Source organism: Corvus moneduloides, chromosome 1 (genome assembly GCF_009650955.1).
Source record: "Corvus moneduloides isolate bCorMon1 chromosome 1, bCorMon1.pri, whole genome shotgun sequence".
Lineage (NCBI taxonomy): Eukaryota > Metazoa > Chordata > Aves > Passeriformes > Corvidae > Corvus > Corvus moneduloides.
This window is the reverse complement of record NC_045476.1, coordinates 33,554,347-33,842,704: the sequence shown is the minus strand read 5'-3', so window position 1 is coordinate 33,842,704 and position 288,358 is coordinate 33,554,347. Positions and strand designations below refer to the sequence as shown.

The 288,358-nt window shown below is 40.0% G+C and overlaps 1 protein-coding gene across 35 annotated transcripts; it reads right to left on the bottom strand.

The window, feature by feature from the left end:
* Nucleotides 1–58,563: 58,563 nt before the first annotated feature.
* On the bottom strand, nucleotides 58,564–201,024 carry ARPP21 (cAMP regulated phosphoprotein 21). 35 transcript variants are annotated; one of them, XM_032104484.1, is made up of 24 exons: nucleotides 198,415–198,855; nucleotides 166,825–166,905; nucleotides 163,205–163,373; nucleotides 161,363–161,562; nucleotides 160,924–160,965; nucleotides 160,486–160,521; nucleotides 159,491–159,580; nucleotides 155,290–155,434; nucleotides 153,959–154,037; nucleotides 152,566–152,625; nucleotides 151,528–151,668; nucleotides 136,026–136,134; nucleotides 134,128–134,229; nucleotides 127,715–127,752; nucleotides 125,588–125,647; nucleotides 122,845–123,077; nucleotides 111,885–112,115; nucleotides 107,402–107,571; nucleotides 105,787–105,891; nucleotides 103,116–103,421; nucleotides 102,469–102,474; nucleotides 95,374–95,500; nucleotides 60,544–60,695; nucleotides 58,564–59,387 (listed from the first exon to the last, which is right to left on the bottom strand). In XM_032104484.1, exons 4-24 carry the CDS (start codon nucleotides 161,522–161,524, stop codon nucleotides 59,130–59,132), a joined length of 2,652 nt encoding a protein of 883 aa, XP_031960375.1. In that variant the 5' UTR covers nucleotides 161,525–161,562; nucleotides 163,205–163,373; nucleotides 166,825–166,905; nucleotides 198,415–198,855; the 3' UTR covers nucleotides 58,564–59,129. The 35 variants fall into 35 exon arrangements, 34 of the variants coding, with proteins under 34 accessions (XP_031960375.1, XP_031960363.1, XP_031960355.1 ...); XM_032104472.1 differs by lacking the exons at nucleotides 166,825–166,905; nucleotides 198,415–198,855 and adding an exon at nucleotides 200,879–201,024; XM_032104464.1 differs by lacking the exon at nucleotides 166,825–166,905.
* Nucleotides 201,025–288,358: the final 87,334 nt, after the last annotated feature.

The window sequence follows — 288,358 nt, the reverse complement described above, 5'->3', positions numbered from 1 at the left end:
CCCATTTGAGTTCAAGACTTAAAATATCAGTTTGATTTCAGAAATTGCTCAAACCAATTTTAATTTTGAGCTGCAGTAATGCTACTGATCAAATGTTTGTAAATAAGGCAGATTTACCATCATAGTGGGAGAAAAGTTATTCTGCTTTAAAGGAAGAAAACATACCAGAACCAAGCTTTTGTGGGAAACTAGGCCAAGAGTATGAGGCAAGGAAACCTGCATCATCTTACTCATATTCTTGTGTCCACATTAAGACCATAACTCTAATAAAACATAAAGCTTCTGTGCTTTAGCCTGACACCTCTAAGATTCAGTGGAAAAATTTTACTTCGGGGAAGACGGGCAGCCTCTTGGCGATTTGTATGATCTTTCTTATTTCAGGCTTATTTATGCTTCCTTAGCATAAGTAGATCTCTGTCTGTTATCAGTCCTTGTATCATACAGTTCAGCTGTCTTGAGAAATGAAGGATTCGCCACAGCAAAAATCTTTGACAAAAAGAGGACCAGATAACGAAAAAAAACCAAACCAGGATTAAGGCAGTACAGTCCAAATTTGACAGATTCCACATCTTCCAGCTTTCATGGCTTCCTTCCCCAGCAACAATACACTTCCAGAACACATGTGAATACCTGCCATTTCCTTCCCTCCTGTGTCCATTGTGGGAGTTCAGACAGTTTCTAATATATATCTGCTCTTACCCAGTTTAATAAGAGCAGGAAGAGATCTGCTCTCAAGCAGATATTTTTTTGCATTCATGAACCAGACAAGCTGGAGACCTTCACTGTTGGTAATGTGGATGATCAACAAGGTCTTGGCTATTTTGGCTAGCTGAGATACTCTTTTTCCCCTACAGCCTGGAAATAGGAACAGGTGACCTCAAAATATCCTGAAAGTACACACTCTGTTTCTTACTCTATGATACCACTTGTGCCAGAATACATCAAATTACCTGGTGAATATTTCCAAAATATAAGTGCAGTTGTCAGCATCTTTACTGGTGGAAGCAAGGACTGAAAATAGTTTTGTGGGAGAAAAGAAAGTCTTGCATTCTCTTTGCTGTTCACTCTTATTATGTGACACCCACTGAGTTTGAAAGAAAATGTGTATTCATCATCTCCTAAATTTTTTTCACAGTTAACTGAACTAACTCTAATGAATAATGCTGAAATTGTGCATGCTCTGCTACTCAAACTGATTTCAGGTGGCTTTTTATTAAAACTACCTACATATTGAGGACTGCTTCCCAAGTTAATGCCTCATTAACTCAAGGCATAAAACCCCCAACAAAACAACAAAAAATCCATGGTAAATACAGGATCCATAATTGCGTAGATTTCGTACACTACATTTAACTGATCTGTGAGAAAATAGAACCTTAAAATGTTTTCATGAACTATTCCTTCCCTTTAGCTGTTCTTTATACATATACATTTTTGGTTAAATTCTTTTTGAAGGGATGCAAATAAGACATTTGAAAAGGTAATTATCTGGGCTCAGGATAAACAAACAGAGGTCTAGTTACATTATGCAGGCAAAGCCTGAATAGTGCCAAACACCATACAAAAATATCTCATTTGTCCTCAGCACAAATTGAATAAGAAGGCCTCCAGTAATGTTTGTAGACTGGTCTCTAGTTTAATGACAATGAAGTTTACAGGATATGAAAAAACTGCTTCTTATTAGGTTAGATGAGATGTGAACTACTCTTGTTGCATTTGTCAAGTGTTTGGAGTATTGTAGCCAGAATCAATTAACAGCAGAAAATAGATTTGAGAATGGTGCTGAACAGACACAAGGGTGGGTGAGGCAGCCTGTGGGAAATATCAAGGGCTAGGACACACTTCTGCTTTGATAGGCAAGGAGCAAAGACACATCCAAAGAAACAGAACATTTCCTAACCTCGTAACAGAGATGACCTCATGGAAATCACAAAAAAGAGCAACCCATATTTCACAATGGAAAACAAATTCATTGAACTGCTTGTCATTTCCTACTTTCTATTCTGTTACACATGCACACAAAGTAAACTAATATCTCCTTTCTTATCTCCTAGCTCAGCTCCCCAGGGAGAGGAGGCAGGACCCTTCCTTGACTAGCAAGGCTGATCTTTCCTAGCAGATGGAGAAATCCGCCTACCTGGAGCACTTCCTTTGGCCATATCCCAAATTCCACAAACCTACATGTCTTTGCATTCCTGAGCCAAAGCGTGCTCAGGGCAGGCACCAGTATCATGCTATTTGCAGCATGACTTGGGATGGCAGCTACAGGGAGAGAAACAATGCCAAGAGACATCATGTCTGACAAGAACAATGAGTACCCTGCAGTGAAGCACAATGACAACAAGAAAAGGAAAAGAGACCTGTGCTAGACATTGCTGTTCTTTTGTTCATAGATCAGGTAAAGCCCACAGGGGCTTTGGAAGGAGAAAGATAACCTAAGAAATAATTCCAGGGTCTGTGCATCTGTTCCGAGGAATAACAGAGATGGCATAGGATAGTTATATGTTACCAGATTCTCTTACTTCTTAGGCTTTTCTGCTTCCAGGCAATCTGGAAATGACAGTTTCTCTTTATACTACCCTGTTCCCATTTCCTGTCAGGGCAAGGAAGTAGAGAGCATTATTTATTTCTTTGGTACATCTTCCAAGCAAACAAACAAACAAACAAACAAAACAAACCCCCAAAATTAACTATTGATTCTGTTTCAGCTTTTTCTCCCTAAACAACCTTACAATTCCTCACATAAAAATAAAATGTAATTACTTCTCTTGGTTTTTATATGCCTTGAGTGAAAATAAACAAATAAAAAGCATTCCAGGGACAGCAAAACCAAGTAAGTGAGTATTCCAAGACATGCATATTTTTGACTGGATTTCCTCATGTTTGCTAACAGACGAATGCTGACTCTTTCTCCTTCATAAGAATGTTAACAGGGTTTGTTCCATCACCCAGCTGTCAATTTCTGTGCCATTTGCAGGAATGTAATTATTTCCAAGACCTCTCTCCCTCTGCCAAATGCCACTAGAATTGACCAGTGGTTCAAAAGTAAATTGTGTGACAGACACAGACAAGGCACATGACTCCAAAAGCCTCATTTCCTTAGAAAAACAAACTACCAGTTAAATTTAATTTAGATACTTGAGGATAAATATATGATCTTGTGTAAAAGAAGACTAGGAACAAAAAAAAGGATTTCAAGAGTAATTCATATTTGGCCTGGTAGCTGAAATGGACACACAACTCTGAGCCTTATACATAATCTCTTTCACCTCAAAACAAGCAGTTGGCACCTCTGAGAGCTGCTTACCCCACTGACATAAGCAAAGGATTGCTGGCTATTGATTCCATTAACCACAAATCCAGATTGTGAATAAAATGTCATCTTGATGTGTTGGCAGCTACTACTGAGCTTTAAAAAAGAGGGATTAGAGGGGGACTGAAATCATGATAATGTAAGAACTGTATCAAGGACAGCAGGCAACTACTGCCAGTGCTTACTAAACTGCAAAATATGTTTCATGCTAGGAAATAGCTCCATCTCCTGTTCTGCATACAGAAGCCCTCAAAATCCTAATTTAAAAAAAATCAGTAAGAAAAACCCATTCCACAGCTGCTCTTTAATAGTCTTCAAAGAGAAAACAAAATTCAAGCTTATGTCTACAAAATTAAATCCCTCTCATACACACATTTAAATATGCCTTTTATCTTGCTGGGATGAAACATTAGCAAAAATATTCAAGTAGCTGCTAAGAGAAAGATGTTCCTATTTGTCAAAGCATCTTAAGAAATGATGATGTGTGATGTTCTCAGCTCCCACCTAAAAATTATCATGTGGTTGGAACATAAATCTGTCCTACGTACTGTGTGCAGGCTTTGTCCACAATTTTAGAGCTTTAAAGCTTTTGTTCCATAATGTGGCCAATCTTAGTTGTTTTTCCAATCTCTCCAGTGACATAGTTATCCCACTGGATGCTTGGATGAAGTCAATAGAAGTGTTGTCATAAATCTTATTGCAAAGTTTTCCCTCGAGATCAAGCAAAAAGAGTTGGGAAACTGAGGTGCCATACTTGTTCTCTTCCCAATATATTCTTTCATAGTAGCAAGCAGGGAGAGCTCTGCTACCCATCAAGCAGCCTGTGCTATATCAGTAGCTATACTGGCAAAGAGGCCATGCAGGACAGCATCATTTCATTCTTCTACCAATTCACCTGCCTAAGAGGACTTGTCCTATCACCGAGAGCAGTGGGGAAATTCTTCTACCCACCCAGGCAGGCAGAAAGGAGCCTCTATCTACAGCTCTGGCAGGGAAGATAAAGCAAGCATTTTTAGACAAGACTAACTGACAGTCTGCTTCCAGGAATGGGAAGGTAAGAGTCAAACCACATGCAGAATTCAAAGGAATGGTAGGAAACTGAGATTGTACCAAAGGGAAAAAGCATGCATTACAGAATGACACATCAGCTGAGTTGGTTCAGAAGGATTCAGGTAATCACTTTCAAACCCATTAAGAAATTTTAAAGCTGCACCCTTCCTTGAACAAGGCAGTATTTTGCAGTGCTGAAAATGCAAGTGGAGAAAGAAAACTCAGTTTTTCCTATATTTCTGTGCTGTAAAGCCATCAGATTCATCATTCTTTGCAGTGCAAGGGTTTGCACGGAATTGTGACCCTGTTCCTATTCAGTACAAACTCTACACTCTTCTGGTGCCTGTAAGACATCTTCACTTCCAGAGCACTAGGTAACAACCAAGACCTATGTTTCAAATATCGACAAAAGTAAATTTACACAAGTAGGCTTTTATTGAAGTCTATTGTTAGAGAAATAGCTATCTTGCCTCTGTACTTCACCACTTCTTTTTTTCTGCTTATTGAAAAAGTGTAAGAGTAAATACAACTTCCTCTAAGTATGTGGGACCAAACATAGGCCTTCCTCCAGTTAACACCTAACCACAGAGGAGCACAAACCCCGGCAGATACTTGACTTCTAAGATCACAGGGAAAGGTTTCACAGCTGTTGAATAGCTCCTTTTGCTACTTATGTACTAACTACCTTTATCATTTGCCATTTACAGCCTCCTTGGATGTCTTTCTTTATATCTGCATTTAACCTATACCAGAATAACATAGCATTCAAATAGAAGGCAGCTGACTTATGAATGGGAGAAGCTGGCAGAGGTTGGCAGAAAGAAAAAGGGCCCTAAAGGCTTGATTTATTTGTCCATAAATTGCAATGGAGATGGAGTCATTCTATACCACTCCATCAGCCTGCTGGCAAAGGCAAGAAAACTTACACTGAGCATCTTAAATCTTCCAAGAGAGGCAGGTGGTGCACTGCTTGCACTTGCATGCTGGAAACCAGGTACTCCCCTGCTGAGAGTTCATACCTTCTCGAGGAACTCTGTCTCAAGATAAAGTCTGCTTACTGGACAAGAGGCAGACTTCTCATCTCCTCCTGGGAGTAATGAGGGCTGAAATCCTGCTTGCAGCTTTACGGCACTCATACTAAAGCTCTGTATGTAGCATGGGATCACGTATGCATATGGGATGGAACGAGCCTATTCTGTACCTTTCTGTAAGGCTCAGTGCAGTTGTCAGTCTATTATTTCACATCAGATGAGTTAGCAAGATAAAAATTCGACTCTGCAGGGCCAGGAGGCATGTAATTCTCATGTATCTCACCATTCAAACTTTGACACTGAAAACAGTTAAGACTATTTCATAGCCTGGGAAGGTAAAAACTGCTACCATCTACTTTAAAATGCCCAGCACCCAGCATAAGGCTGGTGGATCTGTAGGGAGCATCTATCAAGTATGTGCCCTCTGAAAATGTATGAAAACCCAGCAGTTTTGATCACCCACCTGTAAAACTGCAGTATTGGTTGATTGTATTCCACTGCAGAAAGTAACATTTCTCCTCACTTTCTTTTCAGTGCAAGTATCAGTCTTCTCAGCTAAGAGCTCCTCAGCAAGGAAATCAAAGCAGTACAACAGCAATTTATGAGCAATTACCTATTCCCATCGGCTTGTGGAGGAGGACCTTGACTCTTGTTACCTACCTTAGCCTGTGCCATTCCAGATGTTACAGGGCTAGCAGGATGTCTCTGCAGTGGGAGCTAGTCTCAATCCAAATACCACTGCCCAAGGTCTCTGGGAGCAAAACAGTTTAAAGGCTGGATTTAGAGTGGATTAAAAGTGGATTAAAGGAGAAGGAAATTTTTGCAGCTCCTGACAGCTTCCTCTAAGGGTGCTATAGTAAAACTAACAGTAGTATGAGAATTCCCTCAAAGCAAAAAACATTGCAACACATAAAGCAGAAGAATGTACAAAATTAAGGCTGTTTATAATAGCAGCATGGTCTGTCTGGACTACTTTCTGTTGAGGCATTGGTTTTCACACAATTTTGATGTCTCTTTTTGAAGACAGCAAGGCCGTACAAAGGCCAGTCAGGGATAAATCCAGGGAGAGGGGACAGAAAAGGGCTGCAGTTGCATTGCTTAGTAGCACTTCCCAGAGCAGCACCTAGAGCTGGATTGCAGGAGAAGGAGGTCTGTCTCCTGTGTGGTACAGCCTATGCCAAGGCTGAATAGGCAGATGTCTGGCTGAGCGCTTCACTCTGATATCATCACATTGAGGTCTAACTAGCTTCTAGCATCTCCAGAGTGCAGTAGAGTCAGGGTCTTGTCCCAGGGGCTCACCCCACCTCTCCCATGTCAACTGTACTGCAGTCTGCTGTTCCAAAAGGAATGCTGAGCTTTAGTCAGAGACACTAAACCAAGCTTCAACAGCTTGAGCTATAATTCCTAGTTCACATGCTCCCAATGAGATTTTGGGTAAATCACTTTTTGCCTTTGGCTTTATCCTCTACTGTGATTATTTGCATTTACCTTCTCTGCCCAAAAGCTGGCCAAGCAGCAAGAAGACCTGACCTCTGTGACTACTGCTGCCTCAGAGCATGCACAGCACCAAACTGGCTGTGCACAAAACTCCCCCAAAGTGACAGTGTGCTCCTTAGATCAATCCTGTAACAATACCCCTCCTGATTATCTATGCCTCTTCCTGGGTAGATCACTCAATTCCAGCAGGTGAAGCCTTCACTATATAACTGTTATTCTTCTGCAGGTGAGATTTTGAAAGAGCTGCTATTAAGAGATGGTGTACGAAGCAGAGCAAGAGAACAGATCACTTTGAATGGCAGATTGGAATACACAGGGGTATAGCCCTATCCTGTAAGTGTGGTGAAAATGTTCTCACCTACAGAAATAACAATTCTTGCAGCTTCAGGTTTTTAAATATGAAATATATATATTAGAAGTAGAGTTGGTTAAGTAGTTCAAATAGCTAAACTCTCCAGTGTACAAGGCTATCATTTTAGATAATGAGACATTTCTCCATTTTCCGAAAGGTTAAAGACAGACTCTATAAATTCTGCATCTAGCAGCCCAGGGAGGCTTCTCCTAATGGCCCCCACAGACATCATTTCATTGTCTGGAATGCATCAGGATCAGTTAATGCTGATGAAGTGCAAGGCTTTGTGTTCAGAATAAAAGTAGGAGCAGGTAAGGCTTCATGACTTGAAACTGCAAAACAGCTTTTCTGCAAATAACCTGCAGGAGGGGAAAAGAAAAAGAAATTAACTGTCACTAGCTACAATGACACCGGAAAATAACTACTATAAAACAGTCACTGAGAGAGGAATGTACAAGGTCATCTTCATACTCTGCATTGCATAAAAGTTGATCTCTGCAAACCAGACTCCCTGGGCCAACCTGTGTTTCACAGAGCAGGTGGCAATGCTGCCCTTTGGGTACCGGCAAGCCAGAGGACGTGTCCCTCAGCCATCTGGAACTCCGTCAGCACACACTCGCGCTGGAAACAAAATGCACAAAGATTTGCATGACTGATTTTCTGCTCCATGCTTTGGCGAGGACAGCAGAGACGAGCAGCCTTGACCTGCTGACCACTGGTGACAAGAATTTACTTGGCAACAGAGACCCTCAGGTAGCCAGATGAAACCAGCCATCTGTCAGCTACGGATCTTCAGCCAGCCACTGCATGAAAAAGTAAAAATCAAAAGGGGGAGGAAAAAAAAAAACACAAAAGAAAAAAGTCAAAGAAAGGACAGAGAAAGAACAGTACTAGCTGTTCTGCAGATATTTATTTTTCCTTACAACAACAGAGGGCGGCAATCCTCCATGCTGCCCACAGTCCTGGCCTGCTGCAAGCCCACTGTGGTACCCTGGATGCTCAGCTCTCCCTTCAGCAAAAAACCAGCAATTTTATTTCTAGGGAGCAACACATTTTTATGTGTTCTACCTTACCAGAAGCAAAAGGCAAGAGGACTAATGGTGGCTTCAGGCAGTAAAACAGACACCACTTTCTCCCTTGTTAAATGGTGAATTTTTTCGGGTGGAAATGCAGAACTATTTTTACACAGGCATACATTCACAGAAAAGTCATTAAAAAAAAGGAACCCACACCAGTCCTCTGAGCAGGCTGAGGTCTGCTGGAGTAGCAATCTTCTACCATGGGACACAGATGCTCTTTCTGCTCCCTTCCCTCTAGGAACTGAGCCCCCTAAGAGGGCTCTGCATGCTCCCTGCATGAGGGACCATGCTACTGCCAAGAGCACCGGGCACATTGTCAGCTGTGGACCACAGAAATTCCACATTGCTCTAGATGATCACCTCTATCCTGAATCCACTTGGGCCCCTTAAGGGAACAAGCACTGGACTCAAAATGCCATCAGGATGGAACTAGGGAAAAGACATTGCATCTTGAAAGTCTTTATGAAAGAAGACGCAGATAGGACTTGGCCATGCATGGTGTAGTTTTTGGCACATAGCCCACCTTGATGAAAAGCCTCTCAAGTGCCTAATATCTTTATCTGGAGACAAAAGCAGCATCAGGTCATGTGCTGGAAGTTGCATCTTGTGGGGAAAATGGGGAAGGGCAATAAAACCAGACAGATCTCCTGCAGCACCTCTGTTCAGAGGCACTCTGACACAAGTGTTAGCTCCTCCTACACTGCAGATCAGGCTGTCCTCTGTAAGACGCGCTTGCGGCCAGGGAGCAGGAAAGCAGCAACCCTACGAAGTGCAGAAGGGCGGTGTGTATTCCCACATCTGCCATGTAAAGCCAGAGTCCACCTAAACAGTCAGCGCATCAAAACACCCATGTTGGACAGCCCCCATTCGAGAGGGGAGTCTTTATATTAATTCTGTAAGGGCTGTGGAGATTATGTCCCTTGTCCAAAGCAATATGGTAAATTCAGGACAGCACTAGGAACAAAACGTCCATCTTCAGATGGGGAGATGTCATACTGCCATATGCACTGTCCAAGAGCTTCATTTCTGAGCCATGACAGGATAATCAAACATTTCCTGCTCAAATCATAGGCCATATTTCAGAGGGTTTTTGTGGCTCAGATCTCCATGTGGCCATTTCTGCCCCAAAGAGATTGACTCTGAGTGGCTGATCCATACAGAAAAGTATTTTACATTAGTTCATGTTAACCCCCCAGCTCTGATATTCAGGAAAATATTAAGTGACAACAGTCCAGATCTCGGTTTCAGCAACATTAACGTTTCCTCTGTGAGAGTAGTCACAAATTCAGTCAAGCCCTGTCACTGTCAGGTGCTCAAGTTCTAGCTCAAAGGAAACAGGTTAAACACATACTCCTTGGAAAAGAAGAAATGTTGATTCAAAGTGGTAGAGGGACTGAGACTCACAACGAGCTCAGAACAGAAAAACACAGCTCATGATCCCGTGTTGCATAAAGAGATCAGTAGCTGCTGAATTACACATATATAATTTATGCTGCAGAATCAGCCATGTACCAAATTTGCAGTTTTAACTATTAATGCAAATTGAAAAAAAAGAAAACAACTCACATTTAAAAAAACCACATGTATCTAGAAACTATATCAGTCACTGAATAAATAGATCATTTGGGCAAAGCTCTGAAGTAGTCAGAATTATTAGGTCCTATATTTTTTACTGACAGGAATTGCATTTGAAATCAGCCAAAGTTTTGTTGAAATAACTGGTGTAGCTGTTCTCATTTTTCAGTTAGCAAGCTAGTTATGAAAAAATTATAAAGGTGCCATTTATTTAAAACATATTCAACATCTCTGCCTTGGAAGCCCCACAGGGTGAACATACAGCTCACCCTGTGTGTTCACCTCACACTCCAAAATGTGCCAAAATACAAAGACTAGAGTGGTGACCAAAGTACATCTATACCTTCCCATCCCATCTTCTCCCTGCCAAAGGCTTACCATGGCAATAGAAACCACCATTTATTCATATTGCCTTCAGAAGAATAAAAGTGTGCTGAAAACTTTCAATGTTGAAATCAAGCAACTACACAGAAAACATGATTTTTTCTCCCAGTCAAGTCTACACTTTAGGATTTTGTTGAATCTAGGTTTTCAATGAAAGCGCAAGAAACGCTTTTGTAAGGAAAGAGTATCCACTTGCTATGGACTTTTATTTTTATTAACGGTTTGAAGAGAAGAATTCTGCCTATCTCTGCCAGGCAAGGGGTGCCAGTACAGTGTGCTCACATTCGTACCTGGGCAGTCTGGTTGCATATTATGGCAGCCATGCCCCAAATACTTCCTTTCTTGCAATCTCAAGACATTAAAAGAAACCCTCCATTACAGTTGTTCATAACCAGTGGCTGATCTGAGCACTGTGCACTCTGCATATAATGGGAGAGGAACTGATAAGAGCACCTGCACAAGGGCCTATGCAAGTAGTCTGACACATCTGCAGAATCAAGATATTGGGATCTTTTTGTTTCTTCTCCCTGTATCAGCTGGTGCAAAAGCTTAATCTGAACATTGTATCAATACAGAAATGCAAAATCTAAAGTCTTCATGGTCAACCTCACTTTTGACCACAAATTACCACTCAACATTGGTTAGAACAGCAGAATACTATTTCTGAAAATTATGCCCCTATTTATATAGCCAGAAAAATATTTTTAAGGGAATATATTCTCATACAGAGGACATAAACAACTTGATAATTAAGGTCGAGATTTCCCCTCATAAAAAAAGTTTTAAACCAGTTATTTGAAAATGTTGCAGTTTAGTTCTGTACCGCAGAGTCTGGCCCTCCTATACCAAGTTCAGGGTAGTTTTTCAAGCTGGCTGGCTGTTTCTGTGCACCTCACAAGCCAGATTAGTGAGAACCGCAGTATTCAGTTTCCACAAGCTGGCTGGCTGTTTCTGTGCACCTCACAAGCCAGATTAGTGAGAACTGCAGTATTGAGTTTCCACAATCTGCAGGCTTTGCAAGAGCTTGTTATGCTAGTCTGGCAAAACTCTATAGCAGCTAGGATATATCCTGATCAGAAGGATAGAGACTGATTGAACACAACACCAAGGTTGAGGCCCAGTTCTTTGTGTCAAGGAAAGATATTCCCATATTACAAAAGAAGTAGGAGGGGCCATGAAAGGCCACCTAGTGATGTCACTGGAGAGAAGCACTGAAAGCTTAAGGAAGTAGTAGTATTATTTTTACCACAATATCAAACTAATTTGTGGCTTTTCCACATACAAGGAAGATTGCCAAAACAATCTGGGGGGACAAAATAAATCTATCAGGAGCAGGCACACCCATAGCTTCTAAAATGAAACCGGTGGAACTGAAAGAGGCAAACCCCTCCCAGTGCAGGAGTAGCAGGACATCCCTGAGAGCAGAAGAATCGCTAGAGCTGCCTGCAGACAAGGCACAGTGCTTGCTGTCAGAAGCAGGGGGGAAGGCTGAGTGGATGCACAGTCCTGACCTCAGCCCGCAGCACTGAGGGTCTGTAGCTCCACAACTTCATACACAGGAACAGCTCAGGCTGCAGCCGAGATCTCCAAGATCTTGGCACTGGATGCCATCCCTGACCTTTTCAGAACCATCATTCCTGCAACACTCTTCTGCTGAGGATCAACAGGGGAGAAGGGGACAGCTCTTAGTCAGGGACACAGCAAAGCTATGCCCTGCCAGCGTGCCTGTTAACTGCAGGGACAAGGAGAGATGAGCAAAAGCCTTGATCCACCCTGATTATGGGAAATGTTCATTCTTCTAACCAAACGGCTGTGTGGAGTTGATGAAAGTCTCTTTTTAGACAGAAAAGATGGGATATTCCGTTTCAGGGTACAATACCGAACCATGTCTTTACAGACTGACATCTTTGCTTCTATATGAATTTTTAATGGCTGTTCATTTATTTATTATAAATTTGAAACCGATTTTGTTTCTTAAGGTCAAAAGCACTTGGTTTACTCAGCTATTTTTAGCCATGCTGGACAGATTCATTGAATTATTCCATGAATTATTCATAGCACTAGAAAACAACTTGGGCATTCCTATGATATTTGAAGACAATGACAGCTTCTCACATTTTTGCTGTGCAATTGCAAATTCAGGCTCCAGCAAGAGTTTCACAGGTTTGTCAAGGGAGGCCAGAAATGAGCCTGTTTTCCCCTGTGCTCAAGTGCTGGAAACATAGTGAAAATCAGTAAGGCCTCTTACAATGGTGAAAAAATATCCTGTCACAGGGTTTTTTTTATTTTATTATGATTTATTGTGTCACTCTTACCTGATATAAGTTTTTATTTTTGTATTTTCTGGGCTTAAAAGAAAGCCACAGCTACCAAAGCAGACAAAAGGTCCTCAGAGCAGAGAAAGGAACAGCAGAGAGGAAATTGCTGCTGATCGTTCTGGAAATATCCTTCACACAACTTACTAATTACACACTCCGTTGATCACGTATAATTATGATCTGAAAGGAAATTCTACACCCTAGCAATTTAGCTGGTGTTTCTTTTTTAAAATCAACCATTTCCACTCTAATGAATCTCAGTATGAAGCAGCAAAACCTTGGAGGGAAAGGCTACAGACATGAAAATTAGTGCTTGCTGTCTCATTAACATTTTACTTGCTTGGCTAGGAGTCCTTTTGTTACAGGAAGCTAAGTGGTTTTATGGCCAACTCTCCCGAATCTGTAATAATATCCAATATGAGTGTAAGTGATTTCTGCTTTTAAGCCACTGAGCCTCTAAATAATCTCCACTAAAGCTAATGTATCCACAGTCAATGTGCAGCACTAGCTAAAATTCAAGTAATTGCTGCCTTGGCCAGCTCCACAGCACAACTCTAAACCTGTCATTTGGCAGCCGTTAATATTTATAACTGGATGGATACAACCTGTCAGATACGGTATTCCTGAAAGCAAGTGTATGTCTCGAGCTAAAATTTTCTTTCCAGTCAGTAAAAAGTTAATGCCAGGCTGAGATGCCCCAACAAAGATCTAAGCCCACAGGGACCACAGACAAGAGATTCCCCGCACGTACAGAACAAAACACACCCATAACACACAGATATTTCTGGTCTTTTCTTCAAGAAAACTAAAGCCTAGGTTTAACACATCCTTTAAAGAAGAGTTGCAGAGGACCACAAGGAGTACTAAGCACTAAAACCTACATTTAATACAATTCTGGGAAATTAATATAGCAGATATTTAATTGAAATAAATTACAGTTAAAACTCTAAGTGTAGTGGGATCTTTCGTGACTGTAAAACCAGCTGAAACTGCTGCTTCATGGCTCTAGAAATAATTCATGATATAAAACCAGGTCAAATATGAAAATGAAAAGAGAGCTACCTCTCAGTGAACAAATCTGTGTGAGAAATGTGCTTCTGCTGTGCCCTGCTCTCACCTTGTCAGTGGGCAATTACTTCTAAACAAGAACAGATCAAATGAGGGTGAAGAGTGTAGAAGAAAAATGGGGCTACCGATCCTCTTCCACTGGTGTTGAAAGCTGTAAAGCAGGTGGATGAATAAAAACCATCACTAGCAAGGTCTAGAGGGAGAGAACTAAGACAAAACAAAGACAAGCACAGAAGTTGAAATTATATAAGCCAGTAATTAATATTTCTAAATGGGACTGTTACCTGTTGTCTCCATCCTTCCACAGAAACCGAGGCCAGTTTGTTTTTTAAAAGCTCTTTCAGAAACGCATTTTTTGAGTTCAAAGACAAAAGCCACATGGGACACATCTCTACAATGGATGCCTTTGGGCCACCTCCTCGGAGGCCAGGGCCAGTCATGCTCAGAGCTGCTAAGGGGGTGAGAGCTATCCACTACAAGAATCTCTTCAAAAATTTCCTACCACCTTCAGTGGCACTGGAAGCCAAATTTTCCTTAGAAGATCTAATTTCTGCAAGCTGACTGATTCTAAGACAGGAATAAGAGGATATGCAGTAGAGAATTATTTTTCTCACATGAGTGTACATTAGTTTATCTCATTTTCACTATTCCTTGTGTTACTATCCCTTTGAAATGTTATTTATGCTTCATCTGTATTTATACTTCATGCTCTCATGACTCTTCTGTTTGAAAGTGTGAAGTTTTATGGAAACACAACAGAAGACTCCCTGTCATCATGGATTCTTAACTGCTCAGCTCAAACTTGCCTTACAAGCTTTGGGTTGAAGTGGATATTGATAGGCTAATAACACAAAAATATTATCACTATGGAAACTTATTTTACTCAGTAAATCCTTACTCAAATAACAGAGACTAGTTATCAGATTGGTTCCATGTACCTTTCCCATGGCCAGCCAGGCATTTGGAACACTGAATGACCTTGTGTGCATTACTTCCAACAGCAGCTGGGAAAACAAATAGTCTCACAGAGACCAAAGAAAAGGCTAACTAGGAACCTGGGATTCTTTCCAGCAGAAGCAAGTAGCAGAAGCTGAGAGAAAAGGTAAAAGACTGATGAAACAGAGTCAATTTGAGAAAGAAGCATGCCAATGTGTGGCAGGGTTTTGAAAGCATTGGATATTCAGAAGGGTTGAAAGATTTGTTTAAAAAGCAAATTTAATTTCATTGTTTGAAAATCGTGTATCAAAGTATAAGTTTTATTTATTATCAAATTTTCAGTTTACCTTGTTTTATGAAAGTGAAAAATTAATGAAAATAATTTTTCAAAATTATGGTTTTAGACATGCACAGGAACCTTGGCATTGTGGACAAAGTCACACTGAGTCAAAGCTAGAAGTGATGGCAAACATCATCTACTGAAAAAACACTCTTCCTCTAAGAATGTTAGTGCATCTCTTTTCCAGTCTTAAACCGAGCCAAACACTGTTTTTATCATCCAGATAGTTTTCTAAAGTCTCTCCTAATCTTCAAAAATGACTCTTAAAAAGATATTCCTCCAAGAGAGACTGAGTAAGGCTCTCCTTCTGCATCTTGACCATCTCAAGAGTGAGATGAGATCTCAAGAGCGAGATATGACTTGTTGCAAGAATGGGACAAGAGTCTCTCTTGACGCACACCCACCATAGCTAGATTAAAGTTTTGAATATTTTTGCCAGATTATCCAGACCTTTTATTGTAGTTCAGGCAACAGGTCTGAAGTTGTAAAAGAATCCAGCCCTACAGAATGAGAATGGAAAGCATATTCAAAGAGTAGAATGCAGTCTTTGTTATTTGATTTCAGCTGTTTCCCTGACACATTAAGCAGCATCACATGAATATGACCTTACAAAACACTGCATGAGAATATAATTCTGTTTCACCCTTTGTCCATTGAGGGCCAGGAACTTCAATTTCAAAAGCCTGACCGCATAAAATTGCGCAGAAACCAATAAACACATGCATAGTGGTTCTGATATGAGATTTTATCAGAGGCCAAGAATTTGTCACTCACAGAGTATTGTCTCGAATAGATCACATAGGAAGGCTCCCAATGATTAAAGACCTTTTATCACAGACATCCTACTACAGCATCCCAAATTGTTCCAGCAGTTACATGTGTCTTGGAGTGACTTTATGATGTGTATCCCATATCACTGCCCTATGCCCAGAAATTAATACTTGTGCCTTTCTATGCCTTTAAACTGAGCCTGAGAGGAGGAAGGAAAAGCTGAGCAAAACTTTCTCAAAGCAGTTTGCAGCTTGTTCAAGGTCACACAGAGATAGCGATTTTTCTTTTCCAGCTGTGGCGGGGGAGGGAGGAAGCACCCGGCTTGCTGCTTTCCAGTCAGCTTTTGGCCAGTTGTTTCAGTTTCTTGTTCTCCGGAGAGAGACTGAGAGTTGAACTTTTTTCCTTCCCTGGAATTTCGGATTTTCTCCCTTTTCTGCTGGACTGCTTCAGTATCAGAACACATCGGGAGGACTTTCCACCGAGTACAGAGGGCCTGGCCCTGGGCCAAGCCCCAGCTCTGAGGAGAACAAAGGGAGGACCCTAACACTTTCCCAGGTTTTTTTCTTCACAGCAAAAGATTTTATTATTGAGCATTATTTTCCTTTCCCGTGTGTTTGTTAAATAAATAGTTTTATCTCCTTCACTTTCCTTCGAGGAAAATTTATTTTTCCTGAACCTGGTGGGGGAGGGGTGGTTGTGCCTTCTCTCAGAGGATATATCTCTAAATTTGACCAAACTGGAACACATGCTCTAACAGAAACAGTTGTGCCATTATTTGTTACTGATATTGACTAATTTCAGATTTCAGTCTTTGGCTTATCTTTCAGAAAACTTTTTCTTGTGGCTCAAACCACGACAAGGTTGCAAAACTTAATCCTTCCCAGAGTGAAATCTGTAACTGGGAGAAAAATGCATTAGCTTCCCTGCACAATAGATGGGGGTAGTCTCTTATCCCAGAATGATACATACTGTTGGTACGCAATAGAGGGCTAGTCAGGAGGAAATATCTAGTACAGAGCCACACCTGCATCTCTGACAGCTGGGAATTAGTCACCTCTGGCTTTTGAGGACCCATAACCCCACACTTATAAGGAGAGTATCATCCCCCTAAAGGTAAAAGTCAGTGTCTTTTCTGTGGAAGAGCTATGGAGGATTCAGTCTTCTTCTAAAATGAATGCAAGAGTGGTGATGACTGGCTTTTAAATCAGCTCACTGACAGAGCGCTCACAGGGGAATCTGAAAACTCAAGCTTAAATCCATCCATGGAGCAGAGAACAGAGGAAGTTTACATTCACAGCAGCATTTTCATCTTTAAAACATGTGCCCAACACTGATATATATGGAGACCTGTATTCCATTTTGTTTTCTCACTCCCTAGCCTCTTAATTCTTGAATTGTTTCCTGGAGAGTGGCATCATTTCAGAAACTAGGCAAAAAGTGCTTCCCATCATCAGAAATGTCTCACAATAGTCTTGTAATTACGTTTTAGGAAATGAAATCACAGTGAACTTCAGTCCTGCACTTCCCAGGCAAGTGCACAACTTAGTAGGAAGTTACACTGACACGAACCTCCCTGCATTTAACATGGAGCCCAATGCTGAGTCCTTTGATCTGCCGTTCTTACAGCTCTCTCAAGTGATACCTCGGGGGCACAGATAGGGAGGGGATCAGACACTGGGCATTAGTCAGGCTAATACACAGCTTAGGCACCATTCTCTTGCCAAGAGAGACACAATTCTGATCTACAGTCCTGAGGAGAGCTTAGAAGCCAAACAGGGAAAGTATCTGTGAAATACAGGCATCTCCGGGCCCTACAGCAGGTAAGAGGAGAGTTTACAAGAGTGCAGGTTTAGATGCAGAGATCTGAATTCCACATGCATGCTGTATCAGGCATTTTAGTAGCTAGAAATTTTACAGGTTCCATAATCAAGTCATCCCTTAACTTTCCTCCTGGATTACACAAAGAGGCTGACTTCAGGTTTAGTCTTCTTTCCCATGCTCCATTCTTGAAGCTGTCTTTGAAATTCAAAATGTGTGAACTTACTGGAAAAAGAGAGGCACAGCAGGTTCCCCTGTAAAATACACAGCAACAAAATCTTTAGTGGACACAGTAACATCCCTCCAGTTTGGTTTTTTTTTGGTTGGGTTTTTGTTTTGTTTGGGTTTTTGTTTTATTTTTTTTTCTTTTTAGTAGTAATTCTGTTTATAGCAGGATTTTCAGGAGGCTGGAAAGGGAGATTGCATGTATTTTTGGTGACCTTTTCCTCCCCTTGTATATACCTTTATTTCTCAGAAACAAAGAAACTATGGAGGAATAGGTACCACTATCTCTAAAAGTATATAAAAGCATGTATCTGGAGTTTTCTAGCTAAAAATCAAATGGGAACTCTCAAATACATCTAGTGATGCGAAATTCATTAAGTGTGTTATGTCCTCTGAAGTATTTCATCATTAACTTTGGTAAGATTTGCTATTTCTACCTTTTTTGTGCCATATGCAAATAAAAAGTGGTGATCCACAAGGGAAGCCAAGCCTCCTTTTCTGCTAAGACAATCAACTTAATGAATAATTAGTAGAAGAATATTAGTAACATTAATGCTTAATGAGTTAAATCCTCTTTGCATCATATCCTCTAGTTTCTCCAGCTTGCTAAATAAAAGTTTATTGTCTTAAATTAAAGGACACTTCTGAAATGAAATATAATAAAATTGCAAAGAAGAGAAAAGTTAATCAAGATAATTAAAATGAAAAATTGTAAGAATCATTCACTTTCACCTGCATTTGCAGTATAGTTGGACTGAGAGTTTCTAATTAAACGAGAAAGTATGTGAAGTGCAGTTCAGCTGATTTGCATTTATGGAACTGGAAGAAAATATTACCTTATTAAAGTGAATTTCAGCGGAAATGTCATAACACAGAGGTTGGCCTGACTTGACTTCCTAGTAGATTATGCAGTCCTTTATAAATTTGACTGCTTCACAGAGCCAGCTCCTCTGTGGCTCTAAATCAGCATGGTCTCACTGAAGTTAATGAAGCCACATCAATTTATACCAGGTAAGCATTTGCCCACTAACATTTTGAATGTATATATTGCTGCATAGAGCAAAATTCAGCTGCATCTACCACTGTGTACACCTGAGAAGAGTGCCAATGAAAGACAGTGTAATGCTGCTGTGCCCAAATAATCAATTTAACCAAATTCTGTTGCTTGGACAAGAACTGTAGCACGCCATCTGCCTCTGAGGATATATTCCCGCAGATACATACATGAAAACAAGCTAGGTGATGTTTGTTGGCCTTGAGCACCACTGCTCACAGTGCTGTACACAGCACTTGTTAAAACTACCAATTACCCCAATTTGTGACAGATCTGAATCTGAGTTGACCTCATATGCTCACAGATGGAAAGGAGAAGCGGATTTTGTTGCCACTGCCTAGTGTGATGCATGTTCTCCTTCATGGTGGGATCTCTTTGCTTTCCTACCTGCACTTCCAACAGTGAGGTTAACAGAACTGCATGGTTGCACTAAAAACAGGGAAACCAAGCCCTCTTTCACTGTCAGGAAGCAACAGCTTGTTACTGCTTTATAAACATGAAGTAGCTGATGGCTAACCCTGCATTGCCCTTCTGCCTGTGTACATGTTCCTGATGCAATATGATTGAGGGTATTCAAGATATTTCGTTCTGATTAGGTTAATATAAGACAAATCTCTTATTTTAAACTCCTGAGGCAGGAGGAAAGATTCCAAGATTCAAATAATGTATTTCACCTCACAGATGGAGCCAAGAAGAACTCTACCTATGGGCATCTGCTGCAACATCACAGCTACATTTAGATTATAAAAATGTAATACTTGACATGAGCAGAGTATTCACCATGTCTCTTTAAGAAACCAGGGTTCAGTCTATTGAAGAAGCAAATGCTATTCCAGCTATTTACACTTACATGCTCTATAAAAGACAATTCCCGCTTTTGACATCCCTTTGCTGGGGAAACCACAGCTGGTTTTGGGATGCATTCTGTGGTCAATGGTTCAGCTGTCAAAGTTGCATTACATCAGAGACAACAAACACCTGCTGGCAGAGATAACAAGTCAACCCAATAGAAGAGTCACTTCAAGAGAGAGAAGGCTCATTTCCAGCATTGCTTCATTGTAGCACTGTAGCATACATGCCTCACTGTAGCACTGCAGCTACAGGCCTGAATTAACCTTGCAAAGCTGTCAGGAAAACGTTCCAGACCAAGCTTAAAATGACTTCTACAACTCCCTATCGGTGATGATCCCTAATGGTGATGACAAGAAATATTAATGACATTCACTTCACCCACCAAGTTGATCACTCAGACCAGACACACAGCAACAGTTTTGTGGAGTGGTTTCAGCTGGTAAATCCAAATTACAGACTCATCACAGCACCATATGAAACAATGTAGTCACACTCATTAGGGGCTGTTCAACCCATTCTTTTTCTCAGCTGCCAGGGGTCAGCAGATATCTAAACGGCCCAGAACACCCTCACTATTTAAACACGTGTCACCAGGTCAAACGATCTTCTGGTCCTATTTGACTCCAAGTTAATTAGTTTGGCTTCCTTTTATTTGTATTTTAAGTCCTTTGAGTTTATTGTTAACTATGGAATTATATATTAATTTGAAAAATCCATTTTACAGAATCTAAGTTTCTTTAATATTAGGTATGCAAAACCTATAGTTATGATGACTTTCTCTGTTACTTGCCACAGGAACTCTTTTAAATGCTTTGAGCAACCTTGTTAAGATTAAAAATAATATTCAGTACTACCGAACAGATTAATTACAAATAACGTGCAGCAACTATCACAAAAATTATTTATTAAACTGAAGAAGGCAAAGAAACTCATGAGGTAGGTCACTTAGAAGCCATTCCCCCAAAAAATTGAGGAAGTGGTGCAAGTAATACTCCTTTTATCTGGCCAGCTGTGTCACTGCTGTGCAGCAGTGCTGCAAGGGTGTGGGAAGGAGAAAAGATAAACAAGGAGAAGCAAGAAAAATAGGACAAGGAAGGGATAGCAACAGGCTTCCTGCCTGGGCTGGGAACACACATCTTGCTTTCTTCAGTCTCTCATTGTGTTACACAGGTTGCAGCTGACACAGAATGTACCACCAGCACAGAGAAATTGTTACAGGAGGAGAGCAGTACAGGACACTTTTGGAGTTGTACTGGGTGTTGGTAGTGAGGTGCCTGGCAGAGCAGAGGGAGGAAGTGAGATACAGCCCTGTGAGCCTGGAGGAGGTGCCACAGGCCACAACTTGCTGAGGACTTGTCACCTGGCCAACACAGGCTTGACACATCTGGGGATGCCAGAGGTGCACAACACAAGTCTCCAGACACTGCATTGGGTGCTTGAAGATGGAGGGCACGAAAAGGATTTGTCATCTGGGCTAGAGAAACTTTTTATCAAGTGGCAGATTTTTTATTTATGTAGGTTTTCACAGGTGGCCATTAAATCTGTGATTACAGTGCTTTGACAGCATATTTACATTTGCCCTTAGTGTCTATCAAAGCCACATGAAATGACTGGTACTACCACTGCTAAAAAAGGAAAAAAGTACCAAAAAGCCCCAATTTCCAAAAGCTCCCAGCACCTGAGGTACTCAAACTTGTTGTTCTTGGAAAACCGACACCATCTCAAAATCTGTTGAAACCTAGAAAGCCCACTGGAAATTGCTATTACTATAAATATGTATGCATACATTGAAATGAAATTACACCCACAGGAAGATGTTGAAGGAAGAGGATGCCTACAAGGGCAAAAACAAAAAGAAGATGAAAAATAAGAAAGTCCTGTATACACAGAAACAGGTACAGCTGGAAAAAAAAATTCCATGCTTTACCCAAGATTGGAGTCTCCTGTTTAAAATAAAATGCATTATCTTTCTCTATTCTCCAAGGAGATGTTAGAAGAAAAGATATTTTGAGACCCTTTCTAGCATCATTCTCTATGAAGTAAAGAGCCATGCTCCAAAAATCCACATTATTTGGGTGTGTTCAGTCTGTGGAGAAGTTGAAAGGCGGTAGGCTTCCTCTGGATGCAAATTGGTTATGCATGGCCTTGGAGAGTAGGAAAAGATACAGAGAAGCCAAGAGGGCCAAGTTCAGCCTGTACTTTTTAATCATGTAACCTCCCATTTTTCATCACCTGACAAGACATGCTTCAAGTATTTGATCAGATCTACTTATCCTTCTAGCTGCACATCTACTGGTTTTCAACTGGCTTCAGAAAGCAGCATGATTCTTTAAAACTTACATCACATTCCCATGCAGTCTGCTATGAAATGGAGGAGGTGGAAGAGGTAGGAGTTATAAACATCAAGCATATTATCCCCTTGGCTTTTCTGTACCTCTGTAATCTATGATGATTACAAAACATTATAGCAATCTCTAAAAAAGACTTACTACTGAAAGACCATCATGCTAAAATGGGTGCTATATTCACAGCTGTGAGCTCATGAGGTTTTTTTTTTTAAATCTCTTAAAGCATCAAGCAAACCGTACAGTAGATCAGATTTAGTGAGCTTCTAATTTTTACTGGAAATGGTTATTACATAGTTTAGTCCTAAATGTAAGATTAAGGAAATCTGCAGTGAATTACTTAGTGTCAGGTTTACATAAATCAGTGGAATACTGCAGCACTTCAATAACTGCACTTAGTTATGCTCTTGTTTTGTCCTTCTCTTAGACTCTGCTTTGGTTTCTCAGGGCATGTATCCAAATGTGCATGGACTACGCTGAATTTCCTTCTTCTGGAGACATCGCTGTTGAATGAGCACCCAGATGTTAATTCTCATTCCTATCCCTTTTCAGTAGTTCAGCATTATGTGCTTGATCCTTTTATTTTACTGTTTTAAGTACAATAGCAATGAAGGTAAAGTTTGAATTTAAGTAGGAAGTACTCTATTTCTAGTGTCTGACGTTTCAGTATGATTCCTTTGAATGCACTCTGGTATGTTGCACTCTGTCTCTCAAGAAAAAGTTCTGTTGACAGGGTGGTATTTCTGCTCATTTTTGAACATTATCTGTTGAGGTTGAGTTTTAGCAGTACAAAAAAATAGACTTGATTCTATATCTACAAATGCAAGGAATGAGAAAGCAAGAAGAGTGGATTAAATATACACACAAGGGAAATGCTATTGAGAGAACTTCTAGGGCACGTATCAGAAATAGCTTCCTGTTGGAAAGACATGTGGATGTAAAATAGAGGGCTGGTCAAAAAAAAAAAGAAATCATTGTAATGGAATGTCTAGGTAGAGACAGATTATCCAACTCTGTTTTTAAAAGCCTTGCCTGGGATAATAGTGTACTGATCTGGCTGGATGGATCATCAAGGTAGCTAGAGGGTTAGACATTTCTAGCCTCTGTTTGAAAGGGTTTGTACTCTGTTGCTGCTAAAAGCAACAGAAAAACCTGCAGTGACATCTTCTATGAGCTAGGGAGGCCAACTCTGGAAGGTAGGGGTGGTGGAGAGAAAAACTTCCAGCTGTAAGATAACACTGACAATCACAAAGTCCAAGCCTTTGCATCACAATTCCAGCCCCTCAGCTCTGCTGATGCCACTGTTTATGGGGTCATGCTGTGGATCAGGTGGGGAAATCAGACTATTCCTGGAGAGGAACATAAGAAATGCTACAACTTTTCTGCATCACTCTGATTTTCCATTTGCTACAGGAGGGATAGGCAACCGCAGGACAAAAAATTGCAATAGCAAGGTAAAAAAGCAGCAGGGAAAGATGGAAACTGTGAAAGATGTCACCAAAAGTAGTCACATGGAAAGTAGTGGAAAAATGGAAGGGGAGGAGAGAGAAAAAAGGTGTTTAGAGGGGGTGAGATGGATGGGTGGATGGACGTTTGTAAAGATAAGGACAAAAAGATAACTGCAAAAAAACTGTTTAAAAAGAAACTAGAGGAGATGTTAGTGAATGGATGTGAAGGACATGAATGGATAAAATGTCCATGGACCTAGAAGAATGCTGGCTAGAGCTGAAATGAAGCAGCAAAATTAAAATAAAAAGAGATCCTGGAAGTGGTTGAAGTAAATTTTGTGTGTATTTTTGCACTAGGACATCTCTTACACATACCACTATTTATGATAATGAAACCTTAAAAGTCCTTATTCTTCTAACTGGTCCGTCTTTCCTCTGAGCACCTCCTTCTCTTCTGATTAGCTCTTTTAAAGTATCTGTTCTTTGTTCTGCTCAAAGTCTTAGCATTTAATCCTGCTTTTAGCACTGAATCCTCTTCATTCGGTGTGGTCATCTGTGAAGTTCTGACTTTGGGTTAAAGGTTTTAATATCCAGCTATTTTGTGAAATATCTATATATCCCTATATATCAAATCTATCAATGCTTCTAGGACATTCGGCAAAGTCTAATGTTTGTGAACACTTACTGGTGGAAAACGTGCTGGCTAGAACTTCCCTCTCCATGTATTTTTATCTACTACTCTCTGGTGGATTTCATCTTTAGGAATGACCATGGATAAAGTATCTTATCTGTCCAGGCCAGTGGGAAATTACACTGAAACAGCCATAATACATTGGGTCCTAATTTAGTGTCCTAAAGGACTACAGGAGTTTAGGTGAGGCTGCCTGATCCTTCCTCAGAGAAAAGGAGTAGAAATAGCATGCAGGTACACTACTCCTGTAAATTCAGGTGAGTTTGAAAGTGCTGAGAATTAGCATGTGCATCTTGATAAGCTGAAAATTTGCACGGAAGCTTGATACTGCAAATGCCAAGTTCTGAGGAAAAGCTCTTTGCAGACCCACCTAGGAGGGTACAGGCAGCTAAGAAATAGTCCACAACTTATCTCTCAGAGTCCTGCCCTAGTCTGTTTCTACAACATTTATTTTGGTTGTAGAAAGAAACCCATCACTTGAAACATAATGCAAACACCTAGAATTAAAATATCACCTATCCTAAAAGTCGAACTTTATTACTAGGATAGAGTCTAGGATCATATGTAGGGATGCCTTTATGGAAGTTTGACAGTTTGAGCTAGTGATTTACCCACTTCACCTTTTTTAATAAAAATTTTGTCATATTGAACAAGAACATTCACATTTCACTTAAGCAAACCTACATTGGCTGATACTCTGTGTGACAGCAGACCTTACCTAAAATTAATACTATCCCTATATGACCTCGTAATCTAGTAAATGCTGTTGATTTCATCTCCCTTGCTCAAATTACTTTACTCATTCTGAAGTTTAATACCTATTGAGGGGGTTTTATCAACTGAAACTGTAGGGAAACATAATTAGCCAGGCTTTTCGTGGCAGTGTTTTATTGCCTTTAGAGACAGCGTTTCATTCTGACTACCAACACAACATATCTTACAGGACTGCCCTATTTTGGTAATTGTCTGAGCAAATGGATTTCTTACTGGCAGTACTGCTCAAATGACATAGTTCTGAAGGACACTAAACAACAACAAAACAAATCAAGACAGTTATTACAGTAGCAGTGTAATTTATTTACTGTTCTCCCTACTTCCCCAGTAAAAATAACATTCTTTTTCAACAGACAAGTATGATTGCAGATATTAGGCGATTCTATATGCTAATTGACTAATTCAATTTCTTCATACCAATGTAAATGCAGAATAAAACCTTTTTTTATAAATACAGACCATGAACAGAATGTGGTTCGCAGCGTAAGAGGGGTCATACGTGACAAAAGGTGCCAAATAACTGATGCTTAAGTTCCACTTTACTGAACAAGCAAAAAGCTGTTAGCATATTCCACGATAAACAGCAGGAAAAAGTACAAAGGCATCTACAATGGAAAATAAGGTCGCACTTGAGGTGAAAGAACTTTGTTAATTATCAGGTTTTTAAATACCTAGATGAGCCCCAAAGATTTTCAGACTGGTTAATTCAACTGACTTAGTGGTGCCTAAAACATATAGCCTTGCACACTGTCTCTAGTATGTGGCTTCAAATATATCTGTGAAATATAGTGAAAAATTCCAAAAACCATTTCTGAGGATGAATGCATTTCCACACCACTGGGTTGATGGAAATACATTGGGAAGTCTGGACACGGTCTTAAATGTTTCATAATCTGTATTTTTTCTGAAAGAAATAGTTTCTAGACAGTCATTCAGGGACTTCACAATGCACCATCAGATGAGCCATATAAATCAAGGAAAGTTTAAGATCTAAACCCACGGAAATAAAATACAGTTCGAGTCATAAGAAATGGCAGGACATCTTTCAAGTACTGATACATTGTGTCTCAATTGTACTGAAGGATGATAACACATAATGGTGCAGGAATAACATAATTCATTAACATCAATACACAGTAGTAGGTAATGAAATTACTCAGAGCTGCAGTGCCAATAATCTCTGCCAAGTGACACAAATGAAATCAAACATCTGAAGACAATATTGCAGGAAAAACCTACGTGGAGAACATCCTGAAGAATATGAGCTGCATGCAAAACACATTGTTGTTAGCCTCCTCAGCCAAGCAATACTGTCATTTTAATCATGGCATAGCATAGGTTTGTAAAGCAGTTTTATGAAGAAAAGGCTATAGTCCCACTCTAGCTGCCATTTAACCTCTTTCCATTTGAATTCCTCGAGAGGCAGGAAGACACAAACATGGTCAGACTAGCAGAGCGCAAAAGGCCAGATTTCTCAGGCACACTGATGCAATATTTGGAGCTGAAGTGAGTCCTGGGCAAAATTCTGCTTAGGGGGTGTCTCCTGGTGGTGAGCACAGAAGAAGATCTGGTGGATGGAGTAGATATTGCTATGGCAGAAACACGTCCAGGTGTAAATGGGAAACATCAAAACAAGCTGAAAACAGGGAAGTGGCGAGTTGAGGTGGTTTCATACTGATTTGCTATGTGAAAAAGATAGCAGGGGAACAAAAATGGCAGAAAAACAGCACAAAAAGCAAAAAAAAAAAAAATGTAGTAAGGTATCCAGAGAAAGAAAAGAACAAGCAGAACCTACATTCCAATTATACAGCGTTGGGACCTGAAAGGGTGAATGGACTTTCATTTCAACATGCCAAAAATTATTCTGCTGGCAGCAAAGAGATTAGCAACACAAAAGATAAATACTAGATTGTCATTAGACTTTTGGAACTCATTGCACACATTCCTGCTGTCATATTTCAACATCCCATTAGAAATCACTGGTATTAAAGGCCATTTCAAAGCGGGACCTTCCTGAAAGTGTTTTAGAGCAGTACTGATCTTTCATGATGACAGGGGAAAAACCTCAATTCGCTCAGGAGACTGCTCCTGCTACAGCTTCTAAATTAATCTGGGACCAAATGCACAGACAGACACACACTGCTAATGACAGAAGTCTTTTGCTTGTAAGAAACAGCATTTTTTTCTAATTAAAAAGAAATCTTGCACATGATATAAGGGAGAGTCTGATTACCTAAGAGACTGGTTCAATAGCTAGAGTTGTTGTTGTAGAAGCCATGGGATTCCTAGAAGCGATGCTGCAAAGAACCCCAGTTCAGCATTGATTACTGTACACAGAAACACTGCATACTACCATCCATCCCAGAAAGCGGAGCCTTAGTCAAGGAAATCTCAGAAAGATGATCATCACTCTTATTTTTAGCAAAAAGGGAAGTGCTGAACCTTGACTCTTTCTGGCTAGCTTCAAGGAGAACATTTTGCTTTAACAGGAATAAACTAATTTTCATGCATCTGGACAATCTATGAACTCAAAAGTAGGACAAAATTTGAGTGTCTTATGCTTTTCTTTAGTGTTTCTACATATAAATATAATAGACCACCATTGCCATGAAAATTAGAAGCTATCTTTGATTTGACACAGAGTATGATCCAGTGACTTAAAGTGTCAGACTGGTTGGGTCTTTTGGGCCTCATCATCCATTCTCCTGACCCTTAGATGCCTGTAGATCTGCCTTGTGATGGTGTTTGTCCCAAGCATAAGGATGCATAGCAAAGAAGCTTCTGTGCATGTAAACAATGCATGAAGCCACAACTGAACCTAGTGTGCTTCTGTGGAGATGCAGAAATCCACAAGCATGGAGCCTGCCAGAAAAGAAACATTAGTCATTAATTTGATTCCATAGTTGTGTCCAGACATTAAAAACGCCTTTTTTTAAGTGTGCTTCCAGTGGAAATATCCTTTAAAACTTTTGTTGTGATGGGGTAATCCCAGTTTCAACTTCTTGTAATTTCCTAGTGTGGGGAAGGGGAAAATATTGGTAATAATAATCATCATCATCACTCTTCTGACTGTCTAGATTCCCACTATCATGAATGGAGACCAAGAGACTCTTACAAAGGTTGGTTCAGAACTGGAGGTCGAACTATGTGACTTTGTCAGATTTGCTGGAAGTTATCCCACCAAACCCTTTTATTCTATTTCCAAGAATGTTGTCACTGCTTAGTCCCAGAAGTTTTATGTGCTTCTTTAGGTGCTGCTCTTGTTAGAGATTTCAATTCCAGCCTGTGCACAGAGCTAGCACAAGCTCATGTACTGCATGAGTTTTACTTTATAGGCAACCAGAGAAACTTGCTTACACTCTCTCTACCACTGACTCTTCTTCCTTCTTTGAAGCAAGAGACTGTTCCCATTATTACACCCACTTTAAGCTTTTAAATCCATTCATTAGGACACGAGTATGGTTTCTAGGAAAGCACACTGGGCTCAGTCTTACATGGAATTCTTCACTCAAGTATTTAACTACATAATCACTCTTGCTTAATAAAAACTAACATATTAACTTCTCTTTCTGCTGAAGTACACTACAGTGATTCTCCTGGATATTATTTGGTTGTAATGTCAATAAATCAGTCACCAGGTTAAAAAAAAAAAGAACAACAACAAAAAATTCCTGATGAAACAATTAATGTGGTCAAGTGTAGGAATTGTAATATAGGAAGCAAAGAAGCCCATCAAAAGGCCTGGAAGGTAAAGTGTTGAGCCTTGTTTAGTAATGATTGCATTCTTACCCTCATTTGCTCACCAGTAACAGAGCAAGCCAACCTGTCCCACTACCAGTCAAGACACAAATACATTGGAAGAAGTATTCCCACCCTGGGAACAACTGCAAGACAAAAAACACCAAAGATTTTCAGCCAGTGTAAAATTGGAAGTGACATACACCAATTTGCAGACTATTACAGCCAGGAAGGGGGCAGCCCTTTCCCCCCCTGTGTTAGTAGCCTGCTGGCTTGCTGCAGTTACTATCTTGATGTATCATGGTGAAGATGGATGAAACCCAGTTTTTGAAAGCAAAGAAAATGTGTGTGAAGGATGTTGCCCCTTTAATCAGCAAATGGTTAACTATCTGCCATTGCACAGCAGAACAATGAAGTAACCACACAACTCCAGACTTTTTTCATAGTACAGAGTTATAAGAAGAGCTTGGACTTTAGGCTAGTATTGAGAGAAAGAACTCAGATTTCCAAACTTGCAGCAAACTGCTCATTTTTTTCTGGAGTGTAATGGGAAATCCTAATATTGTAATCATAGTCTATGCAAAAGAAGTGTTGATAAGAGGACAAAGAAGAATTAATGATCAGATCTCTGATCTTACATCTTCTAATGAGAAAATGAAGGGCACAGACATGAGTCATCTACCCTGTCCACATGCTTCTTTGTAGCTTGAAGGAAAAGCAAGGTCAAAAAATTTAAGACAAGGAAAAGAACAGAGAACACAGTTCTTATTCAGTTTCTCTTCAAATGGAAAGTTGCAGCTTTCAATTTAGCAAAGATTAAGTATATTGTTTGTATAAAGGCTTTCCATGCAGAGCTACTCCAAAGAACTTATTTGGCCCCCCAGCACAGCCCGATTTCTACCACCAGCATTGCAGCAGAGCACTTAAAGCAAACAAGGTCAAGCAGAAGCTGGAAACTCAAAGATGGCAGCAAAAAGACTATACAAAGCCTTCTGTCACCACCTGAGTGTCTTTTTGTGGTGGCCTACAGATTTGATCCAGGCTCACCAAGCATTGCCAGTCACACTAAATTCCCTGCAAGGTAGGGAGCTGGCTCAGCTGTATCTTACTAACCACTTCATCAAATGAACTCCTGCATATGTATTGCCTTGACCTTCAGCTGAAACCTCATCAAGAAGCAAGCAGCTCCTGCACAGCCTTTACAATAGCTTATCCACCTATTTCCTTTGCACTAGACAACAAAATTATGTTTTTGACCAAGGGAAATAATAAAAAACCAATTCCTCACTCCTGGAAGTCCATTTAAGCATGGAGTACCTAACAACATGTGCTGTAGTCACTCACAGTGCCGCAGGACACTTTCTATACATCTACAGAAACAGCAATCACCTTGCTTTGCGATGATATTTGATAACAGCTGGCTACTTTTCCTATGTCATCATGATTAACATAATCCCCAGTACTGCATGTCAAGGGCTTTCCTTCTGCTAGATACCTTGCTGCAACAGGGGACTCACTGCAACATCCATTACACTTACAGCACGGAGCTAAGGTTCGTGTGCCTTGGCTCTGAATCCCTCCTGCAATAACTGACTGCTGGCCATTTAGAGCTTGTTTGAGAGGAAATATTGCAAGGACTACAGGAGCTTAAGACAGACAGGCCTCAAGAAAGCACACAGATCGAGAAGGTCTCGCTCGATCAGTGCCTTTATGCAGTCATCCTAAAGGAAAAGAACCAGTTCAGCAATCTACGGTGACAGATAGTAACTAAGTTTTGCAACTTTACACCAAACTTATGGGGAAATAACTTCCAGTACAACCCCAAATTTCAGTGATCCTGTTTCTTCAGGATCAACGTTTGTCCAGCAATTCGTTCCTCTGATAAGGTGTTGGAACTACCCATACAGATGTGTCTGTGACATGTCGCAAAAGCTCTCCAGACCCTCTCAGAAGCCTGACCACTGCTCTGCAGACAACCATATGCATCTCAGAAGCACAGCAGACTATTTCTGTACCCTAGAAAATTAACTGTCTTTTACGAGTGTACTTGTGCCAGTTTTGGTTTCAAATCCATCCCTTTTGGTACAAGGGCAACAATCTCTGAACTGCTTTCCATTGCATAAGCAAGCCCTGAAGAGATTTGTCCTCAGGACTTTTTCCCAGTTATAGACAGTATTTTAAAGACAAAGCCTGAATGATTGGCAAAATGAGGCTGGAAATAATTATGCAGATAAGCCAACACTTTTTCTGAAGGAATTTAACATGCAAGAAGAGATTGAGACCAGTGAAGTATCAGGTTGTTTATAACCGAGTAATAGAGGCTTCACACAGTCAGCCCAGTCACTTGTCCATATGACAGAAATGAGCTGGCAGTTCCTATGACTGGACTGCAATAGCATGCTCTGGAACTAGCTGTTTTTCTGTGCAAATGAAAGACAGCAGTACATACAGAGATGCATTTCATATGGAAATAACATGGAGCAAAAGATTTGCCTGCCCAAAACTCCCTGTGGAGAAAGAGCCTAAGAACCTCTGTCAAACCTGATAAGCCTCTAAATTTTCCTCAGGAAGAATTTGTATAATTATTTAACTACATCCCTAAGTATGACATCAATGAAGCTGTAAAAGCTTGATCAGATAATAAGGTGCTCTAAGACCTGTGATAAGGACAGGAAAATCTCCAGACACCTTTTTCCTGTTTTGCATTAAAAAGGGCCTAGATAATTCTTAAGAAGGTAAAAACCTTTTTCTTACCAGGATTTGATAAGTTACATGTGTGCTATTGGCCCACAGGAGAAGCAATATAAATACAGCTCAACTGTACACTCTTCCTTTGCAAGTTATGCAATAGTAAATTACCTCGCAGTTCCTGGTGACCAGGAGTGCATGTGCACAGAGCTGCAGCCCAGTTATAATTCATCTGGTATCTTGAGGTGTAATGGACAGTGTGAGGTGCCCAAGAGCATGGCAAGTCCCTTGTCATAAACGGCAGCTCCTTCACTCCTTGGAACTCGCTCCATCTCCAGGCAGTTAAGTTTAAAAGAAAAACAACCAAACAAAAAACCCCCCCAAAAACCCCTGTCTGTCTTCAGGAAGAGATTTGTTGGCTTGCTCAGCATTATAAGCCTTACCTAAATCCTTTGTAAGCAGAAAGGTTAATTCTCAAGCCAGTTATGCTGATGCCATCAATAACACTGGCCAATGTGTGCATCACCACAATTGCACAATTCAAGCACAATAAGCTTGAACCTTAGCTGTGACACTTGGAAACATAAGAAGGCAGATGCATTACCAAGTACTCCTTACATTTGGATTTTGCACAAAGGAATGTTAATATATTTCTAAATCTGTGAGGAAAAAAACCAAAAGAGAGTACCATGATTTTTCAGTGGCTTTAAGGGGAAAAAAAAAAGGAAGCCTTTCTACAACATTTTTCCTTTCTTTGAGCCCTGTAAGATTTTGTTTTGTTTTGTTTTCGTTTTTAGGCATTAGATTTAGTTCTAAACTACCTCTAATTTTCTTTATGTAAGTGTGAAATAAATATTTCTATCTCATGAACACTCAAGATAAACATATTATAACAATTCATCATGCTGTAGTGTATGTTCCATAAATTCCAGGAAACACCATCATCTTAAATGCCTGTTTCATTCAAGATCTCAGCTCATTTCCAACACAGGAAAAAAAAAAGATGAAATCATAAGAACTAATAATCAAAGACACTTTTATGAGTCTCAGTGCTCCTGACTCTCCAAGTTCTGTAACAACAATAGAAACTCACTTAGAGAATAATGATGTTCTCAATATGTTTTTCCTGTGGCTGCCATTTATACAGTCCTAAGGGTGCTGTCTGAGAAAATAACAAGAGCTACTACAGAACAGCTTGCTGTCAGTGTTGAACATCAGCCTAAGTGAAATAGAGATCAACATGAAGTGCACTTTAAAAAGTTTATCTTCAGACCTCAGGTATATGCCTAATGGCAGAAATTCTTCAAACAGCTGGAGACATCCCATCCTTCCTGCTCCCACACCACCCCCTGCTTTCTGCAAACTGAATTGAGGCAGCAACATTTTAAGCAGGTGCTGCATCTGAACCATTAACACTTTCTTTACCTCTTTCTTTCTGATATATGGACGATCCAGAATTCTTTTTAGAGATACCATGGCTAGAAGAATAAGGGGGTAGTGGACATCTCTACCACGAGACATCCCAGGTGAATGGGAGATGATTATTGTTTTCGTATGCCAGGTAAGTCAGACAACTTCACATTATGTCTACTGAGTAGGAAGCTGTTTTGTTGGGCTATATATCATGAAATATCCAGTTGTTTCTTTTAGTCAGTTATGTTTAGGCATATAGTAAAATTGCACCACTGTAAAACTTATATCTGGGAGGAGAAACACCCATTGTATGCTGCCATTGACCTGTTAACCACATGTAGTTAACAGCTATTATCACTATTATTTTGGGATGACCTAATTGCAGTTTCCCAGAATCCTGAAGTGAGCCTGCAAGAAAGGCAGAGAGAAACTTCTTACAATAGCATGTAGTGCCAGGACAAGGGGGACTGGATTCAAACTGAGAGTGGGTTTGGGTTAGATATTAGGAAGAAATTCTTTGCGGTAAGGGTGGTAAGGCACTGGAACAGGCTGCCCAGAGAAGTTGTGTATGTCCCATCCCTGGAAGCATTCAAGGCCAGGCTGGATGGGGCTTTGAGCAATCTGGTCTAGTGGAAGGTGTTCCTGCTCAAGGCAGGGGGTTGGAACTAGATGATCTTTAAGGTCCCTTCCAACCCAAACCATTCTATGATTCCATGGTTATTTCACGTGATGTGCTTTTTTCCTTCCATGTTCAACTGATGCCATGATGATTTTTTGCCTTTTCTTTTATATGCCCTTTATATACCCTTTTATATAGCTTTTATGTATCCTCAGTGCTTTTAGCATGCATACTTGTAATTCCTTAAGCTTGATAACTTGACATAGTCCTAATATTCCATTAAGCCAGGAGACCTCACAGTTGGGGCCAGAAAGTCCTACGCTATCCTGAGAAACAAAGGTCCTCTCTAGAACACATCCTGTAAACTAAGATATGCCCATCCAGGGGGGAATTCCTCAGGCTGGGGGGATATCACACATTTAAACTTCTCATTGGGAAATCTTTGGTAGATATGCTAATTTGCAAGGTCTACAAATTGTATACACAATCTATTTTGTGGGTGCATTTCAGCGCACTCCACCTTGGTGAAGTGGTACACCTTAAGGATCCTTAAATAAATACCAAGGTAAAACCCCCTTTTCCCCTTAACTGAGTCTGGCTCTTGGTCTTAAGACCAAGAAAAGGCAACACAACAAATGATGCATTTCCCTGCGGTGAGTGTAACTCATCAGGTTTCAGACTTACGGCTGTTTGGACAGAACATGGGAGAAGCTACCCATGTACATACTACCACCTGGGGTATATTTTGAAGAGCAAGCTGTTCTACTGTTCAGGAAGTGAGGTAAAAACAAAGAAGTCATTCCACTGAATCCCACCCCACAGAGCTCTCTGCACAGAGGCAATAAATTGTTGCATGTGCCAGAGCCATTCTGATACTGCTCTGGCTTAATTGCTTGGGCACTTTCCGAAACTCTACATTAACCTTCAGGGGTCAGTTCATTTAATGAGTTGGATAAACTGTTTCATCAAGTTGCTTTCGATTGATGAAAATACAAAAATAATCTTTGTGAATTCATGAGTCCTTCTGTGTTCCTCTTGGTAAGCTGTAAAATAGATAATTTATGATGCACTTACAAGTTACAGAATTGTTTAGGTACTGGATTGCTAAAGTGCTAAGAAGGGAGGTGTAATAAGCATGGAGGAGTGGAGGTGAGTTTATGGACATGAAAGATGCAGAATTTTCCAGGTTGCCTTTTACTGTCTGTTAAAACACTGCAATAAGTCAGGAACCGACATTTTTTTTACATTCGTAGCTCCACATAAAAAAAGCAATGAATCCAAGCAAAGTCATACACACCAACAGTTGGATACTGGATTCAAACCCCTTTAACTTGAAGATGACACCATTCCTAGCCAATGTGAACTTCCAGGCTTCACCACACACCACACCCTTCATCAACATACCTCTTGCAGCCGACTGCTCTGCCCTCCCTGTCTCCTTGCTCCAGGAGATGGGCTCCTTCCCTGCATCCCTGTATATCAAACTCTGATGCAGTGATCTTGTACCACATAGCACTTTGATGCAAATGGTACAGTCAGGGTTTAGAGAGCACATAATTTCTGGCAATTAGGCACATTAAAAGGGTCACAGTTGGACATGTCATTTTCAGGCAGTGCATTTTCCTCGCAAAGAAGAAAAGAGAATAAAAAGACATCATCTCTGAAGAGCAATACAGGTAACTCCTACTGGCTTGTCTCCAGGGGAAACAATACCTCTCTTGACTGCAATGTTTACTCCTATAATTGTGATTTAACTTTTCATCATCCAAGTGCTAGATATTTTCTTAGAGTGGTAAACAATTTTGCTTGCATCTCATTTCCTCAATTCTGTCTTAAACTGTAATTCTTTCCAGTTTAATAGCATATCACTGTTAAGTGTTCTATTTGTGTGCCAGATGTACCCAGAGGCATCAGATCAACTAAAACCTTAAATATGTGTATATATATATATATATATATATAAAAATCGTCTTCTCTGTCATTTCCCCTTGACCAGAGCTAGTCCACACAGCCTTTTCTCCAGTACTCAACTATGATGAAATTGAGAAGTCTCCAGAAAATTTTCTTCCTTCATCATTAGCAATACAGTGTAAATTCAGATAAAACTATCACAGACTCGCAGAATCAGCTGAGTTGGAAGGGACCCACAAGGATCATCGAGTCTGACCCCTGGCCCTCCACAGGGGTCACACTCAGTGCCCAAGAGCATTGTCCAAACACTTCCTGAACTCTGTCAGGCTCGGTGCCGTGACCACTTCCCTGGGGAGCCTGTTCCAGTGTCCAACCACCCTCTGACTGAAAAAAATTTTTCTCATAGCCAACTTAAACCTCCCCTGCCACAATTTTAGGCCATTCCCTCAGATCCATCTTTCCTCCAGGTCTACTCTTTTTGAGCCTCTCCAGTAGACTGAAAAAAAATTTCAGTTGAATACTTCCAGTACGTGAATTTCATGCTTGTCTCAAAATATTGGAATGAAAAATTCTTGTGCAATGCTGCACCTCACTTGAAGTACATATGAATATGACCTAAGATCCCCCTAAAGAATTTTCCCATGCAAAATTTTTCTCCTCAAACCTGTGGGGTACAATTGTATGCCATCTTAAGAGAGGAACATGGAGCATGCAACTGGTCTCATTTATTTATCTGTAAAAAACGGTGTTTACTGCCAAGCTACTGCCTAGCCAGTCATTGGGCTGCATTAACACTCAGTAGAGTTTTATTTATTGCCTGACCAGAAGATGGCCCTATACAGCCGTGTCTGGAGGACAAGAGCATTTTTTTTCTTCTTTCAAAATTAAGCAGGGACAAGAAGTACACCTGGGGACAAAAAAGTGCAAGAAACAAGTTTCCTCACTTACCTCCTCCTGATGCCTTAATTAAATATTGCCTTCATGAATTACAAACTCTGAAAGCTGAAGGCCTCTCCAAGGAGAAAACAGCAGACACTTCTCCCCAGTCATGGTCATTGAAAACATTATCTAAAACAATATATGAAGTTTTGCAAGTAACATGGATCCCAACCAGAGAGATGGGTGAAACTAAAGATAACTTGCAGAACCATTTTGCTATCAAGCCTGCTTTTTTCTCATTGGTCTCTGCCTGCAGACTTAAGTTTTGTCAATTTTGCCTTAGGGTAAATTAAATTTATTATTCTGTAGAGCTATGATGTTGATCCATTAACATGTTGTTACAAAAGAGCTGGTACCAACCACAGGACCTGGATGGAGGTTCCTGTTCCCAGGAAGGGCAATCCACACAGAGACTGAAGTCACCATTCACACATGTTTCAGAGCCACCAAGGACATGCCATAGCTCTTTCACTGAGCAGTTGCTGACCAGTTTGTGCACTGAGATGTTTGAAAATTGGTATGGGACAACGTTATTAGGCAGCCATTATTGAGAGCAGCAGGTTATCATTAGAGTCCTTTAAGCTACTCCTTTGAGTTCAGGACCCTTTGAAAATCCTGGCTTCAGAAGCTGACTCGGCAAAGACAGGGAGCTCTAAGAGACGCACGTCTGCACTAAGACCTGGCAAGAGTTTGCTTTTTTCCTAAAAGCATGTCAGTTACCACTACACACATGTAAAGTATTTGGGTGGAGTAAAGCTCTAAGCTGGGGCACAGGTGCTACATAACACCTAGATGGACTAATTCCCTAATTCAATGCAACCTTGGGACAACTTCTTCCTTTTGGCTTTCTTACACAGCCATGGCCCAAACAAAAGCTTTCTTGTCCCCACCACATTTCCATTTAAGATTAATGCTTTAAGTTTATGGCCTTATTTCTCACCTGCTTCCTGGTAGAAGAGAACAGTAAGAAGCATTGTACTCTCATGGGTCTCAAAATGAAGGACAACCTGTATAGACACATCCCACCCCCAACCCCCCCCCCCCCCCCCCCCCCCCCCCAGTTCCATACAGGTTGAAACAAGACATTTATTCAACATGCTTTATGTGTTTTTCCAAAATGTGGACATCATTAAGGGGAGAAGGGCTTATATTGAGGAAAGCCTGATGCCTGCATTTTTTATACAACAGAATAACACTGATGGAAACACAGTCATCAGTGGGTTTCTAAACTTTATATTTGCTAGTCCACATGGTCTTAGAACCATATCTAAGGACAATCTAACTTCTGTTTCCATCATTTTCCCATTCTTTATAGAATATTCTTTAATCTTCTAGAAAGGGTACTTTTCAGACTTAAAGGCAATATTGCCCAGAAAGAGAGAGGAGGCAGGAGAGCTTACATATTTCTTGAAAGATCATAATAAGAGGGAATAAAAAATCCTTCAGCTCCATTAAATACATAGCATATAAAAAACTAGCTAAGCTGGAAATGTCTGCCAATTACATGGCCAAATTAAATACATAGATAATTGGTACTAAGTTAAACTCCCATCTAAAGGATTGTGAAATCGCAGATGGGAGAAGTGAAATGAGGAGGATCTGTAAAGCTAGCTCTGATTACACCTTGTTTGACTTGACCATTTGAACAGCTAATCCTTTGCTAACATATCTGTTCTCAGAGCTATGAACTCATTTTTATAAAGCTGAATCAGTTTTTGTCTAATGTCATATGCAGGATGGTTTTGATTTGATCTCAGGTTTGGGAGGTGGTGGCAGGTTGTTTTACTCTGCTTCAGAATAATGAATCTTTAATCACATTGATGGGGAAAAGTTAATAGAAAAATTAATGAAAACACAACATCAGTGTCTGTGATGTGTGATGAATAATAATAAAGAGAACAACAGATGCAGTCTGGTTGATGGCCCAATTTAAAATACTTCATGCCCAATTACAGGCACACTCATTTTCCATAAGGCAGACAGTTGGATAAGAAATAGACTATAATTTTTGGCTTTATGACTGCTATATAGAATACCTAAGGTCACAATATGGATGATTTGCAGAATACAATAGTTCTTATAGGACAGATGTGTGACAGGGAGCTCCAGTTCTCAGCTGGCATGCAAAGGTACAACCAGGAGAACCCCGGGCTAGCCTTGTGAAAGAAAAAAGATGAATCTACTTTTTTAAAAATCATCAAAACCAGAGGAGTTTGTCCTTGAATTGCACCACCCAGATACAGATTTCCTGGTTAAGAAAGAAGGTTAGGATATAATCACGTCCTGCAGAGCTACAAACTCCACCTTTTCTACTCTTTCTTCCCACCCATGTCAACTGTATCTGTCCCTGCTTCACCTTCACTGCTTTTCTTGCACAAGGAAAACTTATTGCTGTAGGAGAGCCAGCAGAATGCCCCTCATTTTGGTGTCATCCTCTCTTTGATGTCCTAGACAGCAATTCCCCTCACTTGGGCAGAAATACGGGTCTGCTTTACTCAGCTCCCAGGATCTACATTTTGTCTCTCCTTCACAAACCCCCTCTGATTTAAACTAGGAAAAAAACACTCCAAAAGTGTCTATACATGCAGCAAAATCAAAAAAGTAATAAAATTAGTAACGACCAAAAAACCCCAAACATCTCATCATAAAAGGTTCAGACCAAACTGTTCAGTTCAAAATAGCTAAGCACAGCATTGTGATTTCAACTTCCTCAACCATAACCCACAATTTGAAAGTTTCAGGCCACATGTATCTGAAGACAAAATTCTAAGTGTGTTCTTTATTCCAGTTTTCACAGGGCTATGTTCCGACTTTGGAAGGATGGTTGTGGTGTTTCTTCTGGGAGTTTCATTGATCCAACTCAAAATAGGGCTTAGTTCAACCTCCAACTAATTGGTATTTTTGAATGAGAGAACAGTCTGTTGAGAAATTTCTGGCTGGATATACTTCATACAATTGTTTGGTTGGAAAAGGCTTTTAGAGGTCATCAGGTTCAACCATTAACCTAACATTACCAAGTCCACCACCAAACCACGTCCCTAAGTGCCACATCTAGGCACCTTTTGCTTGAGGCCTTTGCACAGCTGAAGTTCAATATTACTTTAGGGAAGTGGTTTATGGCAGGCTGAGTGCTTTAAAACAAGTCCAAAAAAATTACAAAGATCCTATATATTATTTTCACCCAGTACAAACTTGTATAAAGGTGTCTCTTCAGATTGCTCCTGGTATGTACTCCCTCTGCCTGTTGCAAGCACAGGGCCAAAACACCTCAGAGAAACAATTGCTTGACTTATTAAACCCACCTGAATAGCACTGAGGTGCAAGGTCACTGTTTTAATGGGAACTTGTTTAGTGACTCTGCCTCTTACTGATTTGGGTAGAACATAAGGGCTACAATTGAAGTTATAAAAAAGGCAATATGAATTTAAGCTAAATTACATTTGCTTGCTACCCAGGGCAAAAACACAATGAGGTCTGAAATAAGTCAAGTCCTGTTTTATCAGCTGCTGCCTTAATCAGTCTGGATGTGTAAAGTTATTAACCATCCCTATGGTTATTTTATCTAAACTAAATATTCTGTATTATGGGAAAAATAATTTTCAGATTCATGGACTTGTAAATAAACACTTTTGAAAGGACGTAGTCAGAAATGGGGTTTCTTATCTTTTTACTAGGTGTCCTACAGGCACAGAAGAAAACATTAATAAAGTCCTAAAATTATACATTATCAAAAATAGGAACATATCAAGATTCATATCATCATACCTAGAATAAAGATCTTACTGACAGCTAAGTAATAATCTGCAGAGTCCAAAGGAGAAAATAGGCTCTAGTGAATCAGAGCTCTAGTGATCAGTTCAGCACTTAGTTCTGTCTCTGACTGAGCCCAAAAAGAAATATTTTAGGATGAGTCTGAGAAAGGGAAAAGTTATCCTGTTCCTTCCCCATTATATTCTTCAAGCCTCTCAGGATCTAAGGCTCAGGGGACTTTTCAAACCAGAGACAATGCCTTTAGCTAAATATCATATTTTTCTTCCAGAATTTTGCCTATAAATTGGGCTCATCAATGGCAGCATGTGGCAAAGAAGCCCAGAGTTTCAATTCGCATAATTAAAAAAAAAGTTTAAAAAAAAAAAAAAAATCAATCTGGACCAAACCAGAAATAAACCAAGGAAGGAACCTCCAAAAATTTTTTGTAGACAGGAAGCTTTATACCATCAACCTCCCACTACATAATAGAGCCATAGAATTTTCTGCTGTGTTAAGAAGTTACTAATTGCAATATTAGAAAGAAAAGACAATATTAACCAAAACATTGCCAAAGTACCTCTTATTTATGGGTACTTGATACCTTTTACAGGTACTTGCCTGTAAGACACAGTGAAACATACAGGACTTGCATAATTAATCCATAGATACATGGCAGCAGAACATGCCAGCCCATGCCACAACAGCATATGTGCAAGAAATAATATAACAAATAATGTGAATATAGATTTGCAGGCTCAACCCCGTAACCCTTCATGCAATCTAACGCACACAGGAAGCAGCCAGCTATCTCGAGCAACATTGTTTCTGCTGTTCCTGGGTGAGATGTCATCTCTCACATTAGCTTTGCACTGCTTCACTACAGAAGTTTGTAACCAGCAGAAAAGCTGAGATTCTCCAACAGCAAAGGCCTGAGCTAGCAAGGCATAGGTGACAGGATGGCACTTGGCATGCCAAAGAGCACAGTTACTGTGAGGTCCTTACCAGTAACAGAAGCAGGGGCAGGGGGTTGATGAAGAGCATCCTACTTTCCAGTGGAAGCAAACTCTTTTTCATGGACAACACATGAAATAGAAATGATAGAAGCAACATGATAGGAAGCAAACCCACAAGGTTTATTTAACCCATATAATCTTTCCAATGTTCTCCTATCAGACTGTCATGGGCAGGTTGTGCAGCTGGCATACAGCCACTGTGGCATTCACTAAGCTATCTCTAGCAACAGGGTGAAAGCACAACAAGCAGAACTTTCCTACACTTCAAGGAAACTATTGCTGCTTTCCCATGCTGTTCTTAAGGGAAGCAATACTTCCCTAAGCTAATATTACTTTTAAGTGATCTTGTTGAAGAAACAATGTGAAAGAAGTATTAATAACTTCCACATTGCCAAGACCCTCACAGCTGCAGTGTATTTACCCTCTGTGCAGATACCATCAACCTTCTGCAGTGGGTTCCTCTGCCGAGCAGCTGGACTGAGGCAACATAAACGGGAGCAAGCACATAGGGTGTGTATGAGGCAAGAGCTTCAGTATGTCACAGCCCAAGGCCTTAGGAAAGGGGCTGATCTGAGAGCCAGTAGGGTTAGAACCTCTGTACTGAGGTGTCAAAAAGGTGTAATAGGAGGACTGGGGACCTAGGAAAAAAAGATAGGAGCACGACTTTGGGGAGATGCACAGAGGAGCTCTGCAATATTTGTACCCCTACTGCTCATATTTTGGTCTCTTCAGCACACGTTATGCCCTTCAAAGCATTTCACAATATTAATGAATTGATTTATGCATTTGCCCTCTTCATTACAGTAGGAAATGCTTATCTCTGCTTACCAACATGGAACCCAATCCAAAACAATCACATCTTCTCAGATACTAGAACTACATAATGTAGTAACTGCTATTGACTCCCAGCACTCTTCTCTGCCCACCCTTTTTCTTCCTTCCCAAGACAGGAATGCAAGCCATCAGGAAGATCAATTATACTCAGCTGACCCAGCACCACCACCAATGACTGTAAGTAATTCACAGCTGTTTTTTAACAAAGCCAAGACTTAGTCAGTGTATCAATCCCCAGCCCCCTTTGAATTAATAGCAAAACCATTAAGGATGTTTGTGGAATACAGAATTTTTCTTTGTTAGACTTTATCTGTGAGGTATATCTGATCAAAGTTCTAGTTAATGACCAAAAGCATGACAATAGAATAGGATGTTTGCCATCTCTTTCTTATTTTGCAGCATTCCTGTAACACTGGACTGACAGTGTGTAGGCAGACTGGCACATTTGATGCCAGCTAAATCTTTGTTCCTTTCCTTAGAATCCTGTAGAAGTGTTTGTGGAGCAGAAACCATTCAGAAAGCAACAGGGTGCTGCACAGAGGTCAGCTTTCAGCTGGGTAAGGGGTTGTGACTCGTGGAAAGATCAAAAAAAGTGGGTTTGGACAAACAAAGCCACATGAAATAGGTACAGGTTCCTGACACTTTTTCAATCCTCAAACTTGCCAGCTCAATCACATAAAATGGTGTCCTCTAAGTAGCTGAAACACCAACTATGGAACAGGAACAGAGGTATGGATCAATGCCTTTTGCTACAGGGACCCCTCCACCTGTGTTTAATACCAGCCCAAATCTCTCTATGCTGCAGTCACCTCAGAAATCGTGACAGATATTTGGAGAACAGGTCTCAAAGCCCTTGATGGGCATGGCTCCAGACCATGCACACAGGGACAGGGGAACAATATTTCTATATAGTTTTATAGTCATCCATGAATGAAAGCAACACAGGCTGACACAGTGCTTTGGACATGGTTCCTTGACATGGAAGATCCCTTTTGGGCTTTATTTCTTCTCTTTTCATGCTTAGGCTTGTTTTTACACAAGAAAACACTGACACATCATGATGCTTAGCTATTCCACCTGCTTAAAATGTCCCACAAGGACACTGACTTTGGTCGCAGGCCCCACAGAGACACTAAGCGTGTGTGTCCATGCGGGAGCACCATGGAAAGGTGAGATGAATGAGCTATCAAAGACTGGCATTAGCATACAGGAAATCCCAATGAGGCTACTCTCATGCTGTTAAACTACAGCAAACTGAGGACACAATTTTCAAATACAGCCTCGCCAGGAGACTTCATGTGCTTTATGTTCTTCAAACCTTGCCTTGTTGAGGAAATTTAATTTCACGGCAGGCCTGCTGAGACAGGGGTGGGGAGGAGACATGAGGTTTTTCATCCCTTCCTCAGGAGTGTACGTTCATGTCACATCTTTAGTCATGGCTGGTCCTTTTTTTCCAGAGTGGAGTGCACTACATCTGGGCTCACAAAACACAGACTTATTTTACTATGTCTTGCAAGAACCTGGTCAAAAATTGTCCCATTTATGGTACACCTATTAAAATCTCCACACACGGTACAGGTAAGCAGGAAGCCGTGTTTCATTTTCAGTCCTGTCAAGTGACTGTCTGCTTTTTCTACACTGCAAGTATAGGAAACCAGGCAGTGGCTGCTGCTGAGATGAACATTGGGGCATACAGAGAAAAAGTTATTGAGTCATGGACTTGGATCCACCAGCTATTCTTGTCCCATTTGCCAGCAGCCATACAAGGGGCAGCAAGTCCTGCATTGGAAGTTTGTCTTAGTGCTATACTGTCTCTTGTCCACACTCAGCCTTTTCCTTTAGCAGGCAGACTCTGGACCTGACCTCACTTCCATCCCGTATCTTGCTTTACTCTGCAAGAGACTTGCTGCAGAGCCTGAGCAATGTTTAACATTTGTGTAGATGGAACAGCTACACTGGTTTTAAATGGAGACAAATGCCCACCTAGGCCAGATTTGCTCCTGTGCCAGGATTAGTACCTCTTACCTCACTGTCCCGGATCTGCTCCCATGCTCTAGCTATACCTGTCCAAAATACCAGTTCTGCTGCTCTAAAAATTATTGCCAGCTGACATGTAATACAGTTACATTTCCCTACAGGAACATCTCTTTCTTTGGCTCTCTTTTGTCTTATATGAAAGGAAGGGAAGGCAAAAGAGCCCACAATGTGTGGCTCTTTTATGCTGCATTTAAGCAGAAACATAAGCACAAACCCTCAGGAGGAGATCCCCTTTCCAATGAAAGGCACTTCCATTCTGCTTTCTGCACATTGTGTCTCAACATACCCATAAAACCCTGTGCAGCTCAAATGTATTTCAGCATTTCATGACTTCAGAATTCCTGTGATTTCATGGGAGTCAGGAGACCTGAAATCTGTTCCTATCCCTGCCACTGAACCTTAGGTGGGTCATTTCTTTTCTCTTCTCCTCTTTCCACTTCTTTCTAAGATTAAAATCCTCTTGAGGAATAATTTCACAAACCCACTCTGCTGCTGAATGGAGCCATGATTCTCCCTTGCTTTACCCAAAAAATCTGCATAGCTGTGAGCAAACCATGGCATTGACCCTGGTTAAAAGTATGTGAGGTTTTTTTTTGGTTTTGGGACTGCTAAGGAATAGTGCTGGGAGCAAGCAAGAGGGAGTGGTGGGAGGAACAACAGCAACAAGAGCAGAGGGAAAAAGGCAGAAAGCTTGTCCTGCCCCTTGACTGACAGGAGCTTGTGGAAAGACAGCTCACATACATGGTCTGTAGAAAGAAGCAGCCTCCTAACCTGCCTATTCTGAGCTGGTCTCAAACTGGCAACAGACCTGCGCTACATGATTTATACATGATGCACTCTTGGAAAAATTAAGGAGCCACATCTGGGTTCAGATAACCATGTTCATTCACCCTGGAAACATACCCTGACCCAATACTTTCTGGTGCCTTACTAAATAGAGTCAGCAGCTGGAAGAGGCTGACAGGCTGTTGAGGTACATAACCCCCTTCCATCCTCTCCGTTCACTGAAGCACTGCTGAAGAGAGAGGATATTGAAAAAGTGATGCCATGATGACTTTTTGCCTTTTCTTTTATATCCCTTTTATATACCTTTTTATAGCTTTTGTATTCTTAGTGGTTTCTTGCCTACATTCTTAGACTTATTCGTCAAGCTAGGAGACGAAACATTTTACAAGCTTCATAATTAGGGATCAGAAAGCCCCAGACACCAAGGTCCTCTCCAGAACACATTTTGTAAACTGAGATAGAACCATCCAGGGGGAAGGTTCCTCGGGGAGGGGGGCTCACTCGAGCCTCTCATTGGAGAATCTTTGATAGATATGCTAATTAGTAAGACCTATAATGTTATACCCGATCTATCATGGGTGTGCATTGTGGTGTGTGCTTCGGTGCATTCCACCTGGACATGGTGCACCCAAGGATCCTTAAAATAAATACAGAGGTAAAATCCCTTTTTCTCTTCTAACTGTGTTTGATTCTTGATTTTCAGACCAGGAAAAGGCATCACAGGCATAGGGCAAACATGCTTAAAATTGGACAAACCCAAGACGTACTTCAAAGACTTCACAATGCCAGACAGAAGCAGTACAGTTCAGATGTATTTAACATCATGTTGCTACTCAGAGTTATACTCTAATGAGATGCAGTGTGACATTATTTATTCATTCTAAAATAATTTATTTCTGTGAGAGTGAACTATAGCTTCAGCAGAATCTTATTTTTCTTACCAGCTGTAATGAAGTTGGTTTCATAGGAGCACTCTCCCAGTTGTAATGAGCTGCCTGTCTCCTGCCACAACAATCCAGTGAGAGAAGTAAGACCAGCTGAGAAATACTTTATACTTTGATCTGTCTCAACAAATCAGTTCAAGATCTCTAAAACAGAAACCCCAGGGAGAGGGAAGGGGAGGAGGAGAAGTTCAAGCAGTGAAGTTTTAAAGCTGTATTTGATTTGTTTCACTAGAGCTGTGGTAGTTAAAAAAAAAATCAGATCTGTCCATCTCTTTTTGAGATTTGCCAGCTCTCGCAGGCCCTTTACACTCCCAACTTTGGACAATTTTATTTCAGTGATAACAAAAAGAATATATATATATAAGCCTCTGACACCTTGAGAAGTCAGATTCTATAATTCTATAATCTGCTTGAGTTGGATTTCTCCTGTTGCCAGTATATCAACCTCTTGTTATGCACCTCTTAGCAGAAAAAATGAATTGAGCGAGAAAATACCGCACTAGAAGGCAGGGGTGGAACCACAGAGGTTTTTTGCCTTGCCTTTGAAGTTAAGCTGCTCTGAACGAGCAAGGCATGAATCCTACCTCTGGGATTCATCCTGCACCTTCCTTTGCAACACTGGGGATAAGGAATTCATTACAGCCTTGAGCATTACCATGCTGATGTCTCCTAGTTTTAACATCAGCTACATGGAGGAACTTTGTGTTTCTCTTGAACTCACGTACTCTTTTTGTTTTCTGGTTGTTTTTTCTTTTGCTGTCTGCTAACTTTCTGCATGATCTTGGTCAAACCCCTTCACCCAAGTGGCTCCATCTGCTAAGAAATGATGAGGCTAGTCTCCTTACACTGCGAATATACAATGAAATATCTGGGGAAAATTATTATCAAGAGTTTGGTACTATTGGAGAGGGTTTCCCATAGGATCAGCACTTCCCTTAAAAGAGGATAGAAATGTTAAGACTTTTAATGAAAGAGAACAGGAAAAAGCATATTTCAGTCAAGAAGCTTCACACTATCAACATCTGAAACTATCCTCCTTTTCCTGTATATCATTGCCACTACTGCTATTTCTAGATACCAGCATGCACTAGAAGCTGAATCTGTGCACATGGATGGTGACAGAAGTGCAAACCAGCTACACTTAGTGCAAGTTCATGGCTCTGGCTTACACTAGAACTACCTTGGGTAAAAGAGGGAACTGCAAGGACTTTGCCAATCTAGTCCCTGAGACGGACATTTTCCTGCCCACTTGTGTTTTGGGACACAATGGACAGCTCCACTGCACACATTCAACCAGAATATTCTTTCAAAGAGATGTGCCAGTTAAAGTCACGTTTGGTATCTTGTGTATTTTAGCCAAAAGCTAGCCTGAGTGCCAACAGCAGGTAAGATAAGCTATTTTACAGGAAAATATATTTTCCAGTGTATTGGCTGTTTCTATACTCTTAATACCACATTCTGTCTCCAGGAGCATTTTGTAGCTATGAAGACTGTTTTAAGGAAAAAAATAAATAAATTAAGTATAGGAGATCATGAATCAAAAATACACAAAATTCAAGAAGTTGTTCAGAGATGGTGTCAATGCCTTAAAAAATAACTCCTCCCTTCTCTTCTAATTGATGTGCAATGGTGAATGGCATTTTAAGAAAAATAAACAACTGTGAAAGCACTCAGAAGGAGCAAATAAAAATGAGTGAATAAATAAAAAGAATTCAAGTACACCACTAAATTAGCTAATTAATTACACTTGTCCATGTTGCTTTTGGTGTTTGCCACTATCTCATGTGGTAGCAGAGACACAACAAAACTGGAACACAACACAGTTTTAATTAGCTAGGTTTTCAGAAGTACTTAATGTCAGTATAAAACAAGTTCCATATGTGTGCTACCTCTTTCTATAGACACATGATGGAAATGACAAGGATAAAAAACTCTGCTACCTTATAGAGTAGCATCCAGCACATTAAATTCAAGTGTGTACCAGCACCACTCTTAACCCCCTAACTCGCAGTCTAACATTTCTGAGGGGAGCTAAAGTTAGTGTTCTCTGAAAGATGGACTGAGATTATGTATAAGAGCAAAGAGAGGCATGACTGGACTCCAGCAGCGTGCCTGTGCGGGAGGTTATCAGGCCTGCCCCACCACCTACACATCAGGACACTGCTCCAGTTTCCAGGAACGCATGCTTTTTTGGGGAGAATGCATCTACCCTGACTGAGATTGGAAAAATAACACTGGCAAACTTTTTCTGTCTGTTCCCTGGAGTGCTCTGCCTTCTCCTAAAAGCTGAGCATGTGCAATATTTATACTGGTCGTATCTGCTCACTTCAGCACTGGACTTTGCCCAGCAGTTTTGAGTGCTGGCTGGGAGGAGGCAGCACTGCTGCCTGCCTGAGCCCAGCTCCAGATTCCAGTGCCACCAACACAGGGGGCTCTTAATGCCACTTTGGCTGCTGTAAGTAAGCAAGAAACAAATGCAGGATTAAGTGTGGCAGCAGATTACTGAGCGGGATGCCTGTTTTATCGTGACTCTGAGCTTCACAGATACCAGGATGACTTGGTCCACACAAGTGACCAGAAGGTCACATAGCTGCATGTCTGGGGCCATTGGCATTAGGCACTATTCGCAAGCTAAATGTGGATGTGCACCAAAGATGACTGACAGGAATGTGCATCTGTTGAGGCAGTTGGGCCAGCAGATGGTAATCGTTGTTATCTGAAAGCCACCAACAATGTCGATCTCTGCTGTCAGGGCTTTAACTCCTGCAGGACCCAGTTTTTCTTACAAGCTGACAGCCACCATTTCAATCTCAAATGCACCTGCTGAGAAGCCAGACACAGATAAATGACTCTTATGAAGAAATACAGTGGGTAACAGGCTGAGAGACAGAGCAGTTGTGACCCTTGGTTTTATGGAGCTCACAGATACATAGCACTGAATTGAAAGCCCTTGCTCCATTATCTGTCAGCAGCAAAGATCACACCCAGCACTTCCCCTTGGTCTTCCCTCAGCTCAAGATGTTACTATTTCTGAAGAAGTAAGTAATTCTGTGAGAGAGTATCCCATGCCTTCAGGCCTTTTCTCCAGCTACTACCCATGACACACATTTCACTGATTCATTTTCGAAAGGCTGCCCTCCAGTTGGTGGTGGAAGTGTGTGTTCTAACGACAGTCATCACAGGGCATTGGCAATCCAGTAGTTGCCATTGGTGTGCCTGGAATGCTTTCTGTGCCCTGGGTATCATTTGTCCCACATCTCGCTGTCTAGAAGTTAGATGTCAAGCACTAATTTCCTTGGTCCCCCTAGAGAGAGGAATGGGGACTGCACAGAGCGATTCACGCCACCCTAGAATATTTCATCCTCACAGATCTCTGTAAAGGATATGTCTTTATCACAAAAAACTGAGGATAATAGCTCTTCTTTTAAATTAAAGCAGCATCAGCAAAAGGAATATTCTTCGTTGCTAGCACAGGTTGAGAATCTCAGCTGGTGCCCTTTCTGCCTGTGTTTGTGAGCTCAAAAGATCAGTCTTCTCACACAGAACCAGTCCTGTAGTGTGATTATTAGCATCTGTTTCATCTCCCCTCCAGTTCTCAAGGGTGCCAGAGCATTAGGCATCCTTCTCCTACTGATATTATACATATTGCTGATGTTTGAATTGCCTTCCCTGGCACCCTGTGTGTGGCCACAGCTGGCTCTTCCATGCTTCTGCTGTTCAAAGACCACTATCACACTGTCCATAATATGCACAGGGAACAGGCAGCCATGGTATGACTTCATTTTCAAGCCACAGTGGCATCAGGTCACGTCTCTCATGCTGGTGCTGTGCATCCTCACAAACCATCACAAGTGCAGGCTCCTCATTTTTGCCAGCAGCTTCAGAGACTTCACCATGCTAAGCTCCAGGGCCTCAGCTCATATTCCTCAAGCACACAGCAACATTTTATCTGCTCTGAACCTCCCCATGTGCTCCCAAAAAACAGCTGCCATCACATCTCTCTCACCGAATCTGCAAGCCATTTGTTTCCTGTGTAAGATGTTTCAGAGACTATACCCAGCTCCCAGAAGTATGAGCTTATTTAGCCAGAATAAAACTGGGCAGCAAAAAAAAGAAAAAAGGAGAAAAAATGCAGTAAAAATTCTGTTTTAGGCAGTGGTACCTGTCTCACAGCATCCAAAGAGCTCATCACGAAGAGCTGAGTGAAATGGCGCTGCCACTGCAGCTTGCTATCAGCAATTTCTGATGCTTTTGAATGCAGAAGAAATTATCGTTCTCAAAAAACAACAAAAAGAGAGACATTTATTTGCATTAAAATGTTTTTAAAAACCAGTGGTAATGTTGTAGTTAAAAACCACCCCCTGTTTTATAAACACCCCATGCTTTATAGATGAGAAGAATGTTATACTGGCAGGGTCCTATACTGGATGAGTGGTTCAAAAAATTGCAGCTTCCCTTTACACACTTGTACTGAGACAATGCTAGTTACTCTGACTAACAGACATTTTTTGCTAAAGAGATACTTACATCTGTTCAGAAAATTCTTTCCACTAAAAAACAAAACAAAAACGAAAACAAACAAAAAAAAACCCACAAAAACCAACCAATCAAAAAATTGATCCAAACAGCAATTTTTTCCTAAGTAAAGAGGGGCAGTGCCTCTAGCACTGAACCGTAGAACATCTGCTATATGCAAGGCAGCTTTCTAAAAAATACAGCCCCAGTCCAGGGGAGCATAGAAGCATATAAATAAATAATAGAACAACACTCCAATCAAAATTTTTTCTGTGCTGGACAAGTGCTTCATGTCCAGAGCTCATTCCACTGCTGTGTGACAGCTCTGATGTCTGCAACATCTTTATTCACACATCAGCAGTAACTCCTTCCACCACATGCCAACTACATACAATCTTCAAGTCCCAGTGGACTGGGAAGATATAATATGTTCAAGAAATACTTAAACCAGTCCTTTTTTATCCTCCTCTCTATCTCTGGGACAGAAGGAAGGATCCAGATTTATCCAAGTGTTCTTCCATATAATTTGGATCCCTTTGTAGTTTCTGAAAAACACCCTGATAATTTCAGCCTAGTGGAAGATGGCAGCAAACCCCATGACATGTGGTTTTCTGATATCCATGCCGATAAAAGAAGCATCAAGCTGTGCATAGCCCATAGTCATGGGAGCAAGTTGCCCAACAGGCTCATGCACTCAGTAGGAAGCAGGAGTGTGGATGCCTGAAGCAGCTCTGAATTACAGCATGCTGTCTGTCTCTGTGTTTCATCTGTAGAGATGAAACAAAATGAAAGGGTGGCCACTAACCACACAGGAGCTCTGTTCAAGTGCCACATGTGAGCTTCATGCAAATGCAACTCTGCTTGCATCCCATGAAAGAAACCTTGCCTCAAGCTTAAGTGTAGACAAAACTTGACCCTCACTGAATATTTGGGCAGGGAGATTCTGGATGCTTGCTGGCCTCCATTTTACTTACTGTTAATGAGATTAGCTGAGAATGTATGTATGAATTGCTCTAAACTGTTATTTATAGGAAGCTTACAAATATCCAGCACTTTGCTTTAAGGTCTGACCGCCTGGCCTTTACAATAGGCATCGAGATGTTGAAAGTAATTTTATTTTTTTCCCTGTGGAAGTAGTCTCTAAGGTATCTTAGAAGTTTTTATCTCAAAGGCAGAATTTGTCCAGATTTTCCAATTAAGGTTTGATCTCAATGTCAATTTGTTTCCTGCTTCATTCCTAGGTAAGATCATTTTTCCTGCAAGTAGCTGCATGAAATGTCACATATCAAAGGACTGTGCTGCAACCACTCACCTCCTGACATTGTGCCCCATGTCTAAATCATGTCCTCAAAGAATCAATAACACTTGGCTTGGAAGACAGGAGCACAGTTCATGAGAAATTCTGTAAAATCTTGTTTCAGTTTAAAGGCTTTGGAAAAATCCAAACAATTCATTCTTCTTAATCACAAAAATTTTTACTCACATGCACCCACATGCACAGAATCCCTTTTTCCCCACAGGCTCCACCTGGCATAGGATTTGATCCTGGTGAGATCAAAGTTAATGGGAACTAAGTAGAAAATTTTCTGTCTTGTTTCCTATCAATTCACTTGTTCTTCCTATCACACTAAGAAGACACTGCCTAAGAAAAAAAAAAATACCAAAGGAGTTGACGTACATCTGTTTTTCATGCAGATAAAAGCAGTTTTTCCTGGTGGCAGAGATGATCTGGCACAACTTTGCAAACAAAGCCTGTCTATGGCAAGTGCCCTGATTCACACATGTATGATTTATCCTTAGGGTTAAAAAAAAATCATGTAGCCTTGGGATCTGTGAAGCCTGCTTTTTATCTGAAGATAGAGAGCACTCTTTGAGGGGATCTTTTTAAGACATTTCTTTAGGGATATTTAGTAGAGTTCAATGGGTATACAATTGTCTAACATTTACATTTCACAAATGCCCTTTGTAAAACTGTACCCATAGCATGAAAGGCGAAATTTTTTGGACTTATTTTCAAAACCTATTTCTTAAAAACACAAGGATGAACTGGAATGTAGTGCTTCCATAAGAGTAGGTTTGCAACTGATCTCCCCAAATGAAAACCAGGGAGGAATTTAATATCTCTTTTCAACAAGCTGTCCATAAGTTTACCCTGAACACCTGTTACTCTTCAGCTTGAAAGCTAATCACAGTTCCTCTCTTCCAGTTTTTTTTCCTGTAATTCGTACATCAATTAACCCCTCTCAAGTCAATGAAAAAAATACTGTAAAACCCATTCTTAGTAGCAATTACACCTGATGCTCAGAAAAAACCAGGACTTTTGACATGAAATAAGAGATTTTCTACCAAAAGCCACCTAAAAAAAAAAAAAATCAATTATTATCAAGTGAAGCAAACCACGCTTAGCACAAAGGAATTGCTTGTGAATAATTAACATTTAGAACAATAACAAACAAGTATATGCTACAAAGAAGAAATGAAAGATGAGGAAAAGATCATGAGGTGTTTCCCCTGTAAGCTTTATTTCCTTCTTTGCGTGGTAATCCATCCTGCTCTGAATAGCAGAACAAGCAGCTGGGTAAGGTCATAGTCACTCATGCAGTCAGGGCCATATGACACTAAACAAACTGAAGAAAATTAACCCAAGATTAGCCTTACCCCCTCCTTCTGATCCTCAGTTTTGTTGCAGGATGGACTCTGTCGAGTGATACCAACTATTATTATTATAGTTGTTGTTACTATGTAAAAAACCCCTGCTTTATGGAACTGCACATTCCATCAGGTCAAAGGTTCATTCCCAGTCCAATACTCATCTCTGATAGTGTCTGGGGAAAGGCTTTATGGATGGGGCAATGATATGGAGACATTTCTTCAGGTTGTTCTCTGCCTCTGTGGACTAAACACTGGCTGGCTGGTATTTAGCAGCCTTCAGTACTACATTCTGCTCTGACGATGTCCACCCATCTCTGAAATGGCACCTGCTACATCAAATGCAACAGGTTGCCTATATACCCTATGAGGAAAAAAAGAGCTCTTCTCATGTTTTCTTTGTTTGGAGAGTGCTGGTTTAATAGGCAGAATTTCTCTTATGTCCCCCTGTCCTTCTATCAAGAGAGATAATGAGGAGTCATCCCCTTCCACAGCTGGCGGGATATTGTAAAAAGAGCCAGAAGACTGGGGGTCAATTCCCCCTTCTGATGTGCACTGGACAGCTGTATTTTCAGGAGTGTGTAAGCCAGGGTCTGCAAAACATACAGCAATAGTTCATGCCCCTCACTGACTGCAGGGCCAGCTGTCCTCAGAAACACTCTGTGGCATTAAATATTTAAACATCAATCCACTGTCTCAAAGGCTCATTATAAGCACTTTTCTAAAGAATGAAAGGAACCAGCAGAGAAGACAGAAAATTCCTAAAGCAAACCAGGGGGAGAAATCCAACTGGAAATGTTCTCCTTTTTCCCTGATTTGGGAGCAGGCATCCCCCAAACTGCTGCATCACCCGTACTGCGGTAGGTGCAGGCAACGTGCATTTAGAGAGGCTTCTCCTCCTCCAAAACACCCAAGGCATTTCTATATCCTGCTATACAGATATGAATCATAGGATCATCAAGGTTGAAAAAGACCTTCAAGATCATTGAGTCCAACCATTAATCTAGCAGCACTGTATTCACCATGAAAGCATATTCCTAGTTGCCCCATCCATATGCCTTCTGAATACTTTCAGGGATGGTGATTCCCCCACTTTCCTGGGCAGCCTATTCTAAGGCCTGACTACTCTTTCAGTGAAGAAGTTTTTCCTTATATCCAGACTAAACTTTGGTGCAATTTGAGGCCATTTTCTCTTGTGCTATAGATTGTTATCTTGGAAAAGAGATTGACCCCCGCCTTGCTACAACCTCCTTGAAGCTTGTGGGATTGCTGTTGAAGCACCAGTCTGAGTGTCCCTCAAAGTTTTCCCTAAACTGGCCACTGCCCAAAGTGATGGCGATGCCCTGCACCAGAAATGTGGTTTTAGACAACATGAGCTAAGCAGGTGTTGAAGCTGTGAGGATTTCTTGAAGCACAATCTCTGGGCTAAGCACGAGTGGTACACTTGTGAGGATTAAAGACTAGTCTCCCTCTCCCTTACCAGTCAAGAGGAGCTCTGAGGGACAACATGCCAAAATTCCAAGCCTGGACTGGGCATCACCCTCCATCAGAGCCTCTCCACTGAGTATTAAGGGAGGAAACTGGTTTCTCTGCAGTTGGCCCAAAGGGGCAACACAGACCACGAATCAATGGTCTAGTGAATGGAGGGACTGAAAGGACACTGACCCACGCACATTTCAGGGACACCAAGTGAAACATTCATACTGAAGCATTCAGTGGCCATGTCAGGGAAGGGCCTCATACCATGGAGCAGCTAAGAGGGCAGAGAACAAGATGCTCTGGCTATTCAACAGCCCCCCTGCACATTCCCATTCCTTGCTGCTGGGATAATTCATGCAGTCTTCCTTCAGTACAGGAAGCTTGCCACACAGAGTTAAACAGACACATAAGGGAATACAGTTTTAGAAGGAAATCATTGACTTCTTGGGCAGCACAAATGGCAAAACAATAGCAAATGGCATCTGGCTTCTGTTAGAATGCACAGCCTCTGCAAATTACAGCCCAAAAGAATTAGAGCTATCCAAAAGGCTGACCAGTGTCATCTTATGGAGTCAGCTTAATTCAGGATATGCCTCTTTGGTTTCTCAGTGTAATACAAATTAGAAAGAAAAAGTGGCAAATTAAATATGTATGGGGCCTTGGCAGAACTTTCCAACAGCTATAGAATATAAAAAAGGAGGAGAAAGCAAAATAATACAATTAACAAGGCAAGTATGCAGTAGGCAAAGGGAAAATGCAACAAACAGTCCTTAGCACCACAGTAGGGCTGCCACAGAGCAGCTGCCTGAGTCTGCCAAATTCCAAGGGAAGACTAGAGAAAAACAAGCCCACAGAGGCAAAGCATCCCCACAGGAGAAGCACATGTCCTGTATATGCTTATATATTTATATGCTCTCTCTCTCTCTCTATATATATATACATATGCATATATACATATATGTATGTTTCACTACTATAAGCAGGACTCTGAACTCATGGTGACCATTTACTGAGTTGCTAAGTCTGGCCATGTGAATCCAACAGAACTCCTCTTATGGAGATTACCTACAAATATTTCAAAGGATTGAGGAAAAAGCACTGAGCTTCATCTACCCATTTTTCTTATATGTATTTGCATCACTTCTTTTTTCCTCCTCATTCCCTCCCCTGCTCATAATGCTGAAACATCTCTGTTTTAATAGCAGAAAGGTGCTAAGCAATCCATCCCAGATTATTTTCACAAATGAAAAAAATAGGATAAAGACTTGAAAATATAGTATGATTAAAAATTAGAAAGTATTTTTTGTGCTTCACTTGATATAGAAAAATTACTTAATTGTCTTCAAATACAAATTCTTCCAGCATAAAGCAAGTACATGCACCACCACATGAGATGGCTCCCCCATGTATATGATACTGTAATAATTAGGGCATTCTCCATAGCTGAGGGAGAACATGTTCAGTTTCCTCATATGCCTAAGGAGATTTGAACTCTTTGGAGAGTGAGACAGTCAGAGGATGTAGGCCATTTTGGGGTGGGTGGCGGTGACTCCCTACCAAAACTGCTGAATTTTATATAAAAAGTTCAACTCTCATACCAGCAGGAAGGCACATTAATGTGTAGGTAGGTGCTGCTGCCACAAGGCTAAGAGAAGTCAGTCAACAGGACCCCTGCTCCCACAGCTAAGTAGGTGTCTTCTACCAGCTGGTCATTGTGCTAGCAGACAGGCAAACCATGGGAAAGCATGGCCATGGTCAGGCATGGGATAGGCTGTTTGCCACGGGGACATGATCTGGAGCAGCCTAAGGACATAAGGAAATTCTGTCTACAGAAGCAAGATGCCTAGGCTTTCCTTTTTGACTCCCTTCCCCATCTCTACTGAGAGCATCTACAGCCCAGCTTGCCATCGATCTATGATGCTGAGAGCAGATTTTTTTACAAGGCAATTCATTCATTGTTCCCTGACAAGAGGGAACGTTAATAAGGTAACAGTAGTGCTTCAGAGAAGTAATGGGACTTAAATATAGTGATAACCAAAGGGTGTCTTCATTCCAGACACTGGGTGCATAGAGATTCCCCCTCCCTCCCCTCTCCTTCAGCTCCTGGGCACACACAACTTGTCCTGTGACGCAGGCCACGTCTTAATTGTGTCTCCCCTGATGGGGGGGACTTTTTAGAGTCTTTGCCAGGAGTCAGAGATGAACAGATCTTTTGGAACTTCTCGGTCTTCAGATTGTTTACTGTGTCTTATCAGTAATTTACATGCCGGCAACATAGCATGAAGCAGAGCAAATACCAAAAGGCAAAATGCAGGAAAGCTCAAGGTTTTTTAAAGGTAAACTAACCAATGGTCACTAAAAGCATACAATATTTTTACTTTGCTACCAATGCCCAATGAACTATTCTTTCACGTAGCCCTGTACTGCAGCATTTTGTAACCAATCATTCTCTACTACCAATACTGCAGAAAATGGAATAGGCAAAGAAGGAGGAAGAAACCTGAAAACTACAAGGATCCTCCATTTTGATGTTTTTTGCTTTTATCTACTTACTGTATTAATAAACCCAAAACCTCTAGATTTTTCACCGTGACAATCTTACATAGTATTCTATCACCTAATTCACACCATTGTACCTTCTAATTCTTCCCAGAGGGTAGGCAATTTTCTCCATGGATGAAGGTCAAAAACAGTGTTGTCCAGGGGGGTAGAACCCTTCAAAACAGGCAGAGAAATACTCTCTGCACTCTGGGTTCCCACATCCTGTACAAGGTTACCTAGAGGTAGGTCCTTCCTGCTGGAACTGTTGAGCTTTGACAGAGAAGGACACCCATTCATTCAGCTGTCAGTGATGCCACAGCAGCAATTACATCTAATTGTAGCCACGCTAGGACAGAAACCTCTGTTGTATACGAAACACATAAAGGAAATAAGGCATACAATGCAGGGAATCTGACATGAGAGCTCAGGGTCATAGGCAAAATTCAAATGCAGTATCTTGATTTGAAAAAAGAAAAAAAAAATCAATCAGCAGGCTCTCCCAAGGCATTTCACCTCTAACTGAAGAGTGAATTGTGTTTACTTAACTGCTCATGCTCTTGACTGTCTCTCAGCAAATGAATCGTGATTACACTACATAAAATTCAGTGTTTGGCTTTCTTATGATCCCACAGGACTGGATTCCACACTTTAAGACATATGTAAAAAAAGGACTGAACTGTGAAAGATATCTCTTCATTGTATAGAAAAGAAAAATGTTTCTTTCAAATACAGATTGTAGCCCCTCCAGTTCCTGTTTCCACAGCTGAAGTGGAAAGTAAAGGAAAGGCCACATATGCTAAAGGTAAAATTAAAGCTGTTTCACATTCAGATTGACACTGGTCATGGGCCATGCAGGCTGCTGTAATCTTGGGTACCTAAAATCAGATTATGTCACATAAAGACAGGATCACAGAAAGAAGGATCACAGAAAGAAGGATCTCGGTTTTTTTCATAATGTGTATCCATAATTCTGGAGTGCCCAACTTTTAACTATTGTAAAGATGCTCAAAATTGATCAAAAACGAAGTTTAAGTGAAAAATGACTCAGACGTTTGTCTCAAATGCCATCATCATTGAAGCAACACGAGAAACTCCATGCAGTATTAATGAACCAAGAACCATTTATCAGAACAAGATGGGAATTTGAGTGAAGATAGACATAATAATAAAAAACACCACAAAACTGAAAAAAGTTCTAAACCTTTCTGGCAAACCACTGTGTTTTAAAAGCCAAACCCCCCAAATATATTGCTCATCCCCACTTACTTGAAAATGACAGACCTGATTCTTGGGTCATCTTCTTTAGTCAAGATGGCTTTATAGCTGGAGCACCAATAATTGGGTAGAGCATCTCTTTGTAGCAGCATTGCTGGGTACTGTGGTTGCTACATCACTACTAACTATCTTCCATCCAGTGGATGGAATATCATAGGACAGCAATCATGCACAATTGTTGTATGCTCTCTTGAAGAGGTGGGACTTAGTAGAGGCTTGCAGCAATGATGAATTGTGTTTGTGACATTCCTGGCCCTAGGGATTGGAAAAGTGCAAACTCAGTTTAAGGTGAACTGGTATCATTCACTGGATACCTCCTGGGTGGCTATGCTACAATTCCAAAGTGGTCTTAGCTGTTATGGTATTGCATGCTGACACACAGCTATGTTGCCTTCTCATCAAACTCCTCCAAGCCTATTAGGCACCATCTCCCCATTAGTTTCACTGGAAACAAGACAATGAAGAAACAAAAGGAAATTCACTCACTCAGAAAGAGAGGAGACCAAGCAGGTGGTAGAAACATGACCTTCCTTCATGAGGTCAAATAGCTTTATTGTGATTAAGCACTACAATACAGTATATATCCATAAAAAAACTCTATAGTGTATATAAATTATTCCTTCCATCCAGTAATTCTCTTTTTGTTTTCAATTTTTTTTTCATTTCCATTACAGCTTTGGTACAATGTGATTTTATTATATTTTTAAATACTTTTAGCTTCACAAACTCAACATAAAGTACAAAACTAATCCGAATCAGGGATATTACAATCTACACAGTGGTGTTCAGTGGTAGGAAAAAATCTTACCTCAATGAATTCATGTCACTAGCTAAGCTATAAAGGCATACCTAGCAGACATGACAAAAATATGCACCATTAACCAGCAAACATTTTTTTTTTCAAAATTTATTTTACTTCTTTTTTTTTTTTTACAGATTTTTCCAGCAGCAAATCACTCGAGCATAGTCAGTACTTGTGTCCTCAACTGATTATTCTGTTGTGTTCCTCTTCATTTGAAGGCCATGATTTTTTTGTCAAATAATGCACCGCTATCCTCATAGATCTAAGCCACAGTGTCAGTACTTGACCTGCCACCCTGCATTGTTGATGCTTGCACAGTTTGTCCTGCAGCTGGCAGAAATAACTGGAACGTTATTGGAGGGGCAGTGTGGGGCAATCAACCGGAGGTTGTTCTGTGGGGCAGGAGGTATGACATTACAGTAGACAGGCATTCCAGTGGCTGTAAGTGTTCCTTGACCTGATTGATTAGGTAGCATGATTGGTTGTTGATATGATTGTTGCGGCAATCCTTGAGAACCCTGGGTCATTGGCACCTAGGTAGGAATATGGAAAGATGCAGGGAAAAAAAGATAGCAATTACTAAACAAGTTAAAGTAGGTTCCAGTACCCCTATGTTCCTTCTAGCTGAATTTGAGTATACTGCATGTTCTGCCAACATGGGCTATTTTTTGCTGCTCAGAATTGTTCTCATCTCTGAGGATTTTTTTGTTAGAGAAGGTTTTAAAGAGAATTCCCTCTGCTTTTAGGCCTAGAAAGTGTCTCTGTCGTGACCTACTAGAATATGAATTATTGGGATCAGTGCAAACAAAAGACTTGACCCTGGTATATCTAGGCCATCTGAGAAGTCTAAACCTGTAACTTGATTATTAACCTTTAAAACACTTTTTCACTATAGTAATTCTGAAGATGTAAGGGGAAAATTTTACCCACAAGCAATTCCCCCATTTCCATCTGTGTCGGTGCAGTGTTTTCAAAGAAGCTGAGGGAAAAGGGGAATGGCTGCTCAATCAGTGCAATCTATTAAAATGAATTAGATGTCACTTAGTTTCTTAACTTTCCAGAGGGACCAGTAGGAAGTGTAAGCCCAGGCCACCTCTCACATGCTCTTGGCATAACTCACAGAAACTAGGTATAAAGGTGGGGAAATAAGTCTGGGTAACTTACGGACTTGGTAAAAATCAAGCCACTGCCTTCCCTCTCCCCAGAACCCAATAAACAATAATCCATCTGGCTACAGCTTGTTATAGAAGACATGGTGAGATCCTTGGCAGGAGTCTCCACAGATGAGTAATTTTTAACTGGATCAGGCAAAGCCCTCAACTTCATTACAGGAAACAGTACTGCACTGGCAAAAAAGAGAAGAAATGAACAATGTTCTTATATTTTTTAAAATTAGTTTTCTTCACAGGAAGAAGTCTAATTCCTTCGATCTTTGTGACATTTTACCCTCACTACAGCCTGTAATAAATAGTTCATTTGAAACATTCCGAAATCAGAATGAAAATCAGGAGTACTAAGACCATGTAAACAAGAAACAAAGAAACCGATCTGACTTAGGAGCGTATTCATCAGAAGGTTTCCTGCCACACACTGTCCAAATGAAGTTATAAGAGCACTGTGTGATGCAAAAACTTAATTCAATTAAGCATTCTCCAAGAAAAGCAGTCTTTCCTTACAGTTCCTAAATACCTGATAAGACGACATGGCTGGATACTGCACCATCATGCCTTGCACCTGATTTCCCTGTTGATTATTCATCAGGTTCTGGCTTTGGGGCGGCTGCTGCATTCCCATGAGACCCTGGAACCCCTGCTGCTGGTTCGGCAGGACAGGCTGGTAACCTGGAAGAAGAAAGACGTCTTCAAATACCCTGTTGCTTGTAGGGGCAAAATTACAACTGTTCTAAGGCACAGCAAATGATCCCATCATTTATCCCCGCCTTAGTCAAAAAGTTACTCATTCCTACAGAAGTGTTACTGGAAACAGAAACTGCAGTGCAATAAACAAGTGCCATGAGCCTGCAGCAGCCCTGGCAGGCTGACCTGAGTGGGGCAGCACACTTTCGTTATGCTTTTTAACACCATGGCAGAGACCACCTGGAGGAATGTCTGACTGCAGCACAGGGCTGTAAAGCCCTAAAGAGACACAGGGTGCTACTGTCCTTTGGCTATTTCCTGAGAGGCAAAACTCCCAACGACTTCAAGGACATCAGCATTTGGCCTTCGCGGTCTAACCTGACAGTTTCTTTCAGGTCACATTTCTTACCCCACCCTCTTACCTTCCTTCTAATGCAGTTCCTTAGCATGATGTAAACAGAGAAGCCTTTATTTAATCAAGAAGAACATCTCCATACAGACTGGTTCTCACTTGCAAGGTTTTTTATGTAATTAGAGCATATTAAGGGTCACATTCCATCCCACTAGTTTCACGTTTATCAAAGCAGGAAAATCATAAATTTTGAGTGATTAAATTTGTGCCCTCTTCATTGCTCAGTAGGAACACTGCTAACACACCAGCACCTGCACAAGGATGAGAAGCTTACTCTTCTGTTTTAACCTGTCACTAACTTTGTGTTCAAAGTCACCACAATATTGCAGGTTTTCTGCTCGGACAGCTTCTCTAGGACTAGTGGAGAAATGGGCAAAGACTGCATGATCTAGAGAGCCAAGCTGCTAATGAGGCAGCACTGTGGATGGGAAGGCAAGCACAAATGGTGCACTGCTCGGCAGCAACACGGTTTCGCCTGGGAATGAGCCTAGACAGATGGAACTGGGCTGGCTGGGTGATGCTAATATTTAGCAATTAAGGACTCTGCAGAAAAAGTAGGAAAGGAAGATGCAGAAAGATCCTGTCCTTGCACAATGTGGCCAGATATAGGTATTATAAATCTATGAATAATATCTCCTTAACACATTCTGTGTTCTTTAGCACTCATATTTTTAACATGCAGTTATGCAGTGCACTATTAACTCTGTGGTGATGTTCTTACAATAACCGTATTTCAGACAAAGAAGAACTACCAGAAGGAGCAACTCTGTGTCATCTTTCTATGAAAAATTTGTGTCATGTCTGCTCAATTTATATTCATGAATACAGTACATGGTTCAATATACTTCACAAAGTGAAAACCATCATCTGGATATTTCTTCACTATGTAAGAAAAATAAAGTGACAAATGTCTCTGTTTCTGCTGGTCTATTGTCAATTGATAGCTTTCCTTCAAAACCTGTTCTGATGCCAGGGAAATGTTAGGATTTCTGGTCAAGTATTTGGCATTAAAGATGCCATTTCTGAGATTAATGTCTCCAGTCAACTGAGCAAAATAAAAAAAATGAATTCTTTGAGTGATTAACTTGGCTGGGATGTAGCATTAAACATCTCCCAAACTCACCAGATTATTATACATTCAGATTTGCTCTTTTCCTATGCCCAAGCACTGTGTCAGCATATTTTTTAGTCATAAAAATTACCAACATGAGAACTGCTGTAACTGAGTTTGCAGAAGGCTTATACAGCAATAATAAAATTTCAAGTCCTCTTCTGCTCCAGTACACCAATTATGGGGGGAGGGGGGGGGGGGCGGAGGGGATAAAGGATGGAAATAAAAAATTTAGCATTACTATTCTGGTATTTGCAGGACTGAAGTTTAAGTACAGGGGTGTCAACTGACAGCAGAAGCAGACCCATGAAATTAATCTCCTGTCACCTGCAGTTGTTAAAGTAAGTCCCAGATGTGTAAAGAATGATAGATGGATGGCAGACTAGGGATCAAGTGACACTTTTGGGGAATGTAATCGAACACTGGATTTGGGCTCACAGATTTGGCTTGTGATGCACTGGCACAGGGCAGCAGACTGGTGCTCTGCAGAGACAGACAGACACCACTGGGTTCAGGTAGAAAGCAGCCCTTCTGTTATCTCCAGTAAATATGATGGCATTAACATTACTTTAGTCAGACTACTGCTAATAGTCTGCTGCGTGTTTGAATACACAGCTCTCTCTTCACCTCAGCTTTGTGCTCCATATTCTCCAAATATGACAGATTTATTACCCAGTGCAGACATGACTATCAAAATGAAACAAAAAATTATGGAAAAGTTGAAGTAGATACCCTTATGATGAACACATAGGCATGATCTCCTGGGGGTATTACAAAAACACAGAGTCATAGAATGGCTTTGGTTGGAAGGGACCTTAAAGACCATCGAGTTCCAATGACATACACACACAAACACCCAGCCCTGAAAATCTCCTCTGTACTAGCAAGCACTGCTTAGTACATGACATAACCACTCCAGGTTTTAGGTGCACAAATATGAAAAGGAGATGGGCTGAAGAGCTGAGGTCCACTAGGCTATGCATTATTATTTTAACAATCTTATTTTAACATTCTTCAAGGACTTTAGCAATTTCTCCTGCTCATAGGACATGTGCACCCCTCACCCCCGTCCCAACCTGCAGAGTACTGCGTACATCCCTGAAAATGAGAATAAGACTTTTTTCCTACTCCCTTATGTAAGCCCTTTGCAATGCTCTGACCACACAGAAAAGCTTCAGTACAAGCAGATAAGTACTTCATGTGCACACTAACATACTTCCAATTTGATTAGATGGGAGCAAAGAGGTTGTATCCTGAACCCTCTTAGATTTTAAGGGAAAATAAGTCGCTTCTTTGGTCCAGAAAGAAGTACTCTTGAATATTGACTCCCCTGACTTGTGAGTAGAAACAGGGATGTTTAAGAAGTTTATTGGCCTGTGAGTATCTTTGCAAAGATGCTGTCTGCCTGTCATCTCTTCCTTATTTAATATTCATGGACTTCTTTTTTTATGATCTGTACTCTTTGGAACTAAATGAAGCTATGGATGTCAGACTTTGCTATAGAACCCAATACAGCATTTAGTCAAAATACAGCATCTTCTTCAAGGTTCTGCATCTCAAGTAAAGGCACTTCATTTTACCTGATAGCAAAGCCTGACCCTTTATTATGCTAAATACATGAAGAAAGATGCAGGTTCATCCACTCTGTTGAACATAAAAACATCACAAGGTACAAAAGTATATTCCAACAGTACAGAGGGGGTGCAGCATATTAAAAAGAGCATTAATTTTTTTATCTACAACAAGCTCCATAAGCAAGAAAAAAAATGCTGTGTCAAAACAAAAAAGCCAATATCTGTTCTGCTAAATGGCTTCTGTTACAGCACAAATACAAGCAGAACAATTGGCACTCTAAGTGGCAATCCATTTGGACAAGAAGTTGTTAATATCAAAAACCAGCTGCTCTGAATTTCCTATCACTGCAGCCCAAATTCTCCATGTAATATTTGAAACAGGTCCTCCAGTGCTTACTGTGTGTTGATATCTTTGTATGTTTCTGCACTCTGGCCAGGAAAAAGAATGGAGGTGGGAGAATTGAGATTAATATCAACCTTTTAGCACTGTTTGTGAAACTGTATCTCCTCTTTTTTTTTTTTTTTCCCTCAGGCACAGACTATCAGAGACTGCCACTTCACCAAAATCCAGAATTACTTAATTTGTACACACACAGCACAATCCTCCAACTATGACATGCTTTTCACATGCTATTTACTTTTCAGTGACATGGAAATAATACTGCATTCTCAAAAGTTTTGAAAACTGACTGCAGTGCATGAAAAACCAGGCATTACTGGGCAGAGGTGGACTTTGGAGCTATGCAGGTGTAAGAAAACGAGAACAGGAAGTGGCAACATGCTTATGCAGCAATAGTTTTCTTTGCACTTGCTCTTTTGCTCATTAGCTTTCATACTACATAAAGAGCAATCCTTAAAAGACTCTTTACTGTCCCCTGAGAACATACATACGTGGGTTATTTTCTAATGGCAATACACATCAGATGAACCATCCTATTACTGCAAGCTCCAGGGCCTCTTTACTGCAATTATATCATCCTGCTCTATGTTATCTCTGCTACAAAGAAGGATTTTTTAATTCAGGGCAAACATGAGAGACATTGTTAAACAACCAGAGGAACAAATCGTGCACAGAATTTCAATGAATGCCTCAGAGAAAAGATGAGCCTTGGATTCCAGCTGAAATGGAAGAGGCCATCATACCATCAAGGTAATTCTCTGAAGCTTTACAGCCTGCATCGCCATGCTGAAAGTCATCTAACTTAAACATCCCAGGGGAGGAAGACTGCATGAAAGACCCACAAATGTTTCAATTTCCTAATGAGCCTACACAGCTCAAAAGACAAAACACAGTGGGTTCACACCTCTGCCAGCAGTGTCACCCAGAGCTGCAATTAAAGCATGTTTGGTGCTCTCCTGGCCTCAGCATGCATCTTTCATGGATGGCACATCCATGTTGGGAGGGACTGTTTCATTGCTCATTTTAGATTTGAAGCACGTGTTAGCAGCACACCTTCGGAACATGTGTATCAGCACTGTGGGTAAAGAGTGTCTGACAAGTGCAGGTGAGACTCCCTGAACTGCAAATCTTATTGTACCCTTACCACTTGAACAGAGTCCTTGCATCCAAGCCCATCCAATGCAAACACATACACTCAGTGCTTTTGCTGTAACACGATTTGAGAGCTCACCTGCTCCCTTTCTGCTTTATTCAGTGTAGTGCCACCTAAAATTTGGGTACCTTGGCAACACACTTCAGTGGCTTAGGCAAGCAAAGTCCAAAAGAAAGTCAAAAGGGAAATCTCAAGCAGAAGTAACTGGGCTGGGTGGACTGCTATACAGATCTGGTCATGCTCCTGCCTGCTCTGCAACTAGTGCCTTTCTGGTGCCTCATGCCACCCTCCCTTTCCTTCCCCCTACCTCCCCCAGTATAGAGCAGCTCAGCCTCTGCTGCAACTGCCAGGAGCACTGGAAAGAAATTGAATTTGAGCTCTCATGGAAAAGCCAAGGGGAACAAGCACCAACTCTTGGTGCAGACACAAAGGAATAGCCTGCGAATTTCTTGAAAACATTCTAACAGCAAATTCTGCACACAGAAGGTGCTTACATTTGCAGAAGACTCCCCAAAACGGATAAGAGCTGAGAAGCAAGCTTAAAACATGATCCAAAGTCAGGAAGTGCACCTCTTTCTGAAAGACTTAATGAGCTCACTCTGCTCAACTTATTCAAAAGATGAAGAGGTATCTGCAAATAGATAGTTGTGCTGGTTTTGGCCAGGGTAGAATTAATTTCCTTTTTAGTAGCTAGTATGGGATTAAGTTTTGGATTTGTGCTGAAAACAGTGCTGTTAATTCAGGGATGTTTTAGTTACTGCTGAGCAGTGCTTACTCAGACTTTCTGCTTCCCATACCACCCCACCAGCAAGGAGGCTGGAAGTCAACAAAGAATTTGGGAGGAGACACATCTGGGACAGGTGACTTCAGCTGAACAAAGGGATAACCCAGACCATATGACAACATGTTCAGCATATAAAGCTGAGGGAAGGAGGAGTGGGGAGTGTTCAGAGTGGGCATTTATCTTCCTAAGCGGCTCTTAGGTGTGAAGGAGCCCTGCTTTCCTGGGGATGGCTGAACACCTGCCTGCCCATGGGAATTGGTGAATGGATCCTTTGTTTTGCTTTGCTTGAACATGTGGCTTTTGCTTTCCCTGTTAAACTGTCTTTACCTCAACCCGTGAGTTATCTCATTTTTAATTTTCTGATTCTCTTCTCTGTGCCACTGGGGAGAGTGAGTAAGCAGCTGCATGGGGCTGACTTGTTGGCTGGGGTTAAACTACAACAATAGTTCTTGAACAGACCAGAAAATGGTATAATAAAATTACATGGCTGGAAGATAAACCTAGAACTTTTCAGATTAGAAGTAAAATTCAAAGTTTCAACAGACCCCTTATAATTAACAAAGAGGCAATTTACCAACAGTGGAAGGACATTTGTATTACTTAAATTCTCTAAAATGAGGATGGACATCTTGCTAGAAGATATTCATCAGGTTAATAAGAACTTCTGGTAATAAAGATATGATTAGAATGTGCTCATTGTCCAGTATTAGTCAGACCATTAAATTACATATTCCAGATTTGAAATACTTAGGAAAATGTTAGCCAGTTAGCTCTTAACACTTTTCCTGTCTCCCAAGGAAAAGCACTAATTTTTTGCATATGAGACAGGATCCTCTCCCCAGTCTCTTTGATCACGTGCTGGCAATGCCACCCAGTTCACTCCACAAGCAGAGCTCACCTGTGTACAGCGGGTATTCTAAGGGATATTTCTGGCCTATTTTAGTTCACTTTTCCCTGGCTGGAGTACTGCTCAGTAGACTTTGTAGACTAAAGAATATGGTTGGTCTCTATCCCCACAATTTTACTAGGCTACGTTCTCCTTTACTTTTTAAAATAAGCTACAGACAAAGTATTACAGTGTATGGATGTAGCTTTTACAATAATGTAAATTTACAATGCCCATGATCAAGTTATAACCAGAGAAGAAAAAATGTTATTGTAGAACTACAATTCACTCATAGACACATCAGTACATTCTGTAAAGCTTTTGACAGCTTCCTTTTTTACCAAAAGCTCTCAGCTGGTCCATCCCAAAGTACTTGCAAAGTGGGAAGGAAGAAAAATACTGAAACAAGCCATCCAGCAAGACCAAATACTGTCTTAGAATCACAGAATGGAATCACAGAATTGCTCAGGGTGGAAAAGACCTCTAAATTCATCAAGTCCACCCATTGCTCTTAGCACTGCCAAGTCCACCACTAAGCCATGTTCCTAAGCATCCCAAAGAACCTTTTGATTCTCAAACACCCTAAATATTATCTGTAAAACAGGAGGAAAGCCAGCCTAGTTGGAGAACCTTGCATAGGACAGTTGGCCAAGTTGTGTGAGCCAAACAATGAGATCCATTCCCAGCAAAAGTGAGAGCAGGAGTTTGAGGCAAGGGTTTTCTGGCAGCCAGAACAAAGCCCTTCTTGTTCTAGAGGTCCATCAGAACCTCCTGACTTTGCATGAGATGTTCAAGTACTGGACTGCGCCAGGTGTTTCACCTCCCATGTGGATGGACATTGTAACACCATCCCTGTGCACTGCTTTCTCTAGAGGAGTGCTTCTCCAAGGCACTGGGTTCTCACTGGCTTCTCATGTCCAGGTGTTATGTGTAAGAATTGGGTGCCCAATTGCCTGCGGAAAATATTTGGGGTTTTTTTCATTATGCAGTTGACCATTATCTGGCAAGTTTCACTGCAAATGATGGACTAAACTCCCATGGAGAATGTAAAATTAATCTATAAATTTAAGCTAATCTTGATTTTAGCCTCACCCCAAAGTGTCTGCAGTTTGGAAGACTCCCACAGAAGACACATTAATTAGTGTCTCCATCCTGGTGTTATTTTCTGTGTGAGTCTGAAGATTTAAGCTGCATCTTGTGCAGCTGGAATCCAAACCTCTTTGTAAACAATTTTGTAGTTTAAGCTTGGATCTAAAATCCAAAGCATGCTGCAAAGCAAATCTGCTGCAGTTGATCTATCCATTCCTACTGTGTCTGCTTTCTCTCTGCAATACACATAAAAATGTCTTGACCTAGTAAGACATTTGAGCTTTATATTCTACTTAAAGACATCACAGATAATTTATGGGTGTGAAGTGGACACCATGTGTGCTAGAAGGACAAATACATAATAGCTGATGCTAAAATTCCATCCCTTTCCCCTCAAAACACAAGACCATGCAGTTATTTTACCTAGTTTTCATGCACATACAAAGGGAAAAAAACAAACAAGAATACCTATGCCTGAAACAAGGGAGTCTTAAGAAGCAACAGAAAAGGTACAGAGGTATGAGGTAACATGTCAAACAGCATGTGTCAAAACCCGTAACAGCACACAGACTCATTTCCCCCACAGCACTCTGCAAGTTCAGACCCTCAAGAAACAGGAGAAGCCTTTTAACACAAGGGACTCACAGTTTGGCTTCCTTCATTTCAGGTAAAAGCACATGCCACTCCAGCAGTACAGCTTGCAGGGGAAACCATGGGTTATTATGTTAGTTTTGTTTTCAAAATTTTAAACTAATGGCATCAATTCTTTCAAGTTGTGCGAGATCAAAACAATTTTTAGCTAATGGCACTCCAGCTACATTCACTGGAAACATAACGCAGCAAATGTATTCCTAAAGTGATTACAATGACAGCAACTTGAATAATTCTCTGCAGAGCTGGGGTTATAAAACTGCAGGATGTTGAACTTTGCGTCTTGAAACATAATTGCTGCCAGAATCATAGCTCCCAGTCCCTAAATTGGCCATAGCTCTGCAAAAATCACATACATGCTTCGCAAACCTGGTAATAGACCAACAGCCACATTTGTTGTCAGACTCACAGACAAACAGCCATATACAGCTGCATTAAGAAACCTAACAAGATGTATATGCATCAGAGATATGAGCCAGTAAGATTTATTATCACAAAAGAAAGAACAAAAATACTGGATAACAGAAGGTGGCCTGTCTTCCCCACCCCTCTTTCTATCCCCAGTTTACAAAGCTACAAATCCCACAAAAGCAGTAGTGTAAAAACACCTTCATCCAGCTTCAGAAGAAGAAGAAATAAAATTGGGAAATATCCTGCAATTTTGAATTATTCCAGAGCAACCTATTTGTTGGATTTAGTAAAAACTGCTGATGAAAATACTCTGCTACACTAGATTTTTTTTTTGGTCTTATTTGGTTTGGGTTTTTTTTTTTTTTGGTGTAGATAACAGTTCTGAAATCGCCCATGTGGTGAGTTCTTCCAGAGTGCTAGAACAGGATCTATCTTACCCCAGGTGAACTGCCCCTCCTTGTCCTCTTGCTTTATTCTTCCTCAAAAAGCTATATGAACTCCTGGTTTTACTTGCTTTGCAACCCCTGGGGCTGGAAGAAGCCCAAAGCACAGAGCATCTGAAGCATGGATGTTTTCATGTGCTACTCGAGACAATGCTGCCAATTGGGGGCACCTCTCCACTGCTAAATGGAAAAAAAAAAGTTAGGGGAGCAACACAACTTCCCTAGCAAAACAAACCCTCCTGGTTCAAAAGATGTGCAGGATCAGAGCCTCAAAAATGTATTTTTAAACTCTGCTATAGAAACTAAAATAAGGTACATTTTTACAAAAGCCAAGATAGAGTGCTTTGTGCACAGACTCTTCCTTGAGAATAGTCACTGCGTAGAACAAATGGGTTCACCTGGGAGATAGAAAGCCTCCTGCTGGGGTGATGTAGATTATGGCAATGAGAAACGAGGAAAGTAACACCACATATCACAAGGTGAAATTTAGCACTTCTTACATGTCAAAGAAATATCCATTACCTTTTACCCTTCTACCCATTCTTTTACCCTTTTTCTATGATGCCAAGTTCCAACCTGGAAATGAGGAATAGCATTATCTTTTAAAAAACATATACATGCATGCTCGATACCCCACGGGGGAAAAATGTTTTTGCAAAGAGTGCTGAACATTTATTTAGTGCCTTCTACTTCATCATCCAAGCAACCACCTTGAGGGCAAACATGCAAAATTCTGGGTAAAATGAATTTATGAATCACTTAAAGATGTGTATCCACCCCTCAGTTACTTTTCCACACCTGAACAGAGTTGGTTTAAAACTCAGTGACTTCACTACCAAGTAAAAAGGCCCAGACAAGTAGGAGGTATGATTAAATACTTTCATTATATATCTAATGAAATCACCTACTGTAACATCTTCTGAGACTAAAATTTTAATTAAGGCAGGCTGGCATTTTGGCTTTTTTTGCCCCCCTTATGTTCCAGGGGAACAGCAGGTAAGGTCAAACAAAAAGCTTATGTGATAAAATTGCCTGAGAGTGCTCCTGGGAGACCTGGCATTATTAACAAGAACATGAAGAAGGGCACAGTTGAACAGTTCAAAGATAAATGATTGCATTCAGTTTACTTTTTGCTATCAATCGGAGAACCAGAGAGAGCTGTTATTTGACAAGAAATGTATATAAATAGGCAACAAAAAGAGCTTGAATGGATACAAATACAGGAGACTCAAGGCTGGGGAAATGTTTTTATTCCATTTAAAATCTGGATCCATTCCTTTACTTCTCTACACAAAGGATTTCAAAATTATAGGGACAGCTTTAAGAAGAACTTGCTACTAGTAAGTGGCACAATACTGAAAATAAACCCTGGTCCTTGCTGAGAACCTAAAACCATGTTATTATATGACACTTTAATAACTTCTTTTATTTCCTTTCCAATACACATTTATTTTATGTTTTGAGACCTTTAAGCACTCTTCCTGCTCTTCAAAAACTAAGACAAATATTTATTGCTCTGATCCTGGAATATAAATCTGAAGATAAATGGAGGGGCACCTCTTACAGACATGGTATATAACTCAAAGCTTCTGTAAGATTCTGAAAAGAAAATTCTATTTTTAAGACAAAATCCTTTTATCCCACTTCAGTAAGAAAAATAGAGGGAACAGCCAGCTGCAATCCAAAATAATTGCAACACAATAATGCAGGGCTCCATTACAGCAGCCTAATTCTGGTAAAGCAGCTGATCCAGGATTTTGGCACTTGCCCAGACCCTGGAGCCTGACTTAAACGAATTAACCCAAGGCATGTGCAGCTGTTTTTGTAATCTGAGGCTTCTGCATTTTATTGGAGACCAAGAAGAAAAAAGAAAAAAAAAGCCACCCAGCCAGCAAATGACACAGGTGAAATAAAGAGAGAGAAGGAAAGTATTTTGTGCTTTTGAAATAAGTTAATCCATGGAGCCACATGAACAGGCCCAACAGCTTTGGAGAAATGAGCTTCAGACAGCATGTCCTTTTGGGCAATACCATGAGCAAGGGTGTACACTGGAGCGTTGCTGATGCCCAAAGCCAGCTGAGGTGCCTGCAGGGAGGGTACTACAGGACCTGGGAAACATTATTCTGAAAGGGGTGAAGCCTTCTCATCCCAACAGAGCTAAGCCACTGAAGACATGTATTGCAAGCTTGTGCACAGTTCTCACAAAAACAGGGAGGTCCAAAATAGTGCTAAGGAACATCCAGGAATAATCCTGCTCTCAGCCCCTGCCCACCAATCCCGACAATGTTAAGGAGAGCCAACACAGACCCACTGGCAGGCCAATAGATAATTCTGGAGAAACTAGATGCTCTGAAGGGAGATTTACTGCTTAAAGACCAAAACAGATCCAGATCTGGTAGCAGCCTTTGCTGTAGCCACAGACTGTTACATTGGTGATGTCTGCTGCAATTCCTCTTTAGGAGGTTTTTGAATAGCTAATGTACAACTAAAACACAGATGTAAGAACCCATTAGTGTTGACAGTAAGACTCCTTTGGCATATAATGTGCTCATCAGAGGAACAGCAGCTGCAATATTCCCTATACATACCTGTGTCTATGTTTGCATTGTTTTATATAAAACAGTTCATGGCCATAGCATAACTATTATATGCAATATCTATTGATTTTGTTAGTAAATCCCTAAGGAACTGAGCAATGGGACAGCTAACCACAAAAACAAATTTCAGTGTGACTCAAAAGAAGTACAAATACAAAACTAACAGGATCAAATTTTCCATGCAAGCTGCAAAACACAGATTCACTGAATTTCATCGGATTCATTTCTTCTGGTCTGATTTTCTGGATTGACCCCTAATAAATAATGGCAGGTATGAGCAAACAAATTGTTGAGCCCCTGTGTATTGATCTATCTGTAACTTTGCTCTTGATATCAGCTTGTTGTCTTGGCATAAGCTCTTGATACTGATGAAATACCTACAAGCACAAGCTCAAAGTGAACCTATATGCCAGATACTGTGCAAACTTCAAGGAATAGCTGCAGTCCCTATAAGTGAAGATGATGCATTCCTGAATAGACAAGACAGCTGGAGGTATGAAAATAAGCACCCAAGGGAAATCATTTGCACAGAGAAAAGTGCAGAATACTTTTCTGGAAAGTATGCCAAAATATGTGTGCTGAGTACTCAGACCCCTATTCTGAGCAGGGACTGCTGTTCCGAGCACAGTTGTGGATGTGGATGATCCCTGGGCTCTCACTGCTTCTGCCAGGCTGGTTTTTTCCATACAACTCCAGGTACAGGCTCCTGCTCTGCTCACATCCTTTCTATTGGGAGAAGACAGGATCTGGTTCTGGTGATACAGTGCAGTAAAATGAAACTGTGTTTCATTTTACTGTGGGGAGATTGGGGTAAATGACTGCTATCACAACCAAACCCTGCTTATTCACCTTCACAAGCTGGGCTTTGTTTTGTGTCTCAGCCTCAGGAAGAGTTTTCATGAACACAACATCAGCTGTAAATACTGCCTGCAACAAAGACACAGCCACTGCCTCATGGCACTCTTCCTCCCCACAGCTTCTGCATACACCTACAGGTACCAAATCACTGAGCAAAAAGCCTTGAGTTTGTTTGTTTACCTATAACATAAGGACACAGCAAGTTATGGGCTACAGCCCCCAGCCCGATACAAACAGGCACAGGGACAATACTGAAGCCAACAGGACTTTGATGGAGCATATGTCTACCCATATGGGTCCAACTGCAAAAATCTCATCTTTTCCAAGTGCACCCATGCAGAATGCAATCCAAAGACTGCTGGGGTTAGCAATCGACCTTAACCGGCTCTGTAGCATATTAGAAGCACTCGCCTGCAACACCGTGATTACTCCGGTCCCTATACGGCAGAGCCCTTGAGAATTTGCTTAACTTTTAAGCATATAAGTTAATTTCTTGATTTCAGAGCAATGATTTACAGGCTTGAATAAACTTCTGGACTGAGGCCAGGGAACTCAACCCCTTGAAAGAGAGCATCTCCAGTGGGGAAAGACACAAGCACATTTATTCACACTATATTCTTAGCATCGCTTTAAAAGGCTTCTGAGAAACTTGACCAGGCAGGTAGCAATCAAATTAAGGAAAGAGAGGTCCCATTCCAATAAAATTCAGTTTCTACAATATATGAAACAAATTAATTTCTCATATCCCTCTGCACAACCACTGCTTAACCCCCAAGAGGAAAAATGGAGCAAGGTGGGACTGAGCCTGCATTCCTGCATGGCCCTTGCACTTATATGTGCCTATACGAAAGAGCCATTAGACTAAGCAGTGTCTATGTACCAAGAGATACTGGCAAATAATAAACCAAATGGCAATCAGGGATGAGTCTACCTTTCTCCACTTCTGTGGCACAGACCCAGGGAGTTCCCATTCATGTCTGCATTGTAATTACCAACCATTCTAGTTTACTGTAGTCCCTAGTTTACATTTCCTGTCTTTCTTACTTAAAATGCCTTAATGAAATTGGGTTAAGCCTTTTTTAAACCAGTTGTTATCACTGAGACCCTCCCTTCCCTTTAGCCCTTGAACTATAAGGCAAAAGACCTGTAAAGTGCCTGTAAGTACTTTGTATCAGCCTCAGTTCTGGGCATCCACTCCATTCCATATCCCTGCAGAAATGTAAATGCTAATTGCTAATTCTGACATAGGTACAAAAGCAATACATTCGACTGCTGCACTACAGCTGGGCTGCATCTTCCAGCTAAAGCTTTTTCTTGGAAGGAGGTGAAGGGTGGAATCTACAGGTGTGGTCATCCCAGTGCCCAGTTAGCTTCCCCTGTGGCCAAACTGTGCATCTCACAAAGAAGGCAATAAATGAGTAAAAGCAAAAAATGTCTGAAAAATTAAGAACATTCCCCTTTGACATCCCAAATAGAACATTACCAATTTCCAAAACTCATTTTTTAATTTTTTTTTTTTTAAATTTAGTATCTATAGGCAATTTTGTTTTATATCTTAGTTTGCCTTGGGTATATGAGTCTCATTTCACAGGAATTTGAGTTTTGGTTTCAACTGGCCATGGAATATGCAAAATAACTTGTTCATACAGTTTTACAAATTCTTTTGATGAATTGGGCAGCTAAATCTACAAAGCTTGCCTATCTCCACATCACAGGCAAATGCATTTTCAACCCTTGCAGAATAAAATGAACATTAAAAAAAAAAAAAAAAAAGAAATGCATTGTGGATGTAAGCTTTCACCTTTGCCTTTTCCAACAAGGGTTTAGTGTCACATTTGAAAACAAGAGGATTAACACCTGGACTGGACTCACACATTCCCTGTGTTTTCTCGAAAGAAATTAATAGAAATGACACTCAGCTGCAAGCAGCAAACTTTCCTGAACAGCTGAGCCAAGAAATCTTGGCCCAAAGAGAGCTGAAGAAAGAGAAAAGGAGAGGGACAATGAAGCTGACTTCAGAAGACACCACTTACTTTCTGCACTGATTCCCAAGTGACTACCAAGCTGGACAACAGGCTGACAGCAGTGCTTGGGAAATGGGCAGGAACCAGTCCCCCATTCCCTGCCTCACTCATGCTAGGGGCAATCTTTCTGCAGGCTTGAGAAAGCCTGGAATCAAGCATGTGGTCAACAGGTGTCAAAATGTCCAGCCAGAACATGGTTTAATTCAGCTACATGAAAGAAAACATCCCTATGCTCTTACTCATTCCCAGCTTTCACTGCACAGCACGTTAGCTGGAAAACTCCCACTGTAGCTAGTCCAGTGTTACCACTGCAGAAGAGGATGTTGGTTAACTCATCCAGTTCAACAGCCTGAGAAGGCTGATCTGCCAAGCAAGAGCATTTTATGCAGACTTGTTCTGCAAAACCCACAGGATGAGTCCTGATCCCCTTACCTCCCCTCAAAGTATCTGCAACTGTAAATGATGTAAAATTTACTTTCAATAGCAAAAAACCCCAAAGCATAGCACAAATTTAAATGTAGGAAAGTCTTCTGAATATTTGTGCTTTGTCTGATGTGGGTCTTTCCAGGGCGATGTCTGCTCTCAGAAATCACTGGGGCAGAGCTGCCACAGAGCATTTGCTGTCACACAGCACTTAATATTTTGCAACCCCAGCAAGGCTGTGTTTACAGTCTTCATGGCCAAAAGTATTTGCAAAGTCTGAATTCCTGATAGATGCCAGCTAAGCAATCAGAGAAAAATTGTGCGATGGAAAATGCACAATAAAGACCATAAACATATGGAGTCTTCAACTCAGCATAAATACTGAAGATCAACCTGAGTGTGTTGTCAAGGTAGATTTGAGAGCCAGCAGCGGAACTTTTTCCTTGCATACATTGTAAATTTTGATAGCTTTTTGCTTGCCTGGGACCTAGTACACTCTGAGTGCATTACTACTTCTTTCTGCTTATTTGTTTTGTCATCTGTAAAATAACGTTTTGAGGGGTGGCATCTTCATAAATCATTTTGAAATTCAGCAGTGCTGAGAAGTGCTATATATTCAATAAGTCAATGGAAAAACATCTGATCTTCAATATAATCTGTAACGAGACCTTTAAATGCTGAATTAGCTAAGAGCTACACACATAGCTTTGCAAAATTTTCAGTTAGATGAAGAATGCTTCTTTGACCTAAAAAAAGATGTCTGGGTTTTTTTTTCTGGCAGTGCCTGCAAGGGTAGGGCCACATTCCCAGAGCTCTAAGTCTGTCAATACTGGCAGGAAGGTGAGGAAGAGGGCATAGTAAGAGTTGTTTGCCAGAGCAAAATCTTAGCTACAGGTCTCTGCAAATCAGAGATTTGTCAACAAAGCAATATGAACAGACATTTTCAAGTTAAATTGGAAGGGTTTGCAAAGGCTTTACAATGCTTGCTAAAAAGCATCTGCCAGCTCCCCAAGCTCAGCTAAGGTGGGAGAGATGTCTTCTGTGGGAAAACGAGGTTTATTAGTGTTTTGGTTTCTTTTCCCACAGAATCAGGAGTATCCTGCATCCTTAGTTCCTCTGATCCTATGAAATGATCTATGTACATGGGCAGAAGTACATACGAATTCCTCTATGTGCAATCATTGAATTTAATGCAGTACCATCCTCCAAGTCATCCTCAGGCTAAAATACTTGCTTCTTGCTTACGTGGTCTGGATGGGGTAACTGATTTCACATACCCTTTCTGGGGCTGCTCAAAGTCAAACCACAAAGCAGCTGCCAAAAATGTCTCTTCATGTAAAATTTACGACATGCATTTCTGAAGTGGTAGCTGATGTGCCTAGCCAATCTGCTGAAAATGTCTGTGTAGCTAAAATTTTTGAAAAGAGAAAATCACAGGATCTGCAAACACATCTGCAGAACATTCTTTAGCAACTAGTGCTCATTCTGAGCGCAAATCTTGAGAATAAACACTAACTTCTGTAAAAGGACAAACCTAAGTCATACCTTTAGACTACTCCTCATCACAAGGAACTTGATCTACACCTAAAAATTCCCATTAGAGATGCTGCTCAGCTTTAAACAATTAGCCTATCTTCTTCATGTTAAAAACCAGAGAACTACAATCTTCACATTTTAGCAAATATCCACTGCAAATAAATAATTTTCTAATTATAAAACTGACTACTTTATAGACCTTGTCTTCATATTCTGGAATGAGCTATTGCATCAATTTAAAAAAAAACCCACTCTTTTTTTTCCCATTGCAGAGAAGCCATAGCAAATTGGTTCATAAATATTCACTGGTATTTTAAGCATGGCCGTAAAAAAGGAGATATTTTACTGATTGTTCTGGAAACAGTGCATTTAATGTCAGAGCACCCCTGAGAAAGAAGAGCTGAGGAGAGTCTCTTGTTGCAGTGAAGTCCTAAACCAGTCACAGGTCACACTCATAACCAGATCTACGACTAAGGAAGGAGAAGAAAAATATGATGGATGAGCTTGTGTCTGTGCAGAGTTTTCAGTGATGTTACCAGGACCCTGCCTGGTGGGGAGGCTGAGCTGGCAGATGGGAACAGCCCCACTCTGCACACCCGCGACAGGGACAGGGTGGGCAGGCAGTGTGGGCACAGCTGGTCCTTGCCCAGGTGAGTGGCTCTGGCTGCTGAGGCACAGCTGTCCCACTCCCCAGCCCATGCCTGAGCCAGGGCACCACAGCACAGCTCTGAGTACTCATGCTGTTCATGCTCCCAGCTGCTTCCTATGATTCAGGGGAAGCACTCCCAGACGAAGGCATTAATTACGCCTTAGGCACAAATAAGTACTCTTGACTTCCCTGTTACACTACCCTTCAGTTGCCAGGTAGGATGGCTCTCCTGCAAGTGCTTTCTGGATTTCACAAGGCTTTTTATTTTAAATCCACACAACTGATTAATTTGGTGGATATTCTGCACACTTAGCAAATAAAATCTATGAGGCAAGGAGGCTCTTCCTCCCTATCTCCAACTCCACGGCCCATGATTGCCATGTAGCTGCTCTTTTTGCTACACAGCAGAGTAGGAGAGGAAATGGCCTACAAAAACAAAGCTACCCCAGCTGCATGAACTTCTTAGGAGAATGAAAATTAACAAACAGAAATCAAACTGCAAGTGTTCTTAGAGCTAATTACTAATAAAAAATAATAACTACAACTATAAAGCATATCCCATAAAAATGCTCTTCTTTACAGAGCTAGGCAGTTTCCATGTAAAAATAAAATAATAATAGTAATTAAAAAAAACCCTGGGCTGCTCAAATTTGCTTGATAAAATAAGTTATGATTCATTACAGTTTACACAAATAAAAGTTCAGAAGAGTTCCAAGACTATAAAGCATAAGCGTAACATATTGTTCTGGCAAGTGATAAAACTGCTCACAGTGACAGCTGTGATTTATGGAAGCAATTCAAATACACTTTGAAAGTACATTAGCTTCGCCTCTGCCCACAAAGGGCACATATTAGCAGGGTAGGCCACGCCGGTGATAAATTACATACCAGCAAGAAGTGAAGGCAATTGGCAACATCAGATGCCCGAAGGCCCTGAGTTACTGTGATAATGTGGTTTTCATGATAATACCTCACATGCAATGGCATCTGAGCACCAAAAGAAACACATCAAAGCTATATTTTCATTGGCTTTTTGGAAGATAATGTTACGATGGTGAGAGAGGTTGGGACTTCCCAGCTAAAGCTGACATACAAAGCATTTACAGATTGGCTCTGGAACAAAGTTTGGCACAGAAGGTCACAGTTGAGATGCTACCTCTTAAGTGGAAGCTGGAAAATAACTGTCTCCTGCTTCTAGGTTGTAGGCATAGAAGCAAGCTGCAGGCTGTGGACCTACAGCACCCCTGCTGCACGGCTTCAGCACGGTGGGCAAAGTGACCCAAGGGCTGCTGTGGTTTAGCTCTGCTAACACCCAGAATGGGATGGGGACTTGGCCACATTGCAGTCACCACCTGCAACACCCTTTCTACAAGGGAATCAAGTCGCTGGGCACACTTGTTCACTGATCACATGAGTTCAATCTCAGAGAAAAAACCATACTCTTCCCATGGCTCTGAGCAGCACTGAAAAAGGAGCACAGAAAATGCATGATGACAAAGTCTTAACCCACAGCAGGATTTTACTAATGTAAACCACTGAAAAATTATTTTAAGACACTTCGAGCTAAAATCTACCCTCTGACGTACTAGCATAGACAAAGACTGACTTCAGAGTCAACTCGTTCTTCAGGGGGTGTCATTTGAAGAGAACATATCCCTGGACACTGCTATGGAGAGCCATGTGCAAGGCTTTTCTCATATTACTAGGGAAAGTTTAATAGATTGTATCTGCCTCCAATTATTACAGTCCTCCCATTGTGACATACTAGTTAGCACATCTTCGTGTCCTAAATTAATGACTGGGCCAAAGCAGTTACATCTTGCTGTGGATCAGAAGAGGTTTGTCAGCAGTTATACTGTAATGAGCTCATCAGCAAAAAATAAAGCACATTTAACGAAGACTTTCTGTCTAGTGGGAATTTTTAATTTATTTAATCCAAAACACTCCCGTGGGAAGTGATAATGAATATCTATCCTATTTCTGTGATACCCATTACTGTATAACCTGAGGACCTCAGGCATATGGCACACTGACAGAATGAGTCCATGTAACTTTTTAGAAGAAGTTGGCCACTTCTGGAGTTTATGCCAGTAAATGCCTGCGAGTTGTGTTTCTGTATTTACATGCTCTGGATGAAAAATGGCCCAGTGACACCGTAACTGAAATGGTGTAAAACACCTATACACAGATTGATACTTTAAAAATAAGCGAGATAAATGATTTCTCTACAGATGGGGGCTTGGAGAAAATGCCAAAGTGATAAAACTAATTTTCCTAATTTCCCTGAAGCATGTAGGAAAGAAGAGCTCAGTACCAATTAGAACCTGCCCCCTTTGTAGTTCTAATCTAATAGTTAGAAGAGAGTACATTTTTTCTTGAATTGAAATTTTGGGTAGTACAGATACTACAGCACATTTCAGGCTCTGACTTCCATTTATTTATAGCTCTGCAGCACCACGCTTCTGTAGAAACATTTTCAGGAATTGAACTGATTGTGTGTTAAGTCTTAGTCTTAATAGCTTTTTCACTGCTAGCTAATGGAAATATGGATTCAACATTATTTTAAACTTAATGCAGTGTAGAAGAATTAGTTTCATACACTGTAATTATGATTTTTTTCGACAGCACTTCATAGAAATACAGGGCATAAATAGATTACTTCAAGCAAGGGAGAAGATTGAGAGCATTTTTGTTTCTTCAGTAACAACAACTTGGATATCAAAAATGTAACAAGGAATTCACTCCTCCCCTTTCTTTTTTTTTGTCTATTCCTTTCAGATTAATGTTTTTCACTTTAAATAAAGGAATGTTGGCAACATTCCTCAAATTCTACCTTACCAAAAGACTAGAAATATTCTGCTAAACTTTACCTCTGAGCAGGGGAGGGATCCTCCCCCTCTACTGCAAATTGGCTAGGAGGTAGCAGTCATTGCCATAGCCCCTTGTCTTTATTTCGAAGACACAAGAAACAGGAATACCCTTTCCTGTCCCATCACCTGCTTGTGACTTGTTGTCCTGAAGCAATGAAATAACCCTCACAGCATTCCAGTAGCCACAGGAGAAGTGCCCAGAAAATGTTTATTTATAATGCTCCCACATACTCTAACCCAGAAAACACTCACTTTATCTCCTGTTCCCCGGAAGATTTCACTCTTAAATAGGTTCCAAATCTACCTTCTTCCCAAAAACCCATTTCTATGTTGCAGTCTTTGAAATGTCTTTCAGGACAATTCCCTGGAAGGATAACTTCTCTGTATGGGCACAGATGTTATTTTGTCTAAAGAGCCAAATCTACTGGAAACCTACTGCTCCATCTCCAACTCCTCTTACAGCTTCCCCAGCCTCTCTGGCCACAGCAGCCAGCCTAGCTGCTGCAGCTGCATTTCATTTTTCTTCCAAAGGGAGAACAGGAATGGTGTCTTGGGCCTCTGAGATCTCATTACAGAACAAAACCCAGCATCTTTTAACAGTGTGATGGACTTATGATTTCATTATTCTCTTTGCAAGGAAAGATTCCACAGAAATCACCATCAAAAGGAAAGGAGAGAATGTGGTCTCTGAAACTTGCTGAGGTATGTTGTCCCCACTACCTGCTTCTTTTTTACTAGGTATTCAATAATATCTAGCCATGGTTTTACTCATGGGCTCAGCAACACAAACTAGTTAATACAAAAACTAGAAATGCTCTATACATGTCATGTTCCATAGGTCTCCTAGGAAAATAGTAGCAGGATTCCCAGGCCTAAGACAGTGGTTCTGGAAAGCTGTCATAAAAGGTAAATACAGTATAAAAGCTGAGAGCACTTTGCCACATGCTTTTACAGCTTAGTAACTGTAAAGCATCTCTTTGCAGTGCTGTCCTTCAAATGGAAAGAAAATTCCCCCTATATTATGTTCAATTTTTCAGTTTCTGTTATGTCAATACTACAATCTTTTGTAACAAGACAACAAAAGCTTCTTCATCTTCTTGGAATCAATATTACTTCTCAGGCAAGGGCAACTGGTGTCTCTTTGCTAAGGCTCTATTTTAACATATTGCCAAAATATAAATACAATTCTAACTCAATAGATAATAATCTGCTTTTCAAGACCAAAGGTTGAAATAGCCAGGATGAAAAACCTACATACGTTTTGGTATGCAGCACCATTCTTTCCCAAGCCCTGCAAGCAAATAAGAATTCTGATGGTGCAGGATGGTCTTTGTAGATGCACCTGTCCAAATGTCAGTTCACACCAGCAGAAGGTTAAGGTCCAAAGTAAAGAGAAATCTCATACTCCCCAAGATTCCTTTCATGCCAGCCCTGCTCTTCTGCAGTGTGATCACACCAGTTTCACTCCTGAAGGACGCTTCAGCAGGGAACTGCATTATTCCTAAAGCTAGGGATGCATGAACTGTAAGAAAAAGCTTGATAAATAAATCCGCAGCAAACCACACACATTGACAACTGTACAGAGACAAGCGGATCCCTGAAATGAAAATCAAGCACTGAAAACTGAGAGAAATTTGTCATTGCTTGGCTACAGCTGCATTCTCTTTAGAGGTCATATTTCCAGCTTTCAAAAATGGGAATACAGGTCGATGCACTTTTGTCTGTACAGCCTCAGTGAGCACCAGGGAGCAAAGTTAAATATTCAGAAATCAGAAAAAAGGCTATCAAAGTAGTCCCTACAACCTTAATTCCAGTGACTTAGGCACATATGAATGAGATGTAGTATTTAATTATGTAATAATCATATATACTACAAGAGAATTTGCCCTACAAATTGCTGAAGAATTGGAATGAATCTGAAAAATGCCTCAGCAGATTTTCTAATCTTTACATTTCTTACATTGCAAACCACAGGAGAACTTCAAAATGGTTTTCAGCATGACAACTTATAAAGACTTTACCTCAGCCCCTACACAGGTCTAGACATTCAAGAGCACAGATGGATTGGTAAACATTGCTTGGCAATTTTCTCCAGATGGATCCTTTGTGAGCTGTTGGAAAAATCCTGTGACAAGCAGGCTGAGCAGGCAAAGTGAATTTCAAAAGATCAAGCCTCGATGAAATCTGCATCTGCTTTTGCTGGGAGTCTTCAAAAGGGCAGTCATCTTGTCAAATGTTAACCTCCTGCCCTGGGGAGAACTGGTGCTTGAAGCCACAAGTTTTCTTTCCTCCTAGTTTAATCACATGGGGGAGAATAGACGTACCTAAGCACATTCTCCTCATACTCAGAAGGCACACGTGTAGGGCTTTTGTGAATCATAAAAAGAGGTTCATCTTTGGAAAGAAACAGATGGACACAAGGCATACGGAAAAAAAAATTGGAAAAAAACCCCCTCCACACAGACTTTTCTTGGGGTTACTCCAAAGCATTCATATTAAAGGTGTTAAAAAATCAGCTGCCAGCCAGTTGGGATCAAAACAGAATTTACTGTTCCTAAGGAAGCAAATCACTCAACTCTGCCTCGGAAGACCCCAACATTCATGCAACAAAAGGACAGCTCTTGGGCCCAACACAATCCTTCTCAAGGACACCAGCAGTCCACAGGCTGTGTTTCTAGTAGGACAGATAGAGTGAGTTGTAGAAACTACAGGTGTTTAGATAAACTAGGTTTTAGAAGGACAGATTTGGCATCTTAGTTCTGTCCTTCTTTAGACACTAGAAAACAATAGAAAATGCTTGGATAGCCAATTTCTGAGCAAAGGTAAAAATTCAGCTGATATACCGAATCCTGAAACAGTGCTTTTACTATCTTCATTGTGCATCAAGATTAAGGGAGTTTCTTAAGCAATTCATGGGCACCTTTGCAAAATTAATCTAAAGGTATCCCTTGTTTCAAAAACCATTGAAATGATATGACACATGACCTTTACCTAAGGAATTGAACAACAATTTTGAACATTATGGCTTTTCCTCATTTACAGCACAACCCAATTATGAAACTACATGCATGACCTCACCTAACTGTTGGACTTCTGGGATTCATTCCAGCAAGCTAGTTCTTCAGATTTTTGAAAAGAAGTCAACTCTTGCAGATTAAGCAGGTGGTTTCCTGAGGGCTGATTCCTGTCATGGACACTCAAACTTTCCCCCCTTTTCTACATCCAGAAAGCCCACCTTCCTTGCAGATATCTTTCTCTATCACTAAGCTCTATGGACCTTGCCCTAAACAAAGGATGGCTGGAAGTTCTTTGACTTCTAGGTATTAAAAAGTAAATCTAATTCCCAAACTGCTGAAAAAGAAGATGAATGACATACTCTTGCAGCTACTAAACAAAATTGGGAATCAACCACCTGCATGGCAGATCCACCAATATCCACCCCTGCTCCATTGCTAGCACAGTGTGCTCGGTAAAGTCCCACCTCTCAGCATCACCGATCTCTCACAACACAAAACAGACATTAATTAAGTGAAATCACATTTCTAGTTAACAAAACTTACCGAGATTTCCAGATTACTACAGTATAGTATCAAAACTGGGCTACCACTTGTTTCATCTCCAGATCAATCTCCAGACCTAAAGCTTTTGAAAGCACTGTGACAAAGCTGCTCTAAACCAGATTATCAGCATAAGTTTTTGCCATTTACTTTTGTGCTTAGTGAGCTCAGTGTGATTAGAGCTCACTAAGTAACGACTGATGTACTTGCACACCACAACATAATGAAAAGAAGCTGAAAGAAAAGGTGTGAGGCCAGTTGAGGGGATATCAGACAAAGATTTTGGTTTACCAGCCCATTTTTTGTGCCACTGGTCACCTTCTTGGCATGCAGCAGCCACTAGAAGTACATTAAAAGTTTAAGAAACCTACGAGAAATAAGAAATTCAGGATTTGTTTTCCAAGCCAATGTTGCAATCACTCAGCAAAGCACCCTGCTGGTATTGCTTAAGAAATACAACTGCTTTGCTAACTGGAGACTCAGGCTGCTCCCCCCTCATTCTTAAGTTTCTATTTGATGGATGTCCTGAGTCTGTTTACCCACAGGAAGAAACTCAGGAAAAGAGTTCTTGTTGATTAATTATGGCCTACTTGGAATCAACATTTTACTAGTCATCTAGAAACAACTCTCTAAGGCAAATTGTTTTTCCATGCACCCACCCCCGTTTCTCCAATAAATCATCTCTTTCTAGATACACAATGGGCCACATTATAGCAAACATGGCTGTCTAATGCATTCCAAACACCACTGTAAACTTATGCAATGTAGTAATCAGGACCAAGTAGAATTGAGCAGACAGAAATTAGACTAACTGTGCCCTCTTCCAGGTTTCAAATTGGTCAGCTAACTGATTTTTTTAAAGACTAAAAAGACCACAGGTAGCCTGAGTAAAAACCTTAATAAAAAATTATTAGCTCTGCACTTCCACATTCTTCCTTATAATGGAACAAATAAATACATCCAAGGGGGGGAAAAGGGGGGAAAAAGGTACAAACTTTAGTTCCATAACTTCTTTAGTTCCATAACTTTTGACATACCATGTCAGCCTTTGTAGCCATTTGGTTAGTCTCAAATTTGCATAGAGGAAACGAAGAGTGTATGGGCAATTGCACATTACATTTATCGACTTTTATCTTCAGTTTAGTTTGTAAATGCTCCACAGCACACTATCAACACCTAGACAGGATGGATAAATACAGATGAGTGTTTACCACTGTGAAGTTTCCACCTTGGAAGTATAAATATGGCTCACTACAGACATACGTTGTCTCCTTGAAATTAGTGTGCAGACTCAACAATGTCCTGCAAACCCACTGCCATTGCTAGCTGTGTTTCCTAGGAACACATTTCTTGTTCCTTATATTGCAAGGATGGATTCTGGGAAACAGAGATGAGCAATACAAAGAAAAGCAGAATAATATTTGCTTTATTATGTTTAGGAATGTTTTCCTCCTGAACAGAAACTGACATAACCTTATGGCTTCCCACTTTTATGGAGTTAGCCTGGGGCTTGAACAACTCCTGCCTATTGCTCTCGTGGACCAGTATGCTGAGGCATGGTTCTGCAGTAAAAAAATACAGCTCTTTTCACTCCTGCATTTATTTTTTTTTCCTCACATCCTTTACCTCTCCTTATCAGAGTATCCTGTGCACTGCTCCATGATATGAACTGATGACCCATATCATACATGCTTCATTGATCCTTTCACTGACCAGTTTCCACTGAGTTGGCTGAAAAGTCCCAAGGTGAAGAGAGCTTAACAACACTGCTTTGGGATCTGCAAGGCATGCATGGGAGCTGTAAGGAATGGCAGTGTGGCACTGAGGGGGAAGGCTGAAGTCCTGTGAAGCTGTGTGGGCAGGGGAGAGAAGCTCAGGATGAAGCAACACTCAGTTGTATCCTTACTCTCCTCAGCAGCACACCACAGTGGAACAGAAACTTTATATGATGGATACACTGAAAATTTTGTGGAAGGCAGTACTGACGATATGGTGCCCTTAGTGAAGAGCAGGAAATTATCTGACAGATGTTAATGTACCCATGCACCTTGGACATCACCTTGTTCCTCTGTAAAACAAGTCTTCTCAATAGAGGCTCTGTGAGTTGTAGCTGAGAGAGCACAAGAGCATTTGCCTATGTCAACATTGCAATATAAATCATCTAGTGATAGTTTGGATATAAAATACGCTTTGTAAAACCCAGCTCCACTCTTTTATGCACAGATCACAATCAAATTCATACTTTTCTGGAACAAAGAACATCAGGAAACCTAATTCAAATTTCTAATTCCTGCATTAGATGATAATTCTATTTCACCAAATTACTTTTGCCTTGCGATGTAGCTGCCATTTATAATTATTTATTGCTCAGCTCAAGGTTAAGTGAAGGAACAGCTTCACTGAGATCTTGTGTAAGCCCCTATTTTTCCCGATGAGCTACGGAAGATTAATTGCTTTCTATTTCTCCAATAGAGAGAGAATTAAAATTGCCATTTGATACAAACTATTAATCCAGCAATCATTTTGAAGTAGCACGCTGCTTCTTACAGTTTAATACATTTCCCCTCTTTTTCTTATTCTATAAAGTAGTACTTGGGAGCCTTAAAAATTCAGTTTGTGGGGGTTCCTTTGTAGGACCTGTAAAAATCCAGTCTTTTGCACTCCTGCAGACTCGGTACCTTATGAAAGGTAGCTCTCAACAAAGAGAAAGCTGGAAATGCAGCACTGTTGAGCAGATGCTATTGAAGATGTCCTGCATGCTACCTGGAAGCCCTGAGGACAGTGCTGAAGCACAGGTAACAAATTGTTTTGATAACACAGACTGACAAAAAGAGCAAGGATACAAATATATATATAGCCTAAATATTTGCTTGCTCAGAAATGGCTGCTTTTTCTTTTTTTTAAATTTTTTTTCCTTATGCAGTGCCACAGGGCTAAGGTCCTTCAGAAAGAGATTATTTGCTACAAGAAAAAGACTACTGTTACTCACAGGTGAAGTCCACTACTCACATCTCATGATGGCTGTGGGTTTTCATTGTATAAGCAAATCTAAGGAACACTGAGACTGAAGACAACGAGAAATTAAAACAGTTTCAAATCCACAAATTATTCCAAACAGTGACATTTAGGAAAACACACTTAGAGATCCTACACCTACAATCCCAAAAATGTGCTTCCTGTTTTCAGCACTCAGTGGGAGCTTTGGATGCCCAACTTTTTACAGGCGTGAATGAATAAACAGCTGCCACAGTAAAAGCTTTTTCTTTCTTTTTTCTGATTTACCTAAGCTGAGGAACTTTTCTGGAGGTGAACAATAGTCCTGAACTGGATGGCCACCATGGTACCTGCCTTAACATTCTTTTAGCCCTGCAAGATCTCTCCTTGGTCCCAAGAGTAAAAAAGAAAATTTCTTTATATATATACCTAGTTCTTAGCAAAGAGGTGCCTTAAGTCTAGCTGTAGCTCCTTCATATGACTATAGCACAAAAATCATTACTGCACAGGTTGGCTTCTTTTCCTTTTCTTGTCCTTATGCATTTACATGACAGTAGTCAAAAGACTGTAATCAAAAGACCACATTTGTAACCAAGACACTAGGATCCTGGGAACTGCACTGAAAATAAAGGTTAAATTAAATATGTAAAAATTCAGAATGAAAATCTGTGTTAAAGTACTTCTAATCTCAGCTCTTTCCAGACGTACCAGAGTAAAAGCTTATCTAATTTCCCATTACTCGTTGCACTAGGGATTCAAACTTCTAAAAAAGGCACTGTGTAACAAGGAACTGCAGTTCAACATATTGAGTAGTGCAGCTTGTTTGTTTCTTCATCCTGAAAATAACATTCCTGATCGGGACATAGCCATGTCCTGCCACCAACACATAAACAGAAGCAGCAACAGCAGCTCTATTTGTCAGTTCTGGAGTGAATTAACATAAAATGACTCGCATTTACAGCTAAGCTTTTGGATTGGCAACCAAGGCCAAGTAAAGAAATACCTCTTACCTTTCTCAATCTACATCCTATCAGGCATGAAAGAACCCTCACCAGAGTCTGCAGCAAGAAAACCTGTGTTTATCCTTATCATTCATAATGACAAATGCCAGAGATACCCACTGGAAGCGAAACCTCAGGAGGGACTATGTATCACTAGTAATAACAGAAATAATCAAGCTGTTGTTAGAACCAGACACTCAGACAGCAAATTCAATCTTTTTTATTTTCTGTTCAATACCAATGACAGCTACCAGCCATCACGCATTACAATTAGCTCATGCTGCAGGAATGCTTTCTGCTCTGGTGCATAATGAGTGAGCCACAACAGAGAACAGGACCTGGGAAGAGGAGAAAAACTATTTGGAGAGGTATCACATATCCTTGCCTGTTGCTAAGGAAACCAGCTGCTTTCTTTGAGAAGACTCAAGGGCTGCCTCCTTCACACACCCATACTATCAGCATTATTTCAACTTGCAAACAAACCGAGGAGAACTTTAAACAATTGCTCACTTGCTATATAAATTCATACATTCTATGTAACTACCATCAGTAAGTCAAAATAAAAATATCCTTGCAATTGAGGAGGGATGCTGTTCATGTGGGTAGTTTAGGCAAACAATAAGAGCCGGTGACAAAGGCTGAACAAAATTCAGGCAAAGGCGCTGGGACTTTTTAACATACCACGACTGGTCAGCAGAACAGCTTCAGTTACTGCCACATTATTCTTGAGTTCCTCTGCCCTAACATTGAACACATGCTGTGGGCCCTTCCTCTGGCATACTCACAATTCTTCTACTGCATCCCAGTCTAAGTAAGTGTCCTGTTCTATTGAGTTTTACAACTGCAAAATGTGCTTCGATTCTTAAATCCTCAATCAATAGCAACTGTGAGGCAAAAGCTCTCCCCACTCCTCCTTCCCGCAGTGCAGATCTCTGGTGTATGTTCAGAATATTTTTTCCATTATTAGCTGAGACCCAAAAGCCCTCCACTTCTGCATCCTGTTCCATGCTTTCATCTGCAGAATAGTTACACAAAACTGAGCCCCAAAGCCTACAGACCTACTGTGAGCAGCATGCCTGAAGCAGAGCTGGAGGTGGCCTCTGCCCTTCCAGAGGGGCCTTCTAGCATTTCTGTCAGTGGTGGAGCTCCACTAGTTCTACCAATGGCAGGATGGTATCAGAAAAAGAAAAAGAAAAAAAGATGAAATCTGCCTTTGCTCTCAAGGACTACAATATAAACCTCTCAATTATTCAGTGCTGGAAAATTCCACCGCAAGAAGTGGGAGCGCTGCACATTGATCCAACACAGAATTAGCAACAGAGATGATGTATGGCTCTTTTTGGCAAAGCAAAGGCAGAAATACAAAGATTCTTTGTAGACATTGTTGAATACCTTAGAGTGTTACCTACATTTTCGTGTGGCCTCTGCAGTTTTTACAGAGGCTATTTTGAAGTTCTATCTGCTGTACAACACTGTTAGAAATCTTTTCTCTCTCTGTTGTTCCTGTACATTAACTGACATGAGACTAACACATTCTCTAAAACAAAATTAAAATTAAAAAAGTTGTATTTTACAGTGAAACGCTACAAACGCTGTCAGAAATGGCTTAAATTTTAATTAGTATTAGAGAAGTTGAACACAATTTGTGAAGCCTTGACAGAAAACCAGAAATAAGCACCTGTCTTAAGACTTTTCTAGATGCTGAACCTACCAGTGTTCTCTTCCCTCAATATTTGCTCTCTCCTAGTGTGAATGCTGAATAATTAAACAAGTCATCTGAGGAAGAAAAAAGCTTTTTGACAAAGTGATTTCACCTTTTAATTTTCAGAATCAGATATGCTGTAGGAAGTGTGATAGTATGAATGCTGCTATTAATTTAAATTACAGATATTCTGTAAAGCTGAATGCTGGTTCAGTACTGGTGCAGCATTATTGTATAATGTCAGAAAGACAAACGGATTTAGTGTTTTTAAGACTAGAAATTGAAAAAATTTTAAGCCCTAGTCCTGACTCTTTCAGGAAGCTTCTCAAAAAATCTTGAATGAAATATTCAGTCACAGAATCCTCCTCCAGCACTAGGAGGAATGAAATCCAGAGCACAAAACCGCAGCTAGCATGGGCTGAGACATCCTGTTTAAATGGAAGCATGCCTGTAGGTAAAGCTCTAAGTTTCTGGGCAATTTAAACATAAAATACTTGAACAGAATGTACTGATATCGGTGTGGATCACTTCAAGTTCACGAGTTTGAACTTAGTCCAACCTAAACTGCTGCAAACTCCTTCTTGATCTAGTCATATTATCTCACAAAATTCTTTTAAATTTCAAGGCCTTCCACCAATATTAATGAGCATAGCACCACACTTGAGTATCTGTACAGTAGGGCTCTGTCCCTCCCATTCCTGTCAAGCCTCTGTAAAAATGAGATGCACCCCCCTTGCAATGCTTTTCAGGAGCAGTAATATCTGCTGAAAAAATAGCATTGAACACCGATGGACACCTTCCATACAAATCTGTTTCAATAGCACAGCAAGCAATTACTGCTAGAGAAATAGTTTCTTCAGATAATTACATACTTAAAAATTGAAGTTGTTTATGTTTATATAAGCAGAGAAATTATAGACAGAATTATGCAAACAAATCCATCATGGACCATGAGCTCCTGTCAGGTTGCTAATGAAGGTAGAAAGCAGCAATCTTTCTTCATAAGGTTCTCTAATGACCATGATAACAAACCAATTTTTTTTTTTAGTGCTGCACATTTCCCTTTCCCCATTTTTTTCCCACTAAGTATCAGTTTATAGTGACAAATGCTTTCAGATGACAAAGAGGATGAAAGAGACTTGAAGTTAACACTCTTCAATTATGCTGACACTGAAATGATTAAATTAAGCAAAAATTCAGTATTTCATTGTCTATTTGTCTCTGATTCCTACCTAAACAAATTTATGGACTCTGTTGAAGTACATTTTGTCTTCACTTTGAATTTGCTTGAGAGATGCATTAAAGAGACAATTACCTCTTCTACCTTACTGGAATCTGTAAATGCTTATAATACTGTACTCCATCAGGAACCTTTCCTTCAAGACAACCCTTGCTGTTTACAGAAGATCCATGCATACTGATTAAGAAAGGATTGTACATCCAGACAGTGCTCAGATATACACTTTCCTCACAAAAGGACTTTCTTTGCCTACTGCACACAAACAAATATATTGCTTTTAGGAAAAAAATAGAGAGATTTCCTATGCTCTCTGAGTCTTCTCATGATATCTGAGCCCTGAAAGGTTATAACGGCAGTATTTGTTGATTCTTGAATGTAGGAGAAATCCTAAAATCATTACATTCATTGCCAGAATTACAGAACAACAAATTATGTCAAATAGCATCTTAATTTTGTCTGGATATATTATAGTGTAAACTTTTGGCAGGAAAACTTACTATCAGAGTACTATATATCTTAGCTTTAATCTCCTCAAAAGATTATTTCATTGCTGATGCAAAACACACTTCACAGACTTTTACCTTACAACCGTGTGATAAATCAAGCTAACAGCCTCTTCGAACTAGGCCCAAGCAAGAAGATAAATATTATTTTATCCATAAAATTTCTGTTGTACTCTGAAATTATCTGGAACATGAGGAAAACATACAACAATGAACCAGAGAAGGAAAAAAAAAAAAAATGCAATTTGTTGCAGCTTGTTCATTTGTGAACAGCAATAAGAACAGTTCCATACCCGAAGATAATACTCATATATTTATCCAGCTCGTATTTATGAAACACTTCAGAGATGAAAAATCCTCAAAGTGCTCAGCATTTGCTAAAATGGAAGAAAATAGAGACAAAGATATAAAATAACATACTGCTGATTTCTTCTATCATGAGAAAATAGAAATAATTACTGATTTATCATCAATATGTCTCTATTTTTCTACTCAGACAGCAACTAGGATCAGTCTATCAAAATAGAGATAATTACTGAAGAATTAAATACTGATGATGCCAGACGTGCAATTTACAGAGTACTGCGAGATGTGAATACAGAAATAGTATTTTCTTCCATGTGCTCACAAAACTGGGCACTTCACAGTGTCACCTGTTATGGAGCGCAGAAATTAGTAACAGCAACATACCCAAATGGTTTGAAAAACGAGCATACTCGTTTTGAGAATACCTGCCTGAACACACCTTAAGAATCCACCTATGACGTCCTACATCATAGCCATGGTGTGACAGACACCAGCTCAACCCTGGCCCCACCCAATGGCAAGACGTTGAAAAACTTTGCACTGAGCAGCTCTGAACACAAAAACAGTGCAGAAGCAGCATAATGAAGAAGAGCAACAATGGCATGAGTGAAACAAAAATATTCCTGTTTACAGTGATACCACATTTTGGCTTGAACAGAAATGAACATAATTCAAATGGCAGAGGTTTGTACAAAATCTTCATGGATGACACTGATTGTACTAGGCTTCTGCCAGAAATAGGTCACTTAGGTTCTCACATAAGCCAGCACTTAGGCAAATAAAAAAAAAAAAGGTAAATAAACACACAAAATATTTTCAGCCTTCTCTCCAAATGATTTATTGCTGCCAGAGCTCTAATCTAATTTTAGGTGAGCTCATCTTTTTTTCTGCCCTGGAGCCATTTTAACTCAATATTGCTCTCCTTCCAGAGCCACGAGAGAGTACAGGCTCCCTCAGCCACTACAGATGCTGTGCTGACATTTTACTTTAGCTGTTTGCTGTAAAAGTCATCAATATCGCTTCACTCCTGAAGAGACCTTTTCTAACAAAAATGAAAACAAATTGCTGGCATTAGATCAAACTTTGACCTCTGCATCCCAAAGCGGCGAAAGTAAGATCTGAACTCCTAGTTGTTGCTTTGAGAGCTTCCAAAAGCTCCTCCAAGCAGGCAAACTTTTTATTTTAATAAAATATTTCCTGAGCTGCCAGGCTGAGGCTGCCTCCTTGCTCCCGCTGCCGTAGGAGCCAGCCGGCAGGTCCAGCAGCCAGCTGGGCTCCTGTGGGCCTGCCTGCAGCGCAGCCGTCCTCTCTCCAAAGCAGCAGCAAGTGATGCGAGGTCTTTGGGCAAACCATTTCAGAAATCATCTTTTCATCTGCCTCCTTCCCACCCTCAATAGTCCTGTACTACACTCTGTTTCACCAACACCATTTTCCTTCATATCTTCTTTTTCTGGCCTCTTGTTATCCGTGGCTCCTCACATGCTGATCTGAAGCTAAGGCTGTGTGGGAAGGAAAACTGAAGTCTGAAACACTTGTGGATTGCTCTTTTCTGGTCATACACAGCTCTTTGTTTTCCAAATACCAAGAGATGCAGTAAATCTGAACGATCCTTACACCACCTCCAAGAAAAGATCTGTAGGCAACTGCAAGCTGCTTCCTGCCACACTTAGCACATGCTGGGACCGTGGCTAGGGGGAAGGATGTATCAGAGGCCAAAGGGATGAACCAGCTTGCAAAATTGTTCTCAGCCATGTCTTAAGATCTGAGAATAGCTACACACTTAAAATCATCGCCACAGCAGGGAGCCTAAACTGTAGACACAATGTTTTCATTTTTAAACAAGAGATAAAAATAATGCTTCCAACTGAGCAGGCAGCTGAAAGAGCGAATTGCAGGAAAAGATTGATGTGCTACATATTTTACACAAACTCCTTGACTCATGTTTTCCAAACATGTAAGGAAAATGATGCAGTAAACACTGAAACAAATTTAGCATTTGCATCTCTGCATTGTCCGTACTCACACATAACAGCTCCTGTGCCACAATATATCTTTAAAACTAGCATTTTCTGATGATCACACAGCTGGATCTTCTCCAGAACATCACTCACGTACTTCAGACCATCTCTTGTGCATATCACCTACCATAATCTCCACTAGGCTATGGCTGTAGCATTAAACTGATAAATATGGTTTTATAACACAGTAGATACAGATAATGTCATCTAAGTTGATTTGCACTTTGTTTCAAAGATCCACTATACAGAGATAATAAATATGGTACCAGACTGTCAGGCAGGAGAAGCTAGAAGAGACAGATGACCTTTGTGCATCACCCTCCTCTCTCTCAGGAATGTATAATACGAAGGTATGAAAGCAGACACAGTCAGTCACCACTGACACCGACCAAAATGTCACCAATTTTATTAGAACACAGAGCAGCATAAAAAAAAAGAAGTAATGAATTGCTTAGTTATAGTGTTTGCTGTGTCTTCGTCTCCCTGAGCGCCTGAGAGAGTGGAACAAAATTGCCAGCAGTCACATTACGGAGATAGGTTGACAAGCTGGATGACCCCATAAGTCTTGTTCACATCTCATGTCTGGGCTCTTGACTTGCATCTTAAATGACTTTCATATCAAGGCTTTTGCAGGGAATCTGCTTTGCCATTCTAAAGGGTTTTTGCCAAACCGAGATTGAACGATGAAAACTTTGTCCTACCTGGCACATCTCGAAAAACAAAATCCTCCCCTCCACCTCATCCCCCTACACCTGGAGTTACTGTTTGAGACACCCTATGAGGGAAGGTATGCACTAAAGAAACAGACAGCAACTTAAATAAACAAATCTCAAACACCAGAACCGTTTATTCCCTCCCTCTGTCCCTCTTACTCTGGAGTCATCCAGGGTGGCATGACACAGCAGGAAAAGAGACCGGTTCACTGTGAGACCTGCTACTCACTCTCTTACAGTGTAACGGCCCCCCTTCCAGCCGCACGGCGCTGCGGGCAGCTGTCCCCACGGCCACCAACCACACACAGCCTTGCTGCTCCTCGGGCCCAGGGACAGCACAACGTGGTGGAGCACACCCAGAAGTGGCCCCTTCTGCATCATCGCGCACCCGTCCGCTACGTCGGGTGATACAAACATGTGAAGAGTTGCCATGACGAAGGGCAACCACAATGTCTGGCTTGAACGTACGCTGTGACTGCTCACACCAGCTCCCTCTCAGCTCTCTCTGTGCCCAGCCACATGCAGCATGGACACTGAGGACACAGCATGCAGGACAGCATGGATGGAGGATGCAACATCTGCTCTTCCACTGCTTGGGATGTCCAAGCAAAAGGTTTCTCAATTTGCAATTTTCAGTGTATTTTCAAACAGAACAGCAACCAGCTTTCCCCACTGCTGTTCAGTTAAAGCACAACCAACAGGTTTCATCTGCAAAGGCACTGTGAGCAGCTGAGGAAATGAGTACCAGATGTACATACCTGCTTGCTGGGCAGTCTGGGCGATCTGTTGACTCCGCTGTGCGTTGTACTGAACTGAGGCAATGGGTCTGTACTGCTGAGTTGTTGAGGTAGGGTACTGACCAGATGGGTAATAATACACTGGCATCTGCAAAGAAAGAGAACAGTAAACTCTAGAGATCAAAGATTCATAAAATAGAACAGAACACGGAGGGGGAGCAAGAGTTCAAGTCAAGCATATTAGTGGGGTAACACTAATCAAGAGAAGAGGTTTGCCTCCTGTCTATTCAAGAATTGCTGCTTGCTTTTGGCCAGGAAAAGGGCTATCAGTGCCCACATTTCATTTCAGATACTTTAAGAAACAGGAGGAAAAGAAAAAGAATTTTAATTGAAAGAGAAAAAACCAGAAAGGATTCATAAAAAACTACATGTGTATACCAAAGAAAAGATATCACGATAATGTTTTATCACAGTAAAATGTCAAAAGCTGAAGGAAAATGGATGCAAACACCACCTTCCATATCAACATAACACATACAGACAGCATGTTGAACCATTAAATGAACTCGGGAGGAAATGGTCCAGTCAAAGCAAGGAATGGCCCGGAGTACAAATACGTAGAAACAAGATGGAGAGCAAAATGGAGTGCGTGCACCCTTAACACTTGTAAGAAACAATTATCAAATTGATGCTTCTGATTAACAGCTACATCCCTCCTTACACAAACATTTCCCTCTAAAGCCCTTCTCGCACTTGGGGTGAAAACAATTATAGTTCAAAACACAATCATAGCTGTTTTCTTGCAGGAGCTGACGGTAGGCATTAAGTCAGCAAGTTCTGCTAGATGGGCTTATTTTTTTCTATTATTATTGTTGTTACAGAGCAACGTGTACTACATCTCCTTATCACACAGGTGAACATGAAAGTTTGAGGGTGACTGGAGCAAAAGACTTTTCCTATACACGTCACACCACTGTTACTGAGACATTTGAGCTAAACAGCTTTCAACTGACCCTTCACAAGTTCAAAGCTCTCAAAATTTTTCATTTTCAGCTGTCAGGGATGCTGTAGGCATCTGATAAGAGTTTGGCAGTGTATGGTATGAACAGACTGCAGAGGGACAAAGGCTTGGAAGAACATTGCTTCTCTCACAATTTCTGCCACAGCTGTCAGCATTTCTTAATAAATCATACTATTTTTTTCTCACTTTGTGTGTAGCATTTATACTACACAGACATATGCATGGAGTCAGACCAAATGCTTTTATATTTTTCATGCAAAAACAAGAACTATTTTTGTGACTTTTATTTGCCTGATACAGATCACTCAACCTGATCACCCATACAGTTGGCAGAGTAAAGGTAACTACATCCTAAAGGTAACTACTGGTAGGACATTGTAAGAGAGATCAGAAATTTTTCTTGGAAATTCTACAATGTTAGATGAGGAAAAAATGGCATAGACACAAAAGACTAGGTGAGAATAGGCTATGGATGGCTACTTGGGCAAGTAGAAGCCTACTGAATGAGTAACTGTGGCGGGAGAAGGATTTAGGATTAACAAAGCTGGACTGGGTGGTGTTGCTGAAGTTAACCCCACAGACCAACTGTCAGTCAGTAGCATCTGTCAATCAAGAGGCCGAATACCCATTCATTCTTCAAGGTCTACTGATTTTCTTTTTAATTTAATTTTTTTCCCTCCCTCTGCTAATATCAGCCTGATTCAAACAAGTATGAGAAAAACAAGGTTTTGACTGGAAAATGTTGTAAAGGTATCCTCCCTCCAGACAATACCAAGCGACACCTAATGGCTGCTGCTGGCCCTCAAGCCATTTGTTTTGTTAGTGACTAATGTAACAAAAACAAAATGCCTTTGTAGAATGGACACCACCACTATGAATTTGTTTCTCTGCAAAGAAAAGCCACAAGGAATAGGAAAGTGGACCCAAACATTTAAGGCGCAAAATTATTCTTTAAGCATCATAGCAGTGTAAATTGTGGATCAGGAGAGTTTAGTGTGATGAACTCATCTCATGGACAGCTGATTGTTCTCAGCGACACTCTACTACAGGAGGCTTGAAAGAAATGAGATTCACTCTAAGTCAAGTCAATGCAAATAGTTGATCCAGCCCTGGAGCAGGGGAACAGAATAGACAACATTTCAAATATTCTTTATTTTCTATTACTATATTCTACAAACTAAAGAATATTAAACCCCTGTGGAAACACTCACTTCTCCTCCCAGCAGCTTAATCTCACTTAAAGGATTTATTTGATTTACCCCCAACTTCTTCATTTTCCTGGTGCAGACAAGCCCCTAGATATTTAAAAATACATAAGCATTTGACAACAATGAGAATTATTTCTTGGGGAATGATTGTATAGGTATTAACCTTAAAACATAACCTCAAGAATCTATGTTTTGAAGTCAGGTTTATAGTTGAACATGCTGAGCACAAAAACAAATATGTACACTGAAGCATACACTTATTTATTTTTACCACACACATAAAATCTCGGTGTTAGTCAAAGGGTTGTCTCCCTTTCTCTCATTTTCTCAATTCATTGGAGTGCATTTGTTATGCAACCCACTTAAAAGTTTATGAGAGTGCAATCTATCAGCATGAAAAAAATGCTAGTAGTAGAAGAGTAAAAAAAATTATTTTACTTATAAAGATTAATGCATGAATTAGCCAGTAGTAATGAACACATGACACAAAAAGAAGAGGTTTGGATTTTGGTAGGTTTTGTTGTTTTGGTTTTTTGTGTGTGTGTGTTTTGTCGTTGCTGTTTTGGGGTTTGTTTGTTTGTTTTTGGTTTGGTGGGAGGGGTTCTGTTGTTTTGTTTTTTAAAGCTCAGACATTAAAAGAAGGGCTTAGTTTAAAATATAGACATGGTCTAAAATAGGTCTTTTATGCTTGACGGGCTTGGAAGGATCCATTCTCATTTATCTTGAATACATCTCTGTGTCAGCAGCTGAAACGTTATTTTTCCTTTCTGATTCTACTTTGGTGAACAGTGGAATTAGAGGGATCAGAGATAACAAGTATCACTTACATCATCTACTCTGATCCTCTTGAATTTTTTAGTTTCTCATCACATCAGTGTTACTAACACCTTTACTTCTGTGCTCTTCAACAAAAAACATTACATTTCTGTAGCAGCCTACCAACACGCCAAATTATACTTGAATTGCATTCCCATGCAAAATGCACAATCAAACCTTCAGCCTTTTGCTTGTATAACATTTTATTTACAGAACCAGGAAGTTTCCACAGCATTAACAAGCATGCCAATGCAGCTATATGGTTACCCTAAAAATAAAATAAATTTACCAAAAAAATGTGCTTCTAAGACCATAACCTAAATAATTGCCACCTTCTTTAGTCTAAAAGCATAGTTTTTTGATCTTAATCGTCGACACTGTGAAAAATAATTTTTAGCAAGATTTTTAATCATTATCTTGTTTGTAGGCTGACCATTCCACCATGTTCTACTTTTTCTCTCATATACAACGCTTTAATTTAAATTGTAACAGGACTGGGCAAATCACTTCAGAGACACTCATGAAATGGCACAGAGAGACATGACTTTTTTTCTCTTCCTAATATGCTTTGTCCCCAGATGATATGTAGAGACTCAGTGCAGTATTGGCTTTCTGCTTTGTTCTGTCCACACACAGTCTGGAACCCATGATGAGGCTGGGTGTCTCTCTGGCTGCTCTCTAGCAGCACCCATGAAATTCAATGGTATTCATTGCTTATTTCACATTTTTAGGATGATTTTACTTTCATAAACTGCCTCCCTACTGGCTTATATCTTGATTCAGCCATTGGATTGGTATTCTACCTTCTCTTAACACTGCTGATATCCAGTAAGGTTTGGACTGGCACCTTCATCCAGATGCTGACACCATTGCTAATGCAACTGTTACAGTCGCATAAATGGGAGTGAAGAAGACAAGAGAAACCCCAGTGATGCATGGACACATGAAGGTACCATTTCTTCCCAATATCTAACTGACAGGGATCAGTCATTCCTCAAGGCTTTTTCTCTACCTCCCTGCCCCCTCTGTAATAATTACAGTAACAGGTAACAAAAAATAATGACTTGTAAGATGTCGTCCAATATAATTTTCAAAGATCATCAAAGAAAGCCCCGCTCATTTGCAGTGACTCCCCAGCCTTCTTCATAACAAGTTTCCTGGAGGAGACATGCTGTGAATAAAGATTTTGTCTTAGGGTAACTACAGACTCTCACGGAGCAGGCTTCTGCAAAGAGACAGCTAAAATTAATGATGACACAAAATTAATTCAGGTGAAAAATCCCTCAACATGTTAATTACATCTCCAGGCCTCTCCAAGAATTCATGCCATCTCACTTTTGGATATCACTTTTCCAGAAAGAATGAGTCAGAGATGAAAATAACTTTTAAGGGAGGATATCTTTTCCCACTAACATAATACTTGCATTTTTTCCACTTCTTCATTTGCAGAGGCAAAGACAGGCACCACTGATAAAGTACTACAAAGCAGAATGTGGACCCTTGTTAAAGTATTGGGCCCATAAGCGCTACAGAAAAACCATCAGAAAGAGAAGAAAATTGAAAATAAAGAAAGCAAACATATGTTCGATATTCATGACAGAAAGCAAACAAACGTTTGCTGCTAGAGGTCCCTTTAGCAAACCCAGAGTAATGGTTGGGTCTTGGGCTGGTTTTTTTCTTTTTCCAATTGGCTGAACAAAGAGAAATCCTTATTTTTGATTTATTAAATCATGATTCTGTTAAGCTGCAGAACACCTGTGATGAAAGAAGAAGCAAAAAGAAATGTAAAGGATTCTCTCACCACTTAGGCATGTCATGTCAAACTCAGCCTGCTTCTGCTTTAATACAGACTGGGAGAAAGAATCTTGGAGAGCAGCTGTAGAGCCACATTTAACTGAACTTTAATAGAAAAGCTAGTAATTTAAATACAGTACCATCGGGTGTGTAGGAGAGTTTCTTTCTCCCCCTTTCACCTCCCGAAGGAAATTATCATACTCACAGGATCTCCACCCAGGTTTTCACTGCTATTTTCCAACAGCATACAGCGTACCACAGCCAACCTTATCAGCAATGCATTTACAGGAACTAATTAGCCATTAATGTCATGCCTCTTTTATACTGGTATAAATTCAATAGCAACATTTAAGATATAAGAGTGCTTTTACATTGATTGCATTGCATTGATTAATGCATCACATAATGTTTTCCTTCCATTAGCATCCTTATTGCTTTCTTTTTTTCCCAGAGCCTGCCTCAGACCACCTGCTTTGGTGTCTGAGAGCAGCCTTACTACTGCATCTGAGCCCCAAAGAGTAACAACAGCTGACTCAGACAATAGCCACTGCCACAGTGAAGCTGTGCCACGGGCAGGACAAGGATTTGGGATCTACATGCCATGTACAGAAAACAGTGCTCTAAGGCTAGAAGAACTACTATTTTCCAAGGAATCACTCTTATCTTTTTATAGGAGGGATCCCCTATTTGCCGTACATGTGCTGCATGTAGTATCCAAACCACTGTGCCACAATCTAGGACTGAAGTGAAAGAATTAAAACTTGAAATGTCAATCAGAAGCTCCCGTCTGTGTGTGCAGATGCAGAGAGGGGCTGCCCTCCCTCCTTTCTAGCAGACCAAGGCCACTGTGCTTTCAAGGGATAGGGGCATGGGCAGCAGCCACTAAACCCTGCCAGGCCCTCTTCCACAGGTATCTGACAAGGATTTTTTGGAACAGCAACAAGCTGGAGATGGATGATGTCTGCAGAAGCAGAGGAAACTGTCAGCACTGCATTTCTCACCTTTCTACACACCCCCGAGGACAAACCATTCCCCAGTGAAACAACTGAAGTTGTTGCAAAGCCAAAAGATATTTTTCCGCTGTCAGTAACTTTCCACTTTGTTAAAACGTGGGAGGAAAGCAGCTGGGGTATGGACAGAGACACAGTAACCACTAAATGCACCAGTACTGTACTGGTCCTACAGCAGACTGTACCTGAAAAGGCACCTCCTCATCAAGTCCTCTGAAGAAGTTAATCCGCCTCCCAGTAGCACCAGAGCAAGGATTAACTTGGAAAACAGCTCCACCAAGCAACACTACACCGTGCTGAGTGAAAACCCTGCACCCTGCTGCGCATGCAAGGGTGAAATCCAACACTCCCACTGCAAGGCTCAGCCAGGGGCAGGAGCTGTGGCCAAACACGCCCAAAGCAGCCTATGCCACGTCAACCGAGGCGGGTCTAGCAGAGACCCCAGGGCGAGCTGCACATCTGGTCTCACCCGAGGGGGTGAGGAGGTGGCGTGGGGTCTCTGTCAGGACAGGCAGCACCATCCTGCAGCCCCCTCAACTCCCACAGCAAAGCCTGGCCAGCAGAGCTGGGAAACACATCAGTGCCTGCTGTGGTGGCAGCCTGGAAAATGGAGATGCTCACATTTACCTAGTTCACTAGAAGTGTCATGAGGTTTGACTAAAGGATGCTGGAAAACACTGAGGGCACCTGGGGGTTGTACATGAGGACCAAAGCCTGGACAGCCTCTACTTAGGAGACACAATCTAGATGGGAAGATGGACTCATAAGGGAATTTTGCTCTTTAGGTCATTTTTTTTTCTCCCAAATTTAAAAAAAACACAAAACCTGCTACGTTTGGCAAACTGTGAAATATTTTTCTAGCAATATTTTTCTAGCAGTATTTCCAATTTTTTGTAAAAGAAATCACATTATATTGAACTTCAGCTCCTTCAAACTTGTTTTTGGCAAGCCTTCTCCTGGAAAAAATAGCTGCACATTTTTTAACAGAAATTATGGATTGCAAAGCCCTCTATGGGATGTCAGAATCCAGGAGCCCTCAGATTTCTTTTATTGTTATTTAGTGATCTAATTAAGTAGATCCTTAGCCCACTTAAAACACTGTAACAGCGAAAATTTTTCATTCCTATGGCAATGCAGAATCCCATTAATAAGCACAACTGGAGATTTTAAATAAGAAGCAATAAACAAAAAAACCCACCAAAAAACAACCCCCAACCAGTAGGGTTTACAATACATTTACATTAAAAGAAATGGTGAAATTTTTTACCTTATTCTTGTATTTTTAATTCCAAGGGATAAAATGAAAACAATAAAAATGCTATTAATAACATTTAAAGTAGAATTTAAATGAAGTTATTTATAATTGGATAAAAGAAATTTGTCTTTTTAATGTGTATGCCTTGAAAATTGGCCAGAAAGTCATCTGTGCATTTTACTTTTTGACAGTAATCACTTTCAATATTCCGTAAAGGTACCCAGGAGACAAGCAGAGATGTTTGGCAGTGAACAGTAAAACATAATCAGTCTTCAGGAAGACAGTTAAAATTACTGATCTGTGACACCTCACATGTTCAAGTCAATTAAATATGATTAATGACTACCTGGGCTGATGTGCACATTGCTCTTTTGGTACATGTACAGAGAAAAAGGAGTATGGGCATTTACTCACCCTCCTCCTTCATATTCATGTGCAGATGTGTCATGGAGTACAAACATGTGTTCAGAAAATGTTTTGAGGAGAGGCAAGGCATTGATGAAACCCAGGAAACAACAGAGCCTTTGCAAGTTTCCTGCCACCTAAAGACCTGCTAAACTTTTACTGGGGAAAAAATAAAAAATATCTGGAATGTTTACATTCCCTTCCTGATGTTACAAAGAGCACCGTGCCGAAGTGGCAGCAGAGGTTTTGCCTACCTGAGCAGGTGGCGGTGGCTGTTGCACAAAGCCCTGGGGCGGCGGCGGCGGCTGCAGCACTTGCTGGGACACCGGTGGTCCTGAACCCGTAAAGCCTCCTGGGGGAAGCTGCTGGCTCGGGGAGGCCATGATGTAACCTGTCTGCTGGGCAGGCTGCTGCAGGATTGGCGAGGGGTACACGGGGCCAGAAGGCGACTCGGGGTTGTCTCCTGATGACTGACGGCTTAAGCTCATCTGGTTAAACTGCGCTGTCATGTCATCTCGCTGCGGGGCAGAAGGCAGGAGAGAAGGATGGAGACATGATGGCTGCAGCAGGCACAGGAATTAGCAAAGCAAAATAGGTTCAGAGCATGAGGGGGGAAAGGAATCACTCAGCTCCAATCCATGCCAAACTTTGCATGGGTATCTACAAAAATGGAGGCAATTAAAGTGAAAATCACTATAAATACCTTGACAAAGACTTCCATACTGTAAGGTGAATGGGATCATTTGGCAAAAAAGCCAATTATTTTGGCTCTTAGCCTGCCACACTCACCTTTAATTCCAAAATGACAAGTGAACTTTACAGTGTTCAAAAGAAGACATTTTAAATGTAAAGGGCATGAAAATAACATTATGAATACCTCTATCCCCAAACACAGAACGTGTCAGCCAAACACATGCTGGTAATTTCAGCCATGTTTCAAATTGATCCCAAGAGGAATTCAGTAGGATTCAGGTGCAGATCTTTCCCTTTTTGGATTGTTTTGAAAATCCAAGGTTGTAAACATAGAGAAAGTGAAAAAAAGCTAAGCCTAATGTTGCTATTTCAAGGCTTTTTATTCTGTGTTGGAAAGAAACAAGTTCTGTATTTGATCGAAGGGGGAAAGAAAAAAATAAATATGTGGTAGGGTAAACGTACCATATAAAGTCAATGGACCTCATTACATGCTAGTAATAATACAGGCATTCTGAACTGTATCTGTTCATTCTTGCAAAAAGATTCATATTGTTCAATGCTGTCAAGTTTATTTTATGGAAGTCAAAGATTTACAAATACAATTCTAGGCATCTTCATTTGGGCCCATATCATAAGACTTTTAAATACTCAAAACTCCATCATGTAATGTGCTGATTACAGACAGGAAATAAGCACTATAAAAATGCTTTTTGCTCAGAACATCCATATTATTTTTTAAAAGAAGCCTCTTAATATTGTTAACAGCCCTGTGGTATTCATTCTCCAAAACCATCCTGCACAACGTATTTAATGGCAGGAAACTTCAAACCGTGTTAAAAATGAAACAAAACAAAACTAAAAAACCCAAAAAGTTTGCTTGTGGAAAGCACTGCTGGGGACTCTACAGAGACTCCCCCTCACAACTGAGAACAGATGTCATGGATTAATGTTTTAAACACTACTGACAGATGATCAGGTGGTTTATGGAAGTAATGCAGTAATGCTATTAACTTTACCATCATCCTACATTCATATTCAGACACATGAGTTGTCTCTGTGAAGTTGCTCCTTTAAAAAGCTAGGATATTCATTACCAGAATGGCAAATGACTGCTAACAGATTCTACAAGAAACTTCGCTGAGCCAGAAATGCCTCTAGATTTTCAGAAAAGAGAAAAAAGTCTTTAAACACCTATAATCTATACAGTGTTTGTATAATGGAATGTATATTGAAGGTATTAATTCAGATGAAGTTTCACTACTGAATTAGCCAATAAAAATATTACCCTTCTTGTGACTGTCACTAGGGCAACCTGATATTCCTGCAACACACTTTTCTAGAGAATTAGCATTGAGACATGCAATTTTTGTTAAGCATGGAAAATTTATTTTCCTTAAAATGGTATCACTCATCTACTAGCCATTAATAACATTATTTTATCTGCAGGGATCCATTCAGCTTTGTTTCCATATCTTACTGTAACTATGTGACATTGGGGGAAAAAAAAATTCAGTCATAAACAAGATTACTAGAGCAAGAGAGAAAAACAACAGAAAAAAATCTCACAGTGCCTCTTTAAAATGTCAGCTTCATTTTAGAACAGTATAATCTTAGTCCTGTAAGCAGCAAACCAGAATCAGGCTCCAGAAGAACACACTCTATTTATTTTCTTTATACACGTCCATTGGTGCATTGTCATGATGTACAGCACACCACATCTTCTGCAGCTGGTTCACTGCTACTCTCCTTCCCAAGTACTCTGATATCACCAAGGAATAAATCCAGGCAGTGGGTTTAGTATATGGATAAAAGAATATAAAATAAAAAATAATGATTTCTGGAGGTCTCTTCTCCTGCCTTTGCAGACATGAAAGAGGGATAACCCAAATCTCCCAAATAGGGATAACCTATTCAAGTTATTAATTTAAAATCCCTTGGTATTAAGTGAGAAGACATAAGCTCCTACCAGCAGGCACAACGAAACATTTTTCTGGAGGCTCTGCTAAGCAGGTAGAGAGCCCTGGTGTAACATCATCCTTCAGGTTAGGTAACCAGAATCAGTGGGAATGCTCTTACAAAATGCCTGTCAGTACCAAAAGCATAAAGGAAAACAGGTATTTAGACAGGGTTCTCATGTGGGACACCTGTTGCAGGGCTCCCCGAGGCTCTTGGACACACATATTCACACCTCCAACTTCAAGGAAACAAAAAGAAATAAAAAATCTTTAGTACCACAGAAAACTGCTGTGTTGGAGAGACTGGCAGGAGATGCTGGGGAGGATAAGAAACTGCTGGATATTGAACTGACTGAGAAGATGGCTGCATTGTCTGAACAGGCTGCAAAACAAGCACAGGGAAAGACAATAAATTCCACCATTTAGAGAAAAATAACAACCACCACCACCACCACCTTTGTTATTGAGAACAAAGATCTCAAACACAGCTCTGAAAATACAGGTGACTCATCACCAGCCTGAGTACAAGAGGTCAGGTATTGTGATTTTAGTCTTCGTTTTAGTCTTATACCAAACAATTATTACTGGTAATTCTGCCTCTTTTCATGGGTTTGATGGCTGTTAGATTAAATATAGCCGCAGCTATACCTTCTTACTCATAATGTGAGGCAAAGCCAAATTATGATTCTACGTTTAATTTACCGAGATAAAAATGGAAAGCAGCACAGCATAAGTGTATATTTCAATTTTGCTGTTAGTGACTGATTTAACTCTGAGTGTGTCACAGGCAAAAGAATAATGATTGTAAAGCTGCTTTGGGAGAACACAAGAGTTTCAAAAAATGACAAGGAACAGGCTGTGAATTACCAACAGACAGGCCATCAGCTTGGAGCAGATGTTTATCTAAGTGAAAAAAACAATTTTCCACAGCACTATTACCTTGGAATAGCTTTAGTATTCCTTTCATTTTAACCTCTCATGTAACTTCTTGCATAGGTTTGGTACTATCTTCTAAAACTGTGAAGACCCGATCAAGTAATAGGAGTCATAATCATGTAAGTCCAAACCCAGTAAAATCAAAGCAACTTTACTGAATTTAAATGCTCTATTTCTGCGTAACCTGGGATGAAAATGTGCCAAATTATAAAGCTGCACAAGAACCACAGCAGATCTTGGCTGCTCCATTACTAAGCAGGATGTAGGATTCTTGCTTGAGTAGTTCCCTCCGCCTGCTCTGCTCTGGGAGAACAGGCATGCAATCCACAAAATTAAGTTTGAACAACACCCAGACCCTGCTGCCCATGCTCAGCCACACCTGGCCATATGCCACAGCCAGCTCAGGGACCAGAGAGCCAACATACCATGTGCTCAAACAACGTCGCTCTTCCTGCTGTAGCTCCAGAACTTCTAGCTCAGAGCAGGATCATGGCCAGAACACGGGCACAGGCAGAAAACCACCAATCTGGGGCAGAGGTGCTTGGAGACCACCCATAGATTGGGCCCAATACAACTGGACATGAAAGCGTTTGTAGAGCTCTTGCTGTACTTTTATTCTTTGACTCAGGCACACTGTTGTCAAAAGAGAAATGTCCCTGGCTCTTTGGAGAGAATTACAGACTGCACTGGTTTGAAAATGAATGCTTTAGCTTCCACTAATGGGTGAATTTTGCAAACTAATTTTATGTAGACATACACCAACTCACTTAACAGTACTTTTGAAAATGAAATCATCCTTGAGATAAAATTGAAGATGTAATCTTCCCTCTCTGCTTTATTCATGTTGAAAATAACATCCTGATATTCAGTCTAGATGCATTCTTCCCTTCTACCCTCTAAGTCATTCTTGATATCCCCAAGAGCTCCTTCTTTTTTTCCAATGATACCACACCTACCTGTGTGACAAGGTGACTTGCCATTTGCTGCTGTGGCTGTTGAACCTGTTGAGGCTGCTGGGGTGAAGGCTGCTGCTGAGACTGTCCCACCATCTGGCTCCTCATTGTCTGCTGGCCACTGGGAGGATTGTATATTGCCGGCGTCCCATCAGGATTTACAAATGGTTGACCTGAAACAAAACACCCAGCCCTTGCTGAACACTTTTAAGAACATACTGTTTCCTGTGTGAAAGCAAACAATTTTGCTTTAACTGATCACTCTTTAGCTGACCTGCTACAAGAGTAAAGTGTTCATCACTCTCAATATCTCATTACAGTAATTACAGTATCAGACATCTCTTTTTTTTCAGGGAAGACAGCAGATATTTGTTTAGGCAGTATGATTTTCCAAGGAATGGGTGGAAAGTTACCATGGCTATAAGATGATTCAGATGCTATGGTTACTTAAAATCATTCAACGATGAATCAATTAACATTAAAATTGAACTTTGGAGCAAACACTGAAGGTAGAGAATGTTCCCTTACATTTTCCTCTCATACAACAGCAGTCAAATGTACATAGCTACTTCTAAAACAATACAGTTTGTAGGAAAGGGGGAAAAAAACAAACCCACACTTGTTACTAATTTATTTACACATTCTAATAACACAGTGCTGTACTTTTGAGAGCTGTGCCCTATGAACTTAGAGGAGCAAGAACTCCAGTTTTCAAGGAATCAACTCTTAAGGTGTATTTAAAAATCTCTTATATACAAGAAAAATTCTGTTCAGAGTTCTGGTAAATTGTTGAACTCATTTTGCTTCAGATAATCAAGCTGGGGGAAATAACCTTGTAAAATCAATATTTCTTTAAAATAAAAAAGTTTACCTAAGTCATTGTCTTGAGAACAAAAAAGAAATTGTATTTCTCTGTATCAAAAATGTTTTCCATTACCTCAGTTCTCTTTTCATTTCCATCATAAATCTGTAAATCAAAGGAATTATAAATGGTTTCATGAGAAAAAAGAAGCAGTTTTAGCAATGATGTGATAACCTTTAAAGCAGGTAACTAAAGTATGAATATCTGAAATAAAAAGGGAGATCTGGAGGAGTTCAGTGACTTAGAGCAACAGTGAAATAATGAACTTCTGATTTGTACCCTACACAGAATCTCTACCTGTTCTATCTACTCCTCAGCCTTTCAGCTTCTCCCTCCAAGGAATCATGGTCAGAAATGCATGAGGAACACTGGCTAAAGAACCTTGCCTTCTCTCTCTAAAGCATCAAGTTTCTAGATGAACTCAACACCACATTCACGCTGAGAAAGGTCATGAGTGAGTGGAAAAGAAGCACGGCGCAGTTCTGTCTATTGATTTCCTGATTCTTGCTGTGAACCACTGGGTGACTATGGCATGGACTCCCAAGCTTTGGGAATCTCAAGCCCCAGAAGTACTTTAAAAGACTGAGTGAGTAAGATAACACGCTCCCAAAGCCTGTGTCAGATGCTCAAGGGAAGCCAATAAAGAGTATTTCCTGTGGCTTAATGAAAGATGACAGAACTGAAAGTGTAAAGTCCCAGCAACACTTTTAAAGATAAAAAAAGACTTCTCATGAAGAAGTCTTGAAATCAGAAATGAAAAGGAGAGATCAGAAGGTAACAGGGAAGACATTTGTAAGTTATGAACTGTGCCCCTGATAGAAGGGCAAAGATTGCAATGTCATTTCAAGGAATACAAATGAAAAGTAAATGCTCTTAAATTGTCAGAGCGGTTAAGGAAGAACATGTCAAGAGGAATCCTTTAAAGGATGAAGCAGGCTGATGAAGTAAGTGAAATGGAGAGCACAGCCACATAAATGGTTCTTTGCCAAAGCAAGTAAGAAGCTTGACTATCTGGGAAGGAGAAGGGTAAAGCAGAGGAGAGAAAATAAAGGAAACTGCAGATATGGAAAAGAAAGTGCGGATTCCCAACACCTGGGAAGGAGCAGAGTGTTATAATCAGAGCAGGAAGATATTGACAGCATCTCTAGATGCCATTAGAGGCTTGCACAGTCAGTGACTATGCAGTGTGAAAGGAAGGAAAGATCTTTAAAGGACATGGTGTTATGATCAAAAGAGAAAAAGACGGGAAGTAGCCACTCTGCAAGAGAAGAAAGAACTAAAGAATGGGGTTACATAGGATAAGAAAATCTATTCATTACAGGAAACAAAGATCCTTTTTCCTTTTCTTTCAACTGTCTTCTCTTCACCTCTGCTTCTGACAGCATCCATCACTTTGATAGTTGATCACAGCATCTAGCAATCTAAATCTCCTCCCCGTGGAGCTTCTTTTGTAATGTTTCCCTAATAAGATGCAAAGATTCTGAGCCCAAAGAGTGACTATTTTGCAGCATGTATTTTACTGCATGTGAAAAACACAGCAGATGCCGAAGTACAGTCTGCCTTCCAGCACAAGGTAGCAGCATGAAGCTAGAAGTTTGAGACAAGAATTTTAGGCTTTTAAAGAATCTGCTCCCTCCATTTACTTTATTATGTATATATTTACATGGGAGCCACAGAAACAAAACACAAGGTTTGAAACAAACACAAAATAATATATACACAAAATACTTGCTCCCTGAATGTTAAACATACAAACATACAAGGGTTTCCCAACGATGCATCTGCAGACAATGAGACACACGAAGAGGGAAGATGAGGTTCTCTGGTCTAGTGACAATACTGGAAGGCATTATACCTATAGCAGAAAAATAAGACTCCCTAGGTACCAGGCAAAAATCTAAACTAGCTGCTGCAATTTGCTAAATTGACAAGACAGATGTAGGAGATGTTTGTCTTACACAGCTCCTCTGGCTTTCAAGTGTGGTGAGCTCCAGCCTCTGTCCTTACCTGTCCAGGAACAAGCAGTATCTCTCAGCTGTTTGTGGGCTCCAAGCAGCATCAATTCATTTGTTTTTCAGTCCTGTCACCTGAAATACAGATGACTCCTGCCTAGGCCTGCTGAGTTTTGTATGGATATGGACCATATGGTGGAACACAAAATGCTGTCTTCTGTATTGATCAAGAAATTTCAGTGTTTCAGACAGAACTGATAACCACCAAAACAGAAATAAGCAGATTAATATAATGATGGATCTTTTCCTTGCTGACAGTATTAGGCTCTCATGTCAATAATGCAGAAGCTTGGAAAAAAGTACACTTGAAGAGTAAAGGTTTGTGCAAGTTACCAAGTCACCTCTCCAGAAAGAACTTACCAAACTTATCACATTCAACTCTAAACAAACAAGAACTCCTCCTTGGTTTTAAATATGCTGATAGATATTGATGAGCCCCAGATATAAATATCTAAAAATACCTGTGGAAAGATTGGCTTAATGGTTTACTAAGGCTGTATTTTTCTTAAATGCTGCAACTTTCTTGACTGAACCATGACCAAAAAAATTATACTTAGTAGTGGACACACAAATAAGCTTTAAGTATTTCCACCAAATAGTGGAACACAGGGATTTAATACCCATAAAATACAAGTAATAAACAAAAATCCTCAAAGAAAACACTCCTGAATGTTCTATTAAGGACTTTGAAAAAAATATTCTGGAGTTCAACCCTCAGCTCTCAGTATAATGGGAGATACATTTCACTACAGGCTTTCTTGTTTTAAACCCAGCATAACTCAGCTAAGGTTGACAGCACAGCTAGTCAAGGTCACTGGAATAGTCCGAACTACTGAAGAAGCACCGCAGCCTCAAACTCTCTGAACCTTTTTAACACTGACAGTACAATACAGTGGGGAGTAACAGCACAACATGATCCAGACTTCATCCAGACCAAGGAGGTAACAATTTGCCTTACACTTTCAGCAAGCACCCAAATTCAAACTGAAGAGTTTCTGAAGCTCTCACAGCACTTGGGAGCTCTAGCATTTAGGCACTGCAAGTGTTGACTGTGAGCTGCAGTGATGAAAACTATCATGAATCGAAGAGTTACATCTTGCTCTTATCACAAACCTCACAATTTAAATACAATTACTAATCATACAGCTTACGTAACATTAATTCTGAAGTGCAAATTCAAATGCAGCCTTTAAGCCTTGTGAAATTCTGCTGTTAAGCATAATCTCTAAGAATGTGATGTTACATTTTGGTTGCACCGTATCTCAGCATGCTTGATATAGAAGAGCATCTGTCTTTATTGATGCTAACAGGATCTCAGAGCATTCACTGAGAGCCAGGGAGTGCCAGGACTGTTGAATGATGAGTATCTTGTCTGGGATGGAGCAAGTGTGTTTTGTATCACTTCCCACCAGCTATGCCACAACAGCCTCAGAATCGAATCTAGCTTTCCCTGCACATTTGAAAACAACCACTTCCCAAACATCATTTCAATGTATATTTGCTCATAAAGTGCCTCCAGAAAAATATGTCTAGAAACAAGAAATTTGCTGATTCCCCAGCAGACATCAGAAACACCAAAGGGCAGAATCAGGCAGGAGAGAACTGTACTGACCTGTGTGTGGGTTGAGAAGGATACTGCCAGGCGGTATCCCTGCAGCTTCAAGTGGAAGAATGATATAGCTGGTGTTGCTGGGGGCCACCTGGCCACTCATCCCGTTCTCAGGGTAGGACACGCTGCCTGAAGAATTGGCCGCTACCCCGGGGACGAGAGATGCACTTTGGAGAGGCTGATGTATTCGTGACAGTGATCCTGAGGAGCCAGCACTGCTGGAAGACTCTGAGCCTAACAGGGAGACATAATCAGAGCAGGAAGCGGGGTTACAAGGGACCACAGTCCCCACCAGATAGGGCACATACACAAGGACAGCCCTCACAGACTGCAAAGGCACGCATCACTCTATGCCCACCTAGCAGGAGCAGGATTTTCACTCCCTGCTGAACCCAGCACCCACTGGTAACTTTTACAACCCAAAAACCCACTTTCCTCATGCAACATCTGCTTCCCCCCTCAGCCAGTAAGTAGACTTACCAAAGAGGAACACAAAATCCTCAGCATGTATTTATAATGCCAAGGTACCAGTTCATAAGATATAAAAACTAAACATAGTGTTTATACATAAAAAAACCCCAGAAAACAAACAAAAATGTAACACAAAAAATCACCAACATTCTCTGTAAGTAAAATGCAACAGCAACTGAGTTATCAATCTAGTCACAAGGCAGCTGTGCAATATTCATATTAACTTAAAGCTATCTGATGCTACCTAAGAATTTTGCCACTTTGGTTTTTCAACATCAAACCTAATAAAACGGATCATGCAAGATAAATCAACTATGCTAAACCACATTAGTTCCTGGAAGGATGGGAAGACACATTATTTTAAACCCCAAATATAATTTCCAAACTTCGGAGATACGACTTGATTGGATTTTAATTTGCTTCACATAAAAAAGACAAGAATCTCTGGGAGCATAAGGCTCAGGTGATCAGCTTCCTTAAAGCAGATGGTATGGATGCTTCCTCCCCCGAGCAAAGTATGTTTTAATTGCTACTTATGTCATTTTACTTGAGTGCGCTGTCTGTGCACCTGACCTCCACAGTGTTCACCTGCAGGTACAGACTAAAAGCAAAGACAGAATTCAGACTTCTGTTTAGAAAACTACTTTGAGACAAATTATATCCTTTCAGATATGGGATACTGTAGGTAGATCCTGTAGTAGACTGCTTAGAGCCTCAAATTCATTTTCAGTCAAATGCACTAGAAATTCATTTATTTTCTCATATTTAAAGAAATTAGAGCAGAATAGGTTTCTTCTGAAGAAATCATACCAGCATCCTGTTACTTCGCAGAGGATCTTTCCACAGATTATTGCAGGTAATGTCGTACTGCGTAAGACATTTTTTTATCCATCTTCTTCAAACTTTGTATTTGTGCAGCAGCTACTACAGACACAGTCCTCTCTATAAGCTGTGCACTATTTGCCATCAGCAGGACACTAAATCTGCTTCTCAATATCTAATCAAGAAAGCAGAAGAGATTTCCAAGGAAAATTTTAATTTCTATAAATACACTTCAAAGTTGTATTAGTCACCGTATTTTCCCCCTCCTTGTAGACTGAGGTTAGAAATGTAGAAATATTATTCCTGAAGAAATAATTCTATTTATTAGATCATTTCAGATTTCAGTGTTTCTACAAATTCCAGAGTTATTTTTGGAGGTCATCCTCATCAAACTGCAAGTAGCATTTGGCATCTTCCTTGCAATTGTAAATGCAACTGCTGGAGTTCAATTTTCCTTCCAGATCAGTTTCAAGTCCTCTGCTGTATTTCTCTGGCCTTTCTACATGCACTTCATGTTGCTTCTTTTGAGCTGTCACTTTACTTTCTCCTCTTTTCCTCCACCTTTTGAATTCAATGGGTCAGAAAGCTACCTGGAGATGGTAGTGATGATGAGATTTCTTAAACCTCCCATTATTTCGAAGCGTGTGAGTAGTATCAAGCCCGAATTCAGACTCTCTCCACTTTTTGTGGTATCCCAATGAAATAATATTGGCATAAAAGAAGATTGCAGCTCTGATACTCAACTGTGCGGTGTTTTTTTTTCTTTCCCCCTTTCTGTTGTTTTTATGGCAGAATCATGTATTGATCTACACCAGCTTCTGTGTGATACAAGCCAGAGGACTGCAATGAATCCAGGTGTACTCATCACATGGAAGCAGTGGAAAATACTTTGAAGCTATCACCTCCCATTGGTCAAGCTGATAGCTTTGAAATGTCTGCCTTAAAAGATCGAGATCTGCTCTCCCATGTCAGTAGATCAAGTTAGTGATTTTGAAATAACGCAAATAAGTCACAAAACTGTATCAAGAATTTTCTGAATTGAAAAACAAAATCCAGAAATTACTACTTCACCAATTTTGCCCCCATTTATACTGTATAAGAATGATCTATTTTATTTTATTCCATTATTCTAACTTACTTCCTATCATTTTAAGTCTAGACCTATTAAGCCAAGTAAATTCCAACACTAATGTTTGGAAATTAACACCAATTAATCTTGTCTTTGTAGCTCTGATTAGCTGTTTTCACGCTGTCTAAATTTGGAATAAGAAATCACCGTATAATGAATTCAGTACTGTAGAAAAGGGAAAAAAATAAACTATCTGACTTTATTCAGATTCATATTAAGAGATGTCTTGCTAAAGACCTCTGAAAGGAACTTGGACTAAATGAGATTTTTGCCCCCATTACACAATCTAACCTCTTTTTTTCAATATGTAATGATGGATAGTTCTTCTAGATTATTCTGTAATTTTCTTGCTGCTTCACAGTTGAGATAATAATAACCTTTGCATTCTCATCACTTTCCATTAATATATTTTTTAAGTATTCTGAGAGATACAGAAGTTCAAAGAGTTGTAAAGAAAAAGAGACAGAAAAACCACCACAAATGCTTAATAGCTTAGAGGGTTTGCAGAGGGAGAGTGTGGAAGTACCATTTATTTTCCAATATTCTAAGCACTAGTGAGTGATGCAACGTGTCCTGTTCTACTTTTCCTTGGATCAGCATTCAGTATCTGATGACTTTGAACATCTCTGCTCATCTCACCCTCCAAGTCCAAGGCAATGTTTCCTTTCTTACCAACTACACTCTCAAGATCTAGCCACTACCACTGCTTACTCTAGACCATCAATTTTTCAGGAACAATAGAGCACTGGAAGCATTTTTGTCTTGGATATAGGTTCTTGGATTAGAAATATCTATTTGCTACTTCTGTAAGTCACTTGTCTTTCTCTACATAACAATATATTTAGCAGTTAAGTGAAAATGGTACATGCTCATGTGAACATGATTATTTCTCTCGAAGCTGAACTTCTAAAAATAAAACTGATGTTTCAGCACAGTCAGTTGGTGTGAAAATTAGGACTGGAAGAAGCTGGCTCGTGACCTGCTGCCCATACATCAATATTCTGACAGTTTTCACTGTACTTACAAGATTCATCAGGCTAATGCCTGTTTCAAGAAAATTATGAAAGGAAAAAGAAGGAGAAATCCAGTTACAAAACTCAGAGAAAAAATATAATATACAGGACACTTTATTAAGAAAAACCGCAAAACCTGAACAACAAAACAAACAAACAAACCAGCAAAGGAAGGTTAATGTATTAAAACGCCTGCAGTAATGTATTGAAATGCCTTTCCCAACAGGAGTAGCAATGAGCACCTAACAGGAGAGATTAGACTGTGTCTCCGATTACTTGGAGCTCTGCCAAGGAAGCTAATGATCCCTACAGATCTGTATCAACACAGCTAATACCCCAATGCAGCCAGCTTTCTGCAACTAAGGGGGAAAGAAATACGCTCCAACAGATGTGCGTTCCACTGAATGGCAAATGCATTAAGAGAAGCTAAAGGTGCAATAGTTACAACTTTTAAGCCTTCCAACAAGTATTTAACTAGACATGTAGACACACATTGAACATTTCTTTGACACGTCTTCCCTCATGATGCTAAAACCTGTTGCAATGTGTCAGTGACAATAACATGGTAGTTGATGTGCTAGATTTTCTCTTTTTGGGTGTTACAGACTGAACAGGTACATCATTGTACCCCTACAGGGACAACTATTTCACTTACCACTCTTAGTCAGCCCTGGAAAGTCTACTATATTACTAGAAAGCTAAACAAACCAACACTTTGTATGATGTCCTAAGTAGAAGGAATGCAATCTGATTGAAATTTGTTAAATTATTAACTCCCCACTCGATATTGAATTACAGCTTAGAACATGTCTCTTTGTACCTACTGAGCTACAGAATAACAGTGAAGGAAATTTTATTTGCAGTGTACAATCTGTGTTTTTCAGTAGAACAGGGTACTCTAAACGATCAACAGGTGCATGAAAATAACCATCAGAACCAATAAGATAACCATGTAATGGGTTTCAAACAGCCCCTTTTGTGAAGTTTGCAAAAATGATGTAACAGAATTCCTTTGCTAAGCTCCAATTCCTGTGCAGCTGAATGCAATAAAGTCTAAGACTAATTGACACTACTGGACTCTACTGCAGAGAACAGCACGTTCTGTGATCTCTTGCCTAAGGGCAAGCTAACATCTTTTTGTGCTTCAGTTTCTGCTTGTTTGCTATGTACCATTAATTACTGATTTACCACAGGTTAGGGGCAGAACATTTAACTTTGGTGACAATATGAAAAGTGATCTAGAAAGGCTACAACATTAATATTGCATCACCGTATACCCTGTCGAAGGCAGCTGTGAGCCTTCTGTGAAAATCCTGAAAATTTTAATACTCCTGTGCTCAAGAAGAGTGCTTAACAATGCTTCTGGATGACGGCCATATATATATGGAATAATCTTCATATTTAAAGAGACCATAAATATTTTCCATCATTCAGCCAATGAGGAACATTTTGACCAGCTAATGACTTCATGCTGCTTTCATACAAATTATATGCAAGAGAAAAATATTTTAAATTCATTACTGTGAACCATAAAATTCTTCAGAGAAAAGTCTAGTACTTTCTGTAGGAGAACTGGGACAGAATCGGTGCCTAGCAGGCTCTGCCACATTACCAGGGCAGCATGCCTAACATGGGTAACAACACCTCTGCAATTCCACTTCAACTACTGTAGTGAAGACAAGAAAACAAAAATAATCAAAATCACCCAAAATGAAAACACCATCAACCTTTAAATGTCTAGTGAGCTACAGAACACCTGGGCTGCCTATGGCACAAGTAGAGAGTAATGAAGGTTGTGCACGTTTTGCATACTATCAAGTATCGCTTAGTACCTAATGCACCTTAGAAAATGCAAGTAGCACATGGGGACTTTGACTATTCTATGAATGCACTTAGCTATTTTTTGGTAAAGGGAAAACACTTTATCCAGACAAATTTCCCTATTGTTTTTGAACTGGTTTTTTTTTCTGCTTTAATGCCATTCAATAGCATTTTGGAGAGAAGGTTAGAAATAGTAATTAGGACATCAGTTCTTATGACTTTTCTCAGGCTAACTGACTTCGTGTCCTGGCTTTGAAGGTGTACGTTTGTTTTGACACCCAGTCTTGCTCTTTTTCCCCACCTCTTCTTTTTATCTTGTTTCTCTTTTACTATTTCTGTGCCTCAGCTAGCTTTCCAGTTTAAACACATTCCTTACTAAAAGTCAAAGCACTTTAAAAAGAGCATGGAATTTTAATATCATTGATGTTTTAAAAATGTATTATAAGAGCTTTCATTTGAAAGCAATTTGGGGTTTGGTGCCTACAGAGTGCAGATGCATTTACAAGTATTGGCATACTCCACAAGTCTCTCCTTTAATACATTTCCTAAGTGCATCCTTTTTACTATGCTTGATTTTAACACTAAAATGGCTTCTTAAAAATATTGCCCTTGCAATTAGATGTCTCCTCCAAACTGGATTTCCCTGACACTATTTTAAATGCTTTGCACCTCTGCAGCACAATGCTGCAGAAAAATACATTTACCTGCACTCCACTGAAGGTAGAATGATACAAAAAAAAGTATAGCAGGAGCCCGTGACTCCTCCCTAATTCTTGTACATCAAATTCAGTCCTGATGCTATTGAAATAGTCATTGGAGGCAAAGAAATCTGGAATTGAAACCATTGTATTCTATACTTCAAGCCCCACTGTATAGCCTATTCAGTCTATATTCAAATAAAAAATACATGAGAGTGTAGTTTCAAAACTACATACCCACTGAAATTGCCCCCTGCCTTCTCCTGGGCAGATCCCATAGGCATACAGAACACATGATAGGGAGGATTCTGTCATCTCTCCACCTGGCTGAACAGAGTGATGAGGGGACAGGGGGCAATGGTGACAAGTTCCTGCCTAGCACAGCAGGCAGGTCTCCTCTGTGATTATCTCACTGTCCCAGGTGCCCTGAGATAACAGATGTGAGGCTCTGAAAGTGGAACCAAACAACAGCAAGGATGGTGGTTCACTTGGTTGGAGGTTAATTCTGACTACACCCTGCATCAAAACTGCTTCCATAAAGGAAAAAGGATGGGTCATGGTCACAGCAGATTCCCTTCTGAAGGGAACAGAGGGCCCAACACACTGATTGACTCATTTCTTGGGGTCGTCTGCTGCCTCCTTGGGCTGGGTTAAAGACGTGAAAAGAAAACTTTTTACCATGATACAGCTTTATGGATCATTAACCATTACTGATTTTTCAGGTAGGCAGCAATGAAGTCCCAACAAAAAGTCCATGGGCAATCAAGAGACTTCAAAGCCTTGGGATGGTTGGTTAAGGGATCAAGAGGAAAAGGAGTGTTCTCCTCTGTCCTTCCAGTTGCAGGAACTGATGAAAGAAGAGCCAGCAGATTAAGAACAGACTCTGAGCCTGGTGTCATTGACAGAATTTTTGGGGTTTTATCATGGGTTGGTTTATAGAACACCAGGCCTGCTGGTGACAGACAGGGTAGACCTGTCTCAAAGGGTTTGGAAAAGTATCTTTGCAGAGGAGTTATCAGGTCTTTAAACTAGATTTGAAAAGGGAAAGGGATGTAATACAGCACACCAGTATTTAAGGGATGGTGTGCTAGTGAGATTCTTTGGTCTGAAATCCCAGTGGAGGCAGGGGATGGAGATCCATGTGGCAGTGAAGACAAAAAGGTTACTGATCTGTCATAAATGATGGAAGTGCCTGAGAATGATCAGTAGAAATTATGGCTTCTTCCCACAAAAAGGGGGCAGGATCAATAGCCCAGCTTAAGGGCATCTGCACCTGCATGCACATAGCACGCAGAACAAACAGGAGGAGCTGGAAGTAACCGCACAGCAGGACAGCTGTGACACAGTTACCATCACCTGGTGGAAACATGGGTGGGATGACTCACGCAAGTGGAGCGCTGCAGTGGATGGCTGGAAACGCCTCTGAAGGGATACACAAGGAAGGAGGGGTGGTGGGATATGCCTTGTATGTTAGAGAGTGTTTTGACTATTTAGAGCTTGACAATGGTGATGAAAGGGTTGAGTGTTTATAGGTAGAAACCAGAGAAAAGGCCAACAAAGCAGATGTCATGGTGGGAGTTTGTTATAGACCACCCAAGCAGGATGAAGAAGCAGATGAAATATTCTATAAGCAGCTGGGAGAAGTTTCATAATCACTGGCCCTTGTTCTCGTACATGACTTCAACTTACCAGATAATTGCTGGAAATATGACACAGCAGTGAGGAAACAGACTGAAGTGCATGGAAGATAACTTCCTGTCACAGCTGGGGAGGGACCCAGCTTGGGAAGGTGCCCTACTGGGCCTGGTTTTTGTGAACAGAGAACTTGTGAGTGATGTGATGGTTGGAGGCTTTATTGGGCACAGTGATCATGAAAAGACAGTTTTCAACTCTCAGAAAAGTAAGGAGACGGGTCTGCAGATTGGCTACCTTGGACTTCCAGAGGGAGATTTTGGTCTGTTTAGGCAACTGGCTGATAGAGTCCTTGGGAAGCAGTCCTGAAGGACAAAGGAGTCCAGGATGGCTGGACATTCTGCAAGAAGGAAATCTTAAGGCACAGGAGCAGGTTGTAACCATGTGCTAAAAGACAGGCCAGCATGGAACACAGCCAGCTTGGCTCAGGGAAAAAAAAAGGTTATGCAGGGAGAAAATTAGAAAGTCCAAAGCTCAGCTAACACTTAATCTGGCTACTGCTGTAAAAGACAACAAAAATGTTTTTATACATTAGCAACAAAAGGAAGGCTAAATAGGATCTCCATCCTTTATTGGTTGCAGGGAGAAACACAGTGACAAAGGTGGAGCAAAAGGCTGATGTACTTAATGCCTTCTTTGCCTCAGTCTGTAATATCCAGACCTGTTCTCTGGGTACCCAGTCCCCAGAGCTGGAAGACAGAGACAGGGAGCAGAATGAAACCCCCATAATCCAAGGGCAGAGTTAGTGATATGCTACACCACCTAGACACACACAAGTCTATGAGGTCAGATGGGATCCACCCAAGGGTTCTGAGGGAGACAGTGGAAGTGCTCACTGAGTCACTTTTCATCATCTATCAGCAGTCCCAGTGGGATGTCCCAGTTGAGTGGAAGCCAGCAAATGTGATGCTAACATACAAGAAAAGCCAGGAGGAGGTTCTGGGGAACTAGAGGCCTGTCAGTCTGACCTTGGTGTGAGAAAACTTAGGGAGTAGATCATCTTCAGTACCATTAGCGGCACATACAGGACAACCAGGCAATAGAGCCCTGTCAACATGAGTTTAGGAAAGGCAGGTCCTACTTAACCAACACAATCTCCTATGACAAGGTAACCCACTTAGTGGATGAGGGAAAGGCTACGGATGTTGTCTACCTGGACTTCAGGAAAGCTGTTTTTCAACACTGTTTTTCACAGGACTCTCCTTGAAGATCTGGCTGCTTATGGCCTGGATGGGTGTACAGTTTACCCTGGCTGATGGCCAGGTCCAGAGTGAGGGTGAATGGAGTTACACACAGTTGGAAGCTGATCACAAATGGTGTTCCCTAGGGCCAAGTCCTGTTTAATGTCTTTATCCATGATCTGGACAAGGGGATCAAATGCATCCTCAGGAAGTTTGCAGATGATACCAGTCTGGGAGGGTGTGTTGATCTGCTGGAGGGTTAAAAGGCTTTACAGAGGGATCTGGACAGGCTGGAGCAATGGGTTGAGGCTAATTTTATGACATTCAATGAGACGAAGTGCCAGATCCTACCCTTGGGTCACAACAATGTAGTACCACAGGCCTGGGAAAGAATGCTCAGTGGAAAAAAGACCTGAGGGTGTTGGTCAACAGCCAGCTGGATATGAGCCAGCAGTGTTACCAGGTGGCCAAGGCAGCCAGTGGCATCCTGGCTGGTATCAGCAATAGCGTGACCAGCAGGACCAGGGCAGTGATCATCCCCCTCCATTCTGCACTGGTGAGGCCACACCTCAAATCCTGTGTCCAGTTCTGGATCCCTCAATGCAAGAAGGACATTGAGGTGCTGGGGCGTGTCCAGAGAAGGGCAACAGAGTTGGTGATGGGTCTGGAGCACAAGTCTGATGAGAACTGGGGTTGTTTAGGCTCAGGCTCAGAGCTCTTTTCGCTCCCTACAACTACCTGAAAGGAGGTTGTAGGAAGGTCAGGGTGGGGCTCTCCTCTCCTCTCAGTAACAAGTGACAGGATGAGAGGTAATGGCCTCAAGTTTCACAAGGAGAGGTTTAAGTTGGATATTAGGAAAAAATTTCTTCACTGAAAAAATTGTCAAGCATTGTAACAGACTATATCCAGGGAAGCGGCTGAGTCACCATCCCTGGAGGTATTTAAGACACATGAGAGCATGGTTTAGGGGTGCACTTGACCATGTTATGTTAATGGTTGGACTTGATGACCTTAAAGGTCTTTTCAACTCTGGCTTTACGATTGTTTAAAATTTTAAACTACGCTCAACATCCAGAGATCCAAAATGTAATTACTATGTCAAAGGTTTTATTTATTTATTCTGGAAACTCCATTCCCCAGCATACAAAAGCTACAGTAAAATTTGCAGGATAGGAATGAAATCTGACCAACCCACGTTTGATAAACTGGGTGTAAATTAAGAACCATCCATAAAACACTCTCAAGCTGAAAGAGCACTAAGTGCTAAGTATTGATTACCATTTGTCCTGTACTATAGGTATCAACTGAACCAATCTGATGGAATCATCTGATGGCCTCATTACTTATTATGCACTTTTAACCTAAAGTATAATAGAACAGCTTAATAGCATAGCTTGAAATTACTTAGATCCAGACCCTGTGGCTCACTCATATGTTAATGTAGTCGTGAAGTTAATGCAAATAAATGCAGAATTCCCACCAGATTCATAGTCTCTTTAAATGATGCTTTCATTTAATGGGAACTAAACCGAAAAATGGAGAGATTGCAGGACCTCTGTGAATCCACCATGTCTGCTTGCTTCCACCACAGCCTCAACTGCCAGCAACAAGGCAGAGGCTGTACTCCAAAATACAGATGGGCTGCATTTTAGCAATGACAACAAAATGTTCTTGTATTTCTCCTCAGATATCTGACATTTAATTATTCACAACTCAAAAATATCAGGATTAATAAAAAGGTAAAATCTGTGCTTTCTCTGAAAGGAATACCACCTTTTCAGGCTACAAGTGCAGATGGTGCTCAATAGGGTGTGCACATGCTATACTCCAGGGAAAGCCTACCTCTCCTATGATTTTCAAACCTCAGGCACAGTGTTTTTTCTTGATCCCTAAAAGCTCAGGAGCAGGTACCCAGATACTAGCATCCATAGAGGGACATACACATCTCCTGTGTAAAGAAAACAAAACTGCTGATGTATCTTACCATCTAGTCCAACCATGAGGGTCAGACTACATGCTCTCTGAAGGTGCCTTCCAACCCAAACCACTCTGTGACAGACCATACTCAGACAAGCACCAGCACAGCCATTCATCAGCACACAACAAGAAGCACTGTGAACCCAATACAGTACTAGCTACCTGTTTTAGACAGTTTGCCGGTACTTCTGTTACTTGATGAGCTATCTCCTCTTGTTAGGACGGTTATCCCACCAAAACTGGCTGTCTTTGTTATGGCTGGCTTCAAATTCCGATTTGAGCTGTCCGAGTCTGTGCTGCTCCATGGCCTCTGGTGGTCTGTCCACTTTAATTCGTTCTCTGTACTGCTCTGTCGACTGCCAGATGTCTTCCCGATGCTGTCTCTGTTACCCCTACAGACATCATGAATCAAAGATTTATACACAAATAAAACCATGTCAAGGCAGAGTCTATCTTTGGGTACCCTGCAGCGACCCTAATAAAGAAAAAGGAAATACTCTGCCTTTACAAAAGCATGTCTGAAATGGGATTTCACCCCCATACTTATCTGCCTTCAGCACATAAACACTGCTATACCCTTTTTATATGCACAGCACTTATCACCCTCCCCTTTTGGGTATCTCCTCACAGCACTTCACCAGATGGGGCTGACACAGCAGTATTACACAGCACTGATATAGCATTTCTGTTGCCTGTCGAGTGTTTTCTTCCCTCAGCGAGCCCCTCACTTCTTCTCACTTTGCTGTCCATCCCCTATGATGTTTTTCTCACCAACTTCACCTGCACTCTACCTTTATCTTCATATCCTTATTTCTATTGCACCTTGCTCCCAGTCATTATCAGCTTTGAGAGGTCATCCAAAGCCTTCCCTAAACATGTGTCCTCTCAGTGTGACCCCAATCTCTTCACTGCTGATGCTTCACTTAGAGACCCAGGAGTTGGTTTATTTCCCCACTGCATACAATAATCGTGAAGTTCTCTGGGTAGAGACTGTCCTTGAACAGTTGCAGAGAACCCAGTGTACTGTGAGCAAAAACACAGCAAATTGTGATCAGAATTTGGCTTATTCATGGGAAACTACTTACACAGTACTGCTAAAATGACAAAACCAAAACGCCTACCACGGCTTTGTGCACTCTGACTGTTATCCCAAGTGATGCTCATAACACTGTATTTGGAAGGATTTTAAAAGACATTTTCCACTCCTGTGTCTTATATTACAGTATAATAGCTTGCAGGCTCAAAGCTCTTTCTACAAATCAAAAGGACTGGACTGTATTTAATTTTTTTTGGTCCCCTTTTTCCTTATGGACTTGGTTCCTGCTTTTTATTTGGAGAACCTGCTGAGCTGTGTCACTTGGGACATGAAGGAGGCAGCATGTTAAAGATGGGATCAGGCTGTTGCATTCCTTGCCTGTAACAGAGCCTCTCTCAGATGTGATCAGCAGTATAAACCTGCTGACCTTTGCTAGACCCAGAAAGTGGGTAAGCATGAAGAGAAACAGCACAGAAGCAACAACACAAAAAAGGAAAAAGATTTTAAAAATAAATCCTCCTTTAAGATTTAATCAGGAAGAAAAAAACCCAATGTATATTATTTACAGACTCTTTTGTACTCTTGTGGTTAGATGCTAACAATTCTCTTATATTTATATTCTAGTGAAAAAGAGGGAGAGAAACAGAATGCTATTGTATCCCTGTTTTCTGTGGTTTTGGGTTACAAAAAATTTCTTTTAGTTCCCCAAACTCAAACAGGTATTAGCTATTAAGATTGTATTAGTAGACACCTCCTAAATCCTACATGCCCAGTCCAAGACTCTCAGATCATCAAGGCTAACTCAAAGCAAGGAGGAGAGTTTTTTGCCTGCTGCCTGTGGTCATGGGGTGCAGATGCAGATGCTCCAGCACTGTTCCTTATCTGGTGCAATCTCTCCATCTCCTCTGTGGCTGCTGTGATGACATGCAGACTCAGCAACCACATACCAAATTTTTTCCTCACACATCCTTTTCTCCTCATAGTAAAAAATTATGTAATATAAATGATATAGGTTTGAAGTGACATATGCAAACCCCAATGCTCACAGACATCTAGTGCTTTCTGCCTGGCTGTCCATGTGCCTTAATAGATGACAAACATGCTTCTGAAAGCATCCATTCCTTCATCCTCCTTTGCTTAAGACTTGTGGCAGCTGACTGACTTTTAGAGCAGCCTGGTTGATCTGAACTGAACCTGTGAGAGCTCGTGGTGGGGGAAGACAACCTTTCTAAAACTCTCAGAAGAACACTGTCACCACCAGATTCAGTCTTCCTCTGATCTGGTGTATCAGCTGGTAGAGCTGCTCTCCATGAAAATAGGGACTGACTCTTACTCATTTCCCGTTGGCTTGGGATGCTGTTTGGGATATGAGATGCATCTGAATGTTCTCTTTGCGGAAGGAATTGGAGTTGGGAAGACAAAGTTCACAGAAAAAAGTTTCAAAACATAGGTACTTCAGATAAGGGAACTTCAATCAGTTTTGCCTCAATGTACTTCAGCTTTTAACAAAGCAACAAAAGGAAAAAAGGTCAGTCTGGGCACAAGTCTACGAAACGTGCCTGTCATATATGCTTGAGCAAAAATGAGCTACCACTAGTCTCTCCCAAATAGCCTGAGCAGCCAGGCAGCTGAAAATCTCACATGGTTTCTGAGGCAGCGATCCATAAAACCGAAGAAAAGGGTCCTGTTGTTACCTCTGCATTCAGAGAACATGGGAAGAGTGGGATAGAACTCTGTTCTCCATGCTCCTTTCCAACCAACAAACTGACATTCCCACACATGTCAAGGTGTCCCTTGGCAAGGACACAGATAGAATCACAAATGAGATGCACTGGGAAGTAAGTATTAAATAAAATTCATACAAACCTAAACAGCTGTCTTTTCTTATGCGTATCATTGCATACGCTACTGTCTTCCAACAGCCTACTGAAAAATGAAAAGAAAGATTATGCTAACAAACACGGTAATTCAGATTTATCTGATCTGTAAAGCTGTATTTAATTTCTAGATACATCTTTCAATTCGTGCTAGATTCAGTTTAAATAAACAATGCTAAAATTGCCCCCTCCTCCCTCTCCCATAGCTGTACACAGCCAGCTGAACATAAGAAACATCAGCCAGGGAGGCTGAAGACCATTTAGCATTTCCTGTCACCGAGCAAGGTAATTCTCAGAAGCTAAGGAACCATACATCTACATCCAAAGGAAAATTCATAAGAATATCACCTAATAAGAACATATAAAATGCAAGCCAGCAAAATACTGCATATGTAATTTTAAGTACTTGCTGAGTCGCTTGGAAGTCTTTGCAGCTCGGAGAAATGCTCAGATCCTCTGACGCAAAAGAAAGGCAAAGCACTTTAACACATACCTAACTTTCAACACAGCCAATCAAAAGGATTGCTCATGTGCATGGAGCTAAGTACAAGTTTAAGTGCTTCACCTGATCAAAGGCTGTAGGGCATGCAGCAAGAAAAAGCAGTGTTCTGCAGAACGCAGCTGAAGTCTCCCTCAGGACAGCAACAATGCAGGCAGTACAATTTCCAACCTGGACTTCTACTGGTCTCCACTTAGGTATGCACCCTCACACTGGGCTGGTCAGTCAGCTCATGGGTTCAAGGACAGCAAACCATGTGCAAATACCAGAACTGACCACATTCTCCTGCACACAGGTGTGGGATTGAATGCATAAACCACGGGAGGCCTGGCTATGGAGTTCATGGTTTATCCCATAAAGGTACCCACCCTACCCGTGGCAGCACAGCCTCTGAGTGCTTTCCATGCTGACTTGGAAAAGTGAACAACTGCGTCATGTTTGTTGTCCCAATCTCTCCTGAGAGGGAGAAACAGGTTTATGGGAGCATCTGCTTTTTGCTTTATGGGTTCCTCTGTTGCAATTTTGATTTATTTTGATAAAACACAGTCACAACACAGAAGCAGCAGCTGAGGAATTATCCTTGGCCCTCAGAATATGAGGTGGTTAGATGACAGTGGCCATGATCTCCCGAGGGCCTTCCCTCGTTCCACTTACAGAAGTGTCCATCGGAAAAGCTGGTTTGTACCATTACTGTGGAGTCATTTTCTATGGGAACAGCTTCACCCATAAATGCATCTGACATATGTAAGGATGGACAGAGAACAAAATACTGTGAGAGAGAGCTTCCCCTTATTCAAGAGGGTGATAAACAGTTTTAAAACCTGGGCAGGACAGACTTGGGTCAGCACTGCTCAAACACCCACCAATGGAATTCTCACTTTTGGTTAAAATCCTTATCTGCCATAAAGGTGCACACTTTTTAAGATTTTCAACACAGTTAAGCTAATTTACAGCTGTTATGGAGCCAGCATTTCATATGTTGTAGATCTTAAACACAGTTTCCTCTTCCCTTTGCTTTGAGTAGATTTAACACGACAAAAATAACATTCACGAGAACTATCACGCAGTAATGCAAAGTAACAGTGAGCTCAAATATTACCAAAATATCACCATCTCATTACTACACTGCAGCAGTAAAGCAGGAACTTGTGAGCCTTCACAAGCAACAAGTGATGTCAATGCTGCTGCTCAGTCCCACAGGAGAGCAGCTTAAACAACAGAAACTCAAGTCTGGTGTTTCATAAATACCGTCATCCAGCCACTGCTAGAGTGCTTTTTAAAGATCAATAAGTTAAATTCTAAAGGCACTCCAGAGACAGAATGGTCATTCAAAATGAAAGCTTAGGTGGCTCCCCCTCTCTCCCACAATCAGCTTTTTTAAAATCAAAATGCAAGCCTCAGGAAAGCAGCAGCAATACTTTATCTGCTTGGATACCATACTGCAAGGCAAGCTCTATTACCCCCTCTTAAAGCACAAAACCACTGCAGATAATAAGGATTACAAATTTGCTCAACAGTCTTCACATTAGGATAAATGACTATAGAACTATAGATAGACAAAAAATAAGAGAAACAGCTAAGTTTAACACACACACACAAAATAAAGCTATTTTTTACCTGTTTTCCACAAAAAGGTTTTCCTGGGAGCAAACTGACTGAAAAATAAAAAAGGCATTGTATCAGACGTTCTAGATATGCTCTGCTGTTCCAATTTCTTCCTTGATTTTAGAATTACCTCCCCTGCTCAGGCTTAAGGGGATTTCAATTCATGCATCATTTGCATTTGCAGAGGACAAGAGGGGAAAAAAGGTCAAGAATAAGGTCAGGCCAGTAAAATAAATTCCATGCATTACAACACATTGCCAATGAGGTGTCTCAGTTTGGGAACAAACTGAAACTTCTCAGTCAAGAGATCTGAAGAAGGCAGTATGTGCAAAATACTGGCAATCTGAAGGGGAAAAATGTTTTTCCTGCATAACATAAGGTTCCACTGGTCTGGCCTACCACCTCAAAATAAAACTGCAAGATAGCACAGAGCTGTAGGTAGGAAGGACAAACAGAAGGAAAGCATGCAGAATTGACAAAGTTCCTCAGAGGGAGAGAAGATACTGCACTACTTAGAAATAGTGTGTGACTTCATATTTTACAGTTGGAGAGGGAACACTGAGATATAAAATGATAATAACCTTCTTAATAATAATATTAACAACAATCACAGCAAGAAGGCTCTCTGCTGGAGGACTTAGATCCCAAGAAAGGTGAAGGGCTCAGAAGAAATAAATCCTATGGGCAAGCGTATAATTCTTTCAGAATTACTTAATTTTTTATGCAGAGAAATGAAGCTGTGCTCAATTTCCCATGAATAATTCTCCCGCTTTGATTTTTTTATTTCCCTCCTATTTCATGTTCGCTACACAAAGCGGCTCGTAGCTGTCACTGGATTATATCTCGATGAGGCACAGAAGAAAGAATAGTCAGTACTTGCACTGAATTTAAACAAAAGGCAGGCAAAGGGAGGAAGGCACCAGAGATCATGCCCATTACTTCTGTAATAACAGAACTCAGCCCAAAGAATAATAAAATGCCATCATTAACTCTGTCAAATTTTAACAGTATGGGATAGGCCCAGATTTTGGACGCGTCTGTTTTGAAAAGGGTGAGCTAATGACCCACTCGAAAGAGTGCTGACCAAACACCCTGCTCATTCCTAATGCTCCAGCTGACGCCTGGACAAAGTTCTCCCTTGGCACCACAGCCAGTGCTATCCCATCAGTTTACAAAAGGAAGAAATTTATCCCTGAGATGACAATGCAATTTCTCATTAGAGTGTAATTCACCCACTCAGAATCCACATTGGGAACAGCTGACAGGTCTGTGGGCTTCCCGGGCGAGCTCCCACCCTGCACTCCTGCTAAATTTGAAAGGCTCTGGGCTGCATCAGGGGCAAGTACGTTTCTCTTTAGCACAAAGCCTCAGGACATCATGAGCAAGTTCTCCATTGCCAAGAACCAAATTCCCACCAGCTACAGCAGACCTAGGGTTTCACCCCAGGCTGAGAGCAGATACAAACCGTTTCACCTAAAATCACCGGGATCCTTTGTACAACTACAACACTGTGTCTTCTCTCATTTTACGTACCTTACTCAGGTACCAGGTTTCATTCCCAAATGTGGCTGTACAGACTTCAGCATAGTCTAACTATGCTGAAGCAAAAAGCCCCAAAAAGCATAGTGAAATCACCCCACGGGCTTGTACAACCTCAGCTGTGGGGCTGTGTCTTCTTCTCGAGTTTCATGATGGACATCTGTGCATTGACTTCTGTGCAGTCCCATTCCAAAGCACAGGATTACAGCTACTCTTACAGAAAAACCTTTGCTTAGACCAGAGTACTGGTCTGTGTACCCACAAAGTTACAAAAGCAAAGGGGCATGTAATGTACCTGTCAATATTTATTTTATTAAAGTTTTAAAACAGACTGGGGCATAAAGCAGAATAAATATATAGGATTTATATTTTATCAAGCAAGCAGAAAGGTCTGCTTCATTTTCAGTGTCTTGATGGGAACCACTATCAAGTGTGTTATAGACTTTAAACGGAGCCCATAATAACTCCATTTGTCTTCTTGGCTGATGATGTTGGCGCAGTGCCACACAATCCCTGGAAATTTTTCTTCAGTACAGGTGTGGGGCTGAGAGGCAGAGAAGACAGGCACTTTTTTTATTATGTTATTCTTATTGTTAAAAATCAGATGGCTAAGCAGCTCTGGATAGAAATTTAGCTCTACAAGGTCAGGACTCACTTTCCTGATGTATAGCATCAACAGTGCTCAATTTAAAGCACCAGGAAAGCTGAAACACCCAGCACAGCTGTTGTCAAAAAAATCCTTAAAACACCTGGCTCTTGTATAACCTTCGGACATACTGACAACAAACCTACCAGATCAAAAAATTGTGTAAGATTACCTACAAGTTAGTGTTCTTGGAAATCTCTGCATGCAAGATTTCCATTAGGGTGCTGTGTATGACTAATTTTTTTTTAAGAAATGATGTCTTGTATTCACTTTTCCAATTTTCAAGAACCTTTTAAAGTCTCAACTGGAAAACGTGCATCAGTTCTGCCAATGCAGTAGGTAAACTGGGAGATGCTGCTCTTGTTTTTAATTACATTAGCCAACACAAATAACTACTAACATGCAGCAATATCCTGCAGTGGATACCATCAGGTAGTAATTTTCCTGTCAGTTAACAAGATGTGATAGATCTCAGGCTTCCAACTAACGCTTATTATTTGATCTGCAGCCACAAAGTCTCTGTACACCAGTACAGGAGTTTTAGTATCTACAGGTTTATGGTGGCCAGCATGAGGCATGCCTTTGATTTATTTTTATTAATATTAAGCACTCTTCTTCCTAATCTCTTCCCACTAGAGGAACAGAACAGGCTGAAGCCACGTCTACAAATATTTCTTGTTTCTCTCTTTAATCAGAGAGTGATAAAGATTCTCTGAGTTTTCTTAACTAGAAGAATCGTGACTTACTGTACCTAAAGGATCTAGTTCTTCAGAATACACTCCTTAGTCAAAACCAGCCATTACAGTTGACAACAGAAAATAAACAGCATGGTGTATTTCTTTTAATAAGTTCCATGTGTACCACAGGCAATTCTAGCATTTGTGTAAGTAACAGAACATCTACATTTTTTATTGAATACAGAATGATTGCCAGAGAACATGAACCCTGAATGGTCCTAGCATGACTCTGGCTCATGAAGTTATACATTGCGCTAACCTTGAAGAATGAAATTTCCCCCATGTAATTTGATTGCTAGTCTTTAGAATCACTTTTCTGCATGCTTAAAAGCCAAACCTCATGCATCATTTATGCACGCATTTGGGATCCTCTGTTAAATCTACACACAGGGAATTAACAACTTTTTTTATTCCTGTATGTTGTTCTTTCTCTTTCTTGGACAATTACTTTTCAACTTCCCAAAGGCAACTAAAGCAGTTCAGACAAGGAACTTCTCTGCAAGACCCAGACAGTCCAGTCCTCTGCTCCAGTGCACTTGGCTGTAAAATTCACAAATTGTTTTAAAACTACATTTCCAATAAAAACATGTTTTAAAAAGGAAGGCTGTAAGTTTTGCAATTAAAAAATAACCTTGAAAATAGTTTTGAGCATAACAGAGCGCAGTCCGCACTTTTTTACTGTCAGCAGCCTGAAAAATTTGAGGTGCACTTGGCAGCTCTTATTTCAGCGAGCTGGAATGATCATGTTTATTAACTATTCATTTCTTCACCAATCCTTTTATTAAGATATCAAACTAACATGCTTCTCAATCCCTGCCACTTGCTGAGACAGGAGTCATTAAAACTTCCAGCTCTCCTTGTCAAAATTTGTGATAGCCAACACAGCAGATGGAAAACTTGCCAGAAAGTATAATTTAAACTGACTAATTCCAGACCAATCATCATAAGGACTATCATAATGATGGCATTACTCATGAAAATACTTATTTTGTTAAAAACTTCCCACTTGGAAATGAAGAGATCTGGTGCACTAGAGTAATGCAAGATCAAAGGAAGGACAGGCCGAGCTCTCTGTTGGTATATGGGGTCCAGGTTAAGACATTTTTCACAGCACTCAAAACATGCATGGAATTTTTTGCCCCTGTAACCAGACTGCCTTTTCCTCATAAATTCTGTTTAAAGTTCTGACTCTTGGGCTGTTATCTAAAGGGTTTTGGGTACCTCAAACATGTTTAGAGTGGGGGATGCAACAAGTTACGGCAGTACTCTTGACCTTCATGACTGCCTTTTGAAGACCTCTCATGCAAGCTCTCTCCATGCATACTCTAATTAGAAGTGATGTATCTATGATCCATTTGCTAAGACTCATAAGCAAGACACTGATAAATGCTTGACTACAGCAGTGTAAACAGTATAGAGGTAACAAAATACCACATGATTAATCCATTTGTGACTCTCTTTCTACATCTGTAATTTGCAGAGTAACAAGGGTAAGGTACCTACCTCACATAAACCTGGGGAAAACTGGATTAATTAATGGTCGCAGAGGGCCTTAAAACTTCAAAGTCTTACATGCAGTAAGTGACTATCTATAATAGGAAGCCATTTCTCTTTCCTAAAATTGAAAAAATACATTGTCCACCACCACAACCACTGGCATCATCCTAAAAATACCTTTTATCTGGCAAGGAGTGCTCCACCCAAAAAAGCTCAGCTAAAACATAGATTGCTGTTAACATTAAACATACAGCTTGCTGAAATTCACTGCACTACGATGCTCACTAACACCTGCAATAGCAGAGAGAGAGAGAGCAAAGGAGTGGATATGAGAGAGAGAGGGAGAGATATCTAATATTTCTGATCTTTAAAAGTGCTCCCTCCTGATTCCACTTAAAATGCCTGCCACAAAGCACACTGTTACTTAGGTCCTGCCACTCGAAGATGCTAACCCAATGGACCACAACAACCTCCTGCTGTGGACAATTCAAATGCTCACCACTTGCCTGTTTTTAGAACTGAAATATCTAAAGGTGACAGCGGCAATACGCTACGGAGCCACTTTCAGCACACTTTTCCAGCCACCTCTGTTTCCCAGCCTGGCATTTCTAGTTGCAGCTTGTGACAGAAATGGGACTTTTTGGTAATGACTTTCCGTTTGGTAATTTTTAGCATTTTGCCTCATCTAAAGCCTTCGTCAAAACCCAAAGATTTTTTGGTTTTGCGTAACCTCTTTCGTAATATGCCAAAACCTGCATATTTCATATCAGAAACTTGTTGCAAAGAGACTTTTGGAGCTCTTGAACAACTTGGCAACTCTACCATGTATAGACTGTGACAGTATTTACAGCAGACCCACATGCTGAAACCAAAACATAAACTGAAGGGCCTCTCCTTTAACTGGAATCATCTCAGCCAAGAAAGAAATACTGAGACTAAAAACATTTAGATGTAGCTAGCTATGTACTAAGAAGCAAGTGAAACAACACACATCTTAAAACTATACAGTGTATTCTGCCAAAAAAACCCAACCTGGACGTGTGCAACTCCAAAACCAGATAATAATACTATTAGCCCTGCAACATATGAAGAGTTTTAATTTAAAAGGACACTGCCCAATATGATTTTCAAAAATAGTTTTAATTGGATTTATTACCATATTCCTCTATATTGCAGAACTCCCTCTGAGATGTGAGATAGAACATTAAAATGCTGATTTTTTCTTTTTTTTCCTTTTATTACCTCATCAGTATTATAGCAAATTGTGATTTTCTTCTTTTTTTCAGGAACATCAGACATTGCTCATAGATGTTTCAGACTTAAATGCTTTCCTTAGCAATACACCTTGTTGTACAAGTTCTGAATTTTTGGTAAGGGCAAGAATTATAATGTCTGCTTCATCGTATTCCTTTTACAACATAATCATCAACAGCATGACTGACTCTTTCTGATGGTAGAAGTACAGTGCTTTAATCAGTTATTTCAAAAAAATGATGCAATTCCATGTTTAACCTCTGCCCTTTCTTTATTCTCATTGTCTTGATCCTACAGCACTGGCCCAAAAAACAAAAGCCATGAGGAGTCTCTGCAGAAGGACACTTATAAAGATTTGATCCACCTTGAAAAAAATATAAAATAACACAGCTATTTGAAGTTATTGAGAGTGTCCACTTAAATCACTGCTCTTTGGCTAGCAAAAGAGAAGGAAAAAAGAAGTAAACCTAAGCCAAGTGAACATGGACATTCAAAGAAATAGGATAAGCACTCCCCAGACAACATCCTGGGCCTGATCTCTCCTCTACTCTTCTCCCTGCAACTCTCATCACCTCACTCTCCAGAAGCCAAATCTCCATACCTCTAAAGCTCCTCTTGCACCCTCTGCTTTCCCTTGTCATCTCCAGCTCCACAGGGCAAGTCCAGCTGCAGTGTTGTTGTAGGAGGGGGCAATACTGTCTGACTACCGGCGAAGGTATGGCACTAAAGAGGCAATTAAAATAACTACTCACATCTTGTGCAAATATTCTCTCCCTCACTCTCTGATACTCCTCTTCTCTCTCTTCAATTGATTTACTTCGTCTGTCATCTCTAAATGGAAGAATTCTGTTTTGCTGAGCAGAAAGAAAACCAGGAGGGTTATATAAGTTGAGCTGTTAAAAACTGCCATTAAGTAACTGTCAGCTGAGAATAATAAATGTTCACTTAAACAAATGAAGCACAAAAATGATAGCTGTCATTCCTGCACAAAGCACCCTGCAAGACTGGGTGCTTGAGGATTTCCAATTAGATACTGCACATGGGTTCATACAGCAGGTAGCCAAAAGGAGGCTTTCTGCACAGCTTTTGTGGACCTGCCATCCTAAAATTGGGTGTGCTCACCCCAGGTCTAAGTGCCACTGTTCTCAACTGCTAACATTTCTCGGTTCTTGTATCAGCTGTGAGGAGCAGGAGGGTAGGCAGTGGTGTGCTACCTACAAAATTGAGGAAGAGGGTAACTAGGCTGCAAGAGCTACACTGTAAACCCTAGAAGAAACCCACAAAGTCTGTGTGTGCAAGGAGAAGTCCCGGATATTCGGCACAACAGTTTAAACCATTTTCACACCATAAGGAACCTTCCACTGAAGTTTTGCTGGGAAAAGAAGGGCTATTTTTGCCTCTTGGTAAACCACAGCGTGGGAAATGGCTGTGCCATGGGAAGGAGGAGTGGAGAAGATAGCCCCCACAGGGAAACGCTTCATTGGCAAGTGGGTTTCAAGGACTGCTCCTTCTCCCCCTGCACCCCAGCACCGGGTGAGATAGGTCATGCTGCTTTCCTTTGACTGATCCCCATGGTCACCACACCCTGAAATTGCTTGGGGTTTCTTTTCAAAGCCAACTTGGATGCAGCACAACTGGCAAGGCTGCTATGTACAACTGAAAGTCAAAGAAAAAGAGGGTGAAAAGAGGAAAGAAAAAATCAGTCCTTTACTGAAAACATGAAGGGAAGTGGCAACAAGAGACTCACTGGTTGGTTCCTCCACAAATATAACCCTAGCAAAGAAAGCATACGCTGTCTTCTTACCTGTGAGAATTTTCTCATAAAAGCAAATCACATCAGAACCGTTTCAGATAATTTTTTTTTTGTTCATCTATTCCACATACACAGCTTGCACTGGATTGCAACAGCACAACACCTGCTTTTAAAGGCAGCACAAACACACACATTTCCCTGGCGCTCCCCTACTCATCAAGCTCACCTAAGGTAAGGTAGTGTTATGGCACAGGCAACACAGGGGGGAACGTCTGCCACAGTACATGCACAAGCAAGTAAGTTACACAGACAGTAAAAGGTGGTGAGGGCACAGGAGGAGGAAGGGAACTAAGAGATGAGCCTCATTTATTTTTGGTCAAAACTTAATTTAGGACGGTTTTTTTAAAAAAAAAAAAATCAACCTGGCCTCACCATCACATATTTGGGGCTTTTTTTTTTTTACTTTTTTTTTTTCCCTCTCTCCTTTTTGGGCTACATCAGTTCATCACTGCTCCATACTGAACTCCAACTCTGAATGGGTACAACGGAAGAAGGAAGCTACAGGGAGCGTAACAACTGCCGTAGTTAGGCAAGACATTGAGGAATGCGACTGACACAGCCTTCCACGCAGCCCGGAGCCACCGGCATTCCCCCTCCCACGGGCATGCAGCAAGTCCTGCGCCAAGCAAACCACCCATGCAAACCCACACACTGCCACGGCTGAAGCGGCCACGCTGGGGCTTGATGCCACCCACAGTGGTATGTATGCCAGAGGAGGCGGGGAGGGGCAGAAGGGCAGGGGAGCAGGAGAGCAACAACAAAAGAACAACAATAACATCAGTCAGCCCACCTTCAAAAACAGAACAAATTTCAGCAACTCTCGAACCGAGAACCAACCTGATTGTCTTCTTTATCAATACTAGAGTTATCTCGCTTCAAGATAAATCGCTTCTGGGATTCTTCACCTTTTTCATCTTTTAAATGTTCAGAAAACCTTTGCTCTGGTCTGCCAGCAAAGTAAAACATAGCAATAAAAAAATCTTTCTTTTGGTTTTGCCTTGATCTTTATTTCTCAGTGCTCTTTGTTTTCACAGAGGCATTCAGTGCAAAAGCAGTTAACATTTGTGAGATGCTGCCTATAGCTGTCTGAGGCTGCTGTATCACTGCTAACTGTTATTGCTATAAATAGCTTTTGTTGTTGTTGTGTAGCAAGGAATGGGAATCCAAAGTCTCAGTCACTGAAATATTTAGACTCTCCTCACTGTGACTGAAGGACAGGGAAAACAAATTACCATACTGTATGTTAATTCGCTTCCTTCAGTAGCTGGGATCTCCAGCAACACTGCCACTTAGTGAAGCCTATCCATCTTGAAAAGGAAAAACTGGTAGAAATCTTAAAAAACACAACACAAAACAAAACCAAAACGAGATACCCAAGAGTTTTCTCATTCCCAGTACACAAAACCAGTAAAGGGGGGGACTGATGATGTTTTGCTTAAACAAAAGTTGATCTCATCACCATTTAGTGGGAAAAATACTCCAGAACAATCATAGAGTACCAATTAGTTCACCACTTTAAACTCACACATTTATTTATTTATTTAAAAATCCAAATCACACTGGTTCTGGCTCAGCATTTTCAGGTTTATAAGCTGTTACAACGCTGTTCCACGTTCTCACCTTGTGCAAAAAGCAGTATCTTATGTCACTTCACCTTGTGCAAAAAGAGAATTTTAAGAAGCAACTTTTGTGGCCGAGCTGGTCACTGCCATTACCTCATAGCTGTCAATAAATAATGTTCCAGCCTGCACAATTCCCAGAGGGGTAATGTTTCAAGCCTGCAGTGTTTAAACCTGCAGTGTCTTAAGCCCAACCACATCAACGGGTGACCAACGGCCTCAAGAACTGGGCTCACATTCATATGCTGCTATCACCTGACTGAGGGTGATAATTACTGCACAAACTGTGTTTTAAAAGCAGTAATACACAGTGAGATTCCTGTCAGGGAACACAAGCCTTGTGCCCAGTGCTGAAAGAGCTGCCAACAGCAGTGGTGGTAGGAGATGCTCATGTCTAGATACCTACACAAACAAGACACGAAGCTTCCACTGACATCAACAGAAGCAATGGTGAAGAAATCAAAAGGCAGAATTTAAAGTCAGTGCTTTTGCAAATAAAAGTCCTCTACAAGCGTTAAATAAACCTTTCAGCTTGATCTTATTTCACAACAGAAAATTAAACCAGATGCATAAATCAGCAACTATCTTGTTGTTACAGCATTATGGATTTCAAATCAAAATACAGCACATATTCACGCCATAATTGCAGTCCATAACAATTCATTGCCAAATATACAGGAAACGTTTGTAATAAACTGTAAGAAATTAAATAGTAAGGCACACCAGCTATCCTGCCTCTCTTTCTGTGTGAACTTTGAGGACTTCCACTTCTGCTCACAATTTACATTTTTGTGACTAAGTGACAAAACACAGTCCTGATTTCCACAGATTTTGACAATTCAAGAAATCTCTGTTCACCATCACAGCTGCTGGCACCAACAGATATAGCATTGCTTGTAGATATAGAGTCCAAGTCACTAGATTCCCTGGATGCCCTACTAGCCCTCTTTAAGGAAAGCCCAAAGGACCATGGCTCTCTGCATAGTAATTTCATCATCTAATGGGTCATTCATTATGTTTCCTCATAAACAGAAGGGCTACAAAGCCCCATTAATGGATTGCTAGGTGGGTTGTTCTCCCTTTGCTCCCATTAATGAGTGCTGTGCTTGCACAGCCAGAAACGAAGATTCAATCACTCAAATATTGTGCTTTGACAGGACTGTCTGAGAAGTGATATTTTTCTTTTTTACATCCTAAAGCACAAACAAAATTTCTGCAGTTGTACCATCAGTGTAAAATTTAGAGCTGTAAACTATCTGCTGAGCATCTATGAAACCATATACAAAGCAAATTAATCAGATTTTAAAATGAAGGGGAAAAAAGGTAATCAAAAATTGGAGAGAAAAAAAGCTTGAAAAATAAACATTTGAAAAAATGTCTCCTCCAATTACCAACTTATTTAAACACTAACATGATTCTCATACTTCATAGCATTATTTTAAATTTTAAATCTCATTTTCACTTCATTTACTATTTATAAAATCTTTCTATTTTTTGTAAGAGAATAGGAGAAGTATAGATCAAGCCATGAGTCAAAATTAATGATTCAGTATGTGCCTCTTAATAAAATTAATCTACAAGCCCAGTAGGTGATCAGTCTTCAGTTGTGAAAAGAAATTTGCTTGGGCAGAGAGACTCTGCAAATGTGCAGAGCACTCCAGAGCACCACGGTACCTTCAGCACCGTGAGGAGAAGGTCCACCGCCCTCAGTCATCTCTGCAGCTCTGGGCCACTGCCATCAGCAAGGTCCCCAAGAGTATGACCAACTCAGTTAATAGGGATGCAAAGCCTGAAGGAAGACTGTCAAGTGAGATTTAGGATACCCCAGCAACAAGGATCTTCAGGCACACCAACCTGCAGGCCTCCCTCAAACACTGAAAACCATCAGTTGAAAGAAACAGACTATTTCAAAGAAGATATTCACACATGCGCATGTGTTTTTCTCTTCAATACTGTCTCCTGCATTTTCCTTTTTAACATCTATTGCAAAAATAAATTATTGGTAGGATACAGATGGCAAACAATGTTCAAAACCAGTAAGTGAAACCAAATGTTCTGAATGACTTGGGTAGAGAACACGTTGACTCTGCAAACGTTTGGGTTTGTTCCACTGATGGAAGTCAGTGTAAACTCCACATTCCCAGCTTTAAAGTTCCCTGTAACTATATAATGCATTTGCTGTAAGGAAGCAGACACACTGTGGTTATTCTGGGGAAATCTGTTACATTAGTTTATGAATTTGCAGGTGAATCAGCTGGTTATAAAGAAGAAAATAATGCGCAATTTTGTGCAAGATGCAGTGTGGTGTCAATATATTAACACAGTATATAATTACAGTAATACAGCAGATGCAGGGAATTATTCTCATGTGAGTCCTAAATTAATAACAATCACATTTACTCTTCTAAGCTTTTTTAGCTGATACTGCCACTAGTAGTCAGCACAATATATAAGATTGTGTTCATGCATGTAAGGGAGTGAATTTATCAAGATTATTTTTAGTATGGCATGAATTAAGTTCTTACTGAAGTCAAAGCAAGGTTTACAATTATTATTATTATTACTACAAAAATAAGAAAAATCAGGAACTTCTTCACTATTACCACACTGGATACTTAAATTACGTCTTCAAATCCTAAAAATAGTTTAATTTTAAAAATGGGACTTGCAGAGCCTTTTTGAAGAGGCTCTGAGAACTTCTGAAGGCCTTATCACTAACTCAAGTATTCTTCACTATTTCGGGATCTTCCAAAAAAAAACTACAAATCACAAACAAAACAACTTACAGTACCTGTACTGTATTGGTGGGTTGACCCTGTGTGACAGTACACCCATCTACTTGGTAAGAGCCACGTGCAAGGAAAAAGATACGCAAATATTTGCCTACAAGCCATGCTGTCTACTTGTATGATGGATTTCATTTAGCCCATTCGGTATTTCATTTACCCCCCCATGGAATTAGTGCATCACTTGAGAATCTCAAAGCCTACTATTCCAGAAAAAGAAGCTTAAGGAGGAAATACCTTTTAAGTCAATAGGATTTTTTAAATTTGAGGACTCTACTGAGAAAACCGAAAAGTATGACCCAGTTATAGCTTAAAGGCTCAGAAACCAACACAAAGGGAGGGGGAAAGCACACAGGCTAAAAAGATGTAAAGTCGGGCATGGTTTTTTCTTTGTTTTGGTTTTATCTAATATAACCTTTTGATCACCCAAATTTTTATTGCTTGAAAGTATTGATGAAAGCAAAACATCTGTGTCCTGAAAATGCAACTTCACAAAACCACAACTGCATATGAATTCATATTTCCTAACACTTGTCAGGTAGCTCAGTTAGTCACCTTTCTGGCAATGTGATTCTGAAGAAAATGCAGAGCACATTTCCTCCTTCCCTGTAAAACTCTTGATCAGGCACTATGAATGCTTAATGGAGATTAGACCTGAGAGTAAGTCAATGCATCCTCAGGCAGCTGCACAGTCCCCTTCTCACTCCCAGATCTGCCAGAAAGCACAGGCCCTTTGAGCAGACAAAGCAGCCTCTCCTCTCCATCCCGCCCAGAAAGGTAGCACCATGATATTTAGATAGATGCCAGCAGGATACCTCCGGGTAGCCAACCTCAGTAGGTATCCTGCAGCATCCAAACATTTCACCATTAAAAGCTTCCCAAAACACTTTGAGCATCCGCAAACTTCTGCGAAGTCTGCTTGCATCACTTTAAACAGCCTCCTAATCTGTTTTATTCCCCACAGTGAAAAGATACCACTTCTTGTCAAGGGATCAGTTTAACCAAAGGTGGACACAATATGTAACAGGCATCATTAACCCTACTATGCAGTGTTTTTCCCTGGCTCAGGAGCACTTCTGCATACTTCTGTGCAATGTCAGGTCCAGACTTGGGGAGAGTACCCAGGTAAAATCTCAGGGCAATACTGTGTCCCCATTTCTTGCGTCTGTGCTCCTTCCCCGGCAGCCAATGATCATTTCAACTCTTTCAGACTCATTTTTTTGTTGGCAGAGTACTGTAATGGTCACTTCAAGATATGGGTGAAGTTTCTTCTTTCTGTGCTTGGAATCATTTCATTGTGAGGGTGACCAGGCACTAGCAAAGACAGGGATGGTTCTGGACATGGTCTTGGGCAACTGGGTCCAGGTGGTGCTGCTTGAGCAAGAGTTAGACAAGATGACTTCCAGAATCCTTCCATCCTTAACCATGCTGTCATTTTGTGAAACACTGAGTCAGTTATATAGTAAGAAATCCATAGTGGATCAACCCCCCATCACTACCTTTTAGATGGTTTTTGTGTCTGTTCTTTCTTTTATAAGTTGGCCATTTTCCTTTCTGATGTTATAGTTCCTTAAAAGCTATCTTCAGTCCTTACTTAAGCAAGGCCCCAAAGGCACTTTTCTGGACTCATTCCTTACAAGGAAGCTTGTATTTTGGAAATGGTAAAGCTGGAGCAAGCAGCAAAATATTTCTGTGCATCAGGAAGGAAAAATAAAAAAAGAAGATTTTTTTATAGCATTAGATGATTTTTTTTCTTCTATCATTATGGTGACTTTAATGCAAGCTACTTCCATTCCCTTCAGTAGAGTTCCTCTCAATTTATCTCTGGATGACAGAAAACAGAGTTCATCCCTCAGGCATATTTTTTACATGGACTCTTTAAGGAGAATTCCCCCTTACATGCTCATTTAATGCTTTTGATTCTGAGTCAACCCTTGTAAGTGGCAATGAAAAAACCCCAAGCCCTAACTACCTTAACCAGGTATTCACTATTTAATCAATTTAATCAAATTACAGATTTTAAAAACATATTGCAGAATGGTAATAGCTATTAGGATACACAGACTAAGGAAGGAACAGGGCATTTCCTTGAGTCTGCCAAGCAAACTAATGCAGTTTCATAGACCTCTATTTGCACAGAAGACAAGAAATTAAGTACTAGGGGGAAAAAAAAGCCTGCACTCATTTAAAATAAGTTAATTAGCTCTGAAATAACTGTCTAAGAATCAGGAAGCACAGACTCCACACCAAAAGGACAAATGGAAAGAGACAAGCATGAGCTTTGAATGTTACAGTTCTGAAGACTTAGTCACTGCATTAGCAGAGCACACAAACAGTCTGGTATCTATACAGCACATAAATCTTTATTATGAGGCACATGTATCTGACAGCCCCGCAGCACACAGGCTGTTGCAAGATGCCTTTCAAAAGAAGCAACAGCCTCACCATGTGTGGAGAAGATGAGTTTGACACTACAGTGCCTGATGCAGTTAAAAAAATCTAGCAAGCACTTAGTGTAAGTCATCTGCAAAAGCCTCACAGGTAACAGCCAAGCAGCTGTCTGAAAGAACCCCACACAGGAATGCAAGTTCAAAAGGGGGGATCACTGGGGCGGCCAGGAGCCCAAAAAATTGAACTTTGCATTTGCAGTGCAATCTTCATTTAATGCATATTAAATGGGACAGTGCGTTAATATTCCTCTCCTGAATGAATGGCAACAAGAAGCAAAAAGTAGGTAGGCTAGTGGGGCTAGAAATGGGAAAAACACCACCTGGGGTACTCAGAATCATCATCTGGCAAACAAAATGAATAACTGACAAAAAGGATCTTATACAAGGATGCCACGAGGAGAGCAATGGAGTAGCAAGAGCTGGAGAGAAATGCTGCTGCTGACAGGATTCAGAAAAGTTGTGAAGATTTGGGGCACTCTTATGCAGGTGTTCTGATGGTTTAAAAGTGTTTTCTTGTTATTTACACTTGTCTTTAATTAAACTGATTGCTCAGTCCATCATCACGTTGGCCTCTATTTTGAAGGCATGCTGTGACACAGTATGGTGGCCTTTCCTAGTGTGCTAGTTTGTGAGTATCTACTGTATCTGCCTGCTGTGTGTTTTTTTGGTTTTAGGCTGAAGTCTCTCCTGGGGTTCTGCATTACTACCCTAGCAAAATTATGTAAGCATTGCTGCCTCTTTGCTTTACACCTTGAGGGGCAAAACTCTTTTATCTGCAGTACAAATGCCTGTTTTGATCGTGGAGGCACAGGAACATATTCTGAGAGAGAATTTACAGACGTTGGAAGCAAACATCATCACTGTCAAAAGGCTCATCACCCAACTTAATGAAAAAGGCAGAATTCCAGCCCAACAGTTTAAATTTGTGGATTAAATTCTATCAGAACAACGTTTTACAAGAAGGAGGGCCTGAAATTACACCCTGAAAATAGGTTTCATGTATTTAGTGGCTGATGGATGCTAAAACATGGTTTCAAAAAGCCAGAATGGGAATTTAAATATAGATAATTGTTAAAGTACAGTGCAGTTATATTATCACATCTTAATACTTAAAACCACTCAAGATAGCATTGCAAGCATTTGAAGGTAAATGCCTCATTAACAGATTGCTGCTTTTATCATATGAGTCACTAAGAACTTCTGTTATGATGGTAAAAGCACATTAAAAGCTATTAAAAAAAAATAATGTACAAGACAGTTCTTCAAAGCGCTGCCTTCTCTGTTGCACAGGGGGGAAAAATCTGCAAAAAACCAAATGGTACCTTTTCTCTGGTATAAGACTATATAATCTTTATTTTTTTTTTTTAGGAACAGCAGCTGGCCTCTAAACACGTTCAGCAGTTATTATTAAACAGGGATGTGGAAAGTCACAAGTTATTTTCACAGACATTCTTCCCCTCTATTTGGGGTTGCAAGTAAGTCTGGCAGGACTGGAAAAAAGAGGCAGGAATGCTTCATGGAAGCATTTCTCCTTCAGCGACTATGAGGCTTTATTATGTCACCTTTGCCCATCCGTCAGGGGGCTGCAGGAATCTCTTTCGTGCCAAAGTATCTTGTGGACCAAACAGAGGGCCAGATTCTGAGGGATTTCAAAAGATACAATACTTAAAAACCCCAATCTAATGTTGAGGTATCATTGCACAACTCATGACCTCCACAAGCTTTCCTAAAACTTATTTCCAGAAAACCATCCTGTTTTAAGATATGGATGCAAAAACAGCACCTCCTGGCTCCCTGAACATCTGCTTGAGTACAAACTTCAATATTTTGCCCAGTATTTTCTGGCCAGAACAGGGGCTTTGAATACAGAGGAGAAGCCTGCAGGCCAAGGGCACATGCAAGCATCAGCTCTTCTGTTAGACGGGACAGAAGCACAATGTCCTCTCTCAGGCAGGGACTGTTTTAGGAGCTTCAAAATGCTCTGCTGTCCTCCTGTGATCAAACTAAGATTATTTCTTTACTGAGGGACCTGCCTCTGCTGCTCTCTCCCCAGCTGGATTTAATTCTTGATATTCAGGGTGTCTATTGAGACTGAACATCTTACACAGTACCAATTTATTTCCAGCTAATAGAAGCTCAAAAGTGGTAGCGTAGTTTATTACGGAATTCATTAATATCTGATTTTTAAGGATGTGGCATATTCTGTAAGTGGCTGAAAATTACAGTGTTGCATAACTACTGTGATCTATTTAAAATTACACTTTTCTATTTCAGAAGTTCAAAAATTAACAAGGAAGCAAGAGAGAAAAAGGAAGCAAATTCAAGATTTGAAGACTACTGAAGATTTGAAGATGGTTCACCAAAAACCATCAGGCTAACAAAGAAACTATCAGTCCTCTTGAAATGCCTCACGTATACACATTAATACCGTAACAAATTCTTGTTCTGACTTCTGCTTCGCGCCACGAACATTTTTGCCATCTCTAGCAGGAAGACTCATGGATCAGAAGTCATACTCTGAACAATCACTGGCCCGAAGAAGAGGGCCTGTTTTTAATAAACTGTCAGAGACAGCCTCACAAGGCTACCCTGGAAGCAGCAAGCCGAAACAATAGACAAAGATTTCTTGAAATTCAATACTTTTTACATTTCTTTGAGTCTTATTTCCTGCGTTAAAAATGAGGCAGGCTACAGAAGAGCAAAAGGCAATTATATAACCACTCTGAACCACCTCTAACATTTACTTGCTCAAATATCAACACCTTATTTCTGAATTGCTCAGACATAAATGCATTACTTCACCTACTACAGATACGCTGTTACCTCTGAGGAAAGCACAGGGGCCATCTCAGATTTCCAGATCTCTCTCCAGTGATTTGAAAGCATAAGTGACCAAAGAGCATCTTGATTAATGAGCACTTTCTTACTACAGCTTGAACGAGCACAAGGACTAATTACTCATGCAAGAAAGAGCTTCCTTAAACCAAATTACCTACTTGCTATTCCACAGCACTCTCTTCCTGGGCAACCTTCCATCTACCCACACAGAGTAGGTGACAGTAACCTTCTAGGTTTAATAAAACTTACACTATTAAGTGGTGTGATTAAAAAGAAAAAAAAAATAGAAGAAGAAATACCATAGATATCCTCTAAATAACACTTAACTAGTATGTCATCACAGTATAGAACAGCTGTAAAGAGCACATGTCCACCTTCATTATAAACAATTTAGTTTTAATAAATCACATTAGATGAAAATTTAATATGGGAGCTATTAGAACTGGTTCATTAACCCTAACATCTCATTTACAGAATATGTAATTTCTATGGGTCCAGTATACAGCTTATACTGAAGTAAGAATGAAGCCAGTATTTAAGAGTCAAATTAAACTCAACTTCAAGTGTACTAAGTATTTATGTTTTTTCATCTGTATCTTTCATGTAAAAAAGGCATATGACTGAAATGACAGAATGCTTGCTGAAAATAAAAGGCTGTCCTAATTCAACCATCATTAACAAAATAAAAACTAGGTTTTTTTCTAATCATGTTCCTAATTTAATCCCAGACTGAAATAAACAGATTATTTTGTATGAAAAAAACCTTAAAAGCTATGAAAATGTAAGGTAACCTGTTACTTAAATGCTACATGTTACAATGTAGCTACAAAACCTCATAGTTTTTATTATACATTATTCTTTTATTGATGTTCTTACTAAATTATTAGTCGCATCATGTATTAGTTCATCTTAAACCAAAATGTCTCAGCCAACTACAATGTTATTTCTCAGTTATACAGTTTCTTCATTTAGTTGCATACATCCACTATGCACCCTTTTATTTCTCTACCCATTTGTAACAGAAAATGTTGTAATACCAACTGAGCAACAGCAATTGTAAATCAGAGGGAAAGTCTGGGTATCTCCAGTTTCTGTTCATTTCTTAGTAGCCAAGGAGCAACTGTTCTGTAGAGAAGATGGAAAAGAGGTAACTACAACAGAAAACAGAGGCCCTCTGACTCCATAGTCCCTTGAAGAAAAAAATAGAATGCCAGACTCCAATGAAAATAATAAAAGCAGAAATAAGGGGGTTCGTGTGCGTTTTCATGCATCATGTGGCTCATAAAGCAATTCTGCTCTCATGAGATCATTGCTCTCTGTACATATATGATAATTAAGAATAGCGTAAGGTGCTTGAACGCAGATGGATTAACACCATGCAGCAAACCAATTGCAAGATAACTATTCTGGCTTACAACAGGGAGGGTAACAAAACTGTTCTTCAAATTCTCTGGCAAACATTGAATTGCTTTGATTGAGATTTTACAAAAAAGGTATTCACATTCAGGTATACATTTGTCACTACTCCCCTATCGCTAAAATGTCCCATCTTTCCCATCAGCAAACAACTGCTTAAAGAAATTAAAGTCATTTACACTGAATACCTTATTCAGTCAAGGGGAAAGGCATACTCTTCTGCATACTCCAAAGGCTGTAACATTTGATATCTCAAGAAAGTCTTCTTGGCACTTCAGCCTAGGGTAAAAAAAATTCTAGAAACTATTCTTCATTGAAATTGCCATGTTCAGTGAATCCCATTTTACTGACATGCCTGTAGGATCCTGTACAAAAGTTCAGACTCTGAAGATAGTGAAATTGTCACAGCACACCTCTACTAGCATAGATGTTATCTACAGCATGATCGCTCAGTGAATACACAACAGAAGCCCAAAGAGAACTTTTCTTCTTTGCTTTTGATTCAAACCACTCGTACACAGAGGAGGCAGAATAACACAGATTGTATGCCAAACTACAAAAGCCTTGCAGGTTATTCAAAGTACAACTTGAACATTGTGTCTCCTTCTGCTGATACAGTTCATTTCTAGCTTATAAGGAACCCCTGTAACGCACATAACAGCTTAATATCGCCTCAAGTGTTTGAAGCATCTCAAAGGCACCAAAACACTTTCCAACTGAGGCAGTATAATATTAACAGAGTAGGAAAAAACCCATGCATCACAAGGATCATAACTCACAACGCTCTTGAAAAATAAAATAGAACCGAGGATGTGAGAACTGGTATGAAATTCATAATAGCTATGCTACACCCTCAGAATGTATGAAAATGTCTAAACACAGCATTATATATCCTAAGCATCCTACCTTCTCGGTTCTGATGAGCCCTGCCACTCACACTTACATAAAAAAAGTACATGAATGCATGTGTGGGCTGTGATACAGACATGCTTGTCACATGGCTGATGATCTCAACCAAATGAAAATCCTTTCAATTTACCAAACACACCAAACACATATCCCCTACATTTCTCCACCTATCTACAGATAGTCAAGTGAATGAATCTGATCCATCTAACCATATGAACAGTTCTGCAAAAAACTCTGAAGTACTTCCAGTTGTTTGATAGGAATTGTGAGGAATACACAGAACACAAGGTGGCACGTACACATCTTTTGGCTCCAAACAGGGGCGCACTGACTAACATATTGCCTCAATTCCAAACTTCTTTTTATATCGTATTTCACTGTCTTAAGTTCCCCATACACTTCTGTGTATCTTTAGATAGATGACAGGCAGACACAGATGACAGACAAATATACATTAGAATGGTGACACAAGAGCAGTTTCATACTGAGCAAGGCAGATTTCCCATTTTAAGTAGTATTTGAGCTCTTTGACTATAAAAAAAAAATAACAGCAGCAAAATCCTCCTTCATTCTCTAATCAATTTTTCTCACGTATACTGCTGAGAATAAGATTTCAAAAATTGGATGATTTAGTTAGGCAGGACTTTTGTAAGACATGACATCATTAATTTTTTTTTTTTTGAAGTTGTTCTCCTTTTTTTACCTACTTTAAATTTCAAAAATCATATGAAAAGAAAATTTGTTTTTAAAATCCACTATTCTTTAATGAGAGCTAGAGACTTAACTGTATTAAAGTCAACAAACAGTGAGGACCTCGACTGCCTTAGTATCTTTTAAAATTTCATTTCTTAAAAAAAAAGCTTTGAAAACAGCATAACTCATTCATATTCCAATGAAATTAAAGAAAAAAAAAAGGCATCTTAGATTCTTAGATTAAGCTCTTCATTATAAATACTCTTCAGACTGAAAAATTGCCATTATTGTCTGACTGTGTTTTTAAGAGAGACTTCACTGAGAGTTCATGAAAGCTGCAGGATTGCACTGCCAGAGATTCAAATCCTAATGAATTTTTTACCATCGTTTTTCCCTCTATGTAAAGCAGCACAGACAAACAGAGAAGTCACAGCCCTCCGTCCAGCTACAACTTCTTCCATAAACACGTTCTTTCTCATATTCCAAACCTCCATGAAGTAGGTACTTTACAGGCATAGGTACATAAAAGTGGATACATGTTGTCCTAAGACAGCCAATTGATGAAAGCACGGAAACACCCCGACCATATTCTCATCTCCTGATTGACACACACTAGTCCTTTCCGAGGCACCCGTATGGGAACATTGATACCAGAGTTTTCCAGCCAGCTCTTTCATCTCAAAACCATTAACTCTTTTGACACTTGTACTTCCAAGCAGGCAGCGAGCACAGGAGGTCTCTGCTGAACAGGATAAATGCACCTCACCGCCTGGAGCCTGGGAAGAACTCATCGCCTGCAAGCGGGAGCAGAGATATGACATGAACCCTCACTCAGCCAAAAAATAAGCACAAGGTGCTTATTCAAGCCCACAAGGCGACACTGCAGAGTCATATGCTCTTCTCAAACAGGCACACGTACACAGAAGTCACAGCCAGTGCTGAATTTATGAATTCTTGAGTATGTAAAAATATTCTCTCTCCACAGTAGTAGCTAAAGTAGTTTGGAAACCACATGCTATAAAGAGATAATTTATTGCCAAAATGCAAATCTTCAGAACATCTGTCTGTGGGGCCTCTCCATAAATTCACATAAAGCTATCAAGGCTCAGTCTTACAGCACATCATAACCACGGTGAACAGCGTTTCAGACGCTCTTCAGATTCTCCGGTATTCTGGATACTGTCCAAGTAGTAATTAATAGAGTCAACACATTCCCAGTATTCGGTGTTGATTTTGAACTGCACAAAACTGTCTCCTCTGAGAGTAGTGAAATGCAGAACATATGAAATCACACTGGACGCTTTCAGATGTGGAACTTACACAATATTTGCTGCGGATAATAAAATCTCATCAGCCCTTATTCATGCTAGATAATAACAAATGTTTTCTGTCAGAGACAGGGACATTTTAAAAAAACATGCCATATCCTCCAGTTATGAAAAGAAACAGCCACTTCACAAAAGCTTTATTTTATGGTAATACCAAAATAATGTAAATAACACTGGAAGCACCACAAGGCAATATGAGCTTCGTATAATCCAGTTACCTACCACCAAATCACTGAAGAGGGAAGAAATCTGCAGCCTGTGTGGTGCTTACAAAATAGCTGTACTTACAGTCAAAAGAGGGGCAAAGCCCTGTGTTTATTTCTGGAATATTTAGGCAGGAATTTTTAATGGCCTCACCTCCAGTTTGCAAGACCACAGCTGAAAAGGCCATTAGATCCGTTATATCCCTACAACATCCTGCCTGCTGAGCTTGCAAGGATGGCAGTTCATACCTAGCAAATAGCCTTTCTTGCTCACTCCCACCATGCATGAAGCCACAGCTTCACCAGAGCACTCAGATAAAGCTCTGACTGTTGAAGAAGGCTTCAGTGTCCTCTCCAGAAGCCCTGTGTAAGCGTTTCCCACAGCACTTCCATGCTACCCATCTCTGAGATGAAAGCCACGCAACAGAGCAAGGCATTTACAGATATTAATGCGCTAGTATTATTCTATTATCACGTCAACCAGGAGAAGGCAATGGTGTGAGGGAAAGGTCCGTAGCACTCGGTGCACTACAACAGTGATACAGATGTGAAGGGAAAAGGGAGGACTCTGTAAGAGAGAGGAATGCTTAAAGAGCATTCAAACATGATTGTGTTTTATTTAGAGGGGACTCGCTTTCAGCTCAAAACTGAGCACCAGATTGCTGCATACTCAGCTTTTTCTTATTCATAACCAAAGATAGCCCTAGCAGGGCGCAGGTATTATCAGACCCTGAGGCTAAGCCTTTGCAGCCTGAGCGTTTCATCAAGCTACTGTAATTCTCTTGACTTCTGAAAATCAAACTGTTAGTGCACACTTTATTCAAACCTTTAAAAACATTAGTGCCCAAGTGCTGTTTCACAGATGTCCAAGTATCTCAAGGACAGCCCAGGAAAAGGACCTAAAATAAATTGCCCATGATCTTAAATTTACTACATTCACATGGAAGATTTTTAGGGCTCAGTAGAATAGCAAATACAAATGTGTATTGATCTTGCAAAATTAGGTAGTCACAGAACCACAGAATAAACTGAGTTGGAAGGGACTCACGAGGATCATTGAGTTCAACTCCCAGCCCTGTACAGCACCATTCCCAAGTCCTTCCACCCTTCTACAGGAGAAGCTAATAACATTAAAAAAATACTCTCTGCAACTGGATATATATAAATCACCTCACTACTGGATATATAAATGAAATAAATGTTTATATTTCTCCTACTAATTGAATACAGGAAGTACACAATTTTCAAATGGGGCTTTCCTGTTGCAATACCAGATACCAAAATTTCATTACCCAGTTGTAATTACTTCCTCTTCATTAGTTTATAGGTAGAGAGGGAGAGGAAGGCTATGTTTAATACACATGTGGCACTTGGCAGAAAAAGTGATGGTGTTTAGGCATGGACACATTACTGCAGCTCATATCAAGTTTTGGTTAGTTTTACACAGGTTCATGGAGGAGCACAGAACTCATGCCAGCACAGGTTTTATCTGCCAAGAATTTTGCAATGCATTTGAATCATCAGAAGGAATTTGTGTTTCACAGAAACACTGTTGTCAAACAGTGAGCTTTGAATGGAAAATAAAGTGGAACCAGGATGGGAGGAGAAGAAAAGGGAATGAATGGTGGCAGGCAGTGGAGGGGAACCAAATCCTAAATAATCAGGCTGGGCGGAAAATGATTCTTGAAGCAGGCAGAGCCAGAACAAGGAAAGAGGCAATCTTCCAAAGATGTTTGGGTTATTTAGGACATAGCTGCATGGCATCAGGTGACTTGCAAAGCAACAAGCTCATTTCTGTAGCAAAGTGGTGGCACTAAGGAATCAGGAAAAGTAACATTCCAAGATACTGTGCTAATTTTCTTGCAAGGGGACCAATAAGGTTGGCTTCTCCTTATGTATTGTTATAGCCTTAGATAACTGCACCGTAAGAGCCCTGTCCTCTCTTCTCAACCTAGAAAACAATAAAGAGCACTCACTCCTGCTGCAAAAACAAATCTAAAAAAATACATAAAAAAATTACACTGTGCAGTCATGGTACAAACCAGCTCTTGTCTTGAGAAAGGGAACAAGGAAAAACACAACAGTGTTGTTACTTACATTCTTGTATTGCTGGTCTTGTTGATAATTACAGATTTTCCAGTCTGATCCACATTGTGATCCATTCCGAAATAAGCTGCCACTCTGTGCACTAGCATCCTCTGATACGACGACATCTGAGGGAACTTTTTATAGTGATTACTAGAAACAAAGGAGACAAATAGCACTGATAATTACATTTCCCTCTAAGCTATAAACAAATGAAAACAACAATACATTTGATAATTCAGGGGACAGAAATCTCACTGAAAACTTCTCCGTTACACGTTTACATATAAAAGTTTACTACGGAAAGGCTGAAAGAAAAGAAAAAGAATTAATTTTAGAATTTCTAATAAGCACATTTCTGTGTGCAACATTGGGACAAACAAAGCTCACGCTTCACGATACCTAGTCAGTATTCCGTATGTTGGGAAGAACTCGTGCCACAATCCCCCACATACACTCATGCTCCCTGCACAACCAATCCTACAGATTTGCTGAGACACTGGCAACAGATTTCTGCCTTTCTCCCAAAGGTCATATGCAGGGCAATTCTGGAAAGATCTAGTTTGGCAAACACTCCTTTTCTCCTCTATTTCTGACAAAATGCTTATTTCCCGTCAGCATAAATTTTTCCTCTGCTGCTATTCTCTCTATTTTTAAAGCTGCAGGAATATTTTATTATAAAGACCACATAGTAGCAAGAATCTCTCCACCTCAGTTCTATTTTCCAATGCATTAGAATAACATAGCACAAGGGAAAAGCCAAGAGATAACATAGTTGATTATTCTCTACGCTAAAAGCTTTAATTATACTTTTAGATCTAAATGAGCAGAGCCAGTGCAATTACAACACAATGAAAAGCAAAAGGTTTTCATTTACATCTACTGTATTTTAAGCAGTCCCACCACGTGGCAGGAAACAGAAGCCTGCTCTTGCAGCGTGCCAGTAACAGCCCTCGGGAGCACTGTGGTCCATATGAGCGTATCCCTCACGCAACTCACACTGCCACACATGCATGTGACTTGATAAACCAAGTGTGGAACTCAACTTACTTGTTGTCACTAATAAAATCAATAATTTCCTGTTCCATTTTCAAGAGTATCATTCTGTCCCTGTCAAAAAGAAATGCAAGGATTTGTACCATCAACTATGAATAGACATTTTATAGGAAAATATTCATATATCAATGTTTGTAAGGCCATTTTGCAAGCAGTGTCAGTCATCTTGATTAAAAATGAAACATGCTTTTTTTACCCTGGATCATCTGCAAAAGACTACAGCCTGCTTTTCTGCATCTTCACTGACATACAGATTCTACTCTTCTATGAGCTCAGCTATGGTCTGAAAGCGCTTCCAGCCACAACAGGCTGCAATCAATGTGTTGCCTAGAAAGACTCTCACTGCTATGGATAGCTTTGGTCCTTTTTCACTCTTTTTTGATGGAAAATGAGATTTCCAGCTAAGCTAGATCTTTCACAAGAAGAAATTTATGCTACCCACAGAAATTTTCAACATTTTTCCTGAGACGTATCTTCCACAAGGCATTGACTTGCTGCAAGAAAGCTGGACACATCTAATTTAGTTAGAGAACACAATGGAGAACATCACCTTTGAACCATGGCTCCCAGGAAGCAACGCCAGAGTATTTCTCAGGAAAAATGCTCTGGTTTTAATTGGAAGGTCTCAGATGTTCCTTTTTTCCCTCCTCCCTTGTCAAAAACATTCAGAAGTTGCCGCAGCGTACTTCCACACATTTCTAAGCTTGACAGAGTCCCATCATCCCTTAGCTCTTTTGAACTTTCTCAGTTTGCACAGATAAAGCAACTAAAGGATGAAGCACCTTCCATCATCTATACAAGAGGATATGCAAGCTGTTCGGTACCCATTTATTCAGAGTTCTCGTAGGAATAACTGCAGAATTACATGGTACCTATTCAACAGATCCAAGTGAAACGAACATTGAAAATCACAATGTATAAAAATGTTACAGATCTCTCCTTGGCTGTTTAGAGGCAAATTTAATGATGAGATGGGCTTGTAGCTCCAAATGAAAACTATGGGAATACTGAGAGCAGAATCTGGCAACGAGCACAGGATTTTAATTGTGTGCAGCATTGCTAGAAGGAAGCTACTTTATATTCATATACAAATCTCCAACTGCGATAGTTATAATATATTATTGCAATCACCATGGAGAGCTGTATACAAGAAGGTAAGGACAAAGACCAGATGTTACTGAAAGTGAAATTAAGCAATGGGTGACTGGATGGAGGAGTAGAAGTTGATGACTTTTTATAGCATTTTTCTCAGTTAACAGCCTACCTCCTTTACATTTTCCCTCATAACCATCTCCAGAACAAATAAAACACAGTGTACAGTTACGGGAAGTCGAAGACTGCCAGCTACAATTTCAGGAATGTCAGCTTTAATGCAGGAAATACTTACCTGGGGTTATTCTTTAATGTGTTAATGAGAAACTCATGCAAATCTATGCCTGTTGAGTCTGTATATTCTTGACTGCAATCTGAAAAATAAAAACAAACAGCCTCCACTCATTTACTTCATTTCAACAGTTCCGATTAACTATGCTATAAATCAAAATCCATTTTCCAGCAACAATCTGAAAACATATGCTCTGAAAGAAAATGTACATTTGGAGTTCAGCCAAGAAAGATCAATTTTCTGAAGCATCAGGTGGACATTCATGGTTTCTCTGTACCACTCCACTGAGAACACAGCATCAAAACTAAACATTAACAGAAACTGCTGGTCATTTGAAAAACACAGGAAACCTTCAAGGCCATTCAAGACCCTGCCAAGTTCTTCCATTAAACCATTAAAAAAAATTAAAATTAGGAAAAAGAAGTTTTATTCATCAGTGTCTCTTTGCGTCACTTAATAAATGCTGTACACTCAGCAAATGAGGAATCATGCCAGTGGGAACTCTATTTGCATTAAAAGACTGAAATCCAATGACACCTGGGAGTAGGCAGGTAATAGGGATGCGTGACAGTAGCCAGAATTAATTTTTCAGCATAATCTCCTGACTCAAATGCACACACAGATCTTCAAGTTGGCGTGAACTCTGAGAGCTCCATTGAAGCCAAATGACAATTCACACCAGCTGCAGACCCACACCCAGGTAGGCAATGATTATTTTTGAGTGATTACACTGCAACTTTGTACCATGGATTAATAAAAAGATTTTAAAAAGCAATACCAAATTTAGATAAACATCTTTCCTGAAGAAGTCTTGGTAGGTGATAATAGTAGACTGCAATGCAGGTTAAATGTCAAGGATTAATTTCCTTACAGCATTTAGGATATATTCTCCATGAGAGAGGAGCAATAGTGAAGAGGATTACTCTCTGCTGCCTACACTGCACAAGTTACACGCCAATATTTTATCATTAATCTGGATAAAAGTGTATTAGTGTCTTATACACTATATGCACTTAGTATATAATCACACATGTATTTATATATTTATGTGTTTTATACCAACATGGTTAAGCATTCAAAAGATCTATCTTACATTAAAGAAAACTAATAACATCTAATAAAAGACCTCAGTTTGGAAAATTTCTTCACTTTTAAAGCCTAATGTTTGTATGAAAATAACTTTTACGCATACACATTTCAGGTTCCGAATTTTCTCAGTGTATGAAAACACTTCTGCTGTGTATATATACACAAATAAAGAAATAAATCCTTGTAATAACATAGAATCCTTTCTACAATGGTAATTATAATAATTTAAAGATTTTTAAGTTCACCTTTTGATAACATTCTGATCTTGCTTTTTTCACTGTTTTTATCTTTATTTTTATCCTTCTCTTTTTCTTTCTCGGAGTCATCTTTACTAGATTTATCTTCTTCTTGCAAACTAGGAAAACTTGAAAGCTGTAGCTGGATTGATTCCTGTTGAGGAAAAAAAATAGATAATTATGGGCCAGATTCAGTAAGCTTCCCATGGCTTCCAAACTGCAGATATTGGCATTAAACTATGTGTAGCTAGAAAAGTTGAAGCCAGATACATTTCTTTCCTATTTGAAAAACAGTACTTTGCAGCCAGGAGAATAATGACATCTTAGAGGCCAAATTCTAGTGGTAAGTAGGTATTTCTTCTCTAATATTTTGAATGTTATAAAATTTAGGCTACCTCTATTAAGGGGACTGTATCATTCTACACTTCAGTAATTCTCCCTTAAGACTTTTCAGAATAACGAAATACTTTTCATATGGCCTTTCTTAATTAATTCTATAATTTAATATTACATTTGTTAAGTGATGATCAATGGATAGACATCTGAAAAATGAAACTTATTTCCCTTCACTAGAAAATCTGCAGGTTGATATGAACTGTTTTACATATGTAAGTGTAGTATCAGCTAAATGGAGTTTTCTGGCTCTAATAGTAGAAGAGTGCCAGCAAATTTTATACTCCATGGTATACAAGAGGGCTTACTAACTTATCAGGTAATTCATATTTAAAGACATATGCAAAAGGGGGGAAATGTGCCCTGTGATTTTCCAAGGATGTAGTAGTAAGTGAACTTCCAAAAAGCATCACAAATTTTACCCTCAAGAATTCAGTATTTCAGAGACTATGAGTCCCTTTGAAACATGCTTCAGCTTCAAAAAGTTAGCAAGAACTGAGAACTCAAGCTGGTTTGCATTTTCTAATTTTCTTTAAAGAACTTGTTTTTCCCTGCTCACAACATTATTTTATACTGGCTTTGTTTTAACAAAACCCAAATAGTTTTCTTTTTAAGCTACCATGACAGGATTTTCGTATTTCAAGAAATCCTAATCTGGCTGGACAAAATTGAATAAGCATACTTCTGTGTTTTATTCTTTTAAAGAAAAAAAAATGGCCCAGAAAATACTATATGCTTAAGTAGTGTAAAAAAGCACATTTGAAGAAAGCTGTCACAAAACTCCCTGGGTAAAGCAGTTTTCTTTAATAGAAGAGAGTCCTGCATGCTTGGTAATTTTTTGACATCATGTTAATGAAAACCTAATTCACCAATACTGGAGAAAACCGGAGTTTCTTGTATGCTAGTAAATTCCCTTCCTTCACTATTTTTCAAAGAATACTAGCATACCAAAAGATCAATAGAAAACTTTAAAGTAAGGGGTGTGTAAGTAACCATTAGGAATTCAAAAGATGCTTCCAGTAATTACTACAAATTTTAGGTTTCTGAATTCTTTAAAGAACTACAAATCAGCCATCACAAGACATGTAAGACAAGGTCCTAACAAAACAAGGTATCAAAATAAACATGCCACAGTAAGACAGAAATTGGTAACTTCTCAGCTTAATCATTACTGACTTTTTGTGAAGTTTGAATGTGGCACAAAAGACTTGAGATGAAAAGCATTGTAAAAGAAAAACAAAGACCTGGACCCAAAATTTAACCTGACCTACCACCCTTAATCCCTACTCCTGTTAGTTTTGTCTGACAGTGTTACCCAAAATCTGAGCCTACAGAGGGAAAGAGTGAGAATTCCTGGTCATCTCAGGTAAGGATACATTGAAAAATGTTTCCTAACCTGCTCAGTTGTGCTCAGGGAACTAATGCTGTGCCTGCTTTCTTTCACTTCTTATGGCAGTCTGATTTCTCATTCAAACAACAAACTTTGGATCAACCATTGCCAAATGACCCCAAAGGATAACTTGATTCCCTGCACTGCCCAGAGCAGAGCAACTGTGCTGCTAGCTTTTCAACAGGAGAAAAATGTAACTGGCCACATTGTTCCCAGGATATTAATCCTAAACTTAACAGTGGTTCTTAAAAATGCTCTTATGAAAATGACAGACTTTACAGAAAAGCACATATATGAACATATAGTAAATACTGTTTTACATGTAACATAATACCGATGTATTTGCACTAGAAAAAACACACAAAAGGGCTGTAGAGTCGTGAAAGCAAGCTACTGTATATTTTCTTAGATTTTTATTGATTTTTCTCAATAATAAAATACAATGTTAATAAATACATTGATACAAGTAGAGTGAACAACAAAATAGATTTTCAAATTGCAATAATACACTTCTTGGTCTATAGTATAACATTAAAGGCAACATTTCTTTTAAGTAAGGACATAGTGAACCATTGGATAAGCACTCAAGATCAAGTAATACAGGTAAACAAGTTTTTTCCTTATACAGGAAAATGAAGGCAAGTATTCAAATATAAATACAAACATCAAGTCTGCAGTACAATCCATACTCAGTAGTTCTGGCAAGGTACCGTACATTCTCTGATAATTAATTCCCTGTGGTTTGTAAACCATTAAGACAAAATAAAAATTAAGAAAAAATAATTCCAAATGAAAAATAAGTTATTTCTTCTCTAAAGTGAAAGCAAAACAATTTGGTTGGCACAAAACTTCCTGTATCCTTCAGCCAGCCCAAGGAGGAGCCTGCAGGTCCAGCTTTCCATGGCAAAGCTGAGCCACATTCATTAGTTAATGGTCAGCAAGAGCAAAAGGGCAATTCCTATCTAATTATTTACACCAAGCCAATTGTTCGTTTAGAAAACATGCTGGGGTCAAGGGAGACATTTCATCTCCCATAAATATTTAAGATGGTCAAAGAAATCTTTGCTGAGGCTGGTCAGTCAGGCAAGACCAAAGGCTGTGTATAACAGGAACCCCTCCTCTGCCTGGATTAAGGATAGGGATTTTGCCTCAACACCTGCCAGTCTCTCTGTAGTTTAGTACCGGTCCTGTGCAGTACATTATAAACTACCAGCGATGCTTCATACAATCTCTTTATATTGTTCTCCTTTTCATTCTCCATTAAACAATAGAAAATACAAACAAAATTGGAACAAAAGCCACGCATTTTGAGTAATGCAAGTCAAGCAGAAAGCGTCTACCTACAACAGAACTGATAAAATAACCTGCCCATCTACTGCATAAGCATCATTGTAGAGCAGTAGAACATGTAAATGTCCTGCTGCTAAACAACTTGGTTTTTGGTCTTTCAATAAAATTAAAAAAATAGAAAAACCTCTCCTTACTTATGAGCTAAGAGGAGAGACAGATTTCTTTCATTTCAAGTCAACAGAGGAAACAGTGAGAAAGTACACTTAAATGTCATTTTTTATTTTTGTGCTAAGCTCACAAGAAGCCACTTGCTCAAGCTCTCTCGATGGCTCATTTCAACTGCACATAAACATCTCATAAATTATAGGCAGTGTTCATCATATTTTGGGTTTTAGTTAGTTGGGCTTTTTTAAGCCTTGCTCTCACAAGGCAAGCAAAGAGGAGTAGTTGAGGCTTAACTTTTGCTTTTTGGAGTACTTTTTGAAGTTAGTCTGCAAAGACTGCCACCAGTGTTATTGTCCAAGGTGAGGAGTGCAGAGGACAGAACTCTACCAGCTGATGGGAATACAACACTACTAGTACAGATAAACTCAAATACACGATTTTGATATAGGATAATTTACACCAGGAGTTTAAAAAATGAATGCCACTCAGTAGGAGGCATCCTTGGCTCTACCAAGGTACTTTAGAGAGCGAAGGACCTTTGAATTTAATGTGAAGGGGGACAGTGATATGAACTGAAGTCTTAAGAGGAACCACAAATCAGAGCATGTTCGTAACTGTATTTGGTGCAGCCTTGAAAGAGATAGCCTTAGAGAAAAGAACATATTAATATTCTTTTTGATTGTTACTATTTTTTTAAATTTTAAAATCTGAATTCTTTTGAATTCTTTTCCATTTGCTGAAATTTTCAGGGGGTCTGGAAAAAAAAGCAAACAACACCCTGTGATATAGTACAAAAGTAGTATTTCAAATTAAAGTTCACGCTAAACCAGATAACTCCATAAAAACACGTTCATTGTCGGATGTAATTTTTCCCCCAAGAAAGACATTGTTAAATGCCCGATTAAGTAACACAATCATGCAACTGAAGATGGAGGTCAACCATGCAGCTAACAGCAATGATTGCAAGTGTACCTGGTTGTCATGAAGGTTTTCCGCTCCCGGGCGAGGGGATGACTCTTCACAAACAGCAAGACTCCGCACGAGTTTTCCCTTAGCTCCTGACTGAATTAAGAGAGAGAGAAAACAAAACAGGAAGCACTGCTACTGACCCCATGTCACATAAGCTGCCCACATCAGCTGTTGCTAAATACCCCAAATAACTATCACCCACCCAGTCCACAAAAATGCATCTGCCTTGGACATGGATAAAAAAGGATTCTAAGCATCACGACATTTGCCACACAGGGAAGGTGGTAGGTTTCTTTTTGCTTTTATCATTTCAGCTACAGTTCACTCACTTCCACCAAAAATTGTAACTGCAAAGAACAGATAGTCCAATACTGTAAGTAATTTAACATAAACTCAAAGGCTCCTTTTGATTTGGTTTGTGGGATTTTTTTGTTTGTTTTGGGAGTCCCTCCCCTTCTTCTAGTAGTATTATATCCAAGAAACATGGACAATAAAATGTGCATGTATTGTGGACCTGCACTTGAAAAATTAAAAGAAGGTTTTCAGGGTTTTATTTGTTTCTAGAAGCTCCTTCCCACACCTGCCCCCACCCATTTCCCCTCAGGAAGCTAGTCAACTTCTGCTTCTTTATGTCAAGATTATTCCATTAAAATAAAATTCCAACAGAAACATTAATTACTAAAGCAAAAGGAGTGAATCTTTTCCTTCTCCAGTGGTGCATAGAAGCACACATGCTGTCTAACACAAGGACACAGCAAGCCCAGCAGCATAAAATTATGATGGATAAAGGGAAGCCTGACACATTTTATCTGGAGGCAGTTCTCTGCCTTTGTGTAAAAGGACTATGGGGTAGGGGGCAGGAAAAAACCCACAACACAAACAAAAAAACTCAAACCACACAAGTGATGAAAGAATGCCATTTCAGTTGTAGACAGACATTTAACTGAAATTCTTCATACTGTTGTGGCATGCAATTCCAGACAGAGATGGACCCCTACCTTGGATCTCTTTTTCTGCTGATTTGCACCTCGTTTCTGGGTATAGCAAAAAAGAAAGAGAAGCAGTTTTCACTTCAGGGGACAGTGGGCATGACAAGAGCATTACCAATAAATAGACTAAATCACTTCTAGCTGATGCTTTAAATCAGTTGCTGACTGCAAAAGCAACTTCCCCAAACCCAGTTTGGAAAGCAGGGAAAACCAAGAATCATCTCTGCTCATTTTCATTCATTTTACAAACAGGTATAAACAAGAAAAAACACTACACAGTGTTCTCTAATTTCGCATATAATAAAAATGTAAGAAAAGGTATACTTAAGTAAATGCTCCCCCTCTCCAAATTCCTCTTAAATTGTGGTCTCCCCCTTTATTTTTATATTCGATTGAGCAAAAAGGATTAAAAACCCCTCATCCGATAAAGTCTTCTTATCAAATTACCTTCTTAGGCTTTGCATAACAACTTTTTGTTGGCAGTAACACCTACAAACCAAACCACACATTAAGTAATTATTCATTAGTATTACCTGTAAATTCATGAGATCAAGGTAGTTTTCTAAATCCCCAAAGAGGGAAAACAGTCAAATATCTCACCAAGCTTTAACACAGATGTCTAGAAATTAACTTCTCAGAAAAAGTAATAACATGGACAGCAGCCTAAAGAGCTTGAAAGGTATAACAAATAACAGCATTTATTTTATAGCAAAATAAAAGAACCCAAAATACAGTAATAAATCAAAATTTTAGAAAGGAAAAAATAGAAACAGTCTCAAAATCATAAGAAAAAATAGGGGAAGTGTAGACAATGAAAGAACTCACAGAAATGGAAAAGCAATGGTAACACATCGATATTTATGCCCATTCACTATTCCTGTCTTACCTGCGGATCTGTCTTGGAATCACTGAGCTTCTCTTCCTCTACTTCGGAGCTTTCAGATTTATTAAGAACACAGTTATCTGGGTTGGCTTCAGAGATGGCAGTCTCCTGCTCTTTTGCAGCTTCCTCTGCTGTCTCCTGGTTCAATTTACCTTGCTCAGACATTCTTCCAGACAGAAATTAAAATAACAAGATTTGGTGACCTGAAAGGTCAAGATACCACAACACAAACACATACACAAAAAACATTGGGGGTGAAATTTATTTTTTCTTTTAATTCCCAGTTTCAGTTCCTTTGATAAACAAACCAAAATGTGCAGCTCAGGAGTGGAAAACTATGCATGTCCCAGTTGCAGAGATGTACAGAATCAACAATATTGGGTAACAGCAGAATTATGCCAGGTTAAACAAGCAGAGCTTTGATCTAAACAGTCTTTGTGGAGGGCAGATTTAAGGTAACGTGCTGTGACTCCCCAGCTCAGCCCCAGGACTGCCAAGGTGCAGGCAGGGACAGTGAGGGACTCTACCACAAAGCTCAGTGGCACCAGGCAAAAAAGACCCATTCTAGGTCTCTGGCATCTTGGTGATCCCCTCTTCTAATTTTCTTTTTCCTTTTTTTTTTTTCCTTTTAATGAAAGGTAATAGCCAAACAAACAAATAAAAACAACACTGTTTTTTGTATTCAGCTGTGGGTTTTATGCATAGCAGAAGCCATGGTGCTCACTACCACTATAAATATATATTTATCTATTTTTTTAAGAGGTAATAATTCAAGGTAAGTATGAACTCTAAATTAGGCAATAAAGCTCTCAGAGTCAACATTTTCAGGGATCAAACGAACAGCTCCATTATTAAAACCCTAAGCCTCTTCCCTAAACCAATGTCACTCTTCAGTACTAGGAAAATTGTACAGAAAGCCCTTGGCAGGTACTTCTAATGAAGAAATCTTAACTGAACAGCATTTACTATCAGCTTACAATGGGCTTGTTGTACAGAAGCTTTAAAGGCTTTTCAGAGTTAAAGCCTATTATTTTCTCTCTCTTTCTCTGCCCCCAACTCCCTCCTGAAGACTCCGCCACTGATCATTTGTCAAATGAGACTCATGAATAATTTAACTTTTCTTTCCCCATTCATTTGGCTTAAGAAGCATCTTCAAGAAAAACAACTGTATTTGAAATAAGACATTATTTCAGGAAGGGTCTTTTGCAACACATTGCCACTTCTCAACACTGAAACAGCAGCTAGGAAGCAAAACCACACTTTGCCATCTTTCTTCTTACAGTTTGAAATTAAACGTTCAACAGCACTAGTATAACTTACCTTTTTTTTTTTTTAAGCCATATTTTAAGTGAAAAAGCTAAGACATACTGAATTATAAACACTTCTTCCAGTTTTTGCCTTTGTTTTCACACCGTAAGCAAGTAAAATTTCCTATATAATCTTCCTGTTTGAGAAGGACTGTGAATTTAACAAGAAATCAAGCTAGATGGTTCATAAACAAACTGAATGGAATATGAAACTAACCTGAAGCTTGACTTGCCTTACTGTGAGCTAATTTGTGATTCTCCTTCCTCCCACCGCTCTCCCCAAGAAGGCCGATGATTTTGGCTATTCTGCAGTTACAACTGAAACTTGAACCACTTTGATGAAAATTCAAAACACGATGAATGGCAAGACCTTTAACTGGTCTGTTAAATAACCCTTAATTTGATAAGGATTTTCACCAAGAAATGCACATGCATGCACAAGCTCCTCATGAGATGAACCTGCAGCTCATCTACATGCTTACACAGTGCTCACAACAACAATTACACTGGGATCAGCTGCACCAAAGAAGCCGTTTACCTGAAAAACTGCTATAATTCCAACTGCCTTTCTAGCGTCTTCTGTTGGGCTTTGCTGGTTAAGTCCACACAAATGATCAACGGCGACGTGAGTCCCATGTCCCCATTAACAGTTCTGAGTGCCAATCTCCATGCTGGTCCTTCAGAGAGCTTGACGCATCTTAGTCAACCTGGAAAAGACGAGAAGTAAGTAACACCGGCAATGATCACGGCGCAAGGGAAGGATGCAATGGAGAGGACCAGGTTTCTAACACTAATGACCAGTTTCAAGCAAGTCACTTTCACAGCTTGATCCAGCTCCACCTGTCTCAAAACTGCCTGCTTCTTCTCTAATGAAGGCTAGAGCCGGCTGTTCAAGTCATAACAGCTCCTACGCAAGGAGCTAAAATTAACAATTCCATTATGCACTGAAGATTACTCATTTCAATTTTAACCTTTTTTAGCGAATTCCAGCACTTTTCATTAAAAAAAAGGATATATACATATTTATATATAAGCTCATCTGTTTGCTTCAACAGAAATCAATGAGGGTATGAGGAGAAAAGATCTGCCTGCTTTTTAACTATGGCTTCTGCTCCAATTAAAATTTCAATAGTCAAACACTATTGAAAAAATAGCTAAGTGGGTGCTTTTAGAAAGTGACCTGCTTTACCAGGGTAGTGAGTTGAGATGCTCATTTAATAAGCTGAATAAAAGTTGAAATCATCCAGGATGGGAGGAAGAAGAGGAGGAGAATGAAGAAATCCTATTCCCTGAACAACAGCCACCAAAAACATTTCTTCTGAAGCATTGTGTGAGGAGGAAAAAGGAGATTTCCAGGTTATGGTTCAAGAAATAAACCTAAAGAAAGAGTTGCCTCAGCAATGCAATTTTTGCTGTTCATCAGGATTGTGTTTGCCAGCTGAATAGCTGATTTAACAGAAAATGAGCATTTTAGGATGAGTCAGACTGATGTACAGGCCATGGCCACGTGCTGAACTGTCTTGAGAAAACAGGCAGCTCTTCTCAAGACTTGCACGTGAGTCAGGGTTGAAGCAGTCAATGCAGACACATAAAAACAGCAAATAGAAAGCACATATTCTACTGGGGAGGGGGGAGGAAGCCAAGCAACAATAAAATCAAAGAAACAGAAAATCATCTCCCGTTATTAGACTGCTAGTTTCTGCAGTGTGTTTTACATTGTGCACGCCTGCAATTGCTGAACAGCACGTGTCAGCGCACTGGAACTTGCCATGTGAAAAGAGCTGAATATGATGCATCAGAAGTGGAGTTTAGCCTTTCACAATACTCCAGTCCTGCTCTATCCACGAGCTCTGGCACACAGAGGAGACCAGCAGGCAGCTCTGTAAACTATCACTGCCATCCCACAAATTTATACACGTAACTATTTCTTTTCCTCAAACAATTTAATAATTTGTAGGGAGTAATAGAAAATAAGTATTCCCAGTAGCTTTTTGGTATTTCTTGCAGGATATTTTTGGAAATTCTAGCTCATTACAAACACAGGCTGACTATGAGAGTGGAAGAACACCATGGAAAACTATGTCCAAGTACTCAAGCACATGCAAAAATATCTCAGGGAGCCAATACTCAGCGAGCAAAGAGTGAATAAACCTCTGACTCAAAATCCTTTCCTCATAACCATCTTCCATAAACTGTTTCCCTCACACTTCCAAAAGAGAGGGGGAGAAGGGGTAAGGGGAGGGAATCAACCAAAATCGATCACAAATCAAAAATCTCAATGAAGTACAGTGCATTAAGGTTTTGCCTCAAAAACAGCCATCCAGGAAACAGACTGCTCTAATCAAAACCCTCCAAAACTAACAGACACACAGATATCTGTACCAAAATCAGAACACACAAAAAATTGACTTCAGAATTCTCCAGTGAGTCCATTTGTTGCAAATTAACTATTCATAGGACAAATAAACAGACCAAAACAAAAACCAGACAACAAACCAACCAACCAACCAAAGGGTACCATATGCATAAAGTGAAGAGATCTGCCAAGACTTGGTCTTGTGCACAGATGCTCAACAGTGCACAGATGTTCAACATCATCTTACCGTGCTTTACTCAACACAAATTTCTTTATAAAATGAGTTCCCCATATTGTTACACTTAAGATTTCTGAAGACAACATCATTTTTCACTGGCAATGTACAAGAAGACTACAGAATCTTAAAACAAAAAAAAGCTATCCATAAATTTCCCCAAGAAAACATAAGAAAGTGGAAAATAATCTTACAACATACATCTGCCATCCTCAAACCCAGAATAACAATGCCTGTTCAGATGATTTTTTTAAAGAAATCCTTCATAATTATTTTCTGGGAAACAAAAAGAAGGCAAGAATAAGTGAGACATACAGCAATCAAATTGAGCTCTTCACCTTCCTTTAATATAGATTTCCTCCTTCTTCATAAAGCAATTTACAAGTGATGACTAATCATTTACATACTACAATACGTAAAATACACTTCTGGTTGTTTGGGTGGGTTTTCAGAGGGACTCAGGTTTCCATAAAATATTTCAGGGAGAGTATAAATAGCAAAAAGGAATCAGTCAGAAAATAGCCATTAAAAGTGAGACATTTTTGTTGGAAATACGTCTCTGTTTCTCGTATGTTTCCAGGATATCTCGTTATTCAGTGATGAATGTACTTTTTACTATTGTCAGTGCTGCAGTGACAGCACTGCTATGGAAAAACATACTGGATTATTCTCTTTCTTGCGCATCAACAGAAATGTCAGGGATGATTTGACTGTCAAAACCTTCAGTACCGAAGTGACGCAAAAGGCTGAACAAATGCACTTCTGTTTTTGATCCTCAGGTAGAAACCACAAAGCTTGTTGCTAGGCAAAACCCACCTTTTTGATATGCAAGTGAGCAAAACTTGATGGGGTGTTGGGATCTTAGCAGTCCACAGGAGCTTGCGGCAAAATTTCAGCCCCTAACTCCTTAAAGCAACTTGAGTGTTGCACACAGCAATACAACAGAAAATACAGGAACCCACCAAGTCACTTGTAGATCCACTTTAATGGAAATATAATCTGTTTGTATAGAATTTATAAGCACCAGCTGCTCAGCATACAATGTGGGATGGAAATGCTGAGTTTCTTAAATTCCTTTCTTTTTAACAGGATTTTCATTTCAGAAGCTGAAGGTACTACTGAGCTTGAACAACTACAGTCAGAGCTTGAAGAGAAAGGAATGGAAGAAGGCGTGGATGGTCACATACATTCATACAACACATACCACGCAAATTCCAAGAAAAGTCTGTGGGAAGGAATACAGTTAATTTAATGCAAGAGTTTAAAAACCATACCCAGAAGAACTGTCAAAAGAACAAAGAGCAGAAAAGCAAGCAAAGATGTTAGAAAACCCTATGCAATGAGCACCTGAGAGCTTAACATCAACTGAAATTCAAGATAGACATCTGAAAAAACCCTTAGAGGTCACTAGAGCTGAGCAAGCCCTTTCCATGTTATGTATGAGATGTTTTGATGGCCTCATAGGTACACATACTGAAGCAGGCATTTCAAGATCATTATGCTCCCAGTATCACACATGCCCTCTCTCAGAGAGGAAATTAGCAGACTTTAAGGCCAAAGAGCATACCCTTAACTGAGAGCAGGCAGCAGCAGCAGGCAGGACAGAACTCTGACAGAGTGAAATCCAAGGGCTTTTCTTCAGACAAATCTGCCAAGCATAGAGGTAAAAGTCATTCCAAAGCCCAAACAGATCCTGCTACTGAAAACTTGCTGATACTGGCCTTATCTATACGCCAGGATCCTTCTCATCCCATCGTGATTCTCCACTCTCATGAATGGTTTCCATGAGCTGGAAGCAGAGTTGCCAGCTGGGATTTCCCCTATGTGATATAAACCTCACCCATACATATCAAGAGAGGTTTAAATTATTATTGCTATTTCACTCATCAGACTCCTGGAAGCCACTGGAAATGAACTACAGCATTATTTTAAGATTATCAGTAGATTATCAGCATTATTTTAAGATTATCAGGATTGATTGTCTCAATTTTGCCAGATTCTTATGGCTTAAACCATAAACTTCCTGTTATTCGATGTTTACTTAAATATTCTGGTTTCTACCATTAAAGCAAATCAAAGAAAATCTCAGGTTTCATAATGAAAACAAAAGTTTCAACTCTTTGGTGGCTTCAAAGAAAACCTTCATGATATAGAAGGTATTGTTAAAATAAAAAAGGCAACCAAAAAAAACAAAACAAAAAAAAACAAAACCAAAAAACCCACCCAACGAAACCAACAAAAAATCCCAAACAACACCACCACCAAACACAAAAAAGGCAAGTAAAATAAATCCTACAGTTTTAGATCAAATACACTACTACTCAGCCATCAGTCTCCTATCTTTAGGACTAGTCCTAGTCTTTACATCGTTAGACTGTGTGCTCCTTTTCACCATTTTTCCCACATTTCCCAAAGAAATACACAAATACACTTGGAAGCCAAGCTTGCTGCAGTGTATTAGCATAGCAGGATAATAATCCATACCAGCTCTCATATCAAAATGCTTTAGTATGAAAAAAACCCCAAACCCTTAAGGCTGTGAAATGCATGGAATCCTACAAGTTCATTGGTTGCTAAAAGACTGAAGACTAAACCTTAAAAAACAGGTGCAAAAATATTTTTAATGGAAGTGTTTGATGTCTTATTTTATTTCCCACCTCCTCCTCCTCACATTGTCCCCTCTTCATCATCACTAAAAAACCAGTGTGATTGCCTGCATTTCCTGCTCCTACGTGTCACAGACCTTTGCAAATAAGAAGTTATTTAGACTCATTTACTGATGGCACTTCACCAGAGATTGTCAGCAGACACTATTTTTTCCCACGAGTTACTGAAACATGAGCATCTGCATACAAGCAACAGTACAGAGGCCCCTGACCCAGCTCAAGCAGGCCAGAAATCAACCATCAGTGGCAGTGGCAGACAAATTTGACAAAAACAGGGCAGATTGAAATGCACTGAACTAGATACCAAATCCTATACAAAAACCAGTTTTCTTTCAAAAGAGACAACTATATGATACGGAGTACCCTCTCAGCTGAAACATCTATCTCGGAAAGGCACTGGCTTTCATCCCAATCTGCATGTGAAACCCAGTATTTACAAATTACAGCAAGTACAGCAAGGATTCTTGAGAACAACCAAAAATTCTTTTAACAATCAAAGAAAAAACCCAGAAGCAAATCAACTTTTTGTGGTTTACACCTGATTCCTTTTTTCAAAGGGATACTCTTGTTCCTAATAGATTGCCACCAATATTTTTCCACTTTAATCCCCTGTCAGATGACCTCACGTCAATGTCATCATCTTCAGCCAAGTAATAATGATGTTCCCTCCAGCCTGTTATATTTCTGCAAAGCTAGAAGCTTTACCCAGAAAAATAAATATCGATGGCCTATAGGGAGAGTCTGCTTTGTTTTAATACTTAAGAAAAGGCTTGAAAAAAAAAAAAAGCTCTTTTATCTGTCACAATGATCATTTGAAGTCTTCCAGGATCAGCATGAAAAGATATGAGGCTGAGTGATCTGGCTAATAAATGTCACTCACACAACTTCAGTAGGAACTAAGTAAAACCCAAACTTTTAACAAGCTAATCAGATGTACAAATCAGCACTCCTGGAATGAGCTGTTTGCTTTAGAACAGCCTTCAACACCGCCTCATGCATTTCAAACACATACGCCAAATTTTATCTCATTCCCCGACAAAACCTGACAAATTTCCCTAAAATCAAAGTCATTAAATTAACTGGTCTCACTGTTAGGTGGTAGAAAACAGCACAGCACTCATGACTCCAAAGAGAGAGAGAGAGAGAGTGAGAGCGAGGTTCCTAGCCATCCTCAATGCACACACGTCTCCTTGAAATACACAGAAGTCATTTTCCTTAAATCCCGTAATGAAAACAATAGCCAGCATGGGCAAATACACAATTCAAATGGAAAGAGGGACTGAAACTCATTTTCCCAGATAATCAGGTCTATTTCTCAGCTATCAAAGATAATTATATCACAAAGTCCTCTTTAGAGACCAATAGCTTTATTTTATGACTACAGAATGTCTAGGGAGGATGCTTTAGTAATTTTGCTGTAAGGATGTTTAAGAATCTCACTGCCTTGCCAGCACATCATCTCCATTGCCCCACTGTACACATCAAATACTCTGTACATTTTTCTTAGTGTGCCAATAGTTGCCCTCCAGTTTAATTAGCGCTCTTGATTTCACAACAGTTTTGTCTTCCTCTGGGAAGTAACTGTACATTACCTCATCATTTGCCATCAGGTTTAAAGAAGCCTGTTCCTTTCAGCTGCCAGTTAAACAGGTCTGCACTATTCCCATTACTATCTACCTCTAGTCTGTATTTTTTTTGTCAATCGACAGTCTGCTTCCTCACTTCTCACCAAGACTACACTCTGGACACAGATGTTCCTCTACCCATCAACACGTAGTGGTGAATGCACTAGAGGAGCACCACTTCCACAAACTCTAAAACCAGTTTAAGGACAATGAATAACACAAGGACGTCCCAGAAGGAATACTATCATTTCAACATGAACACTGATCAACAGCACAGCACAGATGAACCCGGGCTCCCCACAGAGGGGTCTCAGCAGTGCTGAGGGCAAATCAGAGCTACGGCAGAGAGTCAGAGTGTGGGAGCCACTGTAGACTGAATGGTGGGGCTACAGATACCCTGCACAAGCTCGGTGAGATAATTAAAGCTGTTTGTGTGATGCCATGATCCACTTCCATGCATAATGAAATCTGGTAGAATAATACAGTTTACATTAATTTTAATTTTCACAGAACCTTTCGCAATAATTGAGTTTAATGCAGAAGTCCTTGAAACATTTTTTGCTTCGCTAAGTCAAGCTATCCCTACTCTTTCTTCCTTCAATGCCTTCTCTTTGCCATTTCTCTCAGGTAGCCACAGATTATGTCCATTTTGCTTTACATACAACTACAAGATCAACTTATTTCTTTACTCAGTTCCTCCTAAAGCTTAAGGACTTGACTAGAAAAGCCAAGCACTGTGCATCTGTATTTTGAGCATATATGCCTTTGAAGAACTCAGACTAAGCAGACTGCAGGTAAAAAATGAGCAGCCAGCTAAGCCATCTTTCATCATTCACTAATAACCAAACATAAAGCAGTCGAGTCTAAGGGGGCGAAAAGAGCCCACAACATCCCTAAACAAAAGGAACAAAACAATTTCGTCCACTACTACCACAGTATTTTACTAAAGCACATAACACTCAGATAATGGATGGCCCATAACTTGTGATCAATTTCTTTACACTTCTTCCAACATCACCAGGGATGGAGGCATAAACAGAATGAAAATACATCAGGAACTGACCAAGTATCACTGAGCCTCACATGTGCTTCTCCTGATTTTTTTCTTTCTCAATTTCTGTAATAGCCCCTATATTTCATCCTGCCATTTCCTGACAAATTAGGTGCATTTTCACTAGCACTAGCTTAATTGGCAAATCCTGAAAGAAAATAATTGCTAAGAGCAAAGCAGCATTACACTGATGAAACAGACCTGAGCTTAACAACTAGAATTGCCTTAGCAGACAAACACTGACTGCAAAACAGCAAAAATGTTTCATATAAGAATGGAAAGAAAAAAACCCAAAACTTTATTTTCCTCCAAAAGTCTCTTTTGATTACCAGAATTAAACATATCAGCTATTCCTTCTTTCCTAAAGCCATTTTCTGAAACAAACCCATCTTGCAGCTGAAGTAAAATTCTTCATTCCAGAAAAAAAAAAAAACCAAAACCAATAAAGATTAAAAAACAAAATCAAAAAAGCACCATCATACACTATGAGACATTGCCCCACACACTCTTCTGCTCAGAAAGTGCACTTATACTTTCCAAATTCAAACACAATTCATATCATGCTTGTTTTAATGCCGAGTAAGTTTTCTAAGCCCATATTCCAGCCAAGCCTCCACAATCAAAATCAACAAAGGCTGGATAGACCCTTTGAGAGTTCCCAGTACCAGATGATTTTACGCTTTTTAATACATAATTTTATTAATTTTTCTTTATCAACAATGGCACATTCCTAAAATTTCTTTGATTTTGTTTATCAGAAAGTAAGACTGGAATATAAATGCTTTGTTGATGACTTCTTTTGTGCATTAGTAGACTTAGGAGAGCAACATCCAGTGAGAACAATTTACATACACAAAGTCTTATCAAGTACACTCATTCTGCTATAAACTGCTTTTCTGTCTAAAATCTTGCAAGATATATGGACAAGATTTTGACAGTTTTCAATCAAGGCTGGAGATGGCCTGGTTTTAACTTTGACTCTCTAAAGAATGGCTATTTTTCCACATCAGATCCACACACCCTTTTTCTCATTGTTGGAAGCCCATCTGAAGAAAAAGAAAATTAAGGTAGAAACATTATCTTTCTGCCCTAATACTACAGAGAAACTAAACCCACATATAATAGATATAAATATCTATATGAAAATATATTTTTATTTATTTTATCTATACATATATTTACATTTTAATATAGGCATCTTTGTACTTTATGAAAACACATTAATCCCATTTTGTTGGTTGCAATTTTGTCTGGTGTCAGGCAATGCAGTAAAGTAAAAAATACCACACATTAAAAAAAAAGAAGCCTTAAGTATGTTATAGATTGTATTCAATACTCTATGTTATCATGGTTTCAAAAGGAAATTAAGAAAAATGCTAATTATAAGTATAAATTAGAAGTCAAAAGGCCTAATGAGTGAATGGTTGTTATAAAAGTCAATTAAACCATTAGACATTTTTGCACAATGCTCCAAGCACTGGAGTGCCAAATAACCTCAACTTATGCTCACTCATAGAAATAACAAAGAAATCAAGCTTTATAACTTTTGTCACTTCCCTTGTCATGTGAAAAACCAGAGATTAAAACCCCTACTGAGATGTGTACTGATATACATCACACTTGCTCCTTAGCAGCATCAGTACAATGTGTGACACACTGCAATCAACTGCTGAAGAAACAAAGACAGACATTCAACTATGAAATACCAATCAGGTATTTACACTGTAACCCTAATGGCCAGCAAGAGGAAGAAATCCTCTTCAGAACCAGTAACAATAGTCAAGAGAGAAAAGGCAGAAGCTCAGGTTCACAGAACAGGCAATGCCAGTTCACAGATTTACAGCTTTGGCTTCTGAAAAGATCTTGCCAGAAACCCTGTGGTTTCAACATTATGTTTGCCTTTTCCAGTGGGCAATTCCAGGCTCCCTGTGATACTGCAAACAGAAGAAAAGGCAGAAAAAGTATTTCAATGCCTGATTGTGTTTTTCAGGGTAGAAATTATGACATACTTATGAGAGAGATAAGCAGCTTTGTTAAAAATGTAATTGGCCACCCCACATAGACCCAGCCAGAAAGCTTCATGACACACAAACTAATAAAGAGCAATGAATACATAGAAGAAACCAAATATTCAAGCCAATGACTCCAAGGAATATGTTCTATTAAATTTAAACTAGAAAAAAAAAAATAATCCAAAAGGACATTCAAAAAACAATCAGAAAAACAGTGAGCTTTTTCAGTACTTTAAATCTTGTTATACAGATTGAAGTCTCCAGAAGTTCAAATATGATTTAAAAAAAACTCCTATAATCTCAAAAATTGTATTTACCTGTGGTGAAACAATCTGTCTTACTTGGCACTAGAAACCACTAACTACATCAATGATCTAAAAATACTGAGATTTAAATTACAGGAGAGAGGTGTGGGACCAAAACTCTACAGCCTGCAATACATTTGATTTCCACTGCAGAATAGCCATATCATCACATTTTTTTCATTGCTCAGTATTAGGGAAAACAAAAATATGATTATCAAGCACAACACCAGAATCACAGAGCAGAATATATTGCCTGAAATTTGAAAAAGAAAAATGTAGGTGGAAGGACTTTACTGCCTATGATATATATTAGAGACAGCTCTATGCCACAAGTTCTTTAAAGTAAAGGTGTATTTTCAGGCTTGAGTTCCAGTCTGGCCCTTAAATGAGACTGTTATACAGGACTTTAATTTTATAAGTTTTTTGAAAAATGAAAGACTTTTTTAACAATTCAAGATGGTATCTCTAAGATTTCAGAATTCAATCAGTACTTTGGAACTTCAGTTTCTCTAAATTATTTAACTAAAAATTTGTATTGGCTGTTTATGTATATTTTAGTGGTATTCAACCACATAATCCAGTGACTCTCTTTTTTCTCCCTCTAAGTGTTTTAAAAAGTTCACCTGTGAATTAAGTATTTTTCACGTATTTAACCATATTTTGAGTATAGGCCGACCTTGCCCTTCCAAGAACTGAAACCATCCTGTTGTGTAAAACAGAAAGTCTGTTTGGTTAATTAGCTCTTTGTATGTAATGCTATGTTATTTGAGCCTCAGGATTTATTTTGATACCTTCAAGATTTTCAAAGGCTGATGAAACATGACACAACTATGAGAAAAGGGCACGTCAGTAACCACTTCTGCCACTGTAAACCCGGTTCTCCTCAGAACTGCGACCCTTCTTCCAAATCACCCTTCCTAAAAAGAAAAGACCTTATCCTTGGCATCCTTTATTGTAACATGTCAAAGTGCAACGGCAAGAATTTATGCCTTTTTCTGCTGATGTTAAAATGTACATTCCTGAGAACTTTACGCAAAAGACAATATAGTAATTTACTGTGTGCTTTGCTTCATGTATGACACACTCTACAGCAAAACAAATCTTCTGATCAAATACTGATTAAAAACCTTTATCTGCTGTACAATTTGAGACACTGAGAAGAGGGAAAGAGAATTGCAGTTTCATACAGAAGAATCAAGCAAACAAACTATTCCACAAACAGTATTGTAAGTGCTACGATACCTCAAAATCACACAGTTGTGTCATTCAGTTTATAAGTACTCATTTCAATAAATAAATAAATAATCAAACACACCCTCCCTTTCCCCCTCAGCCCCAAATCCCAAGTAAACAGATTCTGTTTCCAAATGGGGTTAAAACACCCAGGGGTTTGTTATGTATAGGTGCTGACTATAAGCAAGCTTACCACTATTCCAAGTTTTAGCAGATACCATCAGAAGCAAGTGTAAATAACCACACACTAGCAACTCTGCTAGAGAATCACTGAACTTCCAATCATGCATGACTTTCAAAAAAGTCCGTATGATTGAGTGAAAATTTCCGCTCCATTATGGAAACAAAAAAATCCCAGTCTAAAATACCAAAACTTTTATTACCATAAGAAATACCTCTTTGTGATTAAATGAGTAATCACTTGACAGTATAACTTATGGCCGTATTGTAAAAAAACTTGAGAGGACTTGAAAAACAAATTTTACAACAAAATATATTTGATATTAACTTCAGCTGCTAGATACTTTAGCTATTTTCAAAAATAATTCAAATATTTGTATCTCTGAGCAATATTCTCTCTTCTCCTTAAAACCTCACACTTCCAAACTGTCAGCTGGGTTTCCTGTATGCTGATCAGGATTAACTGGGCTGAATTTTTTTCCTTCTGCTATTGCCTAGGCTTCTATATTGCACAGGTGATCCTTCACTGCTCTTACAGAAGAGCATTGGCTTTTAAATGCATGTACTATATATACACATAATAACCTGGCAAGTTTCATTTTCTTCCCTTAGAAGTCCAGCAGAAAAGAAGGTAATAAAACTGTTGCATACCTCAAAAAATAAAGTATCTAGCAGTAAGCTCAGTTCTGGAATTTACTTTTAATTAGATACATAGCTGTCTCCAGTCAGAGAACTTATGGGCACACTATAGGCTGTCCTCTAAATAGCAAAGTAACATCTTCAGAAAATATCCACTATTTAGGAGGGACCAAGCACAGGTCCACCAGCAACTCCTGCAATTGCACCATGCAGTCCAATATGCTAAAGGTTCAACAGCACCAGTAAAGCTAGGTTTGATTCAAGTTAAGAATTGGGCCAGAAAAGCCCTGATCCTTAGAAGCTCCTGCATGCAGTAATATTTCTCTCTTCTTTCTACCACTCTTCTGAATCTTGGTCCTCCTAAAAGAGTTTCTGAATTAGACAGCCAGCTCATGGAAAACAAACGTACAAGTTAGTACCTCCATGTTAGTACAGGACCATAAAATAGTTGGGTTTATTGATAGTAAACCTTATCTTGACCTATAAACAAGGAGTCTTGAGGCTGTGGCTGTCAGAGCTTTTCTCACAGTACACCTTCCAACACCAATTCAAGATTGTCAGCAACTGCAAAGATAACACCTGTGAAGCCAAAGCATTTCAGATAGCACTGTGCTTTTAAAGTCTAATTTGCCATTTTTACTAGAATTAACAAATGAAAAGGATTGCATCCTGTTTGATGAAGGAAATACTTTTTAATCTGTGTTTGTCCAGAATCCTCCACATTTTGACAAGAGCTGCTTGGAGCAACCACAATAAAGGAAGCAAGTGCACCAAAATGAGACAAGAATGGAGTAAATATGTTTAGGGAGAAAGCCAAATTTCTACTAAAAATGTAAAACACCTATCATCATTCTGTTAATTAGAATATAGAATAAAGGACAACAACAAATATAAAGACACTTAAACATTCATAAACCTCCAAGGACAGCTGGACACCAAAATATCACAGACCCTTATGAAATTCGAGTTTCTTATCAGAATAGAATAAAACCAAACAGAATTTCTGCACTTGAACTCCAACTATAGCAAGTTAAACAAAATCATTGTAAATGCAATACCCTGCTGTTGATTATAAACTATCCTACTGCTCCATACAAATTCCTCTTGATTTAAATTAGAGTCATAAGAGGAGGATGATGGTGGAAAACCTGAAGAATGACACTGAAAATGAAACTATCTTCTTGAACTAAACAGAAATTATCAGACTCTCACAAGGCCAGTCTCAGATCAATCTTCCTGATCCTGCAAGTTACATATGAAGTCTCCATTGTCTGACAGCTAAAACATTCAAACATTAGAACCAAATCAAACAGATTAAAAGAAGGGTGAGACTGAAAGCAGACAAAAAGGAGATGACCACAGCGCAGGAGTCCCACCACTGGACTAGCAAACAGAGCAAGACTTGCTGTGCTGCCAGAGCAGCTTGCAGAGGTGAGCTTCAGCACTCATCATCAGTTTACCTCTGCTAAGGTGAGGGCTTCAGTAATATTCCTGATGTCTACGTGGTGTAGCCTTGGCACAGGAACTGTTAACTGTATGGCAGGATGAAAACCAAAGGCTTGCTAGCTGCAAAACGGTATGACACTTACGAGTCAGCAGAATACAAGCACAATTTAAGTATCCCTTTAGTTGTCTGTAAGCCAAGGAGGTAATATTTCAACCTGTTTTTCTAAAACATTTATCCAAGATCATTTAGAAGAATGTACTGAGATGCAATGTGACTGTAATGGAGCTCACTGTTTAGCCTTTTCATTTCACCACATACTGTAATTTATTTCTTCTTGTAACAGTTTTCATTAAATAAAAGAGGAGGACTGGTTGCTATGAATTTTTCACAGGGATATCAGGATGGCATTCATGACCTGATTTTTATCACCAGTGGGCATGAGAAAAAAATTCCCATGCAAAAGGAAAAGAAATACAGTAATGTTACATTTCAAAAGATATTTTAAAAACACAGAAGTCAAGATTTTCAAAGTGATGGCTCCCACAGCATACATAACATGTCATAAGGAATATTCCTTATTGCTATATTGTAAGTTTTATGCAATTTAGCCTAGTTATTATGGTTGTGGGAACCATAAGCAGCCATCCTGACAATTTCATTCTCAACTGCAATGCAGCACTAATGGAGTTTTGGTACTTAATTTTCCTGTTTCAAAAATGAGGGAGGATAAGGAAGGGAGGAAAAGATACAAGGAAACAGCACAAGAAAAATGTGGAAGAATATTGTCGTTTCTGTGTGCTCTAATTGTTTAAGTCTGCAGTGAATTTGGTATTTAAAAAGAGCTGAGAGCACGGAGTATTAGGAAAACCAGTACTTACCCTAATCCACTTTTAAAACACCATGCAGGCAAATCTGTTATCCCTGGAATGTATTACCCTGCTATGGGCACTAACACCAGCACCATTAGATCCCCTTTTTTGTGTCCCCAGTTACGAATGCAGCCAGCCAAGGAAAGGCCTACGTCTCTTGGACAACGGAAAGACCTTACATTTTCTATTAACAGTAGCCAGATCTTCTCTATTCACAACGAGATTCTTCAGTCTACAACAATATGATACCAAAAAAAATACCAGGTGACAATGGCTTCTGAAGATGGACAAGTCCTGCGCACGGCCAGGAGCTGGGCTCAAAGATCCTCGTGGGTCCCCTGTAACTCAGCTTATTCTGTGATTCAATACAAAGGGAAGCAATATTCCCTCTTTCTTTATCCCCAGGAGAGAGGTAAGAGGCCTATGGCCTAACCCACCTTCCTAAGACATATGAAAAAACATTATCTTGTAACTTTTATGACATTTGCTGCTGTTATTTTTTCAGTTTGCTTTCCCATCCCCATTTCATCTTCTCGATGCAGACAAAGCCTGTGAAACTGCTAAACCAGTAGGACTCAACCAATCCCTTAAATATTACTACAACTCTGAATACTAATCATTGTAACTTCTAGATTTGGAGATCATTCTCATAAAAAAGGCAAACAAACCCCCCAAACCCACCTCCCCCCACACACTTCTTGTTCAAAGAGCTTTGTATTTACATCTTAAATTTAATCCCCCAACCCTGAGTTCCCCACCCATTTAGACACAAAGCAATTTTTAAAGAGCAAAAGATTCTTGCCACTGGACAAGTCTTCCTTTGTCTGTTTTCTCCAATAAAAGAATCCAAACACATTACTGCTTCTGAAAATTCAAATTTCAAAACCACAAATCGATAAAAAAATCTCTGATTTTCTTTTAGAAGTGTGTTTGAAGAACAAGGAATAGAGAAGGAGTTCACTGCTCCTTCCTTCATCTGACCTTTTTCAATCATTATCTGAACCATGACCATCTTAAAGTCAGGCAAATTTTAGCCTGCTTCTAGTCTGACAGGATAAATAGGAATAAAAAATCTGAGGCTCTTTACGTTTGTATATTACTGTAGCCAAAGACAGGTGCAAAGGCTGCCAACTGTAATTGCTCACATATTACCTTATGCCTAATGTTGCATTTTTTTTGTTATTCAACCAAAGGTTAGAATTTAAAAGATTAATGGTCTCCTAAATGATACTATTTGATAGAACTGCCCAAATTTCAACTGCTAGATTCAACAAAGGGTCTTTCTTGCTTCTTGGAAATCTTTTTTCTGGGAAACATTAAGACCTCACAAAATCAAAATACCAAGGCACTGACAGAATAGAAAAATACTGAGATAGACACGCAGCCTCCAGCATTCATACTGGTGGCTTGACAACTCAGAATGGAACAATGAGGCAGGATTTGTTTGAGTGCCAGCTGAGTGAAACCTGTTCCCGTCATCTTACTCTACCAAAACCACCATCTCCCTGAAACATACTTCCTTTGACTAATAAAACTTCTACAAAACCAACATGTCCCAAAATATTTACCTATGTAACCAAAAATATTTACAGAATCAAGCTTCATTCACTGCAAGTGGCTTGTCACCAATTCTATAAAATCAAAGAAAGAATAGCTGTAGCAGAAGAAAGGCAATGATGGATCTTTTCAACGATGCCTTTAAAACCAACAGTGAAGGAGAAGCCCAACACTTGTAAATATTCTGTCTGTTGTGTGCAATTCTGATCTACACTCCTTTGAGGTGCTGAGACCAGAAGGTCACAATGGAAATTTTTCATACGTTATCAGGACTGGCCTGATTCTTGGCTGTCTTGTCTACCTAAAAATCTTTCATCTCTCATGTTCTGGCTACAATCAGAGCATGACAAGAATATTACTGTTTCAAAGGCTCTGGCATATAGACATTTTCATACTTAGGACAGCCTAAGAAATGAAGTATCTTGACATTTCAGTACATTGCACATGCATAAACAGGACACATCAGTTTGCTATTTACACAGCTGCCTAAAAACACTCTTATGATATAGAGAAGTAAGAGCATTGGCAAGAATACTGGGCAGTATTAAAAACACAAACCAGGAAAGAAAACACAAAGTAAAATAGGCATTTGAAAGGTATTCTTAATCCTGTAACTTTCCAAAAATCAATGAACTGTGTTTAGGTTTATCAATATCGTAACAAAGGTATCAATATCATAATAACCGTTTCAAACTGAAGGCGTGCACTCAGTGGGAAATGCTTTCTCACTCACTGTTAGGAAGAATGCGACTTACCTTCTTGAAAAAATAAAACCCTGATGATACAAGTGCATGTCTCCCATGCTCTGGCTGCATGAATGTGGATCTCTGCCTCTATTTCTCAATTTGCCTCCCACCTACGCCTGTTCAGTGTAAAGGTCCCTTTTTTCAGTGTGTGGGACTAAAAAGGGATCTTGGTGTAAACACTAAGCACAACTGAAAAATCCAACTTTTATGGATATTTCATAAGGGAGGCTAGAATCGGTATTTTAAAACAATTTGTAACACTTGTTTCCCTCCTCAAGGGGTTTTTCAGCATAAAAACTTTTGAAGTATGAAGTCGAAGAGCAGGGATAATCAAGAGAGTCAGTTTCCCTGTTTTTGGAGAGTACCACCACTAGCATCGTAACAACTAATAGGCTAATCCCTGGAAAATGACAATACACTTGGCTGTCCAAGCATCGTTCATGGAGCACTGCAATATAACTTGCATGCTGTTGGTAAAGAACACGCTGCTAGAAGAACTCTTCTAGAGGATATTCTTTCCCTTCCATTCATTATGAACATGCCTCACTATTATCCTCTGAACTGTAAAACAGATATCCCAAGTGTTTAACTTCTGGACAGCCACTTTTTTGGGGACTGCCAAGGGTTCAAATGCAATACGAGAAACCTGTTTCAATTTCAGTGGAAGTAATTTTCTCAGTATGTGAACATTTAGTATCTTGTAACAATTGATTCACATATCAGACTGCACTGACTCCTTGCCACAGCAGAATTAACAGTATTCCAGCTGAAGTTGTGATTGGCAAAGCTACTAATGCAACCCTCCCACTTCACAGTCCTGTGTGGCTGGGGATTGTAATTCCAACCATGTATTTACACACATCATATTAAGGGCCTCAAGATCAGCTTACCTCCTTCTATTCTGAAAATGCTCTGCCTTCTTCTACTGAAATCAAAGCTCTTCTCATTTTAACACAAACATCGAAGATTTTGCTGAGTGACCTGATAAAACTAACCAAAATATGACAAAGCATTTTAACAACTTTTTAAAATTCTCTCAAAGTAGAAATACCTGCATATTTGTCCTTTACATACACTTCTTCAGTTTTTGTAATCCCTTATGAAAAAGGCTTGTTGACTTCATATGCTAAATATTTGTACCAGTCCAAGCATGTGAACCAGTACAAGAACAAATTTCATATACCTAGCTGGAATCTCTGGCAATTCACAACAGGGAGGGGGGAAAAAAAAAAAAAAAAAAAAAAAAAGAGAGAGAGAAAAGAACAGAACTACATAGTAGTACAGACCTTGAGGTCTGAAGGGATAATTTAAGTACATTAAATTTATTTCTGTTTCAAGAGACACAACATAAAACTTCTTTCAATGGTCTTTAGTTCTTCTGCCAAGCACTTCTCTGAGCATGTTCCAAACTCAAAATTACCTCCCAGGAGAGTATCTCAGGTTGGAGCTTTCTTTCATTGTTTCTGGGTTTGCTTCCAAAATTAAAGATTATTGGTTCCAGATGTGAACTGGGGATGGTAACAGCCTTACAACCACCACATTTTTGTTTTCTTGGTCCTTTAGGAGATTCCATAGGAACTGAAGGGAGTCAATTTGTTTTTACTCTACAGACTGTCTCTTGGGGAAGCCTGATCACAAGGATATACCATAAAACTTAAGAGATCTCTTTCCCTCCCAAAATGTGGACATTTCTTACTGCCCCAGCTTTGTGAAACTACTGAATGTTTACCTGATAGTTTGGAGCTTTGACTATCTTTAGAAAACAAAGAAACAAAAGAACCTGATGGGGCCCTTCTTTTTAAATGAAAAGTGGTATTTCAATACCCATTTTTTTGGTTTTTTTTTTTTTTTTGTAAACACCAATTATATGTGTGCAACTGGTGTGTACACATAATTTTTAAGAAACAGAAATGCTATTAGTTTACTTGGTTAAATTTAACCTAATCATCTCTACGGTTTCCTTCTCTCTTCGCTCTATTTTACTACTCCTGACCACAGTGAATGCAAAAATTCAACTGCAGGAAAGTACAGCTAAGCTTACTTGTATAAACATACTTGTATATCCATACAAGAAACCTGGGTATGAGTAAAACAACTTTTATTTTTGCTTAGACTGCAGTTGCATCTATTTTCACATGGTTTTGTGGAAGCTAAGGTCAGCTGAGTATCATCCTGCTGGGGCAAATGGGTAGTGACATCCTGTAAGCACTGACAAACACATGTAATTTAACACTTAAACATTCACAACTGTTTTAACAGATCAGGCCAAAATTTTTTTGCAGCATGAAGTCCTAAAGAAACACTTGTGCTGACTGATGGTGACACGCATGGAAGACTGTTTATGCTTCTGACCACACTCTACGTATAAATCTACTGAATGAATGTTTACTCAGACAATGGATATATGTTTTTGTCAGACAATCAGAAATCCAACACAACAGAGTCTGTAGCTCAATCTATACTTCACCATAGCAGGAAAAAATTGTCTTTCAGCTCTTCTGGCTGATGTAATGGGTTTTATCAGGCATTCTTGCCTCTCAAAGAGCAAATTAATGCTAAATACATTAATGTTTTACTGCTGCCATACGCTTATTTTATTAACAAACCTAGCTTTGAAATTTATGCCTCTAGCCAATCTGTTTTTTCAAAATTCAAAATGCATTACACATTTTCAACAACATAAGAAACTACTAAAGATGTGAACAAAGAACTCTGTATAACCAGAAAGCTCTTCTTGTCCACACAGGGAAGACAGAACAGGCATAGGGATGTTCCCTTGTTCACAAAGGTGTGAGAAATGGGTAATCTCATGATATTGAAAGTATCAGAAAATCCAAAGGGACTCAACAACAGAGAAACAGGACATTACTTTAAAAAAAAAAAAAAAAAAAAAAAAAAAAAAAGAGAGACTGGCTGGAGCTAGCTGCAACTAAAAGAAAATTGTAAAGTTTCCAGTAGTATGAGAAAACCTGGAGATCAGAGAAGCACAATGCTCCAGGGCATTTGGAAAAGAAAAGGATAACTGCTGTTTTAAATTAAACCCTTTTTTTATGCTGAGCACAAAAAAGAGAAAAACAATTAACACACTTGTCCCAGCCATTCATCCATGGCTGGTACCTCCTTGGATAGGCAGGGAAATGGGATGCAAACTCTGGCACAATGGAGGGTACCTGTCGTACAGCTACTCCTCAAAATGAGCCTAGAGCAGCACTGAGAAAGATTATAAAAAAGCCTGAAACCTATGGCATGGAGCAGTTTTAAAAAAAATAGTAAAGAGGAAGCAAAATTAATTTTTTATCTAAAAGTCACCGATTTAAGCAAAAGCTACGTGTACAAGTCAGCGACATGAAAAACTGGTTGACTCAGTCACAAACTTCAGTGATGTCCAGGCACATCCAAGAGTGAAACTGTGATGCCATAGTGGAAGCCAGTGGAAGGTTTAAAGGTAAAAGCCAGGACCTCTCACACATACAGAGCCCAGCAAACCAGACAACACCTGGTTTTAAGTTACTTCTGTATTCCAGCCTCCTGAAAAACCCTGTCAAGTGAAAAATAATAGCTTCTAATGCAAAGTAATAGTTTCAAAATAAAAGTTACAAAGTCCATACACAGATGCAGAAGGCAATTAAAGTCTTATACATGCCTACACAATCATTATAATATACATTTTCATGATATTCTGAAAAAGCTGTTGCGAAAAATATTTACATTCCAAAAATAAAACAGATAAATAAAGATTCCGATTTCAATACTGGTTATTTTAGAATCACAGCTGTATCACAACTAGTGGTTTTTAAAGACTGCATGGAACTTAGCAGAGGGGAATTATAAATTATTATTGCTTACTAAAAGGGGATGACCTTTTATAAATATTCTACACAAAATAAAGGCACAAGAGGGGGATTCATATGCATAGAACAAAACAGGTCATGTCTACTCTCTAACTTTTTCAAAATGTTCCCCCTCAAAATGTTTTGTCTATTAAACTTTGACCTGCAAAATAAAAAGCTCCCCACATAAGTGACAGCTGTCTGCAACACTTAAATCTGGCAGTTTTGGATGTGTTCTAATTACTTGTACTTATCATCAGGTTCAAACAATGGTGGCGGGGGGGTTTTTGGTTTTATTTTAACTCTATCCCAGCTAGAGCTAACCCTAACTATATGCCTTATATAAGCGTATGTTTCTAGACTTACAAAATAAACCAGCTGAAAGAAATCTTTCAATTCTTTCAAGCTCTGTCTCAAGTACTAAATTTCTTAAATTTTCCTATGGTTGAGACTTTATTTTTCAAATTATATTTATTCGTACCTGTTCAAATTCTTCAACATTGTCACCTGCTGAAACAGAAACATGTTGTCATATTATTTGTCTGGAAAACAACAAGTAAATAAAGTCTGTAATACCCAACAGTGACAGCAGAAAGTAACTACAGTAAAAGGAAAGTGAGGATCTTCAATTTTGCTGCAGACTGCAGGACTGCACACAAGTAACTGTGACTGAGCTAACTTGTGAAGTTATCATAACTTGATTGTGTATGCCAATATAAGCCCAACAGGGGCAAAGTTAATACTCCTGTTGTGCCTCTTTATAATAAAAGGCTCTAAAATGCCTTCACCTCTAACTAATGCGGGGGGGGGGGGGGGGGGGGGGGGGGGGAAACACGTTCAAGGGAATGGACAGGTCAGTATTTGCTTCCAGGTGAGGACACTGAGGAATACAGAGGTTAAATAAGCAATGAAGTTGGTCAAAACAAGAGCTAGGTGGGTAACCAGCACCCCCATTCCCAGATACATGGCCATCGTTCTCCAGCACCTTCCATTCTCCAGTGCCCCCCTCTATGACAGACACTTCTGTGGCAGGCAGTGAATGCTTGTGCATGAACATGAGCCACTAAGAAAACTGAAGGGTATTTAAAAACATTATTTTGCCTAGATACATAAAGATGCAGGGCACGTAGTAAGAAACACAGAGCATCAGCATTTTTAAAAATAGTAATAACAACCAGGAAAAACTTTCTGTGCTTCTTTCATATGACCTCCTGAAGCATATTACAATTAACTGCAGTCTCTAGATCAAATTGTTTCAGAAACTATTACTACAAGATAGCAGGCAGGAAAGTGAAAGAGCAAGACAAATGCTTTTATTTATGCAAAACTCTCTCTATAGGATCCATTTTGTTATAAATCTAACTAGACTGAAATAGCACTGACAAGTCATTTATAATGGCTCAGACTGACTATGTCCTAAAAGAAATGAACTAAGAAATATGCAGCACGCAAGCCTGCATCATAAAACTGACAATAAAGATGGGGAAAAACAGGTAACCACATCAGCATCTAAACAGTAAAGTGATGGCATTTTAGTTATTTACAACAAATGCAGTACTGAAAGTGGACTGCTATTCTCCACACTTCTTTTACTTGCCTGATTACCATTGACTACACCCCTCAAACCACCTCTTCATATCTTACAAGGAGAAGCTTTTCTCTGGGGTACTTTGAGACTGCAGGACGTTACAGGGCATCAATGCAAGCTGACCACGATAATCAGGAAGGGCAACCAGTTCAATTTCACTTCAAATCTCCTTTCATTACCCGACTTAGAACTCGCTCCCAGTGTTTTCCAAAGCCTTGCTGGGACTATTCATTTATACCATGGGTTTTATCCTCACTGCCTACCACATTATACAACTGCCAGCATACTGTACAGACATATTTTGGGTCACCACAGTTAAAGGCTGGACAGCTTACTTTTCACTGAGCAGTGCAAATGATGACAAAAGTGTATCTTTTGTTTAAAAGCAATTCCTTTTGTATTATTTTCTTCCTCTGTTCACTCCCCAAATTAATCTTTCTTACAAAGTTTCACAGCGATGAGAGATGGCCAGCTGCCTATTCTCCTTCCAGAGGGACGTCCATGCTTTTCAAAGCTGAACGTGAGGAAGGGAAATTCAGTGCTGGATTAAGTTTGGAAGAAAACCAAAAAAAAAAAAAAAAAAAAAAAACCAAAAAAACAAACCAAAAAACCCCCCATGAACAATGGGAATTTTTATTGTTCTCATATCTTTCTCCAACTAACTGTCTCATGGCAGACCATTCTCCTCTTGAAAAAGCTTCATGCTACTCACTCACAATACCCCCATTTATCTGCTTTTCCTATTGGAAAAGGTATTTTTTGGGAAAGCTGGTGTTTTTTGTGAGGACATCAGTATGCCATACAACTCGTCAACTTACACTATCTGTAGCACTTGAATTTGTAGCTATTCCCACCATCAGAAAGACTCCTTTTAAAGACTTAAAGATTATTAAAAGCCTTCACTGAAAAAGAGTAACCCCAAATTATCTAAATAACCTCAGACAGGCATTTGGAAGTACTGAAAATCTGTCCCTTCCTGACATAAAACCCAACAAAAGCCACCAAACATGTCACAGTATTTCACTGACACCACCACAAAACACCGTAAAAGGCAGCAGCCCTGTTTTTCCACTCGGGACTCAGTGAACACATCCTCTCTTGGCAGACTAGTGAACCAGTTTATAAAAGGGTCTCCTTTTGCTTCTTTAAGTAAACAGGCATTTTATGACCATCACACTTGTCACTTATAGCCCATGCAGGGCTGACAAGAACAGGTCTCCAGTGGCCCATGACCACTCCCAGCCCATTTCCTCGTGCACACACTTCACTGCCAGGCACCAGCAATACCCCAGTGTCATCCTCCTCATCCTAAGCTTGGGAATTTACTTGTTGGTATTTCCCATTTCTTGCTTTTACAGAAATGCCAGCAAAAAAAAGAAGTTTTCAACAATAAATTTCTGCTTCATTTAGCTGACACTAGGGAGCACAAGAGTGGGAATGGTCAAGATTGCATTCTGCATCTACAGTCATTCTACCGGGCTGAAGAATGTAACTTTGTAACACAATTAACATTACTTTTACATCAACTTCCCCTACCATGTACCAGGAGTTCACCCATTTCAATGCCTGAATTTAGCTGAAAGATGAAAACAAGCTTTATGCCTCTCTGTCTTCCAAATGCAATCCAGTTCTTTCCTATCCACTGCACTGGAAAGGCAGTTGAGCAGCAGACTGATAATGCAGTCAGTTGGGGCAAATTCCAAGCTCAGAAATACAAATGCTAGATTTTGAACTTATGAGTTCACAAAATATGTGGATGCACATTGTGGAAGGATCTTCTGCCATACCAGCCTCCCACTACAGAAACAGGATCCTGCTGCATATTTCTCTGAGTTGCAGCAATAGGGTTATAGGGGCTAATTATTTTCATGCCTTTATTTGCAAGGATTAAGATTAGAGAATTAAGTCAATAAAAATGAGAGTCAGTCAACTGAAACCTAGGCTATGTGAAAAAAATAGTCCCTCTCACTGCACTCCAAGTCTGTGGTACTACAGACATTTACACCCATACTTTTAAAAATCACAAATCATCTCCTTGGCAAACAATTGAATTCAAGAATTAAATTACCACCAAGGACATTGAAAAAGCATAGGCACTGTTATTTGTGGAATAAACAGCCTATTAAGATGACATCCTTCTCAAACATGGAATGACTCCACACAACAGAATTTTGTGTTTAAATGGTAAGAGATTTCTTCAATTCATGCTACTTGAGAGACAACAGAGCTGACTGTCCACCAGTCCAGAAATTAACCCATTAAAAGAAACAAAAGATCAGTTCATAACTACTATACATCATCTGTTCAGACTGCTGCCATCATTTCTTTATTAGGTTTCATTTCAGACTGTTACTTTCACAATAAACTGACAGAGTACAGCGAGCAATTAGTGAACTAGGCTCTAATGGCAATCAGATTACTGAAAAACAAATAAGTGAATTAAATCCATAATTGGCAGCTGAATACAGGCAATTCTCCTGCTCTATCTCAGCAAAAAGAAAAAAAAAGAAACAAAATACAGGAGAAAATAGATTTCAGCTTTCAGATGATGGCAGCAAACCATGTTTCTTCAAACAGAACAGTGAGAAATCTCATTCAACAGTTCCTTTACTTCTGTCTTTAGAAGGAGCTACTATATATGTATTTCATAAAAATATATATGGATTATGTGTTTAGTAGAGGTCCCCAAATGTGGACAGCTAGTTGTCTCAGTTGGTAACATTCTTTACAATCAATCAGTTTCCCCCAGTTTTGACCAGGATCTGTTGCCATGCCATCCTGATAATCAGAGATGCAAGAATATATAACCTTCAGCTTTTGGTGCAGTTTCCAAGCTTATTCAACAAGTGTACAGACATGAAATACAAAATAATTCTCCATATGTAAGAACTCCAGTCATTTTCCCCTCTTTTCATTGTACAACCCAGTAACACAGTGAACTGCATCCAACATAACATTTTAGGTGCTATGGTGCTCAAACATAAGAGAGAAGTCCATCTGAAAGGTCAGAGAGCCAACACGTAAATCTTTGACAACAAACACATTTGTCAAAGGTATTTCGTTTGGGTCATTTACATTACACTTTATTTTCTAGGCAACTGACAAAAATTTATTGAAAATACTGCTAGTCCCAGAAAACCAAAATAATCTAAATAAATGGATGGAGAGTACAGGACACAACATTTTCCAGGAGCACCAACCATACACACAATTCTATGGAGCTTACTGAATTTGGATGGAGGCCCCAAAGAGACCCAGATACACCAATATGAGCTGCATACATGAAGTTCAAAAGCACAGGATCTTCTGGATTTCACCACAAAACTTTTTGTTTCACAGATGCAATCAGACCTACTGGCACTTCCTCCTTAAGAGATACCAAAACAAAGTCCAAGAGATCTGGGAACTGGCATATTCTGAATAATGAGTATGCCTTATGTAATGTTTACTATAAACTGACTGTCCAAAAATCTACCAAGATAGGCTATTTTTAAAATTGCAGTACTATATGACAATTAAATCAAAGGTTTCAACTCTCTCAAACAGGGGCAGGTAACTGACATAGAAAAAGGCAAAAAAAAAAAAGCTGGAAAATGTGAGCAAATGATGAAAACCCAAGAAAAGCCAGAAGGGCCAGTTTAACAAAGTGAAGTTTGCATAAAGGGCACAACTTAGAAAAAAGCAAAAGCTCAGTATGAAGAATGGCCAGACAATATATGGAGTAGAACAGAGACAACTGATGCAAGTGTCAAAACAGCCAAAAAAGAGGCAGAGACATCCACGCCAATGACTGCTTGAAATATGCGTATTAAGAAGCAGAACAAGAACAGAGTTTATATTGGGACTGGGGTGAATTCCTCCAGTATTTATCTTCCTGCACTTTCAGCAAGCTACAAATCAGGGCTATGGACCGATTGTTAGGAAAAATCCCTTGTTTATGTTACACGTAAGAATGTAGTAAATCTCCTAACTTCAGTAAGCTCCACTTCACATACAGAGCTTTGACAAAATAATATAACATTAGCTCCCCTCCATATTTTATATTTTCTCTGCTGAGGTTGCAAAGTTACTTGAAATTATCTCAGTTTTTCCAATTTTATAATACAATATTACCTCAAGTTACTGGTCCCAAAATAAACTATCTTAGGTCAAGAACACAGCCCCTGAATTCCTTTTATTAAAATCATCTGTCTGGCAGTGAATAGACATTGAAATTGCTTGTACATGCAGCTGATGTTCTGAGGACCACTGGTATGTTACAATATCATATGCCAGCCTCATTCCAACTACTGAGTATAGGTAATAAATGACAGATTCCAGGAGAACATTCAACTATGCACCAGAAATACGTGGGTCACTTATGCTCCTCTTTTGTTGTGATCTCAGTCAATGCAAACCTAACAAACACATTCCCATGCCACAGAATTTTCTCATAATATACCACTAAATTGCTCCGTCTGCTGTCATTTTATAGGCAAGTCAAAGACTCAGGGGTTACTGGAGCTGCTCTCAAAGTCCTGAAACAACTAGAACTGATTTCATTTTTCCATATATTGAAATTGTGCTGTTTAATCAATAAAAATTTTGTTAAGAAGTGCCAATATTTTACTGTCACATTTTCTGACATGCTCTTCTATTGATGCAGTTCTATTACAGATGGTTTTGACATGCCTGACAACATTAATAAAGACGTGACATGAGTGTATGTTACCAAACAAACACAAACAGGAACGGGTGCCAAAAGAATCTACATTTCGACACTCGTTGCCTGGACACTGAGCATATCTGTAGCGCAGGAAATAGTTAGCAGCAGTTCTTTGAACAGCCAGCTCTCTAAGAAATTATTTGTAGAGGAAAAATTGTAATTAGCCTTCGTGAGTACGAATTATGTTCTCTGTTCTACTTCCTGAAAAAAAAACCTAAGGAGTAACAAACACATCAAAGAAATACGTGGGCTTTGAAAGAGGTAGGTGCTTGCCGCATCTTCCTCCCGCATTGCGGAAACCATCACGACAAAAGAACGAGTGGACAGGGTGTCTGTGGAACCACAGCCCCACGACCACGCCGACAGGATTATGAGCAGCAGAACCACAGGCAGCTAAAATGCTGCATCAAGACCTATGTCTCAATTTGCTCTTTCCTGCCAATCCTTCTCCATTAATAGAAAGCCCCTTACGGAAAGGTGGGGATTTAAGTCATCACAGGGCACATTACGCTATTCCAGTAAATACTTGACTAACTTATGAGGTACTGCCATGCCAAGAGAAGAGCAACCAAGGATAGAAACCAATTCAGTCTCACAGAACTGGCTACATACCAGAGTCCAGGATCTTGCATGTCTCCCCAAGACTCACCCATCAGCCTCTTACACTGACATCAAGTCAGCCTAAGAAGTCCCATGTTAGCCCCACGCTGCTGCGGAGATGCCCTCAGACCTTGGCAACAATTTTGTTATCTTCCTTTCTCTCCTGCCAGATAGGTGGCAGAAAGGAGCAATTCTGCAACAGCAAAAATCAGAAGACGTGGATCATTTACAAGCCCTGTAACCTCAGATTTGGTGAGACTAGGTGTGATTGCAGAGCAGTAGTCATTTTGTCCTGATCCTCCGTGCAAACACAGGCATCACTACACATGCGTAAGGAATTTTTTTTTTTTTAATCAGAAAACAAATGATACTGAAAAGAGGCTACACATCTATATATTTTCTCTGCATTATTCAAAATCTACTTAATTACTTAATCTTCAGGGAATATCTCCTGAAAGTCCTACTTCCCTTTGCTGTCCTCCTACATCTGATCCCCCTTAACCTGATTTCACATCACAAGTAGTACTACTGGCACTAATCCTCCACTACACCCTGACCCCACTGCCACCGATTTTAAGAGGGCTACTTTAAGAAGCAGGTCATTCAAGGACTTCTTTCAAATGCAGTCATTTTCAACAGTGCGTAGATTAAACAAAAGTTGCATTATCCCTCAGTAATAATTCATTGTCTTCCACCTCTAACAGGATTCTTATGCTGCTTGCCACAGTTCTTGTCACTAGAGTTCACTCCGTTTTGCTGCTCAGCTGCAGAACAGACTGCTACACTGTAATGGAAAAGCATATTGAGACACAAAGCTGGTAAATACATTATGTTTTCCAACTTACGCTCATTTTTGATGAGTTAAAGCTTCCCCAAAAATCCTACCTGGATCAAACAGTTTTGTTAGCGTTTCCTGATGCTAACAGTAGTACATGTTATGAAATACAGCACTTAAGATGCCCTAAGTCACTCTTTAGGCTTTCCTTTTAGATCAATGTTCAGAATTTCCCTTTTTTTTCGTTTTGTAGAAGCTCTGAATTTCTCCTAAAGGAACAAAACCTGAAAGCATGAGTGTCACACCTTCTCACTTCAGATTTCATGGTTTACAAAGTACATAAATTATAAAGCTATCAGATGTTTCCCAGGCTTACATTAAAATCTGTAGTGAGCCTTTAGAGTGGACCAATTTATTTGATGTGCTTCTCTTGAAGTTTTTATGACACCATAAACATTTCTGACTCCACGACAAATACTTTGTAATGCATTAAGCAGTCTCATTTAAACTGTTCTAAATGTTATGCCAATGGCAAGGTATTTAGAAATGGAACAGTCACTTCAAAATGGAAAAACCTCAAGGTATAGTTTGAGCCACCGCAATTTATGATTTACCTTCATGCACTTCAAATAAAGTTCAATGGCACAAACAGCCAAAAAGCATGAAGTAGGCATATTCTTCACAAGAACTTCATGCTGTATCTATTTCACATGAGACCATCAACACCACTGAAGTCTGCTCCCCAGTAAAACTTCCCCTTCAATCAAATATACAGTTGAATACTTCATGTTAATTAATAATAATTTAATTGTATTTATAAAATGCTTCTAATTACTGCAGTTTATCTTCATCAGCTTCATTCTACTGAGAAGCCCTGCCATCCCTCTTTCCGCAGGAACCAATTGTGATAACTTTCTTCACAGTAAAAAAAGCATTACACCACGAGAAGCTCTGCAGGTCACCAAACCCAAGATGTGCGCACTCCCTGTGAAGAAAAGCAGCACAATCTGACTCTGGTATTTAATGATGAAAACTTCCAAAATGCTTTCTCTATTGAAGGCACAGGAAGACTTCAGCTCATGAGGCAATAAAAATACAAATACTGCAGGAGGATTAATTACTGACAAAATTATTAGCTGTTTAGGCATGCTTTTGATGACAGAGTTCAAATCCTAGAACATAAAACTGGATCTGATGATTTTATGAATCCAGTAGAAATCACTGCTGCATGGCTGTAAAAACTGGGATAAACAGAAGCTTGAAAGTCAATGATTTGTATATATTTGATTTTTATGTTTTAGCATAGACTGCGAACAGAAGACAAAACCTTTGAGAAATTAAAAACCAGAGCATTTACTTGTGAGGGAGGGGGTGTGGGAGTATTTTCTGGGGTTTTTCTTAATCGCTATTTTTTCGTCACACTATCCTGCTGACCATTTAAGCTTTCCTTTGAGTTGAAGGCATCCAATTTTGGAAAAAGACAGTTTTATCAGTTGGAAGTCGTTACAAAGCTTCTAGAATTTTAACACAGGCGCTGTATAAACAGCTCATAAATAAATCATGGTATTGTCCAAGACTAAATTATGAATATAGCAAAAAGCATTAAATTACAAAAACACTTTTATAGGACTTTGCTTTCTCATGGTACTACTCTTTGTTATCTGTGACTCTTGGCCTTAGAAGATCAAGATCAGACATCTGATTTGTGTCCCAATTTCCCTGTGAAAATTTTCTTCCACTTATAAAAATGCACTTCTCACCTTACATACTTCAGCATATGCTATGTGAATGTCTGTCCCAAAAACAGCCTTACATGGTTACTGCCTCCCTACACTGCCAGTAACTAGAAAGTACTCTAAACCCCCTGCTTCATAAAGTCATTGGATACCCAAATCATAAATTTCAAATTCCCAGCTGTCACTGCCTAACTATGCCTTCTGCATTTCAGCTTAGTCATGATATATGACATTATCACTCTCACACTTTGTATCTTCCTTCAGCACTAACCAAACAACCAATTTAGTATTTCTTTTGACCATGTTTACCAAAGCTGTAATTAGTTCATCCATCTAAACAGTCATAATGAACTCACTCCTGTAAAAAGCAATTTTGTTTACTCCTTGTTTATGTATTTCTCTCTGTATTTAGTCTGCTTTTTCCTCTCATTAACAGCGAATTTACGTGTAATAGCCAGGGAAAAAAGGACAAAAAAAAGCGATGTATCATTTCATATAACAGCTCATTATCTATGTAGGACTCTAGAATAAAGATTTCAGTATAAGGATCCCACCATGTGACTAAAAAATTGTCCACCTGAATGAAAGGAGACCTTTTCCGCAACCACTTTTTCCAAGGAACCAAAAAGAAGTGTACTGATGGTGGATTACCTGAAAGCCAGAAAACTACAACAGTGAAAAAGGAAGAAGTAAATACCAGCAACATTATGACCAGGCAGAAGAGGGCAGCTGTGGCAGGACATTATGGAAGTGTTTGCTTGGGGCATTTTCCCTAAAGCTGACAGAGAGCTCCAGTGCCCCTCCCCTGGAATTAATCCAATTCATATCTTTGGACTGCCTATGTCACACAGTAAGTGTTAATACAGATTACATATGTGCTCTCATAAACTACAATGAGCTAAGGAAAAACATAAATGCATACAGGGAGCACTCTTACATAGGATCATTGGCAATGCATCATCCAGCTTACCTACTGTAAAACCACCATATGAGAAAACATGAAGTCTAAAACTAGAGTTACTTCAAACATCTAAGCAGCTATAAAGTCCTACAACTAAGCAGTCTGGACCTTCAGTGACAAATGAGGACTTACTTGGCAAGAACCCATCACAGATGTTATTTACTAAAAAAATACAATTTTAATTAAAATGGAAAGTACTGCAGTTTTATAGTGTAATGTCTTTTTTATTTCTCTAATAAACTCTGTGTGTGTGTACACCAGCATACTCATGCAAGCCATAGTGGCTGCTATTCTGATTTGGGCTTAAGCCTCCTTCTTAAGAAAGACCCCAAGAAAAACTTATCCTGCCCACAAACAGTAAGCAGTATGTCTACATTAATTTACAGGCAGGTTTAATTTATTTTAAAAAACCCACAACAAAAAAACCCCAGATATGAGTCATTATTTGCACTCGTTCTGAAGTTAATTCCTTGCTAGAAGGGCTTACCATTACATCACTATGTAAAAATAACTTTGATAGTTACAAACAAACGCATAAACTTATTTACATCTACATGTTTCTGAAAGTGAGCATGTCATGTATCAAGTGGAAAAATTAGAAAACCAAACAAACACCAGCAATCAATCAGGGAGACTTAGCATCCAGGGGTGACACAGTTATAAGCCTGGAGACCAGAATAGGTCTCACTTGGTGACTGTCAAAAACTAGATGCATGACCTCACAGGGTTTGCATAACTTATCTGCAATTCAATTCACCCAGCCTTAACTGGGGAAAAATCTAACTTACCTGGATTGCAGTTTGTCATCAAAATAGAATGTGTCCTAGAAATGCATGTTACCACACAGATACACAGACATTCATACACAGTATTTTAAATCTTCAGAATCAAGTGCTCTCCATTGGAACATACAGAGTCTTTGTCACGCATTACTTGTTTGATGAATGTTTCAATCTTCTAGAAGAAAAAGGGACCCATTTGCTTGACTTACTACCTGCTAAGAACATTAATACAGAACTCCAAATCTAATAAATGAATAAGCAGGGGACAAATGGATTTTGCAAGTTTATTGCATGGTAGTTACATTACTTCTCAACCGGCCAATCTTTAATGAAATTTTTGAAGAGATTACGTAACATGAATAGCATTTCCTTTAAATAATCATGTACCTTACAAACGGTCTTTAAAATTTATCAAGGAAAGTAAGCTGGGAGCACTCACTAGACCAAGTCGCTCATTTGTGAGTAGTCCCTATAAACAAGGATCTGCCAGTCTAATTCCCCTACTCTGAAATTAACACCATCGAAACTGGTAACACCATTCAATGCAAGTTACAGATATGTATGTCGTAAGCAGAGAGCTGTTATCATCAGCTGGTATAAGTCTACACTGTTCTTAAGACCCATGAAACTACATCAATTTACAACTGCTGAAAATTTGTCCCTGTGTCTGTCTTAGGCACTGATAAAACCATGGAGCCAATTTTGAAGCTCCCACTGACTGCACTGAGACCAATGCCTACAGGAGGCAAGACAGACTGTAAGTAAACCATCCTAGAATTAGTACACTTCTCTTTCCCCCCTACTCATTCCAAGTTTAAAGTTAGTTATTCAAAATCATAACCTGGGAGAAAGTCAAGAGCGCAGCAGATTTTAATAAAACTTCTTAGGTTTCTTTTATGTACTCCCAGAAATTCTGTTTAATAACAGTGATTTATCAGGCCAAGTCCAGTTACTGTAATCATGCAAATAACCCCAGTAAAGCCCACAGGAAAAGCAACACCATCAGGAAAACATGATTTGGCCCCCAGTTTTACTCCAACAGGATGAAGTTGCAAAGTTACTTTTGCACTGTTTTCTCCCTCTCTAAGAACTATAAATACACCTGTGTTAAAAATCTCTTTGCATTTCCTCATCAATCTTATGTAATTTTTCCTTCACGGGTACGATGTGGTGCAACACTCGTCTGAGCAATCCTCACTTGCACACTTAGCCCTGGGGCAGTCAAAAGGACTAGCACACAGCAGAAAGAAACAACTGCTCGAAAAAGGATTTTGCAGGAGGGGTACTCAACTGTTTCTTAGACCACCATCCTGTAAAACTGCAGACGACAGAGAGAAAATACAGTTGTTTTACAGAAGACTTCTTTAATCAAGGCGAGTTTCTCTACACAATTCTAAGTGCGTGGATTCTCACAAATAGCTAACAAACACATTTCTGACTACACTGAACTAAACAGGGCAGCTTTCAAAAGTATCTCCATGCATCTCACCAAGTGGCATCCACTGTAGTTATCGACAGGTATTCTCCTTTACACTTCCCAAGAGATTTACAGCCACTTGCATTCTGTGAGCGTTGCACGCAACAACGATTTTTAATATCAACTGAATTAACTTTTAATTGCAAGGAATAGAAACTCAAAACTCCTGCTTCAGGAGGCTACCAATAGGCATGTAAATAGAGTTAATAATAAAAATTGGTAATCACAAGAAAAAAAATAAGTAATTTTTAGGATGTTCCTTAGCGCTACTCCACTATGAAATACTTTACTATTAAAAAAAAAAAAATTAAAATGGCATATTCTTCAATTTAAGCATGCCCACACAGAATCGGATTTACCAACGGCACAAAATAATCTGTCTAGCTTGCTTCATGCAACTTTTGAAAAGAACATTTAAAAAAAAAAATCATCCTAGACACCACAAAACTCTTCAACTTAAAATCAGTTAATCAATCACCTTTCTGCACAGCTGCATTTTCTTTCATTAATGCAATAGAAATATTTGAGGGATTTCCGTTTTTACCTTTGCATTTTTCCTTTTCCAGTATCCATAACCAATCATCACTCTGCTCTTCCATTATGCTTCGTATATTGCAGAGTGAGAAGCATCTTCATTAAATAGTATTAAAAATAGAACACACCCGATCTCCCCACCGGAGCATGCTCTGACAGTGCTGATACCACAGCTCTCAAGGTAACCATGCCCAGCTGGGAACTGAGAGGCAAAGTCAGTGCGAGATTAGCAATTTGCAAGCCCAATTGTGCACATAAACTTGCCTCGATCCGTGACGAAGACTGCTAAAACAAAATCAGCGTGCAGTTAAATTATACGACTGAAAAGTTGCAGGTCAGTTTACAGTACGGTTTTGGTTTGTTTTGTTGGTTTTTCTACCCCCTCCCCATCACCCTCAGCTTCAATTGCTTTGTACTTGCCTAAAATACACATATGCCATTTAGAAGAATGCGCACCGGGCATGCATCTGGCTCAGCATTGCAATGGCAGAGAAGTCAAACAGGTGATGCACAAACGCTTGTGTCTCTCTCTAATGCTTTTGTTTCCCCTCCCGGCACATTTACAGCGATGTCACACGGCGGCAGGATGAGTTTTAAGCCAAACCGCACACACCTGGAAGCGCAGAGACACACCTAGCACGTAAAAATGCATCCGGAATCTGAGCGTGTTCCCCCCGCTGGCTGACACGGTAAATGAAGGCAAAATAAATAACAGCAATTAAACAAGGCTGCGCAATGGCTGCGCTGGATGAGCACGTCGGGGTTAGATTTACAAGCGATATCGTTCGAGACGCACAGACAAGTTAGCAGAATACACCAAGCGGAGTAACATGAACTGCTTTTTGTGAAAACAGGACACCTAACAATACGGCTGTAACTCCCGGACTGTGAGCCTCCTCCACTGCATGCAAACAGAGATGCTACGGAAGCATCAAGTAAATCTGTTGCACTCACATCGCCACCCTTAAGAACAATGCCAGTCCAAGCAGCCCAGGCTTGCCCTCCAGCAAACACGGCTTTGAAAGCGGATCCCGCGATGCTGTTCACAAATCAGCGAGTAAAAGTTGGAATTTTCTTAAGAGTTCGATCCATTTTAGCTAAAATGACGACTAGGCGGAGGGCGATCTCCCCCCGCAGACCCCCTCCCTGGCGCTCATCTCCCCCGCCCCAACCCGGTTCCCGGCCACCTCACCTCCGCGCCCGACCCCGACCCGCCTCTGCTCCCGCCAGCAGTGCCTCTAGCGATGACCGGCGGGCGGCCGAAACTTTGGGAAGCCGCCGCCCTCCGCGGGGCAGGCGGCCCCGCGACCGCGGCGAGACCCGCGGCGAGCCCTTCCCGCCCTACCTGGCTGTCACCACCGCTACGCTGCCGCTCCGCAGTCCCATGCGAGGCGCCCGCTCCAGCACCGATAGCATCCTGCCCCGCCGTACTACGAGCGATACCCTTTTTTCCTTTTCTTTTCCCTCCCCCTCTAGTAAAAACCACATCTTAGAGCCGGAATCCTGTAGCCGCTATTAATAATTGCCCATCGCACGCAATAAAGGCAAGTCCCGGTTGCATAGACAGCTCCTGTTTCCCTCTCTCTCCGCTCCACATGCTCCAGCCGCCCTGACCTCAAAAATTAAAAGATCACGGGGAGGGGTGGGGGGGATGGGGCGAATGACTCCAACGAAATGACAGAAAACACATGCTGGAAGAAAAAAAAAAAATAGACAAGAAAAAAAATCGCGACAACAAAGAACATCACGCCACACAAATGTCGACAGATTCTGCTTTGGTTTCCTTGGGTTTTGTTTTTGGTTTTTTTCGTTCTTTTTTTTTTTTCCTTTTTTTTTTACCTTGCCTGAAAACGGGATCTGCCCCCAGCGTCTTGGCGGCTCGGGCTATTTTTGTTTGTTTGGTATTTTTGGTTGGCCGGTTTGTTTATTTTGCTGCGGATACGCTGCTGTTACAGTACAGTGACTGTCTTCCTGAAAGACATGGTCTCTTCCTCCGCCTCCGCCGCGGGAGGAGATCCGCCGCCGCGCCGCGGTGCTGGCCGGGCGCGGTGGCCGCGGCGGCACCGCCCGACCCGCCGGCCGCCTCCTGTCCCGGCCCGGTCCGCCGCTCCGCCCGCCTCTGCCTGTCCGCTCCCGGCGCCTGCCTGGATCCCCTTCTGGCTCGCTCCTCTCTCCCTGTCCTCCGTCCTTTATCTGCCGCGCTCCCGGGCTGTACTGTCTGTCTGCGAGTCTCTCCCTCTGCCTTTCTCTCTCTCCCCGCCCACGCAGCGTGGTGCGCCCCGGACCGCAGGCAGCGCCGCGCTCCGGCTCCGCCGCTCGCCGGCTCCGCGCTCGCTGCGCTCAGCGCCGCCGCTCCGGCTGCCGCTCCCCCGGCTGCCGCACAGGACCCGCTGGCCCCGGCGCCATTGCGCTGCGCGCCCTCACCCCACCCAACCCCGCGCAGGGCCCGGAGATGCCCGGCCGGGCCGGTGTCTGTCTGTGTGTGTGGGGTGGCTCTGTCTGTCTGTCTGTCCGTCCGCCCGTCCGCCCGCCCGCCCGTGTGCGTGTGGCTTCCCTCACGCCGGCCCCTCCAGTCACACTGTTTTCCCCCCCCCGCCCTCCCCCAAGCCCACCCCGTCAGCCCATCCGCAGCCAGGAGCAGAGACAAAGCACCCGAGCGGGGCTAATAAGGAGAAAGCTCGTTAATCCCCTCCGATTCCTTGTTATTTGCTCCCACCCACTCCTTGTCGCCCCCGACACACGCCCCCCAAGAAAAAGAGGGAAGGAAATGGGCTTTGACTCCAAAGGACATCTTTAGTGAAAGGTCTAGGGAGGGTGGTTTTAATTATTATTTTTTGCTGGTGAAACCTGACAGCCTTTAGGCAGCCGCGCTGCTGAAAGGGGTAAAAAAAAAAAAAAAAAAAAAAAAAGACTGCAGCAGATTTTGGGTGGTAGCAGATGAGCCACTAAAAATGGGGCACATGATCCCCTTCCCCCTCCCCTGCCCAGCATGTCTCTATCTAAGATCTGGCTTGATATTTCCCTCGGAGCCTTGCTGCACACCATCAAGGCAGAGGGAAACAGGCAATTCACCAGCACACGCGTTTCTGATACATAAAACCGCTGCTATGCATTTAAAACCCGGGCCTCGTTTTACCCAATTGAATACATCCAGGCATTCATTCTGCACCCAGCCGAGAAAAGGACATTTACCTCTTTGCTAGGTGGCTATTAATATGCAGTAAAATTATAGCTGTACAACGCCAAACGTAATTGCCATAGATCATTTAGAGCAGATCCAGCAATTCAGCTGCTGGAAATGCATGTCTGTGAATAACCATGCATCTGGTACAATGCCCTCTACTACAATAACCTGAAAGGAGACAGAAGAGTCTGGTACTAGCTGCAATTAGTAATCCTATGGATGAAAAATAAACAGTCAATAAGTACAAAGCAGCAAGGTCCTATGAAATATAGAGATCATTTCTGTCTGCAGTGATACAAATAATCCAACTCCCACAGACAGACAACTCTTATTTAAAATACACAGTTAAAAATGCACTCCTTTCATGATGTGCTTTCAGAAAGCCCTAGTTAGAGAAGACAGTTTGCCATGATTAATGACTGTAGTAGAACTCGTGTACCAGTAAATATGGACAAATATACAGACGGCCGGGGGAGAGTTGCGGGGAAATGTTTGCTTTAGTATGTATTATCCTTGCACCCCTGGAATACCTCTTTCCCCTCAGAAGCAAACACCTGCTTTTACTGCGGACTGCTGAATGGAATCAGACTGGAAGAATGCAGTGAGTGATGAACCACAACAGGGTGTGCATTAGCCGGCTCTTGGTGCATGCTTCAAGTGATCAGAGGCATTCAGCCAGGCACACCAAAACCTGTTCTGCTAATGCACCTCCTGATGTGGCTCCCTCCTAGGATGGTCGCGTGTGGCTCCATCTACTTTTAATTTCATTCTTTAACATAGTCCCACACTGTGCTACAGGTTCTATCTGAAAGCAAAAAGAGCAGCAGAGAGGCTATAAATGGCACTAGTGCGCTACACCTGGTGACAGGGCAAGGACCACTTCTTTGCTTTTAGCCATTTGATGTTTCAGCCATCTCAACAATGGACCAAAGTTAATTTTCCAAGCTGGTTATCAAAACTATTCTGAACACGCAGTGAAATGGAGAGAACTTCACCTGGCTGCTGCCAATCATTCCTTCACTCCCAAGCAGGGTACCCAGAGAAGGGAGAGAATGCACACTGCACCAGGACATAAAAGCAGTACTCACTCATGCCTTCACTAAATTCCTTGCAACTCACCTCCAGAAGGGAACGGGATGAGAGTAGTGAATGTTTCAGAACCTTGCTCCAGTCACTAGACACAATGAAGATGTAAAACAGCCACGTGTCCACAGCTTATCTCCCACCGTTGAGATACTGCCGTGCTTTCAGAGTGGGAAGAGCCAAAACTATACGTCAGATCTGTAAGGAGATAAAAATTAATCCAAGCTGTAGTCTGGCAGTTCATTCCACCCTCTCCTATGTGGCTGGATGTGCCTGGAGCAAGTTACCAAATGCCAGAAGATGCCAGCTACAGCAACACCAATGGAAATAATCAGGGAAAAAAAAAAAACCAACCAGTATCACTCCAGTATCATGTAATGTAGTTTTTCAACTCAGAAGGTTGAGCAGCATCAAACACAGCATGTGCAAATAAGTGAAATTGCCTTCCTTTGTTAAGAAGTCACCTCAGACCTTCTCAGTCAGATACTAATCTGACAGAATATGCAGCCTACATCCCTTTCGTGAGGACTTTTCTTTGTAGAAAGAAAAATCACAATCATTGCACAATCATAATATTGAAGAGGTGGCAAACCACAGTAATGACTTGCTGCTGCCTGTCCTGATTTGTAAAGATGGACAGGGATAACTATCCATTTAAGCTTCATGAAAGTCAGCAGAAGCTGTGTGTTTAAGCAGAAACAGAGCTTGATCAACTATTCAGACCTCTGACACTTTTTCTGTCTGTTACCTGGCCAAATTTCAAGGGTAATTGGGGGAAAAAAGAAAAGACACAAGACCTATTTCACCAAATACTTTCTTGAATAAAGCATGTAATTAATTAACCAGAAGCACATGTGGTTTAGAATTCTGGTATTGCCAAGTGCCCTTGTGCAATAGGACCACCATATAGAGGTGAAGCATATGTGAACTATATGTACACAAATTCCTACAGACAACACCAAGTGCTTCAGCTCAAGGTATTTCCAAAGCATGACAACAGATTATATTACCTGTTCACTGCAAGCACACTTTCTAGCTATGATATCTCAATTTCACTTAGACATCAAGAAAACCTTACTGGACTCTCAAAACCCGGTATCAGACTGGAAGTATGAGATACAGACAAACATACAGAGCTTCTTGCAGTTCTGCAATCACAGATTCCTGGGACAGAAGGCATGTAGTGTTACTAAAGACATTAATAAAAGCATGCACAAATGGTTGCACATTGCTGCTGCTTCTAGTCATTTCTCAGTGAAAAAAAACCCTAACACAAAGTCTGTTGTGTTTTGGAGCTATGGAATGATTCAGTTTGACGCACAACAATATGATAAGCTAACTTTTGATATATTTTATCATAATCTTATGTGAAAAAGATCAGTTTTAGGGGGTTTTATTTATTTTTAAACTTCATTCCATTTTTATGTCCTACACGTTACAAACAAATTAATCATGCATAATTTGCAGATGGACTTAAAAATACCGTGCTTATGTTTAAAATGGCACTTTACAATATGTAAATATAGCCAAATTGCTCCCATTTTAAATACTTCTCAGGAAGAGCTGAAATATTTTTGCAGCTACAATATCTCAAGTAAAGGAAAATTACCCAAGCAATTTGTGTAAAGCATGTCCTGGTATCTCAGATTTGACAAAATAAAAATGAAGCTTTATGCTCTTTCCAATGAACTCAGTAAGAATTTTGCAATGGATTTCATTAGGATTAAGATCAGGTACTGAAATCTCAGATTCTTTCTTTGGAGAAAGATCAATGAACAACCCTTTAAAAATATAATCTGTTGCTAGAGGGGCTGAAACAGCTTTTTTTTCCCCACTAAAAGCAAAGAATCATTTCTTTGTATTTGACAATTCAAATCCCCTCTTAGTTTCTTTTAGAAATCCCAGTGTTTGATGTACCATATCTGTGTATCTTGAAAAGGATATTACAGTGTGGAGTTCCTCACCCCACAAAAAAAAGTTGCCTGATCCCCCCTAAGACTGGAAACTGTAGGTCCTGCAGCACTGATGGACTGTGACTTTCAGATGAAGATAAGCAGGAATTTGAACTCTGGCTTTGACAGCTAGCATTTGTGCAAATGGTTTCTTGTGTTGTAGCCTTTACCTCAATTTACATTTACAGGCAGGAGGACCGGGGGACTTGCAGGTCACAGTGTAGGTGGGGCAGTGGACTGTTTCATGGGCTGACGGGTGGCTGGCAGCCCCAAAAAGGATGTTCCAAAGTAATCCAGAAACCACAGAAAGGGCTCGGCCTGGTATCCTTCTGACTCAGTCACATTGCCGACAGCATTGGAAGAGCTGTGACAGCGTGAGATACTCAAGCAGTGGGCAGCTCTCAGTTGCACTGGACAGAAACATATCTCTGATGTAGAAACTTAGCATAGTGGTACTTTTTATAATAGATATGTGTTGCATGTGCAATAGGACAAAGCTACAAAACACGCAGTGGTAAGAGGAGAGTCAGCTAGAGTGTTGTGAACTGTGGTGTTAGAATGGGCACAAGAGAAAACGGTGAGAAAAAGAGGAGGAGGGACAGTCCCAGGCAGGGAATGCAGTGAGTTGGTTATCTTGAGATCTGTAATTCATTGTAGAGTGTGCACTACCTGCCCATATTAGAGTACTGTAGGGAAGAAATCCAGCTGAGGAAATTCCAAACTCTCTCAATAGGATTTATGAGCTTTAATAATCCAATGGCTCAGGGTCACCTAAGAGCCCAGGAACTGCTTGGCTCACAAATAGAAGTGGCTCTAAGGAGACATGACAAACATAGCATCTGCCGGAGAGTAGTTACAGCCCTTGGCATAGGAGCCATAAGAGTCACAAACAACTTCACTGGCACAAAGCAGCTTCCCATCAAGATCTTACCAAGAAAAGTCTTTATTGCAGCCCTTTGTCTGAAGCAAAATATAAAGCATAGGTTACCTCCCAGCACATCTGGCCAGCAGACAAGCTTTGGTGGCAATTTTTAGCTACCACAATAAGATGTGGATAATACAGGCTTTCAACACAGGTATATAGTGTCTCTCTCACTGCTAAAGCATCAGAGACGTACATCTGCCTGTAGGGTGTCCTGGAAGAAGGGAAGCTGAGGGACCAGGGAACTTCATGGGTAAGTAAGTGGATCCAGGAAGTGACAGAGAGGGGGAAAGAAGGAAAAAAAGAATCTCAAGAGGAATCCCCACTTACCTGATAGAAATCCTGCCAGAGCAGTATTAAGAATAGCAGTAAAACATGCTTGTAGGCTTGGTTTAACACTCAAAACCAAGTATATTTTTGAGAAGACCATAACCCTAGCTGTAGATTGGGCACCGTATGAAAACCTAGAGAATGAAGTTGGCAAATGATTTGGAGGTGAAAAAAGGAAGATTTGCTGTGCCAATCAGCCCATGTAACTCTGAGTACTCACTAACTACCAACTCCTCCATTTGAAATTCCCCTGAACGTGGTACCCTCTTAACTTTTTCTTCTAGAAGGTCTAGTCTTCTCTGAAATTCATGTTTTAAATGTAAGAGAAGGCTCCCAATTTACATGAGGCCTAGGCCTACCCTGCAGGTATTTTTCACAAGTCACTTGATACTACAGTACTATGTTGACACTCTTCAAACAGATACCATTTTTCAATTTTCCTTTAAAATTTTTAAGAATAGTGTTTAACTTCTCACACTGGAATCTCTAGAAAGAATCCTGGCCACAGCATCTGTGTAACCTGGATGTGTTTCTTTCCTGCTGCCACAGCATCTGTGTAACCTGGATGGGTTGGTTTCCTGCTGCCTACCCTACCTCACTGCAGTGTATGCTCTGAGGCTCACAATGACCAGCCTTATTAACTCATCCAGTTAGGGAAGCAGCAGAAAAATAAAACATTGGCCATGAAACTTGTTCCAGAGGAGGTGACGATGCCCCCCACAATAGAGAGAGTCATGAGAGTAACAGAATTTTCTGGCAGATCAGCTCCCCTCATAATCCATGTGAAATTAAGTACTTGCCCCCTTTGAGGCCATGTTGTGCTTTACATGCAAAATTGTTTGCAGATGTGCCAAAGAACAGGAGCAACCTGAAAAAACACCTAAATAAACTAAATCAAACCAAACAAAAAATCCCAACCGGTGCTAAATCACACTTTCCAAAAACAACCCTTTACAAACTACTGGAGGCAACCTCTTTTCACAGCTTATGTATCATCACACTGGTTTTGTTCATCCTCAGTAAAAATGACCAGAAAAGGCAGATATGTAATCAAAATTTGGCATAGTCAGTGTGACTCGACTTTGAACCATCCTACTCAAAGATCCCAAAAGTGGCAGCAGCCCTACAGTAAACAGAGAATAATTCTTGCTATGTCATGTAAAAAGCCTCTCAAGTTCTGTCAGTGGTGAAAAAATGTGGCCTTTGTCATACAGTTGGAGATCTTAGAGGTTTTTCAAGGGGCTATGGGTTAAAATCCTACTGAGGTAAGCACCCTCACTTCTCCACTTTCATTCATTTGGACCAGTGTTCCTTTTCTTAAAACTGTGAACCAAATGTGAGATTAATTAGCATTAATTTAGCTATTTGCAACATTTCATCTTCAACACTTGGAATCAACTTTTGTGTTGGGTACTGAGCTGCAGAAAAGAGACAGTAAAGAATGAATGACTGCTTATGTAGAAATTAGGTACATTTGGCACCAAGTGATGGGGGCAGTAGGAAATCCCACAACACTGTACTTCACGGACAGAACACAAAGACAGATGCTTAAGCTTCCAGCATGTTGAGGTCTTCGGCCTTTCAGGTCTTGGAGTCTTAAGCATAGTTATTTCTAAGTCACTGCCCTTAAAATAATACTGTTCCCTCAAATTTTCTCCAGCTGCCTTCTTTTTGTTTCGCCTTGCCTTATCCACTAGACATATTTAAATTTTCCTTTGTTTGGAATCTACATTTTTTCACGCCCTAAAATTATAGCCTTTGCAATGTGCAATAACTGTAGAAAGTCCCTTCATTGAAAGAGCAGAACATGGTACAATTTTAGCATCATATAATTTCCTGCATAATTGTTAAATCATTTTCTTCCTTTTCTCCCTCCCCCTCTTTTTCTTTTTCTTTTTTTTTTTCTTTAATAAAGGAAAGGAAGATTCAAAGTGCATATCCAGAGAGAGAGATAGACAGAAAACTTCACTGCCACATAATAATGTGCTTCACTGTGACTCACCTTTATTGCAACAACAGTCTTACATCAGGGACAAGACTTTCCCTATATACTGCTTCGGTCTCTCAGCATTGGGCTCTGTACTCAGAGGCACTATTGGTTCACAAATGTAAACCTCCTTGTGTGTTTGTGACATTGTATCCCCAAATATCACATCATAAAAATATTAAAACAAAACTGTTCATAACATTTTCCTGTGCACCATCTGGGCCTTGCAAGAAAGCTGACATTATCTGTCAAACTAAAGATAACCACATTTTCTCTCTTTTGTATCGTTAATGTTTGTCATCGCAAATTTCACTTTAATGCTCCAATTACATTATGACATTCTTAGAAACTGAATGGCACTAATGACTTTCATTATTATTTACACACTTCCTTAATTATACGGCTCTCCCTCTCATTCACAACATGTTCTCCCTCATAACACTCGCTCTGATATAAAGCTAATGAATTTTAAACTTTCTATTACATAAAAGCCCATGATTAATTACCCAGCTTCCCAATCTCTTTATGATGCACAATACAGAGCTCTCCTGCAGTGATGCAGGAAAGGGGGGGGGGGGGGAAGCGTGGAACTTTTATTCCCTCCTTAGTGAAAGCAAATAGAGAGATAAATAAAGTATCTTTCTCTTTAAAGTGGCATATGCAAATTTAATTGAAAACAAATATACATCAAACCATTCCTCAGGAGAAAGCTAAATATCTCTACCTCAGCTGCATGTAGTAAACAGGATAATAATGGCTATTCTTATCATCTTTAATTTTTCATGACGAGAATTTTTTAATATAGCTCAAGCAAATGAGAGAGTAGAAATAAAAATACATGGTTTTTACATAAGACATTTAGTGTGGCATGGTGCATCACCAAGATCAACTATTTATGTGGTTTTAATTATTCAGAATATTGGACTCCCTCACTGATAAAAAAAGACAAGACAAAAAAGCCCAAGGTTGTACCAGCACCACACCAGTTGAAGGGCAGTTGTGACAAATATAAATTACTGCATTTCAGACTGCCAAAGGTAATACAATAAACTAGAGCCTAGAAGACTTTGAAAGACATTGTGGGGGCACTGAACAGCCTAGCAATGAAATTCAGAGCTCACTAAGTACTGATACAGGCTGCAATCTGCACGAGCTGTACATGTCTCAATGCCTATGCTGCCAACAGAAATCGGATTCTGGCAGCCAAAGGTAAATTTACTGACAGTCACAGGAGAAAGAATGGGTTAGTTAAAAAGTGTGGCAACTCTTACCACATTTGCTGGCTAGTAAACCTGACCTTAAGATTGGGGGAACCTGTACATGCAAAAAATTTATTTCCTGTCATTCAAAGGAAGTGCCCTTGTATGCCTCTCCAACTTACTAAAGCAGGAGTCAGTATCTATGCAAATACATACAAGGCATATAGTCCCAAATGGGACAAAATCCCATCCTGTCATGAATGAGTTGATGGATATCCAGCTATGAATGACATATTCATTTAGAGCAAGCATGGGACACCTAGAATGATGAAGATTAATTTGTCAGAGCCATATACCTATGTTTTGTCTTTATATTAACTCCTACTGCTCATCTGCTGCAGATAAGAAAATTTGCTTTGTTGTGAGAAAAGCTTTTTCTTTCCCAGATTTGGTTTGTTTTCTTTTTAATGCCATATACTTTAAATGTCTAATCAGTTTCCAGTGTCATGGAAAACCCAGGAAGCATATTGCATTAAATAATTCCCTGGAAGTTCAGTATAGCACAACCACACAATGTAGCTTCAACCTTGTGAAAACTCTAAGGGATGGTAGCTATGCTTTGGTCTGTGTGGTCCTACACAGCAAATAACTTGAAATTTTCTCAGGGTCTGATCCAAGGTCCACAGAGTAAGCTGCATCATCTTCATTTAAGATCTCATTCCAAGGCTGCTACTCATCAGCAGTTTGAATTATGAAACTCCCTAATATCAGAGAATGTTCTGTAGTTAAAAACTAAAACCAAACTCAGATTAATCGAAAATCAGTCCTCCCATTCTCTTTAATGTTGTTTTGCATGCTATGTATGTTACAAAAAGTTATTAGGAGTGCATTATGAAGCAAAAAGTATAAAACACTCCTATTATTTCTTTAAATCGATATCTAGAAGCCGAGCTTTAGAGGGCAGGCAGGCTCCTGGCAGAAATTTAACAAGGAGCAGACATGGAAGAAAGCGACACAGATGCAGAAAGAGAGTAGGTCTCAGAATAAAATTAGTTTTCTGATTCTAATAAAGTTACTTTGTTTAGCAGTCAGAAAAAAAGGCATCTATTCCAGCTTTAATCAACATGTGATTCAGGGATTCACCATTTTTCCTCAGATATTGTACAGCTGCTCTATGTAAATAGATAGAGTCTTCCTGAAATCCGTTTTTCTCAGGATTCATCTGCTTTCTGTGGCTATTGCAGTTCATCTTCTTTTGCTGACTCTGGGGTCAAGAGCCCTGGACTAAGATATCTACAGGACATGTTATTTTATATTCAAAGCCTCCTGATATTTTGGGCAGAGAATGTGAGGCTATCACAAAGGGCCAGATTATGATCCCCAGTCGCCTTTACATGCCCATAAAGAAATTTCAGAATGCTCTCAAAAAATCTTTGATTGGCGTAAGAGATGTCCTATATGCTCTTGAAAAATTGGACCATGACCTTAACTTCTGTTTTATTTGCAATTATATTGCAGATAATTTCCCTTAAAATGTAGTGATTAATGAACCACATTATCTGCTAATCTTGATTTCCATGTAAAGTAGTTTCTATGTTAGATACCTTCATAGTTTTCCAATGTTATCTGGGAAAAATTGTACTCTAAATAACAGAGTAGTCCTTGGACTCCTTCATGTACTGATTATTAGTAATAGCAGTTACACAAAAGACATAAGACATCACAGAATAAGACACAAACATAATAAAACAGCTAAGCTAATCTTTAAACAAAGATATTAAAAAAACTGCATAATGCTCATAATAATGTCAGAATAGGTGAAATTAGTCACAACTGTGACTAATGGGACACCTAATTTTACCTATTAAATGGCACGAGGATTTGCAGTTACAATCTTATGATCCATTCTTAATGCAGACCAGACTTGTGATAAATTTACAGCCCACAGGATCAACCGATTAATATGACAATTAAAATAAATATATTTTAATGGCATATGGCATTATCCTTATGCTGTGTAGCTTTCCACGTATTTTTGTTTATTGTAATATTTGTGTCATGAAATTCTAGTTGTTTAAGAAAATTAAATGTGTTTATATCACCATATTCCCCCAAAGATGAATTAGACATAGGCCCTCCAGATTTCTTATGAAGAAGAAAAGATTTATTAAATGATTTGAAAATGAGACAGACATGGCAAACAGAAATCTTTTTTCAAATCTGTAGCTCTGTTACCTGGTCCTGTGATCCACTGCTTATGTGAGCATGTGAGGCATGAAGCCTTCTTCCCATTGGCCTTTTTGGTCTAAGTCAGGAGAGCTTCAAGGCTTACAGAAGTGACCCAGAGGGAAGTGCTTCAGAAGAGTGGGGATAGGGCAGAGAGAAAGGCAAGATGCCGCTATGAAAACTAATTAGTGGTTGTGGGGAGTAATCTGCTGAAGCTTGCTCTTACAATTGATTTTGCTGTTGCACGCTATGTAAGACCTCCGTCTATATGAGCCATCAAAAGATGAGCCATGCATCACCCGAGAAAGCTGCATGTGAAACAACATCATTAGGCAGAAACCAGGTCTTGACTTCAAATATCAGAGCTCTGATCCTGATTCTACCTTTTATTGAATTGATAATTTTGAGAAATTCAACCAGTTTCCTGGTGCCTTTGTTCTTCACAGCTGCTTCTTCTGATCTTTCTTCTGGCTATTGTAATTCTGGGGAAAGTTCTATCTGTCATTATGAACTTCTGTCATGGCAGTCTGCAGAAATGTAACCTCCTACATCCCAGTCTGAAAACAGTCTCATTGAAGACGATGGGAGTTTTACATTGATCTTGGCAGCAATCTTGTTTGCCAATAATATCATCTGTATGTATTCTTTTGAAATGTTTCATATTGATTAACACAGTTTTTAAAAGCACAAACAATAAATTATTCATTTTGATTTATAAAGTAGTTATAGTAAGTGTTTATCACAGGGAGACTATTTTCATACAAATCAGAATACTTAGAAAATAAGCCAAAAAAAACCCCAATAAATCAGCTTTTCCTTGTATTATAAATGTAATATCTTTTCTATAAACACAAACAAAACTCGGAAGATCTTTCCTGAAATGCCTCAGAAAAGAGATGAGCCCAGCAAGCCAGGAAAGCCAGTGAACACCATAAAAGACAATGCCTTTATGGAGAGCATGTTACGGTCAGCTCCCCTGCATTGAAGGCACAAGCACTTCTGACTGTTCATCATACGAGTATATTGAACAAATGGTACTAAATCTGCAGGAGTAAAATTACAAAGCTCACCAATTTTTGATAGAATTGCAGATCACTTGAGGACCTAGATGAATTTGATTATTTGATACAGGACAAAACCAAGACAGACCGGTCATTTGGAAATACTGCCAGTAAGGTCCTTAAGTCATCATGCCCTGCTATGGAGAATAGCACACATTAGGGACATGAATTTAAAAAAAAAAAGTGCTGCAGTAAAATCTTAGTTGCACTTAGCTGTGTCTCTCATTCTTGTTATTTGTACAATACTTTGTACAGTAAACGGTATTTTCTATGTACTGACTTCCTCCTACCAGGAGCTGGCAGCTTTTAAGCTTGACTGCAAAGATGGGGCAGGTACCCAGCCTTGCATATCTGAGTATCGCAGCCAAAAGTGGTGTGCTAATTTCCAAAACAGCAGCAGGGGAGTCATAGTAGGATCACCAGTAAAAGCATCACAAACTCCTAAATAGCAGAGATCTTTCCTTTTAATTGCAGTGCCTAGCAATTTTTTCAAGGGTGAGCATTTGTCCAGTGTTCCCTGTAGGCCTTTTGTCAGCTTTTGTGCACTGTTTGTTTTGCTGATGCTCCTCAGCACACATGTTGATAGCTGGTAAAGCCATACATATCTACACATCCATTTGAGAAAATAGGCAGAATTAAAAGCAGACAGTGTTTCAATGCCAGTCTTCTCCACAACTTTTAATGAACACCTGTAAGGAAGGTGGCCAACAGCTGCTTCATCTCTAGAGCAAGATGCCATGCCAGGCGTGTAAGAAAAATTAAGATTTTCCAGTGATACAGGACTTCGCTCACAAAGTATGATGGTAGCACACCTTGTGGGTCCCCAAGATCCATGATTTATGCTGTTTCCCTCTTCTCCATTACCCTTTACCTCTAAAAAATAAACTATTTCAGACTTTCTTTGCCCTTCTATTCCTCCATGGCACTGTCCTGTGTCCCATGCACTCTCTCATTTTCCTTTCCCTCTCTCCATATTCATGCCAGAGGGTATATCATGATGAGGTTCTCTAATCAATCGTCTGACTCATTGCCTTATGGCAGAATATTGCCGTGGTTAATGACTAATATGACTGCAGGATTTCCAAATGTCATCTTACAAGATCTTACAGACTGCCTATTAACTATTTTTTAGCCTTGCCATGATTAGCTGTGTAGCAAAATAAAACAGTATGATTTAGCATAGTAAACTCATTTCTCAGCAGCTGATTTCTATTTATAGGTATAGCCTAAATAAAACAGTATAGGACAAAGTATTACTAAACTGAGAAATGTTCCATTTATGAGCAGCTTTTCCTATGATATTCAAAGTGTTTATTTGCACAGTGAGTGACCAAAAATAGTAGCTGAAACTTTCTACTTTTTGGAAGATTGCAATTGATATTTACATTCATGTTATGATTCATTATAAAAGAAGAAATGTGTGAAAGTTCCAAGACAAATAGTTAGATGCACTGTGTTTGTTGATTTTTATTTATGCATACAAAACACTTTTCCCTTCACATTGCAATTTTGTGATGAGCTAAGGAATGGAACAGCACATTTTCTCTCTGCAAATCCTGTGTCCCTGAAAATGAAGCTGATATTTGCCCTTTCAGTTAAATGCAGTTATTCTATAACAGCAAATTAGTTTTATTTTAGATTGACATGAAAACAACACGCTTATTTTCAATAAGAAGACCTTCTCACAGTGATAACAATTACCAGAAAAAGCAGTAAGAATGTAGGGTGTACAAGGAGAATTGTAGATGATTTTAAATTCTGACAAGATGCAGAGGATGCTTTGCTGCAATCCTAATAATGCCAGTCCATTATTATTTACAGACACGTATGTTAGTTCTATTATTCTTTTCTTGCCATGGTCACAGAACTACAAACATTCTCACCCATTTTCCCTTTTCAAATTCCTGCACTGGCATGAACAAAGAACTAGCTAATCACAGGATTTTGATATTTCCTCTGGGCAATCAACTACTGCACTCCTGCAGTTTGACAGTTCCTAAAAATACAATAGTGTTTGACCATCTCTCTTGCACAAAACTAATTTCAGCATTGACTAATTTCCCAGATATCCATTTATAAATACTTACTGGCACCTTCTTGATCAACTCGTCTGGTCACCTTGCCACTGATGGTAAAATGATATTGATGTGAAACAAACATCCTCAGAGATACTGTGAGAAAGGTGAAGTGCTGGGGAGTGATAGTTCTTTGCTGGTGATTGTCAATGAATTAGCAAGAAGCATTATCTTGGGTATAAAGGAACAGAGCCTATAGCTAGAGAAGGAGATACATCAAATTGGGAAGAGTACTGTAAAGATTGGTGTTAGAAAACTAATGAATAACGTCACAAGACCCTAAACTAGCTATTCTCATTGAGACAGCTTGTTAGAGTATCAGATTGCCTAGATGAGAAACCTGCTTCCATTACTTGCGTGTTTGTGGTGTCAAACCCAATTAGTGTTTCTCCAGATGAATTTTCATTCATTAGAGTTGGAGAGCCAAGTATAAAAAAACACAGTGGAACTGAATTTGTTTCCCCTTCACAAGCAGAGTTTTCTCTGCGCGTAGGTGTCACAAGTATGAGAAGCACAGGCTGAGATTGTCTCTAGTGATTGTCACAGCTCTGTCCCTTCCCCACAGCCCTGCAAGCTTTGCTTTCTCTAACACCCAGCCTCCAGCACAGAAACAGTAAGGAATTCCACCACATTAACCTGAAAAATCCAGCACAGCAGGAAAAATTCCACCAATCTACTCAACCAGTGCTAATTTGCTGACAGCCCTCGTCTCAGCCAAAACAGGGTATGTTCTCCATCAGTCTGCCCGTGTTTCTAATTCATTCAGTGTATGTAGCTTTTTTTCCCGTCAAAGCTCAATATGCAAAGGTAAATCACTGCTGGTTCCATCCCATGGTTCCACTTTAGCATGTTCACTTCAGGTTACCCTATCTTACAGTACAATAAGAGTCACTTCACTACTACTATTTCCTCTAAGCCCAAGATCTGGTCAAAGAAAGTAGAATTTTGACAGCAGGGGTGAAAACAATGGTCTGTTGAATTCATGCCACTGATTTCACCTGAGCCTAATTTTTACAACTCATCTTTATATGAGGGTTACACAACAGTGGCTAAGTTTTAAAATTACTTATTTCTTATTATGTACTATTTTAACCTCATACAATGCACCTAATACAGTGTCTTAGAAAACTGATGAAATATTAAGGCTATTCAGTTGTCTCAGTTTTTGAGAGTAAATACTGCAGTTGGGTTTTTTTTTTACTTTTAATCAAGTGCAAAACTTTCCAGGTGTTGAATTTTAGTGACATTTGCAACGGTCCTGAAGCATTATGAGGGGAACCTGTGAATTTTAAGTAGGGATGATCAATAAAGTTTGAGAAATGTTATATTAAAACTTACATCTCAAGCCCATGATCCTGACAGAGCTGACACTTAGTACATACTCAGTCTTCATCATTTTTATCATTTTTCCTATTCTGTGAAAACACTACTGATCTTGTTTTGACTGTCAACTATACAAGCAAACTATTAAACTCCTCATTTAATAAGATAATCATTTTATAATAGGATTTAAAACTCTAGGTGCAATGCAGTCAACATCAAACACTGGCTTAAATCTCTTGCACTAGAATTCGTATTTGTCATCAGAAGGGGATAAAGGGGTTGTTTCATTTTTAAAGCATCTGTGGCTCATGATGGCAAAGGTTCTCTATTCAGGAACATGCTTTAAGTTAACTTGGGGTGCTGTTAGAGAAGCCTACTCTCTGCAGCTGAACTGAAATTAGGTTGCTTTCTTTCAGTTTTTTAACAGACAGATAATCTGAATGTTCAGTTTTGCATCTGTTACAAAATTGCTTCTTTATTCTGAGTCATTTGGTAACCTCCAAAAATAGTTCACTCTTCTTGAATTAGCTGCATGGTGTTATAGATCATGCAGACAGAAAAGCCCATCTCCTTGCTCCTACACAGCCAATGTGCTACAGGGCTCCCGTATCAGCAGCGTCATTGCGGTGTATCTTAACTCTAACAGATGTTACTGCTGGTCTCTCTCAGGGCCAGAAGGGAAAATAAAAGAAAGAGAAGCAATGGATCACAGGCCAAAATAATTACTCAGTTCCAACAATAAAACACTATGTCCATGGAGGTGGACTGGGAGGAAAACAAAATGTTTGTTTTTTTTCAGATCAGTGCCCAACAGCTAGAATAGGAGGTAATATCATTTTTGCAATAGAGGAACTGTCTGTTTTGCACACCCAGTTTTTGATAAAGTCAGAAACTTTCAGTCCCAGCTGTGCCAGTGATGTCCTGCAAATAGGGGTCCAGGAATGGAGTAATTAATTTATTTCATTTTTTCTGAAGTACTACTATATTATTCAGTACTCAGTAGTAGGTGTTCTTCCAGGATTATTCACTCAGCTGAATTAGATTCTCTTTTGTTTTGCTTTTTAACTATGTGATAGCTGTTGAGAGAATTAATTTCCAATAAAAAATAGCTTCAGCTGGCTGGTGAGACTAGAAATGGCAGCTGGAAAAATTAAGGAAGTCCAAAGGAAAGTATTTTAAAATATAATTTAATCAATAATATAATTTAATCAAAGACAAAAAAAAATCAGTCATGAAATTAGAAAGGACTTTCAGGTGAATGACAGGTTACTGTTGTCAATCCACTCTGTGCTGAGAAAATAGACCAATTCAAGAAGAAAAAAGAACAATGTTTTGGAACTTCATGTATACCCTATAAGCACTCCATGCAATTAATGTACCAAAGTTAAGAAAATGATACTTTTTGTTGCTGCAACTTGTGGAAAATCCTAGCATTTTCCATGTAATTCTGCAGAAAAAAGAAATGTACCTGTCTCACATTCTCCTTTCTAATGTTCTAAGAGGGTCACAATAATAATGTGATATAATAATATACATTTTCATTAAGAAGAAATACAGGTCATTTTCCTCATGCATCTCAGGCCTTCTTGAAAGTGTTTGTTGTTATTGTTTGATATCAGTTGCCATAAGAAAGCTTTCCCCCATCAGTTCATTTTTGCAACGGCCCAGCCATAAACTTTCATCCTTTTTTTTCTATTTATCTGTCCAAAGGGACTGGGAAATAGAAGGAATCATACTCCACTTCCATCACTAAAACCAGGAAGCCCTTTTCTGCTGGGCTGGAAAGAAGGATGGCTTAATCCTGGAGTGAATTAACTGCTTCCTTTCAGGACAAAGCTCAGCTCTGCGTTTCCTGAGAAATTTCTTCTCCCACTAGATAAAAGCCTACAAAAGTAAGGTGTCTCCTGGAGCTTGCTGTGCTAGGGTTGAAGGGTGAGGTGATGGAATTTTTTTCATTTTACTGCACTTAAATTTCCTGTAAAGACAGGGCCATTTGTGAAATGTGCGCACATATGTGTGTGTGGAAGGCAGTGTAATGGATCTGATCCTACCAGAATCCCCCTTCCGATCCTGCAGTGTACTAAAAGAAACAGTGAAATAGTTCTTTATAAGCTCTTTCCTAGCACTAAACTTTAGATATTTTTCTTTATCCATACAAATTACCAAGATTCAAGTGTATGAATTTTGCTTACAGTATCCCATAGAATTTTGATATCATGGTGAGGAGTATTCATTTTCTAGTGTTAAACATCCCCATTTAAATTCCACCAGCATTGCAATAGAGGCTCACCTGTTTGCCACCACTCAGTACTTTTTTTACTTTTATGTCAACTCTGAGTCTTCTTATTTCTAAGGTAATCACTTTTCACTTCATATGAGAGGTTTCCTATGTTATTATTCATTGTCATCACTCATTTCTGAAATACCCTCTAAACCCATAGAATCCTCTCTAAAATAAAGTGACCTGCAGTTCTATACAGGTCACTCCAGGTGAAAATGAATTTTTAAGTCACATAACAGCATGTCAACACTTGTCTTTACTGTTCACAAGCACCTAATGATTCCTAATTTGTGACATTCCTAATTAACATTTTTAGCCATAAATGCACCTTGTCTGCATAATAATAATAAACCTGCATGCTGATGTCCCTTTTACCATCTTACTACTATTAATGCAAAAATCTTGTAAGGTCTGTCTGGTAAACAAGAGACATTTTTTTGAAAGAATGCCAAGATTTCAACATTCCACTTCAAAACAAGGTTCTCAAATATTTCAAGAAAGAGAAAAAACAGGCATGAGAGAAAGTGTGCACAAACCACACAAAAAAGCTTGAATGCTCTCCCAGTGACTAGTAGTTGACTTGTGGAGGATCATAGCCTGAATCTTGCAAATCCCTCTGATTTCCTCTCCCTCTCTCTTCTGTGATAGAGACTAGCAGATGATCAAGAAGCAATTTTCTTTTTCAAGAACAGTTGTTTAACTCCTTTTGCAGACCTTCTACTATTTTATTATGGGGCATATATCGTGTAATTTCAATACAAGCATTTGGAACAAGTGTTTTCTTTGTCTCTATAACCATGTATATACATTAATATCAAACATAGGAAAGTAATAATGCAGTAAGATTTGAGTTTAACCTTCATGCAAAACACAATTTTAAGTGAAAAAGTCAAAATGGCCTTTTCTTAAAACAGTTTGTTTCAAATATTTAGAAATCAGTGACATTCTTAACATGAATTTAATCTCATTTCCTATAATCTGGCTGTATGATCTGTTCTTCACTTTGTAACTTTTTCCCATTACAGTTTTCTGTATTTTTCAATTTTTTGTTTCATTCTGTAAAGCAAAAGATGGAAGGACAATGAACTCATGGCAAAGACTGAGCTCTAGTGAAGCAGTTGATTGTCTCTGGAGAGTGTTAGTGAGAAAAGTCTACTAGCTTTCAATTGTTTATCACTGCTAAATGACACTTTAAAATCTTGCATGCGCAATCGTGGTGTATGTATTAGGTAGCCTTCATTTAAGGCTGGAGGAACACGTGAAACAGTGTAGGGGAAAAACTTGGCATGGATCTCTCCTCATTTATATTTTCTATTTTATGATTTGCTGTAACATATTCTTCACCAAAGACAGTTGGAAATACAAGTAGCAACTCAAGGGAGCTCTTATAGATATGTCTAAAGGTTGACACATCCTAAAAGGATGCTCAGAGCACCAGAATGAGAGCATTTCAAACAACCTCAGCATGTTTTAGATAAAGGAATGCCTCTTGGTTTACTTCCTGATTTTCATGCTTTTTGGCACAGGAGCACATTGAAAGGCTTATAAATGCATGTATGTGTGCATACGTACCCGCACACACAGGCACAAAAAGCTCCCCCTCCTTTTCTTGCTTAATCATATAATTGCTGGCATCACTCAAACCTCTGGCACAGCAGCACAGCACCTAATACAGGAGTGATGTTATCTTTTCCATCCAGAAGGGAGCCCTGGCTCTGTGGATCCCTGAGTACCGTAAGCGCAGAACCAGGACTCCTGTTCATGGCTGGTGCTTCCAACACACAGCTGTGCATTGTGTCTGAGACACGAAACACACTGTACTGAGTGGTGCTAGCAGGCAGGCAGCAGTGCTCCTAGAGTCTCTGTAAATCTCTGCTAACACCATCAGCCAGAGATCTTGTCATACATGTGGCAAAATCTGCTCTTCTATCTCTGCCTGAAACATCTTATTTCCTCTTTCAATAGAAAGTAAGCCACAGGCTTATGTAGGGTAGCACATGTTGATGTATCAGACACAGAATGAGATTTAGGAGCATGAGTCATGCTGATGGGAAGTATTTCTGGGCCTGATTTTTGATAGCCTCCTCTTTCATTATTTATCTTCCAAAGAAAAAATTCGCTGTTTGTGAAACATTACAAGAGCTTTAGCTTTCATCATTTTTAAGTCCAACACATCAGAAATGCTATAAATAATGACAACAGTTTTTCATATCTTTTAAATTAGCTTCTCTGTCTTTAAACAATCTTAAGTCAAAAAACATTTCCTGTACTTTCCAGAATTAAAATGTCTTCAGATTTCTGAATTAAAAATATGCAATCTGACTTGAAACATTGATTTTTTCATATGTCCAATGCAGCTATAATAGATAGCCGTATGCATACATTTTCAGTTAAATTCCAACTACCATTTTTTTTTTTAAGAATTGTGAAAAGCTGGAAAATTTACTTTATACCCAAATCTGCCACAAAAAATGGCAGAGCCAAGAATTGATAAGATGATGAGACATTCTGTATTTTAACTTTGTAACATACTTGTCTGGGATATTTCCTGAAAAATGCAGAAAAGCTCTCTGAAACTGTGCATCTCAGCTGGGTTTTTCCCCCCTTCCATTTTGCTTTGTGAGAGCAGGACAATATAAAGAACCTATATTCAAGGATGCAGCTGAGTTATTGAACTTTCAGTTAACTTCTATAACACATAATCTTAGAAAATAAATCTATCAATATTTTGGCCTGCAGTAGTCAGTAGGTAAGGCTGAAGTACATCCAGCACTGTATCATAATGACTGATTGATGATTTCTTTAACAACAAAACTGTAGACATCAATACACAGTTGGCCACAGAGATACACAAATAGACTTCTACAAAAAAAATGCGGTGGTGTTCTTCAATTCCTGCTGTTGTCTGGCTTAAAAATTATATCAAATAAAGGCTTAATTTAAAAGAGAATATAAAACTGGACACCTGCCCTAATAATCTCCATTACCTTACGGATAATGTATTAAAATTTGTAATTGCTGCTAATACCAGGATTTCTCCTCAGGCATTTTATTTAGTACTTATTATTCCCCCCATTTAGTTTTATTATTTACCCAAGTCTCCCTGGAAAGTTAGCTTCCTTTTTCTTTTTTTTTTTTCTTTTTCCAGCAGGACAAATTTCTTTCCAACTCTTTACTATCGACTTCTCTCAATTGCTCATTGTTACTGATATTTTCTTAGTCTCAGCTTTTTTTCAGTTCGTGCCAAATTCCTTTTATTTGCCTAAATGGGCTTATTACAATAGCCAGATGCTAAAATATCAACACCTTCAATTAGGAACAACTACAAAATATTATTTTTTTACTGTTGGCAATTGCTATCCTGGCACAGTGAAAAGCACGTTTACGGCTGAAAACCACACGATGCACAGAAAGGGATGCATACAAATGAATGTGGTGAGATGGTAACTGTACATTGAATGGTAATCAAGTATTTTAAATATTTCATGGTATATTGCCATCACACATGCCTCTTCATCTATCCACAACATTTTCAGAAATAGATGTTGCATCTAGAAGAGACCTATGAAGCAAGACTCCAGGAAGAAGGGAGCAGCTGTATGAGCCCAGCTGTTATGTAGGTGCCACATGCTGGGGGGAGGCACTGGAAAGAGGAATCGCAGCTCAGAGGGGCCGAGGTTGTCACCCACGGCTGTGCAGCTGGGATACGGTGGAGCAACGCGTGAAAGATACAGCAATGAACAAAGCTATAAAGATCTGTCTGAGGGAGGCTTCACTGAGAATCCTAAACTCTCTCTCTGTGCTGAAGGAGAAGCCTCACCCTGTTTGTGTCTGTGGAGTGAGGGGGAAAGGGCCAGGCAACTTTTCTTGGCATCTTCCATGCATTTGAAGTGGAGGAGGGACAGCTTGGTTGCCAGAGACACAGAGAAGCAATTAACAACAGAAGGAGAGAGCAAGATGCATGTACACCTCAAATTTTTCCTCAACTTTTTAAGTGCCAGGTTTTTCTAATGTCATTTGCCAAAACACCTAAATTCTTCACTTGATAGTAAAAACATGTTTTTTACCTTTCTATTGTACCACATAAGGAAAATATTACTTTTTCAGAAAATATCTGCTTTTTATTTATTTCTATCTTTTTGTGGTGAAATGACACCTCCCACACACACATACACACAGTCTCTTGCTTTAGATATAGCATGCCCTAAAATGTTAATTAATACTGCAAAACTGGTTTGATTCCCTGAGCAACTGAAAAGCATCTTAAGCTGTGATTACGCTCTTTTTCTTACTTTCTTGTTCTTACTTTTAAGCGTGTATTTTCATTTGTGACTAATGTAAGCTTGCAACTCCATTACATGATCTTTCCAGTTCCAGTTAAACTCCTATTTGATGGAGGTGGCCCTCAAAGCATCATGCACAGGAAAAATGAAGCAGAGAAAACACTGTGAATGGCAGTAGCACTGTACAACTGCAGCACTTGATTTCCAGCTTGCAAACTAAGTATATCCATAAATTTTTACTTCTTGTCATGGCCTCTCAATTCCCAGTGTAATGTTTTTTTTTTAAATTTACTGATCAGTACTACATGCCATATTGTAGCACAATGACAATGAGAAATTGCACTTCCTACATGAATTATGTATGCTGGTTTCAAAATCCCAATGAAAAAGACAGAAACAGCAAGAAATGTGCCTTGAGTGGTGATCTAAAGGTTACTTGATGTAACTCACCAGGCTTGCCAAGAAAAGTATGCCTCAGGGGAAAGGAGTATTGATACCAGTGGACAGAAAGCATTAAAGATGCTCTGGAACAGAACAGCCTCCCTGAATGCTGTCCCAGCAGAAAAAAAAAGGGGAAAAAAACATTGCTACACATGAATTTCACTGCCAAGTGTCAGAGGGTGTCCAAGAAAGTTACAAATTATCTGAATGATGACAAAATAAAGGGTAAAAGGTGATTTCACATAAATTGTTGCTCTAAACTGGCTTGTGCACTGCAGAACACCATTGACTGTCTAAATACAATCTGCAGTTTACAAGCAAGGCGTACAAAAACTAAGAGATAGATCATAATTGCTCACTCTGTCTCACACTACTACTACTTTGGGAAGCCAAAGCTGTCTTCTATGAAGGCTAGATTTTCCAGTGGAGTTCAGAAGTAGTGCCGTACAGAAACTTAATCTGGGGCTGACTGAGAAGGGTGGGCCAACTCAAAAGGAGTGGGAAGGAGGCAAATTTTGTGGTCTGCTATTGATAGCAACGTCTGTGCCTGTGAAGTCAGAGAAATGACAGATCCTAGACTATCCTGAGGTTGTAGTAAGGACTCATTGCTAAAGGCCAGATTTTAAAGATATTTAACAGAAAATCTAAATCCTGTTACATCCTTTGCAGTATGGGATTCCTGCTGTTAAAAAACACTGCTTCCAATCACATGTAGAGTCTCTCATAGAAGTGCTGAAAGACCATATTTCAAACCAGGCTTGGTTGTGAAAGTATTCCGCTGGTGAGAAATGCTGGATCCTGTTATGATGGTAAACAATTCAGGTCAACTGCAACTAGGACGTGTTGTCTAAATTACTCAGAGATTTAACTAGAATGGAAAAGTAACTGTTTTTTTGTTTTCTTGTTTTTACTTTACTCATATTAGTATCATTAAGATATAAAAATATGCCAGAAAGAAATCAAGAGGTGTATCTTATAATCTGATCACTTTAAATCTTTTGCATGCATTCTCCCTTAGTTCCAAGATAAATGAGTACTACAGAGTTCAAGGAGCTTCTGGATGTTGCTCTTTGTCATATGGCTTAGTTTTAGGTAGTCTTTTGAGGAGAAAGGAATTGGACTCGATCCCTATGGGTCCTTTCCAACTTGAGACAGTCTATGATCACAATGTGATTACAATAAACTTCTAAACATAATTAAAATGCAACCATATTAATGAAAAATTGTAGTGTGGGCAATACCAGACCATCAGAGAGCATGTAAGACACATGAACCTTCTACACTACCAGGTCTTATGGGAAGAAATAGTTTCTCAGAAGTGGTGCTAACTGAAAATAAAACAACTTCATTTTTAAAAGTACTTTTTTTATATATACTCCTTGTGAAACCCTTTTTTATCTTAAGTGTTTTCAGTTGTCAGAAAAATTTGTTGCAAATCCCTGGCTCTGCTTCTCAAACGTTCCTCCTATGACCAAAGATGGCTTTCTGTATCATGAGAAAAGACAGTTGTTGCGGGGGAAAAAACCACCTAGAGGCAGCTTTGGCTTACCAGTGATACCCATATAGTTCCTGCTGTTTCTTGTTGGCTGGTTTGCTTTTCCCTGTTATCACTAGACCCAGTGGCAGAAAATACTCAAGTGATCTTGGCTGGGAATTAAATCAAACTTATGTCTCACTTGCAGGACAATATCCCTCAAGGCTCTTTCACTAAAAAGGACAGGCTGACACATCAACCCCTGCCTTGCTTGTCTCCCCAGATGATGAACAAACTTGGAATGCTACTAGCCTTTTTATTAAGTTCGGACACATTTGCACAAAAGAAATCGGAGAGGATTCAGAAACTACACGTAAAAATGCAGAATAAGTTTTTTGCTGATTTATATTGTGCTTGGATTTACTGTTTGCTAGGAAAAACAAAAACTTTAGATTACTCAATAACTGGAATAATCTGGACACATCTGGTTATAAGAACCCAACATTCTGAGTACCAATATGCTTTCAGTTGTTTAGTAAAGGGGCTAAACAAGATTTTGAGCTTATACTGGGAGACAAGCTGTCATGGTTTCACCCCAGCCAGCAACCCAGCCCCTCACTCACTCACTCCCCCACCCACCTGCAGGATCAGAAAGAGAATCAGAAGTGTAAAAACCAGAAAACTCATGAATTGAAATAAAGGAAGTGTAGTAGGGAAAGGAAAAGCCATGCACACAAGTAAAGCAAAACAAGGGATTAATTCAGTACTTCCCATGGGCAGGCAGGTGTTCAGCCATCCCTAGGAGAGCAGGGCCTCATCACATCTAAGAGTGACTTGGTAAGACAAACATCCCTCCAAACATCCCCCCATTCCTCCTTCTTCCCCCCACTTTATATACTGACCATGATGTCCCATGGTCTGGAATGTCCCTTTGGTCAGTTTGGGTCACCTGTCCTGGCTGTGTCCCCTCCCAGCCTCCCACACACCCTGAACTTCCTGGCCAGCATGGCAGTAGGAAAAGCAGAAAAAGCCTTGGCTCTGTGTGAGCTCTGCTCAGCAATAACAAAACCTCTCTGTGTTATCAACCCTGTGTTCAGCACAAATCCAAAACACAGCCCCACATCAGCCACTGTGAAGAAAATTAGTTCTACCTCAGCCAGTAACAGACCCTCCGAGACTGTCTCCTTAGCTCTGACTTGACACAGGAGGTAAGGGAACACGTCCCCTTTGCACATCTGCTCCATTTTATGCCTTTTATTTTACGTCATGAATTTTTCTTTCCCCCACATCCCAATGTTCCTTTGTGTTGCCCCACAAACTGAACTCCAAAATCAGATGAACAAACCCATACCCTAGATAAATTAATTAACTATTTCTAATGAGTACCAGCTGATCAGCGCATCCAAGTGACTAAATGCAAGTACTTTTCTGCCAAAAGTGTGGTTCAGGGAAAGACAAAGTCAGGGAAGAAAGAGGCAGAGGTATCAATCGCAGCTCACAGTGCAGCATGATTATGCACTTTTATCATGGACAGCAAGACTACTTGTAATTAAAACACTTTATTACAAAACTGCCTCCAGCAGAGATGGAACAGGTTCTAGTCCTCATGTTTAGAAGAAAGGTAAATTTATACTATTTCTCTTCCAAATATAGCAGTAAATTTCATTTAGAAAAAATGAGTGATGCTGAGAAGAACCACATATTAAAAACTCTCCATGAAGAGTCCCAATTAACAAAAACCAATAAACAAGACAAATCGTGGTCATTCTTATAAGAGAGGAAACTTGTTCTTATGGAAAACTCTTCTGCGATTACGGAAAATTCTGCATGAATCTGACGGCCATGCCATAGACTTCAGAGTGTTTTATATACCATGCTCTACTCCACCTAATTGCTCACTTCACTCTCAAGGCTACTCCTAAGCTCCTGCTTTCTTGGCCTCTGCAACTGCAATGTACTCCCTTGATGAGGATGCATTCGCAAGGAGTTTTTAAGCACAAGGTCACATACTACTGCTTTGCAGATTCCTTGAACCATACAACACCAGGGATGGGTGGCACCCACGCTATGAGAACCTGTTCAGTATTTCATTTCTCATCAGTGCTAATGGTTCAGCTTCGCACTTTACACCTTGCTCTGAAGAAGATAACAATTTACTTACAGACATTTTGGCACATATCACTAAAGTATTCAAGCAGTTTTGGAAATACTACTTTTTCTTTTCAAACATCTGTGGGATTAAAAAGAGATACTAACTCCATTTTAGATCACAGGAATTGAGGCTCAGATTTGAAAAAAAGCATAGGCTAAAGAGACATTCTATTTGCTTGGAGAGTTTAAATGTACCTAGCATTCAATGGCATCATTTATGTCCAAAGCACACCTCTCCCAGATTTCATTTAATGAAATAAAATGCTCACAGAGATCAGACCCTCAAATTTCTGTTGAAATGAACCTTTCACTCCCAGTTGAAAGAATAGTTTCAGGTGCTGCTGCAGTTGAATTTGACAGTCTTCCTGCCTCTCCCCTCCCAGTTACTGCAGCTTACATGGAAGTTACTATACCTTCAGCTGAGAGGGAGTAAATGAGCACGAGTTTCATGGCTCCTGTTCAGAGCGAGGTAGAAAAGGCTCTTCCGATCCATTACAGAAGGAACCAGTGTCACAATACTGCAACTTTCACATGGTCAGTGACTGAACCTCTGATAAGGGGACATTTAGTGCAACATTTTGTGGAACTGTTCAAGTCGGACTTGTAAAACTCCACTGCCTTTCCCTGGTTTTAATATTGCATCAAAATAACATGGCAGGAGCAAGGAAAAAAAACCTTCAGGAAAACATTTCACTATGATAATTTTCTACCTCCATTTTCAGTTCCTTTATACAATCCCTAACTTCACAACTGGTGAGGCAGGGCATCTGTAGATATACAGCATCCTCAACTGCACAGTTTGTATTTGTTGCTGTATCAGAACTGTTCTTTGCAATGAAAGAAGCATGAGTCCAGAGGGAAAAATTTCATCATGCAGTTAAAGTCTATTTTGCAAAGAGTAAATTATTTATGTGCAGAGCAGGGACAGGCTAATTAAAGTGACACAGGCAAAACTAATTCTGTCACTTCCTAGTGGAGGTCTAATAGGTTGCTGTTGTTAAGGTGCAACACTAAAAGGGATTAAACACATAACTTTTCTGGGATGGGAGGAACGTCACAGAAGTTTCAGAAAAGCAAGGCTTGTATCCAAGGTCCTTGTAGAGCCTCTTCAGGTTCTGGAAATTGTGTATTTGCATGGATTCAAGTATCATGCTTTGTTGAAAGCCCCTGGTTGTGACCTTGACTTCCTTCTCATCCAGCTGGACTCCTTGCTCCATGATCATTCTTCCTGCACAGCTAATCACAGTCTCCAAACCTGAGACTTAACACAGATCCATTGCTCTTCCTTTGTACTCTAATGTTCTCAAATCCCACGTGTAGCAAGCTTATCCTGACACCCCTTAAAGTACTCAGACAAATATAATTTGTATAGTTATTCCTGGCCTTTTCCCTTTTTCTCTAGATCTACTTCTCATCTTTGCCTGCAGACTGATTTCTCGTCATCCAGACTGTTCCCCCACTGTCTCCCCTTTTGTCACTGCTAGTGATTCAGAGAATCCCACTCAGCTCCCCTCACACCTTTAGTAGGATGGGGACTGAAACCCACCTTCCTCATCTTTGCCTGCAGAAGCAGAACTCTAGTTAGGATAGAGGCCTGTATATATCAAACTCATTTTCTACTGAGCAAAAAACAGAATAAATGGCTTTTTCTTTGTTAGAGGGATCAAAGTAAATTGGTCAAACAAAGTACCAACAGAAGCAAACACAGCTATTTTCTTGTCAGTGACTTGACTGTTCAACCATTTCAATGAAATGAAGACCAACTGCAGATCTCTGCAGATAATTAAATATGCTATAGGCAGCACCACATGCTAAAGGGCTGATAAAATACAGATATAATGTTCTTGAGAAAGCTGTGAACTGTAAAAGGTCCTCATGAGAAATGAGGCACATATGATCTGTGCATGTCAGATAATTTCAGATATTAACATTGTGAGCCAAAACCTCTGTGCAGCATATTATGACATTAAAAAAAAAAAAAAAAAAAAAGAAAGAAAAAAAAAAAAAAAAAGACTGCAAGAGGCAGAAAATCAATAGTCCATTGGTATTTCCTAAAGAGATCCAGAGCACTGCCAGACTGGCTGCTTAAGTTCACTGTACAGCTGCAGCTTCAGACAACTAAATTTTTTAGAGGATTTAAAAAATATTGTGAAAACATGAGAAAAATTAGAAAAAAAACTCTACTAAAATTAAAAGAAATCTCTTCTGCACATGTCTGAGCAGTAGTTACAAAATATGTAATTTTAGTGGAGGCTCATGGGAAGAAAAAAAATGCACATCTCCAAAATAATGGCCATTTTCAAAGATCTGATTCAGGTCTTCAGGGAAATGAGGCTTTCCAAGGTCTGTCAGAATGGTTCTTCTACTTGCTTGGTTTTAGTAAGGGAAAGCCAGACATTACTTTTGCCTAGGTTTGTTCTTAGAAACATTTGGATGGCATTGAATGAAATTTCAATGAAATTTAGCCCAAAGCATACACTTTGCAAAGTCTCTATCCAGACAATGGCAGAGGATTAGGCAGATCTATAAATAACAGAAATAAGTGAGGGTTTTATTTAGGTGCTGCTGTTTTTTAAAGGGTCGTGTCTGGCTGTGCTACCTGTTCCACCTACAGCAGTATCTGACTAGATTCCAGTGGCCATGCATCAGCTTTAGGGATTGTCTTCCTCGTGCTGCAAGGAATGTAGATGCAAGGAATGCTGTGACCATTTTAGGCTGGTGGTTTGAGGGCTGTACTAGAGAAGGTGTTGCAAATATTAAGTTTGATTTCTGCTATCTTTTTCTGATTGTTGTCAGATGAAGATGATGCAAACATAAGCACGTTCACCCTTTATATTCCATGAATTTGTGTATAGACAACGATCTAGTGCAGGCATGTAGAAGTCTTTCTACCAGCCTTGCTTCCATCCTGCCATACTCTTGATCTATCTCAAGCACTGTCTAAAGATATTTTTTTTCAGTGAAAATTTTTCAGGCAGTGAAATCCAAAGCCTCATATTCTGCAAACTCCCAGAATTTGCTTAATTGGAAAGCAATTGCACCTTAATACTTAATATGATATTTGAAACTTAATAATCCACCCTTGTTCTTCAGCCTTGAGGGCTGGAAACAGGTGCTTTAAATCTTAACAGAATGAAGAAACATCAGTAGCCCTTGTTGTCCACGATTGCACACTCCTCTCTCCTACCCAGGCCGGAAGGTGATTTTGCTGGTCAGCGTGCCAGGGTGGCATGCTGGGTCCAGACCCACTAACAGGTTTTCTCCTCAGAATAGTTACTGGAGCAAGATTTTCCCCTGCAGCTTTTCTGTCTGACTGAAGTACAGAACTGTAATCTAGGTTCATTTGAGAAGTCAGCCAGAACATCAAATATTTTTGAAAATTTGGCTCACAGGGTATTAGCGCTGTAATATGCCAACACTGGATATTTACAGTGCTCTTAAAACCCTTATTTTTGTTCCTGTTTGAAGAAACGATAGTAAAGCATACAAGATCTGTACATATTAATGCATAAATATTGTAAAATAGCTGCTCAGACCTATCAGGAAACTCCATTTAACTTTAGAAGTTGTAACAATGCCAGGTTAGCACTTTACCTTGAATGGTGCAGTGATAACATAAAACTTTCCTAACCAGTTGTCTAGGGTTGGCCTTAATGGTACCATAAAATTTCTTCAGCACGAGGCAATTTTTGCTTCCTGAGGGCTTTGTAAGTTTGCTGTAAGTGCATTTATACATCTGAGTATCTAATGAAAATAAATTAGTAAGAAATACATACTTGACCAAATGTAATGTAAAGCCTTAAATTACTTACTAGTCTAATAAAACACTCTCAATTCAAAGAAATGTTTTAGAATAGAGGAATGAATGCATAAAATACCAGAAAAGACCACTAGTATATATTCTGCAAATATATATTTATATGTATAGATTATGTGTATCTCCCCTTGATAAGTTTCAACTGACTTTTTCTCTTCCAGTCAGATTTAACTACATTGCTATGTAGGAAGGACCGTGCTCCACCTCTTAGTGTTGATGCACTTACACTTTCAGAACATAATCGCTATTTCCATGTGTTTACAAGTAAAATTGTTAATTAGTTTCTAAATTAATATATCATTTGAAATGGATCCTTCAGTCAACTTAGCATCTCACAATTGCCTGCTACCCCATCCCAAGTGATTTTGATAACATAACAATGGACAGACTTTGTATTTCCTACATAATTAATACTCAGATGCCTTCTGCTGTGTCTGACTAGTATGAAATGGTCATTTTCTTTCCATTACTCTCCATTTCTAAGGGTTTTTCACCATAAGACTACAAAAAAGCATACTAACAGTAATTTCAGTCTCTCCAGATTGACACAGAAAGTAATGGTCATTTTGTAATGGGTATCTTAATAAAGGATAATGATAGCATGTTAGCTAGGGACCATCTGATTAAGAACAATGGCAGGAATATGCTATTGTGAAAACAGGAGCTTCTCTCAAGCTTCCAGAGGGGAGAAAAACCCAAGCAAATAACAAAGCATCAGTCTCTGCAGGATGATACATATTTAGCTACATGTGAAAAAGATTTTTATATATTTTATTGTTAATTCCTAATCTTTGTTATAAAAATAAAACTGCTGATGACAAGACTTTATAATTTTGTAATTTTATTATTATGTAGAAAGACACCCGTGCACTGTACTGCAGCCTAGTGTCCATGAATATAGGAATCTTTAATTTCTTCATTTATCTCCTTTTCCACATATCCTTAAATGAACATGTCTTTTATCAAATGCACAGATGATGCAATGAGTCTGTGACTAGAGTTCTGCTTTGATACAATTGCTGGCAGTCACAATTTAGAAACCTACAGTGCATCAAGGGATCCTAAAATCTGTAAAAGCTCTTTTTCTCTCTAGAACAGCATCCTTTGCTACCTGCACAAGGAAAATTCTCAGTAGGAGGAGTGGTAGGCTTTCACTTTCGAGAAAAGACACTGAAGACCAAATTATATGATCCCTCTGTCAGTTGTCTCTGTAAACAAATGCACATTAAGAAGTTCATTATACCTTAATGGCTGAGCACTGAGGAGATGGGAATGTCACATGCAGTAAAAGGAAGCAGGTGCATTCCCATCAGTAGCTTTTATTTCTGTTACCAATACAGGTATTTCAGCCACCACAGTTCTTACTGAAGACATGACCTCACTTCAATCTCCATAATGCTGGGACACTGGGAGGTAGCAAAAGCAGGAACTATCATTACTATTATCTCAGTAATCTATGGTGGAAAATGTCTTTGTAGTTATACAGAGAACACTGGAGATGCTAACAAGGTGAAGCAGGAAGAATTTTCCAGATATTTGACTATTAGCTCTGTCTCTTTCTTTCATAAAAAAGAGTTAGGAGAAATTAAATTTTAAATTCCTCCTTTTCTCCCACCACTGAAAGCACAATTATTAAATTAACCACTAATTCCCATCACTCATAATTCAGAAATAAAGAAGGTTAAGAGGAACAGAAGTAGAGTTACAAGCTTACATGAACATTTAGGACTCATGGGCTTTCCAGCTGACATATAATCCACCTAAATACCCTCAAATACTAAGCAGCTTCAGAGGAGTCAGGCTTGAGCTGAGAGCTCACAACATTTAAGCCACAAAGCCATCTCTGGGACCACAGGTCCACTTGATGCTCTCCAGCACACTGTAAATTCCATCAAATGAAGTTTCCAACTAGAATTTCTGAGGTTGGATTCAGATAATTCAGAGAGGCCAAGTTCACCATTCTGTGGATGCTCTTTGTAGCTCTAATCCCTTCAAACCAATCTGAGCTCATTTTCAATTTCATGGGTCCAATTGGCTCATGCAGCTGAGCTTTAGGAAAGTCTGTGAAGTTGAAAATTACCATTCTGCTGAATGCCTGCAAGTATAATGATATATGTATATTCCTACCATTCTGCAGAGAGATGTTACTCACACATATTCTTTGCATATCAGCCAACCTGTAAACCATAAACAATGAATTTTTTGTTCCAAGGAATTCATGCTTCTGAGTTGGTTTTTTTTAAATTTTCTATTTTATATTTAGATATAACTCCAACATTAAGTCCCCCAATAAATAGAAGCCAACATTCAGTAAGCATATAATCAAATATGAGGCTGAAAAGAAAACAACATAATTAATTTTTTATTGCCTATTTGTATCTCTCTATTCCTCTGTTATACCATCAGTAACGTTTTCTTATCAGTTGATAAGTCTCCAAATAAAAGTTTAATTCTTCTTTTATTCATATAAAAGCTCACTGACCGGCAATGGTATTTCCCTCTGTTTAGCATTTAGATAGTGCTATAAACATTCTGTTATATATGACATTAAAAAATTTAAAATAGTTTATTTTCAAACTGAAGGCCAAACTTCTATTTCAGTGTACTTGTGAGACCAATTTGATAAAGCAATTGTATTGCCTGCACACTGCCTAGTGACATTCCCTTTCTTCTCTTTACTCCCCACAGAACTGAAAAATTCCTCCTGGCACTGGGACAAAGCTCTCATGAGAACTTTTAGGGTCCTAGAAATTTTATAGCCAAGGGCAGGTAGGCAGATCCCAAGACACTGCTTTTATTGAGGAAAACACAGGTAAAAGTTGTCTGTTGACAGTTCTTCTGGGTAGTGACCAAGCAGCCAAGCTGTGTGTGGAAGCTCTCAGCTAGCCCCAAACACATCTTTCTTCTGTGTTGGGAGCATCAGGGAGGACAGAGCAGGCACTTTGGGAACAGGGCAAGCACAAACAAGAAATCCAGAGCAAAGCCATTCTGCTCTTCAGGGACTAAGGGATTTACTGTGATACTGAACACTTTAGGCCCAGTCTTTCTATTTTGGATTAGTACAGGTGCTGTTGAAAAGAAATTAGTCCATGTTTTCCAAGGGTGGGCTGTGCTAGAGTCTAGGGGGGAAATGATGCCTTAGGTTTTAACTTTTATATTTTTCAAATCCTGTACTGCTTATTGTGTGACTCTGAAGTTTCTTGTAGCCTGGTAACTTCTGCTCTCTCGTGCTAGGCAGACATAACAAAGCCTCTCTGGGCCTGCTCTTCAAGGACACCCAGACCGTCCTAGGCCCAAAAGTATAAACCAAAGAGCCTCTAAGGGGGGAAAGTGGAGGGGAATCACATCATTAACTGAAGTTTTAATTGGAGAATTAACCCTGATATGCAAATGAACCAAACCTATGAAAGTGTCAAGAACTCGTGACCTGTCGTACATCTTGGGGTCCATCTTGGCAGTAGCCTCTGGCTCCCCTTTAAAGTACCTTTAAAGGCCTTTCAAATAAATACCTACTTTATTCCCTTACTCCTGTCTAGTCTCTGTTTCTAGGAGGCCTCTCAAGGCATCAACCCCAATCTGTCCTTCTGGGGAGGGAGATCAGAGTACTGGCACTTCTGCCATTTTCCCTCCTGCTGTCCCACCACGGCTGCAGTCACCAGTCATGGGGCTCAGCCCTGGGACTAGACTCCTTGGACATCTGTCATCGACAGCCCACACCCCTCCTGGGCTTTCTCTGTGTGGGTCCTTTAGGCTGCAGCAGACCTGTCCCAGGCATCTTCCACACCTCATCTTGCTCACACCCCGTCTCCAGACACCACCAGGGTGCAGGAATCGGAGTTTCTCAGGCTAATCTTCCCATGGTGACAGGTCAGGAAAGTATGGATCATAGGCTTAACAAAGAGTCCCTCAGTCACATAGTTCCAAAGCCACCAGTTATAGACACCTGAAAAATACATAACCTGTCTTCAGGTACACGTTGGCCTTACTTCTGTGCCTCTTCCTGCTTTGTCATAGCCCAGGCATTCCTGCAGTAGTTGCTCCAGCAATCACAGTTTCAGCGTAGTCTTCAAACTATCAGTTTTTGACACAACACCTTCTACAAGCATGCAAGGATTTCTTTATTATTTATTATGTGATATTCTTATTTTAACTTTAAAATCAGTTTGCCTGCAGACAGGCAATACACACTTCAGTGCTAACAGTTTGGATCTATTTATCTACAAGTTTATTGAAGATTAATTTATCTTGAGAAATAAACTTCTGTACTTTTTGTTTTGCTTGACAGCTCCCAGATTAAGCTACATATTCTGGTTAGCTTACAATTCATGAGCTAGGATACAACAACTCAAATCTGGTCAAAACTCAGGAGCTTAAAATTTAGCTGCAAGTAAATATCTTTAAAAATCAGTCTTATTACAAGTAAAGCAAAAAAAGCAATTTTTTTTAAGGAAATAAAAGCCCAACTAACAAAGACAACAGAGAGAAGTCAATTAATTGTAATACTCTTCTTGAATTTCAAAGAGAATCCTTTCCAAATTAAGTCAGAACAGGAGAGAAGGCCAATGCCTTGCATGATACTTCTGATCTTTTTAGTGGATCTTTATGACTTAGGCTATTATAATTGCTTTTGAAAAGCATCTTTTCACTCTGACAGACAAGTTAAAACTTGAAGGGAAGCCAATAACTTTGACACCAGCTTATCATAGGGATATCTCTCATATCACACTGTCAATATTATTATTTTATACAAACTGTCACAGAAGTGGAAGAAGAAGGTCATATGAGAGAAGAATATGAGTTGAAATATTAAAGAATAAACTCCAGTAGCTGTAAAAAGTTTGAATAAAAAAATGCTGAGGGGAATCTTCCATGTGCTGAGAGGAAAATCGAACTTCCTAAGAGGCAAATACAGCTTCTTTATAGTCATAAACTATAATGGCCTTATACCCACTCCCAGTGGATTATTGTGTATATTCAAGTTTACACACAGTTTTCAGACAAGCAGAGCAGAACAGGTCAACACTCAGACTCTTTGGTTGGTAAGAAATTCTCAATGTCTTTTTTTCAGTCTTCTTAAGAGCGTTTTTGTGTTAAAAGAAAAATTCTAGAGAATAGAAGCTTGAAACCTGTACTTTCGTTTTTGAAATTCTGAATTTGTTACCAGTTCCCATGGGTTTATACAAAAATCGATTCTAATTATTACTGTATTGTAATATTACACTGTAAGACACAGATTTTTTTTCCTATTTTTGGATCTTTAAAGCCAGTCACTACTTAGTGCTAATCATAACACTTTATATACTTTTTCTGTTTCAAAATGTTTTCTCTCTGCATAGTAATGAAACATGTTAATCTAAGGGAAGGCAACCAGCATGGAACTGCAAGGTAAATTTCTGAAATTCTTAAGGAGGACTTAACCATGCCATAAGGCCAGGACATGTCATTAAAAAACATTATCACAATATAATGACAAACAAAACTATTATAAAATGGTATTTGAAATATCAGTATTAGGATGGATAGAGTTCACAAAAAAATCAAAGGCTGTGGTATTAATCTACAGATTGCCATAGTTGCTGCCATCCCTGTATTTTCAAGAGAAGTTAGACAGTGGTTCATTGATCGTGGATTTACTGTCCACACCTCAGCCATTTTCCCGTGGGAGCCCCAAGTTTGCTGCTTGTAAGAAGAGGGGTTAGGGACAATACTTTGCAGTCAGGATTGGCAAACCTGCCTGTATGAGGCAGCTGGTAGGAGCAGAGTGGGCACCCAGCTCTGCGCCAGGACTGCCATGGACCTGGCTGTGCAGCCAGGCAAAAGCCAAACATACCAAACAGCGACAGTGCCACTGGAGCTTCCTGCATCTCGCTGGACTGCTGCTCTGCCTCTGTTTCAGCGTGGTTTAACAAATGTTTTTCCTCTGTGACAATCCTTTCCTTGCAACTTAGAGGCATGCTGTTCTCTCCTAATTCACTGCTGACGGTGGGAACTTAAGGCACTCCCCTCGTAAACCACCTAGTCACAGCAATTCATTAACAGCTGACCAGATCACCTTTTCCTGTGCTCCACCTCTAAAACATAAACTCTCTTGATGGATTTTATTACATGTTGTAAACTTGACCAGTTTTCATTTTTCCCCTGTGCTCAGTGTTCAGCAGAGTTTCACCTTTCTGGGGAAGGGGAGAAAGGGGAGCACAGTCTAATGTGGTTTGATTTAAATTATTACCCTGGTGCACACTTTCTTTGAGATGCTATTTTCCCTGACTGTTCTAACTGCTGAGCACAATCACTAGAGCTCAATTATTAAAGAGATTCTAAAAATAGTGTTATGCAAAGCTGTCTACAAAGAAAAATCATTCAAATACAAAAAGAGACATATCCTGGGCAGTGAGCTTTCACTGTCATTAGCTTCTTAATACTTTCGTTCTTTTTTTTTTTTTTTCCCCCATCTTTTGCTCTCTTCCCTCATCTTTTCCATTCTTTCCTTCAGCAACATAAGGAAGAGGGACTTTCAGGACATTCTCTCTACTATGATAGAAAACTGCATTAGCTCATGCACACACTGGCACAAGAAAACATTTCCTTTTTAGTAAATGCCAACATTTGCTAACTTTCCTTTCAAGAAGATCGTGAACTTGTGTTCATGGGAATATAACCAAAATAAAATAAATAAATAAATGTAAGCCCTAGTATTTCTAGCTGTGAGTCTTTTCGTGCACTATTCAGTGGAGTTGAAAACAAGGGCATGGTTAACCATCTGGAAGCCTCAGAAGTAAGGTTTCCCTGCCAGGGATTTTTACAAGTCTGTGATTCACTTGATGATTCCTGTTTGGAAAAGCATTTAAGGCTACAGTTAAATCTCTAATTAAGCACAGGTAAGCTCTCCCCTCAAGGAAGGTCTCTCTTATTTTGAATCACTAGTTAGGAGGGAAGCTAGGAGGAAAGGTGACTAGGATATCTGAGAAGATTCAGTGTATAGTCCATTTGGGCATCCTAAATCCTGGCTACTCTTTCTGAAAGATATCTTTAAGGATAAATAAGGAACATAAGTCTGATACAAGATAGCAGTATGCTAAGTTTCTTTTTCTCCTTAAGTTTCCCAAATGATTTCAAAACAAACAATAGAAATTACCTCTAGACCTAGAGTTGCAGGAGGGAGGAAAGATGCAAGAGGAGGGAGAGACAGGAGGAGAAAAGCTAAAGTCTTTTTCCCCCACTGCAAAGCCTGGCTGAATACACACATGTACACATGTCCCTCGCTCCAAGGTCACATCACTGTTTCTGCCAGCCCCAGCAGGAGCCTTTTAAGCAGAAGACTGGTGGGATCAGACAATTTCACCTGGCTACAGGCATCTCTGTTTGGAAAAAAAAATGCCTTCCTCCCCCTCCCCACCTACATCAGTTCTACATCCATTAACATTCAGACTAAATCTGCAGTTACAATCCCTCGATCAGGCTACACCTTGCAGGAATGGCTCTGCCACCAAAGCTGTGAGGACCACAAAAGTGTCAAGGGACTTAACCTGAAAATTAAAATCCAGGACCTATCAGCTTAGAGGTTGCACAGTGCGTGCAGGATACAACAGCAAGGAATGAATATAAATCTTGTAGTACTGACAGCTCTGAACCATTTTACTCTGCTTTTCACAGTGAGCTTAGGTGACCATACACCTCTTTCACATGGCCTGTCATACACAAGAAAGGTGTTAACTGCTAATGCCAGTAGTGAGAAGCTGTTCAGGAATTTTTCTGCCAGCTTTTGTGGCACAACAACCTATCTAAGGAGCATACAATCCTGGAGACTGTGCCTCTTGATGTCTCTAAAGAACACCCAAACTGATGAATGGTCATACACATTTTTTAGAAAATGATTATCCATGGTCATTCTCAGCTAGACTCTTTCAACTGAATGCATACATCTCCAAAGCAAAATATAGAAAAATACGAGCTCTTTGGAAGTTGCTCAGATATCATCCCTGGGTCTTTACCAGGTTCTAATACCAATTTCAGCTATCCAGACTAAGATAAAACCACATGAAGAACAACCATTTACTAGAACAAAATATATTTCACAGTCAAACTGGCCATTTGGGATGTACCGCTTGCTGACAGGAAGAATATGTGAGTTCACCACATAGCTAAATTTTAGAAATAAAAAGAACTAAAAAGTATTTTTTTTCTATGGGCAATGATACAAGTTATTTTTATCTAAATACTGCAGAGTGATGCCTAACCACTCAGTTAATAGAAATGACTACTAATGTGAAGAGAAGAAGCTGGGTAATAAACTAAGTTTCTAAATAACCTGTATGCTTTAAGTTCAGCAGGTGACTTATACCACAGAAGAAGCAAAGCATCGAAACTTAAGGCACAAGAATGTGAATTTACGTTCTCTGAAGAGTGTCTGGAGTAACTTGTACAACACTGACACAAGCACCAGTATTACATTAACAGTCTCCCTGTCAGGTTGACTGTGTCTTAAAGCCTGAGGAAAATATCTGACTCAATTAGTCCACCTTGAAGTGGGAAAAAAATATACAAAAGAGCAGTACAAACAATTCAAAATATAACATCTGTGAAGTACTGCTTATTAATAAAAATAATAAAAGTCAGATATAAACTACAGCATCCCTTTGTCAATTATAGATTGTTCTCTTTAATTAAAATACCATAACTAATTATTGGCACTTCCTTTAAAAAGGCAGATTTTGCCAGAGGCACAATAAATACTAATAAAAATAAAATACTCACTCTACAATTACTAATAATTCCCTTCTATTGAGCTTTTCATCCATCTAATCCACACAAAAATGGAAACAAGCATTGGGAGCACCATTTGGTACTTGCTGCAAGCAGAGAGAGGGAGCTGATTTAACCAAGACTGCAAGGAGAGCTGGTGGCAAAGTGGGGAGGGGGCAGAGGCAGGCAGGGCAGGCAAGGATGGGTTATTCCTAGTCGTTAAGAGTAAGGACACATTGATGATGGTTGTACTGCAGATACACAGAGAGCAAAACACATTTTCAGCCTGAATGGCTTCAGTGACATTAGGGAAGAGGAAAATGCTCCACAAACAGGGAGTGCAGTGGATAGCACAACATGCAGCTGCCACAGGAGTCTGCTCCAAGCACTGGGTGCCAACCTCCTTGGAGATGCTGAAGCTCCCTGGCATTTGAAAGGTTCAGGGCAGGCAGCAGAACTCGGTTCAAGACATTGCCCCTGTATTTACATAGATAATACCACCAGCTTCCCTCTTCTTGCTTGCCATTCAAGCCTGGCCATTAAGCGCTGAATGAATGAAGAGCTGCTAATCTGCAGTACTTTTCACATGCCATAATTTAGTATGATCTGTTGGAAGTGGCCTTCTTTGACAGCCTCATTTGCTGTAGAGCTGTAATGCCTTTCAAATATTTATTGTGAGTGATGGAGCTGCGCAGGAGCATCAGCCTTCACTGATTTTATTATTGCACTGCCGGAGGAACACAGATGTATCCTTCAGGTTTTATGAAACTCACAACGTTCTTCACACTTTAAGGATGAAAGACCTAAATCAGCAACACACCACCTCGGCATTTATACATGCTCTATTCCATTTCTCGCACTTTCTTTGGAAGCTAAGTTTGAAAATAAGAATCACTCTCAGAGGGAAAAGCTATCGTGGTAAATACACACACAACACATAGGTCTTGATGTTCTGCCCCCATCCCAGTCCACAACCATGGAAAACTCCACCCCAAATTCCCAGTGGTGGTCACAGTTGGTTTTTTGGGGGGCATTTTCTAAGTTTTTTTTTTTTCCAATGGTCATTAATTCTAAAAGAAAATGAGCTGTGAAAATGGGCAGTATTTTTTTTAGCTGATATTTTTTGACAGCTGCTACAGGCTGCTCTGGTGAAGGTGGAACATGAGGAGCCAAATGTGAAGTTTGTTGCCTGCACCTGGAAACAGTTTAGCTGCAGAGAGCTGAATTCTTGTTCTGATCAAGTGTGATACACCTGCATGGGACCCCTGATGGAAGAGAAAAACTATGCCAGTAAGAAACTTTAGGCTTCTGGGAGTCCCACTCCACCTGCAAAACTTTTGAGAGAGTTGTGCCTGCTCCCCAGGCAGTGTGGAGGTGGGAGCATCAGCCTCCACACCTGCCCTTCCTTCACTCCACTGCGGTTCACGGGATGCTTCCTATATAGGTTGACTAATGCTGCTTTCCTCCTTTAAGAAACTATATAGAGAAAGGGACACCCCTGAAACATTTCTTTTTTTCAATAGCTCATCTTCCAATGTACAGACTTATTCCCACAATATGCTTAGCAGGGGAATTTCAAATTGTAGGTTCGCCAGATAAGAGAGTACAACCCCCCCTCCCCCAGAACAAACTGAAAAACACCCCTCAAACTTGTCACCATTAGCTAATGGCTGTGGTATTTTAGGCTGAACAAACTATGTTGGCTGCTCATGCATGCAATGCCATTTAAAGTACTTGACAACAATGAGGGCACTGGGGCCACTTCAGGCAAAAAAGTAACCACAGCCTCAATGCTTCGAATATCTAATATAACATGGTTGGTCTTTGTCAAACCAGGGAATTAAAGGTTTCTATATAGATCTCAGAATAAATTCATCCTGGCTGCAACATCAGAGATTAATTATACTGGATTTTGCACATATTTTGTAAACTGGAACTCCAAAGTCTCTACTTCCATTTAATATAATGTGCATGTTCTCAGCTTCCTAGGCTGTTTTAAAAAGGAAAAAAAAAATTTAAAAGCATACAGACGCCTTAAAGTGTGAATTTTCCTCTCTTTCACCCTCTCCTTTTTTTTTTTTTTTTAGTAGATAAGATGTAGTTTAAAGTATACAGTCCAAAACTATGATCAGCAAATGCAATTAAACTCTGACTCAGGCAGGCTCTTGCCAAATGGCAAACTCCCCCATAAAAAGGTACTTTTGGTTTCTTTCTATTTATCTCCCTCCCCCTTGAATTTTACATTATTACAGAGCAGAGAGACTTTGGGACAGCTGGGTAGCATGCAGGGAAAAAGGAGCAAAAGGACCATTTCATTTTCTTGGCATATCCTAGCCAAGAACAATAGAAGAACAAATGAGCAATTTTAGAAGAAAAGGGATGGCTAAAGTCTTGTATAATGGACTATTTATGTCTGAAAAAAATTCAAACTAATGTAAAAGCATCATCTGAAATAAAAAATGTGAGGGAAATTTAAGACAAAAAAAATTATTTCCCGATGTTAATACTTATGTCACTCAGAGCAACTTGCTTTCTAGTGCTATTTTACTGCAATATCCCAAGCCATGGGAAAACCGATGTTTCATTATAATGATGATTGCTGATTCTTTTCTTTATAGCACTACACCTGCCAGCTGAGTGCTTGGTAAGCTCAGGTTAGGACTCTAAGCTTATAAAACAAAATGAGCTTTTTACCAGCGGATCTTTTTCCATAAGGTAGAGACAACTTTACACTTGGCCATGGGGACGTGGGTGGTCTTCTCACCACTGATGTCCTTTCCTCCAGAGATCACTTCTGACTTCAGTGGTTGTTGCTTGGTCTGACATACTGGCATGGGCTGAATTGCAGGGTGAGGGGTTACCCAGAGCATTACCTGCCTGAAGGAAATGGGGTTTATCACCATTGGGTCATCTGATGCTTCTTTTTTACTGTAGCTGGCATTCTTTCATGTGGGACTCTCTCACCATGCATGTTCTCACTCATGCCCTCTTGAGTCAGGATACATGATGGAGACTGCTATAAACCGTCAATTGCTTTTGCCAGCATATCCTTTGCTGTTCTGGAAACCATGGCTTTTTCAAACATCCAGCCTCCTGCTGCAGTGGGGACTGCTGCCTTTAGCCATGGAGCTTTAGTGACTATGGTGAGAGCTCATGACCGCAGTCCTGCCAGCTTCAGTGCCTCCAGCAGGGCTCCAAGCACCACATTCGCTACAGTCTCATAAACCCCCTACGGCTCTTTTTCAAACCATGTGTTTATCAATGCCTAGAAATGTCCCTGTCAGGCTGAGAAGGATCCCAACTGTTGGCCTCTTTCCTTCTCTGTCAGAGAGGTTTTGGGTTTTATGCAGAGTTTAGTCCTATTTCTACCCAGCAGTGAAAGTACTCTTGCCCTTCAGATGTGATAATCTCCAAATAATCCAAACTATCCTGTGGTTTTATCATCTGTCTGCATATGCCCATTTGCCTCAAAGTGATTCTCTTGACCATTACAACTATCTAGTAGTTCTTCCACATTACCCAGAGCTGCTCCAGGCAGTGTTTGGTTTGCCCATCAGTCACGCTTTCCCCCTTTCCCCGGGATTGCACCCGCCAGCCTAAAATACTGTGCCTCACACACCCCATAATCAAGGACATCATGACTAGACTCAGCATCTCTCAAACTTCAGGGAGAAAAGGCTTTCTAAGTTTTCTAAACTGCATGTTACACTGCGTCCAAATGGTTTCCCAGAGCCTTCTTCAAACTCTGAGATCCTTTTACCAAGATCCACATATGCTATGCTCACTTCCCAGCTGTAAATGCGTTTTTTGGGAATCTGTCATGTTCTTAACACTTTTCCAGTCTCCAGACTGGCAGATGCCCATGATCACAGATTAATGAGAGAGGAGCAGAGACCTGGAGGCTGGAAGGTAGTTCTTGGATTTCATTTGACTGTGCTTTGTAACTAATCATGAAAATATGTCACAAGGATGCTGGAAAAACACATTTTTCCTTGCATAGCATATGTTACTTAGATAAAATAAATAGATAACAGCCCCCATATTGCTGCATACCAACAACTCCCATTATATGAACATGACTCAGGGAGCCAAATGTTTAAAGCTAATATGCCAGTAAAAAATATCAATCTGGGTTGAAGGGAAGCTGCTGGCTGAATGATAAAACCAGGCACGACCCCTTTCTTCAAACTCAGCATAGCCCTTGAGTGTTGCAGTGAAATCTTTGCCTTCACAGGATGAAATCCTGAGCCTGGGTGGGCAAAGAGGGAGGAGAAGGGAGCGGGAGGAACAGCAGTGCCTTGGAGTATTGCTAAAGACATTAAAGGGCCATCAGCAGCTCACGAGCAGAACCCTGCATTTATTACAGCATAGCAAATTTTCAGAGATGAGCTCCCTTCATTTAGGTCTGCAGCTGCTTCTGACATCTCCCAGCTGAAAAGGGCTGAGCATTCTCACAATATTAAAAACTCAGCTTCTTTTCCTCTTGAAACTGTAGAGAGGAAGAGCAATAAAAAAAAAATGAAATAAAATAAATACTCTGCTGTATCCTGCCTGTTTACTCTCAGGCATAGCAGGACTGTATCAAATTTAACATGACTGAAAAACTGGAGCCAAAAGACTTGTTTTTAGAATCTGTGCTCTAGAGAGCACAGTTTTTAGAATCTGAGTGTATGTAAGCCATATAAAATTGAATGTGTGACTCTGATCTTTATGGTAATGCTGTGAGTCATCTGCTAATGGTCAGTCTCCCCTGGCTGGAACTCATTATGGGGTGAGACTCATTATAAATAAATCCTTTTATCAGAAGAATTTAAATTCCCACTGCTTGTTCCAGGTGCCTAAACAGCCAAGGTCTAATTAAGTAATGATGCTGACCAAACTGTAAATACAATTTGTTTACCAGATGATGATACCATACATATATGCAACATTCTCTGGCAGCAAACTCGGCCGGATATTTACACAAGATCATAGCTTTAAAAGCTCATTTTCCTTAGGCACAGGTCAGAGATGACAAGGGTACCTCATTTGTCATGTAGCCAGTAGTAAATGACAGCACTGTACAGCAACCTAGATGTGCACACAAAGTACATATTAGTGGATCAAAAGATGGCTCTTGCCTCTAATTCGTGTCACGCTGCTTTCACTGGTGTAGGTCTGCTGTTTGGGTCTTTGAGCACCTTGTTTACCAACACTTGTTGCCTTTACAGTGTTAATGCCACAGAAAGATGAAACTGAAGAAAACAACACTTTATCACACAGAAACATTAATATCTCTCAACTGGAAACAAAATGCTCAAGGGTTCTGCCTGATGCCTCCAAGTTGAATGAAAATAGGCAAGGCATGTGTCTAAATAAATGTTTGATGCTGGATTATATGGTCTAATGTAACAGTGCCATGCAAATTTAAAAAAAAGTCTGCTTTATTTTTTTTAAAAATCAATCAAAAGTATGGCATCTAGATACCTATAAAAAAGATTAAGCCAAGTGAAAAACACTTTCAACTAGAATTTGAAAAAGAAACCCTGTGATCTACAAGTAATGTTAAGATGTGCTAGTCAACACCGAGTAGCAGCTGCTCTTAACGTTTAAAAAAAGAATCAATTAAAATAAGTATTTCAGCTATTGCAAAAAAGACCAAATGAAAGATGAAAACCAGCACTGTGCGCTATTGACATACCACAGGAAAAGACAGAAAATAAATTCAGAACTGAAAAGCCAGTAAAATAGGACGTTAAGTGAATTTTTAGAATTCTGTGCCTTGAGAAAGTCAAGAGGATTTTAGCTCCCAGTTCAGAATCAAAACAACACTTCAGCTTTTTTCTCTAAAATAAATGTAGAACTGTTTCCCCTCCCAAATCTGGTATCTGTGTTAACAAAGGAAAAAGGACTAGAATGAACCCGAAGAAACAAATCACTGTCTTCTCTTCTGCCTAGTGGAGGCAGAGTGGGAAAACCCAAAAGGTTATGGTCCTTGCTCCACCTAACCTGTACTTGGGCATTGAGAGGCACTGCATCCCCAGTCCTGCAGGGCATGGTGAGGGAACAGGCTTACTGGGAGACAGCAGTGAGGATGAGTAATAGTTTACACAGAAATCACTGCAGGTGCTCTCCCTTTCACAAAGCTGGTATCCCCTGCTCTGGCAATGCCCCCACTGCACGGAGGTTTGTGGATGAAGAAAAAGAGTATCTGAGTCTTTGGCATCAGTCTCTCCCTCAATGCAAGAACTGAATGACATGTACGTACCAGGCGGGGCAGATCCTGACACTGCTGTATTAAAAGCCACCCTCCTTCTGGAGGCTGAATCAAAATGTATTTAGTATATTTATAATCATGCAAGAGTTAGGAAGGAGCTGTGACAATGAGAAAAACATGCCATAATCTTCCTGGCTCAGCACTCACCAAAAGAAACAGACTCCTGACTCAGAGGCAGATGGACAGACACATCTCAGTAAGCTATGTTGTAGATACAAGTGGTTTCGCCAAGAAGAAAGAGAAGGGTTGGTCTTTGTGGGTCAGCTTCATATACTCCTCTTTAGGAGTAGTTTATGTTTTTTGAAGAAACGAAAGAATTTTTCAAATTATTTTTTTAACGAAGCTACTGAACTTTGAAACTGCAGCTTGTCTTTCCCTCAACTCCTTGGTTGATTAAAGAGAAAAATCAGAAAAAAAAATTTTGACTTTCTTGTTTATTTAAAACTCTTCCTTACTGGCATGCTATTCAATTCTGAAATGTTAAAACATAGGTTTTCTTATTAAAAACAACAAATACATGATTTTTTTATCACCAAACTCTTTTGACACTTAACTATAGCACAATCACAGCTGCCATTTTTTCTCTCCTATCACATAGTGATTTTCAGTATCATTTATCATGTCAAACAATTTTCTTTAATTTTTATGAATTATATGGCTGAAATGGCAGTTTTTCATGATATGCCCTTTCTGTTTTAACACCAGAACTCCTACTGCTATAGATAATGTGTCTGTGCTGAGAAGAGCTGGCACACACTGGCTCAAGCCACACAATGAAGCATTTTCTGAGAGGATTTGGCATTGGTTTAGGCAATTTTCAGTGAACATTCAACATAATTTAAAATGTCTAACTGAAATTCACTTTTAATTTCAAAGGTTCATTTTTCAAATTAAAATGACTTCTAATTTAAAAAGGGATGCTAACAGGGAGCAAAAAGAAATTTTTCTGGAGTAAAATGAAAACAAGAATCCCTTATTTGACTTCACACAGGTTTCTTCCCCCTCCCACGTCTAGCTTTTGTAGATTTTTGGTCCACAAAATTATGCCAGTGATGCAATATTTGAAAAAAAACTATGGTGGAAAAAATTTTAATTATAAACATTAACATATCTACAGTACCTTAATTAACTCTCAGAGTATGTAATTTTTATAAACATGACCCCATTTCCCCTGCCTGCTCCGTGGGCCAGCACAGCCACCCCTCTTGCCAAGCAGAAGAGGATATGCTGGGATACTTGGAAATATCTTGCCTGTTTGTACCACCAAAGAGAATCAAAGTCCCAATACCCCTACTTCTTTTGTTTGTTTGTTTGTTTCAAAGCAGATCAAAACCATTCAGATCTCCCAAACAGATGGCATGGTTTTAAATCGTAAGCACATGTTCCATGTGTGTCCCATACACCACACGGATTATTCCACAGAAGCTCTTGCTGGTGATGGACCTAGCAGCACATTGGGCCTTTGTTGTCTTCTCCTTGGTGCTTCCACAAATGTGTCCCCTTTGGAGTAGTAAAAGCTTTCTGTTGCATCTATGTCAGTGGCACGTGTGAAACCCTGCCATGTGCTAATGGTGTAAATATGGAGGAACAGCATAGCAAAAAGAATAATAAATAAGGACATGCTCTATCCCTGTTGCCATTGCTAAAGCACTTTTTATTTTAAGTTAGGTCATCTGAGGGGTGGGAGACTTGAAATGATGATTTTTAATATTATTTTAAAGCATTGCTTACACCCAGCATCTGTTTTGCCAAGCAGATGTTTCACACTGTGGGATCCCTGCCCACCCACTGGAATATCTGACTGGAGTTCACATCAAGGCACCACCACAAACCAGGTGACTGAGTGGGCACAGCCTCCAATAGCTAAACTAAAGGGATGCAAGTCTGTCCAAAATAATACTCTTGTTGTGTATTTTTTGATCTCTGACTGTGATTTGGGCTAACTGCAAATAGCAGCTTTGATTCACCTACAATCTGTTTCCTGTTTTTCTTTTCGTGAATGCTCATGAAAGTTAAATAAATTCTGGGGAACTCTGTCCACTTAGCACATGTCTCTGAATGAGCAAAGGTACTCTTGCCTACAGGTAGGAGGTTGTCCTTCCTTGCACGTTGCCTCTCTCTTCTTGTAGGGTGACAGGCAACAAGGACAATATTGCAACTTGAAGAATTAAATTTACCTCCCTATTTTATAACCCACTGACACAAAATGAAGAATAAAATCCCTTATGAACCAAAAACTTTCCGGGTGAGTGTTTTGCAAGCAGAAAATGCAAGGCAGAAATTGTCAGATAAATTGTTTGAGTAGTTCAGGCAGCGCCTTTCCCTGGCTACATAGCTCTCTTTAGAGAAAAATGCTAAGATTAAGTTATTGAGGGTAGATTACCATTAACTTTATCAACCATGTCTGAATCATACTATCACCCCCACAGTACTAAAGTAACTCAGAGCACTGCCATCAATGGAGATTGGCTGCTTTACACCAGCAGAGAAGTCTTCCTATGCCTTCACCAACAGCTATGAAAAAAAGCCTTAAGTGGATTTATTCATGGGTGAGGGAATGGGGGTGGAAGCAGTTTCTCGGAAAATCCAAAATCCTGGCCAAGGATCCAGAAGAGGATTATTATTACAGTATCCCTCTTATGAGCTGTGCTGAGCTGAGCTTGTTAGAAAGGTGTTAACTTTCCTCTGCCAAGAGCACTTTGCAGTAATCAGTTTATGAAAAATTCAATTTGGCAGCAAACTCTTGGCAGTCTCAAATCAACTGCACCTATTATACCCCAGTCACAAGTGGATGGGCAAAGGTGGCTCGGTGCATCAGTCTCTCCTCCCCCTCCTCCATGGCCTTGAAATTTGCTCAGCAATTCTAGAGAAGAAAAAAACAGTGTTGTGTAACTCGTCTACAAAGGACAAGGAGGTGGGGGAAAAAAATGAAGTCAGAAACAAAAGACATCCAGCTGCAAAGCTTCTGGCAGGAACTTACACGTAGAAAGTCTGTTTGTGTGGGCTTCCCAGGGCAAAGGAAACAGCCTGTGCCCTGTCACTACAAAATATTCACCCCAACTGGGAAAAATGTAAATGATGCTGAAGTGATAATGAGCACTCAAGTGGATTTCTTCCTGAAATGAGTCACAGCTGCTGTCAAAGCTCCATCAATTTGCTGTAGCAGGTCGAGGAGAAAACTCCTAGGAATGCCACCTGAAAGCCTTTGCTGTGGAAGAGGAATCCCACCAAGCCCAGGCAGGGGCCCAGCAGCACAGGGCAATATGAACATCTTCCCCATCCAGCTGGGAACAGGGCTTCCGGCTGCCTCCTCTAGGGAGGAACAATGGTGTCCCCACACACACAAACCATTGCATTATGTTGCATTGCTGTGTGTCCTGTTGGTAGCTTCATGACTGTTTTTCCACTAGAAGATATTGCTGGAACCGGGTAAAGTAGGCTGTAGAGGAAACAGATGGTATTTTCTCTCTAATTTTGGTGTTTGAGAACAGAATTTGCACAGTTTGTTCCTCAGTCAACCCTTACTTTCAGGATAAAAAACTGTTACCTGCCAGAATATGAATGGTTTTGAAATGTGAAATAAAAAAATAAAAAGCATGTGGAGGGGGAGCTTTTATCTTAAAGAGCTACCAAATTTGCTTTCTTGAGGTGTGATGCTATGGTTATCAATCGGATGCTTTGGGGATATTAAAGACACTCTCTCTCACTAATATCAAAAGTGAACGTCCTTTCTTCCTCAAGATTTCCCAACAGATCTTTAAAATCTTGAAATTCCTTTCATTCTTAATACTCACTGTGATTATGTTGTATCTGCAGAAGTCTTCTTTACACCTAGAGTTTAATGTTTTCCCCTCTCCAGCAGATCTCCTTTTACCTAGGGTCCATTTCAGGTAACTGCTAAAACCTAATGTGCCCATTTATATTAATACATGCCCTCAGAAGAATAGGATTTGGAAGCTCAGTGCTGTGTCCTTGGTCTGGTAACTTACATGGCATTATCCTGTCATGGAAATGTGCAGTCTAGGTAAATGCCCCAGCTGCAATTAAGTGAAATCTCCTGCTCTGTTCGATGTGCCCAAATGACTTTTCGATGCTCTTCCCCATCTTCCCATCTGTACTGGGAGACGGGCAAAGGACAGATGAGTGTTTTGAGGTGCATGGGGCAAGCCTTCTGCAGAACGAGACTCATCTCCCTTCCTTCCTTGGTAGAACAAGCTGCTTCCCATCTACTGGGGCCTTTTCAGGAAAGAATGCTGCAGAGACAATGTGAAGTGCTTTGCTGGCAAAGTGACAGAAGAAGGAATTTCCATAAGACCTTTGGAAACGGTGGGTGTTATTTTACGTATGCAAAGCAGAGGCTCTGGGTAAATCATGTTTGCTCAAGGAGGGCCCGATGCCACAGTGGCACTGGAGCAGGAACCCCTGGCCTGCTCAGGCCACGTTCCTCTGACTCTCCCTTGTGAGCGCACATGCATTCACGTACACTATCTTAATTAACAGTCTCTGAAATCCAAATTCAAAGCATTCTGCTTTTCTCACCTCTCTTCCATCAGCCAGCACTCACTCTGCTGAAGGTGTAAATAGGTCAGATGTTTCCATGGCCACGGTGAACCAAATAAGCAGTTGGGGTTCAGCGAGTAATGTGGGTTTTTTAATTGTTCCAGTGCTGGGTAGTGTGAGGTGTGTGACACCACGCTGACAGTACCTGACTATCTCCTCTGGCTCATCCATGACGTGATGGCTGGCACTGGCCCCTTCTCCCCCTGAAACTGTTATCTCCTGCGAGCTTCAACAGGCAGCTCCTCTCATGGGGTAGCACTGATGAAAAGTACATTTCACACAGAAAATGTCTCTTTGCAAGTACTAATTGCTGGTTCCAGTGCGGCATTGAACCTATTCACACAAGGTGTAATTAAGTTGTGACTCACTGCCACAGGATACTGCAGAGGCCATAAAGTATAAAATAAGCCTGTGCGGGGACTAGACAAATTCATAAGGGACATGTCTAGAAAACAGGATGGTTGGGATGCCACACCATTCAGGAAGTCCCTCCTAAGCTTCTCAATGCCCGAAGGCAAAGAGCTGTAGAAGGGAAAAGGAGGGTTTGGTCCCTGCTCTTCCAAAGGATCCCAAGATAGATGAATATATAGTCTCCCACCTCCTCTGCATAACAAACAGAAAAATTGAGATGAGCTGTGGAGCTGGTGGTTCAGAGTCTGAGCAGTGCAGAGATGCCTCTGACCTCAGTTATTCATCTTGAGAAGAATACCCAGGACACCAATGGAATCAACCCTGTGCTGCATTTGACCATTTGTCACAAGGCATTTTCTGATTCCTGTGTGGCGAGTCATCTAGCTACTATGGCATAGATCAGTTTTCACTCAGTGAAAAGCACCAAATCCTTTCACACATCACAGACAGGTATTTGTCAATAAAACTGCTCATTTAAGACTTATTTATCACCCTTTCCGGGGCTAGGATCTGGAGATGTCTACTTTGGCTCATGCTGTTCATGAAAGCTCTGGCTCGAAGATTTTGCCCCATAATCTGCTACTCAAAACCATCCTTGTCTCAGCTCAGATGTTCACTGAAGCCTCCTTGCAATGCAGAAGGTTTTATGAGGAAGAGTCAGATTAAAACTGCCTCTGTGGTCAGCCTGCCTAAGGCAGCTGTTTACCCATCCTGTAAAACAGGCAAACCAATCTCTTCTGCAATTTGCCAAGAATATGGTGTAAATAATGCTACAAAAAGTAAAAATACTGCTACAAAAGTAAAAATAGTAATCGAAGTATAATATATATATAAAATAGTAGTTATAATAGTAAAAATAGTAATAGAAATATATAATAATCCAAATATACTGTGGGATCCTGGGATTTCAGTTCAGCTCTAACAGCATATGGTTGAGATATTGCAGTTTCTCAGGGCCCTTCCTCATCTCCTGGGCTTACAGAGGGAAAGAAGGGTCCATGTCAAGACCTCCTCTCTCTCCTGTAATCAAACACAGCTCAAATCTCCATAGAGGACTCCTGAGCTTTCCTAACAGACTTCTAGTGTAAGCTTACTGAGACACAGCCTTCTCTAAAAATGTCATTTCAGCTATGCTTCTCTCCTTTTGGCAGTCTGGCTTACCAGGACTACGGTTATATTTGCCTGGGTCACATTGAAGCCAGTGATGGTGTTCATGTCTGGTTGCTCATCTCAGCAAGATGGGGGCCTGAAACTCTTGTCTTTGTCTCCTGCCAACACCACCATCACAACCAACCAACACCAACCAAAGCAAAGCTTCTTGCCCCTCCATGTTGTCTTCTCACACAATCACTGGGGCTTAAAACTCAGGGTGTTGTTGTGGGCTTGAAAAACAGTTGGGAAGGTAATGACCAGCTCAGCTCTCTGCCCTTCTGAAACTGATGTGGCATTGCTTTTATATTCCCAATGTCTGGAAGTGTGAAAAGGGAAATGGATTCTAATTTCAAGGAAATATTCCTCAAACTTAATTATTATGTGAGGCTTTGTATTTTTTCCAGAGTCCCTCTCGGAAACCTGATAAACATACATTCCCAGTTTGAAAATATTGATTCTTTTTTTCCTCTTCAGTATTCATTTCCTATGTGAAATGAGAATCAGTAGAGATTTTCGTGTTTAACAGCCTAAGATCTGGCGTAATACACAAGTATCACCTTGTCACAAAAAATAAGTTTTATTTAATCATTGGCATTAGCAATGTCCACACAGCCCTGGGAATAATTGTTTCAGCTTGTTACTGCATTGTCAGCAAAAGGAGAGCAGTGGGTCTGAAATCCAACCCCCAGACGTGTATGTGCTGTTTGGAGCCTGCAATGGGCAGTGGTGTTATGGGTGGCAGTAAAAATGTTCTTTGGAAAGTCAAAGAGGACATAGCATGGCTGGCAGCTGGTGCTGCTCTCCAACTTTTTCTCATTTTCAAGAAACTGGATACCTCGTCTATAAAGTGGGGATAACCCTATTGACAACTATTCTGTAAAGCATATGAAATCTACAAATAAAAAGAGCAGTAGCAAACCAGATAAAACCACTGTTGTTAGTTGGCTGTCTTCTAGGGAAACTTTATCTCTCAAACATATTTTTATAATTAAGATAAATATGATGTTGGAACCAATCTGTGTTGTATATAATTACCAACTCCCCACATGCGTATTTCCTCCACCCCTATTTTTCACCTTTGTAAAACTGTGTAGTCTTTTTTATCAAATAGGTTTAACCCTATTAGAGTTATCTGTAATAGAACAATTATTTGTTCATTAAAAATACAGGGTTTAGGGAACACTGGATTAATGAGAAGAGAATGTAATGCGATACTATGGAAACTATATTGCAGGATTTAATATTGTATACTACAGTGGCTGGAAAGTCCTACCTTATAATCCTGTGGTGTCAATGCTGTACTGAACAGCAAGTAATCCTAAAATCCAGTTAGCTCTGGCTTAGTGTACTGCAGAAGCACAGGAAAGAGCAAGAATCTATCCAGTCACTTTGAGTTACTATAGCTAAGGGATAGATTCAGGAAAAAATGCTTTGCTTTGTTTTGCAGATCTCACTTTCCAAATGCTGGTGCTCACTAGGTCGATACAGCAACTGTTGGGTCTTTGCCTAATACTGTAAGTCAAATCATAGGTCACTACGTGCCTATTCCAAAATAGTCCTCCCTCCCTGCCAAGTCCTAAGTCCCAGAAACCCTTATCATGGATGAGAAAAACAGAAGATATGCAGTCAGGTGCACAGGAAGTCATTGAAATGACAAAGCTTCTAAAATTACAAATGTATGAAAAAACCACACATACTATGTAATTTAACTTCAGTGCTGATTTTATAAATGCTTACCCTCTTGAACAGTCCTAGAAGTCCCACTGTAGATGCCAGCAACACATCTGGGAGGGACCTCAAATGCTCTTCTGGTCCTTATTCACTAACACCCCGCATCCTAATTACTAGTGGCCCACAAAAACTCATATTTTCAGCAGGGTAATCTTTGGAAACTAGAACTCAGTGGTGTAAAATGGAACTTTTAGTGAGTTTATTTTTTCCTACAGGATGGTTGTCCTTTAAACATGGATAGCAGGATAGCTGCCATTGCATGAAGTAGGATTCTTGAGGGGGAGAAAGCCACTAAAAATTCCCCACAGAAAGTATTCTGAAATGCATTATACAAGACCTTAAACCTTGAAGCTAGGCAGATAATTTAAGTACTCTCTCTCCCTTGCTCCTCACTAACCCTCAGATACATACTAAAAAAAAAAATACAACATTAAATTTCTCATGCATTCCTTAGGTATTTATAAGAAAAATAAAAGAGAGTGGATTATGTTTCACTGGTTTCAGGGAATTGAGGGCAAGACTTTTGAAGCTAGCTCAAAATGTTAAAAATATACCCAGTGTACTCCCCCCCTCCTTTTTTTTTTTTTTAAATAAGAGATGTTTCTTGAATAATCCCTTCCAGACAGCTAAAGCAATTAATAGATTTCATAATCAAAGTCTTTCTTAATTGGCAATGCTGCACCAACGTAGTATTTATCTACCTAGCAAAAACTAGCTTGGAGAGCTTACCTAACTGACGACTGCAGCAGCAGCAATAGAGCTCTATTTTTGTTATTCCAATAAAAATGAACAAGAGAGGAAAATTCATACCAAAAAAACATGCCAACCAAGCAAACAAAGCCAAACAACAACCTTCCCCCAAAAAAACCCTGTTGCAGATGATTAAATGGAACAACTGGAAATTTCAGGGGAGAAGATGGGTCTGTATCCCCCTATGTATTATCGTATATCACATATAATGAGTCAATGCCTAGGGCAAATTGTCAGATTGTCCCAATCTTAGTGGCAGCCCTGATAACAAGTGCAAGAAAAGACAATCTTTTAACCATGGATACAGTGGTGGGGCCTCAGCTCCAGACAGTGACATTAGACAAGCTGTGAGGGAAGTTGTTTTGTAACCTTAGCTATGACAACTGAGAACCAACAGCTACAGCAATACTTGGCTTGGATCTGCCTCAGCCTTAGATTACACTGACTGTATGCAGCAAGCACAGTTTTATTCATGCCTGGCTATTACAAATAGGAGTCCTTGTCTCTGTGCCTTTTTTCCTTAGAGAAAGAAAATCAGAACATGTTTTTGCTCCAGCATTGCCTGAAGGACCTATAGCAACATAATCTTATTTATTACCCGTCACTTCACTATGCAAACATTTCCTACTGTGTCAGACCAACCATTTATTATATCATTTCTCTATGAGGTCTCAACATCATTCATCACTGGTAGTCACCTACCCTGTTCCCGCTCTGGGCCTTTGCACCGCACAGGAATCCACCATTGTAGGGGCCAGGAGCCTGGGCTGCTGCTGTTTTCCATTTCGTCATTCTTCCATTAACACTTGACCTGCCTGGAGCAGCCAGCATGTTTCTAAGGATTGAGTAGGCACCTTCTTTATGAGCCTTTCCTATAACATCCTCTTAATATAGGAGAAACCAACCTGGCTGCATGCTGCATGAACAACTCACCTCCTCCTTCTTTGAAGGAGAAATGGATGGGGGTTTCCTTCCCTGTGAATAATTGTGGCGCCTGCCTGCTCTCTCCTGCATGCACACATATGGATGTCTTTAGCCTAGGGATACACAGATTTTTACCTAACCTTTCTTAATTGCTGCAGGGAAGAGATGAAGGTGTAAATAAGGGTGCAGTTGCCATCATAGCAGCAAGAGAGAAGTGGCTGAACTTGCCAGGAAATTAACAAGGGAAAACCATAATTAGATAGATCTGAGAGAGATTTAGATTCAAGACAAAGACATCTAAATGTAATCATGTGTAGTGAGAACATGTTAACATTACCCTAGTTTTCTAGTGAAGTTTGTCAATAACAAGTGAGGCAAGAACAGGACAGCAACAGACTCAGCTCCACAGGGGTGTGTCCTCCTCAGACCTTGCCAAGGGATTGGTCATGTAGTTCCACTGATATACCTCTGCAGCCTCCAGTAAGATTGTTCATGCATCCTTTTTCTGTATTTCCAGTAATTTCCCTTCTCTCTTTTAATTTTTAGGAGGTGAAATTTTCTCAATAATACACAATCATAGCTGTAGACCTATCTGCATATTGCCTTTGCTCTGGAGAGCATCTGGTAGAAAATGTGCCAGTCTTCTCTTCCAAGTCTTTCTGCCAAACAGCCTTTCTCCCTCGCTCTTTGTCTCTAGACCTTGGTGAGGAGGAAGCAGGCCATCATCACATTTTCTGTGCCAGAAGAAGGAAGGGTTCCTTTATAAATTCACAGAAGTACAAGATTGCCAGTGTACTACCAAGGGATACCTTGCTTGCATGCTTGGCTATCATCAGGTTCACCAGGAGTGCTGTAAGGATCCTAACAGGGTCAATTTTGAGTAGTTAGCCCATGTTTTTTATATTCTAGAAATTATATTCTCAAATGCATACATGTGTACATACTCCTACGGCATAAGAAAAGTCAGATGTTTGTAATAGTTGAAAAAGTAAAAGGGATTATTTTTCTCACTACCTAGAAGTGTATGTCATTAGAGTATATTCTTCTATTTCCTTAACAGCAAATTAAAATAAATCTGGCCAGGTAATGTGTTTACAGTGACAGAGAGGGTTCCCATGATGCTTCTAAATGTAATTGTATTTGTCATATATTGTAGTGAAATTACAAGCTAAATGTCCAAGAAATTACTAGAATGATGGGAGAGTAAGTTATGATAATGATGCACTAATAATGTAACACAGGAGCCCATAAACACATAATGTCAGTTTCCTATGAAAATTATACATAATTTTAATAAAAAATACATTTAAATTTTCTAGATACAGTAATGACTACATGACCTGCTTGGTTATAAAAGGTTAATTGTAAAACTTATTTGGATATGCCCTCTAACTTCTCTCTCACCAATTTGTGTACAAAGTGGAATAAACATTTTGTTCTTCCCAAACTTTTGTAACTCTGAGCATTTTATCATAATAGTTAAAAAACAAACATCATTTTTAGTAATATGTTGGTCTGTACCCAGCACTGCTGGAGAGCCAGATGCTTGTTTATGCTTTCCTACCTGGATAGAAGATCTTTTGTGAGGCGACAGATCTGGCTCTCCAGTGACACGGACTGCTGCACCTCTCCCGAGGGACTCAGATCTGCTGATTTTAGTGGCAGCAAAACCACTTTCATCTTGCATTTAAAAACTGGCATCAAATTTGCAAATGGCTTCTCTGTGAGCAGGTTATGGAGGCACTTTCAAAGTCACAAATCAATGACTTTCAAAGAGAGATAGTCATGTATCTTCCCTGTGCCTTGGCACATGTCCCTTCAGCAAAACACCAACCCTCGGCACTGGCCCATGCCCATGTGGGAGCTCCTGTTCAGGCATGGCTGAAGCACTAGTTGGAGGTGCAGCAATTCTGCTTCACGTATCAAAATAGGAGGAATAGAAACCAGTGTGGGTGGACAGTGGGAAACAGGGAGCTGGAGAAAGGTTTCACTGGAAGCATGAGTCAAGGCACTGTGAGATGTACAAGATTGTCATAGTTTACATAGTGTCCTCATTGCCAAACAGCCACGTCAAACCCCCAGTGCAGTGCTGCCTGTGGAGAGGTCAGGAGCAGCAGGGCAGTAGTAGCGTTACAGTAGCAGTGTCCTAAGCCAGAGGCACTGGCTCAGGAAGGATCTCACAATCCCCTAAGACATTACAGTTCCCACAGCAAAGAACCTCTGCTTTGAGGCACCATCCCACATGCATTAGTCACAAGTAGTAGTGAGAAAAGGCATTTTCTCTCTTTCGTGTCAAAAACATGTCAAAATTTTAATGGCTTTAATCAAAAACCTCTCCTGGGAGGAGCTTTAACCTCGACTATGCATAGAGACACCTGACACTTACGAAGTTGGACCTTTCTCATGAGTTTGCTATTGTACTTATTTGGCCCAGATAGCGCTTATTTATTCCACAACTCCCAAAAAAGTTGTTTCACAGCTACACATAGATAGAAATAGAAATAGAAATAGCGAGGACTGTGCTGACCAAAATCTACCATAGTCAAGGGAGAGATTCCCACTGATTTCAGTCCCTTGCATCAATCTAACTCTCCAGGAGCATTACTTCAGCCTGACCTACTGCCCTCGGTTGTGGACCAATTCATAGCAGAAATCACTGAATTTAGAGATGAGCCTCTCTTTTATTTTTGCTTTTTTCCTTAATTTAGAAGCAGCAGCAGTATCTGTTTTCCAGCACACAGCAAACTGCCACACTGCAGCCAGAGCCTGCTCGAGTCCCCATGCGAGCCTGCCGGGCTCCGTCCCTGAGCATGCACAGCACCAGCACACACAAGAGTCACACTGCGGCACACAGATCCCTTCTGACCTGCCTGACAGCCCTGCCTTTCTTCACACAGTCAGTGGAGAGGGGTTGTATTAAGGGAACAGGACACTAGAAGGGATCCTGTGAAACCTTACCAGTCTTTTGGCTCACCCTTCCTCTCTCCAACATTTAGGCTACGTAAACACCACCTAGATATTTTGTCGTTCTTACCAAAAGATGCTATTATGGTTTAAGAAAATAAAATTTAAAAAAGGGGGGGGGCAGGGGGGGTAAGAAAGAAAGAAAAAAATGTATATAAAAAAGAGATGTGAGACCTTAAGATATCACACCAGAGCAGACATATCAGATAATTTTAGAGCAGAGCAATAGCACTTCTTCCCCTCCCCAGAAGTGCAGCCAGCACATTTGATTTCTTTTTCAGTATCTCTCCCATGTTTATTATTAAAACACGTCATCACCATCTAATCACCACTGGAATTGAAAGTAACTTTTCACAGGAGCATTCTAAAATTAGAGAGTGCCAATTAAAATTAATGCAAACCCAAAGTACTGCGCTGTAAAGAAACTACGGCCAACATGATGAGCAAATGCAACCCATATTTGCTCATTTCAGAGTGCTGATACTCGATTTTTAGTACTTGTTTGTGTGTGTTTCCCTCCTCTAAGAGCAATGCTGCAAAACCACGGGCCTGGGGCTCTGCCGAGACCTTCTCCTTACCCCATGCACACAGCTGTAAGTCCCATCCAGGAACCTCCCGTCTTCCTGCTCCAGAGGAGTCACGGTTCGCTTCTCCCCACAGCAGGCTCCCTGGGTGCTTGTCACCCTGCTCCACGTCCCGCAGACAGCTGGGGCCAGCCTGGGGTGCCGGGGCATCTTGGCGACGGGACGTGGCCCTTCTTGATATAATGGGAAGGCTTGTGCCAGCACCAGCATCGGTCCGGGCGGGATTCCAGCACAGCGGCCAGCCCCCACCTGTCGCAGGGCACCAGCCGGGACAATCAGCTGTGTGGCTAATATTAACCACCCACGCTGCCAGCACCAGGGCAGTGCAGCGGGGACAGCAGCATGATTCAGGCACAGAGCAACTTGTAGGGAAATAATTGTTCAGCTTTGTCTTTGGTTAATAGGAAAACAAACCAAAAAGACCAGTGGCTATCCCGCCAGACAGATAACCTACGCAGAAGTCCCAGAGCCGTTCACAGTCCTTTCCCATTCATCACATTAGCCTGTTTTTGTCTGTGGTTTAGGTCCTTTCAAAATTTCTGGCTGTAGGTAGGAAAGGGTATATTTGTATTTCTTGTCTCTGCTACCTTGGCACTGATAACCCCAGGTTCTCCAACAGCCAGAAGACAAGCACCAGGCTGAGCCCCAGCTGTGCTGAGGGTGACAGCCACACAATCACTCTGCTCAGTGGCATGCTTTAATTTGTGGCTACTGGGAAGGCACCATGACAGACAGTGCTGTTGCATGCAGCTAAAGATAAAATAAACTATGCTGTGACTCATAAAAATCAAAATCAAGAAAACCTTCCTGCCCAGCATAACCTGCAATGATAACAGAGCATGTTACTGTCCTGCTGAAAATAAAACACCCACAGAATGGGGCCACTTTTTTTTAGAGGAATTTTTGCAATGCTTGATTCCCTCTTCTCCCTGGATATTGCAGATGTCTCCAGGCACCAGGGGACATGATGAAGGCATGCACTGCAGAAGTGGTAAGCACCAGAGGGCAGCTTAAATGCAAACGTGAGCTCCAACTACAAATTCTCTGACTGAGCTGTTTACAGCAGACCTCCCACATTCCTAGCTGTAAGCTTTTCTAGTGCATCCATTTTTTTTTATAAAATGACTGTGTTTGAGATGAAAGGGATGGAAAGCAAGAGATGCAAGACCCTGCTTTCTGCAGGACCTGTCTGGAGGGAACAGGACCTGATGGTGACAGTGATGGAGAAATATGGGTGGGGAAGCTCTCCTACTGGGTTGTGAAAGGTGTAAAGTCTTGCTGCTGGTTGTGAGCCTGCTAGATTATTTTAAACCATGTCAGGGACCAGATGGATCCTTTAAGAAAAAAAAAAAAGTGATTATAAGCTAAAATTTAAAAATACATCAGAAGCGTTTGTGAAACTGTAGGAGAATTAAAGGGACCAACACCAAAAGTAAACGTAGTGTGACCTTGGCTTCCAAAGAAGAGAGCTGCTGCAGTCTGAGAAAGATAAAATGAAACTGGATGTTTCCACTTCTGCAAAATGTGGGAGGTTCCCTAGACAGCTCAATTAGAGAGAAAATGTGACACAGCTGAATCCCTACGTTTCCCCTGCATCCTCTGAGTAACCTCTTTGATCCCTGGAGAAAAGAAACTTGATTAATTTCCACAGCCAAGTCTCTCTTTTGATAGTAATATATAAACCTGGCCAATATCTGGGCAGGTTCCTCCTTCCCTGCTAGCTGTATTGTTCCTTGCTATCTGACCAAATCAAGATGAGCTTGCCAGACTGCAGTAGCTAAATAATGTCTACTCATTCCCTGACTAATTATTCAAGTTGTTCAGTTTAAAAATATTTCAATTTAAGCAGAAAATCTATCTTTAAACTAAATCTTAAAAAAATAAAATAAAATTTACATTTACATCTTTCAAATAGCATTATTGCTAGGTTTGGAAATTTTTCTTGGTATTTTACAGCCTTTCAGAGAAAAGATGTTAGGTGATGAAAGCTACATAATCCAGCCTGCTAGAGAAAGGAACATTTCTCTTAAGGAATGTGCGTTCAGATCCACTTCTTCCAGTCCTTATAATGCATGCCAAACTGGAACATGGGAAGTCTGCTTTGTCTTTATCTGACACAATCTGTTAAGTGACTATGTGCAGCCACCTATATAAACAAATTTCTTAAATCAGTCTTTTCTTTGTTCAGTCTCTGTCAAAGGCATTAAGCTTACTATGGAAGAAAATTACAGCTTTCCTTAAAAGAGGAAGGCACCAGACATTGGTTTAGTGAGGGATCTTTGTAGCTGAGGCATGTGTTGTATATCCATTTCAGGAAATGTGTGTCCTCAGCTAGAATTCTCATCACAAATAATTCAAGCTAAATGAAAACCAAATCTAGCTGCAAAGCTTAAGTGCAGGTAGCAGACTGTCTCAGCTCTGAATGTATTGGGATGTAACTGTCTCCTTCAAGCTTCTATTACATATGGGACAACCAAGCCAGCACATGCCACTAGAGGGTAAGCATATCAGAACAAAAATTTGACATGCAAAGCCATATTCTCCAAGAGAGTTATAACAAAAACCAGAGAGACTCAGGAAACTACTTATTTCTTTCTCAGCCTCAGCTCCCAACCCTCTGCTTTTCAGTCCAGCAACAAGCCAGCCATTCCTGCAGGCCTGGTGTGTCCCCTGATGGCCACCATCCTTCAAGCTGTAATTCGAGAACCTGAGCACAGCTGGTGTCATCACTCAACATTGCGAAAGCCCTTACAACACAAAACAAGCTGCTCAGGTGCTGGCAGGAGGCCAGTGTTGGACCTGGATGTGCCTGCATGCAATTCCCACCAGAGATTTAACCCTACTATCGAGTATACATTGATTTTGGTTTTTATGGTATCATAGCACTTCTAGTGAGCATATGGTCTCCCATGATGTTGTTGACCTAGCTTTGCTTGCATTATCAGAAGAATCAAAATTACAACAATGAGAAGAAAAGCATTTTTTTAGTCCAGCCCCTCCAACCCCTGTAATTTTAAATGTACTCCCAAAGATATGAGAGGACAAAAATAGATACTATCAGATCCGCAAGAGCTGGATGCTCAAAAGAAACACTTGGCTTCTGCCTTGTTGTGGAGATGCCTCTAGTTTTCAATACAACTGTTCCAAGTATCTGCTATTGAGTTTACTCATTTGTACTTAGTCACAGCAGAACTAAAGAGCTGAGTCTGTAGCTTATATTGAGATTAGGCCTAAGTCAGAGCTTTTTTTTCTTTTCCAAAACACTTGGTGGTTAGAGCTGTGACAGGGTATATGAAAAAAAAATAAGTTATGTCCCTTTCCCTGTCTACGAGAAACTGAACCCAAGAAAAGGCCCTACGCACCCAGCTAAAGCTACAAAGCACTCTGAGTGAGACGTCTGCAATTTAAAACTGTTGCTATTTCAGTAGAATAGGTATAATAAATTCTTATAAGGCAAAAGCAATTTGCAAGTTTCCAGCTAGTCTGTATATACAAGGGAATATTCACATATTTTTGCAACAGGACTTTTAACTTGGCAGAATGCCTTGATTACTAGACTAGAGGCTTATTTTTGAACTCTGTCAACCCTTTAATTACCCAAACAAAAATTTGAATGTTTTGATGCACATGGATCTGGATCTACTCTTATCTTTGGTTACTAATAATCTTTAAATTTTCGTTCTGTTTCAGTTTTTTAAGTATATCAGTTCATCTGAAAAATAGCAATGCACATCCAGTGTGCAGAACAGTGTGTGTGATGTGCAGGGCTCTGTTGTGGGAGATAAGGCTGAGCAGAAGCGCCTCTGAGCTGTTCCTGAAGTAAGATTTCCAGAAATCCTAGCTCCATTCCTACAGAAGTCTGTAATTATGCAGTCTCTACCACACTGGGGAAGGGTGGATTGATCATCAGGTTAGTCCAAGATTAATTCCAGGCCAAACCTTATGTGACAGATTGGCTTAATGTTTTCTAAAATAACTTCTGAGGACTTTGTTGCACCTACTCACAGAGAAGCAGCCCCTCACCATATCAGGGTGCAGTGCTGCACCAGGGGTAGTAGGACTGTGAACACACAGAAGCAGGGATATGTCAGCATCCTCCTACTCCCTTTGTTAGGACTCAACATCTTCTACAGAAGTAGGGGTCAAGGCAGGAATCTAATCCACACAGTTACATGACCTGCCACTGAGATATCTTAAAGAAATTCTGATACCATGAATTGAAGCAACTGACGTGGAAGTCAATGGAAGTCGTGGGAGTCATGGAAGGAAGTCAAGCATATCCAAAATTACACTGTATATTCACCTGCAGATGAAAGTACGTCTCCCAAACAGCATAGATGTAAAAAGCTCCAATGCTTTTTGCTTGCAAGCACAAATAGAAAAGGCATCTCTGAGTCATGCAAAAATACAGTGAAAAAAATAATTTAACTCAGAAAATGAGTTTGGGAAAGTGTGAGGCATCTCATCAAAGGAAATCTGTGTCATGCTATGCAGACTATATTCAGCTCCTAGACCAGGAACATAATACTCTTTCAATTTTTATATACTTCTTGACAGGTCATCAATAGCACATCAGTGGCAGCAGCAATATTGGCAAAGCCAACCCCTGGTTCAGCCCTGAATTGGGTACTGCTTTGCAGCAGCTTGTGTAACTCCCTCGGTACGTGTATCACCTTTTAGAAATCCCTGTGCTTGACAAAATCTTTCCTGGGCACGCGCTTGTGCTGACTACAATAAAGTCTCTAAAATTTCCTAGCTATTCATACCACAGAATCCAAATTAACAAAATTGCTGATACATAAAACAGGGAAATGAAGACACACAGGCAAAGAATAGATTTCAGAACTGACATAAAATTTGGGCCACACAAGACAGGAAAGGGAATGGGAGTTGAGGAGGTAATGCTGGATTATGAGCTGATTTGTCAACTGTGCTGCAACATGAGGGGGAAAATGATCCTGTGACCTCACATCTTTGCTTTTCCAGACCAACACAGCTTCACCAATTGCATCTCAGCCACCAGGGACTTGTGCAACTTCTGCTGTTTGACAAGAACCTAGCTGTGCCGATGAGCTGACAAATCCAAAATGCCTCCCGCCCCCAGCCCCTGCTGTGTGCCAAATTGCTATGTGTGCACTTGTGCACCACTTAGAATCCATCTTCAGTGGCTGCCAAGAATGACCCCCTCCCAGTCTCTCCAGCAGAAAGAAGCAGGGCGAGGGAAGAGGGGGGAGATGGAGAGGCAGAAAGAGAGGGAGTATGCTGTGCACTTAGAAAGCCAACTTTTATTTTTAGAGATGTGAAGTAGTGCTCGAACACAGCTTGTTTTTCCCCCAAACAGAAAAGATTAAAAATTGTTTAAAAAAAAATCAGATGGCAGCTTGGCATTAAGCAGGTACCCAAAAATGCCCCTGGATGATGCAAGAGCCTAGCTGAAGCAAGAAGCAGAATTAAAAATTCCTAATGAGCAGAGATCAGGATACACGAGCCCCCTTGCAGGTGCCTAAGTGGATGTTCCCGTGCACACACACACCCCCCGCCCGCATCCAGCCTGCCTGCTCTGCACCAACCCATTCACAAAGCAGCCCACCCAGCAAACAGGCAGGCAGGCTGCTGTGGCAGAGGTTTTGGGAAAGACCACTTGGTTTAACTCACTACAGGCACTGGAAGGCTATTCCAGATTGCCATTTGGACCTGGATTTAGTGAGTGCTGCAGCCCTACCAGAAGGAGGAAGAAGTGTGCTGAGTTGCACCATCTGAAGAGAAGAGGAAGCAGCAATGAGCAGAGGGAGCAGGGAGAACAAGCTTGGTGCAAGCTGCTGGCCTCAACACTTGACCGATACAAGCTGCTAGCAAAGCCAGATTGTCAAATGGACACTAATGATTAGAGATTAACTAGAAAAGGTACATCTGAAACATGCCTGATAGGAAACAAGATTGTGTCATCATTATCTGAGTATGCTTATCTGTCTTTTTCTTTTTTACTTTTACTTATACGTATTCTTAACACAAGGGAACATGCAAAAAAAGCTATTCTGACTGAGCTAAAAAATACTTCAAGCCAAGCCTAGTTCAATCCTAGTTAATTCTCCATCTCTTGGAAAAACATGTTTGGGTGGTTTCAAAGATGATTTGGGAATGTTGAGACTTTTCTGTCTCACTTTAAAAGAACATGGACTGGAAAACAACCCCCAAAAAATGAATACATATATCTCCAATTTCTCTTCAGGCATCCACATACTGCAATAGCCTCCAGTTTTGGTATCACAGCATGAGTTTCTGTAACTCATGAGGGGCGCGGTGACACTGAAGACTAGCAGGGTAGCAAAAAAGATGGTTCCACTGCAGAGGTGGTGCCCCTGCACATCATGGATCATTTGGCAGAACATGCAGGCGAGATGGCATCCATCTCTGGCTCAGAGGTGCAGGTCTGAAAGACAACTTTAATTTCCAACGCCTGCCTTGAACTGCTGGCTGGAACAAATGAAGCAGAGCATCAGGAGCTTATTAAAGATGCTTGACTAGGTGCATCATTATGGCTAGTACAGCAATTCCTCTCTTTATAAGAAACAGGTATTTTCCTGAAATAGTCTGCTTTTTTTTTTTTTTTTTTTTTTTTAAATCCTCATTCTTAACCAACAGAAAAGGAAGATCTGCAATGAAACGAACAAGTTCATCTTTGGATGGCAAGGCAGACTGGGCTAGACTTTTTCACTGCCAGGAACCTTAAAAAGATCCTGGGTTCACGTTTGGAGAAATCCTTCAGTATTTTAACCTCTCATTTGTGAAATGACACTGCCCACAAGTTTTTCACTGTCAAAAGCTATTAGCAAGTACAAATATCCTCCAGATGAAAAGCCTTTATATTTTCTCTTTAAAAATGTCAGTGGTTTTATATTTGTAGTGTTCACATTTGCGTGTTGATTAGCAACACATTTCCAGCTGCACCGAAAATGTCTTCACAATACAGGGAGGAGAGCAACTTCAAGGCAGCATTACCAGCCAGGAAAGCCATAATTATATTTCACTCACTCAAGATCCCCCTTCCACCCCCAAATTATGTGAGGCTCATCCCATTTTGTTGCCAATTCCATCCTTAGCATCACTTACCAAGGCCAACTCACATTTTACCACTGAGTTCCCCTCTTAGAAAGCTTCCTACTTGCAAGCAAAAACCAGAGCAAAGAAAGATTAGTACTAACTCCAATCCCTGTTTCTGATCTATCACAATCATCTCCCACTCATTATCATGACTGCCTCCAGTTTCAGATAAAATAAGGCATCCTTATCTCTCTGAAAAAATCAGTTTCCTCAATTCATGTTGTTTATTCTGTCATATGTTTATTTTTAGATTGATTTGTTATAGTGGATAACAAATCATTGCCCTATCCCTATCTATATCTGTCACTAATCAGCTTAACTTGCAAGACTAACACTAAACTGGACAAACACACACTATTCTCCTGATTAGTCTCCAGCCTGGAATACATCACTGCTGTCACTTTGGTATTCATATCTCACAGCCAGTGATTCCTTACATGGAATCAGAGCATCTATTTTAATAGTCCTGTATTCTCCTGGAAGCTGACAGCACAAATATTATAAAGTTTATTGTCATCCTCCTGCTGAAGCTGGTTTTCTTAGTGACTATTTCTGTGAAAATTCCGTCTGATGATTTAACCACTGAAATCACAAGGATAAGGAGAAACATGAAGTGTCTTACTACACAACTGTCCACGCTCTCTCTCAGATGTTATTAGTTTCTAGACCTTCTGAGCTTTCTCAACAGCTCTGTATAATTTTTTGAGATTGGCACTGCACAAAAGAATATCCCAAAATATTAGCTCAAGTATGTAGATGCCAATTTTTTTAAATTTATTTTTTTATACTGACTGTCAAAAACACAGTTCTAAAGATTTTCAGAAGAGTGAAAAGGGAAGGAAGGTTGACCAGTGCCAAAGTACTTTCAATCACAGCACTTTTGGTCTCTATCCCCAGAATTCCAAAAACCAGACACAAGTGTTGCATTGTCTGCTCTCAAAAGTAGAAACCCATCTGGCAAGTCAGCCTGATTTGTTAAAACAAAATCATGGACCATATTGTGTCATTGATTTTTATGCAACACCCCCAATCCCCCATCTAAATTTCAGTGGCAATGGGAGGGGAGTTCAGCTCTAAGAGTGACAGCAGGACACAGCCTGTGGGGTCCTCTGTATCTGAAGGTTATACAAAATGGGAAATATACAGACAAATCTGTGCGGAAACTGGCAGCACAGATAAGGTTTTATTTCCTACTGAATGACTAGAAATTTCAGAAACTGCTAGTGATTAAAGAAAAGAAAAAAAAACCCTAAAACAAAAAAACCCACCCCAAAACAGCAAAAAACCCCAATAAAAACAAAACAAAATACTCTACCCACCATCTCCCCCAGAGTCTCCTTCCCCTACAAACTGGAACACGGGTGTGTTTGATGTGTCAGGGAAAGGGGCCCTTTAAGGCCAACAGCATGTCCTGACCCCCCCTTTTTGTCTGACAAATGAATGAAATGTGCCAGTCATAGTCTGGACAGGAGTAGATATTGCTCTGCCTCTTTCTTTCAAGAATTCTGTGAGCTAAACTGAAGCACGCCCTCACATGTTTTAATAAATAAAAACAAAACTTAGGGCTGACCTGAGGAACTGGAATAGTCTTTTTTGCATGCACGTGGCAGCCTGGAGCAGTGTGGGGGTAGTGCCCCTGAGAGACCACACCTGCCTCATAGCCCCAGTGGAGGGAACAAGCTCTAGGTACGACGTAAACGCGTTTCTGCAACTCAAACCCATCCACGTGCACTGCACAAGAGTGGAGCCGTGTTTAAGAAGGTAACTGCAACGCAAACCAGGTTACACTTGTTACAGTGCCTTAGAAATACAGCAAAGCACCAGCCAGAGGGGAGTGGAATAGAGTGAGGCAGCCTGAAATGCCATGAAGAAAAGAAAACCAGAGGGGTAGCCAGGCTCTCTGAGGATGCTGCCCCTGCCAGCTGCCTCGACTGCCTGGCCAACACTGCGCCTTGTGTTCCTGGCTGAGCATTTAGGAAAGCAAGAGGGCCATATCTCATTACAATTCCTGACAGCAACTGTTTAGCAGAACCACCGTGAAGACCTGGGATGGATGATATGCTGACATTTTAGGAGCAAATAGCAAACTCTTTATTAGAGGAACACCTACTGTATAAGGGAAACAGAGGACTAATAGATCATGGGCCTACTGGAGAGCAAAACCAGCACTCAACTTTTAAATTAGACACCGTGAGTGATAATCACTCTTCCCTATATTAGACTTTACTCCCCTTAGTCTTTAAATGTCAGTAATAAAGCACTACAGTTGTGGTTGCTGAGTATTATCAATGTATTGATATATATTTGTATTCTTTAATAATTTTTAAACACTACAATATCAATTTATTTGACATCCTCTCATGGCAGAACCACAAATGGATGAACTTTTAGTTCAAAATGGATGATAATGGGGGGAGAGAACAGAATGCAAAACATGAGGCAATTGTGTAGCCTGACAATTTATAACACTACCTGCCTTCTGCTTCCTAGTTATTTATGTCTGGGTGGGGAGATAAAGAAAAGAAAGATAGTTGCAGGGAGGACAGCTTAATTTAAAACATTGTCACTTGCACCAGCTAAAGTCAGGAGTCAGGTTCTCAATATATGTAACAGGTGCACTGCCTCTGAGCAGATCCACTAATAACAAAATCAATTTAAAATAAAGTCTTCCTAAAACAAAGATGAATGAAGAGGGAACAAAAAAAAAACCAAATCAGAATGCTTTTAAAGTGTAGGCTGTGACATTTCAGCTGTTTTCTACTGGCCATCAAGACAAATTAAAAACACCCCCAGTTTCCAGTCTATTGCAGAGCAGGGGTTTTGTATCTGGGCTCTCCTAAGAGTCCTTGCACAGTAAACATGTCTTCTAACTTCCCACGTCAAAAGTCCGTGCCCAGCATTATGGGTTCACATTCCATACTTGGACTCAGATCAAGGCTTCAGCCTGCTGGGTCTGCCTCAAAAATTGTCCAGCAACACAAGCAGGAACAGCTGGAGGCAGCAGGGTGCTTCTAGGATCACCCAGCAGACAGGCAGCATAGCTAGCCACAGATGATCTCTCCCTCAGATTTACAACACACCAAGCCAAAATGCCTCCAGTGACAGAAAGCAATTACACCTTAAGCACAGGGGTTAGAGCGCATAAAGGCATATCATTGTTTGGATTCAATTATGTGAAACATAGATCTCCCAGGATGGCTTTTTTATCTTTTTCTGTCCTTTCCTCTCCACACCCACTCAATGATTCTTCCACAAGATAGGTAGGTGTAGCATTGCCCTTGGCTACAATAGTTTGCAAAGTGTTTTAATGCTTTAAGTGTGGATGTTTAAGTATCGTCCACCCACAAATGCACAGAAGCAGATCAAAACTAACATTCATTATGAATCTAACATGGGTAAATATCATCATTTTCATTTCAGACACAAATGCAGTACCTTCCCTGGCTACGTGCTATCTTCATGAATAAGAACTCACAAAATCTGCTTACATTAACATAAAAAAAAAAAAGAGGATGTAGAAGAAATGTGTAAAACCTCCACTGAAATCAGGCAGATTTTGCTCAATTCTTCATTAGCATTAATATCAGTCAGGTTCAGCTGGGCTGAAGTGAGCAGAATTACACAAATATAAAAATAAAAGCAGTCCCTTCACTTTTAGCTGGTCACACAGCCATCTATCTACTGGAAAGAAAAAGGAATGGGCACTAAGTCACAGTCCAGACTGTTATAAAGATAATAAAAGCGCTGCAAGCTCAAAACTAGAATTAATAAATCCACCATGCATGTACATTTGGAGCTTTCAGTTTCACATCAAATCTCAACAAAAATGGAGAATGCCAGAGCATCTGTATTATTTCCCATGAGAGCAGAATTCTAAAAACCCTGAAGTATTCCTACCAAGCACATTGTCACAACAATAAGCAGCAATAAGACAGCAAGAATCCACCGTCATCAAAAGTGTTCTCAAAATAAAGCATAGCAACAGATTAATTTGCAGGTCAAAGATTATCATTAGATTGGGTAATGTTACTATGTGACTCTGTCCTGATGACAAGGGTTATAACCAGAACAGAAAATTGTGTGGATGATACACACATGAACAGCATCATCTGAAGAAATAATTATTTCTGCAACTGGGGAAAGCCAGCAAAGCAGCATTTGCTGATTTATTAGTGCAGAGCAATAATGGGATTATATCCTTATCCTATGACACCCTTATTTTAATCATGACAGCTCTTATGCTGACCAAAAAGCATTTTGATAGGACATGACAACTTTCAACATTCTTGGACTGTTGGTTTTTTATATTACTCTTTTCTCTCTCTCTCTATTGCTGAAGTAATCATCACACTAAATAAGAGAAAGCATAATTGAAATAATTCCACTTTTGCCTTCTGTTTCTGGACTTTGTTTCCATTGCCTATTTAACCACTTGCTTCCTATCTTTCTCTCAAATTTTATTAGAATTGCTTTGCAGAGGAATCCTTTTCTACCTGCAACTGGAGTTACTAACACTGTTGGCAGTAACACTGCCAGAGCAGTACAGCCCTTTTCAAAGGGCTCTGGTGCTGATTCATTTTGCTGTCAGCTACCACCCTTACCTTGCTATGCACATGCAGCCAAAGGAGGCTGCAGGAAAGCTGTATCTGCTACAGGACCCTGAAACTCTTTCTATACTGACTACAAATTAAAATAAGCAGAGCTGCCTCTCTTCTCCTCTAAACTCGAGCCATCTTTTACTTCTGCCATGCTTTCCTCCCTATGTCTGCCTTACTCCTCTCTACTTTTTAGAATAATTTTCTTTCTCACTAAATGTCTCCTCCACCACTCTGTTCAACAGTACCACTCAATGCATTCACAGGACCTCACTACAATTTTACAACAGTACACTTGACAGGATAGTCCCAAATTATGTTGCTAGCTAGTAGTCCAAACACCTTGTAAATGTGGCAAATCCATCCAGCAGCAGATCAGGGACCCAGGACCCAAAATGCCCTTGTGAACATTTAAGCAAGAAAACCACTACAGACATAGCGGAAGAGTATGTCAGATGGGAGCCCCAGGGGTTAAAAGAAGAAGAAAATCTCAACTATTTAAGTACATCTTCCTATAAACTGCATGAACACCTTCCTTTTTTTTTTTTTTTTTTTTTTTTTTTGACACTTGTCTTTTAAAAATATATTTCTGTTTTGACATCCTGGTTCTGAACATATTTCACTCCTGCCAACCCACTGTTTGTGTTTTGAACAACTTGGAACAGATGAAGTGCTGGTCCAGAGACAAGAAATCCTCCGAACATCTGTCAACTGCTTCAGCAGTGAGAGCTGAAAGCACACTCTGCCAGTAGCTCTGCCCGTCCTGCTGCACTCGGAGGCTGTGGGAGTTGTTAGGATGCCTTCACAGCCAGGCAGGCAGCGGAGGATGAAGGAAACAGCATGACTTGAAGCTGCAGTGGTGTGGCGGTGGTCTGACGCTCCCTGGGATGTGTGGAATGAGGTAGGGGGAATGTTATGAATCAGAAAAAAGTCCTAAAGTGGCACTGAAAAGCAGGAGTAGTGCATCCTTTGTCACAGGCAGGGAAAGGAGAAAAGAAAGAAAATTCATTCTCTCACGAAAAGCATACCTGTGATTTAGCTGTGATTTTAATGAGACCAAATGCTTTATACTGGCAAACTGCACAGATTCTTTACCACGTCCCTTCAAGGGTCTTAATCCTTTCTAACCAACCCCTAAGCCCTCATGGAACAAGAAAAGGTTCAACAAAAATAGCAACTAAAGAACTAATGAGGAAAGAGAAAGAATCTTGTGTTGAAAAATGGAAAGGACCCATCTGGATGATGGTGGGGAGAGCACCCTGGCATGTCCCGTGCTCATCTTCAGGGAGCTGGTGAACCCTGACCAGCAGCGCTGTGCCTGGAACAGGGAGTGAGGAGGAAGAGAAAGCAGGGCTCGTCGTGCTTGGCGTCTCCCTCCCAGGCTGCCTCCGCCTGGTGCCTGGATGGCCAGTGTGGGCAGGGCCAGGAGGAGCTGCAGGAGGAGGTTCTGTGACTTCACGAGCCCAAAGGCAGGCTCTTCCACAAGGAACAAGAACACAAGCTCCTGAGCTGTGAAACTGCATGCAGGGACTCATATTTAGAGATCTGAACATGGCACCACAACCAAGTACAATGCCCATTTAACAGGTTTTTGTACCCATTTCTGTAGCCCAAGATCCTCCACAGTTTCTGACATTGTACTCAAAGGTTAAACCCTGCTGCAGGGCTGACAGGGCAGATGTCCAACTCAGGTGCACTCTCCTTCTTAGATGTGCAAAATCACCAGTGATATCTGGAGCCCCTCACTTCCAAAAAGCCAAGAAGCAATGCTTCATCTCAACTTCTAGCTGGATACATCTGAAGCTTTGTCATACTCTTCTTTTAAATCAGCGATGCCCTGTGCAGCAGCAAATATGTTTAGCATCTAAAACTCATGGATATCAGTTTAAGAATCACAGCTCAGCTCAGTTTTTGAGACTCAATGGGTCTCACCACTGTTCACCTCCTTTCCTCGTGCCCTTTTCCAATGCCAAAACTTCCCAGAGACATCAACCCCCATCCTCACAGTCTTACACACTCACACACACACTCAGGCTTCAAAAAATCCATCCTTAAATATTAATGTAATATGCCTGTATATATCATTAGCCTTCCCTCATGCACGCCCAAGCTGAGAAACCGCATCTAAAGACAAGGAGATATACAGACATTCAGTGAAGGCATAGTCGTCTGAGGATGAGGCAAAGACAGTATCATGTGACTTAGTGCCTGTGTCAGAGGGTTGGCACAGCAGGCAGGAATCCTGACCTGCTCATCAAATGGCATTTCTTACCAAAAAAGTGTGGACAGCAGTGCTCTTACAACAAAATGTGATCTGCTTTCTTTTCCAAGCACTGTATTTTTTTTTTTTTTTTGACATCAACTCTCTGTGAGGAAAAAAGCCTCCAGAAGGTTTGCTGGCCCTCAGGAGATGCTAAGAGGCTAAAGCAAATTTAGAGTTGCCTGTGAATGACAGGTACAGTCCATATAATCACAAAGCAGTGATAAAAGAACCTTGAAAGACCGTTTAGAGTTACAGCCTTGGAAAAAATAGTGTAAGCAGGATAGAGAATGTTCTCCTGGAGGGCAAAGTCATTCCCAAGTCCTTTAGCTACATTAGTTTTCTTGTTTGTTCACAGGAACAGCTAAGGTGTCTCACTGAGTGAAACACATTTTGTCCCTGAAGACAGTGGCACTATCTGATCCCTGTTGCTTAAGAAGTGAGACAGCAGAGAGCAGCAAGAGACATGGATAAAATCATGACACTCAATATTTAAATTCATCAGAAATCTGAAATCAATGAGTAATGCTTCAGCCACATTAGGCTTGGAAAGAAGAGACAGACTTTTATTGTCTGTAACTAACACTGTTTTATCTGCATCTTAGTTATCATAGAAATTTTTCCCAAAATCTGCACAGAAATTAACCAATTAAATGGTATTTCTGTGTGCAAAAGAGTTCAATTGTTTAGGAAAATTAAAATAATAGATTAAAATAACTTGAAAGGCAAGTAGCACAGCTTCATACCTTCATCAAGCAAAAGCCTAAACTTTGATAAAAGTAAATAGAACATTCAGTAGTAAAGTTAAACTAAGGGAAACACAAACAATTAAAACCTGAAAAGAGATCCTTGGATTTAACACCTATTTTAAAAGGTAACAATAGCTAGAAGGCTGTTTTGCTTGGTTTCTTAAATTAAATAAACATGTCTGTGAAAGAAAAGCCAAATTAAAATACAGCTGTCCTCTAGTTAAAATAATTTAACAATTCACAATAAAAACCCTTGGCTTGTGTGTCAGGGTGACTGTGAACCAGATGCATTTTGGGAAGAAGCAATAATCCAGTGTGAAGCATCACAGAAACACAGAATCGTGAACATTGGAAAAGACCTCCAAGATCATTGAGTCCAACCCTTCACCCAGCAGCACCGTGTTCACCACTAAACCATATCCCCAGTGCTACATTCACACACCTTTTGAACACTTCAACTTCAAACTTGGGATTGCTATTCCACTACTTCCCTGGGCAGCTTGTTCCAATGCTTGACCACTCTTTCAGCAGGGAAAATTTTCCTAATATCTAATCTAAACCTTCCCTGAAACAACATGAGACCGTTTCCTCTCATCCTGTCACTTGTTACCTGGGAGAAGAGATCAACCCCCACCTCACTACAACCTCCTTTGAGGAAGCTGCAGAGATCAATAAGGTCCCCCTTCAGCTTCCTTTTTTCCCAGATAAACAACCCCAGCTCACTCACCTGTGTCTCATCAGACTTGTGCTACAGACCCTACATCATGATAAGGCAGGAACTGAATTCTGCTCTTGGTTCTATCACAGACTCTCCATCAGACCTTAAATAGGACATATTCACTGTGACTCAGTTTCCCCAGCTGAACAGTAGGAAAGATAGAGGTTTCATTCTGTAAAGTGTTCAGGCTTATGAGTGTGTATTTTAAAGTTAAGCTCAGCACTTTCTAAACTCAAATAGCTTCTGCTATCCAAAGTGGAAGCTTTGGCGTGTGGAAAAGTACAGCACTGGGCTCTGAAAGACCAGTGCGAGATCCCATTCAGTTTTCAAGTATCCCCTGCTCTGATAACCAGTGTACAAGCTCCCTCCAACTCATATTTCATGAACAGAAATCATTATTATTTTTCAAGTAATTTTTTTCTTCTCACTGAAAGAGCCAGTGACTTTTCCTTGTAAGTACCAGCACTTTGGTCCTCTTCTGCTCTGAAGATTTAGCTTTCCAAATGTGGTGCGAATTCAAAGCTGTGGTCTAGAGGAGCAAACTGCACTTAAGACAGTGCTTTGACTGCTGTAACTTGTTGAGGAATCAAAATGCAGATCAACAGCATGGCTTATCACAACTTGTAATGCTCTCTGGTATTTAAAGACAAAAGAAGGAAGTTGTTTAAAGTGGTGGTTGAGAACACAGCTGAGTCCCTCCTGTCACCCTTGCAGATGTCATTGGGTGTGCGATGCTAGACAGACATGTAGACCAGGCAAAGCCTAGTCGTCTATTTATTAAGGCATAAGAGATGTCTTAAAATGTTCCTAAGCTCCATGCCTCTCACAGATTTCAATTTCAGCCACGAGGTAAGTGGTGGACAAAAGGTCCATCTGCACAGTATCCTCTCTCTTTACCCTGGGAAGGGACCTACACTGAACTGGTGATGATCTCCTTGGATGGAGCTGAGTGGGTCCCTGCAACAGAACGACAGGTTCAGCATGAAATGTTTAAATTGGCAAAACCCACTGATTTAACCAGGAGTAGCCTGGACCTATGTTGCAAGAGACTGCCCAGCAATCAGCAGCACTGCAGAGACTCAGTCTCATTTTTCAACCCTTTGTACCTTTCTAGTCCTCACTGATGTTGCACAGCAACTCACATGTGCAGGAATATTTGTTATCCAAGTTCTTTTATCGTCCCTGCTTTTTCTTGCTCGGTTACTACTTTGCTTTCATCAGCTGAAGTGTGTGAGACCTCTCAGAGGCTCACTGCAGCATGCACCTGTCAGCTCTCTAACCTGTCATTGTTTTGACATATTCTAGGAGAGACTTTATGTGGGCATCTGGATAAATATAATTCTTTCCACACCTCTGGGAAAATGGGAGTCTTCCTTGGGCCATCTGTGGGAAATGAAGGGTGCATGGGTTTGCAAGAAGAGAAATGTACATGTAAAGAACAGCGCTCCAGGAAGTGGGAAGGCCAGAAACTACTCTTCCAGTGGCACTAGAAGTACATACATTTATGCATACAATCAGTTTTCAGGAACTTTAAATCATTCGCTACATTATTTTTATGTGAAACTTCTGTGTTACACATTATGCTCTATACTCCTGAAAGCAGTTTATGATAGGACAAGAATTACTTTAGGCAAACACTCAGCAGGAAAAGCAGAAAACATACCATTGTTTCAGATCATGATTATGCAGATTGGCTTCTCTAGTAAGGAAATTAACTCTATGCCACAGCTGTGGGGACTAAAATTACAGAACAATCGATATTTTGAAAACTTTGAAAATCTGCCAAAGGAGAAAATTACACGATTGAAGAACAGCTTTTATAGAATCAAAGTTAAATATTTCACTAATTAATTTGTTCAGTGTTTCGTTTAAAAATTTAATTGTTGACTTTATTGTGATATACCCAACAATTTGTCCAACCACACATAGTCTAGGAATTCCTGTTAAAAACAAATCAAAAAAAGTAATCGTTCCCTTTCTAGGCCTAGTACACAAAGCAACCTTTTACTGCGTATTTTAATATGTTCTTTTAATTTTTTTCCTGATCATTTTGAGTTTTATAATACATTTATTCTGGGAAAAAAAAAACGAAACCAACACAAGATCAAACACAAGGAGGAAATCGAGGAACCTGAGCAAAAAGTAGAACCAAAAGTGTAAATTTGAATACTACTACTTTGAATATTTGTGAAGGATTTGGGATCCTTACAGATTCCATCTTTTATAAAAATGACTGTTACTAATAGCCCCTGGACTGTAGCATAGTATGGTGAGAAATTTCTATGCTTCAGTTCCCTGAAAAGGATGTCAGCAAGATAGGACTGATGGTGAACAGTTAGAGGAGAGCAGCCAGATGAAAAGTGGTCTGTAAGCCCGTCCCCAGACACCCTGGGGACTGAGCAATCACCAACAACCCAGAAGCTACAGAGACACAACTCAATAAAGAGTTTGGAAAACTGGCTTCCAGATATCAAATCTGCTGATATGGGTATGATTCACACCCATTATACTTGAATTATTCCGAGCCCCTCCAAACTGCCGTCTCAAATGTCATTTCCGTCAGCTTGGTCACTCATTTTTACCATTATTCCTTCACTTCCTCTGAGCCCAACAACACAATGAAATAAATGTGCTGCATCCAGTCTATTCAGGTTACAAAAGTAACTGACGCCAGCAAGGTCAGTCATATAAATTCACCACAAGATTGCTTTGAAAGAGACTCTTGCTAAAGGATTCAATAGCTAGATAATCACCTTGTGCCAGCCAAGGGAAGAGAGAAGGAAATAATTATTTCATTTTCTATCACCACTTCTTCTCCCTTATTTGTGGGAGAAAGATAGGAAGTTCTTGCTGTTCACAGTAGCACAGAAATTAAGCAAAAATAGCGTTATGTTTTATAAAGCAGAACAGTTGTCAACTCATATCATTTAGTCATTCATTACTGCAGCTACCATAACCAGAAACCAGCACTGTACAATTTAGGACAGCCGTGCTCTCTTTGCTGCTAATACTACAGGCAGTGCCTCATGCCATAAACCCATCACTCATTACAGAGAACAACTGACAGATTCTTCTCCTAAGGAGGCCAGGATTACTTAAATCTGAAGTGCCATACCCTGTCAACACAGGTGTACAGGAGAGAAGCTCATTTACTGGCAGGCTGGGTAATACGTAAAAATACTCACTGTCTAAAGTTGATAATCAGTTTAAAAAAAGCCCCCAAAACCAACAACCAAGGTTTGGTGCTCAGCTGATAAAAAGTTAATGATAATTCTCCATTTGTTTCATTGAGGCTATGCTATTTAAGTCCTTCAGAAGATAAATTACCTTATGCATAACTTGCAGACTATTTAGGGTGCTGGCTCTATAGCCACAGAAAAGCATTTGTAGGAGGCTCTTGCTGTGCTGTTGCTAGTCTCTCCTCCTGTGATTGAAATACAGCGCTTGGCACAGAGATGCAGGGAGGCAGGAGGCCCAACATGCAGCAAGCATCTGGAATGACTGACTTCAGCCATACAGAGGTTTCACCTACCACTGAACTCAGACTAATTATGTGCATTTATTCTTCATACTAACAGATCCCTTTAGCATTGAACCTTTCAAGTATTGGTGTCAAGCACATCATTTAAGACAGAATTTGCTGAAAGGCAGGCAGGTTTATTTTATAATGCTACTCTGTACCAGGAAGAAGTGAGGCTGGAACTGGAAATACCTGCAGTACTGTACGCTGCATTTTGTCCTGATTCAGGCACTTCCTGCTATTCTTTTTTTTTTTACCCCTCTTTTTCCCTACTCAGAGAAATAAAAGAATTTGCAGAACACCTGTTTAGTTACTTGCACTTCGTCCATTTTAAGTCGAAGCAGAAAAACACTTGCTGACCCAGACCTATAAATTACTCCATTATCTAAAGAACTGTTGCAGAACTCATTTGAATGTAGCTGACTTTGTGAGGAGCATGAATCTTCCAGTCATTTAGACAGGAGTTGTTCAGGATAGACAATATTAATTTAGGGATGAGTCATTATGTTCAATACCAGTCTGGGGCCTAATGATTTGATTCAAATTAATTTAAATCACTAGGGAGAAAAAAAAAATACTAAAATTACACATAGAGCAGAATATCAAAACAATCTTTCCCAAGATCCAAAGCACTTATGGGCTGTCATTGCTAGGCTGAAATTTCCTTTTTCACATCACACTGTACGTGCACAATCTTGCTCAAGTGCAATGGTGCAGAATTCATTGACTAGAGCAGGCCTATAGCTCCTCTGAGACAGAGAGGTCTGGGGTTCAGAAAGCTTTAAAGTTGTACAGAGAAAGATTTCTGCCACTCCCTGATGCAGGTGATATTTTGGAGCAGGCAGAAAGAAAGAAGGAGTGGCAGAGAGTCAAATGTCTAGCTGAGCCCTGATATTAGAGAAGGGAGGATTGAAGGGAATAAAACAAGGATAAGAGCTGTTTTGCTTTTTGTCTTTTTTTTTTTTTTTTTTTTCAGATAATACAGCGGAGAATTTATTTTAACATTTCACTACAGAAACAGGATAGCCTGGGGTTGTCCTCACGTCAGGCCGAACAGAGCCGGGAGGTGCTGTTCAGATATATTTGCTCCACTTACATATTTGTGGAGAACTCATTAAGAAGCCTGAAAGTGAGGTAAAACTTGCCATGCTTGAAAGCTGAACTAAAGTCAGCAGATTATTTATTTGCAGAGGTGTTCTTTTACCCCTGTAGTGAGTAAAAGAAAAGAAAGTGCTGGTTTATACTTCTTTGTAATGTTTTCTTCACTGTATTTTTGTCTGTTGTGTTAGGGCAAAGTCAGCCATGTATCGGCATCCAGCAAACCAGGGAGCAGAGCAGGATCAAAGCAGTGCATTGGGTTTATACAGCATTTTGGGCAAGGGTAGATCTAACCCTTGTGAAACAACCACTATGAGCCATGTCACATTGTGCTCACCTGTTGTAAATGTTCAGTAGCACAGCCTATTTTTGAGAAGGTGTCTCACGGATGCTTTGATCCTAAGCTGCTGAAGAATACTTTATTCTCCTCTCCTTCAAAATACCTTGAGGAAGGATTTCTTCTCTGTTTAGCTCTTAGGAGATCATTGATAATAGTTTAGATGGAGGTGCAACAGGGAAATTCTTTAGGGTTCTGCTCTTACAAATTATAAAGGAGCCTTTAATTACAAGCTTGCTCACTTGGATTTTAAGGTACAGGATTAAGTGCACACCAGCTCAGTGAACTGGTGCCTTCGCACACTGAGCTCCATGGACTACCACACTCCTGGATTCTTGAGTGACTGGTGACCTGCCAATACAGGAGATAAAGCCTTTGTTCCCCATGTTACAGCAACCTGGACTCAAAACCCAAAATAACAAAATTAGGGGACTAAAATGACTTGTAGCTATATAAACTGGACTGTAGAAAGCAACACAGGATTGTGATTAACAGATTTGCTTTTGTTGCTGATTCTGTCAACAGGTTGGGGAGTGAGGGCAATTACCAACTCAGTCACTTTCCTGCATCTCTGCTTCACTGTCTGTAAACTGGAGTTCACGATATTAATTTGTTTTGCAAAATACTGATAAGCAATGCCCTGTAAAATCTTCTCTGGCTACATGTAAGTAAGAGACAGAATTTAAGATTAGCACACAGTCAGGCTGACTGGTGACCACATACAGTATTTTAACAAAAGTCTCCAAAGATAAACATCCACAAAATAAATTTACTGCAGCTTACATTCCCCTACAAAAAGCTGACTTTTAAATGCTTGCTTACACCTCACTGACTGCACTAGCTCCTTCACTTAGGAAATTTGATTTTTGACACTAGGTCTGCTGCATACAACCCCTTCGGGTTCCTCCTTTATTGCAAGCTGGTCATCACATCCAACCTTAGCTTGTGCAATGTACAAATTGTTTGCATGCCTCGCTGTGTTCACTGAGCCTTCACAGCTCCAACTGCAACTCTTACACAATTTCCCAGGAAAAGAAGAATTACCTAAGCCTAAAAGTCAGGGTCTGTCCACCTCCACACAAAAAATGCTGCTGCATGGACACTGTCTGTGGCTGCATGATCCATGGCAGTCAGTGCAAGAGATTTCATAACCATCCGACTTTTGTTTTCAGTAGCCTATATCCAATTCATTGGAAGAAGCTGGTAAATGTCAGCCCTATAAACAGGACAAAAAATGATTCAGTCTTCTCTATATAATCTGTCTAATAAATTCAATAGGTGTCACTTTTGTGGAAGGGTCTATATACCTCAGCAGTAATTTGTCACCAGGAAACAGTTTCAGGGCGTTTCACAGTTGTGTGTCAGTGTTCATTTCAGGCCTTATCTTCAATGAACATTTCTTGCTAAGAGCAATTAATTCCTTGCATCTGTCACTATAGGAACAAAGCAAATGCACTTTATGCAGAAGGCCCATTATTCAGTACATTAGGCACTGATATGACAGTTCCCCTCATCCCACAGTCACACACAACAATAAGTCACCTTACTTATCACTAAAATTTGCAAAATTTAATATTACAAGTATATGCATTTTCTTTCTTTCCTTTTAAAATTATTTTATTTTTCGTATTAAAGAAAAAGCCAAACTTTCAAATATTATAACCCTGATTAAAGAAAACCAAAAAAACACAAGCCCAAAGCAAAAAAAAGTCCCACCCCTTCAGTAAATGTTGCATCAGCATTTCAATTCAGGCAAATTTGAAATGCAATGGTAGAATGAAAAAAAAAAAAAAAAAAGCATAAGGTTTATTAAGGGGAGAAGACGACTTCTAAACCACACCAAAGTATACTGGAAATTATTTGAAATTAGCAGATCTGTCTGCTGAATGACTTTTGCTCCACTCTGACCCCTGAATCCTAGCCTGCCCTCAAATATAAGGGCCTAAATATATTCCAAAAATCAATATAGGTTGCTGTGGAGAGCTTTCCGAAGGAAATTATTAGATATTAAAAATTCAGTTATAACACCTTGAAATATCATTCAGAACACAGAAAAGAAAGGAAATGCTAGAAATGCCAGGAAAGAAAAGCAGACAATTATTTGCCCATCTGATGTTTACTGTGATGAGGACGAACCAGGGAGATTCACAGACAGGATGTTTTCAATCAACTGGAGGAAAATTAAAAATGGAGGGGGGAAAAAGAAATACATTTATTCTTTGTGATACGAGTTACTGGTTTCCTGAAATATTACCATATTGTACAAACTGCTAGATGATGAAATTAAACAACCACAATAGCTACATTATGCACCCTGAATATTTGGAAAAAACATGTATGCACAGAGCAGTCACTGATGTAAGAGAGGCAGTTTATTCAAGCTGCATGTTGCATTCATTTTTCTCAGTGATGCCAGAAAATATATTAATTCTTAAAACCTGCTTGCTAATCATTTTAAGCCAACACTGGAGAAAACTCGATTGGGATGCATTTAAGCAGGCACCACAGGAAGCTCATTCTGGGACAAGCTCACAAACTGAGTTATTTTCATCTGTTTTGAGACAGAAAAAACAACACATGACGCACAAGTCCAGTCAGAGGCAACCAACATAACATAAATTGCAGATGATTGCAGTGTGAAAGACCTCCTCTGCCATAAAGACACCGGCTGCTAACACTGGAAATGTGATGCAGAACAAGCTGTTCCACACACCTCAGAATTAAGGATGCTCATCTTCTTACAGGTTTGTGCCATACATTTGATATGCTGTTCCATACTTGCCTTAACACTTGAAGCCTGTCTTCCATGTCTCCTGCTCCATAGCTATACATTCCTCCTTTCCCTCCTCTGTGTCCTCTAAACCCTGTGTTGTTCCCCAGATCCATCCTACATCACTCAGCTGATGATTATGCTTCAATATATAATGTTATGACCAGATTCAGACTTGGCTTGTATGTGGCAGGCATAATGGTTTTGGTTTTTTTTCCTTTTATTAGGCACTAATAAAACCTTCTCTGTTTTCTTGGCATCAAGGTTCACTCAATACATAGGAAACTATGTTTTTGAGACACCCTTATGTTTATTAAAAGGTAGTGAAAGTTAAAAAGAATTTCAGGAAAAAAAATGGACTTAATTGGAAAACCATGCAAAAATGAGCTAGAAAACTGTCAGTGACCTACAGCCATTTCTAGTCTAATTCTTGGATCAAAACAGGAAGATATAATCAGTGAAAATTGATCTTGTATCATTAATTTCATCTCAGTATCTGCAACAAGGCTGGACAGACAGACATACATACATATAGCTTAAACTGTTCCACAGTTTTCATTAATTAAACTGGCTTTTTTTTTCCTTCCATACAAGGTCTTAGAAGAGCCTGGACTTTGTTCTGCAGCCTGGGATGAATACAAGTACCCTGCACCACAGCTCTCTCACCAGCTGTTCCCCAAGGCCACATAGTCTTCACCTCAAGTGTTTACATGCATACAGTCTTCAAATACCTCCATTCACCTGCTTTAAACCAAAGAAATAGTGTAAAGCAACTCTAACCCTCTTTGAGAAAAACAAACCACTTGGAAGTGCTGGGTTTTCATCAGTAATAATGCACTCATCTAGTAGAAGTCTACTAGTTAGATGTAACTGTTTATTAGCTGCAACTGTGGGGGTGGTTGTCACATTTTTTCAATACTAAAACTCAGCTCTGAATTAGCAAAGGCCACTGAATTTTTTCTTAATGACTAGCATTTAATCCCTGAAGCACTGTGCAGCTGTTTTTCTCCCTCCTATTTAAGTCTTAAAAAAATATTTGAACTCTAAATGAAGGAGGAATTGCTGTGGGGTTTGCCAAATTTCCACTGGTTTTTAGCTGCCTCTATTTCTTTAGCTAGCTCCTGAGTCACTCCAGAAACATCCCATGTCAGGAGTCCTTTGGACAACGTGATCACAGCTGCAAAGTTAGATTTTTTTTTTATTTTTTCTCCTTTTTCAGAGGAGTTTCATCCATTCCATGTTCAGGAAGTGCTGTTATTTCCTCTTTTCCTTTGTGCTTTCTCATATATTCATAAACGTTTCTCAGTCCTTTGCCTCTCCTGCCCCATTACTCCACAAGCCCTTCAGCACAGGCTGCCTCACATTTTGGGCATGAGCCTCCTGCCTGATACCAAGGAATCAACTCAGCTGGCATTTCTAGGTGTTACTGACATGGATACCACCCAAAGGCACATGGATGCAGAAGTGCAGGCACTATCATTTGGAGCAGAGCTTTTTAAGGGCACAGAGAATACGGTGGCATTTCAGCTACTTGGAAACCAACATATTTTTAGCTTAATTTAATTGGAATTTTTTGTTAAATGAAAATGCTAGTTTCCAAGAGTCTGTAAGAAAAGGATTATTTTCCAAGCCAGTCAGAATATTTCTATTCATCATATTAATTCATGTTTTCTTTGCTGAGTTAATATCTTGTGATTCCTAAATGTTTCTAAATTTTAAAACTCACTTGTCCCCCACTTCAACTGCTGTTAAATGAGATTTCTAGTAGCTTTAAAATCCAGAAAAGGGCTGTTGTTTCAGCAAGACTTTACTGTCTATTGTTTAAATCCAATTATTTAGTATTCCTGGAACAAAGATTATAGATTTACACATACATTACTTGCTTTATATTTATCTCCTCAAACTTATTTTCATTATCGCCTTAGCATTCAACAGTCACTGTAAAGCCATTATCCAGTCACAGGTTCATAACACATAATTTGATTAAACATATTACAAAAATAACAAAAGGGTTTTTTCCGTCGTGCTTTACCAGAACAATGAGGAAATGCCATGCACAACAATTCCCTCCTCACAACAATTCGCACAGAAACGTTCTTTGTTTGCAAAGCTTCTTTGTCCTGTGATGCTTAATTAAGGATATAATGGAGAATATTACAGTCATTTTAGAGTCATTTGGAAGTAATGATGCCTGAGGCCAAGCATGGAGCTCTGTTTACCTCAGCTAAACGTAAAAGTGTTGGCAATGGCCATTAAAGTTGGACCCCACTGCTATCCCAGTTTTCAGAAATAACTTGCTGGTCCCTTCTCCTGCCCTTTCCCCCAGTAGCTACACTTTTTAATTTCTTGGGTGCCATGCCTCTCAGCAGCATAAAGTTGCACTTTGTAAGAGCTTATCTTCCTCCTTTATTAAACAGCATGCCTTGAAATCATTTCATGTTAGCACAAAGTTCCCAGAGGCATGTAACTCCCATCACAGGCTGTAGCTGCATCTATCGAGTTAGTCATGTGGATCACAGAGGCACGATAGCTGTTTATGCTAAATAAAAAGATCTAGAGGTGAATTTCATCTGGAATCAAACAGCTAATTTCCATGAAGACTTACTGCAGTTTTATGGGTTTTCAAGAGGCATTCTCACCATCTCACTCTGGTTTCAAGGAAGATCAGGGTGGGGTTGTTACACCTCAAGCTCTAGTGAGGCTAAAAGGGGAATTATTTTTATATGCACAGTCTTTCCATAAAGGTTCCCAACACATATATTTTCCACTTAAAGCATGCTTTCATAAAGGGTATTTGGACTGTAGTAAAATAATGATTTTTCATGAGTATTTACAGAGACACTATGCACCACAGAATAACGTGTGGAAAATAAGGTACTTATTCTAATGGAGACTTAAATTTGTCTCAAAATCAATTTTATCAATCTTTTTAACAATGTATAGAATCAGAATAAAAACCTTAAATACACAAGTCTGTTCCCACAGGAGAAGGTGTCCTGGATAATGGTGAGCCAGGTTAGATGCTGGAGCAATGAAAGACTGTCCCCACTCCAAAATACCTGCTTAAATCCAAGGGAGATGTCTCCAGCGTAGCTCATGTTTCACACTCCTTTAGCTTCTCTATCAAAACTGGTAAATTTTGATGCATAAATTTATGCACTGTGAGCTGGACTGTTGCCTTAAACTTCCATTCCCCAAGGCAAGGCTGCCAGGCATAGAACTGCAAGTTTCACTCTCTTCTCAAGTTTTCTACTCCAAGAGTTAGTACCTCTTGAAATGCTAGGGAAATAGTACATTCAATGGGCCATTTGAAATCTTACATCTAGAGAGATGGGGAGGACAAGTTGGAAATTTTCCACTAATTCTTTTCCACAGATAGGACAGCACGTTAAAATTACTGGCAACTCAGTGAAAACATCAGGAAAACCTCCAGAAGTCTGGTGTTCTTCAGGTAACTCCTTAAACCCCAAAAAATTTTGTGCTGTGCAAAAGCAAAAATATGTTAATTATCTGCTACTCCCAAGCACAAGTTTCTAGATGAATATCCCCAGCTTTCTAGACATGCCAACATGACGTGAGCTTCTGCCCAGCACAGCTAAGGCTCTAGGTGAATGATGCAAAAGGAACAAATTTCATCTTAACTCTGGCTGCTCTGTATTTTTCTACCTGACCTTATTGATCAGGTAGAAGTACTACTTTTGAAGTACTCCCCCTCAACTGAAATGTATTCATTTAGATTTTTATATTTTATCTTTTTTTTTTTTCCCTTTCTTTCTTTGCCCACAGACTGGAATATTGCTTCTCAGGCCAAAGAAATAACAAAAAATTAATTTTTGAACCATGCACTCCAGGACATTTCACATTAAACTGTAGACACTACAGGCAACTAGATAATTCTAATAGCACCTGAGGCAATTTCCCTTCCTATGCTTCTTCTCAGTTGCCAGCTGGAGTCTGGGCTAAAAATAGCCTTGTCATGACAGAATAATGAATCCCAGGGATAAGTGTATTTCTCAGAAACACAGTGAGGTCATTATCTGAACATTAAAGGATGAATAGGGTGGGAAAGGGAGGGAAGCCGTTATTGGGTGGTACAATAAAAATGCAGAATGAATGAAAGAAATGTGAACAAATGTTACTCAAAAGGCTCTGAAAATCATAGCTTGCTTTCCTGTTTATGTTAGTGTAGGAATAATTTACATGACATTAAAAATTGAAAATACTCATAAGAAATTCTTAGCTGGCAATTTGTCTGCATAAACAATTACTGCTTTCCAGGCTCTGTGAAATTATTCTGTTTTATCTATAGGACACTTCAATAATTGTACCATATATCTGTTACTTACAGTACCACTAATAGTAAGGGAAGCGTATTCCAAAGCTAGTCTACTCAAAAAACCCCAAACCAACCGACCATGAAGTCATCCAAATCCAAGAGCTCTCAACTGGTTTTTGCCTGAATTATTTTCCTCTTAGAAGTACAATGAAATAAACAAAGAACAGTATATCTACATTCTCATTATTATGATCTGTGTTGAAGCAGTAAATCTGCAGCTAGACACAGCTGATTTAGAGAGGGGATGAATTTCAGACTAAGATTACTTGATGAAAAAAAAATTAAAATCTTATTGCTGCCATAGTAGCTAATATTACTATGGCTAAAAGAAATCGGTCTTTTTACCTCCCAGCCTGCTGCTTATCATCATTTGACATCATTTGCCTGCTGGCAGTTTCAGCATTTCCCCTCTTTAGAAACCATCCAATCGTATCTTTCTTCATTGCCTTTAGAGACAGCACTAAATCAGAGAAAGTACATTTTAATACTCATATTTTAAGCCAACCCTCCTTTCTCTTCATTGAGAAGGGAGCAGAGGGGTTTCCACTTGGGAAAAACATTCTCCTTCCGTCTGAAAGACACTTTGTGTGATGCTGCCTGAGAGAGACAGGATGTGTAGATAAACCATACATGCCAAATACCAAGGAAGCTGCTGAGAGTGGTTAATAAATAATATAATATAGTTAGTCCAGCAGGTAGAGGAGAGGAACTTGCACCAGAGCATTCGCAGGGAGCCCTTGATCCAGGAAACCACAAAACCTGCTAAGTTTGAATTGAACTGCCTGCTTGGGCCCAGCAGCAAAGCTCAATTGTTTGTTGTGCAGCACCATCAGAATGAAGACTTGCTTGGTTAGAGCATTTAATACAGCACAGCTTAATGTTCTGGACTCCCATGCATTGGGACAGAAAAGCACAGCAATAGGTCTTGTATAAAAGTTTGATATATTAAAAGCAAAATAAAAATACTTTTGAGGCAGACCCGTTATCAGCAGCACACAATGTAATGACGACACTTCAGACTAGAGAACAGAGACAGGCCTCTGATCCTGCAAGCATTTATTGGCCTGCATTTCCCTACCATGAGTAATTTCTTCAGGATTCCACGAGGCTGCATAATAGTAAAATTAAACCATGTATCATCATTTTGAAAGCACACATCTGAAACAAATACCATCTACAGTCTCCACTCTATTTTCTGTGCAGAGGAGAGAAAAGAAGAAAAAAAAAAAAAAAAAAAGGCAGAAAACTCCTCTGACAAAGGTCTTGCTTTTCTCTCTGGCTGAGGAGAAAAGAAGACATTATCACCACAAAAAATGCACAAATATTAACAGTCCAGTGATCACAACATTTTCAAGGTGTAAAGATCAGGATAGATTGACCTAATAGAACTGAGAGGTCCAGACTCATCCTGTTTTGTCTCAGTTCACTTTCTTTTGAGGGAGACAGGACAATGAGCCTTCCTACATGAGTCCTGAAGGTAAACCCCTAAAATTAACCCGAACCACAGCATTTGTGTGCATACAATGGCTACTTGCAGCTTCTAAAGCCTGGTTTCCAATAGAAATATTTAAGTCTGCATTTACATTTCTTATTGCTTAGATCTACTCCAAATCTGGGTTTGGGGTTTTTTGAGTTTTTGGCAGTTTTTTTGAGAGAAATTTCCTTCTACATATTTTTTCAAGTAAAGGATTTGCCCGACATGAATTTATAGAGCAGGCTGTATATAATCCTTCTGTCCATGCACCCTGCGCACTTGCTGGTGCTTCAGGTGATATGACACTTGGGCTCAGCTGGGAAGCCTGGGTCTTGGACTGGGGTCTCGGCGAGTCTGCTTGTAGTGGTCTGTGACCCAGCCACTATCTCAGAGACAGCAACCCCAGGGGGAATTATGGAAATGGCCACAAGCTCTGCCCCTCACTTTGGATGTGCTATCATTTCAAGAGATACAGTGACTATGAAAAGGAATGCACAGGAAATGCCTATCATAGCCCAACACTATCAAAGGTGCCTGAGAAAGGAATGGTCGGAGGTTTAAGTATAAAATGGAACAGCAACAGATATTAATGTTCTTAAGTTCTATGCATAAACCAGTTTGGTAGTTCCATAGCCAGGCTTCTCAGTCCTCCCAGCCTTCCTGGCTAAGCTAAGATTTAATGTTGCTTTTCTATCTGTAATCTTGGAGTTTTCATCCACCACCCATTTTTTTTCTCCTGCAGTCTTGGGTTACTGAATAAATTATGGTGAGGATAAGGAAGGACCAGTACTGAACAGGAACAATTACTAAAACTTGATGGCTAAGGAGTTTTCTCCTTATACAGAAGACAAGTTTTTAAATAGTTGGTAAAGTTGTAATAGGTGACCTGCCCACACGTTATAGCCTCAATATCAGGAGGGACAGATCACCAACACACAATGTAAACATACATTTATAAATCATGTTATAAAACAAGACCTGAGATGCAAACCTTTAACAGCAACAATTAATTAAATTTTCATGCATCTAAACATGAATTAATATTTATTAACTGTTTCCAAATATTTGTTTATCATCTTCAAGCCAGTGCTGATTTTTACATTTTTAAATAAGTAGCAAAAACAAATTAAAAGAATTTTCAGGCAAGCCAAATAAACCCCTCAAAGATATTAATACTCAAACATTCTTTCTTCAAAGAATTTGGGGACAAAAAAACCCCAACAACCTAGATTTAATTTTAATATATTCTAGGCAGATGTTTTAAGTAACAACAAAGCAGTTTTGAACTGGAGAACAGCGGGAAACACAGAAAAAGTTTAGAATTCATAACAACTGAGAAGTGGTTAAGTAGAAATTTACTGAAACACAGTTGAATTGATGCTGTGCACAATGCAGCATGAAATAAGGGACTGAGAGGAAGGAAGCATATTAAGGAATTCAGTGTTTCCATTACAGGCTCATATCAAGGATTTATCTTCCTTCAGAAATTTTGCTTTCAAGCATATTCACACTGCTTGGCATGGAAAAAAACCAAAAACAATAACAACAAAAAAAACCAACCAAACCCTGCTTCAAAAATACTTATCTTCCTATTTTCTCTCCCATACGTATCTTGGGCAACAGTAGCTATGATCAAGTTACGTAAGTCTAGCACAGCAAATATATTACACAGAAAAGTGTCATTGCTGCTAAATACCTGAGATGTAGGATCACGCATTAGTATTATTAAACAAAAATATAGTTTCAATACTTCCTCTCCTAACACTCTCTCAGAACGCAGCTGCCACTTCCCAATTTTGTTTTCTGACACTACATCCACATGCCTCCACTACCCTCTGTTCTACATGTGATATAGTTTCAGGGTTGGCTGTGGACAAAGACACATGCCACATCTCTCCACCACCTCAGATAATAAACACAGGCTCCTTTATCTTAGTTTCTCCAGCAACAACATAGAAACAGAAGGAAGCAAGAATACTAACACTAGGCTAGGCAGCATTAATTATAAGGTACAACACCTGCTGAGAGGAGGGAAGCACATTCCAGAAAGAACCCCAATATGCTTCATAACTGGAATAAACACAGCATATCCCAAAGCTATTTGCAAATGGAGCCAAATCTGAACACAAAAAATACATCCATTCAGCAGCATGCAATTTCTCTTTCAATTTAGGGATTGCATCCCTGATGATGAAATTTTCCAATTCAAGCTACTTGATTAAAATTCTGTGACTAATACATGCTTAGATTAGCAGCTCAGCTGCATGCAAGGTATCCCTCAAAGCAGATTTGGATAGATGTATCCTATATTATAGATGTTGTTGCCAGACACTAGCAATAGCTCCCATTTTGAGCTTGTGCGTCATTCAAGTTCTTATTAAAAGGTGAGACTGTTTGGGGAATTTTTCTTCAGTGACAACAAACCAGTGCACTTTCAATTTCTCTAAATAGGTTTATTTGCCCGGTTAAACTCTGTGACTTTATTGCTTCAGAAAATATACTATTCTCCAGTGTCTCTGCACAAGGTACTGCATAACCCACCTGCTCCCATGTGTACTGAAGCCTGATGCACAGACCAACTGAAAAACATCAGGAAAGCAAGTCAAACTGAAGAGACCTCACATCATTGCCTGACAAGTTGCCCATATGAAAAAGGTGCACGTGCAACTGCTCGTGTGGCTTCCCTGCAGTACCAAATCCTAATGGTTATAGAAAGGCACAGGCAAAGCACAGTCAGTACAGGCATTAGCAGAAGCATACTCAGACCTTACCATGAGGGTAGATGGATGAGATTAAAATCTGCATAAATAGATTCATTCCCTGTGTATTGCATGTACACAAATTTCTTTCTTCCCTCTTAAAATGGCCCAAGCCATAGAAATTAGAGCAATCCTGAAGACAGAGCTGTTTCTAACACAAAGCTTCACACAGAGTACACAAAGTGTGCTTGTATCACTGGCAGGCT

Bases quoted from the DNA above. Each gene is read 5' to 3' on its own strand.
- ARPP21 (XM_032104472.1), bottom strand. From the start codon at position 161,524: ATGTCTGAGCAAGGTAAATTGAACCAGGAGACAGCAGAGGAAGCTGCA. The intron at 107,572-111,884 runs GTCAGTACAGTT...GTTTTGTTTCAG, and splicing joins CCTTCTCAACCCACACACAG to GTCAACCATTTGTAAATCCT. The intron at 103,422-105,786 runs GTACTAAAGATT...TGCCTGCTGCAG, and splicing joins CAACACAGCAGTTTTCTGTG to CCATCATGTCTCCATCCTTC.